Raw genomic sequence first — 288,358 nt, 5'->3', positions numbered from 1 at the left:
AATAAATAATCCATAAAAACGTGAAAAAGTGGAGGTTAAAACAATCCAATAAATCCCTTTAAAACGAGGTTAAAATTAGCTGGCAGGAACAATAATTTAAAAAAAAAAAACCCGGTGCCTTCTCCTGTTATATGGTGGGCCTCGCAACAGCGGAGTCGCCCAATCAGCAGGCGCAACTGACCTTCCACACGTCCGGTTGCCTTCCATCCCATGGCTACATACAGACTCCATCACTGGACCGAGACTGGGGTCCCCAACGGCCAGGGCGCTACACCCCCCAACACCAAGCCTCCTCGACCCCACTGCCTTCCACAGCGAGTTGTCCAAACTCCTGGTCACTCCTGCTCCTCAAAACCGCTCAGCAGGAGCAACCTATTCTGACTGCTCCCGAGTGTTGGCCATTACAGTCCTTACATGGTCTCTCCCCCCAGCTGTCTGCCTTCTCCCCACCGAGCCTGCTTCCTTTCACTCACTTGCTCCCGTACCGGCTCTTTCACCTCCTACCTTCTTCCTTCATTTAACTTCTGTTCTCAGTTTTTTTCCCTCCCCTCTTGCAATCACTCTTCCCTTTTTAAAATGGGAACGCAGCACACATGTGGCGATTAGCAGCTCCCAGCATCAATTACAGGCACGGGATATTCCGCACCAGTGAACTAAAGGCGTTTTTCCACTGCATAGTACGGCACGACACGGTTCAGTTCAGCTCACTTTTGGGGGGTTTTCCACTGGGAACAGTACCTGGTACCTGGTCCTTTTTTTAGTACCACCTCAGCCGAGGTTCCAAGCACGCCGAACCGTTACCAAAACGTGACGTGTAAACTCTGCTGGTCACTGATTGGCCGGAGAAGATCGTCATTACTGCGTCACTGAACTTGCAGCACGAGACACAACAGACCCGCTAGATTTTTAGCACAGCCAGCGAAGGTTCGGACGCACCATTTTGTTTTAACCAAAAATGGCTGTTTCGTGGTCTATTGAGGAAATACAGACGTTCCTCTCGTTGGTAGCCGAGGAGCGGACCCAGCGAGAGCTGGATGGGGCGACGCAGAATGAAAAAGTTTTCAGGAGGTCGCTAAGCTCTTGGGCGCACATGGCTACCATCGGACTTACAAACAGTGTAGGGACAAGTTAAAAAAAATGAAGAGCGAGTAGTAGAGGCGGCGCAACTCTAACGACACGTGAATAATCCTGCCCACTCTAAAGCGGTACTAAACTGCAGTTGAAACGCAAACCGAGCCGAACTGAGCCGAACCAAGGTGAGCTGTACTGAACCGTGCTGTGCCGTACTATGCAGTGGAAAAGCGCCATTAAGTGCTGGACCACCCGCATCATGCTCGGGATTCGCTCCTGCCACGCCACCACACCCCGTCCTTGAAGCCGCGAATGTAAAAATTATTTAAAATGGTGCCGATCAGCCGCAGACTTCACTTTAGCACAAAATAATGAATAATATCCGTAAAACTAATAATAAAAAAACAGAAGTATACCAAATGTACTGCATATAAATTCTCTACTAGGGAAAGATCTGAGGTCAGAGAGGCAGCACAGAGCTCAGAGTCCGGACAGCTAAGGGGTAGAAGCTGTTGTAGTATTCAGCCAAACTGGTTTGAATGCCACCAAACCTTCTGCCACAAGGAAATGGGACAAAGAGACCATGGAAGAGGTGGGAGTGGTCCTTAACAATGCTGTAGGCTTTGTGGGGACAACGCTTTACAAAGATTTCTTCAATGGAGGACAAAGTAGTCCCAATGATCTCCGACAGTGTGCACTATCTGTTGTAGGACTTTATGGTCAGAAATACTGATCATTGTTGTTGGTGCCCCTGTAGAATGTGGTGAGAATGGGTTGAGGTGGTCTTGCCTTCTTCAGCTGCCGAAGGAAGTGGAGACGCTGCTGTGCCTTCTTGGCTATGGCGGTGGAGGTATTTGACCAAGTAATGTCAGCTGTCAGGTGCACACCAAAGAATTAAGTGCTCTTGACCAGTTCCACCACAGGAGCCTCAATGTGCAATGGTGTGTGAAGAGCATGGGCCTTCCTAAAGTCAATCCTTTCTTTCGTCTTGCCCACAGACACATTGTTACACTTGCGCCAGTCCGCCAATTGTCGTATCTCCATTTTTGATGATTCCCTCCAGTGCTGTGTCAGCAGCAAACTTAATGATGGTGTTAGAGATGTACGCAGCCATATAATTGAGAGAACAGAAGAGCACTGAGTACACAGCCTTGGGGGGTACCAGTGCTCAGTGTGATGGTACTTGAGATAGTGCTTTGGATGTGGACGATCTCCGTCAGGAAGTCCAGGACTCATTCGCATACAACAATTTATTTTTTGAATAGACCACAGTTAACCATCGAATGCCTCAACAGGCCCTGCTTTTTGACAGCCTTCACTCCAAAAAAAGACAAGAAAAAAACAAGAAAAAATCCTTGTAGGGGAAAAAAACAGAAGAAATTTTGGTAAGTGCCATTCAGAGAGAGCCCCCCTTCCAGGTAGGTTGGGCGTACAATGGGTATCAAAAAATGGGGTAAACACAACACACAAAACACAGAGCTTGATGGCCGGTCTATCATGGTCACCTCATAAATACAGCACAACAGTACAAACTACAAGGCAAAATGTGAGTGTAAAGATAATACCACTCACTAAATACAAAACTATCACATGTGAGGATACAGATTTGTTCAGATAAATCAAAAACAAAGTAAAAAGTAATGAACATAAAGGAAAAACAACACCATCTGTCTGTTGGCTAATTATAGAACCACAACCAGATTGTGGAAAAGGAATCAGACAGGCCAGATTCAGTCAGAGTCCTGGAGCCAAAACCAAGCTGCTTCACCCTGGCTGAGCCAGCCAGTCTGATGAAAGGACCCTTCTACCCAGTGATTCCAGTGTTCCAGTATCAGAGATCAAGGACTTTTCCATAGGCAGGCAACAACTTGGCAGTAGAGCAGTGGTATAGCCTAGTAGACCCAACTTCGTTAGGAGCTTCTCAGGGATGGTGTTGTTAAAAGCTGAACTGAAGTCTTGAAAAGCACTCTAGCACAAGTGTCTCGTTTGTTCAAATGGGATAGGGTCAGATGAAGTGTAGTCGATATGGAATCTTCAGTGGAGAGGTTCTTGTGATGTTAAGTGGCCCAAGACTAACCTCTCGAACCAGTTCCTGATGACAGGTGATAATGGTATAGGGTGATGGTCATTGAGGAAAGACACAAAGGACTAATTTGGCATGAGTATGATGATGATGATGGTGGTGGTTTTGAAGCACTTGGGGATGACTGTCTGCCTCAGGATAACATTGAAAATGTCTGTAAAGACCTCCATCGCCTGATTAGCACATTCCCCGAGCACTCGACCAGCTGTTTTTGGTTCAGCAGCGTTTGCGTGAGTTTCCATTCAAGAAAATCTTCTCACGTCCGCACCGGACAAGCCCGGTACCTGTTCATCCTGAGGAAAGGGCAAACTTAATTACAGGTATCAAACTGTGCATAGAAATTGTTTAGGATAATATGGAAAGTAGGCATCACTACTGCAGACAGGTGGTGTGATTTTATAGTCTCCCATGGCTTGAATTGCCTTCCACGTGTGACGTGTGTTTTTCTGGTGTCCTGAAATTGTGAACATCCCTGGCTTACTCTTACTGCTCAGTTGTTTTATGCTGTTGTTTTATTGCTTGTAGTGGGAATGTATGAAGTTATTTCATGTTCTCTTATTTATAACTAGTTGCCCCCAGCATCTCCGCCTGAGTAGTAGTGCAGCAGAAATCAATTAAAAAAAAAATGTAAATTGTATTGAGAACAATTTATATTAATAGGTTTCCTATATGAGGGCCTTTTCATATACAATATTTTTGGTTTTGCTATCACGGGCGCGGACATATAGGTTTCTTGGGGAACTAACCTGAGAGAAAGTGACGTAAAGGTGACTGTGCGAGAAGCCTGGTGAGCTAAGATCCAGCTGCTGCCAACTTGAGTGTCTGTCCCTGGGCCTTGTTAATTGGCATTGCAAAGCAAAGCTTAACCAGGAACTGTAATCTCTTGAATTGAAAGGGCATGTCCATCGCGATTAGAGGAATGTGAGGCATTAAAACCCTCTCACCAATGCCACATCCTGACAGTTTTTCTGAAGCTGACAGACATGGAGACAGGCACCATTGCAAAGCTTGGGTGGGCTCAGGTTTCTCAAAAGGATAATCGGTGCTCCTACTTTCAATGCTAAGTTTTGGGGCAGCATATCTGCAGGATTAATAGAATTCAAAAATTCTGTAGGATAATGAACTAAATCATTGTGTTCTAAAACAGTGCTTATTGAAGTGTATGTCCGAGACAGTGTGTCAAATAATTTGAGCACCAATTGATTCATTTTATGCCTCCCCCTCCCCTCGGCCCGCAGCCTCTCTGTTCGCTTTACGCTTATAAATCAGTGCCTCAACCGATCTATAATACTTGACTGATGACTGATTTTTAATTTATTGCTAGCTGTACCCTGCAGCTCCACCCATGTAGTGGTAAAACATGACAAACTTTAAAAATCAATAAGAAAAAAAATGTAATTTGTGTTGAGAAGAATTTATATTGATATCTTTCTTATCCGAGGGCCTCTTCATATACAAAGTTGGGAAGCTAGGTACTCTCCAATGTCAAACGTCGGCACTGTATCTGATCGTGTTCAGCTCTGACGTGAGAGCGTCCTCTGCATGGGGAGAAACGCATATGGCTGTGATATCTCTGCCAATCATCAGCTACCCTCTACAACACACATAGCTCTGATCTCTCTCAGAAATGTCAAATGTTACTCTTTAACAATCTGTAGATGATAATGTCTGCTGAACAAGATACACTGCAACACGTACACTGACTCGAACGGAGGCTGGCGTGTGAGTGAGGAGGATCAGCCCGGCTCCCCACTCCTGATGTCACGCTTCCCCCTCCCATCGGCCCACAGCCTCTCCCTTCACTTCACGCTTATAAATCAGTGCCAGAACTGAACTATGATACTTCGCACAAAGAGAGAATAAAATGTTCAAGCAAATTATAGAAAAAAGCCCAGGCTAAATCCGTTAAGCAGTTCTCTTGTAAAAAGTGGGCAGAAAGACAGATGTTGGATTTTATATATAGAGAGATATAAAAAAGGGAAAGAATTGAGAGAATTCTGTTTTTTTTATTTGAAAAATAATATAAATACACAATAGATTTTCTTCATAATAAATAATTGACACAAGCAAAAGACAATATTCAAAGGTGTCGTCTCTCAGCCCCGACCTTGATCCTCACTGTCATCATCCAACTGTCTTGTGATTTTATTTCTTATCTGTTTCCCTCACAGACAAAGAAGACCGTACTTCTTTTCATTCATCTGGAGCAATTGGGAGCGTTTGGTTTTGAAACTCATCCTCGACAAACCCGCTGCTGTCTGACTGCATGCTGTCCCCTCGAAGATAGAGAGCTGCAAAGAGAAAAAGAAGCATTTTCAGGTTGGAGGTTTTAGATAAAGACGGTGGGCACAGACTATAAAATGCTTTTTATTCGCCTTAGTATGCTGGCTTACATTGACCACTTTATTTATTCAGCATGTTGCATGTGGAGTGAGTCATTTGGCAATGGCGTGTTTGACTGGATGCTGACTTTGTTCACTTTTCCCAGACTGCACAAAATTGATGACTAAATTATTTACTGTTACAAAGATAGACCTACACCATAGATTTACACTTTTAGAAGAGTTTTGACAAGAACAGACCATTCAGCCCAATAAGCGTGTCAGTCCTGTTCACTTAATTCTTCCAAAATAACATCAAGTCAACTTCTGAAGGTCCGCAAAGTCTTACTGTCTACCACACTACCTGGTAGCTTATTCCATATGTCTGTGGTTCTCTGGATGAAGAAAAAACTTTCATGTTTATAACAAATTAACAGTTCTGCCTCTGTGTTCCCGTTGCCATCATTTTAATCATTTTAGAGTAGTAGGCAGGATCAACCATTATAATATTTTAAACAGCTCCTTCCGACTCTCCTCATAACTCTCATGTGCAATGATAAAAACCTAGAAACTGCCGTATTTTTTCAGAATCTAGTTTTGTTTAGTTTTTGGAGTTGCTAGGTCTTCCCTGATGTTATAAGGTAGTGGTGATGGCCAAATATGTCTTCATTCTAGTCAAAGCACGATGGAAGAAGTGAATATGTACACTGTATTTTACATACTGCAAGAAAAAAAACTAGCAACTCCACTGACCAATGAGGAAAGACAGCCTACCAATGAAAACATTGGATTACGATCACGTGATTTAAATGCTGTGAATGCGTGATTTAAATGGCAGGTGTTGTTGATTCGTGAAATAAGCAATATTGTGGACGTGAAGCTCAGGAATAATGAAATCTAGAGATTATTAATTATAGGGGTAATATCATTTTCTCAATTTGCCGAAAACCTGAAAGCTGTGACCTACTAGGTTTTTACCATAGTTGGTGAGAGCTCTTTACCGTTCTAGAAGCAGCCTAGTCACTGTTCTCTGGACCTTCTCTAGAGCTGCTATGTCTTTAAATAATAAGGGGCAAAAACTGCAGACAGTACTCCAGATGAGGTCTAACCAGTGCATTCTAAAGCCTCAGCTTATCCTCCCTAGAGTTGTACCGTACACAATGGGTTGTTTTATAACTTAACATCCAATTAGCCTTCTTAATCGCTTCTGTATGCAGTCTGCATGTAGTTAGGCCCTTCTCATAATATATAGAGGGGAAAATAAGTATTAAATGCATCAACATTTTCCTCAGTAAATCTTTTTTCTAATGGGGCTATTGACATGAGATTTTCATCAGATGTCGGTAACAACCAAAGTAATCCACACATACAAAGAAATCAAAACAAATAAGTCCATAAGTAAAGTTATGTGTAATAAAGTGGAATGACACAGGGAAGAAGTATTGAACACATAAAAGAAACGGAGGTGCAACAAGGCCTGGAAAGCCAAGAAACCCCCTGACATCTGTTAGTATATAGAAAGTAATCCTGATAGCCCCCCATCAGTGCAAATGAATACAAGCTGGTTTAGTCCTAATTGATGGCCTATACAAAGGTTTCTCATTACTGAGGGGTCACACAAGAAGCATCTCATGATGGGTAAAAGCAAAGAGCTCTCTCACGACCTTCACAACCTTACTGACTTAATGACATTGGTGACAGACGGATTACTAAACTTCTGAATGTTCCACTGAGCACCGTTAATCTGGAATTGGAAAGAACATCACTTCACCATAAACCAGCCGTGACCAGGTGCTCCTCGCAAGATTTCTGTCAGAGGAGTCAAAAGAAGAATCAGAAGAGCCAAGGACCACTCGATAAGAGCTTCAGAAAGACCTGGAATTAGCAGGTCCAGTTGTTTCAAAAAAAACAATAAGTAATGCACTCGGCCACCATGGCCTCTACGCACGCTCATCACGCATGACACAACTACTGAAGGTAAAGCACGTTGAAACTCGTTGAAAGTTTACTGCACAACATTTGGACAATGAAATACTGGGAGAACAGAGTCTGGTCAGAGGAGAGCAAAACTAAACTCTTTAGATGTCCCTGCACACACTCCATGTCTGGAGGAGAAATGGAACTGCACATCACCCGACAAACAATCCAAAGTACTGGCAGACTTCATAGAGCTTAAGGAAGGATGAATGGAGAAATGTAGCGGGACATTCTTGATAAGAATCTGCTGCCATCTACCAGGATGCTGAAGATGAAACGAGGGGGGGACTTTTCAGAAAGACAAGGACAGCAAACACACAGCCAAGGAAACTCTATATAAATAAAATGCATTAGTATTATTATTATTATACTACATACATTTAGACCAGGGGTCACCAGCTCTGGCCCTGGAGAGCCCCAGTGGCTGCAGGTTTTCATTCTTACTCTTTTCTTATTTAGTGCACTGTTTTTGCTGCTAATTAACTTATTTTGAATTCATTTTAATTGTTTTTTTTTTAAGATCTGTTCCACCTGAATTTCTTCATCATTCCTCTGAATTGCTTCACTTCTTTCCTTAAACAGAAATGAAATGTGAAGTGAGTGAGCCGACAGGAGACCAACTAAGTCAGGGCCTCAAATTCCAACCAATTTCATTCCAACCAGTTGCCTAATTAGGCGCTGATTCTTGTTGTTAATTAAACTCGTTCTTTAATTCTATGGCTTGTTGCTGCTCTCTTTGTGCAATAGCAGACATTTCTGGAATTGTTGATTTTCTCTTTTCTAAGACCAAATGTTTTGGGGACTTGAGCAGTTCAACATTCATGAGACCTTCAACTTTATTTATTTTCAGATATTACATGATCTGTGGTGGGTTGGCACCCTGCCCAGGATTGGTTCCTGCCTTGTGCCCTGTGTTGGCTGGGATTGGCTCCAGCAGAGCCCCGTGACCCTGTATTCGGATTCAGCGGGTTAGAAAATGGATGGATGGATATTACATGATGGACACAGTTTACTGGTCATGTTTTGGCTCGTTTTATATCTCATTATTGTTTGGCAGCTAATTAAGGAAAAAGAAATAATTAAGGGGTCTGAGTTTTCAAGAGCAAGTCAAATAAAATTAATTTAAAAGAAGTGAATTAGCAGTAAAAACAGGTCACTAATTAATAAAAGGGTTAGAGTGAAAACCTGCAGCAACTGTGGACTTCCAGGACCGGAGTTGAGACCCCTGATTTAGACTAATCTGTACTATACTAGAAACCAAAGAAACTCCTGATTTTTCCTCACAATATGTCTTACATAATGCAATGAAAACCTTTACAATAATCTGCTTTGCTGGATTTTTAAAAAATGTATTTTAATTGGATACACAATTATGGCCCTGGGTCTCCAGTGTTTGTCCTGTGTAACTGCAGTGGTTCACATTTTCATTTGAACTAATTCCTGCAGTTACTGTTTGCACCAATCTAGAAATAGTGAAAAGAGTTTCTTTTTAATTTGATTTATTGCTATTAACCAGACCACCACTTAGCAGCATTAATCGAGAGTATTCCTACTCACGCATGTTGAGATTTTGTAAACATACTCATTTTGAAATGTCTTCTTTATAAGCCATTTCCTGCTAATAATAACACTTAGGGTTATGGTCAAATCATTAGTATTAAAGAGCATTTTTTTGTTTTTTCCAAAATTGTTTGTGAGGCTGAGGGACTGTGTGTCAGAAATTGAAGAGTGTAATGCTGGGACGCCTCAGAGGACTGTCCTGTTTCCCTTCCTGCTTACTTTCTACCCAGCAGGCTTCCAGCACAATACAAGCTCTTGCCATTTGCACATATTTTCAGATGACTCGTCCATCATAGGCTACATTAATAATGGAGATGAGTCAGAGTGCAGGAAAGTTGTGGAGGACTTTGTCTTGGGGTGCAGGAACAACAACCTGCAACTCAACATCAGTAAGGCAAAAGAGCTGGTGGTGGACTTCTGCCGTGCCAAGAAGACCCTGAGATCAGTCACCATTTAGGGGGAGGACATGGAAGCGGTGCATGTACTTTGGAGCTCACATGAAAAACAAACTGGACTGTTCTGACAACACCATGGTGCTGGACAAGAAAGGCCAGAGCAGACTGGACTTGCTAAGCAGACTCGGGTCTTTTGATGTGTGCAGCGAGCTGCTGCTGCTGTTTTACCAGTCTATAGTAACCACTGTGGTGTTTTACATTGTGGTGTCCTAGAGAAGCAACCTGACTTTAAAAGAAGCACAATGCCTGAACAAGCTTATCTGTAAAGCCTGCACCCTGGACATACTGGAAGCTATTACAGAAAAGAGGATGATGGCAAAATTGGATGCCATCATGAAAAATCCCCTCCATTCCCCTCCAGGAGGCGCTCTCTCTTTGAACACTTTTATCCACAGGCTCATTCCACCACGGTGTGCTAATAAGCACCTCTTTTCTGCCCATTACTTATCAGTCAATTCAGTGTTTCCACCCAATGTACTCGTTAAGTTCATTTTTATTTTTTGATTATTTGATTGGCTGTATTATCTGTCCTGTGAGTTTGTATCCTTGTTTTATGTTTCTGCTGCGTATACATCTGAACTTCCCCATGGGATTAATAAAATGTATCTAATCTAATAGTTTTCCATTTTGCAATTGCGATTTTTCTTTCTTTTTTTTATATTCAGCTCCTCAGATTGAACTCCTTTCCTCTCCTGCGAGAACAGAAATAGCCTACAAACAAGTTTTTTTATTAGTGTAACAGGAGCCATGGCAACGACTGCAGAGATTCCAATACAAAATGCTCCATCTGCATTTACTGTAAGTTTAGCTTTTGGCTTTGTTATGTTTTATGGGGAAGAAAGAGCACAGATAGAGTGAACTAAAAAAAGTATTCACTTTCTATGCACTTTATTATGTTGTAGATTTAATTATACATGGATAAGTTTGTCATTTTTGCCCATCAATTTACTCTCGCTAACCCATAATGACAAAATGAGAACATATTTTTTTAGAAAGATTGAGGATCATCTTTTTCCATATCTTTCTGTCCTCTGCATCTTGCTCTGTTACACCTAATTTATTAAAAAAAATCAAAAACTGAAATCTCTTATTCAAGTATTCAGACCCTTAATTCAGTACAATACAGTTCAGGAGATCCTCCCAAGCTTTGTTACACTGGATGGGAAGTGTCCGTAAACTGCAAACTTCAGGTGTCTCCATAGATGTTCTATGGTTTTTTTTATGTCTGGGTGATGCAAGGACAGACGCAGGCTTGTCCCAAAGTCTCTCCAGCATTGTCTTGGCTGTATGCTTCAAGTCATTGCTATGCTAAAAGATGAGCCATAGCCCCAGTCTATACTTGTGTGCACTCTGAAACAGGTTTACTCCAGGGGCCTCTCTTGTATTTGGCTGCATTCATCCTTCTCTCAATTTTGTCCCCTGTCCCTGCCACCAAGAAGCTCTCCTATATTATGATGCTACCACCGCAATGCTTCACTGCAGGGATGGTATTAGGCAGGTGATGAGCAGTGTCTGGTCATTGCCTGATGGAGCGCATGGAATTCTGGCCAAAGAGTTCAATTTTTGTCTTGTCAGACCAGGGAATCTTTTTCTTTGCTCTCTCAGAATCCATTAAATACCATTTGTCAAACTCCAAGTGGGAGTTAGACACCTTACCAGAAACACCTAAACAATGGAGTGCAGCTGAGATGGCGATCCTGCTCATAAGTTCTCCCATCTCACCAGAGGACAGATGAAGCTCTGTTAGAGTAACAAACTGGATTCTTGGTCTCCTCACTGACTAAAAGGCCCTCCTTGCCCCAGTTACTCAGTGTGGCTGGATGGCCAACTCTAGAAAGAGTCCAAACATCTTCATTTTCACAATTACTGAGGTCACTGTGCTTCTGAGAACACGAAAAACTTTGCCGTGGTCTGTGCCTCAGGACAATTTGAAGTCTACAGAGAGATCCTTGGACTTCATGTTTGGTTTTTGTCCTGACATGCAGTGTGAATTGTGGACCTCATATGCGAGGTGTGACAATTTAATTCCCAGATTCACTTTTAAAAAATATACATGTGGAACTGTACGCTAGTGGCTACTGTTGCCTTCAAAGTTCTCCCCTTGTGCTTCTGTACACTGACTTAAATGGCGTTCCCATTTGTGGAAGCAGGCCTGGAACTCATTTTCCAGAATACTGTCGAGCAGCTGTCTCACATTCTGTTGAATATCAGTCATATTAGAAAATCTTCATCCTTTCAGCGCAGCTTTTATTTTTGGAAATAGCCAGAAATCCCAGGGAGCTAAGTCAGGTGATTAGGCAGGATGATTTAATTGGGTAATCTCTTTTTTGGCCAGAAAGTCTCTCACAGTGAGTGCAGTGTGACTTGGCACATTGTCATGATCCACTTGTCAGGCCACAATTCGGGTCTTTTCCTTCAAACAGAATCTCATAATCTTTTCAGTACCTCTAAACAGCATTGTTGTTGGTTGGTTGATTGTCCCTGTTAAATAAATTCTTGGTGGGCTATTCCCTTGTGATCGAAGAAACACACCAACATGGTCTTAAACCTCAGGGATTTCCATTGCATGCTCCGTCACCTCTTCTTACCCATCTTATGCCACTCAAACACACTCGACTTTCTCATAGCATCATAGCATCTTCACCATATGCCACTTGCAACAGTTGTAACATTTGCCGATTTTCACACAAAATTTAATATTAATACGTTGCTCAAAATTTCGGTCACCTATTTTTATGCCCAAGTATACACGCAGATGCCTATTATCTTCCCAACAGCTAACTAACAACTGGCTCTATCAGTTTGCATTTTACACACATATTAGTTCAAATATGTTCAAACACGAATACTCACGTGATTCCGATACAATTACGTCATGGGTGACACTATGTTGCCATTCCGGAAATGAAATTATCACACCTCGTCCACAGATACACGTGTGCCTTTCTTAACAATGTCCAGTCAATTCAGTTTGCCACAGGTGAACTCCAGTCAAATTTTAGATGCATCTGAAGGAGAATTAAAGCAACCAGGAGGCACCTGACTAGAATTTGGAGGGCCTCAGCAAAGAGTCTGAATGCTTCTATGAATGAGAAATTTTACTTTTTGATGTGTAATACTGTATTATTGTGGTATTTCCCTGTACTTACCTTTTACCTAGGGGTAAGTGTACTTACCAGGTTCGTTACCGGGTTGGTTTACTGTCGCACTTTAAGATTATCACACACATACACACAGACCCTAACCACAGCAGTGCCCCATGAATGACACACACACAGCTGGTTAACATCTAGCACTTTAAATCACACAAGTGCCTTAGGAATAGCACAACTTGTCACTCTCTCAGCACTTCAGGGTACTTGCTTATTATCGGCACGAACAACATATGATGTTTTAAAGATATCTCAGACCTAATTATTGTAGCGACCTCCACGTCAGATTCGAAAAGAAGAAAAAAAAACAGAAGGACAAAGTAGGGATCACAGAACAGTTTACTGGAACAGTAAAAAAATAAAACCACAGGATTGTAACAGCAAAAATGAATGTCTTTGAACTTGAACTATTTACAATTGCCTATAACTCTCTTTGTTCTGGCCTTGAGAAACACCATTAAAGTGAAAAAAACAAACAAAAAAAAACACCAACTTCAGAAAGCAACAACACCTTCCTTCTCGAGCCCCAAACCTGCTTCCGTCCCCCCGTTCTGGGTACTAGCGTCAATCAAACCACTGCTGTCAGTCCTCCTCACTGTACTCTGCCCTCCCTCAATCCGACCCAACAGTCACTCCCAAGACCTTCAACCTGGTTGGGACGTTACAATATTACTTTTGATCTCCAAGAATATATTCAAACATACAGAGGTTCAGCATCCTTGACTATAGGCCATTTATCAGCCAAGAATGCCTTACTTTATGTACTGTTCTCTACTAATTGGGTGGAGCTCTCATCCTCAGCCTTAATAAACTTTGCAGCACAGAGGTAATGGCAAACCTCTGGCTGCACCAGGTGCTAAAGAAATCTACCTTACTACTTCAATCACTCTAGACATGAAGACAAAGCATAGAAAGTTAAAAGCAGCGTGGTATTTAGTGTATTGCAGGAATAATAATACCAGGAGAGAAAAGCATAAAAGAAAATGTGGACAGTCTGGACATATATAGCCTTTAGAAAAAGCTTACGAAAAGTTAAAGATGACAAGGATGAATGTCTCAGCGGCTTGTGATCTAGCCCTTGTAGTTGTTCATTAAATGCTTTTTTGATGGTCAGATGGAAACGGATGCACGTTGCTGGCACCCTCCACTGACATCTCTTTCCCCCTACTCTGACGTCATCCTTTTTTCCTCTTCTTCTGTAGTGCTTCAGATGAGGCATATTTATTATAAAATTCTACCCCTTTTCGCAAGATGTAATTGTTAGATATTCCAATTGGCTGGCTGTTAATATGATGAATGAATTCACTCGTCCGTTTTCCCAAACAATAAAACGTTTTGATGTTGCTTAGTACCTACTGGCATGTCTTCCTTTCCCAGGCTGTAAACCCATTTAGCAATTTGCTGTCCTAGATGCCCATCCTTTCTCAGGTTATAAAGTAATTGATAGCCTGAGGCATCGCCATGTCTTCCTCTTTCTGTCAGAACAGCTGTTTTAAAAGTGAGGTACAATTGGGAAGATGATATGCTTTGTCCTGTTTTTAAGTTGTCTAGAGCAAAATATAATGAAAATATGGACAAAAATATACAGATTTTTCTACGCCACAGCAAATACATTTGCAAATCTTTCTAAAATCATGATTTTCATCATTACAGATTATTTAGTGTACATGAATGTTCATAAATGACAAATTTATCCATTGTGGTAGATGGTCAGGATGCCCCTTTGACACTGGATCTGGGGGAGCAGCCATGGAATGCACACTACATCCCCTGGAACACCTGGTGGCAGCCCCCCTGGGTTGCATCGGAGCCACAATTGTGGAACACAGGAGCTCATCCCTGTTGGGCTCCGTGGCCACCGCCAGGGGGAGCTGCACAACTTCCTGAGCCCATTGGGGTCTTAAACACAGCCACACATGGAAGTGCAGCCTTAATTAGGTCAATTATCATCTGAAGCACTTCCGGGTGGGCTATAAAAGAAGCTGGCAGATACCACTCTGGGAGCCAGAGTCGGGAGGAAGAGGACAATGCTTGCCAGGAGGAGTGGTGGCGAAGGAAGATTTGATTTTTGTTAGTGCTTTGCTCTTTGTTTTGTGTGCTTCTGGGACTGTGTTGTGTCTGTGGATACGAGGAAGGCATAACCCACAGACGAAGAAAATAAATCTTTTTGTTTATTTTTCACGTGCCTCCGTTGTCAGTCTGTGTCGGGTCAGGCACCTATATAGCGCCTTGTTTCACCATTTAATATTGAATCTGCAACACAATTAAGTGTGAAAAAAGTGAAGGGGTCTGCATAATAATAAATCCACAATCCACTGTTTGCACAAGTATTCAGTCCCTGTTGTAAAACCTTGAGAATCATTCACATAATGGCCATGTTTTAGCATAAAATCCCCACCATTAAGAGATTATTTTTCAGGTTGAAAATCTGAAGGGCAGCTGTCAGGGATAAGTTAGGAAAAGACACAAAACAATGTCAAAATACTTGGTTGTCACAGTGGGCACTGCTGACCATTTCTTTAGCCAGAACTAGATATATAATGGCAATGTTTGGCCACCACCTGACATTTTGACTTGTTTTTGGGGTTTTCCTTCCCATAGTCTGGTTGTCATGCCTGCCTTGTGGATGCCTTGAGGGGCTGGCATTTCCAGTAGACGTGGTCCCACTATCCCAGTCAAAAGTACTACTGGAATGTTATCCAAAAGGATTTTCTAGAAGCTGACTTGACAGAGGACATGGCTAGGAATAGGAAAGGAGAAACGACCACACTGTGTGAGAAGTGATGATGATGGTAATGATGATGTTCATCAGGAAGTGGAAGACGCATCATACCATCCACCATACCACAGCCTGAACACTCTCGACTCAAATAAGAGTGGAGAGGCCAACAATTAATTTAAAAGAATTCTGTATCAGAGACTGGAGGAAATGTGCAACAGTCAGCCATATCAGGAGCTCTGCATAACACAGGCCAGTATAGGAAGGTAGCTCAAATGAAGCCATAAAAATAATAACCATAAAAAAGCATTTCAAAAATCATGAGAGTGACCCCATTGCAACGTGGGAAAAGGTTTTCTTATCATATGAGGCTATGGCAGCATTTTGGCCCAAGTTCAAAGAGATTTGAATGGTACAAATGTAACATTGATTACATTACTATATAAATTCTAATGTGTCTTTCGTACAATGTGGTTTGTTTTGTTTTTGACACCAGGCAGTAGTGAAGTGTTGCATGTTGGTTACACTTGTAAAAGGTTTGCTGCACTCTGTACTTGTGCTGATACCCCATCTACTTCTGCTACCACTTTTTAGCCCACCGTGTCATACGGAAGCGTATTAGGGCACAGAGAAAAGAAAAAAAAATTAGGGACACAGTGGAGACAAAAAAGGTAGAAATGTAGACTTTAATCTCAAAATTTGCACTTTAATCTTGTAGTTTATTTTGTCATTAAAGTGGAACATCATAAACTTGATGTTTACTTGAGTTTCTCAAATCCCATCATAACTAAAGTAGCATGTGTTCCTCAACTCAGTCATTAATCACTACATGCCTCTTAAAATGGGCTTTCTTTTTTGTAAACAGCAGGCACTGATCTCCACACAGAATACATTACATTCATGATATTACAACTCTCTGAACATTTTAGAATAGTAATATGTATACTTGATATGTATGGGCGGTTGGAAAATCGAGAGTTCACCTTATGAGAAGGATTTAGGAGTCATAGTGGACTCTAAGCTATTGACTGCCAGACAGTGTTCAGAAGCCATTAAGAAGGCTAACAGAATGTCAAGTTTTATAGCGCCTTGATGTGTGCAGTATATGTCCATGGATGTTCTGCTCAAGCTTTATAACACACTGGTGAGGCCTCATCTGGAGTCCTGTGTGCAGTTTTGGTCTCCAGGCTACAAAAATGACATAGCAGTGCTAGAAAAGGTCCAGAGAAGAGTGACTAGGCTGACTCAGGGCTACAGGGAATGAGTTATGAGGAAAGATTAAAAGAGCTGAGCCTTTACAGTTTAAGCAAAAAAAGATTAAGAGGAGACCTGACTGAAGTGTTTAAAATTATGAAGGGAATTAGTCCAGTGGATCAAGACTGTGACTTTAAAATGAGCTCATCAAGAACACAGGGACACAGTTGAAAACTTCGCACAAACATTAGGAAGTTTTTCTTTACACAGAGAACCATAGACATTTGGAATTAGTGACCACGTAGTGTGGTGGACAGTAAGACTTTAGGGATTTTCAAAACTTGACTTGATGTTTTTTTGGAAGAATTAAGAGGATAGGACTGGCAAGCTTTGTTGGGCTGAATGGCCTGTTCTCGTTGAGATTGTTCTAATGTTTTAGTATCATTTTCATGATGAAATACATTAAAGCATGTATTGAACATGTGGGGGCAGCAATGGCGCCGTCAGTTAATCAGGTGTATCAGAAGTACTATGTAACCAGCTGAGGCCCATTGCCTTACGAAATTTCCCGTGCAAGTCAAAGTAACACAGCTAGTTTGTAAATCACTTTGTAGAGATCTGTTTTCTTCTTTGATTTTAAAGAGTTTTTCCTGTTGATCAGTTGAGTTTACTAAACAAGTTGCATTTATAATTTATTTATTTGGCTGATGCCTTTATCCAAAGCAGCTTACAAAATTTGAGATACAATCAGTTCCATTTCTTTTCTTTCTCCAATTGGAGCACAGGTGGGTAACGTGACTTGCTCAGGGTCACACAGTGGTGGGGTTTGATCCCCCAACCTCAGGGTTTGAAGTCCAAAGCCTTAACCACTGCGCCACATTGTCTGCCTGTTTAGAGGGTCCTTCCTGTCACATGTACAGAGTATAAATGTCTCACCTCAAAACTGTCTTTTCTTTACCAGAATAGTCTCAGAACACTGTCTACCATTAAGAGACACATTAATTTAGGAGATGTGTGTATTTCCTCTAATCTCTATTTTCGTAGATAAAACAGAACCAATCTTTAATGTCTTTTTTTTTGTAAATGAAATAGGAATTCAACAGCACCTTTAATTGGAAATGCATGTAAACAAAACAAATTGGGAAGGTGTGATGCCACAAATGGCACCTCCATAGTCAAGGTGAGGTTCTATCAATACCTCACAAGCTAAATTGTAAATGGAATATTCTAGTAATTTCTTGACATTCTAAATATATAAATGATATGTGATACATAAATAACCTCTACTGCTCATTGTTTAATTAGATAATTTGGTTTGGGTCTCGTTTTGCGATGAGAAAGACACAACTATGTATAATTTGTATATTTCTCATCTTTCTCTCTGTCTCTCTCTAAATATATATATATATAAAATCCAACGTCTGTCTGTTCGCTTTTCATGAGAGAACCACTTAACGGATTTAGATTGGGTTTTCTTCTATAATTTGCTTGAACATTCCGGTTGATTTGGTGACTTCTCTCATCGCACTAAGAATCATAGTTCGCTTGCAGTACTGATTTATTTGCACAAATCTGAGACAGAGGCTGCGGGCCGAGGAGAGGAGGGCAGGGCCCTTCTCACTCAATCACTGCCCTCGGGGTGTATCTTACATCTGCTTAGCTAACGAACGAGGGAACTACTTCACGGATTTAGATCAGGCTTTGTTCTGGAGTTTGCTTGAACATTCCGGTTGATTTTGTGACTTCTCTCATCGCGCTAAGTATCATAGTTCACGTACGATACCAATTTTTTTGCGCAAATCCAAGAGACATGCAGCAGGCCGAGGGGAGGGTGGCGGGATCCTCCTCACTCATGAACTCACGCAGTTGATTTTGCAACTTCTCTCATCACACTAATTATCATACTTTGCTTGCGGTAGTGATTTATTTGTGTGAATCCAAGAGAGTTGCTGAATACTGAGGTGAGGGGGTGTGGGCCTTCCTCACTCACGCGCCAGCCTCAGGGTGTATCTTACCTCAGCTTAGCAAGCAAACAAGAGCACTACTTAACAGATTTAGATCGGGGTTTTTTTTCTATAACTAGTTTGAAGATTCTGGTTGATTTTGCGACTTCTATCATCACGCTAAGTATCATAGATCATTTGCAGGAGTGATATATTTGCACTAATCCGAGACAGAGGCTGCTGGCCAAGGGGAGCAGGAAGCGTGATGTCAGGAATAGAGAGCCGGGCAGGGCCCTCCTCACAATCCTGTTTCACTTTGTGAGCTGGGGGGCTGATCGCACCCCTAGAGGATACAGATGCTCCTCTGGAAAACCCCTCCTAAAAACGCTGACAGACTACCTTCACATTGCTCCCTTACTTGCTGGGCTTATTTGCGACTGCTTTGTTGCGCGATATGTGTCCTGCGCGGTACTCTGCATACTTAAAAGCCTGAACAGCACCTGTCGGTTTTGATTGCTTCTCTCTCTCTGTGTCTCTCTCTCAGACATTCATAAACTTTTGAAAGAGACATATGTTTGTTTGCAGTGTTTGAATAAAGTTCCTGTCTCTACAACCTCCTCTGTTTCTGTGCAAATCTGTGACTCAAGCGTGACAAGTGGTACCAGAAGTGATTGCACAGATGCATGTCGAGGAGTTTTTTCAATTCGCTCAGAATGTCCCGCTTCCTCACGACCAAGAGGATGATTTGAGTCCTGCTCCTCCTGCTAATTCTAAGGATGTGCTGACAAAGATGGGTCCTTCCGATGACCCAGAAATATTTCTTTTAGCTTTTGAGCCTGTGGTGACTTTGTTGGGATGGGACAAATGAAACTGGGCTGTTATCGTCACCCCTTTTTTGTCTGGGGATGCCTTACTTGCCTTATGGAATATGCCTCGTGATAAACTCTGCGATTATGATTTCTTGAAGCGGCAGGTTGTTTTACGTAAAACTACGACCTTTATGGCTAAAGGTTTTGCACTTCATGATTGGAGACTGAACATAGACAGTCCCATCCGTGCGCAGATACAAGATTTGATCCATAAAGTACATTGTCGGTTTGAGGGAGATGAGATGGAACGAGCTGTGGAAAAAGTTGTCATGAATATACTGCTGGCAGGGATACCTACAGTTCTCTGAGATAAATTTCTTCGTCATAATGTTGAGTCATTGACGATCTTGGCCAAACACTTGGAGGGTTCTCAGACTGCTTGGAGAAAAAGTGGTGTATTTTCTGCTCCTTATGCTGTTTTACAGCCTGCGAGGGATCGCCCAGGGAATGCTCGCCACTTTGAATGGAGGTTAGAGCATCAACAAACTTTAAGACCTGAGAATCGGATGTCATCAGGAAGGCCTCTGGGGGATCCAGTTGTCGATGTAGTGCCCATATCTGGGGAGACAGGAGGAGGTCGTGGACTTCGGTGTGGATATTCTGGCAGTGGTGCTGAACGAAGATGTACCCGGCCACTTGGTGAGGGAATGTCGCCTATCCTCTGCTCAATCGATGGAAATTGGATTGGCCGAGGTTTGTTGCTCCCGTATTCCTTATTCTTCAGAAAAAAAGGATGGCTTATTAATCTCGGTGAAGTTGGGGAGCCGCGAGATCTTGGCATTATTGGACTCAGGAAGTGACTTGTGTGTTGTCAGACGGGACTGTCTTGACGATGGATACCTCAGTAACACTGAAACTGTAAAGATGTTTTGTGTACATGGAGATGTTAAAGACTGTCAGACATTGCTTCTTCCTTTTATATATAAGGGTCGTCACTTTAAAGTTTGGTCTGCTATTTCAGACTCCTGCCCCTGGCCCTTGCTGATCGGCAGGAGGAATGCCCTTTTTCCTAGACTCATGACCGAATGTCGGGCACCAGTCATCCAGTTCCCTGTCAAGCTTAGCAGGGGGTAGGAAGAAGAACTGGTGGCGGTCGGGGAAGATCTTGAGCCCCGATTAGATATTGAACCTGATCTCTCCAGCGAGACCGAAGGAGACACCCCCAATTTCACAGAGTGGCTGGCTGGCTTATCTACAACTTCTCAACTTGCAAATGCCTCAGAACACAAACCGAGCACTAGCGAGGAGATGGATTTTGTGCGCTTGCAGCATGCCAATAGCTCATTAGAATATGCATTTAAACAGGCTTACTCTGCTAGTGACTCTTATTACCAAGAGCATGAATCCGGGGGCTTGAAAACCCTGCACTTTCTAGAAAAAGACGCCTGCTTGTGTGACAGCCTTGCCATTAAGAAACTGAGTACCACTGTTTACCATCCACAGACGAATGGTTTGACTGAACGATTTAACAAGACTTTAAAACAGATGATCAGGCGAGTCGCTCATGATGATCACACATCTTAGGACTCTGTCCTGCCTTTTATTACGTTCGTGGTGCGGGAATCGCCGCAGGCGAGTTGTTATTTGGCAGGCACCCAGGAGGCATCCTGGATGTTGTACAAGAGGAATGGATAGGAATCGAGACAAAAGCTCATGGATTGAGCTTTGCGGATCATGTAATTTCGTTACAAGATACAAATTCTAAGCTTTCTTCTATCACTGTGGAGCATCAGCGACGTGAGCAGGAAACTCAGAAATGTCTTTACGATAGCCGCTGTAAGCTCCATGAATTCAAACCTGGGGCCTCATGCATAATGCCGTGCGTAGAATTCGCACTATAACATGACATAAACACAAAAGCGGAAATGTACTTACGCACAATAAAATCCAGATGCATAAATCTGTGCGTTCGCCAACTTCCACGTTCTTCCGCTGCATAAATCCTGGTCAGCATGGAAATTAACGCACGTGCACTCGCCTGCTGCCCCACCCCAACTCCTCCCAGAATTACACCTCTTTGAATATGCAAATCAATATAAATAGCCCTTAAGCTCAGTGTTCTGTGAAAAGGCAATGGCAAAAGTACGAGGAAAAATAGAAGAATTTCAGTGAATACCAAGTGGAAGCAAGGAAAAACGTACTATTTGTTGGTTTAAACAGTGGTATAAACAACAAAAGGAAGTTGATCGAGTGACATAACATGTTGGAGAAACTCGAAAGCTCAAGTTCACAAAGTCGCACAGTGCCTGAAATAAAAAAAGAAGTTGTCAGATATCAAAGTTGCCCTGAAAAGGTGAGTCGTAGCCCACCGTCTGAGTGTCATATGAAAGCTCTTTTAGGGTGTAGAGAAAAAAAAATAGGCACACAGTTGGGAAAAAAGCATGAAATGTCAACTTTAATGTCAAAATTTCCACTTTAATCACATAGTTTATTTTGTCATTAAAGTAGAACATCATAAACTTTATCTTACAATTGTTTAATTTACTAGTTTCTCAAATCCCATCGTAAATAAAGTAGCATGTTAAATGCTTTATTTTGTATTTGATCTTCTATTTTCTCTATGTGCCTGAATCACTACATGCTTCAGTTCTTTCTCTTCCTCCTACAGGACACAGACTCCATTACGTTCGTGATATTACAGCTCTCTGAATAATTAAAATACTGAGAAGTATATGTGATATCATTTTCATGATGATAGGAGTTAAAGCATGTTATTAAACATGGGAACAGGTGGTGCAGTGATTGTTCATGTCTCACGCAAGATGCTTGCTGTGCCATGCACAACCTTCGATGAAATGCTTTATTGTAGCAGCACCGTCTTTTTCAAACGTACTAACGTCCAATTCCTGTCCTTTTCTTTCTCCAAATACCCAATTGCCACACAATCAGCTCTGTAATAGACATTAAGCCATCTGTAAGCTTAGAACGCAGATTCTTCAAAACTTTTAAGGAACATTGAAATATCTTCATAATGTTTAATTATTCTATCCATCTATCCTTCCAGTGTCGCACCAGCCACAGCAAGAATACAGCGCAAGGTAGGAACAAACCATGAATGAAGCTCAAATTACTCACTAGCGCTGCGACACTATGTAGTTAAAGTTTTATCTATATAATATAATAAATCTATTTTGCTGCATTTCAGCTTAAAAATGATATTGTCATCATATGTAAATACGCACTTTATAAAGTGGCTCAGGTTGTGCAATATTATAACTGTATCATAAGTACAATTACCTCACTGTAAACTTGCAAGTACAAACAGTTCTACAAGGAACACTTGATGGACTGATTGAGTGCGTGGATAGTTCTTGGGATGAAACTGTTTGTGAACCTCGAGGTCCAAACAGGAAATGCTCTGAAGCGTTTATCGGATGAGACCAGTTCAAATAGCGAATGGCTGAGGCAGCGTGTGCTTGATGCTGTATACCGATAATTCTCTTTCCAATCAGCTGCTGTACTCCTGTGATTTACACTCAGATACAGTGATATAAATACTCTGAGTGGTGCAGCGTGAGTAATATGGAAAAAGATGATCAGCTGTGGCAACCCCTAACGGGAGCAGCTGAAAGAAGAAGAAGAAGAAGGTGCAGAGAGTAACAATGCTAAAGCAGCTATTGTATTTAGAATAGTTTGACCATTCTGTGGACCATTATATTGTTACAGGTTAATTACAATCAGATGCATTAAACTAATAAACAATATTCGGTTAATTTCAGTGTATTTATAAAGCCGCATCAGGGATGTGGATCTGAAAAAGAAAGGGAAATCACACTGGAACAGTAGCACTGCTTTGACGCTGGGTGCCAACGGTCTTACGTACAACAGGGTATGAGCTGCTGTGGAAATGTGCGTGGCTTTACGGCAAGTTTAGGTTTTATACATTGCGATTTGAACGTGGAAACATTCTTACGCAACATTTCTATGCGTACGCACCGTTTATACATGAGGCGTCTGGTGATCGTGTTTTGGTACTGATTCCCTTTGACCTGCACAAATTTCTAGTGAAATAGAAGGGCCCTGCCATTATTTAGGAGCGTATGGGGCAGGTGAATACCAGGCCGGTACAAACCATTCCAGATTTTACATGTTAATCTCTTGAAGGAGTGGCATGACCCGCAGTGGGTTTACACTTCCTTGGCTGCTGTCTCTCAGATCGATGTTGCCATTGGTGACGATTTGACTGACTCACAAAAGAGAGAATTGTTATCTTTGATTGAACGGAACACTGATGTTTTTTTGGACTTGCCAGGCGTGACTAACCTTGCTGAACACAAAATCACTACTGAACTTGGTGTTACCGTGCAGATGCGGCTGTTTCAGATCCCCTAAGAGCGATGGAATATTGTGTGCGAGGAAGTCAAAAAGATGCTGGCATTGGGTGTAATTCATGAAAGTAAAAGTGATTGGTACAGTTTGGTCGTATTAGTCCCAGAACAAGATGGTACGGTTCGCTTTTTGTATCGATTTCAGGCTCTTGAATAAGGTCTCTAAATTTGATGCTTATCCAATGCCCCGTGTTGACGAGCTGTTGGAAAAACTGGGTCAGGCGACCTATATCTCCACGCTAGATCTCACGAAAGGTTACTGGCAGGTGCCTCTTGAGGCTGGCAGTTGTGAGCATTTGCGACTCCTGATGGACTTTATGAATTTATGAGACTCCCGTTTGGTCTTCATGGGGCGCCTCTAAGTTTCCAGCGTATGATGGATCAGATCTTGCGCCCTCATTCCAAATATTTCGGGGCATACCTCGATGATGTTGTGATTTTCAGCAGTGATTGGCAAACGCATTTAGAACGTCTTCAGGCTGTCCTTGAAAGCTTGAGACAGGCTGGCTTGACAGCTAACCCTAAGAAGTGTAAATTGGGTATGTCTGAGACTCATTATCTGGGTTATTCCATTGGCAGTGGTTTACTTCGGCCACAGTTTAGAAAAGTGGAAGAGATGCTTGCTTACCCACAACCAAAAATGCAGAAACAGCTTGCCGGTTATTACAGAAGATTCATCTCTGACCTTGCAAATAGGGCTGCTCCTCTTTCAGAACTTACTCTCAAACTTACCCTTAGAGGATACAGACGCTTCTCGGAAAACCCCTCCTAAAAACACTGACAGACTACCTTCACATTGCTCCCTTACTTGCTGGGCTTACTTGTGGCTGCTCTGTCACGTAATATGCGTCCCGCGCGGTACTCTGCATACTTAAAAGCCTGAATAGCACCTGTCAGTTTTGATTTGGATTGCTTCTCTCCCTCTCTCTCTCTCTCTCATTCATAAACTTTTGAAAGAGACATATGTTTGTTTGCAGTGTTTGAATAAAGTTCCTGTCTCTACAACCTCCTCTGTTTCTGTGCAAATCTGTGACTCAAGCGTGACAACATCTACGTGGGCAAAGCCGTGGGGGACTGCTAGTACTGTATATCCTAATATACGTCAGGTCGTTTACATTTTCTTATTTTTTTTTTCTATTAGTATTATCACTATTTGGATCTAATCATTTACAGCTGCAAATGCCAGTGAATGCTGTAAAGTAAACCGTAACTGTGTCTTTTGCAGATTCCCAAAGTCAAGCGAGGATCCAGCCTGAGTCAAAAACATAACAAAAGAAGTTTCTCAGTTCAATAAAGTTCATTTTAAAAAGGTTTAATGAAAATTTTAAAAAGGGAAGGAGGAGGTTAGGAGCACGCACTGATGACAAATCACAAAAATTCAGAAAAGAATTATTACACACAGAATAAAAGGCGAAAAGGTTTCTTCCCTGTTTCATTACAGTCTTAGCTTTCTCCTGTTAAACTTCAGTTTGTGACTTTTCTATGGCAAACGTACATGGGCTTCACTTTAGAATGTCAGTACGTTCAGTACCTTCTGTACGGTTTGAATCTGAGTGCCCTCCATGTCTTACCAACTACAAGGCAGATCCTAAACTGAACTAATCCGTAGTCAGAATGACAGGAAATAATTAGAATATTCCATTTACAATTTAGCTTATGGCGGTTATAATAGAGCCTCCCATTGACTATGCACTAATCTACAGGCAAACATTTTAACATAACTAAGAAAATCCTTCTGTTAGGTTAGCATCACCTAACTAACTAACAAATGGCTCCTACAGAAACACTTTCTTAACCACTGTTACATAACCATAAAACTTTTTGAACTGGCTTAGTGGTGGCCCATCAAATGACGTTGACGATGATGATGGTTCAGGCTATCTCACAACTTGATCAAAAAATGTTATTGCTTGTTGAATAATGTGGGGATTATAAAGCGAGGACACTATTTTGAAAAAGAGTAACAGTAGCAATATGGAGAGTATAGTGAAACTCTCTTACTTGCATGACCGACTGACTGACCAACATGCAAAAATCTAATACTCAACTTTAGAAACTTGGTGCGATTTGAAAACCATAATAAAATGTATCACTGACGTAGAGTCCATCGGCTCTGTATGAAGTAGCAAGGGATGGAATGAAGACAGTTAAATAAGGTGAGCCCCTTCAGACAGAGGTCAATGCTGAAAGAAAACGAAGCCAGAAATAATAAAAGTAAAACTATTCTCCATCAGAATCTTATCTTTGTCATTCATACCTCTGGGATGCTTCATAACTGAAACTGGGGTCGAGGTCATGAGATTTCTGGTTTCCAAAAGGCTGCTTTCCTCCTCTCCGGCACTCTGAATCTGAATTAAAAATATATTTTTCCAGGTTATTCTCTCACAACAGTGGAAATTATGCAACTGTCCAAATTTCAGAAAAGTTTTACCTTTTTAAAGATTCTGCCTTGTGTCTTTTGGTTAGTAAAAGTAGTGACCACCTCAGCCTGGTCATTTTGGCCCTCTAATTGTACCCAGTCTCTAATTGGCCATATCTCTTTCACCACTTCACCATCTAAAATCTCATGTGTGGTGAGTGTACTGGCGCAAAAATGGCTGCTGTAGCATCATCAAGGTGGGTGCTACACGTTAGTGGTGGTTGAAGTGGCGCCCCACTCAATATGTAAAGCGCTTTGACTACTCAGAAAAGAAGGCACTAAATAAATATAAAGAATTCTTATTATCTTTTCCATCATATCATTCTGATCCTATTTTGGACATTTTTATCAAAGAATTTCCCCCGGGATCAATAAAGTATCTATCTATCTATCTATCTATCTATCTATCTATCTATCTATCTATCTATCTATCTATCATCTATTATATAGTGCCTTTCACCTCTATCTGTCTATTATATAGTGCCTTTCATATCTGTCTATTATATAGTGCTTTTCAGAATCTATCTATCTATCTATGGGATTAATAAAGTATCTATCTATCTATCTATCTATCTATCTATCTATCTATCTATCTATCTATCTATCTATCATATAGTGCCTTTCACATCTATCTGTCTATCTGTATCTATCTATCTATTATATAGTGCCTTTCACCTCTATCTGTCTATTATATAGTGCTTTTCATATCTATTATATAATGCCTTTCAGAATCTATCTATCTATCTATCTATCTATCTATCTATCTATCATATAGTGCCTTTCACATCTATCTGTCTATTATATAGTGCCTTTCACCTCTATCTGCCTATTATATAGTGCCTTTCATATCTATCTATCTATCGTGCCTTTCACATCTATCTACTAAAGTTATTTTGATTTAGATTTTATGCTTTTAATATAAATACTGATAAGATTTTCAACTAGAGATGCACAGAATTTTTGTTTGCACAAAATATTAAGCAAAAAAGGCACATTTAGTTCAACGTACCCTGAGGTCTAAATGTGCATTCAATTGTCCCAGTGCTGTGATGGAGACAATGTGCTGTAAAAGTGAAGCCGTTCTTTGGATGTGCAGTAAACCTGAGGTTCTGACTCTCTGTATTCATTAGAGATCTCTGGACATCTTTATCTTGTATCTTGATGTCCTGGCCAAATTGCCCACCATGAGTGTGTGTGCACACCCTGCTGTGGGCTGGTGCCCTGCCCGGGGTTTGTTTCCTGCTCTGTGCCCTGTGTTGGCTGGGATTGGCTCCAGCAGACCCCCGTGACCCTGTAGTTAGGATATAGTGGGTTGGATAGTGGATGGATGGATGTTTAGGACAAATAACAATATTATAAAATACCTTTTCTGTCCTTTGTGAAATATCTTAAAATGAGCAGCATGTGCAGTAGGATCAATGGAGTATCCTATTGAACTATTTGTTCTAACCAACATTTATTTCTAGAGCACGTTTTCATACAAATGATGTATCTCAAAGTGCTCTACAAGACGAAGAAAGAAAATATAAAAAGTAGGCAATTGACAAGAATAATGTAAGGTCCAATGGCCAGAAAGACAGAAAAAACAAACAAACAAACAAACAAACAAACAAAAATAAAACTTCAGAGGGCTGGAGAAAAAAAAAAAAAAAATCTGCATGGGTTTCAAGGCCACGAGACCACCCAGCCCCCACTGGGCATTCTACCTGACAAAAATGATGTAAACCAGCAGTAAAGACATTAAGATATCTTTCTTTGTGGCCAATTTTGAAAATTTATCCCAATAGTAAACAGGGGTTGATATACACAAGACATCTAATCTTTAAATCACTAGGACAATAAAATAAAGTGAAGTTCAAAACCAAAATCTTTCAATGTGTTCTTTCCGAACAAAGTGACTGAGGGATTTCTTAATTAGGACACCAACTCTGCATATTTAATGAAGATTAATGGTTAAATGTATATTGATCCATATTTTTGCTTGCCTTTTACTGTAGTATCGAGTTATGTTTTGTTTAGTATCATACTACACTTTAGTCCAAATATACATACAGTATAAACTATGGGTTCCATATTTTTAATAGAATATAAGTAATTTTTCATGCCTGTAAAGGTCTGTCTAGTGCAAACAAAATTTTGTAACATTAACCACCGTACTAAGTCTGTTGAACCTGCTCTCTTGGTGGTCTAAGTCAGTACTTATATTTGCCCCCCTTCTCAGACTCTCAGAAGCACATTGCAGTCACACTTAGTCTGCTGTTGGGCCGCAGCCCTGAGGCACATTGTAACAGCAATAAACCCCAAAGTTAGTCAACTTACTGTAACCATCTGGTAAGATCAGACCAACACAACAACATCCTGAGCCGACAGTACATTGCAACTGACTCTTAGTGATGAAAAACTCAAAAAATACACAAAATAGCACAATACATAATGGGAGGTCTGAAAATCCAAAATCCACCTTATGAGAAAGTTTTAGGAGTCGTAGTGGACTCTAAGCTATCAACTGCCAGACAGTGTTCAGAAGCCATTAAGAAGGCTAAGAGAATGTCAGGTTATATAGCGCCTTGATGTGTGGAGTACAAGTCACAGGAGGTTCTGCTCAAGCTTTATAACACACTGGTGAGGCCTCATCTGGAGTCCTGGGTGAAGTTTTGGTCTCCAGGCTACAAAAAGGACATAGCAGCACTAGAAAAGGTCCAGAGAAGAGCGACTAGGCTGATTCAGGGTTACAGGGGATGAGTTATGAGGAAAGATTAAAAGAGCTGAGCCTTTACAGTTTAAGCAAAAGAAGATTAAGAGGAGACTGAAGTGTTTAAAATTATGAAGGCAATTAGTCCAGTGGATCGAGACGGTGACTTTAAAATGAGTTCATCAAGAATACGGGGACACAGCTGGAAGCCTGTTCAGGGTAAACTTTCCACAAACATTAGGAAGTTTTCCTTCACGCAGAGAACCACAGACACTTGGAATAATGGACCAAGTAGTGTGGTGGACAGGAGGACTTCAGGGACCTTCAAAACTAGACATGTTATTTTGGAAGAATGAAGAATTTGTCCCGATTTTTCTTATGTTCTAAAAAAACTGTAGGCGCTAATATGAAAACTCTTGCACAAATTGGTGATGTAATGACATCAAACTAATCATCAAAAATATAAATGCATGAAAATAAATAAAAAATCATACTGAAACAACAGCAAGCACAGTAAACCAATTCGTAACACACAAAAATTAACTAACGATGCTATCCTGACGGTTACTGGATTATGAGATCTCTTAAAATAAATTGCAGTGTGTTTTGAGATATCTCAAGTGCATTTTAATATATCTCAAAATCATCCGTTTATGATTTCAAAATTTTTCAAAATGCATTTTCCACACTTTTAAATGACTAGAAACATTGGAAATTAAAAAGAAATCTCTACATGGTAGTCAAGGGTGCCATATTGTGTTTGGAATTTGACAGCAGGTATAAGTTATAAAGTTAAATGATGCATTTAATTAGCATAAACATTAGCTCATATTTGAAAAACATCTGCACAAAGCCCCAATGAATAGGCAGGATAAGTAGCAATCTGTAATTGGCCAAGCATCTCTGACTCGACACTGAATGCATTACTTGACTTTACTGAAGAAAATGTCCAATGAAAAAATGACTGTCTTCATATATAATGCGCTACTGTGGATGTCCATTTGTCTGTCCAGGATTTTAAAACACCTGCAGCTCGCAAAACCGTTTGACCTACTGACCTGAAATTTGGTACACATATACTACATGATGTCTACTATCTGCTTTCGGGTGATTTTTATTACTTTTTTTATTCTATTTTATTGTAGAATCAACTGTCAGCAGTGGCCAGCAGGGGAGCCGTGCAACACTTGTATGGGCGCCATTCTCATCCCTACCACCTTCGCTGTTACTTCCCCTACCTTTTCATATCTTAAATCATTCTTGAGGCAGATAGAACACTTAAATGCCAGCTTAAGTGAAAAATTAAGAAAACATACTAAGTAACTGCAGCACAAAAAAACTGACATAATTGGTTTTAACGCAAAAAGATGCCGACGAAACAAGAGAAGAAGCGGGCTGCTAGGGTGGAGAAAACAAGAGCTTCTCAGGAAGCAGCAAGCGCATCAACCTCTGAGCAAACGAATGCTAAACGTACAGAGAAAGAGAATGAAAATTATAAGTCAAGTGTATTATTCACTGCACGTTATCGTGCAGAGCGCCGTTACTGGTATTTAATAATACAGCTTCAGTGCATACGTGGGTAACACAAAGCCAAAAACAGATAGACAAATAATCTCCTAATTGACAAGTATTTTCTAACCTGCATATTCCTAAACAGGATCATGGGAGGGCACTGGCGCCTATCCCAGCTAGCGTAAGGTGCAAAGGCAGGAATAATTCCCCCTGACAGAACTCCAGCCCGTCACAAGGAGAACATGCACTCACATACACCCACACACTCCAAGGCCAATGTAGAATCGGCAATGCACCTGACTTGCAAGTCTTTGGACAATCGGAGAAAATCCTCTCAGACACGGGGAGAACATGCAAACTCCACACAGGGGGCATCTTGGATGCAAACCCTGGCCTCCTTACTGCAAGACAGCAGCACCACCAGTTTGCCAACCCAACCCCAAGTGTGTCACTTTCAAATAAGGAAAAAAAGAAACAGGCACAACACAGTCCAAGCACTAAGTACACACACAATCCCAATACTTTTCTTCTCTTTTCTCTTTCTTTCTCCTCCATTCTCCCTCTGGCAAGCTTCGTCCTCCTCCTCCCGACTCTGGCTCCCGGAGTAGTGGCTGCTGGCTCCTTTTATAACACACTCAGAAGTGCTCCAGGTGCTTGATGATTTATTTCCAGCTGCACTTCAGGGTATGGCAGAAGAACTGCCCATAAGGGCTCAGCAGCTCCTGCTGCAGCACCCCCTGTTTTGATACTATTTTAGATTTTCAACTGGAATGTAGCTTGTTGTTGATTCTGAAGTGAACGAATCAGTGATTCAAAGATTCTAATCATTTTGGTGAACAGAATGAAATGAATCAAATCACTAAAAAGAATTGTTTTGCACGTCACTACTAGCCAGCCTCTTCCTTGGATTGAATGACCTCACAGCGATCGCAGAGTTTATTTATAGGTTTCAATCTTCTCCTGCGTATCACAGCCTGGCACTTGGACTCCTCCACCTTCCGTGGGAAAAACTCCACAAACAGTATGCACTGCTGCGGCCCTTAACTTAACACACAGAAAACATATCCATTGTCTAAACAAACAAAATGAAATTGAGCAGATTACACGATTATCAAATCAAAGCTGAAAATGAAACTTTTTTAAACTCAAGCTCCCCCACCTCTGCCAGTACAGGTGAGTCCGTCTGCCTGTCAGCTCCGTCTTTAAACTTCAAAGCGTCCGCTGTGTGTGTGTGTGTGTATGCATAACAAACCACACAGGCTGGAAATGGCTGAGAAGCATCCGTCTGTTTTACTTTCAAATCCCTGCAAATTAAATCCTACTTACAAACCGAAAAGACCGGTGTTACTCACTTTGCAACTCCCGCACAGTATCAAGTATCAGTGACAAGCGCTGCCCCGTAGCCGTTAAGGCAACCCCAACTGTAAAAACTGTAATCGAATATTCTGTACTTGGCAGGAATGCTCTTTGGTATGAAGTTTTTTCATTGTGATGTTTGTTTGAATTTTATGGATCCCAATGCCCAGTGAAGTGATGGGGATACCGTGCTCTAAAAATGGTGCCATCCTTTGGATGAGATGTACCCCCGAGGTCCTAACTCTCTGTGGTCATTAAAGATCCCTCTGCATCCTTCATAAAGAGCAGGGTTTATCCTGATGTCCAGGCTAAATTGCCCACCACAGCCCGGTCATTCTGGCCCCCTAATCATCCCCTGTCTCTGATCTTTCTCACCCCTTCACCACCAGGCAGCTAAGGTGTGATAAGCCTATTGGCGCAAAATGGCTGCCGTCACATCATCCATGTGGATGCTGCACATTTAGTGATGGTTGAAGTGGCTCCCCGCTCACTGTGTAAAGCATGTTGAGTACTGTGAGTAGCGCCACAAATGTGGAAAAAGTGATGCGCTGTGAATACTTTCCGGATGCACTGTATGGCTTCTTTGGTGAATGTTAAATGTTAATAGCAACACTGGTCTTACAGGCTCCTGCTTACAAATATGGGTTCTGCGTCTTTAAACAGGTTTGTTCGGATGCGGAGGGGCTTATGGGATTTGTAGTTTGGAGTTTGTGGGCACTGAACACATGAAAGAAGAGAAGGATGTGGCAGGTCTTTTTGATTTATTCATTTTTTGATCGACTTCATCTTCAGCAGAACCTAAACCCCTTTATCAACTGGACATTCGCAGCATTGCACATCCTCCAGATTTAGGGACGGCGGTGGGTTCTTTTATTCCCCCAATCCAGCCCACTAATGCTCATTTGAGAAGAGACGTTCCTCAGAAGACCATCTATCTTCTGGACTCTGGTGGTAGGATGGTGTTGTCTATCCATATTTTTACTAAAGGGGAGTATTCCGCCATGCCTTTTCGTTGGCTAACCAGTGATTGCACTTCAAGGTCCACCTTCATCACTTACCGTAAAGATTTTTCCAGAACTGTAAATATTGTCAGGAGGTTTGTTTGTGGTGTTCCTTTTTTTTTCTTTTTGTTATTGCCTTTCTTCACCGGAGCATAGTAAATAAAGACTATTTATATATTTGTTTGCAGAATATATTTAATCTATTTGGTAATTTTTTGGTGTGTTGTTAATATTTGGGTGTCAGTGTGGGAATATTGTAGGGCTTAGGTGTTGGCCCTCATTTTAAAAGCATAGTGGATTCTTCATTACACAAATCTAGTGGCAACCTCCTCACTCTTCTAGATGTCGGGGTTTGCTAAATAAGTATTATAGTAAAGGGTATGAATGCTTGTGCCAATGTGATATTTCATGTTTTAAACTAAGGGGATGAGCAGAGCTGGAGTAACTACAGGAGGATTAAACTGATGAGCCACAGTATGAAGAATTATGGGAAAGAGTAGTGGAAAAAGGGAGGTGATGATTAGTGAGCAGCAGTATGGTTTCATGCCAGGAAAGAGCACCACAGATGTGATGTTTGCTCTAAGAGTGTTGATGGAGAAGTTTAGAGAAGGCCAGAAGGAGTTGCATTGTGTCTTTGTGGACAGGAGTGACAGAGAAGTACGTAAGAGTTGTACAGGATATGTATGAAGTGTGACAGTGGTGAGGTCTGCGGTAGGAGTGACAGATACACTCAAGGTGGAGGTGGGATTACATCAGGGATTGGCTCTGAGTCCTTTCTTATTTGCCATGGTGATGGACAGGTTGACAGACGAGATTAGACAGGAGTCCTCGTGGACTATGATGTTTGCTGATGACATTGTGATCTGTAGCGATAATTGGGAGCAGGTAGAGGAGACCCTGGAGAGGTGGAGATCTGCTCTAGAGAGGAGAGGAATGAAGGTCAGTAGGAACAAGACAGAATACATGTGTGTAAATGAGAGGGATGTCAGTGGAATGGTGAGGATGCAGGGAGTAGAGTTGGAGAAGGTGGATGAGTTTAAATACTTGGGATCAACAGTACAGAGTAATGGAGCTTGTGGAAAAGAGGTAAAGAAGAGAGTGCAGGCAGAGTGGAGTTAGTGGAGAAGAGAGTCAAGAGTGATTTGTGATGGTTTGGAGACAAAGCTAGAGAGGCGAGATTGCGTTGGTTTGGACATGTGCAGAGGAGAGATGCTGGATATATTGGGAGAAGGACGCTAAGGATAGAGCTGCTAGGCAAGGGGAATAGAGGAAGGCCTAAGAGAAGGCTTATGGATGTTATGAGAGAGGACATGCAGATGGTTGGTGTGACAGAGCAAGATGTACAGGACAGGAAGAGATGATAAAAGATGATCCGCTGTGACAACCCCTAACTGGAGCAGCCAAAGGAAAAAGAAGAACTTTAGTAATTTGTAAAAATTCCTAAAATACTGTGTTTGGTTATTCATTCTGGGGCATTAAGGGTTTTAAGTGTTCTTTGATGAGGAAAAAAAATAAATTGAAATGATTTTAGCATAATTTTGCAACATGAAGGAGTCTAAATACTTTTTGAAGGTTCTGTAGACTCAACACAGAAAGCATTCCAGTCGGGACTGGATAAGTGCCCTTAATCTACAAGATGCTTAATCAACAAGCATCTATAAGTGCCCTCCACCTTAACACCAGCAAGACCAAGGAGCTGGTGGTGGATTTTAGGAGGCCCAGGCCCCTCATGGACCCTGTGATCATCGTGGTGACTGTGTGCAGAGGGTGCAGGCCTATAAATATAAAGGAGTGCAGCTAGATGACAAATTGGACTGGACTGCCAATACTGATGCTCTATGTAAGAAAGGTCAGAGCCGACTATACTTTCTTAGAAGGTTGGCGTCCTTCAACATCTGCAATAAGATGCTGCAGATGTTCTACCAGACGGTTGTTGCAAGTGCCCTCTTCTACGCGGTGGTGTGCTGGGAGGCAGCATAAAGATGAAAGACTTCTCACGCCTGGACAAACTTGTTAAGAAGGCAGGCTCTATTGTAGGAGTAAAGTTGGACAGTTTAACATCTGTGGCAGAGCGACGGGCATTAAGCAAACTCCTGTCAATCATGAAGAATCCACTGCATCCACTGAACAGTGTCATCTCCAGGCAGAGGAGTAGCTTCAGTGACAGACTTTTGTCACTGTCCTGCTCCACTGACAGACTGAGGAGATCGTTCCTCCCCCACACTATGCGACTCTTCAATTCCATCCGGGGGAGTAAATGCTAACATTACTCAAAGTTATTGTCTGCTTTTACATGCATTTTTATTACTATTTAATTTAATATTGTTTTTGTATCAGTATACTGCTGCTGGATTATGTGAATTTCCCCTTGGGATTAATAAAGTATCTATCTATCTATCTATCTATCTATCTATCTATCTATCTATCTATCTATCTATCTATCTATCTATCTATCTATCTATCTATCTATCTAATAATATTCAAACTTCTCTTAGATTTTGATGCTTTCTACTTACCTCCTCCATTTCAAAAGAGCTCTCCTGCTTTAAAGCCTGATGCGTCCAGCAGCCCCTTCGGTGGAGGATTTCACCAGGACTCAAGCTGGTTTGCTTCTCAGCAAATCTTTTATTCGACAGGATGTCCATCGGGCCTTCAGAGGTTTCCATGACAGCAACGTTCTGTATGCAGGTTCGGTGAGTGTGTATATCTTGAACGTTTTCGTCTGCGGAGGACCAGGATGTAATTTGAAGGTTAAGTCCATGCATGTTGCTGCTGTATGCTTTGTTCACTTTGGTCGCCGGTAATTCTTCAGCATCCCTACACAGAGTGGCACCACACATGTTACTTATACAATTTATCTCAGGTGAAACGAGAGCCTCACCCTCATGAGCCTGTAGTGTCAAATATTCTGTGGGCCCAGATGACCTGGCAGTTTTCTTTGTTACATTAAAAATCTCTCTGTACACTTTTTCTGTGATCCTGGGAGAAATCATATCTCGAGTAAACCTTACTGGTTTTGGGTGTAATTCTGTTGGTAGGTTTGACTGCTCCCCCGGGCTGTCCAAACTAACAGGCATCTTCACTTCGGTAGGCTTCAAAAGGCAGGGAGAGCCAAGTGTGCTGGACTGTTCACGATGGCCCCCACACAGATCATCTGCTTTGAGAGTCTCTTGTGACCAGTTCATCTGCATTGTCATACTGAGGCCCACCTTAGTAGAATCGTGGACTGACTCTATCAAGCTGGGCAAGCTGTGGCGTTTCTGTGGGGTTGATCTGGGTGAAGCTGCTGGAGAACCTGGCTCCTTGGTATACAGGCACATTTTGGAGATGGTGTCCTTGAACCTCTCCACCGGTGATCTGGGCTCACTCCGTACGCTAAACCTCTGACTGATTTTCTCAGTGGGGCTTGAGAAGGAGAACTCAGGTGGGGCGAGTTTCTGGATAGGTGTCTTGGACACATAGGAGTACAGAGAATAGAAGGCATTGGCTGTAGCAGTGAGTACTTCAACCTGGTGAAAGCGACCTGGCAAAGGAGATAAAGAAAGATCTAGTCATATGATTGATATGTCAGAATAAAATTACTTTAAACGCAGCAGTGTGTTCAGTTATGGTTGATCGCAGATTCACATGTGGAATTTAACTGCTGCCATTTTGTATTGACAGAGAGTGGCGACTCGGTGCAGCACATGACCAGCAGCGGGAATAAGCGACCAGAAACGACACAGCTGTGACCGCATGGAAACTTACAAAATGGTAGGAGCCGTCTGTCCAGAAGTTAACTCTGTGGTGATCTCCGTTAGCTTTTTAAAATGTTGTTATTGAAATGTTTACCTTTTTACTCTTGGTGCATCTGTAAAGTTTGACATTTAAAATGTTATTATTAATATTGTTACTTTTGTACTCGTCGTGCATCTGTAAAGCTCTGCATTTAAAATGTTATTAATAGTTTTACTTTTTTACTCGTCATGCCTCTGTAAAGCTCAACATTTAAAATGTTACTATTAGTATTTTTAATTTTGCTCATCGTGCTTCTGTAAAGCTCATCATTTAAAATGTTATTAATATTTTTACTTTTTTACTCGTCATGCATCTGTAAAGCTCGACATTTAAAATGTTATAATTAGTATTTTTAATTTTGCTCATTTTGCATCTGTAAAGCTCGACATTTAAAATGTGATGACACCCGCAAGTTAGTTAGCACTGGTGGTAGAGAATCCTGTGTGGAATATTGGGAGGTGACTGGCAATTGGCACCACCTGAGACTTCGTCTGGATGTGTATGTGTGGAGAGATTTCTATGTGGGATTACAAATAGATAGAAAGAAAGAAACAAAAGTTACTATATAATAGATAGATAGATATGAAAGGCACTATACAATGGATAGATAGACAGATGAAAATCGTTATATGATAGATAGATAGATAGATAGATAGATAGATAGATAGATAGATAGATAGGAATGGCATTATACAATAGATAGATTAGAGAGGAAAGGGACTATATTCTAGATAGATAGATAGATAGATAGATAGGTAAGGCACTATACAATAGATAGATAGACAGATATGAAAGGCACTATATGATAGATAGATGAAAGGCACTATAGATAGTGTAACGCACGTGCGAATAGGGGGCCGCGGACGGACCAGAAACGATATTGTGAGTTTGTATGCCAGAAGGGTGTAACGGGTACTAACTCTCCTCTCTTTGTTTTCGCAGAAAGACGCCGCCGCCATGAAGCTGTCAGAATAAGGCTCCACGCACTACTACTTCCGCCCTTCCTCTGTCAATCCATGATGACGTCACCAATCCCACTATCCACCACGGCTCCTACCCAGCATTCACCTCTACTTCCGGTCCCGCCTCATAAATATTTCCGCTCTGCCATCTTTGGGCGGACAACTGTATAACACGGATGTGTATTGACCTGACTCTTCTATTTTTTCATATTTCAAAACTGTTTTTACAGTATACAGGGCCGGAAGCCCCAAACCTTTATAGCTGTTTTGTCATTCTTTTACAGTGGTGTAGTCGGCAGGATAGTCAAGCGTCCGAAAATGTCAGAAGGACAGGACCTGAATAGCGTGCTGCAAGGAATGGCTGCCCAGATCCAGTCCCTCCAACTCGAGCAGGCCTCCACAAAGCGGGAATTAGAGGAGACCAAAGCAAGGTTGGCAACAGCAGAGACGGTAAGACCGGATCCACCCCGGCCTCCACCTCCTCCGATTGTTCCACTTACTGACGCGGATGACATCGAGTCGTATCTGGGCATCTTTGAAAGGACGGCCACCCGGAACCAGTGGCATCGGACCGAGTGGGCATCCATGTTAGCTCTGTACTTGAAGTGTGCCACGCAGCGAGCCTATTATGACCTCCCCGAGGAGGAAGCCGCGAATTATGACCTCCTTAAAGCTACGGCATCACCTCGGACCAGCAGGCAAGTGAGTGGCGAACTTGGCAATTTGACCCCAATCGCCCGGCCAGAGCTCAAGCCTTCGAATTCTGGGGCAAGATGGGATGCTGGCAGAAGGTCCCCAAGCTCGTAAGGTGGTCGAACAAGTGGCATGTGAGGGGCTAGTTAATGCCATGCCTAATTATCTCGCCCAGCAGGTCCGCAGACACCCCTTTACAGATATGAAAGGACTCCTGGACGTCCTGGAGCGTCAGCTCGCGGTGCACCGAACCGGGGGGTCAGAAAGGTCAGCTCGCGGGGCCCGACAGGGAAGAGCCGTTTCCCCGAAGCCCACTCGTCGCGCTGCGGAAGTGCCCGTAAGGCCCAGAGAAAAGACAGCCTCACCGCACTGTTTCAAGTGCGGTGAGGTTGGACATCTTCTACCAGCCTGCCCATTAAATGTGGAACCGATGGACTGCAGTTGGGCCACTACTGAGAGGTACTGTACTCTGTCTCATCCCCTGGCAATCCCGAATACGGGAGTGGCATTGGTGAACGGGCACTTGGTAGTGACTCTATTCGATTCCGGCAGCAACATAACCATTGTGGCTCGCCGTTATATTCTACCACTGTGGCTACCCCAGCATTTGCAGGTCATTTGTGTACATGGAAAGACCAGATCATATTGCTCGGTGAAGTGTTTCATTTCCTGGAAAGGGGACTTAAGCCGGTTGTCGGTTGCTGTGTTACCCGAGCCCTCTTTTCCAGTGATTTTGGGACACGACTGGTCACACAATCATAGCGGTAGAGTTACAACCACTCCTGTAGCCTCGTTGGGTCTCGTTATGAATGGGCGGGGCACCCTCCCCGCAGCCCCCACGCCGTGCACTCAGGCAAACTCTGATGACGTAGATAACCAAGGGGGAGATTCTCAGGTGACAGACCTAAACCCAGAAATATCCACCAGGGAGGGCACGAGCTGAGAAGCCATGATTTCCCCGGAACAACAAGACCCTTTAGACAGCATGGACCACCAATTTAGGTCTACACCTGCGTCATTTAAGGGAGCAGTGGAATGACGACTCCCTGAAGTTTGCCCGGAATGCTATCGTCTCCTTGGAGAGCCGCTTGGCTGATAGTTCCATATCAAGGGAGCCCTACTTTGTGTTAGAAAATGATCTGTTGTACTGAGTCACGACACATGAGGGCGAGGTACGGAAGTTGTTGCTAGTACCGCGTACCTTCCGGCGGGAGGTTTGCGAACTAGCTCACGCCCACCTCCTAGGCACCCACTTAGGGGCTGAAAAAACTTTGGAGAGGATAAAACTCAGTTTTTATTGGCCTGGAATTAATGAGGAGGTCCAGCGTTTCTGTCAGTCCTGCCCAGAATGCCAGACACGTCAGATACCCAGAAGGGACTGTGCTCCTCTTGTTCCAATTCCCCTAATAGATATTCCCTTTGAGAGGATAGGGGTAGACATCGTAGGACCCCTGGAGCCCTCAAACCGTGACCATAAATATATATTGGTCATGGTTGATTACGCGACTCGATACCCGGAGGCGGTTCCATTGCACTCCGCTAACACAAAAAGCATCACACGGGAGCTAGTCATCCTATTTTCTAGGGTGGGAATACCCAAAGAAGTCCTCATGGATCAGGGTACACCCTTCACCTCGGATACATTCAGGGAGGTTGCCAGGTTACTCCGAATTAAGCATCTGAAAACATCGGTCTACCACCCGCAAACTGACGGACTGGTGGAGCGTTTCAATCAGACCCTCAAACAGATGCTGCGCAAGGTAGTCAGCGCGGACGGTAGGAACTGGGATCAGCTCTTGCCTCTCGTGCTTTTTGCTTATACCTCAAGCCTCCACGGGTTTCTCCCCGTTTGAACTATTATATGGACGCCAGCCCCGGGGACTATTAGATATAGTAAAAGAAGGATGGGAAGCCGAGGCTCTTCCCTCCCCTAATGTCTTAGAATATGTCGCGCAACTGCGCGACAGGCTAAACAAAATCAGACCTCTACTAAAAGAGCACATGACTCGTGCGCAAGCAGCGCAGGCACGGTGTTATAATCGTAACTCGACTCTCAGGGAATTCCAGCCCGGAGATCGAATAATGGTGCTCGTTCCCACCTCCCACTCTAAACTATTGGCACACTGGCAAGGACCCTACGAGATTAAGGAAAGAAAAGGACTCGTCGACTATTTGGTGAAACAGCCAAATCGTCGGCCGAAAGTGAGAGGATATACCATGTGAATCTTTAAAACCTTGGAGAGAAAGGAGGCATCTCCCGACTCGTAGGACCCTCTCCCTTTCGCTTGCACAACAGCCCTTAACCTCGGACCTGACCTAACGCCCCTTCAACGACAGGAACTAACACAAACGATCCTGTCCGTCCCTGAAGTGGTGAGCGAGTCACCAGGCCGTACTACGCTGATTGAACACGACATTGTCACCGAACCTGGGGTGGTAGTCAGGGAGAGACCCTATTGCCTCCTGGAAGCAAAATGTGCTGAGGTAGAACTCGAAGTCCAGCGGATGTTAGACTTGGACATCATAGAGGAAAGCCACAGTCCCTGGTCTAGTCCTATCGTCCTCATTTCTAAGCCAGATGGCTCTTGGAAATCCTGTAACGACTTTCGACGTCTTAACCAGATCTACAAATTCGATGCCTACCCGATGCCCAGGGTAGATGATCTCATTGAGAGATTGGACACAGCTGGATATTTGACTACCTTGGCATGACTAAAGGGTACTGGCAAATTCCCCTAACGACATCTGCCAAAGAGAAAACTGCCTTTAGTACCCCTAGTGGGCATTGGCAATATAAGGTCCTCCCATTCGGGCTGCACGGGGCACCAGCAACCTTTCAACGTCTGGTAGATAGAGTGCTAAAGCCCCACCAGTCCTATTGTGCCGCCTACCTGGATGACGTGGTCATCTATTCCGGCACCTGGAAGGACCATCTATTGCAGGTATTTGCTTTCCTCGCGACGCTAGCGAAGGCCGGCCTCCGCATCAACCCCCGCAAATGTTTTTTCGACTTAACGGAAGCCAAGTATTTAGGCTACCTAGTAGGGCGGGGACAGGTAAAGCCGCAAATTTCCAAAGTAAAAGACATCCTGGAATGGCCTCGTCCGAGTACCAAGAGACAGGTGCAGGCTTTCTTGGGGTTAGCGGGATACTACCGCCGGTCCGTGCCCGCTTCTCTGAAAGAGCAGCACCCTTGACTAATTTAACAAAGAAAGGGGCTCCTTTGTATGTGATATGGAACGACCAAGCGGAACGGGCATTCAGTGACCTAAAACTAGCCCTGACGGCACCAATATTGAAAACCCCTAATTTTTTATTACCTTTCATTCTCTAGACCGATGCTTCGGCCTGGGTGCAGTGTTGAGACAGAGCATCGATGGTGTCGAACACCCCGTAATGTACCTAAGCCGGAAATTGCTGGACCGGGAGACCCGGTATGCAGCAGTGGAGCGGGAAGCTTTGGCCATTAAGTGGGCGGTGACCCATCTGAGGTACTACCTGTTGTGTCGGGAGTTCACTCTAGTGACGGACCACGCTGCCCTCCAGTGGATGTCGCTGCATAAGGAGTCGAATCCCCGAGTTACCAGGTGGTTTTTAGACCTGCACCCATACAAGTTCACCGTCACTTATCGTCGTGGCAACCTTCAGGCCAATGCTGATGCCCTCTCCCGGGTTCACGACCTCTCGTGTCACGCACGTGCGAATAGGGGGCCGCGGACGGACCAGAAACAATATCGTGAGTTTGTATGCCAGAAGGGTGTGATGGGGTACTAACTCTCCTCTCTTTGTTTCCGCAGAAAGAAAGACGCACCGCCATGAAGCGGTCAGAATCAGCCTCCATACACTACTACTTCCGCCCTTCCTCTGTCAATCCATGATGACGTCACCAATCCCACTATCCACCACGGCTACTACCCAGCATTCACCTCTACTTCCGGTCCCGCCTCATTAATATTTCCGCTGTGCCATCTTTGGGTGGTCAACTGTATAACACGGATGTGTACTGACCTGACTCTGCTATTTTTTCATATTTCAAAACTGTTTTTACAGTATACGGGGCCGGAAACCCCAAAACTTTATAGTTGTTTTGTCTTTCTTTTACAATAGATAGATAGATAGATAGATAGATAGATAGATAGATAGATAGATAGATAGATAGATAGATAGAGTGCATCCAGAAAGTATTCACAGCGCATCACTTTTTCCACATTTTGTTATGTTACAGCCTTATTCCAAAATGGATTAAATTCATTTTTTCCTCAGAATTCTACACACAACACCCCATAATGACAACATGAAAAAAGTTTACTTGAGATTTTTGCAAATTTATTAACAATAAAAATTGAGAAAGCACATGTACATAAGTATTCACAGCCTTTGCCATGAAGCTCCAAATTGAGCTCAGGTGCATCCTGTTTCCCCTGATCATCCTCGAGATGTTTCTGCAGCTTCATTGCAGTCCACCTGTGGTAAATTCAGTTGATTGGACATGATTTGGAAAGGCACACACCTGTCTATATAAGGTCCCACAGTTGACAGTTCATGTCAGAGCACAAACCAAGCATGAAGTCAAAGGAATTGTCTGTAGACCTCCGAGACAGGATTGTCTCGAGGCACAAATCTGGGGAAGGTTACAGAAAAATTTCTGCTGCTTTGAAGGTCCCAATGAGCACAGTGGCCTCCATCATCTGTAAGTGGAAGAAGTTCAAACCACCAGGACTCTTCCTAGAGCTGGCCGCCATCTAAACTGAGCGATCGGGGAGAAGGGCCTTAGTCAGGGAGGTGACCAAGAACCTGATGGTCACTCTGTCAGAGCTCCAGAGGTCCTCTGTGGAGAGAGGAGAACCTTCCAGAAGGACAACCATCTCTGCAGCAATCCACCAATCAGGCCTGTATGGTAGAGTGGCCAGATGGAAGCCACTCCTTAGTAAAAGGCATATGGCAGCCTGCCTGGAGTTTGCCAAAAGGCACCTGAAGGACTCTCAGACCATGAGAAACAAAATTCTCTGGTCTGATGAGACAAAGATTGAACTCTTTGGTGTGAATGCCAGGCATCACGTTTGGAGGAAACCAGGCACCGCTCATCACCAGGCCAATACCATCCCTACAGTGAAGCATGGTGGTGGCAGCATCATGCTGTGGGGATGGAACTGGGAGACTAGTCAGGATAAAGGGAAAGATGACTGCAGCAATGTACAGAGACATCCTGGATGAAAACCTGCTCCAGAGCGCTCTTGACCTCAGACTGGGCGATGGTTCATCTTTCAGCAGGACAACGACCCTAAGCACACAGCCAAGATATCAAAGGAGTGGCTTCAGGACAACTCTGTGAATGTCCTTGAGTGGCCCAGCCAGAGCCAAGACTTGAATCCGATTGAACATCTCTGGAGAGATCTTAAAATGGCTGTGCACCGACGCTTCCCATCCAACCTGATGGAGCTTGAGAGGTGCTGCAAAGAGGAATGGGCGAAACTGGCCAAGGATAGGTGTGCCAAGCTTGTGGCATCATATTCAAAAAGACTTGAGGCTGTAATTGCTGCCAAAGGTGCATCGACAACGTATTGAGCAAAGGCTGTGAATACTTATGTACATGTGATTTCTCAGTTTTTTATTTTTAATAAATTTGCAAAAACCTCAAGTAAACTTTCTTCACGTTGTGATTATGGGGTGTTGTGTGTAGAATTCTGAAGGAAAAAATGAATTTAATCCATTTTGGAATAAGGCTGTAACATAACAAAATGTGGAAAAAGTGATGCGCTGTGAATACTTTCCGGATGCACTGTAGATAAATAGAAAAGGCACTATATGGTAGATAGACAGAACTTTATTTGTCCCCAGGGAGAAGTTTGGTTTTTAACAGATCCGCTCTAAATAAATACATATATAAACAGATAGACAGATAAATATGTGTATACACACAGACTATGGTCTGTGCCCTGACTTGCGGTGATGTGAATTGTGGACCTTCTCTACACAGGGACTTTTCTAAGTGATGTTCACTCCATTCGTGTTGCCCCAGATGGACTACGGTCAAGTTCTAGAAACATCTCAAGGAGAATTATAGCAAACAGGAGGCACCTGAACACAATTTGGATGGACACAGCAAAGGGTCTTCTGAATATTTAAGGGAATGAGAGATTTCAGTTTTTGATTTTTAATGAGGTTACTAACTTTTCTGAAAACCTGCTTTCACTTTGTCATTATGGGTTATGGAGTGTAGATTACTGGGCAAAAATGGGCATTTAAAATTAAATGTACAGCACATTAAAGTGTGCAGAAAGTGAAGGGGTCTGAACACTTTTTCAATCTGCTGTCAGTAACTGTAGAAAATCTTTCATTGACAAATGTGTTTGTAAATGTAAAGTAAATATGGCTTGTTTCTCTGCTCTCTTAAAATCCAATGGCTTACTGACATGCACAGATCTGTGATGTGGAAACATCCAGCAGAAATTCGGCTAATTTAGATCAGACACGCATGATCTCTGCACACTGGGCGCCACTGAAGCCCAATGTCGTTTGTCCTCTTTATGATATGACAGCCAAGATGTTCTTTCCCTGTCGTGTAGGTTGAGGGGTCTTCTAGATCAGCCTTTCTCACTCACGAGAACCATAGATGGTGTCACAGATGGCTGGGGTGGGGGTGACCCGGCCAGGATGCCCAGGAGGACCGGAGGAGGGCTTACGCCTCCCCCAGACCACGTGGGGGCGACTGCCCTGGTGCCTTTGGGGGCCACGAGTACAGAGCTTTGAAGCTCAACCCTGTAGGGGCCTGTGGTCACTACCAGGGGGCGCCCCTATGCCTTTGGAGCCCTGGACCTCAGCACTTCCACCACACCCGGAAGTGCTGGGGGGAAGAGGATCAGGGACACCCAGTGTGCTTCCGGATGCAGAGCCGGCACTTCCGCCACATTGGGGAGTGCCAGTGGAAGATTGTCGGGAAGCACCTGGAGCACATTCAGGTGTGTATAAAAGAGGCAGCCTCCCTCCATTCAATGGCTGGAGTCGGGTGGAAGAGGATGGAAGAGGAGAGGAGTGGAGGCGGTCAGAAGAGAGAAAAGGCATTGTATAAAGGGCCTGGACTTTGGGGTGATTGGTGCTGCGGCACTGGGTTGTGTGTGTTCACCATTGTAAATAGTAGTGTAAATAAACGTGTGTGGGTTTGAACCAACATGTCTACCTGTCTGGGTCCGGGCTGCTTACCACAATGGCATCCCAGATGGGACGCCATTGTGGAGGCTGACCCTGATACAGACAGGCGGACACATCAATGTCACCCAACACACAAAATTAAATCTGGTGTGGCGGAAGTGCTGAGGGGAAGAGGAGCAGGAACCCCGGTGCTTCGGGCGGCACTTCCGCCACGCTGAGGGGTGCCGGTGGAAGATTGCCGGGAGGCACCTGGAGCACATCCTGGTGATTTAAAAAGGGTCCGCCTCCCTTCGTTCTGGGGCTGGAGTCAGGAGAGAAGGAGACGAGGTCTTGGAGGAGGCAAGGAGGCGGCCTGAAGAAAGAAGGCATTTGTTTGGTGGCCTGGACTTTTGGGGACTTTGGGGTTGTGTGGCACTTGTAAGTATGTTTAATAAATGTGTGTTGGGTGACATTGACGTGTCCGCCTGTCTGTGTCCAGGTCAGCCACCACAATGAATTTTGAACATTGACTTACTGTAGACAAAGGCAATTAGAAAAACATCCCAAGCATCATTTCCTTATCATAATTGTTTTTGCATCACTAGGAGGTGACTTGGTGTAATTGGTATAATTGATGTAATTGTTAATGTGTGTGTGTGTAAAGAGGTGTTGTATTTTTGCAGGCAGTGTGGTGTAGTGGTTATGGCTTTGAGTGTGAGACCCTGAGCAAGTCACTTGACCTGCCTGTGCTCCAATTGGAAAAATCAAAAGAAAAGGAACCAATTGTATCATAAATAGTGTAAGGTGCCTTGCATGAAGATGCCAACTAAATAAATAATTTGTGTCACACATGCATGCACGTTAGGTGGATTGGCGATTCTAAATTGGCCCTAGTGTGTGCTTGGTGTGTGGGTGTGTTTGTGTGTGTCCTGCGGTGGGTTGGCACCCTGCCCAGGATTGGTTCCTGCCTTGTGCCCTGTGTTGGCTGGGATTGGCTCCAGCAGACCCCCGTGACCCAGTGTTCGGATTCAGCGGGTTGGAAAATGGATGGATGGATGCATGCATGGGAGGCAATTAAAGGACTCAAAAGAAGGTAATTCCCAGTCAGACCAGAGGGTGGCAGAGTTCTCACAGACCAAATGCAGGAAATTCCACCTGGCTCCCATGACATCACTTCTGGTCACTGCTCAACCCACCTCCACATAACCGCTCACAAAGACGATGTCACTTCCAGACCAATAGAAGAGCCCACCTCCTAATGACGTAATTTTCACGTCGTAATAACTTGCAGCCCGATTACGTCATTTCCCCTTCTGGTCCCAAGGCCCCTCCTGTTCTTGTTTTGCAACTACATACTGCGTGCGCCATATTTTCTAACGTGTTCAGTTCAGTTTTGGACCATTACATCAAACTTTTATCTTGCATCAGCAGCCAATTCTTAGTTATATGGAAGGCTGCCCCAAACATATTTATTGTGTCAAGGCTTAATTATTACCACAACGTAAATATAAGGAGGGACCTTACAAGGAGGCTCTTGCGAAATATTGAAGGACGTGCACACATGCTGACTTGTAACACATTTTGTGCAGGGGGGACAAGCTGGTGTTCTTATCTTACTTCTTACCATTGAAAGCTTTGTTTCTGCCCCCTAACAAGTCAATAGGATGGCCAAGCTTGATGGGCCTCATTGTCTTCTCTCTAGCTATTTTCTGAGGACCTTAACATCTGATAGACTAAAATCAGACCACTTACTTGCAAGTGAGAGTGAGGGGTCTTCCTCCTTAAGCCTACAGAGCTGAGACTCCAAAAAGAGACGAAAGTTGATTCCTTTAAGCTTGGAAGGGAAGTCGAAGAAGCGGGGTGGGATCCTTGAGGTAAACTGGGGTTCCTCTTGACCGAAGCCCAGATTGAACAGGACCTGCTCCGCATCTTCCATGCACATATCCAGGACCTCTGAAACACTGACAGGTTTTTCTCGTCACTAACGTACCTCAATACAGACATTTGTCAACATTTATGAAATAATGTGGATTGATCTGTGTAGCTTGTAGGAGCTTCAATTAGTGTTACACCTCATTATTGGCAGTGCTGCCAGAAGGCTTCAGCCTCCTCCGTAAGATGTCTGTTAGAATATCCAATGGGATTATTAGTGGAGTCCATGATCTCAGCACCTGCACCTAATTGAGGAATAAAAGAGAGCCTGGGCCGGAAAGAGAAAGAAGAAAAAAAGCTTGGAGATCAAAACTGCACCCAGGACTCCAGATGAGGCCTCACCAGTGTGTTATAAAGCTTGAGCAGAACCTCCTGTGACTTGTATTTCACACATCAAGGCGCTATATAACCTGACATTCTGTGTGCCTTCTTAATGGCTTCTGAACACTGTCTGCCAGTTGATAATGTTGAGTCCACTATGCCTCCTAAATCCTTCTCGTAAGGTGTACTCTCAATTTTCCGACTGCCCATTGTGTATTCAGACCTCACATTTTTCCTTCCTATGTTTAATACTTTACATTTATTGACGTTAAATTTCATCTGCCCAAGCCTGTATGCTATTCAAGTCCTTCTGTAACGATATAACAAATTCCAAATTCTCTGCTAATCCACCTATCTTGGTATCATTTGCAAACTTAACCAGCTTGTTATTTATATTCCTATTCAAATCATTTCTGTATATTAAAAATAGCAGCGGCCCCAGCACTGCCCCCTGCTGGACACCACTCTTAACATCAGCCAATTCTGATTTGGTTCCTCACACCATCACCCTCAGCTTCCTGTGTGTGAGCCAATTCTGCAGCCATCTAAAAACATCACCCTGAACTCCCACTTGATGCCGAACCTCTCATGTGGCACTTTCTGTTGAGAAAGACGAGGCAGCACTTTGATCATCCCTGGACAACTGAAGAAATTCAGAATATCAGAGAGAGTCCTGCAGTCCTTCTATCACCCAACATTTGAAGCCTTACTGGCAGGAGGCACCACTGCCTGGTACTGAAATGCGCTCGGCTGGGGATGGCACTACCATCCCTACAGGACCTGCACACAAAACGAAGGTAGCGAGGATCGTGAAGAACACGTCTCACCCTTCTACACCTATGGTTAAAGGATTAAGATCTTGGCAGACGCTTGTGTTGCCTCAAATCAAGAACAGAAAGACTGAGAGAGAGCGTCATGTGGCAGATGATAAAAAAAATAACAACAACCATCTTGTCAAGCATACTTCAGAATTCTAAAAATACTTACATATTATTTAGATCTGTTAATTATTATTTAACAATTATTATCCTTCTGTCTCCTATTTAATTTAATTGCACAGTACAGGCTGCCCACTGTGTGCCCTTGAGTGTTTACATGTGACAAATAAATCAAAATCTCCGTCTGTTTGAATTGTGTATAACAGGGATGACCAACTCCGATCTTGATGGGCCGCAGTGACTGCAGGTTTTTGTTCCAGCTCAGTGTGACACCCCGTGTAGTGGGAATTGGAATCACCAGCCTACACTCTAGGTGTCTAGTATGTGGGACCGAGCGTGACCAGGATGATGGTGTAAAACAGGGAGGCGCAGACACAAAAAGGGTTGGGTTTTTTGAAAAATAAAGTGAGGTTTTATTTACAGGTGCACTTAAAGAAAAAAAATCAAAAAAAATAATGTCCTGCGGAATATATATATATTAATACCCAGTCCAATACCGCAAAGGACACTCAAAAGCAGTAATTAAATGGAGCCCAGAAATGACTATATACAATATTTACAGTGCTTCTTGAGAGTCCCAAATGAAAAAGTAAAATACACACAAACTAGTGAAATCCAAATATATACACAAAAACAAAATGTGAAGCTGTCTTCCTCCACAGTGATCCAAGTCAGGAAGCTGCTCCTCCAAACAGTGTATAATACAGGATTCACCCAAAAATATTCAAAAATATAGAAAAAGTGTATATACAAAAACAAACAGTGCACCACTAACCACAACCCAATAAATACCTCCACCAAAGTTAATCAAGAGATATTTATATGAAAAAATAATTACAAAAACAATGCACAAGCCGTAATGCTTGGTAACTTCTAAGACGCAGATCTACCAAGTACAGTACCTTCCTCCAAGACGAACTAGTCAGAAAGGACCCCCTCTAGAGGCCACGATTCCCTTTTGTATTCGGCGCCACTGCGCCGACCAATTAAACAGCCGTCGTCATCCCTCCCGAGGTACGCGATGACGTGAACGCGTTTGCGAAAAGCGGCGTCTACTTTCCCACACAATTACTATAAAAATCGAGCAGCCGACGCGCTCGCGTGCATAGCTGTGCCGGCTTTTCAGACGTGGACTGCACTTCATGCCCTAAGTGAACGTAAGCACTTTTCCATTTTTTCTCCTTCCCCTGAGCTACAGCCCAGACAACTACGAATACGGGATCCCCGTGCAAACCCGGGTTAAATAATATTAAGGCGCTTCACACGTTCTTTTGCTACTTTAGAGTTATGATGTCGCGGGAGGCACACGCAGTGAGTGGAGGACCGACAACGCCATCCCGGCCGGTCAATGGCAAGGCTGTCTCTCCAGTCTACATGAGCCCCGCCGTGACACTCCCCAAAAGACGCTAATATCGTCAGTTCACGCGTTTGTTTTCAGTCGACTAGATTACTGTAATGCACTCCTCTCTGGACTACCCAAAAAATATATAAATCATTTGCAACTAGTGCAGAATGCAGCTGCCAGAATCCTAACTAGGAAAAGAAAATCCGAACACATTTCTCCAGTTTTGATGTCACTACACTGGTTACCTGTGTCATTCAGAATTGACTTTAAAATTCTGCTTATGGTTTATAAAGCCTTAAATAATCTCGTCCCATCTTATATATCGGAATGTCTGACACCTTTTATTCCAAATCGTAACCTCAGATTCTTAAATGAGTGTCTCCTTAGAATTCGAAGAACAAAACTTAAAAGAAGTGGTGAGGCGGGCGGCCTTCTGCTGCTATGCACCTAAAATCTGGAATAGCCTGTCAATAGGAATTCGCCAGGCTGATACAGTAGAGCACTTTAAAACACTGCTGAAAACACATTACTTTAACATGGCCTTCTCATAACTTCACTTTAATCATAATTTAACTTAATCCTGATACTCTATATGTTCAATTCATCATAATAACTATTCATGGTGGCTCTAAAATCGGTACTGACCCCTACTCTCTTTTCTGTTTCTTTTTCCGGTTTCTTTGTGGTGGTGGCCTGCGCCGTCACCACCTGCTCAAAGCATCATGATGCTCCAACAATGATGGACGGATTAAAAGGCAGAAGTCTACGTGACCATCATCATCATCAAGCCCTTCCGTGAGAATCCTAAATCCACAGAGGACTGTTTCATTTATGTTAGGTAGAATGCCCAGAGGGGACTGGGCGGTCTCATGGTCTGGAATCCCTACAGAGTTTATTTTTCTCCAGCCGTCTGGAGTTTTTTTGTTTTTTCTGTCCCCCCTGGCCATTGAACCTTACTCTTATTCGATGTTAATGTTGATTTATTTTGTTTTCTTATTATGTCTTTCATTTTTCTATTCTTTAATATGTAAAGCACTTTGAGCTACTGTTTGTATGAAAATGTGCTATATAAATAAATGTTGTTGTTGTTGTAGCGAAGACGTGTGACTGCACTAAATAAATGAAAAAAGGTAAGTTTCCTTTCTTTATACCTTTTTTCCTCAAACAAAAGCCTCCCTCTTTACACAGCAGAGGACGCTAAACTAATTTTATTTAATTAATGGTAATGCCAGTAAGGCACATTACCACACTCAGTTTCTTACTTAGAAGCCGATCCGCACCAATAACAGATCTGATTTCATTTCATGGCTTGTTTGTGTTTTAGCTCTGCCATGTCAGTTCTTTCTTAAATCATAGATTTTCCTTTTCCTTTCTAATGATACTGTATGAGGTGTGGTCAACAAATACAGTGAATGCTGCTGCCGAGTGTCATCCAATGGAAAAGTGGGGACCTTCAATACGGGAAGCAGCATGTCGAACCTCAGTAACGGTGTGTGACGAGCGTCAACTTGTTCGGTGCAGTCAGTCGGTTGTGAGCAACGGTTGAGAGAAGGTGTGTTTCAAAGTGTGCCATAAATCAAGGATCATGAACAACGCATTAACATAAAATTTTGTTTCAAATTGCTAAAAAGTGCTAAAGAAACAGACGAAATGTTAAAATGAGTTGATGGTGATGCTGCAGTGATCATGAAGACAGTTTACAAGTCATTCGAGTGATTTCGTATTGGTTGTGAATACGAGGAGAGATCGAGACGTCCTTCACTCATCAGAAACCCGAGATTGTTGAAAGAGTAAGCAAAAGGATTTGGTCCAACAGGTGATTTGACTATTAGGGAAACTTCTGAGGATCTGATCCTCTCTTATGGTTCCGTTCAAAACATTTTAGCAGCAGATTTGAACAAGTGGTGAGTGAGTGTGAAATTTGTTCCACGTGTTTTGACGGTCAAACAAAAGAAGTGGCATTTGTCAATTTTTTTGGACTTGCGGGATCGTGCCGCTTCTGATTCCAGCTTTTTAAAAGATGTCATCAGGAGAGAGGAAACTTGGGTCTATGGTTACATTCCTTAGACCGAAGTTCAGAGTTCTCGATGGAAATCATCCAGTTCTCCTTGTGTGAAAAAAGTGCATCAATCAAGATCCAACATCAAGGTGATGATGATTGTGTTTTTTGACTTTGATGGAATTGTGCGAGCGGAGTTTGTACCCAGGGTTAGGATTAGGGTTAGGGTTTGAAAAGATGCTCCGATGAGCAAGACACGGGTACACAGACTCATTAAAATAAAAACATATTTATGGTGCCCATATATAAATATATATAAACATGAATTAAAAGACCACCCATAAAAGGCTATATAATAATCTAAAAAAGTACTCCAGGATCTGATAAACTTAATAAATTTAAAATCGACTTTCAACCAGATCCAAACCGTACCTAAAATTTATTTCAGTAAATCTATATAAGTAGTTCAAAATCCACTAAAAAAAGGGGCACTCTGAAATACATAAATATATTCAAAAATAAAGTACTTTTTGAAAAAATCTAGGAAAGGCTTTAACAAATAAATAAAGGGGGCCCCAAAAATATTGTTTAAGTTTAGGGCCCCCCTCCCACCTTAGAGTGTTTAAGATAAACGATGTGCGTAGAAATGGGCAGACGGTTTCATCCTCCATCATGACAACGCTTCTGGTACGGCAATTTCTGTCAAATCAAAACATTATGGTGTGTCCTCATCCACCTTACTCACCAGATCTGGCACCGTGCGACTTCTGGTGCTTCCCCAAAGTCAAAATGACCATGAAAGGTAAACTTTTTGAATCGTTTCAGGATATCGAGGCAGCCACAATAGCGAAACTACAGACACTTATGAAAGAGAACTGCTTCAGAAAGTGGCAAGAACGGTGGAATAAGCGTGTTTGAAGCGAGGGGGATTAAAGGCAGTGTGTCTTTTACTGTAATAAATGTTTTTTTATTTAAACATTCACTGCATTTTTGATCACTCCTCGTATCATTCCAAGTGATTTGAAGTCTAAAACGGATGGGTAGTTTTCAGTTCTTCACTTTCTCTTCAGTTCCCCTATGAGTATTTAATGAAAACCAAATAGTGAATGATGAATACACACGGGTGGAAACTGCTGGTTCCTTTGTCATTTAGTGCTAATAAGGAGAAGTTAAAGCAATGAATGCATCTGTTTGAGTCTAAAATAAGCAATTAAAGGGTCAAGCGAGACCACTAAAATGAAGAAGAAAAATGTCACTCAAGTAACAAGTGCTTCATCAGCAACAAATGATTTGTCATGAAGCAACTGGGTTGGAAGAAAAGCCTAAAGCCACTGCGGCCATTCAGCACCAACGCTGCCCAGCCCTAATCTAAGTCTTAAATAGCAAATAATTTATATTAAGTTAATTAGTAGCAAAAATGAGTCACCAATTAAGAAAAGAGAATGAAAACCTGAAACCACTGCGGCCCTCCAGCACTGACGTTGCTCAGGCCTGATTTAAAGGGCCTGAGTCCTAAATAAATTAAATGAAGTTAGTTAGTTGCAAAAACTGCTCACTAATTAAGAAAACAGAAAGAAAACCTGTAGCCAGTGTGGCTTTCCAGGATTGGAGTTGGCCACCCCTGGCATAGGAGAAGAAAGTCGAGTGTTCAGTTTGAGGGAATTTTTTTTTTGGAATGCTGAACCTGCCGGGACGCCAACTGAATCTGAAGGACCAAGGTAGAGACCGTATTGGGGACATTACCTTCCCCGAGACACTAGAGGGCAGCCCCACTCGGTTGCTACAGCACCACGGATCCCCGCAGGGCATGTTGGGAATTGTAGTTTCGAGTGGCCCTGTTGGTCTCCGTGGGTGCCACCAGAGGGTGCTGCAGGTACAGCTAAGCCCTTTGTGAAACCATTTCTGCCTCACCCAGAAGTGCAGCCGGAAAAGGGTCAGGAAACACCTGGGGCACTTCCAGCACATTATAAAAAGAGCTGCCACGCCACTAGTTGAGGAGCTGGAGTCGGGAGGAGGTGGACGAAGCTCGCCGGGAGAGAAGAAAAGGACTGGGCTTTGGTGCTGTTTCTATGTGTTGTGCTGCTGTGGGGAGCAAGAAAAGCGCTTCCCACGTGAAAAAAACGTGTGTTTTGTGGCAAACTTGTGTCTCTGTCTGTCTGTGTCGGGCTTGGGCCGGCTGGCTCTAGTGCCCCTGGTTTCCACAATGTATTACTGTACAATGACATCTCTGATTCACATTTTGCAGCTGGTATATTTTATTCTCTAAAATATAAGAAGAAAATGGATGGATGGAGGATGTAGCATCATCCAGGTGAAAGCTGACCTGGCGATATTTACTTACTTCTTGTGGCTTCAGTTCAGCTCTTTGAAACACAAAGCCGATTTTGAATTTCTTAGGCAGTTGCAGTGCAGTCCTTTTACCTCTGGATGGTGCTAAAGATAACAAGCAAACCCAATGTGTGTCGTGCTCTAAGTGACGGGACAGGTGCTGTGCAGTCCTGGCGTGTTTGGGTTTTGTAGAGTCCTGACTGCGCCTGCCTGATCAGAAGTCTTTGCTGTCCTCTCTACCAACTCTGATAAGGCTTTACTTATAGAAAGAGAGACACAATTACCTCATACACAGAAAGCCTGCGGGCCTGCACCGAGAGTCAGGATTCAGGCCCGTATAGACTTTAAGATGCATGTCATTTGCCTTATCTTGATAACTCACGGTTAAATGAAGCAACCTTTTTAGTGATAGAAAGATATTGTGTGCATGCGTGACAGAACTGCTAAAAATGATACGTCAAATTACAATATCTCACAAAAGTGAGTACACCCCTCACATTTTTGTAAATGTTTTATTACATCTTTTCATGGGACAACACTGAATATATGACACAATGATACAATGTAAAGTAGTCAGTGTACAGCTTGTATAACAGTGTAAATTTGATGTCCTCTCAAAATAACTCAACACACAGCCATTAATGTCTAAACCGCTGGCAACAAAAGTGAGTACACCCCTAAGTGAAAAATGTCCAAATTGTGCCCAATTAGCCATTGTCCCTTCCCGGTGTCATGTGACTCATTAGTGTTTCAAGGTCTCAGGTGTGACTGGGGAGCAGGTGTGTTAAATTTGGTGTTATCTCTCTCACACTCTCTCATACTGGTCACTGGAAGTTCAACATGGCACCTCATGGCAGAGAACTGCCTGAAGATCTGAAAAAAAGAATTGTTGCTCTACATAAAGATGGCGTAGACTATAAGAAGATTGCCAACACCCTGAAACTGAGCTTCAGCACGGTGGCCAAGACCAGACAACGTCAGGTTTAACAGGACAGGTTCCACTCAGAACAGGCCTCTCCATGGTCACCAAAGAAGTTGAGTGCACGTGCTGAGCTTCATATCCAGATCTTGTCTTTTGAAAATAGACATATGAGTGCTGCCAGCATTGCTGCAGAGGTTGAAGGGGTGGGGGGTCAGCCTGCCAGTGCTCAGACCATACGCCGCAGCACACTGTATCAAATTGGTCTGCATGGCTGTCGTCCCAGAAGCAAACCTCAAGATGGTGCACAAGAAAGCCTGTAAACAGTTTGCTGAAGACAAGCAGACTAAGGACATGGATTACTGGAACCATGTCCTGTGGTCTGATGAGACCAAGATAAACTTATTTGGTTCAGATGGTGTCAAGCGTGTGTGGCGGCAACCATGTGAGGAGTACAAAGACCAGTGTGTCTTGCCTACAGTCAAGCATGGTGGTGGGAGTGTCATGGTTTGGGGGTGCATGAGTGCTGCTGGCACTGGGGAGCTACTGTTCATTGAGGGAACCATGAATGCCAACATGTACTGTGACATACTGAAGCAGAGCATGATCCCCTCCCTTTGGAAACTGGGCCGCAGGGCAGAATTCCAACATGACAACGACCCCAAACACACCTCCAAGACGACCACTGAGGGGAAAGGTGCTGGACTGGCCAAGCATGTCTCATGACCTAAACCCTATTGAGCATCTGTGGGACATCCTCAAACAGAAGGTGGAGGAGTGTAAGGTCTCTAATATCCACCAGCTCTGTGAGGTCGTCATGGAGGAGTGGAAGAGGATTCCAGTGGCAACCTGTGAAGCTCTAGTGAACTCCATGCCCAAGAGAGTTAAGGCAGTGCTGGAAAATAACAGTGGCCATACAAAACATCGACACTTTGGGCACAATTTGGACATTTTTCACCTAGGGGTGTACTCACTTTTGTTGCCAGCGGTTTAGAAATTAATGGCTGTGTGTTAAATTATTTTGAGGGGACAGCAAATTTACACTGTTATGCAAGCTGTACACTAACTACTTTACATTGAATCAGTGGGCACCTCTCAATGAAGGAGAGAAGGAGGAAAAATAATTGTGATTTACTGCATTTGTGGCCTGTTACTGGAGTGGTCATTGTAGAACGGCCTTTGGTGGAGTAAAACTACTTTTTTTATTCATTCAATGTCTGGTCAGCTATCATGTCTGTGGTTTGGGGCTCTCTGGTGCCCCTGTGAGGTCACAATCCACACAGAAGGCAATTAAGACCAGGGGTCTCATATATAAATGGTGCGTACGCTCAAAAATGTTGCGTACGCCTGTTTCCAGTCTCCCATTGCGATGTATAAAAACTAAACCTGCTGTAAAATCTTGCACATTTCCACTTTTGTCCATACGCCGTGTTTTAGTGCGAATTCTACGCACAGCTTTATACATGAGGCCCCAAAAAATGAACGTCCAATCAACAGTCCACTGCACTACCATGACACCTGAAGTTTCAGCAATTAGAAGAAAACAATTCAATAGGAAACGTTGAAAAGTTTGTTCAGTGTTGGCTGTGGATGTTAGGCTGGCAGCATCTTACCACATAAACAGGAAGGTTTGCAGATGGAGTTTATGGATCGAGTGTCACTTCAAGAGGTCCAGAGGTGCATGAGAGAGAGAAAAGAGGGCCAGAGAATTGTGGGAGGACTGCTCAGGATATGTCTGAGGGAGTGAGGACTCAGGGTTAAAAGCAGTGTTGGGGTAACAGACAAGACCCCAGTTTGAGGAGGTCAGCATCACATGTCCTTACTTCTGTGATCTGGTTATGGATGTGTTGAGTCATGGGGTAAAAGACCAATTCTATTGTTGTGTTGTGTAGCACCAGGAAGGAGAAAGTGGAGAGGAAGTTGGATGAATGGAGAAGGGCTTTAGAAGATGGAGGTTTGAAGATAAACAGGGTTAAGAAGACAGAATACAATGGTGGACAATGGTGATCAGGATTCAGAGGTGATCCTGCAGGGGGTGCTCATGAAAAGAGTGGATACGTTTAAATATCAAGGATCAGTGGTAGCCCAAGGTGGTAAACTAAAGACAGGGATAACCCATAGAGTGCAGTGTGGATGAATAATTGTAAGAAGGTCTCGGAAGTATTGTGGGATCAAAGAATTAAGGAGAAGGTTACAGGGGAGGTTATTATGACAGTGGTAAGGCCAGAAGTGATGCATGGAGCTGAGACATGGACAGTAAAGGTGGCACAGCAGGAGAAGAAGTGAGATGTTGCAGACATGAGAATGTTGAGGTGGATGTGTGGATATACAAAAAAGGACAGAATAAGAAATGAGACAATCAGAGGGACAACAAGAGTGGGAGAGATCTAAGAAAGGACAGGAAAGTAGGTTGAGGTGGAATGGGCATGTGATGAGGAGAAACAAAGAATATGTGGGCAAAAAAGTGATGGGAATGGAAGTGCAGGGCAGAAGAAAGTGCTGGAGGCCAAAGCAGAGGTAGATGGATAAAGTTAAGGAAGATGTGAAGGAAAAAGGGTATGACTGGTAAGGAGGTGCAGGACCAACCTGAATGGAGAAGATTGATCAAGAACATCGACCCCACATAGAAGTGGGACAAGCTGAAGAGAAAGAAGAAGGGTCTGACTATATAAATGATCACAACCCCATGCTTTACAATTGAGCCATTGACCTCCTGGAAGTATATCTAGAATGTCGGACAATGTGTGGCCACACAGTGAACTGTCCCCTTATTTACATCCCATCATAGTTTTAATGAAGAATTAATTACAAGTCTGTGAATCTTAAACATAACACTCCATTGATCGTGACATTTAAGGCAAGAGTTAACAAAGTAATTGTGTCAAAGTGAAAGCCCGACGCGCCGAGCCTACCTCGGGATCGTGTTGTTGGTTGCCCATGTCAAGCCACTGGAAGCCATGCTGTGCCCAAGTTGTGCCATTGGCTTCAGGTACATCATTCTTTCCTGCAGACTGAGAGGGACAGCATATTGTGATGAGAGTGGGTGGCCCCTGCCAGCAAAGCTAATCACCACACTCGTAGATTGGACGCCAACACCACTGTCTACAATTGGACTAACTGACTAGCAGACTCCAGCATGTGTGGACTGGCAGCATCTGCATTGTAGTGTGACCGACCCCATGTTAGGATTCCTTATACAAACCCTTCAGCAGCTCCATCCATTGTTAAACTTGCTGATGACACCACCATCGTAGGCCTCATCACCAAACTAACAATGCGATGGCTGACCAAGTTTTGATTTGCTTTGTTGGCAAAATGGAGGAGCTGGTCAGGGGCTTGAGGATGGAGCAAGCAGACCACACTGACATTTACCTAATGAGCAATTCTGGCTTATTAGTTATGGAAATGTATTTACCCTGGTAGGGTTTTCTCTTCGTCAATGCTGTCTCTAAGTCGAGATCTTGGAGGAGGAAGTAAAGAACAATGGCTGTGAAGAAAAGAGCAGAACAAAGGTAGGGTGAGACATTGATGTGGCCTACTAATCTAATAATTGCTATTTTCAACTACTTCTGTAATTCACTCTTCAATTGTATTCTGGCCTTCTGAAGGTTCTTCTTTAGGTGATGTTAAATGAAATTTACTCAGATTACATTTTAAAACATTACACAGAGCATGTAAAAAAAGTTACATTTTAATACAAATTAGGGGATCTGAAACTTAAAGCACACTTTATGACTAGGGCTGAGGAGTTGTGGTGGGTTGTTTACCCTCCACGGTGTATTAAAGTGATACAGAAGGCTACTTATAGTGCGCTGCAACCCAAAGGAGATTATGTTTAATCTTCATAAGGCACTGGCGAGACCCCATCAGGAGTACTTTATACACTTTGGGTCACCATATTACAAAAAAAGACATAGCAGCACTAGAGAAAGTCCTGAAGAGAGTGAGTGGGCTGATTCAGGACCATGGAGAGGGAGCAAGCAGGGAAGAGTTTAAACTTCAGGCAAATGAAGATTAACACTAGAATTACAAGAGCCTACGAAAAAACTTGTAAATCTGGCCCACCTTAAATCGCTTCTTAAAACCGTTCTCACCTCTCCGCCAGCGTCTTTTGTCATCTAAATGTGCTGATAAAAGAAAAGCTGCAAGTAGCCGGCTATTCCATCCCCCCACCGACTTAGAACGTGCACAAACTTCTCCCAGCTCACGCCTTGATTGATTTTCTGGGAGTGAAGTGGAGTTTTAGAGTGGAAATAATAGATTGTTGTTTGGAACACACGCATTTCATGTCTGTTCTGTTTCTACAGTAATCTGTGTAAACACATTGTTAAAACAGAAACGTTTTTTATATTCTAGTAGTAGATGACAAAATGTAGGCATAAACTATACATGTATAATGTATGAAGCCAGAAGTCCAAATATCAAAGAAACATTTTCACAGAAAATATCTTGATAAATTTCAGTCAGGTTTCAGAACAAATCACAGCACAGAAACTGCACTCGTTAAAGTAGTAAATGACTTGCGGGTAAACGCAGACAGAGGCCATTTATCTATTCTCATCCTCTTAGATCTGAGTGCTGCATTTGACACCATTGATCACAACATTCTTAGAAATCGCCTTAGTCAATGGGTGGGCCTCTCTGGCAGTGTCTTAAATTGGTTTGAATCCTACCTGGCAGGTGGAAAATTCTTTGTGAGTTGTGGTAATCACATCTCAAAGACACATGATATTTTGTATGGTGTTCCACAAGGCTCTATCCTGGGTCCGCTGCTCTTCTCAATCTACATGCTTCCGTTAGGTCAGATTATCTCAGAGCACAACGTGAGTTACCACAGCTATGCTGATGACACACAGCTGTACTTATCAATAGCACCTGATGACCCTGATTCTCTCGATACACTAACACAATGTCTTACTTGTATTTCTGAATGGATGAATAGTAATTTTCTCAAACTAAATAAAGAGAAAACTGAAATCTTAGTAATTGGCAATAATGGATACAATGAGGTTATCAGAAATAAACTTGATGCACTAGGATTAAAAGTTAAGACAGAAGTAAAAAACTTAGGGGTGACTGTTGACTGTAATCTGAATTTTAAATCGCATATTCATCAGATCACTAGGACAGCATTTTTTCACTTAAGAAACATAGCAAAAGTTTGACCTCTTATATCACTGAAAGATGCTGAGAAATTAGTTCACGCATTTGTTTTCAGTAGACTAGATTACTGTAACGCACTCCTCTCAGGACTACCCAAAAAAGACATAAATCACTTGCAACAAGTGCAGAATGCAGCTGCTAGAATCCTAACTGGGAAAAGAAAATCCGAGCACATCTCTCCAGTTTTGATGTCACTACACTGGTTGCCTGTGTCATTCAGGATTGACTTTAAAATACTGCTTATGGTTTATAAAGCCTTAAATAATCTCGCTCCATCTTATATATCGCAATGCCTGACACCTTATATTCCAAATCGTAACCTCAGATCCTTAAATGAGTGTCTCCTTAGAATTCCAAGAACAAAACTTAAAAGAAGTGGTGAGGCGGCCTTCTGCTGCTATGCACCTAAAATCTGGAATAGCCTGCCAATAGGAATTCGCCAGGCTAATACAGTAGAGCACTTTAAAACACTGCTGAAAACACATTACTTTACAATGGCCTTTTTATAACTTCACTTTAACTTAATCCTGACACTCTGTATGTTCAGTTCATCACAATAACTATTCATAGTGGCTCTAAAATCTGTACTGACCCCAACTCTCTCTTCTGTTTCTTTTTCCGGTTTCTTTGTGGTGGCGGCCTGCGCCACCTCCACCTACTCAAAGCATCATGATGCACCAACATTGATGGACTGAAAGCCAGAAGTCTACGTGACCATCATCATCAGGTCCTTCCATGAAAACCCTAAATACAAAGAGGACTGTTTGACTTATGTTAGGTAGATTGCCCAGAGGGACTGGGCGGTCTCGTGGTCTGGAACCCCTACAGATTTTATTTTTTTTCTCCAGCTTTTGGAGTTTTTTTTGTTTTTTCTGTCCACCCTGGCCAACGGACCTTACTTATTCTATGTTAATTAATGTTGACTTATATTTATTTTTTATTGTGTCTTCTATTTTTCTATTCATTTTGTAAAGCACTTTGAGCTACATTTTTTTGTATGAATATGTGCTATATAAATAAATGTTGATTGATTGATTGATTGAGAAAGTACAAATCTAACACAACAATTGCGCTTTTATTCAAAAATATAACTGCAGAAACAAAAAGCCTCCTTAACATGCGACATTGACACGTGTTTATTCTGACTGCTTCTGTGGCGCAATAGAATCAGCTGGCGACTGGGAATCAAAAGGTCGTGAGTTTGATCCTGCACCTTTCCGTTTTGAGAAGTAAACTGCTCTTAGTCTTACTATTTTAGAATAAAAACATACATTTGATTTCAGTCTGTAACAGCCGGTGTAATTTATGATACTTGTAAAGGTTAGCTTTGTTTTTTTTTTATTCAGTTTTATTATCTCGGCCGCGTTCACGAGCTCAAACACACCCCACCACCGCATCTGACGCTGCTGTTTTCACATAGATGCGCTGTAACAGAGGTAAACTCCGCTCCCTTCTACATCGGAGCAAGAATGCACATACCATCGCTTGCATACTAAAGTGTCAGCAGGCACTTTTCGTGGCATTACACACATTTTTGAGCATGCCCTCTGCACACTACTTGTGACTTTAGGCTTTAGGAAGTAAGTAAATAAATAAAGGTAAATCGTGTCATAAAATGATTTCTTCAAAACGTCACATATATTTGTCTCTTTCTTTTTTTAAAATGTGCGTTGATCACCGCCAGCATGTTGTAGCACACAGCATCTGGCCACCTGCATGTTCTTGCGCGCACTGAATAAGAGACAAATATACAGTCTGACTGAGAGAATCAGACTGAAAAAAAGCAAACATTTAGAAATGCCAACATTTAGAAACTGCTGATCGGACGCTGTTTGTTTTCAAATAATATTGTATTTCTCTCTATGCTGTGGTTTCTATTACACACCTGAAAGAAAGAGACAATATATGTGAAAACATCATCGCACAAATGCAATATTATTTGAAAACAAACAGCGTCCGATCAGCTGTAAAAGTATGGCATTTCTAAATGTTTGCTTTTTTTCTGTTTGATTCTCTCAGTCAGACTGTATATTTGTCTCTTATTCAGTGCGCGCAAGAACATGCAGGTGGCCAGATGCTGTGTGCTACAACATGCTGGCGGTGATCAACGCACATTTTAAAAATAAAGAGACAAATATATGTGACGTTTTGAAGAAATCATTTTATGACGCGATTTACCTTTATTTATTTACTTACTTCCTAAAGCCTAAAGTCACAAGTAGTGTGCAGAGGGCATGCTCAAAAATGTGTGTAATGCCACGAAAAGTGCCTGCTGACACTTTAGTGTGCAAGCGATGGTATGTGCATTCTTGCTCCGATGTAGAAGGGAGATGAGTTTACCTCTGTTATAGCGCGTCTATGTGAAAACAGCAGCGTCAGATGCGGTGGTGGGGTGTGTTTGGGCTCGTGAACGCGGTCAAGATAATAAAACTGACTAAAAAAAAAAAAACAAAGCTAACCTTTACAAGTATCATAAATTACACCGGCTGTTACAGACTGAAATCAAATGTATGTTTTTATTCTAAAATAGTAAGACTAAGAGCAGTTTACTTCTAAAAATGGAGAGGTGGAAAATCGAACTCATGACCTTTTGATTCCCAGGTAGGAACTGATTCTATTGCACCACAGAGGCAGTCATAATACATGGCTGTCAATGTCGCATGTTAAGGCAGCTTTTTCTTTCTAAAGTTCTATTTTTGAATAAAAGCGCAATTGTTGTGTTAGATTTGTACCTTCTGTGAAAATGTTTCTTTGATATTTGGACTTCAGGCTTCATACATTATATAGTTTATGCCTACATTTTGTCATCTACTACTAGAATATAAAAAACGTTTCTGTGTTAGCAATGTGTTTACACAGATTACTGTAGAAACAGAACAGACATGAAATGCGTGTGTTCCAAACAACGATCTATTATTTCCACTCTAAAACTCCACTTCACTCCCAGAAAATCAATCAAGGCGTGAGCTGGGAGAAGTTTGTGCACGTTCTAAGTTGGTGGGGGGATGGAATAGCCGGCTACTTGCAGCTTTTCTTTTATCAGCACATTTAGATGACAAAAGACGCTGGCGGAGAGGTGAGAACGGTTTTAAGAAGCGATTTAAGGTGGGCCAGATTTACAAGTTTTTTCGTAGGCTCTTGTAATTCTAGTGTTAAGTGGTGACATGATTGAAGTGTTTCAGGACAGCGGTGACCAGCTGTTCTTGTTAAATGAGATCTTCAGGAAGAACATGGAAATACAGTTGGAAACTTCTCAACGGTAAAATTCACACATTAGAATGTTTTTCTTCATCCTTAGACAAAAGGAATAAGTAACCAAGTAGGGCAGTAGAAAGTCCAGTCAGATCAGGTCAGGTTGTGGAGCAGGCACTGGGACAGCACTCCGGTTACGTGCCCAACATTCCCTATCCATTGTCCTTGTGATCTCATATTGTTGGGGTCTCTGGAGTCACATCAGACGTCTTGTTGCAGGACAGCCATTCAGCATTAGCCTGCTTCACAGTCAGCCTCTGGCTCTCCAGAACAGCAGCTGGGTACCGCAGACTGGACCTCTTCAGTGCTGTGTCTCTTCAGAGAATCCTTGTGTGCCGCTGGTTTCACTTTGTGTTACTCATGGAGTCTTGAATGAGGCACATTACCCGCATTGTGAGGGAGCGTTGGTTACGGCACTACGGCCTTGTGGCGCATTTACCCGAGGGTGATCCGGCTCATTGCTGAGGGCCCAAGTGGCTATACCAGGCCAAGGGGACAACCACGTAACACCTGACTACAGCAGATAGAGGGTCATTTCTGGAGGGTGGGACTGGACCGCGCGTCTGCCTGGGGGGCTGCCAACCAGGATCCCGAGCTGTTTCGTCGTGTGGTGGGTGCTCCCCAACCTGACCTGACCAGAGCAGCAGATATCCAACAATATCAAGCCCACCCCAGCATCTCACCTTGATGTGTGGACATCTTGATTGTTCAGGAGATCAGTGGCTGTAAGAAAAACAAGCAAAACAAATGTAATAACTGGGCGCCTGTTGTTTGCAGCCCCTGAGTCGTGGGGTATGGTGGGGCACCTTACCTTCTGCGCCAAGGCTGAAGTTGTCTTCCCAGCTCGCTCCCAGGGTTGAGAATGATTCTGAGGGCAAAAGAGCATTTCAGTGGAGCAGAAACAACTTACCAAAGATAACAAGAAATTAATAAACTGGCCACCACTTACCGACAGAAAGGCGCTTTAAATCTTCTGGAAAGAGGTCTCTGGACACCCTGGAGCTGCAGGAAAAGAAACAGAAGCAGTTTAATCTGCATGAGCACACCGCCTTGAGGGTTTCCATATGAAGAGATCTCCTCTCCAGTGCCCATTTAAACCTAAACCTCAGCTTATACCCCCAAGACCCTGAATGAGTGGGATTGATGGATGAATGGTATCATACCCTCATTCTGCATACCAGTCTGCTGCTTTTCAAACCTTCATCGATTTTCATGAAATGTCTTTTTATGAGTGGTGTCATGTAAAGGGTAACAGTAACTGGTTGGGGGGACTTGGGGTTTGCTCTGAAAACTTGCTAGTGCTCAGGGAAACAAGCTGTTGGAAATACATTTTGGTGGCTGCACACATTTGTGTCCTTAGAAGGATGGATGGATGTGTAGGGTTCTGGTGCTTACGCCAGCAGCACTGGGCATCGCGACCATTGGCCAAACTGGAGCCTTCATAACTTATCGTGATGGAATGGCACCCCCTGGAGGGCTCACTCCTTCATTTCAACAAAAAGGGGATTGAAAAAAGCAACATCTTCAAACCAGTTCAGGGTGGGTTAGACCATCCTTTGCAGCACTGGGGGCAAGCAGCCCCCGGACAGGGTGCCAGTCCATCACAAGGCCCATTTACACACATGCACCCAGAATCAATTTGGGATTGCCAGTCAGCCTAACCTGCACACCTTTGGGGATGTTGAGATGTGACGATTAGGAGCTTTTATACTCACTGGCCACTTTATTAGGTACACTGGGTTGGACCCTATTTGACCTTCAGAACTGCCGTAATTCTTCATGGCACAGACTCAACAAGGTACTGGAAGCATTTCTCAGGGATTTTGGTCCATTTTACATGACAGCATCACCCAGTTACTGCAGATTTGTCAGCTGCTCATCCTTAATGCGAATCTCCTGTTCCACGACATCCCAAAGGTGCTCTATTGGATTCAGATCTGGTGACTCTGGAGGCCATTTGAGTCCAGTGAACTCATTGTCATGTTCACAAAACCAGTTTGAGATGATTTGAGCTTTGTGACGTGGCATATTATCCTGCTGGAAGGAGCCATTAGAAGATGGCAGTCATAAAGGGATGGACATGGGCAGCAACAATACTCAGGTAGACTGTGGCATTTAAATGATGCTCAGTTGGCACTAAGGGGCCCAAAGTGTGCCAAGAAAATACCCTTCACACTATTACACCACCACTACCAGCCAGAACCGCTGATACAAGGCGGGATGGATCCATGCTTTCTGACCCTTCTATCCAAGTGTGGCAGCAGAAATCAAGACTCATCAGACCAGGAAACGTACTTCCAATCACCTTTTGTCAATTTTGGTGAGTCTGTGTGAATTGTATCCTCAGTTGCCTGTTCTTAGCTGACAGGAGTGTCACCTGGTGTGGTCTCCTGCTTCTGTAGCCCACCTGCTTCAAGGCTCGACGTGTTGTGTGTTCCGAGATGCTCTTCTGCACACCTCAGTTGTAATGAGAGCATATTTGAGTTACTGTTGCCTTTCTATCACCTCAGACCAGTCTGCCCATTCTCCTCTGCCCTCTGACATCAACAAGGCATTTTTGCCCACAGAACTGCCACTTACTGGCTATTTTCCCTTTTTCTTCTCTTTAAACTCTAGAGATGGTTGTGCGTGAAAATCCCAGTCTGTCTGGCACCAACACCCATGGCACGTTCAAAGTCACTTCAGTCACCTTTCTCCAACATTATGATGGTCGGTTTGAACTTCAGTAGGTCGCCTTGACAACGTCTACAGGCTGAAAAGCATTGAGTTGCTGCCTTGTGATTGGCTGATTAGAGTTGAACAGGCGTACCTAATAAAGTGGCTGGTGAGTGTGTGTGAAAGCAGAGCTGTGCCGATGGCAGGCAAAAAGCTGAATGAAATGGCCTTCATGTGCTGTTACTACGTGTTTGGTTCTTTTGTGCTCTTTCAGGTGGTTACCAAAGGATTAAGTGCGGATTAAAAAGAGCCGCGATGGGGCGGAGAAAGGAGGCAGAAGTGGGTTAAGAGATGAAAGGGGAACAGAAAAGACAAACGCATGGGGTGTGACGTCACAAGCTTAGCGGGTTCAAATTTCACCGAGTGACTGCTTTTAATTTATAGAGCACCTTTGTCAGTGATTATGTTTGGAATGCAACTTAGAAAACAATGTTCTATTATCTTTGTAAAGAGAGAACAAAGCGGTGCTCACTTTATCTGGAGAGGCGAGGCACGCACCCCTCTGCCAGTGGCTTTAGGGGTTAATAGTGTACAGCTATGCTATTCTTGCCTGCATGGTGGAGTGGTTGGCAGAAACTCTGCTAAAAGAAACTGTTCTACTAATTATATGTCAATGTGATGTACAGTAGGTCAGGTCAGGTTGGGGAGCATGCACTGGTAAAGCACGTCGCCATGCCCACCGCACAACGAAACAGCTTGGGATCTTCTTTGACAACCCCTTCAGACAGACATGCGGTCCAGTCGCACCCTCTAGAAATGACCCTCTGTCTGCTTCTGCCAGGTGTTATGTGGGCGTCCCCTTGGCCTGGTCCAGCCACTTGGGTCGTAAGCAATGAGCCAGATCACCCTTGGGAAATCGTGCCACGTGGCGTGACACTCCCTCACATCGCAGGTAATGTGCCTCATTTAGGACTCCATGAGAAACTGCTCATTCGACACAAAGTCAAACCAGTGATACCCAAGGATTCTCCCAAGAGACACAGTACTGAAGGAGTACAGTCTTCTTCTTGGTTTTTACCAGGACACTAGCAAGCCCAGACACTCAAACTCCTTACTCAGTCTCTCGAGAGCCCTGATCAGAGCCTCCATTGACTCCACGAAGATCACAGCAAGGTCAGCAAAGTCAAGATCCTTGAATCTTTCTTCACCAACAGATGACCCACAGCCACTGGACCCCACAACCCTGCCCAACACCCAGTCCATGCAATCATTAAACAGAATAGGAGCAAAAACAGACCCCTGACGAACCACAGAATCAACTGGGGAAAAACACAGAGGTTCTGACTCCACTCTGCACAGCACTCACAGTACCAGTGTACTAACTTCATGGGGAATCCCACAAAGTTTCAGGATGTCCCACAGGGCAGTTTGATCAAATGAGTCAAATGCTTTATCTAAATCCATAAAGGTTGATTTCCTTATTATTACTTACTCATTATTGTGTATTGTACTTGCCTAATTTGACTTGTTTTTTTATTTGTATGTCATTTTGTAAAACACTTTGAAGAGCTACTCTCTGTGCAATAAAATGTGTCTTAGAAGTAAATGTCATTGTTGGAAAGAAAGAAAGGGCTGGGAAATACCCTTCAGCTGGAAAAGCCATTAAAAGACGCAACCTCCACCTTCCATTCTCACTTCCCATTCTCCTGTTGTTGGTGCTTCTTCTCGCTGGGTACTCCTGCCTTTCACATCTATCTATCTATCTATCTATCTATCTATCTATCTATCTATCTATCTGTATAGTGCCTTTCATATCTATCTATCTATCTATCTATCTATCTATCTATCTATCTATCTATCTATCTATCTATCTATCTATCTATCTATCTATCTATTATATAGTGCCTTCTATCTATCTATCTATCTATCTATCTATCTATCATATAGTGCCTTTCACATCTATCTATCTATCTATCTATCTATCTATCTATCTATCTATTATATAGTGCCTTTCATATCTATCTATCTATCTATCTATCTATCTATCTATCTATCTATCTATCTATCTATCTATCTGTCTGTTATCAAAGGCACTATATAATATGAAGATCAGCAGGCCATTGTTTTGTCCTCATGCCCTTATCAGTGCCCGTGTGTCTTTTTGTGAAAGCAGGTAATGAAGGTGATGATCAGTGGACCACCAGAGTTTTTTTTTGTGAGCCATGTAGACCATTTTCTTTGACTTTTTATCATTACATTATAAAACATTTAGATGTGACAATAACTCATAGTTGGCATTTTGAATTGTGCCCCCACAGGCAATACACCCCATCATTCAGTTCTATGTGGCTTTGGTGTGTTTTCTGCTGTTTTACGAGTCCAGTGTCCATTGCAGGACATTGTCATTTATCACTTCTTCTGCTAGTAAAAGTGACAGGTGACATGGAGTATCGCTGGTGCCTGATGGTAGCAGAAGTCTAAGGTGACGATTTCCTAAACTGGTCGCTGTTGTCTACTTAAGTTCCCCCTGGCAGATCGGCTCACCTGCCGTGTTTCATGTGGGCACCCCGAGTGGCAGTGTCTACAATGGACTGGCACCCCCTACAGGCCTGGATTCTGTTGGCAATGATTTACCTCTGTGACCCCAACCAGGAAAACGCAGTTTAAAAAACAGATGACATTTAATCCGTAGCTGTTAGCATGGACTCATTTGGCTGCTGCTAAGTACCTTTTGTCAAGTGAACTTTAGAAGTGAGAAGACAAAGCTCGCTGAAAAAGGAAGCAGAAGTAGCACAAGAATAGGATGGAGAAGCAGCGACCAGAGGGGGCTGCCCCTGTGACACTCAGCACTGTTCTCCCATTGAGGTGCTGCCCCCAATTCCACACACTTCACTTCCCAAATCCGTCTACCTCACACCCAAACCCCCAAACCCTGTATGTTATAACAATGCCGCTCACTTCTTCTCTTTTATTTGTGTTTTTCTCCTTGATTAGTAATGGCTGTCTGCTCAGTTCATGTTTTAAAGGTAACGCCTGTTGAACTTTAGAATTATTATTATTCGGCCGATGCCTTTATCTAAAGTGACTTTTAACATTTATGACACAATTGGTTTAATTTCTTTTGATTTTCCAATTAGAGCACAGACCGGTGAAGTGAGTCGCTCAGGGTAGTTGTCCTAAACCACTTATACAGGGCAGCTGGAGCCTAACCCAGCAATCATCAGGCATAAGGCAGGAGGTGCCAGTCCATCACGGGGCAAACACACGGGCACTCTCACAATCTATATATTGTGGAATACTGGGGCACGTAACCTGACACAGATGGGTAGAGACATGAATGGCCACACAACACACATTTATTTACAGGTGGGGAAGCGTACAGCACAGTCCATACAGCACCACAACACAACACAGTCCTTTCTTCAGTTGTCATTTCCCAGTCCTTCCGCCTCTACTTCTCCCTCGGAAGCTTCGTCCTCTTCCTCCCGACTCTGACTCTCCAAATGGAGTGAGGCGGATCTTTTTGTGATGGCCCTGGGAGTGCTCAAGGTGGCTCATTAATTGGACCTGGGATCACCTCTACGTGTGGTGAGAGCCCAGTGTAGGACTCTGCAGCTCCCCCTGGCAGCCTCAATGGAACCCAGTAGGGTTGTGCCACACTCCAACTCCCAGCCAGCCCTGCGGGAATCCATGGTGCTTCAGCCACCCAGGAGAGCTGCCCTCTAGTGTCCCAGGGAAGGTATTGCACTGCCGATGCTCTCTCCTCCGGTCCTTCCTTGCAGTTGATGTCCCAGCCAGGTAATGTCTGTAGCCACTCATCACAATATATATATATATATATACATACTAGCCATGTGCGCCCAACTATGTTGCGCGTGTTAAAGTTGTCTGTGAAGGGCTCCCTATTTAAACGTGGCTGCCAGTCGTGAACTGGGCCCTTCGTCGCACAGCATTATGATTTTTTATAAGGGAAACAAAATTACAAAAGAAAACCCTTGGACATTGATTTGATAGGAACGGCCTACTCAGAATCACTGCCCGAATAGTAATTATGTGGTGGTGTGGGAGCATTTCTGCTTCTGTCCGTTCACAGTCCGTCTCGTTTTCACGACGCTGTCATTTCCTTTCATGATGTCTTCTCAACCTTTCTCTAATCTCGCAGGTTGCTTTGTGGCAATCCAAAGAGTAAGGCAATATACACGGAGCAATGGTTATAAAAGGGGGACACCTAGGTATCCAGGCTCTTTAAAGCATAAATAGAGATCACTTCACTGACATGTGAGCAAGCCACGGTACAACTGTGAGACGTGCAGCACTCGCCGGCTACAACGTAACAATAATAATTTCCGGAATGTGCTGTTACGTTGTCATTCATTTTACTCACTGTGTTTCTTTCATTCATATGTTACGTAGGCACGTACCTTTTATCTTTGGCAATCTCATTCTCTAACCAGGCCTCAGGAGCTAACCAGCGTAACACTGTCCACCACCCCTTTCGTTATTCCGGCACATTGTTGACATCCGTGAGTAACAACAACGTACTAAACTGGGAGGTGGTCTACGCATGCGTGGAATTCGCGGACAAACAAAGATCAAGATCTAAATGAAGATCTCTTTAGTTAATTTAAAGCACAACAATTTGTTTAGTTTGAATGTCTGTGTTTTGAGGTGTGACTGGAGTACTACAGTCTTAAGTAGTATAAGCCTGGAGGAGATTCTTAATGCAATGCCTATGTTTTAGCTGTCTCTCTACTGCCATCTAGTGCTTCTTCTTCTAATTCATTCACGGACAAACAAAGATCAAGATCCAAATGAAGATTATATATAGAGATACATATATGCATTTATCAGAGGTGGGTAGCAACAAGTTACATTTACTCCATTACATTTACTTGAGTAACTTTTTAAAACAATTGTACTTCTAAGAGTAGTTTTACTGCACCATACTTTTTACTTTTACTTGAGTACATTTATGAAGAAGAAGCTCTACTCTTACTCCTCTACATTGGGCAACACTCAAATCGTTACTTTTTTCCATTAGATACGCTATATTTGCCAGAAAGAAGCCGCCTGTGGATCTACTGCATGACTGTTTCACCAATCAGACTTAGCAACAAGAATCACAAGACTCCGTTTCACCAATCAGATGTAGCAACAAGAATCACAAGACTCCGTTTCACAAATCAGATGTAGCCATGCAGTCACTTGACCACACACAAACTCTGGCAGCACAGTGGCACAAACTCCAAACAAGAAGGCGGACAGGGAAAGAAAGAATACAAGTGGAACCTCGGTTTGCGAACATAATTCGTTCCGGAAACGTGCTCGCAATCCAAAGCACTCGTATATCAAAGCAAATTTCCCCATAAGAAATAATGGAAACTCAGATGATTCGTTCCACAACCCAAAACTATTCATATAAAAATGATTAATACAAAATATAAAGTAAAAATACATAAAACAAATTAACCTGCCCTTTACCTTTGAAAAGAATCACGGCTGGTGTGAGTGAGTTTCTAAACTCTTGTGGGATTTCACCCAACGGGACGACACGCAGAAGAGCGTCCCAAAGCAATCACAGTCTCCCAGCGCTGTAGCAGTTTGCTGTAAAAGCAAATCCGAAAAGATCGCGGTCATGCTATAAGCACCTGCCGTTGACGGGTGATACAAGGAACATTATAAATGTGCAGGGCACAGTACTACTTGGTCACTAACCTGGGCATGACCCTGCCTGACTGCTGTGTCTCTGTATAGGAGAGTGGCAGATCCCGCTACAATAAATAACCACGCTGTTCCTGTTTCAAGCTGAATAAAGAAGGTGTTGCTAAAGTACTGAGACTCAGCCTTGTGTTGTGGGGTGCAAGATGGGGACTCACACGTCACAGCACACACACACACAGTCACAATGCTGTAGTAAACAGTATACATTCATACGGATGTTGACTATATGAGCGAGGCACGCCGACTGACGATTACCCAAAATCCCGCGTCGAGAGAGAGAAGAACCATCAGCTCAGTTGTGATCACATGATGCTCGGCAGACACAGCGTATACGGACTACTCGTATTACAAGACCTCGCTCGTTTATCAAGTCAAAATTTATTAAACATTTTAGCTCATCTTGCAAAACACTCGCAAACTATGTTACTCTCAATCCAAGCTTCCACTGTACATAAAAAATGAGAGCCAACCATCACTTCACTGAGTGAAGAACAAGCGCGTTTTAACCAAACATGCACAGACACAGACAGTCACGGTAAAGTGAGACTTGTTGTACGTGCACAAGCTGCCTTGTTCTAATGTTATTTACTATCAGCTGTGCTATTTGTGCATATGCAGTATTATACTGTCAGTGTACAGGACATCTCGTCACTGTAAGCGGTTTGCACTGTTCAGACATACACGTCACCTGCTGTAGGTATTCGCTTCAAAAGCTTTGTTGTGAAAAACCGAGATTTGGAACTTTGTGTTATTTGTGCATCTTTATTTTGTAAAGATGTGATTTATTTTTACTCATTTTTTTATTTTGTTATTTGGAAATAGCATTTGCACATTATTTTATATTTTTGTCTGTCTTATTACATTTCTAAAAAAATAAATCATTTATTATGTTCAAACAGTTACTCAGTACTTGAGTAGTCTTTTCACCAAATACTTTTTTACTCTTACTTGAGTAATTTTTTGGATGACTACTTTTTACTTCTACTTGAGTAATATTATTTTGAAGTAACGCTACTCTTACTTGAGTACAATTTTTGGCTACTCTACCCAGCTCTGGCATATATGTATATTTGTGTCTATATATTTATATATATCCATCCATTATCCAACCTGCCATATCCTAACACAGGGTCACGGGGGTCTGCTGGAGCCAATCCCAGCCAACACAGGACGCAAGGCAGGAAACAAAGCATGGGCAGGGCGCCAGCCCACCGCAGGAAGTTAATATCACCAACCATTCCCATTTTATTAAGGTGTATCCATATAAATGGCCCACCCTGTACATGCTTCCGTTAGGTCAGATTATCTCAGGGCACAACGTGAGCTACCACAGCTATGCTGATGACACACAGCTGTACTTATCAATAGCACCTGATGACCCCGATTCTATTGATTCACTAACACAATGAATGTCTGACTGGTATCTCTGAATGGATGAATAGTAACTTTCTCAAGTTAAATAAAGAGAAAACTGAAATCTTAGTGATTGGCAATAATGGATACAATGAGGTTATCAGAAATAAACTGGATACATTAGGATTAAAAGTCAAGACGGAGGTAAAAAACTTAGGGGTGATTGTTGACTGTAATCTGAATTTTAAATCACATATTAATCAGATCACTAGGACTGCATTTTTTCACTTAAGAAACATAACAAAAGTTAGACCTCTTATATCATTGAAAGATGCTGAGAAATTAGTTCACGCGTTTGTTTTCAGTCGACTAGATTACTGTAACGCACTCCTCTCAGGACTACCCAAAAAAGACATAAATCGTTTGCAACGAGTGCAGAATGCAGCTGCTAGAATCCTAACTAGGAAAAGAAAATCCGAACACATCTCTCCAGTTTTGATGTCACTACACTGGTTACCTGTGTCATTCAGGATTGACTTTAAAATTCTGCTTATGGTTTATAAAGCCTTAAATAATCTCGCCCCATCTTATATATCGGAATGTCTGACACCTTATATTCCAAATCGTAACCTTAGATCTTCAAATGATTGTCTCCTTAGAATTCCAAGAACAAAACTTAAAAGAAGTGGTGAGGCGGCCTTCTGCTGCTATGCACCTAAAATCTGGAATAGCCTGCCAATAGGAATTCGCCAGGCTGATACAGTAGAGCACTTTAAAACACTGCTGAAAACACATTACTTTAACATGGCCTTTTTATAACTTCACTTTAACTTAATCCTGATACTCTGTATGTTCAATTCTTCATAATAACTATTCATGGTGGCTCTAAAATCGGTACTGACCCCTACTCTATTTTCTGTTTCTTTTTCCGGTTTCTTTGTGGTGGTGGCCTGCGCCATCACTACCTACTCAAAGCTTCATGATGCTCCAACAATGATGGATGGATTAAAAGGCAGAAGTCTACGCGACCATCATCATCCTCAAGCCCTTCCGTGAGAATCCTAAATCCAAAGAGGACTGTTTCATTTATGTTAGGTAGAATGCCCAGAGGGGACTGGGCGGTCTCATTGTCTGGAATCCCTACAGATTTTATTTTTTCTCCAGCCGTCTGGAGTTTTTTTGTTTTTTCTGTCCCCCCTGGCCATTGAACCTTACTCTTATTCGATGTCAATTAATGTTGATTTATTTTTGTTTTCTTATTGTGTCTTTTATTTTTCTATTCTTTAATATGTAAAGCACATTGAGCTACTGTTTGTATGAAAATGTGCTATATAAATAAATGTTGTTGTTGTTGTTGTTGTCACCCGATCCTGAACATCCTTCCAACGCAGTGATGAAAATGGCAGACTCTACACATCGGGCCCCCACTCCCCACTCATGGCTTCCTTCATCTGTTATGCAGCGTAATCCGTCATTAAAGAAAGCCAAGTTATTTCTCCTATGTGATTGCTTACCGCCGTATCACTAAGGGAGGGATATTGCCTTTTAATATCATATCTATATAGTTTCAGGTTATGTCACATGCCGCAATTACAAAAGAATTCATTCCCCGGGAGCTAACGCCCCCTGCTGGATACAATATAAGAATCATTGCTTCAGACAATAACATCAAGGTCTACACTATCAGTCAAAAAAATGTGAACCTGTGTGTGCTTTTTGTTGAAAATGATTTTTTTTTTTTATCAAGATGCCTTTCAATTGATTTTAAAACAGAGGCAAAGCATTACCAGTGTGTGTAATGGCTATGATTGCTTGAAAGGACTGAGTTTTGCTTTGTCCCTCACCATAATCTCTCATCTATACGTCAAAAATTTTGATCTTAATGTTTTAGGGCCCCCTGATACCGAAAAGATCTTTATCTCGATGATGGGTCTGTGCCTGTGTCACAGTTCTTTGAGCTGAAACAGCTGGACAGAAAAATACCAAACTCGAAACTTGCCCGTTATGAGATGACGATGTGCTGATTAGTTTATGAGCCGAATCATCCAAGAGAAAGTGGCAGAGCTCTAGAGGATCCCTCAAATACCGTAATTCTGCAATTCATTATGAATTCTTCCCATCAATTGCTATCGTAAAGACCTCTTTTATGATCAGAAAGACCAGAGCGGTGAATCATTACTGAAATATTAGAGAAGAGTTTGGATGTCTTGGTTCCGAGGGTGCAAAGCCTACTGATGCCATCCATCCATCCATTGTCTAACCCGCTGAATCCAAACACAGGGTCACAGGGGTCTGCTGGAGCCAATCCCAGGGCACAAGGCAGGAACCAATCCTGGGCAGGGTGCCAACCCACCGCAGGACACACACAAACACACCCACGGGCCAATTAAGAATCGCCAATCCACCTAACCTGCATGTCTTTGGATTGTGGGAGGAAACCGGAGCACCCGGAGGAAACCCACACAGACACGGGGAGAACATGCAAACTCCACAGGGAGGACCCGGGAAGCAAACCCGGGTCTCCTAACTGCGAGGCAGCAGCGCTACCACTGCGCCACCGTGCCGCCCGCCTACTGATGCTCACGTCTGAATTTTTTATTTATTATTCACAAATGAATGCAAAGCCCCAATGTCAGCAGCCGTCCCTTTATTGCAGTGTCCTAATGTTTAGCTCCCTTAGCTTATCCTTACTTAATCAGTCGTGTTTCAATACTAATTGATTATTAGAGAAACCTTTGTAATTACATCAGCACCACTGAATCCTGTTATCCTGTTTATTTGCGTTGCAAAAAAGTTCAGTTTTGGATTAAAAAATTGTCCAAAATGAAATGGTCTTCTCAAGGAGCTGCTCCCTTTGTTATGTTTTTTTTTTTAAATTATTTTTTGCAGATTGAAGGTTATTATTCCATGTGACAGACATTTCATAAAAAGGTGTCCATTACTGTCCCGAGAGAAGACGGTGAACTGCATCTACCCAGAGTAGCAGAAGAAGAAGAAGAGGATAAGGACATCAGAGTGAGCAGAGCGAGAATCAATCACCATACGGGTCCTCACTTGGCATCTTCCTTAAATGCCCACCAAATGCCAGTGTCATCTGTAGCTTGTAAGGTGAGGACTGTGTCAAACCTGTCTGCCACAATCTGATTCTGTATAGCGCCTTTTGTGGTGTGTGATGCTGAATGTAACATCCATCTCTGAGATCTCAGTGTTATTGAGCACAGGGTGTGAACAACCCTAGATGGGCCATCTGTCCACCACAGGGCGGGCACGAGATGTACGCACCATACGTCACTGCAGGTCTACACCAGCAGTTTCAGGGCGGAAGTGATGTCGTTGCTTGTCTAGAGCAGCAGTTTGGTACAAAATCAAATCAAAATGATTGACATGCTAACCACACCAAACCCTAACCTTAACTGACCCTACACGCTAACCCTGCTAGCCCCTAACCCTGACTTCCTGTCCTATATCTGCTGGCACACACCTGCGGTGACATATGGTGCTGTGGCTCTGCAGTGGGATGTTATTGGTGGGCACACACACACATATAGTATCGCCCCCTACAGGTGTGGTGTCTGTCTTGCAGTAATTGCCCTCTGTTACTCTGCATTTAATGATGGATGGAATTTAATGAAATAATTAATTAGTGTATTGCGGTCTCAGGTGCTTTTTGTAAAGTGAGCCTTAGAACGGGGAAGAAAAACGCAATGCCAACGCGGGACGTTAGGCCAGTTTAACGCCGTCAGTAAAGCTCGGGGGTGCGTGGCTTTCGAATGTGCAAGGAAGACGAGAGCAGCTGGAAAGGGACGTGGCAGCTCTAAAATGGTGAGGGACCCTACTGGCAATCTGCTGGTGCCAACCACTGCAATCCCCTCTAATTCCCGCCCATGTTTGCATCACTTTTGCCATTCCATGTCTTTAGTTATTGCGCTTGCAAGGATCCCTCATGACGTCTCTCATTAGCACGTTGTCTCTCTTCTTGGCTGCTGTGCCCCCAAGTGTCCATTGTGCCCACCCTTAGCTCTGACACACATTTAATTCAGCAAGTGGCCTCCTGTTCAGTCAGCCTCATCTCTCATTGATGTTTTTATTTCTCCTTGCCCCTTACGCCCATCCCTACCATTCTTAAAGATGTGACGTTTGAATGCTGGCAATCAAGTTTATGTTTTTTTTAGCTGCTGTCAGCTTTATTTTGTTTTGGTATTTTTTTTTTTTTTTTACATACATAGAGGAAGAGGCCTCCTTTAAATTTCCGAGAGCCAAAAATAGCCTTGTGGCTTTCCACTTTTTCTCTCTCTTGATCTCAAAGGCATTCTGCGAGAGTGGCGGTCCTGAGAAGCATGCACTTTGTTTTATTTTTTGGTTGATATTCTGTTCTCAGTCGCTCCACCCTGACGCTCGTTTAGCATCTCTGCAGACCACTCAGACACGGGAGGTGCCATCAGTTTGTACAGATAGTCCCATCAGAATGTGACTGCATCAACCCCAAATGTCCACCATGACAGATCTGCTGTCACACTCCAACCATGAGGCCAGCGGATTCTTGTCGCAGGTGCCACTCTCAGTTTGTGCTCCCTTGGCCATCCATTTTCAGATCATATTTTTTATACTTTACATTGCATCTCTGGCTAATGACAGGAAATGGCCTTACTCACCCACTTCTGGAACCTAATATTATATTGTAATGGTGCTGACAACTGCCATCTGCCTGGTGAGGGTGAGGATGAGCCGACCTTCAAATGTGCAGCTTCAGCGCCAGCTGCAGAGGAGTCTATAAAATGGCAAGCCTGCCACAGTCACATGAATTCTATGTTAGTGTGGCTAAAGTAAGCAGTCCTAAAAGAGCGATGTAAAGAGGAGGAATGTTTTGGGTTGGCACTGTCAAGCACCATGCATTGCTACAATATAATCTATCCATACATCCATTGTCCTAATCCGCTTATACAGGGCAGGGTCGCAGGGCAGCTGGAGCCTATCCCAGCAATCATCAGGCAGGAACAATACCCACACAGGGTGCCAGTCCATCACAGGGTAACCACAAGAGCAGTCTACAGTTTATATACAGGCAGTCCCCGGGTTACATTCGAGATAGGGACTGTAGGTTTGTACTTCAGTTGAATTTGTATGTAAGTCAGAACAGGTCCATTATTTTAATAAATGCTATTGTTGACCAACTGTCCACTGCTTGCAGCGTCCCCAGGCTGAAGATGACTGAGCAGCAGTTACTGAGGCGCATGCGTCGCAGCTGTGGCCCTGTTCATAAATTGTAGGTCGGATGTCCGTAATCTGGGGACTACCTGTATATTTATATCTATATCTATATACATTGTATCCAGAAAGTATTCACAGCGCATCACTTTTTCCACATTTTGTTATGTTACAGCCTTATTCCAAAATGGATTAAATTCATTTTTTTTTCATTTCATTATATTGTGGAAGATCAGCTTGACCCAGACAGATATGGGACACACAGAAGTCCCAGAACAAACACTATTTATTTTCCTTCTTCAGCACAATAAACACAGTACACAAAGCACCACAAGTAGCTCACAATCCTCTCTTTTCTCTTCTTCTTTGCCACATCCACTTCTCTTTTCACAAGCTCTGTCCTCTAACTCCCAACTCTGGCTCTCTGAATGGAGTGAGGCGACCCCTTTTATGTTGCTCTTTGATGAACTTTCAGCAGCACTTGGAGTGGCGGAAGTGCTGCACGGGCACACAGAATCACTCCAGTTGATTTTTGCTCATCGTCCAGCAGCACTTCCCAGTTTTGGCTGAAGTGCTGCCCCTCCAGAGCTCTGGGATTGTCCAGGTGCCCCCTGGCGGTGGCCATGGACCCCAACAGGGTTGAGGTTCCAAGCTCCCAATATGTGGCCCTGATGTAATCCAGGGAAGCTGCCCTCTTGCACCCTGGGGAAGATATTGCCCCTCTCGTGATCCTTCCCTTCTCCAGACGTCCTGGTGGGTTAAGACCCTCAGTTGTCTGCCACAATATCTATCTATCTATCTATCTATCTATCTATCTATCTATCTATCTATCTATCTATCTATCTATCTATCTATCATATAGTGCCTTTCATATCTATCTATCTATCTATCTATCTATCTATCTATCTATCTATCATATAGTGCCTTTCATATCTATCTATCTATCTATCTATCTATCTATCTATCTATCTATCTATCTATCTATCTATCTATCTATCATATAGTGCCTTTCATATCTATCTATCTATCTATCTATCATATAGTGCCTATCATTTCTATCTATCTATCTATCTATCTATCTATCTATCTATCATATAGCCTTTCATATCTATCTATCTATATCTATCTATCTATCTATCTATCTATCTATCTATCTATCTATCTATCTATCTATCTATCTATCATATAGTGCCTTTCATATCTATCTATCTATCTATCTATCTATCTATCTATCTATCTATCTATCTATGGCTCTCTTAATGTCATTTGAGACAACTGAGGTGAATAGGATGGATGAGCTCATTGAAATGAATGTCCTGTTCTTGTCTCCATTTTTCTAAAGTTTCAATGCATACTGAATATATTTGGGATTTCAGTATTTGAAAACAGACTGGGAAAATGATTACATTGTATTGGACTATGTGCGCATGTCACTAAAGGATAATGATTTTGGTAGTTTGCTTAGGATAGAGGTGTTTTTTAATAAAATAGGTTTACCAAACTGTTTAATCAAGTTCAGAATTCTACAGGCCAAAGCCAATCCTGATAGCATCAGGTGTAAACCAGGGACCAACCTCAGATGGGCCTACAGTGCATTGCAGTCACTTGTTAAATTAAGAATAATAATGACACTGTTACCCAGTGCAGGTGACAGGGACATAAATTCTTCTGCAGAATACATGAGATTCCTAGCACTGATATCTAAATCCAAGTGCAAACCCTTAGCCGACAGGCCTCATTTTCTGCCAAAATATGGAGACATGTAGTAAAGCTGGCAAGAGTTTACACAATATGCTAGAAATGACACAGAAAGAGTGTCAAAGCTAGTTGGCCAAGTGGCATCCTTGAAATGCTAAAGCGATTGCTTGACACAGTGCGGCGGAAACAAACCAAATCATGCCGATCAGGTGTGTGTCTTTGCATCACAACAAAGTGTGAGGCAGTTTCTCATAAAAAACAGGACGACAATGGTTCCCCCCCACTCCCTGGACTATGCACCCTACGATTTTTTTCTTATTTCCAAGAATGAAGAAGGACCTTTAAGGAAAGCGTTTTCAGGATGTAGAGGAGGTCAAGAAGCAAACGACGGAGGCACTGAAGGTTATCTTTTGCCTTAATTTGAACTTCCTTGACTCAGAGCCCTCAGTTGTCCCTTTTTCCTTAATTAATAGCCAAACAATAATGAGACACAAAACAATCCGCCACATGACCAGCTCACCTGTGCCCACCACACATTATCTGAAAATCTGAAAGGTGAAGGTCTCCGTAAGGCTGATCTCTCAGGTCACCAAAACATTTTAACGGTAGTCGTAGAAAAAAATAGAAAATCAACAGTTTTGGAAATGCCTGCTGTGGCAGAATGAGAGCAGCAACAAGCCATGGAATTAAATAACGAGTTTAATGAACAGCAAGAATCAGCTTCTTTTTAAGAGATTGGTTGGCGTGAAATTGATTGGAGTTTGAAATCCCAGTTTAACTGGTCATCTGTTGGCTCTTTTCACGTCTCATTTCTGTTTGGCTCTGACTGAATTCAGAGGACTGAACCCTTAAAAACAAGGCTATGAAAATGAAGGGAAAAGAAGTTAATTAGCAGTGAAAACTGGTCACTGATTAGGGAAAGGATTAGAATGAAAACCTGCAGCCACTGCGGCCCACCGGGACTGATGTAGGAAACCCCTAGGCTAGCATAATATAATGTAAATATTCAATTCAATCACAAGTTATTCCCACTTATTCCCGTTATTATATATTCAAAGGTTGCAGGGGTTCAAGGTTATCCCAGCAGCACTGGGTGCAAAGCCAGGAAGAGTCCCGGATATGGCGCTAGTCCATGGTAGGGCTGCACTATAATAAGATATTGAAATGGCACTGACTTGTACATCGGGGGACGACATCAGTGTTGATACAGTGAGCAGCTTCAGTGACTTTGAAAAGATTGAGCTTGCCACAGTGAAGTGATCTCCATTCTGGTGTGGCTAAGTCAGAGCTGTCCTTCTAAATTACAAAAAGTCCATGGGCCGGTGCTGGCGAGCACCACATAGCACAGTGCTGCATTGGTGTCGTGATATGTAGGAGACATATTGTATGTCGAGATCTTATATACTGTATATACGCACTCAATGAGCAAATGTGTAGAGACACCGGCACACCTGCTCATCAGCCAATCACGTGGCAGCAGTGCAGTGCAGCAATCCATGCAGACACAGGTCAGGAGCTTCAGTTAATATCCACGTCAAACACCAGAACTGGGAGAAACTCGGCGATGTGGACCACGGTGGGATTTGTGGGGGCCATATGGGCTGTTTTGAGCTCCATGGATTTTCACACACAGCAGTCTCTGGACTTTATGTAGAATGGTACGTAAAACAAAAAACATCCAGTGAGCAACAGTTCTGCTGACAGAAACACCAGGATGATGAGCGGTCATAGGAGAAGAGTCAGACTGGTGTGACCTAACAGAAGGGTTCAAACAACCTCTCTCTACAACTGGGATGAGCAGAAAAGCATCTCAGAATGCACAACATGTCGAACCTTAAGGCAGGTGGGCGACAACAGCAGAAGAACACGTCATGGTCCAAACCTGTCAGCCATGAACAGAAAACTAAGGCTGCAGTGAGCACAGGCTCAGCAAAACTGGACAGTGGGAAGACTGGAAAGACGTGGCCTGGTGTGATGGGTCTCGATTTCTGCTGGGGCACACCGATGGTAGGAGCCAACAGCATGAATCCATGTGCCCAGTCGGCCTTGTGTCAGCTGTCCAGGCCAGTGATGGTGGTGGTTTAACGGTAAGTGAAATGTTTTCTTGTCACACTTTTGGCCCATTAATACTAATGAGTCATCGCTTGAATGCCACCGCCTTTTTGAGTATTGGTGCTGAGTGAGTTCCTGCCTAGCATCCATTGCTGCTGGAATTGGCTCACACTCTCTGTAACCCTAAAACTAGATTAAGTGTGCTTGAAAATATGTTTATAATATAATGCAATATAATATAACCACACTTACCTGTGTTTCTGTACCCATTGTTCTGTCTTGCTTAAAGCCGGCTCTGTGGAAACACAACATGAAGAACATGAAGCAGCAGTCTTTTTTTTTTTTCTTTTTTTTTTGTGAAGCAGAAGTGCTGCTGCTTCCTCCATTCTATGTCTATATGTGGTGCTACTGAAATCTTTTTGCTCACAGAACGCCATTCATAAGCCCATCCAGGGAGGTATATGAGCCGTAACACTCTGAAAGACTGATGTTGTGGGATGTCCCACGTCATGTGACCGATTGGCCCCACACTGCACATTCTGTTTATCATCAGACGCAGTTCCCAATTACAAATAGGCTGATACATAGTGAAGATACTATATGATAGATAGATAGATAGGAAAGGCACTATATTATAGATAGATAGGAAAGGGATTATATAATAGATAGATAGATAGATATGAAAGGCACTATATGATAGATAGATAGATATGAAAGGCACTATATAAAAGACAGATAGATAGATAGATAGATATGAATGGCACTATATAATAGATAGATAGATAGACAGATAGATAGATAGAAAAGTGAAAATGATAATGAGATTATGAACAAGAGGCATATGAAAGGGACAATATAATAAATAGATAGGAAAGGCATTACATGATAGAGAGATAGATAGATATGAAAGGCACTATATAATAGATAGGTATGAATAGCACTGTATAAAAGATAGATAGATAGATAGATAGATAGATAGATAGATAGGAAAGGCACTATATAAAGATAGATATGAATGGCACTATATAATAGATAGATATGAATGGCACTATATAAAAGATAGATAGATAAATAGGAAAGGCACTATTTAAAAGATAGATAGATAGATAGATAGATAGATAGATAGATATGAATGGCACTATATAATAGATAGATAGATAGATAGATATGAATGGCACTATATAATAGATAGATAGATAGATAGATAGATATGAAAGGCACTATATAATAGATAGATAGATAGATATGAAAGGGACTATATGATAGATAGATAGGTAGATAGATAGATAGATAGAAAAGTGAAAATGATAATGAGAATATGAACAAGAGGCCTAAATAGAATCGATTTGATCAGCGTAGTTCGGAGTGCAGAAGAGATCGCAGGTAAACACAGAAGTGTGAGTGAGGCTTTAGAGAGCAGTTTATTCCTTTTTCTTCCACTCCAAAGAAAACTTTAAAGACATCACGTTTCACAGTTCAGCAAGATGAGCTTTAGTGTTCATTTCGTGAAACTGTATGCAAATCAAAACCTGTCTCACAAATTACTACTAGTTGGCATCACAGGGCTGTCTTATCATGTGGGCACTGGCCGGGGGCCCCATGATGCTTCCGATGCCTGTGTGTGTTTCTCTTTTGCTATCAAAACAGAGGCTCCAGTGCACCACTTTGCCCGGGGGTCTGTGATGCTGGTAAAATGGCCCTGGGCATGACACTATATGACACAAGGGCCTGTCAGCGAAACAGAAAGAACATGGAGTCTGTCCGCTTTCTAAATGGGCACAGTTTACCACTTCTTTAGCACCTTGCCTATGCCACATGCTGAAGCAGTGACTTACAGTAATTGAGCTCTACATTTCCTCTTTGTCACTAATAATGTGTCAAAGTGTTCTTGCCTCCTTTGTGGCATTGAAGATACCAATCAAATGGGTGCAGGGGTAGCTGGGGGCAGGGGGGCTTTGTGCTTTAATCCATTTAGGGAAGGCAGGCTGCTCCTCTCTCTGCTTCTGGCCACCCACAAGGATCAGAAATTAGCTGATGCTTGAAACACCCAAAAACCTGAAAAAGGATTGTGGTCCCAGTGCCTGTTTTTAGAGCAGTGGGTAACCAAGCAGAAACCTGAACCAGCGCCCAGTGTGAGCTGTGGGTAATAAGATCATCTATTTGTGCCACCGGGGTGAAGAAACAACGTGGTCAGTGTAGTTCACAGTAAAGCTTTTATTCACAAAAGCATAAAACATGGACTGAGGACAGGGAGTACCAGATACAGTGGATGAAGACAGCATTACGATGCTTTTGCTTTGTGCACATTTCACTGTGTTGTAGAATTAATTGTTAATCGATACATTCGCCATTTTTGCCCATCAGTCTGCACTCAAAGATGTATTCAAAATGTCTTGTAAATTTATTAAAAGTCCAAAACTGAAGTCACCTGTTCAGACCCTTAATTCAGTTGCTGAAGCACTTTAGCAGCATTGTGTTTTGTCTCTACAAGCTTTGCACATCTAGATTTGGGCAGTTGCCCCCATTCTCCCTAGCAGATCCCCTCAAGGGCACTCACACGCTTGTTTCCAACCCGCTATATCCTAACACAGAGTCACAGGGGTCTGCTGGAGCCAATCCCAGCCAACACAGGGCGCAAGGCAGGAAAACAAATCCCCGGGCAGGGCGCCATCCCACCGCAGGGCACACACACACACACCAAGCACACACTACGGATCACCAATGCACCTAACCTGCATGTCTTTGGACTGTGGGAGGAAACCCACACAGACACGGGGAGAACATGCAAACTCCACGCAGGGAGCACTACCACTGCGCCTCTGTGCCACACATTTGTTTAGTGTCTTATTATTTTTTTAAGTTCAGTATTGGTTTGCCATGCCCTGATGAAGAGGTTCTTCCTCAAAACACGTCAGCCAGACCAGCACTTCACATCACACGATGGGGTCAGGGACACTTTGCTCAGTTTCTCCTGATGCTGTGCTTATGTTGGCTTCAGGATATCTGCTCAAATCCAGTTCATTTAATGAGCTCACACTGTTCTTTCTATTGTTACTTTTACTTTGCTTATTTTTCGTTTCCATACACGTCTCTTACATATTTACTCTCTATCCTTTGGTTTTGGTTTATTGGCCCCTGTTTTACATTTACATTTTTATATGGACTCCTTTATCCAAGGCGACTTACACCATTTATGATACAATCAGTTCCATTTCTTTTGGTTTTTCCAATTGGAGCACAGCCAGGTGGAGTGACTTGCTCAGGGTCACACTGTGGTGTCAGTAGTGGGATTTGAACCCTCAGCCTCAGGGTTTGCAGTCCAAACCCCTTAACCACTGAACCACGCTGCCTGCATCTGTAAAACTAGAATTGTTTCCCTGTTGGGTTTATAATATTTTGTTGCAAGATACATGGGATTATTAAAAATGGGTACTGAATTATTTCATGGGAACATTCTACATTTATATCTCTCTATTACATTAAAAGGAGGTTTCCATCATGTCTGCGTTATTTTGACCACCCCTCTCCACACCGCTCGTCCATTCGTTACTCCCACTGTGTACATCCTCTCTCCGTCCCACCGCGTGACACTCTCAGTGCTGCTAACTCACCCTTCAGCACAGTCACTTATAATGGCAAAGAGAGAAAAGCAAACTATCTGTTCAAGAACATCCATTTTTAGATCACAAAGAAAAACAGTGGCAAGAGCTGGCAATGAATGTCAAAAAAAAAAGAAAGCGAACAAAAAAGAGCTGCATATAATAAAAACCAAAAAAAAAAAGAGAATCATCTAATAAACATCCATCCATCCATTATTCAACCCGCTACAACACAAAAAAATGTGTGGAAAGTGCAGGGTAGTTCTTTCTGACGCTTCTCTATTTACACTGATCAGCCGCAACACTAAAACCATCCATCCATCCATCCATTCATTATCTAACCTGCTATATCCTAAACACAGGGTCACGGGGGTCTGCTGGTGCCAATCCCAGCCAACACAGGGCACAAGGCAGGAAACAAACCCAGGGCAGGGTGCCAGCCCACCACAGATAATCTAATCTAATCTAATCTAATGTAATATAATATAATATACTATAATATAATATAATATCCATCCATCCATCCATTATCCAACCCGCTATATCCTAACTACAGGGTCACGGGGGTCTGCTGGAGCCAATCCCAGCCAACACAGGGCGCAAGGCAGGAAACAAACCCAGGGCAGGGTGCCAGCCCACCACAGATAATCTAATCTAATCTAATCTAATGTAATATAATATAATATACTATAATATAATATAATATCCATCCATCCATCCATTATCCAACCCGCTATATCCTAACTACAGGGTCACGGGGGTCTGCTGGAGCCAATCCCAGCCAACACAGGGCAAGGCAGGAAACAAACCCTGGGCAGGGCGCCAGAATATAATATAATATAATATAATATAATATAATATAATATAAAATAATATCCATCCATCCATCCATTTTCTAACCCGCTGAATCCGGATAGGGTCACGGGGGTCTGCTGGAGCCAATCCCAGCCAACACAGGGCACAAGGCAGGAAACAAACCCCGGGTAGGGTGCCAACCCACCGCAGGGCACACACACCAAGCACACACGGGACAATGAAGAATCACTAATGCACCTAACCTGCATGTCTTTGGACTGTGGGAGGAAACCCACACAGACACAGGGAGAACATGCAAACTCCACGCAGGGAGGACCCCAGAAGCAAATCCTGGTCTCCTAACTGCGAGGCATCATCCAATATACAAGAAAGAGAAAAATATCACAAACATTATGAGAACAGAAATGCAAAAAAGAAAACTTTATAGAATGTAAGTTATAGGATAAAGTCATTCATATTCTAATAATATAAATAGAGTGGAATAATATAGTTTAATAAATAAGTTCTCAGTTAGAGTGCCCATTGGGTTCTTGGTCATTGCCCTTCTTGCCCAATGGCTGTTTGGCTGGAGTGCCAGCTCTAGGAAGGGTCTTGGTGGTTCCAAACCTCGTCCATTTCACAATTCTTGAGGCCGCTGTGCTCCTAGGGACTGTCCAAGCTTTACAAATGGTTTGCTCCCCCTCGGTCCCCTGATCATGGAGGTCCTCAGACAGTTCCTGGCTTGGCTTTTGTCCCGACATGCACTGTGAATTGTGGCACCTCTTATACCTCTTTCTGCACGATGTCCAGTCTGTGCAGTTTGCCGCAGGTGGATTCCAATCGAGTTCCTGACGCTTCTCAAGGGGAATTAAAGCAAAGAGGATGGATCTGAGCACCGTTTGGAGGGCCACAGCAAAGGGTCTGAATACTGACATGAAGGAGAGAGTTCGGTTTTTGATTGTTAACATATTTACAGACCTTTTTGCAAACACGTTGTCAATTTGTCTTGACGGGTTATTGAGTGCAGATTGATGGGTAAAAGGGGTAAATTTATCAATCAAAATGAAATCTCCAACATAATAAAATGTGCAGAGAGTGAAGGGGTCTCAACACGCAGTGCATCTACGGTTAATTCTAATAAAGAAAAGGTTACAGCATAACATTTGACCAGAACTGGCATCACTTTGGCAGAGTGACTCACTGTGGCATCTCTGAGTCCCAGTCTGTACTCAAAGGGCCAGGCACAATAATAACATTCAGCATTTCAGGTAGGCAGTTACTGTACCTTCAAAGAAGACGTCATCTGGCTGGAGCTCCGAAGTCAAGGGGTCCTCCAGCTCATCCTTTACTGTGAACCAGTGGCGGCTTCTTTGGATCCAGGCCTGCCGTTTTTCCTTGGGTGACGGGCTGGTCAGCGAGAGGTCACCCATGCTTCGCATCGCATGCTTGTGCAGGCCGTCTGGGAGAAATTCGGGGAGAAAAAAGTAGGTGAGAGACTTTTCTAGATGCCCCGGTGGCGTGCTCCCTCCCTTGTCATCGTATAGTGTGCACACCCGAGGTGACATTGGTGTCTCTCCGCCACAGACCCTGCACAGTCCCATTGCCTCTAATGGCCACTTCAGGCTATTCTTTGTGACAGATACAGAGTTTCTTCTCATTGCATACATTTACATGTTTTATGTATTGTCCTTGTTGCAGCCAGCATGTCTCTCCTGGCTGGGGTTCAAAGTGTCGTTTCTTGTTTGTTTTGTGTTATTTTATTTCCTTTATTGTATATTTCTTGTGCATTTTTCTAAAGTCCTTGGTTATTATGTCCCTTATGTTTTGTCATGTGGTTGCATCCAGCAAGGGGGCGTTAGCTCCCTTTTTGGAATATGTTCTTTTGTAATTGCAGCGTGTTACATAACCCGGGTCTATATAGATATAATATTAAAAGGCGATATCCCTCCCTTAGTGATACGGCGGTAAGAAATCACATCGGCGAAATAACTTTCTTTAATGACGGCTTATGCTGCATAACAGACCAAGGAAGCCATGACAAGAACCCAGTTTGGGAGTGGGGGCCCGATGTATAGAGTGCCATTTTCGTTGCTGCATTGGAAGGATTTTCAGGATTGGATGATGGTATCTCCCATCCGTCTGTCGGCTTCAATGGTGTGCCGGGCAATGTTCCAAGGCTTTATACTCTTTCTTCATGTGCAGGCCCCCACATGGAACTCCAAACAAGGGAACGAAGATCCAATGTCATGCTGACTCTGACACACAGAAATAGTACAATGCCCATTTCGTAGTTGTCCCTTCCTTGTCTTCTAATGCTTGCCTAGCAGTTCTAAATGTGTGCTAAATCTGGCCTTGTTTTAGCTGTACATGTGAGTGGATTTATAAAATATTTCTTTGTACAGAGCACTGTGACATATTAAACTTATATACTTATTACAGTGGTTCCCCCAAGGGACAGGGCCAGCTGCCCATCATCACCCTATTTAAAGGAAGGGCCTCCCATAATTCCTGGCGGTTCATTTAAATGCGCTAGAGAGTGTACAGTAACGGTGTTTTATGTGCTTAGTGTTGCTGTTTATTGATTTCCCGTTTTCCAACCACGTTTCTTGAATTTCGCATTTGGACTGTGTTTTATGATATTTGGAACCTCTGCTCTGTATGTAGATTGCGATTTTTGGACTCTGTATTTGTTTACTGGGTTTGACCTTACCTTTCAGGCAATTCCTTTGTGCAGTTCAGAGCTGGTGCCTGCATAGCCTTTGGAAAATAAACCTTCATGTCACTTGGCTCTTTCTGGTCAGGGTTTTTTTTTTTTTTTGATGGTGTTTACCCCCTCTACTGGGCAACTTTGGAAAGTGCCTACTGGACTCCTCAGATCACAATGCCTATGTGGCAGTCAGTGTCACAGCATGACTTCTGTTTTACACCTCATCTTCATTACCCCAAGATCTGTCACACAGACTGGTATCTTTGGCTGTAATGACAGCAGGAGCCCACTAGGTGGCAGTGTAATTGGATTATTCCACCAAGGGCACACATTGTTTGGCAACACCTTTAAGACTCCAAACAACTAAAATGTGTCTGTGGCTGTAAACACAGCAATGGATCTCCAGGTGTTAGGACTATAAGGGGGTGTCCCATCAACTCACCAGTCTACCAATTGAAGACCATGAACCTTTGTCAGTCTTTGAGGTGTGACACTCAAATAGTGTCTGTGGCCATAATGACAATAGTGGCTGTCTAAGTGGAAGTCCAATAGGGCTTCTAGTCCAAGAGCTTGGACTTGAAAATTGAGATCTTTGAGGCCACACACTGAAGAGTGACGGCATGGACTCTTAAAGTGGATCGTCCCATAAGGCATCAAGATCTGTGACATTCTCTGGTAATACGTTTGACCATTTAAGTAGGCTGTAAGGCCTGTGTAGTGCAACAGTGATTCTCTAGGCTTACTGATTTCGCTGAGGCAGGCAGTCATTCCCCAGGAGCTTCAACACCATCACCATCATGCCAGTGATGAAGAAGTCCCCTGTCTCATGCCTCAATGACTATTGCCCTATTGCATCTAGCCTTGGGCCACCTGAAAGCCAGGCATCCCTCATCACACGACTCTCTCCAGTTTACCTGTCACTTGAACCATTCCATTGAGGATGCCATATCATCTATTCTCTATCTGGCTCTGGCCCATCTTGACCAAAGAGACACTTATGCTAGCCTCCAGTTCAACCTTCACCATTATAATCCCTCAGAGGCTCTTAGAGAAGATGAGTCTGGTGAGCTACAACACTTAACCCTATCCAACTGAATCCTGGGCTTCCTGACAGAGACACCCCAGACAGCATGCGTCGGACACACCATCTGGAGCACCATCACATGGCTGGGTGGCACAGGTGACCCCCAGAACTGCACACTCGGGTCACTTCTTGTCAAACTTCTGCTGACTCCCAATTGTATGGCTGCATGCAGCTCTACCACCATCATTATGTTTTCTGACAACACAACAGCGGTGGGTGTCATCGGCAGTGGGGACGAGTCAGGTTACAGAATGAAAATACAACGACTGGCGGACTGATGCAAGAGCAACAATCTGTCTCCTAATGTGGACAAGATGGTAAGAGATGATTGTCGACTTCAGAAAATTGCCTGTGCTGTCCACATTCCACTACACATGGAGGGCTCTTCGGTGGAATTAATAATAATAATAATAATAATTCATTACATTTATATAGCACTTTTCTCAGTACTCAAAGCGCTATCCACACAGGGAGGAACCGGAAAGCGAACCCACAATCTTCCACAGTCTCCTTACTACAAAGCAGCAGCACTACCACAGAACTGGTCAAGAGCACCAAACAGCTCGGTGTGCAGCAGGTCAATCAACGCCACCTCCATAGCCAGGAATGCGCAGCAGAGTCTCCACTTCCTTCAGTGGCTGAAGAAGGCAAGTGTACCACCACCCACATTCTACATGGCCTGCCAAGGAGAGGGCAGGTAAAATTTTACTCAGTAAACTGGGAGATGTGTGTGAAGAGGAAACCAAAAGAAAATCTTCTTCGTCTTTCGGCTGCTCCCGTTAGGGGTTAGATCATCCTTTTCCATATCTTTCTGTCCTCTGCATCTTGCTCTGTTACACCCATCACCATCCTGTCCTCTCTCAGCACATCCATAAACCTTCTTTTAGGCCTTCCTCTTTTCCTCTTCTCTGGCAGCTCTATCTTTAACATCCTTCTTCCAATATACCCAGCATCTCTCCTCTGCACTTGTCCAAACCAACACAATCTCACTTCTCTGACTTTGTCTCCCAACTTGAGCTGACCCTCTAATGCCCTCATTTCTAATCCTGTCCATCCTCGTCAAACCCAATGCAAATCTTAGCATCTTTAACTCTGCCACCTCCAGCTCTGTCTCTTGCTTTCTGGTCAGTGCCAGAGTCTGCAACCCATATAACACAGCTGATCTCACTACCGCCCTGTAGACCCTTCCTTTCACTCTTGCTGATACCCGTCTGTCACTAATTACTCCTGATACTCTTCTCCACCCATTCCACCCTGCCCACACTCTCTTCTTCACCTTTCTTCCACAATCCCCATTACTCTGTACTGTTGATCCCAAGTATTTAAACTCATCCACCTTCGCCAACTCTACTCCCTGCATCCTCACCATTCCACTGACCTCCCTCTCATTCTCACACATGTATTCTGTCTTGGTGGTCCTACTGACCTTCATTCCTCTCCTCCTCATATCTGCACCTCTCCAGGGTCTCCTCAACCAGCTCCCTGCTACTGCTACAGATCACAATGTCATCAGCAAACATCATAGTCCACGGGGACTCCTGTCTAATCTCGTCTGTCAACCTGTTCATCATCATTACAAATAAGAAGGGCTCAGAGCCGATTCCTGATGTTATCCCTCCTCCACGCTGAATGCATCCGTCACTCCTACCGCAGACCTCACCACTGTCACACTTACCTCATTCATATCCTGTACAACTCTCACAGAGGTGAAACCAAATGAAACTCATAAGAAGCAAAACTAGAAATTTTGGTAGAATAGATTAAGGAACCTCCAGCTCACCTTTTGTCCCATTACGCGATTACCCGCGGGTCACAACCTAGGAGGCCACGCCCCTAGAAATCCAAGAAGTTGTTTTAACTACGCTTATACAATACAGCAGCCAAGACATTAGAAAAAACGTAATCAATACTGAGCTACCTGATCATGACACTACAGGGGGCACCATCAAGGGCATACCGACCAGCTGCATCACCATCTAGTTTAAGAACTGCAGTGTCTCTGAATGTAAGGTGCTACAATGGAGACTGCACACAGCAGAAAAGATAATTGGGACCTCTCTGTCCTCCATTAAAGACAGCTTTATCAAGTGCTCTATCCGCAAAGCCTGTAGCATTGTGAAGGACCGCTCCCACCTCTCACATGGCCCTTCAGTCCCACTACCATCTGGAAGAAGGTTCTGTAGCATCTGAACCAGTTCTGCCGGGATCTGCAATAGCATCAACCCCATTGGCTGTCTGGATTCTGAACTTGGTGCTGCCCCCTGCCTTCAGATCAGCTCCTCGTAGTCTATCTACGGTATATACAGGACGTCTGCTACACCTGCTGTCTTTATTAACTCTTAAACTGCCACTTACTTGGGAGGTTAATGCACCCCAAGACGCCAAATTCTTTTGTGCTGCACGTTTTAAGGAAAAGTCACAATTCACCAAGAAAAAGAGAAATTTTAATGGAACACATTTTTTTCATGCAAAGAGCTTCACAATTATTGCAACACTGATCATTTTACAACTATAAAAACTGTTAACCAACTACTGCAACAATCTATTATTATGTGTACAAGGTGCAACTGAAGCCATTGATGAAATTCAGTAAATCACTGAGCCAACTGCTCTTGAACTGGCTGCACACAGAGGACAACGATGATGCTTGTAGGCTAGTCTAGTGCAGCAGCTGAATCCCAGGGACAGTGATGCTGATTCACTAGGGGGCGCCAGTGGTCATGAGCTGGCTGCTCAATGAATTCAGCTCCGGCGTGCTGGTAAATTGCACTTGGAACCGACTCTAGCCGGTTCTAGCGGTTTAATGGTTAACAAAGAGTGGTTCTAATGGGTGTATTACTGTCAGCCATGGCACCCTTCAGTCACAACTCTGAACTGGATGACCGTGTGCTGTGGTGTGAAATTTAGTATGTAAGTTGATAAATATTTTGCATCTCTTTATTTGTAATTTAGAACAAAATAATGTAATATTAGTGTTATATCATTGATAAGAACAGCAATGGTTTGATGCCCTCCCCTTTTAGGACTGAGTCTCTTTGCAAATTTATGACAGGGTCAAGTGAAGTGCCTAAAAACCAGTTTGGCAATTGATTGATCTGCAGGACTCTCTCAATCAACCCCCACAGAAAAGCCAGATCACCTAGCTGGCAAGCATCTTCTCAACACCTGGGGGCAGGTGTGAAAGGTATTGTGTGCCCCCTTTGGTCTCAAGTATGGCTCTTTGGGATTGGTTTGAATCAGAGGCCATTCTGTAACATAATGCCCTATTAGTGTAAGGATTTGGACAAGGAATGTATAAATTTGGTTGCTTTACCTCTCCCTCTCTCTCTCTTTGTCTCTCTCATACACACCATCATGATGAAGGAGCATCTCACACAACATGGACTGAAAAGAAGACCACACTGAGAAGCATAACTCGGCAGCCATATTGAGACAGGCATGCGGCCTGTTCTGAAGAAAGCTAGAAATGATGACGTGACGAGAGACATTTAAAAGAACTACAAGTTGGTGTGCCGCCTAAAACTACACATCAGCGTTTATCAGGTTGTATGGTTCCTAATATTCATAGGTACTTTGCTTATTTTTATTATTTTATGAATATTATCGATAATACATTATTTAAAGTTGTAACTTAATCCTGCTTGTCCTTTACTCTATGTAATTACCTGAGGTTATAGATGTAGAAGGGAATGTGGGGAGAAGTTATAAAGTACAATACCTTATAAACAGTTGGAAGCCAGTGGGATTTGAGGCATTGTGATTAAAAGCTAATACAAAAGGGGAACGTAGAGTAATATAGAACTCTGCCAAGACAAAATAGCTTTTGTTATATTACTAATCTAATTTGCCAAATTCATTATGGGTTGGCCTACTTTTTCCCCTGTAAGCAAACATACACATACATAAATATACACATACACTGTGACAGATAGGGGGCGCCATCGCTCCCTTGAACCCTTGACCAAGACGTCAGACACGATGTAAAAGTCCAAATAGTTTACTTTTTATTATTAAACAGTGCATAAAGCACCCTCCTCTCCGCAATACTCATAAATTAAACACAATACTCTACAATCAACAATTCCTCCACTCCCAGACGCATTGCCACCCTTCCACCCAGCTCAACTCACTCGTCTGGGATTTCCCAGAGTCTTTTATAGTCCCTGACCCGGAAGTGTTTCCAGTCCCCCAGTCCATGAGATCTTCTATCACTTCCGGGTCAGATAAAAAGTCTTCTTCTTCACCCCGGAAGCACGTCATTCCTCTTGTCCATGTGACTCGGACGTACTTCCGGGGCGTAGGGCCAATAGTCTTTGTTCCTCCCTGCAGCGTCCTCTAGCGGCCCCCATGGTATCCAGCAGGGCTGTGGATAAAAACTCCATTGTCCAGTATTCTTTGCTGGTCATCCGGGCACCTCCATGCAGCAGGGAGGGCTCCAACTGGCGGCCTTGGGGTATTGGCCGGGATAAAGACCGGCCATATGCCTCAACACGTAGATCCTAACTGAATAAGAGTCATATGAATGATGCATGCACTGCCCGTTAATCCCTGGCACTTTAACCACGTAAGGGACTTTCTACCACCTGCACTAACAAACATGCTGTTGTCCTTGTGACACAAGGTGCAAAATATAGTTACCCCCAAATTTTATCATGCTGTCCTCTGAGGTATGTTGTGTAGAGCGCTATCTTCTAGACAGATAGATAGACAAGACACTATATTATAGAGAGTAGGGAAAGGCACTATATGATGTTAAATTTGAATTCAGAGGGTCACCAATACCTCTACGTCCTTAGGTATCTGAGGGCAGATAGTCCTATAAAACAGATAAGGGTGAGATGAAAGGCTCTATATAGGAGATAGATATACGTGAAAGGCACTATACAATACATAGATAGATTGATAGATTAGGTATGTGGGGCACTATATTATAGATTGCAAAGACATGCGTGAATAGGGAGCAACCACAAGGCTTTGATAATATCAGTAACAGCACCTCGGAGCGTGAGAGGGTGCTGTTAGTAACTCTGTCTCTTCTTTTACCTCCAGGACAGACCAACCGCCAAACCACTAGCATCACGACTTCTATCATGAAACCATCCGAGAGTGCACTATGACTCTTTAATAACGATTACGTGACTTCTCATTTGTGATCATGATGACCTGTATGGTCACTGGCTGTCATTTTTTTTTTTTTTGCTGTCTTTTCATCATTTTATGGGGTATACCCTCACAGTGCTCCAAATCCGCCCTTTTTGTGCTTTTTCATTTTTCTACATTGGCGTGGTCGGCAGGATTTGCATTGGAAAAAATAACAGAACTGATGGATCTTGTGAGCATTAATCCAAAACATGAGTGAACAATTCCAGTAACTGCAAATACAGATGGCGGCATAATAAACAAACTTCATCGAGCAGAATCTCGACAGAATGCTTGGCAGTGGTAATGGCGGTTCTGTCAAAGCCTTGTGGTTGACTCTAATTTGTGTGTGCCTGACACAATACACGTGAAAGGCACCATATGGTGTTAATTTTGAAATTCAAATATTGAAATATATTAATTATTTTCTATCAACTTGTTATGTGTTGAGCTTTCTGTAATGTATTTTTATTAAACTAATATAGGGGAGAGTAAAAGGCATTATATAAGAGATGCATAAATATATGTGAAAAGCAATATACGATAGATATACAGATAGACACATAAATAGATATGGATGTCAGCATATAATAGATAGATAGATAGATAGATAGATAGTAATCATCCAGTCTCCCTCTCTCCTAAATATAACCTCAATCAATCCCAATCTCTCTGTGACCCTCAACTCAAAGCCTTACTGACTTTGTGGTCACTTTGAACCAAGTTCTAGAAGTGTACCCAGGATCAGGCCAAAGCGCATTTGTTCCACACATACAACAGATTAGAGCTCCCTCTAGGGGCTCCTGGCTTCCCTACATCTGTCTGCCCTCTAGTTGCTTTTAAAGGGCCAGGCTTTCCATGTGGTTTCTTTGCTACCATTTCCCTATGTGCTGCCCCTAGAGGTGAGGCAGGGAAGTGTAGACCATCTGAAAAAAGGTTTTTACTCAGCTGCATCAAATGCCAGGTGAGAAAAGCAATGTACCATCAATAGGCACAAACTGGGATGGACATCCCCGTCGTCTGTCTGACAGGGAGGGCCAACTTCCAACTACTGTAGATAAGTTAGAGAGCAATGTGAGCATCACTATACAAACGACCGAAAGGCACTAAAAAAAACAAATCTACTGTAGAAAGGCTCTAGATCAGTTATATAGGCTAAAAATGATGTTATAAAGAACAGATAGATATGAAAGGTATTATACAATAGAGAGATATACAGGTACAGGATAGATAAGACAGATATGAAAGGCACTATATAGTAGATATGAAAGACAATAGATATTAAAGGCACTATATAATATATCTCAAACACAATATATGATAGATAGATAGACAGATAGATAGATAGATAGATAGATATGAAAGGCACACCATAATGGATGGATAGATAGATAGATAGATATGAAAGGCACACCATAATGGATAGATAGATAGATAGATAGATAGATAGATAGATAGATAGATAGATAGATAGATGTGAAAGGCACTAATTTAAATAGACATGTTCATAATGTCTTTGCATTTTTGTTAAACAGCATTATAAACATGAGCCGGTTCCTCTTATCATCACATTTTGGTTTCTTATTTATAGACCAACAGGCTGCCTGCTCCCAGCGTGTGCCCTCCCTTCATTGGTTGGCCGTGTGATTGCCGTCGTTTCACAAGCTGGCCCTTTGCACACAGTTTGTAGATAACAGCCATATGAACACCATAAGGAGATCTGCAAGTGTGTGCTGAGCGCGCCTATCAGGAAGCCATTAACCGCCTAACTCCCCCCCACAGCCCCCCTTCCTTTCCCCACCAAGTGGAAAGTCGCAGTTGCTTTTCTCAGCGCAGAAACGGCTGCCTGCCTGGCAATGACGTCTGCATGTTCTCGAATACACGCGGCCCTCTTCCCACGTAGTGAGCGCTTCTCCCACACTTCTGCTAGCGACAAACAGGAACAGCAGGACTTTAGTTTCCTCGGCTGCTTTGCTTCTGCTGAGGTGTTTAGAAAGTGTTGTCTGCCTAACAGGCCATCTCTTTCGTTGTCTGAAGAAGTTCTCGTCAGCCGTGGGTTGATGCCAGGCTGCTTTCACTAATGCAGGTCGATCCACTCCTGCCTCTTGGGATGTTTACACAGGTTCTTGAGGTTTTGTGTCAGATGTGTTAGGAGACTCAACAGAGTTAAATAAATCTTCACAGCTAGAGAACCTGGTAAACTGACTTGTGACTCAAAGGTGGCACTTGAACTGGCATCACTATGGTGTAAAGGTCAGTGCCTTAACTATTGTGCCATATTTCCTGCATTACTGTTACAGTATGTAAGAAAGGCTTTAGAGCTTCAAAGATCTAGTTGGCTCACCTCCGTCCAGAAACAAACAGCATGTAGATAGGAATTAAAATGGTGGTGTAAGTGGTTAGCATGGCTGTCTCACAGCTCCGAAGTCCTGAGTTCAAATCACAGTCACTGTCTCGTGTCTGCCATAGCTTTCTTCTGGTTACTTTCGATTTTGTTCCCCAAGTTTCATCAGGTTGAGGTGTCAACATGCCATGGTATGTATAGGCGTCCCATCCAGAGTTGGTTCCTGCTTTGTACCCAATGCAACTGGACAAGGTACCAGTTCCAGTCTGAAACTAAATGTCCATGATGGAAACTGAATGGACAGATGGGTTCTATACTGCTAGGCCAGGCCAACTGCTGCATGTAGCCTTCTCATTCTTCATGGACAGGAGTGCAAGGGGTTGTTTCTAGTTTGTAAAATGGAGATTTGAAATGAGGTTGTGGGTGGAGTGTCAGGCCACCAGAAAGAGCAGGGAGACTTCAGAAACCATTAAAGTGGGGCTCGGAGGCAGCAGACCCCCTTAGCACCGCCAAGGTGGAAGGGAAACTCATGAATGGACAACAAATTTGTTTAAATTCGTGGCAGACGTGATCTGCAGATATATACTAAGTGGCCAGTTTATTAGGTACTCTCCATCTTCACACAGATTCTCCATTGCCACATGTAACATGTCAACTGCTTAGGCAGACCAGCATTTCTCGTGTCAGTTTGTATTCAACTGAGTGTTGGGTTGAAGCATCTTCTCAACACCTTGGTTTGAACAGGGTATGATAGTTGGCACTAGTCGTGGCACTTATAGCATCTCCCAAACAGTTGTCTTTGTAAGTTGACAAATGATTCAAGAGTTCATTAAGAATGGTGAGGCAACCAAAAAAACTCCCATGGATATGAGACCCTGTGGGATGAGAATGGCGAGAATCAAATCAACAGGCACCACCGGCCAGATCCCACCTGAATTCAACAGAATGTCATCTCAGAACATACTGCTTGGCAGATTTGGACTCAAATGGGTAACAACAACCGAAGACCACTTCGGGTGTCAATATTTTCAGGGAAATGCAATAAATCACATCTGTGGTGGGCACAGAAGCATCAAAAGAAGACCCCTGAGAAGTGGAAGAAGGCCAAATCCAGGTTCATTTTGGATCCCGCTGAATGAAAAATCAGAATATTTCTGAAGCCCATGAAGCCATCCTGTTTGGTGTTAGCCATATAGGCTGGTACGGGCTGTGTGATGGCGTAGCACACATGAGAACCCCCAGATACCCACTGAACATCGTCTGAATGACCAAGTCCACCCCTTCATGGCTCCAGTGAATCCACACTCAGCTGGACACTTCTGGCTTGATAATACCCTATGTCACATGGCATGTGTCGTTACCGAATAGTTCCACAAACCTGGCAGCAGGTCTTCATCACTTTAGTGGCCTGAAGAGCTTCTGAATGACAAGATGTATCTGAGCATTGCTGCCATTCCTTCAAGACTCCATACTCAGATGGACATTTCTGGCATTATGTCACAAGGGACATTTTCATCACCTCAGTGACCTGAAGAGCTTCTGAATGATAAGGTGTATCTGAATATCATTGCTGACCAAGACGGTCCCTTTCAGTTTAGCCACACTCAGATGGGCACTTCTGTCACAAGGCACATGTCATCACTGAATGCTTCCACAAACATGACGCTGAGTTCTCATCTCCTCAGTGCCCTGAAATGCATCTGATCAACAAGGTGTATCTGAACGTCATTGCTGGTCAAGTCCAAATCTTCATGGCTGTAGTTAATCCACACAGAGATGGACACTTCTGGCTTGATAATACCCCATGTCACAAGGCATGTATCATCATTGAATGGTTCCACAAACATCTGAAGGACAAGATGTATCTGAGCCTTGCCGCTGAATTAAGTCCATCCCTTCAAGACTCCATCTTCAGATGGACACATCTGGCATTATAATTCCCCATGTCGCCAGGGACGTGTTTGTGACCTCAATAATCTGAATGAAGAGGTGCATCTGAATATCATTGCTGACCAAGTCTATCCCTACATTGCACCACACAAGGCGTGTGTCATCACCGAATGGTTCCGCAAATGTGAAAGCAGGTCTTCATCACTTTAGTGCCCCGAAGATCTTCTGAATAACAAGATGTATCTGTGCATTGCTGCTGAACAAGGCCATTGCGTCAGGACTCCATTCACAGATGGACACTTCTGGCATTATAATACCCCAAATCACAAGGGACATTTTCATCACCTCAGTGACCTGACCTTTCAGTTTAGCCAGACTTAGATGGGCATTTCTATCGCAAGGCAGATGTCATCACTGAATGCTTCCACAAACACGATGAGTTCTCATCTCTTCAGTGGCCTCAAAAGCATCTGATTGACAAGGTGTATCTGAACGTCATTGCTGGGCAAGTCCACCCCTTCGTGGCTATAGTTAATCCACTCTCAGATGGACTATTCTGGCTTGATAATACCCCATGTCACAAGAAGTGTGTCATCGCCGAATAGTTTCACAAACCTGCCAGCAGGTCTTCATCACTTTAGTTGCTCTAAGATCTTCTGAATGACAAGATGTATCTGAGTATTGCTGCTGAACAAGGCCATTCCTTCAGGACTCCATTCACAGATGGATACTTCTGGCTTGATAATACCCCATGTCATAAGGCATGTGTCTTCACCAAATGGTTCCACAAGCATCATTTTAGAGGCCTGAAGAGCTTCTGAAGGACAGGACATATCTGAGCCTTGCTGCTGAACAATTCCACCCCTTCAAGACCCCATCCTCAGATGAACACTTCTGGCATTATAGTGCTTCATGTTAGCAGGGATGTTTTTGTGACCTCAGTAATCGTAAGAGAGTCTGAATGACGTGGTGTATCTGAATATCATTGCTGACCAAGTCCACCCCTACATTGCACCACACTCAGATGGACACTTCCAGTATATAATCCTCCATGTCATACGGCCTGTGCCGTCACTGAATGGTGTCACGAACATGACAATGAGTTCTCATCTCCTCAGTGACCTAAGCAGTGTCTGAATGACAAAGCGTATCTGGACATCACTTGTGTCCAAATCCATCTTTTTCAGTTTATCCACACTCAGATGGACACTTCTGGCATGTAATCCTCTATGTCATCACTGTATATTTCTAAAAAAACTTGCATCACTTCAGAGACTTGAAGAGCGTCTAAATGACGAGGTGTATCTGAATATCATTGTTGACCAAGTCCTATCATTGCACCACATTCAGGTGGACACTTCCAGCATATAATCCTCCATATCGCAAGGCATGTGTGATCAATGAAAGATTTCACAAACATGACGTGAGTTTCATCACCTCAGTGGCCTGAACAGTGTCTGAATGACAAAGCGTATCTGGACATCACTGTTGTTCAGTTTATCCACACTCAGATGGACACTTCCAGCATATATCACAGGGTATGTGTCATCACTGAATGCTTCACATTGAGTTCTCATCTTCTCAGTCGCCTGAAGAGCATCTCAATGAGAAGACATCACTGCTGACCAAGTGCACACTTTCAGTTCAAGTCCAAGTCCACATCACAAGATCTGTGTCATCGCTGAATGGCTCCACCATGGATTTCTATCCGTTCTGGAACGGACCAGGAGGCAGATGGGAACGTATGGGACCAGGAGATGAAACCAAACCGGCCTTCAAAAACCAGAGATCCGTCTTTCACAGAAAACAAACTTCCTTGTCAACAGTCCATTCTTCTAGAAAGCGTGAGGCAGAAAATAATTTAGAACTAGGCTGACCCGCCTTTTAAGGCGACCGACTTTTAAGTTGACTACTTCTTAAGGCAATTCAATATGTACATCAATTTGATATTTTATACAAACTCATTAATTTGGTTATATTGCATTTGAGCGGTATTACTTTAATACTCGTAGTTTCTGTTATTTTGTGATGAAATTTAAACTTTTTTCTATATTGAGGTCGCCCTTTTAAACCCCCCTGATATTTACTACGCGGTGAGGCATTTGTACTCCATCAACATTAATTATTTCCAGAGACATAATTTTGTCTTATTTTTCCAGCGCATCGCGCACAAAAGCAAGGGAACGATGGGAGCACCAGAACTCTGCTCACATCATGTCGCTTCATACCACAAACTGCAAGTAGTAAGTCTGTGATAAGCGGAATACCGCTACGCTTTCCACTCACGGGACGGAAGGACAATCCTCACCGCTTTTATATAGTAAGGAAGAAGAAGAAGATATCGCACAGTCTGGAGTAGAAAATCATCTTTTACCTGGAAATAACGAAACTACAAATCCCATCGTGCATTGCAAAATGGACAGGGCATGTGTGAAACTCCGTACCTGCGTAGCACTCACGGGACGGAAGGACAATCCCGACCGCTTTTATATAGAAGGATGGAACCAGACGATAAGACGCGGATAAGAAAATGGGCAAAGATGGTGTAACCGGGCAAATGAAATTTCTAAGACATGCTTGATATTTCGTTTGCAAGGATTTGTTTGCTAAGGACATAATCAAACGTTCAACATGATAATCTCTTGGTTTTCACACTGTTAATTCAATATTATGGGATGCCTGATTATATCGGTTATTTGCTCCTTTTGTTTGGTGAATTTGTCAAAGGAAACGCCTTTCTAAGGCTCTTTGAATGCCTAGTTTAGATTTTGCTGTTTTACTTTGAACCATTTCTGCCGCCATCTTGTATATCGTGGGTGTTTCCAGTTTGTATCCCGTGGTAAGGGTGGGTGTGGCTACAGAGGTCATGACCCTCACACTAGTTCATGCCAGTTAAAAGTGTGGCTTCTCTGTCCGAGTTTATGGATAAGCCTTACACTTCTTTCGTACATAATATTCAGATCTTTTTTTCTACTTTCATCTTTGATTTTTTTTGTTTAATGTTTTTGTCACCTGAATGGATGATTTCCTGGTTTTCATTTTTATTTTGTTTTTGGCTGTGTCCTAACCCCATCTTTTCTTCTGATCAGCCTCATTAAACATCCTCCACTTATCATAAAGCAGAATACTCAGATGAATTGAAAGTGTTCTTCATGATCTTTGCACTCATCACCCTGTGATGACTTGAATACTCTCTCTCACCGGTTATTCATTGGTCAGGTCTCCTGTCTTCAATTCAAAAAGTCCTTCCCGTGAGCTTTTGGGTTTCTAGTTAATGGATCTGCTGATAATTCCAGAAGAATCTATTTAACAATATTTTATCACAATAAAGCAAGTGCGCATGTTTTTAAGCATACAATTGGATAACAGAGGATTATGCAACATGAGATTAATGAGCTTTTCTTCTCATGGACATTTTTCATATCATTTCCCATTTGTTGTACAGCATTGGCTGCCATTGAGTTTTCATACAGTATGTCATAATTGTTTTTTATTTTTTATCTCTGATCTACATGAAGACATGAGATTAAAAATCTTTCTCTGCCATCACTACAAACTGCATGGGGTAAGTTAAAAAACAGTATTTTTGGGAGGAGTATTCCTTTACTACTAAGAAGCAAACACGATGGCTAACTGGCAGAAAGCGTCACCCAGAAAAGATCCACCATGAAACTGTGCTTTCCAAGCATTTGCCTGGATGTTGTGATGGTCTTTCTGAATGGTGATCTTCAGTCTTTGTATTATTTTTGGTGCCATTTTGGTATATGAAATGTACAGTATGCACATTGCCATACAGATGTGTCTGTGAATCACCCTCCTGACTGATCTTGGGCACGAAGTCCCACCCCAGGACAAGAGGGGGCGCTCTCACTAACTGTATCGTCTCTTCCTCCTCCAGCAGGAGAAGATGCCCAGTGAGGGCAACTGGCTACGCTCCTTTTGGTCGGAGGAGTATAAAAGCGAGACGCTCATCCCGAAAGATGGTATCATTCTGGTCTAGACCCCACACTCATAAGAGCAGGAGCTCCAGACCAGACCTGAGATTCCTTGCTGTGGCCATTTAAGTTCCATTGTTGTGCCATCGTGCGCTGTTTTTGTTTATTTCAGCAATTGTTATTTAATGGGCTGTCAGCATTGGCACCCCAACATTTCTCCAGGAAAGTTGTCATACCTCGCAAAACCACATTAAAAAAAGCGTATTTATAGTTGCTATCCTTGTGATTAAAAATAATGATTACCATAACAATTATTCTGATTCAAGCTGTGCATCTGATAGGTGGATATGATGATGATGATGATAATTATTATTATTATTATGCACCATATTAAAAAGACAAGAGTCTGTGCATCTGTGTATTTGTGTGCCCATCTGGTTGCTCTGTCTCTGTCATTCCAACAGACAGCACAGCACAAACATTTGTATTAATAAAATGCACTCCATTAGTCATTCTAACAGATGGTGTACACAAACATTAACACTGATTCTATGAATCCCATACCAAATGTCATATAACAAAACACAAATACATTGCATTTTTTAACTCCAACACATGGAGCATCTCAAACATTTGTAGTAATAAAATGTATTGCATTTGTCATACTAACAAATAGTGCATCACAAACATTAACACTGCTTTTACAAATCCTATACCAAATGTCATATAACAAAAGAAAAATGCATTGCATATTTTAATTTCAACAGATGGTGCATCACAAACATTCATAGTAATGCATTGTGTTACTATAAATGTTTGTGATGCGCAACCTGTTGGATTGACAAATGCAATGCATTTTATTACAACATGCATTACTAAATATGTTCTAGTTGGTGGTGTACTGCGAATGTTAACACTGAGGTCGACATTGATTTTGTGAATTCAATCTTTCTTAGATGATTTGCACAGCTAGTCTATGTACCGTACATAAAATTGTAGGGGTTTTCTGTCTGTCACACACAAATTTGTTCACCTTTGGCCTTTGAAGCTTGATCTTGGTCTCAGGCGACAGCTTATGCCATTACACATGCAATGCGGACCATCATTTCAGGGTCTGGCATACGGGAGCTCCAGATTTTGGGTTTGAGTCCTTCTCACATCTACCAAGACATGAAATGCACCACTGCATAAAAACATAATGGAGGAGGGGGCTTACACCATATACACGGCATTACTGCCACGGACCCCACCGACAGCAACAGGACAGTCACAACCTCTACAAACCCGACAGTCAACTAGCAAAGCAAAGTCGTACACAATGTTTGACCAATAAAAGCAACAGCATCCGTTACCTTTCCTCATCATTGGCCTAAAAGCAGGAGCCATTTCATTAACTATGAATGAGAAACGGTAAAACAACAAGACACTGCCACTCATACCAAACTGAACGCTCAACCTGAAACTCCACAGGAAATGCAAGAATGAATGATTTACAGCACATGTCCAGTATCAACAGCGCCTTATCTATTAAATTCATGTGAGCGCCTATTGATAGTCCACCCTCAGAAACACTGCATACGTCTTCAGATGAGTTCTACATGAAAAACATCAAACACCACACACACACATAAACAAGCCAGACATCTTCAATAACTTACCGTGGATGTACCCAGTGCCCTAGGCCAGGCTTATTAGTGCGCCAACCGACCGTTTGGTAGCTAATCCATACAGCGTGGTTTGTCCTCCCCTTATGATCTGCTTTCTAGGCAAATGCCTGATTCACCTTAATGGTGGTGCTGGCCCTGTACGTATCTGTTCGGCTGAAGTATTTAACCAAACACTTTCATGGCCAGCAAAGATAGACATCTCTCCTCATTTCCATACAAAAGTACAGGATTTCATTAACACACACAGCCATTATGCCCAACCAAACAAATACTCATCTCTTGCCTTGTGGCAATCCCGATGCAAGGACTACAATTCCCATCATGCTCTGTGGTGGACAATTTCCTCAACACTCACAGAGTTCCAATACAAGCAATGGGAAAAGTGGGATGTCATGATAGATGGCAGCTCCTACGTTTTTTGTTTCCTCAACCGCTTTGTGATGACAATGTCATTCCCTGACTGCATTACAACATTTATATCACAGTACGTGTTTTCCTGTCATCGTTGACTGTGTTTAGTCGAGTTGTGTTTACAAAAGACACTTTGCCCGTCTTTATTTTCAACTACACCATTGTCATAGAATTTGAGTCCAAAAGTGGTGTAGGTAGCGTGGCCAATCACTATCCATTGTGATGTTACTGTATATTTGACATCATCTATGCTGCAACATTTGTCCCACCGCCATCACTTTGACATGGCATGCACTTCATTTTCTTGTGTACAACACACTTGATTGGAAATACACAACTTTGCATTTTTTTTTCAGACGTCTACACTTTGTCCACCTGCATGCCACCGTTACCTTGCCAAGCAGTGCGATGGACTCCAAAGTAAACCTTGTTGTCTTGTGCTTTGGTAATCCATTCTTAGAATCTCCATTTTTTCAGTCTTTCCCAGTATGATTTTCATCTCGCGTCTCTCTTCTGGTTTTTGACCTCCCCATTTTGCCTTTGACGTCATCTGTTTTCCTGGTTGCTAAAATAAAACTCATGCTAGAATTTGTAGCGGAAGAGGAGGGGCCATCTTGCAACCTGGTTGCTAGGACCGGTTGCCATCATGTGTCGTTATGATGTCATTTCCTTCTGTTATAAAAGATGGTGCCACACAGCCTTCAATGTTCAGGTTTTTGGATGATTTTCAAACAGAATCTAAGAAAATGTCTGGTGAATTTAGTCAGGTAAGCGTCTATGGTTCTGCCATTTGGTTTTCGTGATTTGTGTGTTGTTGCTATTCAGGTTCGACTTTTTTGCCCATTTTATGCCTTATAATTTTTCCCAACGTAGGAAAATCTTCTTTCCTAGTCATAAACTCCTTTGAGGCAAGCCACCATAGTGCCAGTCAGTTATTGAGCATAGTCACATCTGGCTTTTTTAAATTATCCCCCAACATCCTTAGGGATGTCAGAGGAAATTCAGGGTACCCAGAGGAAAACCCATGTCAGGACAAGGAGAACATGCACCCCTCTCAGAGTTCAGAAGATGATTTAACGCAATCCCTGAACTCCAGTGTGCAAGTCTGATTTTGACAGTTTGAAGTTGTGATTGGGTTGGATGGCAAGAGGGAAACAACAATGGAGGAAGAGAAGAAAGAGGCGAGGTTTAAACTTAGGGTTAGGGTTAGAGATGAACTCTCACAATCCTATTGTTCTGGCTCAGCCAGAGTCTTTTAATTAAAGAATGAGGACTTAGTTTGAAGTCGTGATTGGGTTGGATGACAGGGGTTACCATGTTGATGGCAGAGAGGAAAGAGTACAGGGTTAAGATTAGCTGTAAGAGCCATTTCCTAGTTGCATAAGATTCATAAATGTTTTACAAAATGATTTATGGGAGGTTCCTATAACCCCCATCAGTTGAATAGAATTGCTATTACATTATAGCTATTTCTAACTTCTCTGACTAAACGTTACTCTCAGTTAGTGATCGGCCTTGCCATGTGTAAGGTGTAGAGGGCACATGGTTTTAAACCGTGCCTTTTGAGCCTTGCGTACCTTGTGTGCGTGTTTTGTGTGTCAAGTAACATGTAAAACAAAACACTTAAATGAAAGTGCTGCGCGTTACACAGTGTACAGAATTTAAGAACTTTTAAGTACAGAAATAACTAAAGTTTTACAAGAAAAGTTAAGTTTAGAGAAGATACATTTTTCCTTTTTTTTGCATTTTATTCTATGTGTGTAACAACTCTTTTCTTTATTCTTGTGTGGATTATTTGCTTTGATTTTTCACTAAATATTTTTAAAACAAACTTTTGGACTGAGAGATTTCTTTCGGCACGCGTTTTACCCGTGCTTCAACTCGCCTTACACTCCGATGACTACATTAGCGTTAGGGAAGAACCCACACAATCACAATGTTTTATCTCAGCAATAGACAGGGAAAAAGATTTTAATTAAAGGATCAGGAGATGAAACATACTGGAAAAAACGAGCAGGAATCGATACCAAGAAGTCCAACCAACCTTTTAGCAAGCCAGAAACTTAAAACAAGAATCAGAAATCATTGAACAAAAAAAATACCAGAATACCGAAATAAGAAAGACACCGAGAATCACACGTAAAGTATTTTTATCTAAAACATGCATAATATTTAATTTTCATTTAATGCAGTCTCTGAAACTGACTGTGGAAGTAGGTTTTTTTATCAATTTAAGGTTGTGATTGGGTTGGATGATGTGGGGGTCGAGAGGAAGGAGTCCAGGGTTAGGTTAGGAGTTAGGCTTAGGGAAGAACCCACGCAAACACAATGATATGTCTCAGCAATAGACAGAGAAAAGATTTTAATTAAAGGATCAGGAGATGAAACATGCCTGAAAACAAATGAGCCGGAATCCATGCCAAACAGACAAAGTAATTTTTTGCCCAGTCAGAAACGTTAAGACAAGAATCAGAAATCGATGAACAAAAAATTGGCAAAATACTGAAATAAGAAATACACAGAGAATTGTGTTATCATGTGGCTCTGTCTTATTTTTTCTTTGAACACCACCATTTTGGGACTTCAGTTTTGATGGTTACTATGTGATCTTTAGGGATGACATCAGGGGTCTCAGAAGGCATGACATCACTGGTCAATTGAAAACTCTAGCAAATTATTGTTTCTAATTATGAATATGTTTTTTTTGCTTCTGACTATGATTTTTGACATACTTATTGGCTGTTACAACCAAGTTTTGTTCCCTGGTTTATATTTATTTTCCTTTTTGTATCTTCTTCCTGTTTTTAAAATGATTATTTTTTCATGCGTTTGTTGTAAGTATGCATTTTTTGTTAATAATGTTGTGTTTGTTCATTATTTAGTATCTATGTCTAGTTTTTCTATGTCCCCTTATGTTCCTTGTGCTGTGTAGCTGGAACCCTAAGTAGTGAGCCCACCCTGATATCACCATTGAAATCTGTGTTAGGCCTGTGCAGGCCAAAGCCAGCTAGTAGAGGACTGGGGTCAGGGAGCCTTAGGTGAGGCCTTTTCTGGGCAGACTAGGAAGGGTCCTGTTTTGTTTTATGGGTCTTTTATAGGCATCAAACCATTTTGTAATGTTGTGCGCTGCTCCTCTAGTTCCCTGACTTTTTTGTGTCTTATTTTAAGTTATTATTTTTCCTGCGTTTATTTATTATTTAGTATCTGTGTATTTTTTATGTTCCTTGTGCTTTGTGGATTGAACCCACCAAGAGGAGGAGCCATGCTGACATCACAGCTGAAGGACCACCCACAGACTTTACATTTTAAGCTGAGAGCAGATCCTTCAGTGGTTCTTTGGCGTTTGGAGAGAACTGCTCTTTGTGAGTATTAATTTTTTATTCTATTTTAGCATCTTGATTACTGGATTGCAGATTAAGATTTGTTCCTATATAGTCTGATCTTATTTTTGCCATTTTATATTTTTAATTTAATCTTTAATAAGTTTCTCTGTGATCTTGATTCTCAAGCCAAAGGTTTTTTTTACAGTTTTACTTTCCCTTGAACAGCATTTTAAAATATTTCGGGACATATACATTTATTGAGAAGTTTTAAAGCCAAAACACCTTTAAGGGCCCTGTAGGCCAAAGCCAGCCAGTAGAGTATTAGGGCCAGTCTGTTTTAAGTGAGGCCTTTTCTTGGCAGGCTATGGAGGCCCTCTGGCTTGTTTTTTGGGTCAAACCAGTCTTCCATTTTGTGTGCTGCTCATCATAACAACATGAACTTTTGGTTTACGATCCTCTCACTCAGTTGCTTGACCACGATTACTGTTTCACATTCTGGGCCTTTGCTTATTAGTATCTTTGACTCCTGATTAGAAACTCAGCTTGTTTATTCCCTCATCCTTCTATCTCCAAATTCTAATTCCTTAAATAAACTGCCATTCTATGTAGCTACAGAACACTAATTCTGAATTCCTGACCCAGTCTGGTTCACTTTCAGTGTTGCAGCCAAGTCAGGGCTTCTCTCCTGGCTTGCTTCTCTTTGTCTTCTTTGTACATTTTTCATTTTCGTTTAGTGCTTTCCATTATTTTTTATAATGTTGTTTGGTTAATTTTTAATTTGTCTTTTCATGTAGTCTGTCAATGTTATTGTGTTTAGTTATTATGTAGTGTTTTGTAGTTATCTTGTGTTGCTTGTATTTTGTGGGTGGATTCCCTAAGAGGCGGGGCCACCCTGTTAAGGTAACCACCTCAGCTATATAAAGGCTGCTGGGAATTGAAGGCTGCTGGGAATTGAAGTCCAGGGTGGTTCTCTGGCATGCGTTTTGCTGTTTGATGGTATTGTAGGTATTGACGTCTATTATTTCAATTCAGATTATTGGCTTTTGACCTCTTTGCTTTGAATTTTGGATTCTGTTAATAATTGAACATTTGTTTGCCTTGGACTGCCTATTTGAATGTCCTTATTTTTGATTATTTTTTCTGTTTTGTACACCTTTGTTTTTTTTTTTTTTACCTCTTTATTCAATATATCCTCCTTCACAATCTCCACATGTCGGTGTAGACCAACATTCATGAGACGTTTAGGGTGGGCTGCTGGGTGACTCCTAATTGGCTAACTGTGAGTGAGTTAGTGTGTGTGTGAGGGTTACCTGCAGTAGACAGACACCTGTCCAGAGTTGGTTTCTCCCTTGCTCACACTTTTCCTGGTATTCACTTCACTTCTTGAAAGTTGACCGAACTTAGAGACAGAGACATATCACACTTTCCTTTTCATGCCGACAGGTTCGACACTTGTTAAGTCAACACAGTCGTTGTAGTCGTGGTATTCTTACCTGCATACCTGTTGAGGCCTCCATGCACACTTCCCCTGCCTCTTCGGTATGTTCATGTGGAGACCCCCTAGTACTCCAGTCATCCTCTGAGATGTTTTAGGTGTGAGTGAATATGCCTGCGATGACCTGTTGTCCCCCACCAGGAATTTTTCCTACCTAAGACACCTTAATGTTTGGGAACATTCTGGTTCCCTTTATTTGGAAATGGATCCAGAAAACAGATGGTTATGTAACACAACAAAGCGTAACATTTTCAATCCCACTTCATCCAAATTGAGTCGATGAAAATCAAAAAAAAAATTTAAGTAGCCAACGTCCATGTTAGGTTCTCAGTGAAAAGATGGATGTCTACTGATCTAAGAGCAATTTTGTGTGTAACGACACTCAAATATTAAGAATGTGAAAAGCAGAAGAAGACCAGTTGGGACTAAGGGGCTTCTCCAGAGTTTGTCTGCTAGTCACAGACCCCCACAAGAGCTTAGGATATGTAAGAACATACAGAGTCCCACCAACTTGTGCCTAACTTGTCCCAAGGGGAGATCCAAAGCAATCATCTCACAGGGCACAGAGGACTCTACACTCCTTTGTCTTGTGTTTCTGCTCATGGCGTTACTGTACTATACGGTTCATTACACTTTATACCTTGCCTGTCCCTTTTTAAAACATCTACAACGTGTCATTTCCTCCAGGTATCCCATTTGGCCTCCGACATACCCAAGGATTTTGATTTAATTTGACTTGATATACCCGAGGGAAAATTGTCTTTCCGGATGACCTTTGGAGGTCAGAGTTCAGGGTCAGCCATGGTCCAGTGCCCAGGATGTGTAGATTTGGTGAGCAGGATGCACGTAGGGTGATGTGTGAGGGGGCCTTGTGATGGACTGGCACCCTGTTCAGAGCCACTTCCTGTCTTGCCCTTGTGTTATCACCCACATTACTCTAGCCTTAATTCAACAGCCCTAAAGTCCTTAAAAACACACCATGGTTCAGGTTTCCTAATTCATCTATCATTTCCAAAACTAAACTTGAAATTTATAAATCGAGTTTTACCTGCCCCATTCTGTTGCCACTACTTCGTATTTATGGTGCCCTGTGTGAAGGACAGTGGGGATAAAGAGGCTGTGCTGAGTCCCGATACCCCACCTGAGATCGGCTAATTCTCATTGCCCACCTCACTCGCAGTGTGGCCCCTCAACTGGAGCAGATGTTACATCGTGAGGTCCTGCCTCATTCATTCCTTCACTCTTCTCTTCCAACTCATAATGTGAACTTGAGACTGGCTTAGAGTTTTGATGACACTTTAGTTACCTTTTCCTTCTCTTTCTGATCCCTTGGTCTCCTCAGGGCTGTCGTGTCACCACCATAGGCCCCCCATGGGCACAGTAGTACACAGGTGCCTCTGTTTTGAAAGCAAAACAGAAACATACTGTACATAGGCATCAGAAACACACCCTAACCCTAAGCCTAACCTTATGCTCCTTGTGCCCATACGTTAAGTTGGCCATGTTTTTAATATACTTGTAATCGGAGACAGCCTTAAGGGTGTGTGGGGCCTAGAGCTGACCAACCCCACACGGGGCCGGTTATATCAAACGTTCTTCCCGCTATGTGTGGACTGTAACAAAAATAATGTTAACATACATCGGATTTTCTCATTAGAGTGTTTAGCTACATGTTTGCAAGATAACACGCGGACTTTATCAAAATATAACGATATAATCTATTAAAAAAGTGCAATTCATAATTCATGACAATACCACGACAATGCATGTGAAATGCGATGCGGTGTCATATGGAAATTAGCAGGGCCTCTTCTAGAAAAGCACCCACATTGCAAAGATACTCTGACATGTACAGAATTTGACCGTGAAGAGGAATTTTAAAAGGGTTCCTCTTAGAAACATTTCAAATATATAGATATATTTACACTGGAGAAAACGGGACACGCGGACCTCAAAAGCGGGGCCTGGGTGCGGTCGCCCCACTTGCCACCCCCAAATGGCGTATTGATTCCTACAAGATATCTCAGATTGGTAATAGAAAAGGCGAATAATGTCGCTGCCAGTCAAGCACCGTCTCAGACGTCCATCTCTCACAACAGATGAGGCCATATTTCTAAAGTCCGTTCAGTTTTATATGGCCCCCGATTTCTAATTCATCTCATAACTCCAAAAAAGTGAAGTTGAGATTTGAAGATACTTTCACCGACATCGCTTAGTTGCCAGTACCACATATTTATGGTGTGCTGCATGAAGAAATACTTGGCTACATTACATTTCTTTGTATAATTTAATTTTTCACCATCTTGGCACATCCCACGCCTCCAGCCGTTAAAGAAGGAAACAAGAGCATGGCGGTTCAAATTGAATTTCATCTTTGTCTTTTTGGCATCACAGTTACCCCCTCTGTGTTTCTAAGACCGTTTTCATTCGTTTTTTTCCCTCTGCCACCACTTGACACGACTTTAGCAAATCCATCCACCTCCTTGGATTTGGTATTTCTAAAATTCTGTAATACTAGGGTGTTGTACCGTGTTAGCCATTATGGATGTGGTGAGAAGTCAAGCAAAATGAAGCCTTTTATTGGCTAAATAGAAAGATTACAATATGCAAGCTTTCAAGGCAACTCAGTAATTACATTTGCCTGAAGAAGGGGCCTGAGTTGCCTCGAAAGCTGGCATATTGTAATTTTTCTAGTTAGCCAGTAAAACTCTTTAAAAACACATAGCTACTGATTTCTAATTCATCTCATAATTCTGAAAAAATAAAGTCAGAATTTGAATATACTTTCACCTACACTGCTCAGTTGCTGCTACCACATATTTATGGCGGTCTTGTTGTTCCCTCGCATAAATTACTTTTAACCATCATGGCACTCCTGTTAAAAAACACAATACGAGCACAGCAGTACAAGTTGAGTTTCATGTTTGCCTTTCGCCATCTCATTTGCCCCCTCCTTGTCTCATTCTGCTTTCTTTTTCTGCGTTCTTCTTACGTGATTTGGTGAGCCATGACCTCCCAGTGGCACAAGTACTCTCTTGCTGCCCACGGAGTATTTACTTTTACTGCCTACTGTGTTGGCTTCCCTGGTGTTATAATAAAAGACCCAAAACTTTGCAAACTTTAAGGCCCATGGAATGCCTCACATGGTATTGGGAGGTAAATACTGTTTTTTTTATTTCTCTAAAAATATTTTCAATTTGGCGCATCACGATCAATCTCCGTTAGAATCTGTGTCTCCCATAAAGGTAACCCCAGGCTCTGCTTACTTACAAGATGTTCTGCTCACAGTCGCTTCATGGTCCTGCATGCTGACTCCAAGCCTAGCTTCAACATCTGCCGAGCCATCATTTAATAAGTTACAGAAGTTTACGCTCAACGGTCATGCTGTTCTTCTTCTAGCAAAAATGCACCTGCTGTTTGAAACCCGACACAAGTTTCAGCTGCTCCTATCTTGATGACGTTTACTGAGAAATACGGGGGGAAGTTGGCCACGCTTGCAAATCGCATCCGCCTGCTGCCTACCTCCCCATCCTGTGCTGCAAAACAGAGGATCTCTCTCTCTCTCTCTCTCTCTCACTCACTCGCTCGCTCACTCTCTCTCTCTTTTGCTCGCTCACTCACTCTCTCTCCTTTTCTTTCTCTCTCTCTCTGTCTCTCCATCTCTATCTCTCTTTTGCTCACTTGCTCTCTGTCTCTCTATTTCTCTCTCTCTCTCTCTATGTCTCCCTCTCTTTCTCTATCTCTCTCTCTTTTGCTCACTCTCTCTCTGTCTGTCTCTTTCTCTCTCTTTTGCTCACTCACTCTCTTTCTCTCCTTTTCTTTATCTCTCTATTTCTCTCTCTCTCTCTCTCTCTCTCTCTCTCTCTCTCTCTTTTGCTGTCTCTCTCTATCTCTCTCTGTATCTCTCTCTTGCTCACTCTTTCTCTGTCTCTCTATCCCTCTCTGTATCTCTCTATTTCTCTCTATATATATCTGTCTCTCACTCTCTCTATCTCTTTTGCTCTCTCTCTCTCTCTTTTGCTCACTCTCTCTCTCATTTGCTCACTCACTCTCTCTTTTGCTCACTCTCTCTATCTCTGTATCTCTCTCTTTTGCTCACTTGCTTTCACTCTATTTCTCTCTTACTCTCTCTCTCTCCTTCTCTCTCTCTCTGTCTCTCTCTCTCTCTCTTCGTCATTCTACAGTGACAAACGACACTGCCAGAGGGGGCCCTCGGGGAAGTCCCCAGTGGTGACAGCAGCAAGTGGAGTTTGATAGGACGTGCAGGTTTAGATGTTAGGGATGTTCCCTCCCCACATTTTTTTAGGGGGTGGGTGTCAAGAGAGTGTTACCCCGTGGAGATCCTCAAGGTTTACCGATGAGCTGGAAATGTGAGGAGGTGTTTGTGAGAAGACAAAACAGTTCTAATGCTAGACCCCCTTATAATGTTCAATTAGCAAATGGAAATTTTACCCTGGCAATGGGGAATAACGAAGTGAAAATGAGTCAATGCTGTCTGCTCTTGGGCTGTTTCTGGTGATGGTTGGAAATGGGAGGTGATGCCCTTTGACCTAGTGGGCTTCAAGCATATACATTAAGGGAGCAATGAAAAATGAAACTAGGGAGCCAACATGGCCACCAGTTAACAAGTGGGCCTCAGCTCCTTATAGTGGTGTGGGACAGGAAGGGAACCCCTGTAGGAGAGGAACCTACTGGCAGCATAAAGGAAACTACCCCACGGGGCCAACAGACAAACAAAACTGGGGATTTCAAAAGCAAATGAATCAAGAAGAGTGAAATGGAATGAATGAACAACAAGAGGTGATGATGTGGAAACCACAAAGTCTCAAAGTAAACAGCTGTGCAAAACCTGTGCTGGAACTTACTATAGAGACCCAGGGTCTGTGCCTGCCTGGTGGGGTGGCTGGCCCACCTATCCATTGACCAAGTAGTACAAACAGGTCCTTTGTAACCATCCAGTCTCCCCCTCTCCTAAACACAACCTCAACTGATCCCACTCTCTCTATGACCCTCAACTTAAAGCCTTACTGATTTTGTAGAAGTGTACCCAGGATCAGGCCAAAGCCCATTGTTCCATACATACAACAGGTAAGAGTGCCCTCTAGGGGCTCCTAGCTTCCCTGCATCTGTCTGCCCTCTAATTGCATTTAAAGGGCCAGGCTTTCCATGTGGTTTCTTCACTACCTTTTCCCTATGTGCTGCCCCTACAGGTGAGGCAGGGAAGTGCAGGCCATCTAAAAAGGTTTTTACTCAACTGCATCAAATGCCAGGTGAAAAAAGCAATGGACGACCAGTAGGCACAAACTGGGATGGACTTCCCTGTTGTCTGTCTGATAGAGAGGGCCGACTTCCAACTACTGTAGATAAGTTAGACAGCAATGTGAGGGTCACAATATGATTATACTATACTATAAAAAAACAAATCTACTGGAGAAAGGCTCTACATCAGATATATAGGCTAAAAAAGATGTTATAAAGAACAGATAGATATGAAAGGCACTATACAATAGAGAGATATACAGGACAGGCACGATAGATAGATAGATAAGGCACTATATGATAGATAGATAGATAGATAGATAGATAGATAGATAGATAGATAGATAGATAGATAGATAGATAGATAGATGAGTGTGATATACGGCCGGCCGTTGATCCCGGCCAATACCCCCAGGCCGCCAGATGGAGACCTCCCTGCAGCATGGAGGTGCCCCGAAGGCCAGCAGGGAATCCTGGACAATGGAGTTTTTATCCACAGCCCTGCTGGATACCATGGGCACCGCTAGAGGATGCTGCAGGGAGGAACAAGAAGTATTTTCACTACAACTCGGAAGTGTGTCCTGATCACGTGGACACTGGAAATGACATGCTCCCAGGTTCAAGAAAAGGACTTTTTATCTGACCCTGAAGTGTTCCTAGTCACATGGACAGAGTGAGCGGAACACTTCCGGGCCAAGGACTATAAAGGATTGTGGGAAACCCAGAGGGTTGAGCTGAGCTGGGTGGAAGGGTGGCAATGCGTCTGGGAGTGGTGGATTGTTATTGTATTGGAGAATTGTTTATTTGTATGAGTATTGTGGAGAGGAGGGTGCTATGTGTACTATTTATTAATAATAAAGTCAACTGTTGGACTTTTACCTGGTGTCTGACGTATTGTCCGAGGGTTCAAAAGGACGATAGCACCCTCTATCTGTCACAGTGGCGTAGTCGGCAGGATTCTCTGGCTGTCAATTTGGCAGAGAACCTGATAGTAAAATTCTGTGGACAGAGAACCCCAAGAAGGCAGCGTCCGGACATGCAGCCAAATCGCCTAAACCCCACGTTCATCAAGTCCATTATGGGGAAGAAGAGGGGTAATCAGAGCGACAGAGCAATATTGTCCGAGGGTTCAAGAGGACGATAGCGCTCTCTATCTGTCACAATAGATAGATAGACAGATAAATAATTTTTATTTTTAAAATGACCTTTATTGTGAACATAAAAAGAAAAATATTAACACTATACACCGTCAAATGACAAACAAGCCCAATAATCAGGATAAAACAACAAGGTATATCAGACCACCACTGCTCCCCCTTTACACTCCTCCTACTCCACACATTAATAAGAACATGTTGTTGATGCTCGCCAATACTTTTCATTCCCAGTTGAGCACCAGTTCGCCCCCCTCCACAGCACACAGTGCCAGTCCTGTCCCCCACACTTCATTGAACATTTCTAAATTGTTTTTTTAGGTTGTGGTACATAAATTCAAGTTTCAGTCGACTTAAAACTTTGAAGAGCAGCAGAGCGTCAGTGCCCATGAGGTTTTTCTCTTTATTTCTCCTCGTTTTTAAGATTGTCAATGTGGCCTGTCCTAAGAGGAAATTCCCAATAAAACATTTATTTCTATTTTTGATTATGTTTAATACCAAAGACAAAGTTAATTTTTAAAAACTCAAACTAAAACCACTAAGAAGAACTTCTAAGGAACAACAGACTTTGCCGTTGACAGTGAATACAGAGGTAGGTAGATAGATAGATAGATAGATAGATAGATAGATAGATAGATAGATAGATAGATAGATTTATTTTGAAGGCATTACATATTTTAAAACATACACAGATTTAAAAGGCACTATATAATAGAAACATGTGACTATAATACCATTGAGCATTTACCTATGTGAGACACGCTATGGTCAAGGACAATGGACACCCCTGTAGTGTCTTGGATATCCAGCTGCTTGACAGACAGACCACATTTTGACATATTCTAGATATATAGGGCTATAAAATGTGTATTAGAGGTACCCCGGTGGTCTTCAACACAGAGGCTCCGCAACTAGCAATCATTCTATTTATATTTTCTCACACACACGTTTCCTTAAGGGACGCCCTCAGGGTTCTACCAAAGTAAGAAGTTCCACCCCTGGATGAGAGAGGGTGCTGTGGCTAACGACCTCTTTGTTTTTACCTACAGCTTTGAAGGGCAGGCCATGGAGGAGCTCTGGCCACGCCCAACTCCTGACCTCAGCCACAGCCACACCCCTTCCATGACACTTCCTACATATACTTGTACAGCTGGACAACAAAAGATGGCCATTCACTTAGGGACCCGATACTCTGCAAGGAGAAGAAGCTCTGTGAGTTTGTGTATCAGGAAGAAGCTAAGCAGTGAGGATTGCAATAATTTCTGTTTATTCAATTTGATTTCTTTACATTATTAAAAAGGAATTGCTTAGCTGGCATCACAACTATTGAACCTGTGTCCAAACTATGTGATAGTTTTTACATCAGACTTTAGATTTAATTTTAAGCCTTGCATTCTCCAGACATTTTCAGACCACTAGGTGGTAAATGGGAGGAGGAATTCAGAAGTCTGACAGAAGACACTGGTGCACTGAGCCATCTGAGGATAAGCTTTAGCAAAACCATGAGCATGGTGGTGGACCTCAGGATGGTCAAGGCTATCCTGACATTGGTCTTTATTCAGGGAGCAGAAGATACATTTTGTAGGTTTAAAAGCACTTTGGTTCATCTGGATAGATATCAGCGTTGGAGATAACAAGACAAAGACGACTGCATCTTCAGAGGAGGCGCCGCTGCCTCGGCGTGGGCGAAATGTTTGCACTTACTTTATCCTCGATCAGTTTGTGGTTTCAAGTGTGCTCTTTAACACAGTGGTGTGGTGGAGAAGCAGCATGAGAGCAGGAGATGCCAACAAACATAACAGTCAGGACGGCTAGCGCTATCCTGGGCAACAGAAACAGCAACAGCAGAGGTGGATTTTGGCTAAGCTGCTGTCTATCATGAATAATGCATTCTTACCAGCTGTCAATACATTTTAAAGCTAAACCTATGGCTTGCATTTGTTTTCCTAAATTTTAATATGTTGAACTAAAAAAGACTATTTATTATTTGATCTTTTATATCTATGCATCAAACTAGGTAGTGACTTTCACACTGTATGTATCTTTCTGTAATATAGTGTCTTTCATTTCCATGTATTTTAAATAGTAAACTTTATGATGTCTTTCACTTTTATGCACTTATAAGCTCTGTAATGCTCTTCATTTCTATGTATTTTAGGGAGGTCCCTTCATATCTATCTATCTATCTATCTATCTATCTATCTATCTATCTATCTATCTATCTATCTGGAGTGCTCTTCACATCTAGTTATCTCTCTACAGTATTTTATAGTGTCTTTCATATCTTTCTACTTACCTTTCTATAATGTAGTGCCTCCCACACCTGTTAATCTACTATATAGTGTCATGCATATCACCTATCTATCTTTCAATTATCCTAACCTGCACCTATAGGCATAGTGACCACCTGTCCCTGTGGAATGTAACGTCTGGCCTTGTAATTTCAGGTGTTATTCTAATGCCCACATATTTAGGAATTTAGAAACAGAGCTGGAGTTCCTTCAAGAAACTCCACACAGGCACAGGAAGAATATGCAGACTCCACACAGTTGTGGTAATTTGGCTCCATAAGGCAACAGTACTAACTGCGGCACCACCATGCCACCCATCGCCTCCTCTTGCATGAACTTTAAATACCCAGCCTAGAAGGTGTCTGACCCCTAGAGGCCACTAGTGGTGCTACACTTCTGTGGAACTGATGACTGGTGCGTGTTCCAGATTCAGAAGCTTGATAGTTGTCAGTGGAATCAGATAAGCTCCTTTATCAAGTCAAGCTTTGCACGTTGCTTGGTTTCCGGAGCTCTTTCTGCCAAACAGTTGAGGGCTTAGTGCTGTTGGGTGGCTGAATTCAGATGTCATGTCCAACTCATGTCCAAATGCGTTATTAGATTGCTGAAAAGGACCAGTCCTACATGAACCAGTCTTGTATTGTAATCTTATTAAGGCCTCCCAAGTGCCCTGAGATGCACGTGCAGCTACTGACTCTATATAAAATAACGATTGATCAACTGAGTTGAATTAAAACTTAAGACCCTAAAAGGTTTGCCAAGCAAGTGGCACATCATATTATTTTTGTAAGCTACAAGCTAGATTGTCTCAATATGTTGTGCGATATTTTTTTGATAAAGCTGTTTCTGATGCCCACAACGGTATTGTTAATAAAATGACTTCCTATTAGTCTCCATGTTACTTATAATAGTAATGATAATTATTTACATTACATTTATATAGTGCCTTTCTTAGTACTCAAAGTGCTTCAGTGAGTGTGGAGCCACTTCATCCATCCATCCAACCATCCTCTTCCACTTATTCGAGATTGGGTCACAGGGGCAGCAGCTTGAGCAGAGAGACCCAGATTTCCTTCTCCCCGGCCACTTTTTCCAGCTCTTCTGGGAGAATCCCAAGGCGTTCCCAGTCCAGCCGGGAGACATAGTCCCTCCAGTGTGTCCTGGGTCTTCCCCGGGGCCTCCTCCCGTTTGGACGTGCCCGGAACACCTCACCAGGGAGGCGTCCAGGAGGCATCCTGATCAGATGCCCGAGCCACCTCATCTGACTCCTCTCGATGCGGAGGAGCAGCGGCTCTACTCTGAGCCCCTCCCGGATGACTGAGCTTCTCACCCTATCTTTAAGGGAAAGCCCAGACACCCTGCAGAGGAAACTCATTTCAGCCGCTTGTATTCGCGATCTCGTTCTTTCGGTCACTACCCATAGCTCATGACCATAGGTGAGGGTAGGAGCGTAGATCGACTGGTAAATTGAGAGCTTTGCCTTACGGCTCAGCTCCTTTTCACCACGACAGACCGATGCAGAGCCCGCATCACTGCGGATGTCGCACCGATCCGCCTGTCGATCTCACGCCCATTCTTCCCTCACTCGTGAACAAGACCCCAGATACTTGAACTCCTCCACTTGGGGCAGGATCTCACTCCCAACCCTGAGAGGGCACTCTGCCCTTTTCCGGCTGAGGACCATGGTCTCGGATTTGGAGGTGCTGATTCTCATCCCAGCTGCTTCACACTGAGAGCTGAAGATCACGGCCTGATGAAGCAAACAGGACAACATCATCTGCAAAAAGCAGTGACCCAATCCTGAGTCCACCAAACCGGACCCCTTCAACACCCTGGCTGCGCCTAGAAATTCTGTCCATAAAAGTTATGAACAGAATCGGTGACAAAGGGCAGCCCTGGCGGAGTCCAACTCTCACTGGAAACGGGCTTACTTACTGCCGGCAATGCGGACCAAGCTCTGACACCGGTTGTACAGAGACCGAACAGCTCTTATCAGGGGTCCGGTACCCCATACTCCGAGCACCCCCACAGGATTCCCGAGGGACACAGTCAAACGCCTTTTCCAAGTCCACAAAACACATGTAGACTAGTTGGGCAAACTACCATGCGCCCTCCAGGATCCTGCTAAGGGTGTAGAGCTGATCCACTGTTCCGCGTCCAGGACAAAAACCACACTGTTCCTCCTGAATCCGAGGTTCACTATCTGACGGACCCTCCTCTCCAGAACCCCAAATAGACTTTTCCAGGGAGGCTGAGGAGTGTGATCCCTCTATAGTTGGAACACACCCTCCGTCCCCTTTTAAAGAGGGGACCACCACCCCAGTCTGCCAATCCAGAGGCACTGTCCCTGATGTCCATGAAATGTTGCAGAGACATGTCAACCAACTACAACATCCAGAGCCTTAAGGAACTCGGCGATCTCATCCACCCCGGGGCCCTGCCACCAAGGAGTTTTTTGACCACCTCGGTGACTTCAGTCCCAGAGATGGGAGAGCCCACCTCAGAGTCCCCAGGCTCTGCTTCCTCATTGGAAGGCATGTTAGTGGGATTGAGGAGGTCTTCAAGTACTCCCCACCACCCACAACATCCTGAGCCGGGGTCAGCAGTGCACCATCCCCACCATATACAGTGTTGACAGTGCACTGCTTTCCCCTCCTGAGACGCCAGATGGTGGACCAGAATCTCCTCGAAGCCGTCCGAAAGTCGTTCTCCATGGCCTCTCCAAACTCCTTCTCAGCAACCACCGAAGCAACCGTTCCGCTTGGCCTGCCGGTACCTATCAGCTGCCTCCAGAGTCCCACAGGACAAAAGGGTTCTGTAGGACTCCTTCTTCAGCTTGACGGCATCCCTCACCACGGTGTCCACCAAGGGGTTCGGGGATTGCCGCCACGACAGGCACTGACCACCTTATGGCCACAGCTCCGATCAGCTGCCTCAACAATAGAGGCATGGAACATGGCCCATTCGGACTCAATGTCCCCCACCTCCCTCAGGATGTGGTCAAAGTTCTGCCGGAGGTGGGAATTGAAGCTGCTCCTGACAGGGGACTCTGCCAGATGTTCCCAGCAGACCCTCACAATACGTTTGGGCCTACCAGGTCTGACCGGCATCTTCCCCACCATTGAAGCCAACTCACCACCAGGTGGTGATCAGTTGACAGCTCCGCCCCTCTCTTCACCCGAGTGTCCAAGACATATGGCCAAGTCCGACAACATGACCACAAAGTCGATCATCGAACTGAGGCCTAGGGTGTCCTGGTGCCAAGTGCACATATGAACACCCCTATGCTTGAACATGGTGTTCGTTATGGACAATCCATGACGAGCACAGAAGTCCAATAACAAAACACCGCTCGGGTTCAGATCGGGGGGGCCATTCCTCCCAATCACGTCCTTCCAGGTCTCACTGTCATTGCCCACGTGAGCATTGAAGTCTCCCAGCAGAACGAGGAAGTCCCCAGAAGGTATGCCCTCTAGCACACCCTTCCGGGGACTCCAAAAAGAGTGTGTACTCCAGACTGCTGTTCGACGCATACGCACAAACAACAGTTAGGACCTTACCCTCTCGTCTACTGGAGTGAACCCCAATGAACAGGCTTCAAGTCGGGGGGCAATAAGTATGCCCACACCTGCTCAGCGCCTCTCGCCGGGGGCAACTCCAGAGTGGTAGAGAGTCTAGTCCCTCTCAAGGAGATTGGTTCCAGAGTCCAAGCTGTGCATCGAGATGAGCCCGACTATATCTAGCCGGAACTTCTCGACCTCGCGCACTAGCTCAGGCTCCTTTCCCTTCAGAGAGGAGACATTCCATGTCCCAAGAGCCAGTTTCTGTAGCCGAGGATCAGACCGCCAAGGTCCCCACCTTTGGCCACCACCCGACTCACACGGCACCGATCGTCCTTGGCCCCTCCTACAGGTGGTGAGTCTATGGGAAAGGGGACCCACATTGACCCTTCAGGCTGTGCCTGGCCGAGCCCCACCTCCAGGCCTGGCTCCAGAGGGTGTCCCCGGTGATGCACGTCTGGGTGAGAGAAAATGCCATCCAAAGTTTTTATTCTTCATGGTAGGTTTTCTGAAGCAATCTTTGTCTCGTCGCTCACCTAGTACCAGTTTGCTTTGGGTGACCCTACCAGGGACATAACGCCCCTGAAATCAGAGCTCCTAGGATCATTGGGACACGCAAACCCCTCCACCACGATAAGGTGGCGGCTCGAGGAGCCACTTCAATCACCATTAATGTGCAGCACCCACCTGGATGATGTGACGGTAGCCATTACTGCACCAGTATGCCCACCACACATTAGCTGACAGGTGGTGAACTGGTGACAGAGATAACCAATTAGAGACAGGACATGATTAGGGGGACAGAATGACTAGGCCACGGTGGGCAATTTAGCCTGGAGATATGGATACCCCCTACTCTTTATGAAGGACACCCAGGGTTCTTTAATGACCACAGAGAGTCAGGACGTCGATGTTACATCTCATCTGGAGGACGGCACTATTTTTATAATCCAGTGTCCCTGTCACTGTACTGGGACATTGGGATACACATTTAGACCACAAGGTAAGTGTCACCTGATGGCCCCACCAACACCTCTTCCAGCAGCAACCCAAGCTTCTCCTAGATGATCTCCCATCCAAGTCCTGGCCTGGACTGACCATTCTTAGCTTCCGGTGGATGACCTCTTGTGAAGTGCAGGTGGTATGGCTGATGGACAGTTATGATTTAACTCCAGTTCAGGGTAAATGGCGTCTATAAATCTGAGTGAGTGAGGCTGTGCCCTGTGGTACACTGGCACCCCATCCAGGGATGTTAGGATAGACTCTGTGCCCCCAAATCCCTGAATTGAATGTATGAAGGCCGAACTTAGGACCCCAAGTAGCCATCTTCACTAAAGACTAAACAGGCTTAATTTCCTTAGGATATCAGCATGGCACAGCTCCTTAAATCCCAGCATGCACTGCTCTCCACAGTGATACTCATACCTCAACCTGGCAGCATTCTTTTACCCCGAGCTCTTTATGCCACACACTGGTGCTCTGACTGTAGAAGTGCAGATCTCAGTTCATGGTGCACAGAGTGGCATGGTGGTGCAATGCTTAGCACAGCTGTCTCACACACTCAGCTCCCTTGGTTTGAATTCTGCACCCAGTCATTGTCTGTCTGAGGTCTTCCCATTTGGGCCGTCTCTTCACGGTTTTCCAGTTTACTTTTCACACTCATGTCGGAGTAACTGGTGATTCTAAAGTAGTGCCAGGTGGCTGTGCATGTAAGGGGACGCCTGTGAGGTCCTATCTAGGAATTTTTGCTGCCTTGTCTGCAGTGCTGCTGGGATTGGCTCCAGCTCCCCTCAGCCCCAAACTGGATTAAATGAGCCCTGAGAATGCCATTTTATGTCATTAGAAAAAGAATTTGAAAATACGTAAATGGCATTGCCTGTACATTGGGAAGACTGTTTAAGCTGTCAAATTTGGCTATGGTGATTGTCTAAAGTATTAGGGGAGAAGACAGAAGACGAGACGAGTTGATAGTAGAGGAGAGATGAGCAGTAAATAGGAGATGAAGTTAAGATGAGATGAGACAAGTGAAACGAGAGGAGATGAGAAGAGAGAAGAAGACACAAAGTGAAATGAGAGGAGAGATGAGGGAAGGAGAGGAGACAAGAAGAGACAAAAGAAGAGGAGATACGGTGAGATGAGATGAGAAGAGGGGAGGAGAGAAGATTAGAGAAAAGGAGAGGGGAGATGTGGGTGAAGAGGAGACAAGAAGAGATGAGAGAAGAGGCCCAATGGGAAATGAGATGAGATGAGAAGAGAATTGGACAGGAAGGAACAGGAAAGGAGAAAAGGGGAGACAAACTGAGACAAAAAATAGAAGAGAGACATCTTCTGGGTTAGCCTAAAAGGCCTGTGTTTTACTGTTCAGGGCAGAGTTAGGACATGGATGAAGCTGGAGTGCTACACATATTTGGACACTCTGATAAACTCACCAATTCTCAGAGGCCAAGAAGAGACAGAGAGATACATCATTAAATATGAAAGTCACAATAAAATAGACATTTAAAGACATATGACATGCACCATGAGAGAGACAGATAGATAGATAGATAGATAGATAGATAGATAGATAGATAGATAGATAGATAGATAGATATGAAAGGCACTATATAATAGATAGATAGATAGATATGAAAGGCACTATATAATAGATAGATAGATAGATAGATAGATAGATAGATAGATAGATAGATAGATAGATAGATCTCGATCCACTGGACTAATTCCCTTCATCATTTTAAACACTTCAGTCAGGTCTCCTTTTCATCTTCTAAAGGCTCAGCTCTGTTAATCTTTCCTCATAACTCATCGTCTGTAATCCTGAATCAGCCTAGTTGCTCTTCTCTGGACCCTTTCTTGTGCTGCTGTGTCCTTTTTGCAGTACCCAGGACTCCAGATGAGGCCTCACCAGTGTGTTATAAAGCTTGAGCAGAACCTCCTGTGACTTGAACTCCACACATCAAGGCGCTATATAACCTGACAGTCTGTTAGCCTTCTTAATGGCTTCTGAACATTGTCGACACAAGTCGACAGCTTAGAGTCCACTACGACTCCTAAATCCTTCTCATAAGGTGTACTCTCAATTTTCCAACCTCCCATTGTGTATTCAAACCTCACATTTTTCCTTCCTATGTGTAATTCTTTACATTTACTGACATTAAATTTCATCTGCCATAAATCTGCCCAAGCCTGTATGCTATCCAAGTCCTTCTGTGATGATATAACGGATTCCAAATTATCTGCTAATCCACCTTGGATACCATCTTGGTATCATCTGCAACCTTAACCAGCTTGTTACTTATATTCCTATCTAAATCATTTCTATATACTGTATTAAAAATAGCAGCTGCCCCTGCACTACCCCCTGCTGGTCACCACTCTTAACATCGGCCATTTCTGATGAGGTTCCTTGCACCATCACCCTCTGCTTCCTGTGTCTGAGCCAAGGCTGCACCCATCTAAAAACATCACCCTGAACTCCTACTTCTTTTAATTTGATGCCCAGCCTCTCTTGTGGCACCTTATCAAATGCTTTCTGAAAGTCCAGATAAATAATATCATCTGCTCCACTTTGATCGTCTCCTTTTGTTGCCTCCTCATAGAATTCCAGCATGTTAGTAAAACACGACCTCCCACTCCTGAGCCAATGCTGACTGTTCAGAATAACTCCTGTCCTTGCCATGTGCTGCTCAATCTTATCCTTAATCATTCCTTCCATTATTTTCCTGTGATGCATGTTAAGCTTACTGGCCTATAGTTGTTTGGATCTGCCCTGTCACCCTTTTTATATAATGGGATGGTATTTCTCTCCAGTGCTCAGTGACTTCCTAAAAATATGTGCCAAGGGTTTATATATGTACTCACTAGCCTCCTTAAGAACACGATATATAAATATTATCTGGTCCTGGTGATTTGTTTGATTTCAAGATAGATAGATAGATAGATAGATAGATAGATAGATCTGAAAGGCACTAGATAGATAGATAGATAGATGTGATATGCACTATATAGTAGATAGATAATGGACGTGAAAGGCACTATATAATAGATAGATAGATAGATAGATAGATAGATAGATAGATAGATAGATAGATAGATAGATAGATAGATAGATAGATAGATAGATAGTGAAAGGCACTATATGATTGACTAATAATAGACAAACGCAGTTTCCCACCTTAGTGAACTCACTTCTCCGTCCTGCTCCCTGCTCTTCAGTTCCCACTAATTCATGAAGCACTCAGTAAATGCCAACTGGGATGACATCTGGTGCCTTGTGCTCTGTAGGTCTGCAGGTCCCGTCAGTAGTCAGCTCTGTGGTCAGTAGCAGATCTCACTCAGGTTCATATTGCAGACCTGCTGCCTGCTGATGTTTGCTACATGTCTGGTAGGCTGCCCTTTGCATTTGCCTGTTAAATGAACGTGAAAATGTGAACTACTAACCTGTCTCACGAATTTCCACTTCAAGATGTGTGTGGGTGGCTGAGCCATTGCTTTGCATCAATACACACACAGACATCTAATTATAATTTATCTATTTAGTTAACTTGTTGCAGTCTTTGGAAATACAGTCTTTTGAAAAAGTAAATGCACCCCATAAAATCCTCAAGTCAGCATTTCCTCGAACTGTCTAGCAGTCCCTGACATCAATGAGAAGAAATATTTTCCCAGTCATCCATGCTGTGTGATGTTTGAGGGGTTTTTTGTGCGCAGAGCCCATTTCAAATCACCTCACAGCATTTTGGTGGACTTCAGATCTGGGTTTTGACTTGGCTATTCCAGAACCCTCCATTCTTGGTTTTCAGCCATTCCTTGGTGGATTTCCTGTGTTGTTTAGTGTTGTCGTCAAGTTCTAAGGTCCATTTTCGGCACATCTTCAGCTTTCAGACAGATGGACTCACATTCTCCTCAAGCACACTTTGATATGTAGCAGAATTCATAGTTGACTCCATGACTGCAAGCTGCCCAGGCCTTGAGGAGCAAAGCAGCCTCAAACCAGAACGTTTCCATTACCATGCTTTACGGTTGCTATTAGGTTCTTCTGGTCTTTGGTTTTCAACAGACATGTCTTCTGATACTGTAGTCAGATACCTCCATCTTTGGCTCACCTATCCACAGCACATTGTTCCACAAATCCCGGCCTTTGTCTTGGTGTTAGTGGACAATCTTTTTCTGGACAGTACAGGTTTCCTCCTGGCACACCTCCCATGTAGATGTAATTCATGCAGCCTTTTTCTAATGGCAGACTCGTGCACATCAACGGTGACAAGAACTACCTGTAGGTCTCATGATGAAATCCTAGGGTTCTTATGAAACTTATTTAAGGATCTTGTATTTGACTTGCTGTGGTGGGATGGCCTGAACAAGTTGACAGTTGTTTGAAACCATCTCCACCTGTAGTTGATCTTTCAGGGGTTTTCAGATCTTTTAAAATCTCTTCCCAAACTCATCAACATCTAGAAACTTCTTTCCAAAGGCCTTAGGCAGCTCTTTTGATCTGGGCATGGTGATAACACACACACATCAAACCAAACGAGATGTCTGAGGTTTAAATAAGAGGACAGCAAAGGACAAGATGCTCTCTAAAGATGTTCTAATCCAGGGGTTCTTAACCTGATGTCCATGGACCCCCCAAAAAAACTATTGGAACACTTTTTAATGAGAGTATAGCATCAAGTCAATGAAACTTGTGGGCTATTGATCTGGTCACTTAAGGAGCAGAGGGGCTTGTTCATCAGTTTCAGCTGCTTTGGTGTTCATGAAATGATCAACAAGAACACTAGAGGGGCCACAATGAGATGACCCCGAAAACAGGAATGGCTTAACAGGTGGAGGGAGGCCACTGACATTTTTCCCTCCTCATCTGTTTTGTTACTTGTTTTGCATTTGGCTACAGTCAGTGTCAATACTAGTAGCATGAGGCCATACCTGGACCCTACAAAACTGGCACAGGTAGTCTAACTTCTCCAGGATGGCAGGGACATCAATACGTGGCATTGCCAGAAGGTCTGCTGTGTCTCCCAGCACAATCTCAAGGGCAAGGAGGAGATTCCAGGAGACAAGCAGTTACTCTAGGAGAACTGGACAGAGCTCCGCGTAGAAGGTCCTTAACCCATCAGCAGGACTGACCGGTATCTGCTTCTTTGGGCAAGGAGTAATAGGATGAGCACTGCCAGAGCCTATAAAATGACCACCAGCAGGCCACTGGTGTGAATGTCTCCGACCAAACAATCAGAAACAGACTTCATGAGGGTGGCCTGAGGGCCCAATGTCCTCTAGTGGGCACCATGGAGCTCGATTGGCATTTGCCATAGAATACCAGAATTGACAGGTCCACCACTGATACCCTGTGCTTTTCACAGATGAGAGCAGGTTCACCCTGAGCACATGTGACAGATGTGAAAGGGTCTGGATGAGCCGTGGAGAACGTTATGCTACCTGTAAAATCGTTCTGCATGACCAGTTTGGTGGTGGGTCAGTGATGGTATACCAGTGATGGTATATCTATGGAGGCATACCTTGACTGCCATTAGGTATCGGGATGAAATCCTTGGACCCATTGTCAGACCCTATGCTGGTGCAGTGGCTCCTGGGTTCCTCCTGGTGCACAACAATTCCCGGCCTCATGTGGCGAGAGTATGCAGGCAGTTCCTGGAGGATGAAGGAGTTGATCCCATTGCCAGGCCCCCACGCTCACCCGCCGGACCTCAATCCAATAGAACACCTCTGGGTGGGACATTATGTTTCGGTCCATCCGACGCTTCAGACTGTCCAGGAGCTCAGTGATGCCCTGGTCCAGATCTGGGAGGAGATCCCCCAGGACACCATCCTTCATCTCATTAGGACGTTGTCAGGCATGCATACAAACACGTTGGGGTCATACAAACTACTAAATTTTGGCCAAATGGACTCGCCTGCCTGCCTGCCACATCATTTTTTCCCTTTGATTTTCGGGGTGTCTTTGAATTCAGCCCTCTGTAGGTTGATTTATTTTCATTTCCATCACACGATGTGCCATCCTTTCGTTCCTAACACATTACCATATCAATCCATAGCAGTAGAGATAGCCAGTAGGATTTTTTTTTCCCATTGAGATCTGATGTGCCTTCAAAATGTTCCTTTCATTTTTTTGAGCAGTTTATTTTCATTGGAAACGGTGAAGGTGGGAGGAGTAATCATTGGGCGCGTCTCAGAGTGTCACGTGACTAACTCTGTCTGGCAAGCCAGCTGCCCTTGCAGTTTACTATAAGAGCTGTCACCCTGTGGTGAAGATGGCTGCGATTGCACCAAAGAGGAACAGCGTTCTGTCATATGCTTTTTTGTTGGCAGTAGGTGTGCCAGGAGCACCAATTCATCGCTGCATGTGTGCTCAGTAGGAGGATAAAGTTCTCTCTTGTAGAGTCGTCTAGGAGTGGATTGAAATGTTCGAAAATGGCTGTACTAGTGTGATGGATGCAGAGCGCTCTGGATGTCCAGCTACAGCCACGACCACCAGGAATGAAGAAAGAACCTGATGTGAAAACAGCAGGGCATTTTTTGCTGATGGCATTAAAAAGTTGGTACAACGCTGGGTAAATGGTATCACAAAGGAAGGTGACGATGTAGAAAAGTGATGTCATTTGTTTTTGAAATTCTTAATAAATACTTAAAAATGGGGTTGAACAGTTTTAATGTAAAATTTAATGTAAGCCCATTTGGGAGATGGTTTGCGTTTGAATTAAATCAGCCTTTAGCAGTGCATTCAAGAGTTGCTCTTTCGATTGCTTCATTTTATTTTGTTGCATCTGTGTCAATTTGAGAATTATTATTATTATTATTATTATTATTATTATTATTATTATTATTATTATTATTATTATGTTATATATCTGTTATAACTTCATTGTTATCACTCTTTAAATTAATATTGTTCTTTATCATTATGCTGCTGCTGGAGTATGTGAATTTCCCCTAGGGATTAATAAAGTATCTATCTATCTATCTATCTATCTATCTATCTATCTATCTATCTATCTATCTATCTATCTATCTATCTATCTATCTATTATATAGTACCTTTCATATCTATCTATCTATCTATCTATCTATCTATCTATCTATCTATCTATCATACAGTGCATTTCTATCTATCCATCTATTATATAGTACCTTTCACATCTATCTATCTATCTATCTATCTATCTATCTATCTATCTATCTATCTATCTATCTATCTACAGTGCATCCGGAAAGTATTCACAGCACATCACTTTTTCCAGATTTTGTTATGTTACAGCCTTATTCCAAAATGGATTAAATTCATTTTTTTCCTCAGAATTCTACACACAGCACCCCATAATGACAAAGTGAAAAAGGTTTACTTGAGATTTTTGCAAATTTTTTAAAAATAAAAAAATTGAGAAAGCACATGTAAGTTTTCACAGCCTTTGCCATGAAGCTCAAAATTGAGCTCAGGTGCATCCTGTTTCCCCTTATGATCATTGAGATGTTTCTGCAGCTTCATTGCAGTCCACCTGTGGTAAATTCAGTTGATTGGACATGATTTGGAAAGGCACACACCTGTCTATAGAAGGTCCCACAGTTGACAGTTCATGTCAGAGCACAAACCAAGCATGAAGTCAAAGGAATTGTCTGTAGACCTCCAAGACAGGATTGTCTCGAGGCATAAATCTGGGGAAGGTTACAGAAAAATTTATGCTGCTTTGAAGGTCCCACAGTGCACAGTGGAGCACAGTGGCCTCCATCATTCGTAAGTGGAAGAAGTTTGAAACCACCAGGACTCTTCTTAGAGCTGGCCGGCCATCTAAACTGAGCGATCGGGGGAGAAGGGCCTTAGTGAGGGAGGTGACCAAGAACCCGATGGTCACTCTGTCAGAGCTCCAGAGGTCCTCTGTGGAGAGAGGAGAACCTTCCAGAAAGAAAACCATCTCTGCAGCAATCCACCAATCAGGCAGGTATGGTAGAGTGGCCAGACGGAACCCATTCCTTAGTAAAGGCACATGGCAGCCCGCCTGGAGTTTGCCAAAAGGCACCTGAAGGACTCTCAGACCATGAGAAACAAAATTCTCTGGTCTGATGAGACAAAGATTGAACTCTTTAAAGAGACAAAGATTGAACACGTTTGGAAGAAACCAGGTACCGCTCATGACCAGGCCAATACTATCCCTACAGTGAAGCATGGTGGTGGCAACATCATGCTGTGGGGATGTTTTTCAGCGGCAGGAACTGGGAGACTAGTCAGGATAAAGGGAAAGATGACTGCAGCAATGTACAGAGACATCCTGGATGAAGACCTGCTCCAGAGCGCTCCTGACCTCAGACTGGGACAACGGTTCATCTTTCAGCAGGACAACGACCCTAAGCACACAGCCGAGATATCAAAGGAGTGGCTTCAGGACAACTCTGTGAATGTCCTTGAGTGGCCCAGCCAGAGCCCAGACTTGAATCCGATTGAACATCTCTGGAGAGATCTTAAAATGGCTGTGCACCGACGCTTCTCATCCAACCTGATGGAGCTTGAGAGGTGCTGCAAAGAGGAATGGGTGAAACTGGCCAAGGATAGGTGTGCCAAGCTTGTGGCATCATATTCAAAAAGACTTGAGGCTGTAATTGCTGCCAAAGGTGCATCGACAAAGTATTGAGCAAAGGCTGTGAATACTTATGTATGTGTGATTTCTCAGTTTTTTTATTTTTTAATAAATTTTCAAAAATCTCAAGTAAACTTTTTTCACGTTGTCATTATGGGGTGTTGTGTGTAGAATTCTGAGGAAAAAATGAATTTAATCCATTTTGGAATAAGGCTGTAACATAACAAAATGTGAAAAAAGTGATGCACTGTGAATACTTTCCGGATGCACTGTATCTATCTATATTTTTGTTTCTAAACAAGAGATCAAAGCAATTTACCCAAGCACCGCACAAAGGATATGTGCTGTGCCTATAAGTGCCATCTTCTTCACTTCGTTAGCTGATGGATGGCCAGGAAGCATCTTTAGGTTCTGATCAAATCTAATGCTCCTACTGACACAACTTTCGTTTTACAGTTCCACATCCTGCTGATCTCGATTTCCAGGTTCTTGATGTTTGAATCATCTGGAACAGCTACGGCGCTCAACAGGTGAGTTTCCTTTTTTTTGTCCTGCAGCATGATGTCAGCTAAAATGATTCTGTCGGTAATTATTGGTATGTCCCACATGATGATGGTATCATTGAAGTTAACATCCTTGTCATCTTCATGTTCATAGTACTTATCTGGCACCCAGATGCTTGCACATAGCACAGTGAACACAACTGTCCACTTTATTATGTCTGTGTGTATTGTCACACATGTGCGCATGGGAGTCAGCTAGAGAGCTCGAAGGAACATAATTCCATACCAGACCAGGGGGTGGCGAAGTGCCCTGATCCCTTCTCTCTTTCTACTGCAAATTCCACCCGGCCTCCATGACATCACTTCTGGGTATGAGCCCGATGACATCACATCCAGTCCAGAGGACGCCACTTCTGGTCACGAGCCGGATGATGTTACTTCCAGTCCTGAGGATGCCAATTCCTGGCAAGAGCCTGATGACGCCACTTCTGGTCTATTGGATGCCACTATTTCTGGTCACAAGCCTGATGACATCACTTCCAGTCCAGAGGATGCCATTTTCCGGTCATGAGCCCGATGGCGTCACTTCTTGTCATGAGCCCGATGACCTCACTTCTGGTTCCGTTCATAATGACCTCACTTCCTCTGCCATACTTTTAAAACCCTCCATCTCAACCTCACCAGGCAGTTCTGTTTTGGACTCCAATCTCTACACAATTGTGCCCCAAACCTTTTTTGGCTCTTTGTCTCATATTTTTGATGGTTTATTATTATTATTATTATTATTATTGTTGTTGCTATTTGTGCTAGTGTGGGAGTGTCATCTACTAGCTGTGCTACCCATCTAAGACAAGTTGAATTCTAAGTAATCAATGCAAACCGCACAATTTTGATTTGATACATGGGTTGTCCATTTATAATAATACGCACCCGATTCCACTCTTTCATAGAGGCCTCTTCATTTTTGCATAGAGCCGCCCATTTTCATCACTTCTTCTCGGGGTCACTTGTCAAACTGACCACTCTAATAGTTGAAGAGATTTGCAGGTAAAATGTGGCGGTGGTTGCAAACCACGTTGGCCTGGTTTAGCGACACTAGCCTACTCATCTTGGGGTTTTGGTTTCCTGACATTTGCGTTGATTGATTGTTATTTTCACTCCTCCATTATCAGTCATTAGCATTGCAGCTATAAACTTCACCCATGTGGCCTGAGCGGGCGCAAGAAAGTCACTACCACGCTGCTGTCGCCAGGGTATAATTCTGGACAACAAAAAGGCCAATAAGACAAATTTTCTTATTTTCAGAGTCTAATTTGGTATTTTTAATAATCATTTTTGACTTTGTGACCCTTCTTCTATATGTTTTGACAATTTTTACAAAGTTTCTTCCTAACTTTAGCGACCAGATGTACACACTGATTCTGTCTATCCAGTGTTGGATGAATTCAGTGTTAACATTTGGAGTGCACTACTGAAATATTTTTTGTAAAGTATAAATTGCATTGCATTTGTCATTCCAACAGATGACGCATTATAAACATTTTGATTTGATTTGGTATACTTTGTTAATCCCTGAGGGGAAATTGTCTTTTCACATGACCTTTGTATCACTGATCTTTAGGAATCCAATACCAAATGGTATATAACAGAGACATAGTAACCCGATGAAAGTGTCCCTCGCTGTAGCTTGTGGAATGGGTTGTGGCTTAACATGAATCTACTTAAACATTTAACTCCACCCATAAACCACATGTGCCACGCCCCATTCTTCATGCTGGTAGTGATAGTTGTCAGACTACAGCGACTGTAGGCATGATACACCTGGTTTCTTTTTAAACACGTTAAAGTAAGCAGTGCAGTTAAATTTTCAAGGTGTGGGTTGTTAATGATATTAACTAAATACTGAATAAAGTGAACCATATGTTAGTGCCACTAAGCTTGGTTTCTGCATAACTTTTTATTCATGTCCTCTGTGATAAACAGTAAATAGTTTTTTTCCTTCTTTTGACACACAACAGAATGAACTCTTAGATGTCCTTCTCTCCAAGTGCAGCACACCTGTGATTGGAACGCTTCTTTCCATAAATGTTGACGCCCCTTGCCCCACCTCTTTGTGCCGATTGGTCATTTGATTACATTTAGTTTTAGAGCGATTAAAGTGCAGTCTTGAATCAAAATGCCAAACTGACGGAGCTACCGCCAAACGAAATACAATTTTCTTTTAGTTATGGCACCGTGATCGATGGATGTGAATGGAGATGATTTTGTATTGCATTTTGAATTGACATGAAAGTGACTCATTTGGTTGATATGTCTTTAATTAAGATACGATAAAATCGTGCAAAAATGAAATAGCCTATTTGCATATGTATTGCATTTAAAAACAGTTAACATGTTGGATTGCATTTGATTTTGGCACAAATAATCTTCCATGGCACTGAGAAACTGTAAGTTGGTTACCCATTACTTGTTCCCTGAAAAAGGCCTTGTTGTATTACTCTAAAAATTTTAAATAGTTTTTAGGGTTTCTTTTTAGAAAAACTAAACATTTCATTTAACCTCTGGCAGTTTTCCATTTTCCTTTTTTCCATTTCAAGTCATTCACTGGATTTGAACTGCTTAAATTTCAATAAAAGGAGGCTTTCTGAAACTTTAGACCTCACAAGTGCTTCTGCTCCAAAGACCTACAAGTCCCATCCCTTGAAGAATCTTCTCTGTATGAACTGACCAACAATCGGGAATGGGTGGTCATTCAGGGACTCGCAGCTCCACCTCAGTGCCTTTTTCTACCAGTAACTAACAATTTTGTAACTGGCAGCTGAGTCCATTTATTTATTTTTTTTCCTTTGTTAAAATGAGTCTCCTCTGAGAAGGTGCCACGGCTCTTTACCTTGTCCTGCTCTTTTCCTCTGTGTCTCTCTCTCTCTTTCTATCTATCCTGGGATGCTGGATCCTGGATGTGGCAGTGCTACCTACACCTCCATCTTGTTGCCCTGCAGTACTGGCAATGGAACTAACAAAATTCGCAATACAGGAATGCAGCACAGTGACAGGTGCTTCTGCTCCAGGAGAACTCCAATGAGATCATCATAGGTGTGAAACGTGCACGTTGTCCTTATGGATTTGTCTCCACGTGCTCTGATTGTGTCTGCACATCCCAAAACATACAGAACGTGTTATTGTGTAGCTCTAAGTGGGCCCTGTGTGTGCATGTGTGAGTGTGTGTGCACGCGCCAGGGATGGACTGCCTGGCTTCTCTCTTGCTCCTCATACTCCAAGAGGACACTTCATGTAGCATCTTATTGAACTAAGCCAGTGTTTCTCAACCTTTAAGTATTTGCAACCCAAGTTTTCATAACAGTTTTAATCGCAACCCCCTAAGGTTTTTTTGAAAGGAGCCCACTAAGATCTACACTAATAATAACATCTATGGCAGAGCGACGGGCACTAAGCAAACTCCTGTCAATCATGAAGAATCCACTGCATCCACTGAACAGGATCATCTCCAGGCAGAGGAGCAGCTTCAGCGACAGACAGACTGCTGTCACCATCCTGCTCCACTGACAGACTGAGGAGACCCCACACTATGCGATTCTTCAATTCCACCCGGGGGAATAAATGCTAACATTATTCAAAGTTATTGTCTGCTTTTACATGCATTTTTATTACTCTTTAATTTAATATTTTTTTTTGTATCAGTATACTGCTGTTGGATTATGTGAATTTCCCCTTGGGATTAATAAAGTATCTATCTATCTATCTATCTATCTATCTATCTATCTATCTATCTATCTATCTATCTATCTATCTATCTATCTATCTATCTATCTATCTATTATCCTAACCTGCTCCAATAGGCATAGTGACTGCCTGTCCCAGTGCAATGTCACATCTGGCCTTGTAATTTCAGGTGTTATCCTAATGTCCACATATTTAGGGATGTAGGAACAGAGCTGGAGTGCCTTCAAGAAACTCCACACAGGCACAGGGAGAATATGCAGACTCCACACAGTTGTGGTAATTTGGGTCCATAAGGCAACAGTACTAACTGGTGCACCACCTTGCCACCCATAGCTGTCTCTTTCGTGAACTTTAAATACCCAGCCTAGAACATGTCTGACCCCTAGAGGCCACTAGCGGTGCTACACTTCTGTGGAACTGATGACTTCATTGTTATCACTCTTTAAATTAATATTGTTCTTTATCATTATGCTGCTGCTGGAGTATGTGAATTTCCCCTGGGGATTAATAAAGTATCTATCTATCTATCTATCTATCTATCTATCTATCTATCTATCTATCTATCTATCTATCTATTATATAGTGCCTATCATATCTATCTATCTATCTATCTATCTATCTATCTATCTATCTATTATATAGTACCTTTCACATCTATCTATCTATCTATCTATCTATCTAATAGCAATTTGTTCTTTTTTAATTAATGATATATCATAGATGCATATTTTATTATACCTACTTAACTTTTATCGACATTTATCTAACTCTATATTTATTGTTCTAGTATCAGAATGTAGTTTAAGTTAATTTGTTTTGGTTTCAATAGATGTATTTTTCATATTTTTGATTCTTGTTTTCTTTTTTTCATATCTTCGCGCTCCCCTTTTTGTTACTTCGCGCTCCCCTAGGTGAGCCCGCCCCACAGTTTGAGAACCACTGAACTAAGTATTGGATCTTCATGGAGGGATCTTAACATATGCTTAGTCGTTTCAAAAATGTTTGCATACTTGTACATATTATCTCAGATTGTCTTTTGGGGTATTGGTTTATAGAGTTTATTTATTATAAAACCAGTTTGTTTACGTATTCGTGAATTATGCACTGAGAGAGGCATTGGGACTCCACAGACCTGACTGCCGGTGTTGCTGGCCTCAAGTCTAGGGGGCACCTGGACCAGGTACGAGCCACTGTTGCTCCAGGGTGTCCTCTCAGCCATATGCTGTCAAAAGCATAAAAGAAGGAGGCAGCGGTCACGAGTCCCAGACCATATTTCTCTCATTGTATTTTCTTTTATTTTCATTTACCCAGAAATATACAAATGCTTCAGTCTCTGCATTGGTCAACATGACGATCAGTTATACAATGGTGCATGCCCATTTCTTCTGCAGAGCAATAGTGTAAACACATTTACTTTGTGTTGGGAACTATCAAGAAGTACCTGATTAGAAACCAATGTCCCCAGATCTCGTTACAGGCAGTTCTGTATCACCCCATTGTATGTGGATGAGATATTAATAAAAGCAGTCTGATTATTCAAAGCAGGAGATTCTTTTACAAGACATCTAATCATTTATGTCCTGTAGATAGCCATGAACAATAACCTCCAGCAGAATTTCCCGGGAAATTTTCCTTTTCTTTAAAACACTGAATTCTAGCCCATTCTCGATTGCTCGAATTTGACTCGGTGTCTGCCTTGATTGTGTCTTGCGATGTCTGGCATCGCTTCCAGTTGCAGAATGTGTTGCTGTCGGGGTAAGCGGCGGGCATCGGAAGGAGATGTAAACGATAAGATGGACACATATCGGTACGACAAGCACAGATCTCAGTTTCCACCTCAGCTTGACACCATCTACTCGAAGCGGCGTGTAATTAAAGCAAATCCGCTCTGCTGGTTTTCCAAAAAACTCCGCTGAAACGGCCAAACTGCATGTAGTCACTCGGACAGCCACGCCTTCCGTGGGAGGTGGGTCCGTGTGCGGGGGCGGGGCTGGCCTAGATTAGATGGAGACGCCCACTTGTGCCGCTAGTACCATGGAAAACAACGCCGGGCTTTTGGGGGAATAACGACAAGGGAATATAAAAAATAAGAAAAACTCAATTCAAAATAGAGAATTCTATTCTTAAGCTACGTCAGAAAAGACGCAGAGAAAGACCGAATGGCTACCATCGCTCGCCTTTTGCTTGAATGTCTGTCTTCGGGCAGCTGAACCCCCCGGAGTATGTGATGGAGAGGCGCCCCACCGCCCTAACTTCTCGCTGACATTTAGGTCGCATCTGTTTGCAGAAGAGATGGCAGCAAGACTGGCGGCAGCGGCTGTGGGCTGCGTTCTGTGGGGTAAGTGTGCATGGCCGCCAAAACGGAGACCCCCACACCTCCTCCTCTTTCTTCAGGGGCAGTGCGGGGGCACGTGCTCCATTCCTTCAGCCGATGTGGGTTCTCCTCTAGGCTCTCGAACATAAGTGTAGACTTTTTTTTTAATTATTATTTTCGTCGTTCTCAGCTCGTGGCCATTACATACAATTCGCGCTTACTTGACGCCAGCTTCCTCGCCGGTGCGGTTCCTCCGTCCGCTGAACCTCCGTACATTTCGGGCTGTTTTCACGCGACGGGCTGCCACATTTAGTTGGCTAAACGCTTGCAAATCCATTTCCTACTTAATGAGGATTTTACTAGTGATCTGGAATTATCTAATGTTATTTATATAATAATGGCTTGGTGAGGGCATCAACTCGTTCTTATACAAGGTGGTCTGTTATTGTAGACGAATGGTACATTTATTTTATTTTTCGGTTCCGATTCAGCTTATGTGTTAACGCACCATGAGATCTGTGCACTGCTCTCCCTCAGTAATTAGCGCTGCACTCATCTACTTTGCTTCTCATTACTCCACCATCTTTCGTCGCGATCATATGATACCGATATAATTAGAGTCACACCTGGGTGGCACCAGCCTTGTGCCAAGTGCTATCAGGGTAGGCATGGTGCTAAAGAAGAGAGGCTTTGAAAACGTCAGCCCTCTTGTTAATTCCGTTTATTCTCGTATAGCGCCATTACCGAAGGAATGCATCGAGAGCTCTTATACAGATTTACAAATCTCAAACGGCATCATAAAATTAGGAAAGCCGTAAGGCGTTCTGACAGATGGCCAGTGTAGGGAACAGTAAACAGGAATTCATAAAGTTGAGGTAAGTGTGCTACCCTAAGCAAAATTTATAACTATAAAATAATCAGTATTGTTTCTGTCAGTGTACTCATTTTAACATAAACCTACACTAGTACAGAAATCAGCAGAGCTGGGATCAAACTAGTACTATGAGCAAAATATATTCATATTAAAAGAATACCCGTACTCTACCATGGTGTGTTCATTTTTCCATAAATTTAAAATATACAGAGATCAGTAGAATTGGGATTGATTGGTTCACTACTTTAAGCAAAATGTATCAATATTAAAAGAATACCTGTATTCTACCATATTGTATTGGTCTCCATATTATTGTAGGTTTATAGCAAAATTTAATAACGTTGGGATCAGCTTACTAATGTAAGCAGAATTTATTTATAGTAAGATTTACATTTTGCTATAAACATAAAATATGCAGAGATGTGATTAGTTTAATACTGTAAGTAAAACATTAATATAAAAAGAATATCTGTATTATGCCATAGTGTGTTAATTTTACCATACATTTTAGAGTAATACAGAAATCAAATTTATTAGTATAAAAGAATACTTGTGTTCTACCATAGTGTATTCATTTTGTTAGAAATCTGCAATAATTAGATTAGATAAACTATTTATAAGAAGAATATCTGAATTCTACCATAGTGTGTTCATTTTGCCATAAATCCAAAATAATACAGAAATCTAATTTATTAATATAAAAGAATATTTGTGTTCTACCATAGTGTATTCATTATGTTAGAAATCTGCAATAATTAGATTAAACTTTTTTAATCCCATGGGGAAATTCAGAAACATAAAAAAATAAAGATACAGACTCACAGGACAAATAATACAGCCAATCAATCAATCAATCAATCGATAAAGAAATTAAAGTAAGCCTAACAATACGGAGATTAATAAAGTTGGTACCAGCTTACTATTGTAAGCAAAATGTGTTAATATAAGAAGAATATCTGTATTCTACCATAATGTGTTCATTTTTTGGGCAAATTCGGATGCATGCAGGAGCAGAAACATAAAAAACAAAGATACAGACTCAAAGGACAAATAATACAGCCAATCAATCAATCGATACGTTTATTATTTAACTACACAGAGCAAAATGTATCAATATAAAAAGAATACTCTTATTCTACCACAGTGTATTAATTTTGATGTAAACATTAAATAATTTGGAGATCAATAAAGTCTTGTAAGCAAAATGTATTCATATAAAAAAAAATATTTTATCACAGCATATTAATTCTGACATGAAATATCCACACAGATGCCTATTTGAATTTACAGTCATGAACTGATCCATACAAATCATTTAAATTATTTAAATAAATTTGAAGAGTAAAAATTACATTTGAAATATCTCATTGAACTGGCAGCCCATCCAGGGATTGTTCCTGCCTTGTGCTTGATGACGTCCGGCTGCTCTGGATAAGCAAGTTAAGAATATGGGTGGATGGATGGACGGACGCTATCTCATTACTACTGCTATTTCTGTTATTGTGTGTGTGTAATAAAAACTGCTGCCGTTTCTGAAGAGAGTTGCCACTCCACACCTACAGGAAGATGTGAGCAAGGCTTTAGAAGTCAGTTAGGCAAAAGGAGAACCGCATTTATCTGAGTGGCCGTTCAGCTTTTGAGTGTGTCGGCTGACGTTCTTGTCCAGTAAAGGTTTAGCCATTTCAGTCCTGTGTTTGTACATAGAAATGAAGTAAGTGTGTTTGAAAATAAATGTGTGTGTGTGTGTAATATACAGTACAGGCCAAAAGTTTGGACACACGTCCTCATTCATTGTGTTTTCTTTATTTTCATGACCATTTTGCATTGGTAGATTCTCACTGAAGGCATCAAAACTATGAATGAACACATGTGGAGTTATGTACTTAACAAAAAAAGGTGAAATAACTGAAAACATGTTTTATCTTCTAGTTTCTTCAAAATAGCCACCCTTTGCTCTGATTACTGCTTTGCACACTCTTGGCATTCTCTCGATGAGCTTCAACAGGTAGTCACCTGAAATGGTTTTCACTTCACAGGTGTGCCTTATCAGGGTTATTTAGCGGAATTTCTTGCTTTATCAATGGGGTTGGGACCAGCAGTTGTGTTGTGCAGAAGTCAGGTTAGTTGGACGATCATTTATTTTTCAACAGGACAATGACCCCAAACACACCTCCAGGCTGTGTAAGGGCTATTTGACCAAGAAGGAGAGTGATGGAGTGCTGTAAATGGTCATGAAAATAAAGAAAACACATTGAATGAGGAGGTGTGTCCAAACGTTTGGCCTGTACTGTACGAGATATAATATGTAATCGCCTGAGTGATGTAACAAAGTGACAAAGTCCCAGGGGAGCTTAAATAATATAAATAATACTTGGGTTTTAAAAATAGTAATACATTATATATATATATATATATATATATATAGCGCCTTTCCCATGCTCAGTACGCTTCACAGAGTATCAGAAAGAACAGTAGGGTATATGTAACCAGCGCACAATGGCACTGTTTAAACATAAACCAAAAACTGTGAATTTAATAAAATCTATCTATCTATCTATCTAAAATGCCTTTCCTCGGCTCCCTCAGGGCGTCTTCTCGAGTAATCTTGTAAATAGCTTGTTTGTAGAGCAAGTTACTTTTGTGGGAGCTTCGTCCTGGTGGGCTCAGGTCAAGAAATGATGCCTCCTTCCAAGGCTGGCTGGCTTTTATAAGACTGTTCCTGGAAGGGATGAGGCCTTTCACGGTGTGTGTCATGTGCCCTCATTGGATGTCTTTTCTAGGCTGCAGAAGGGAGAAACAACAGCACAATTTATTTCTATAGCACATTTTCACACAAATAATGTAGTTCAAAGTGCTTTACATGATGAAGAAAGAGAAAAAAGACAAAATAAATAAGGGAACACTAACAGAATAAAAGTAAGGTAAATACTTTTAACGTAAAGAGACTAAACGGTTAGCAGCAGCACCCCCTGGAGTCCCGGAGTGGTATTGCCAGCTTGATATCACCCATGTAGATATCGCTAATGTACCTTGTCATAGACGGTCGGGACGCCTTTTCGCCAAGAGGACTAGGGGAGCAAGCGTGAACAAAACATTACCTTCCCCGGGATGATAGATGGCAGCCCCCCATGGGTTGCAGCGGTGCCTCAGACTCCCGCAGGGCTTTATGGGAGATGGAGTTGTATACAGCCATGTTGGGATTCGGGGGCGCCTCCAGGGGGTTCTGCAGCTGCAAACCAGAAGTAGGTTATCAAGCACCTGGAGCACTTCTGGGTAATTTATAAAAGGAGCCTGCAGACAGTACTCTGGGAGCCAGAGTCGGGACGAGGGAGACAAAGCTTGCCAAGGAAAAGGAGGAATAGAAAGAGAGAGAAAAGAAGAAGAGTATTGTGTTCAGCTGTGCTGTTCGTGCTTGAGACTGTGTTGTGTACTTGTGGGAATGGGGAAGACGTTGCCCACAAGGGAAGAAACAAAATAAAAATCACTGGTGCTTTTATAAGTGTGCCTCCTGCGTCTATCTGTGTCGGGTTAAGTGGCTGGCACGCCCCCTACTGGCGCCACAACCTGTGAAGACTTTCTACCGAAAAGACACTTTACTGTCTCATTGGCATCTTTGACACTTAAATCAGATGTGCAGATTTAAACGGTGCGTCGGTAAAAACCAGCTGGTTAAAAGCAAAGCCATATGTAAGCTGTGCAGCTCAGAAGTTAAGTACCGGTGTAAGACCACAAATTTGAGAGATCGTTTATCCCGACGTCACCCATAAACGTAATCTCAGTTGATATCCCAACAAGTGGAGCCTGAACACTCTACATTACAGACGGCAGATCACTCCAAGCATTCAATTTGTCTTTGTGCCCAAAAATAACAATCTATAGCAGTTTTTTTCTGTAAAGATACGAGACCCTGCACCGTTGTTGAAAGCGAGGGCTCTCGACACATGATGCAGGTTTTGGAACTGTGGTGTGCCAGACCAACCAGAAAGCAAATGAGGGAAGTAATTGTATCAAGGCTTTATGAAGATCTTAAGCAAAGCATCGCCACGTCTCTCAGTTCAGAGGAGAGAGTAGCCAAACTTGTGCCTAGATAGATAGAGATAGATAGATAGATACTTTATTAATCCCAAAGGGAAATTCACAAACTAGTGCTGGGTGGGATGACCAAAATTCTATAGCACAGTATTTTTCTAAATTATCCTGGTTTCATGGTATCTCTATATATAATCTTCATTTGGATCTTGATCTTTGTTTGTCCGCGAATGAATTAGAAGAAGAAGCACTAGATGGCAGTAGAGACAGCTAAAACATAGGGATTGCATTAAGAATCTCCTCCAGGCTTATACTACTGAAGACTGTAGTACTCCAGTCACACCTCAAAACATAGACATTCAAACTAAACAAATTGTTGTGCTTTAAATTAACTAAAGAGATCTTCATTTAGATCTTGATCTTTGTTTGTCCGCGAATTCCATGCATGCGTAGACCACCTTCCAGTTTAGTACGTTGTTGTTACTCACGGATGTCAACAATGTGCCGGAATAACGAAAGGGGTGGTGGACAGTGTTACGCTGGTTAGCTCCTGAGGCCTGGTTAGAGAATGAGATTGCCGAAGATAAAAGGTACGTGCCTACGTAACATATGTATGAAAGAAAGACAGTTGGTAAAATGAATGACAACGTAACAGCACGTTCTGGAAATTATTATTGTTACGTTGTAGCCGGCGAGTGCTGCGCGTCTCACAGTTGTACCGTGGCTTGCTCACATGTCAGTGAAGTGATCCCTATGTGTCCCCGTTTAATAACCATTGCTCCGTGTATATTGCCTTTCTCTTTGGATTGCCACAAAGCAACCTGCGAGATTGGAGAAAGGTTGAGAAGACATCATGAAAGGAAATGATAGCATCGTGAAAACGAGACGGACTGTGAACGGAGAGAAGCAGAAATGCTCCTATACCACCACATAATTACGATTCGGACAGTGATTCCGAGTAAGCCGTTCCTATCGATTCAATGTCCAAGGGTTTTCTTTTTTAATTTTGTTTCCCTTCTAAAAAATCATAATGCTGTGCGACAAAGGGCCCAGTTCACGACTGGCAGCGCGTTTAAACAGGGAGCCCTTCACAGACAACTTTAATACGCGCAACGTAGTTGGGCGCACTTGGCTAGTTCAACTGTATTTTTTCCCTATGCATGAGTTGCACTGCAATTTCTGCAGTAGACTGGCTAAGAATGACCTGTTCCACTGTCATGAGAATTGTACAAAAAAACATTTAATGCGCACACAAGTATTAATACAGGTTTGCATGACCCCATAAATGGATCGTTTTCAAGGGGGTGGCACTAATGAAGAGAAAGCATCACTTTGTATGACAGATGCAATCAAAATATAGAACTTTTTTATTGAGCAAAGTTTGCAAACAACTTAAACTATAATTTTGACAACATATTTTCAACCATCCAAAGAAACACTTAGAAAAATATCCAGAGGTGCTTGTGAAAAGTTGAACATGTCTTAGAAAAGGGATAAATAGTAAATATTTTTTTGTAAACCAACTACACTTTGTGTTCATGTTAACAATCTCTGTCGACTGACACGTTAGCTATATGGATTGTAATGGCGTTGGTTCTCTCGATCCACCGCTTGCTTTTTTTGTCATAGGCAGTCCTCTAGTAAACGCGTCTACAAGTAACGTCTGACTCAAGTGTCCTCTAGCTTTTTCAGTTTTACCAGAGGACGTGGAGGGCGCCAATCTAGCTCCATAAATTCATGGCACTCCAAAGCATGTTTGTGGCTAAGGTGGCGCAGCAAATTACTCGTGTTACCGCGTCCGGCGAAAACTTTAGCTCAACAGCATTTGCAGTAATTAGTTGTTTGGTCCACATTCCGACCTTTTAAAACCAAAGTATCTCCTTTTGTCGGCAAAAGTTCTTCTGTGTCATCATGTTCAACTTTATCGTCTGCTACAGCTTCAATTTCAGAATGTTCTCTGTCCATTTTCACCGCTCAATACCTCCACTAACGCATGTACTCCGTTGCATGTGTGTTTAGCGGTGTAGCAGTGAAAAAGGTCCTCCCTTAAATAGTTTCCCACTGCGCCACGTTCCAAACGTTGTTTAGGCTATTTAAACCGGTGTTGCGGTATAAGAAAAATCCATATCATAACAAAAATAAAAAACTGTTTTCGGTATGAACCGGTATACCGCCCAGCACTACTTGTGACAGCTGGACATCCAGGGCAGCAGATTTTTACATGACAATCACATTCTCACTACATGAAAAACGATTGGGTGGATATGTAGCAGACAAGCACACTGCATGTCAGTCACATCAGGAGTGATCTCGCTGTTTAAAAGCAGAGCTGCTGTTCCAAAAACCTTTCTAGTGTCTCCAGTGCGCTGTTCCATCACGTGACCATATCAGTCACAGGTTTGTGTGATTGCAAGTCCAATAAACGTTGCTCCTCTATTGTAACTGTACCACTATGGTGGAAAAAGTTTTCAACACGCCTCACCTGGCACTGCAACTGGGCAGTTGTTAAAATTTTCAGGGCAGAGTGAGAGTGTGCGCAAAGCAGCCGATGTGACGTAGCTCCGTAAGCTGTACCGCACGAATCACATTAGCTGCGTTATCAGTCACGATGGCCTGGTTCGTTGTCTTTTACATTCCATTCATCCAGCACCACCATCAACAAACATCAGCTGTAGATCCTCATTTTAAAAACGCTTCCTTTTTGTCTGAGGAGGAGCCGTGAGGACGCATTTTCGAGATTTGTTAACGCGACCGCTACACGTGAGCAACTGAAGATATTTGTGACTTTCAGGATTATAGAAAGACACGACTGTATCTTTAATTTCGACTAATTCATGATTATTTTAAGTGTCCAATAGGGGAGTACATTTGGCTAACAGTTTAGTTGAAGGGTGTCTTCATGGAGATTCATAAAACATAAATAGGTTATTGAAAAAACTTCTTATTTAAGGGGCAATATTTAATAATTTTATAATAATGTTATTAGTAGAGTAGATGCCATTGCATTGTATTAAAACAAGGAGCCCCCATAATATGTGTGGACTCTGATGTGGCTACAGTACGAATGTTAGTTCAATTCTGGTGAATTGTGAGTGCTGTGAGAAAGTTTTGTTTAGTTTATTTTTTTGTTTTTGTTTTTAAAGGACAATAAAATTTTGTTCCACATCTTCCAAATACTGATGGTGACTGTTCAATATTAATCAAGTGTTACTTCTCAAATGGCACTCCATGCTTATGCATATGTTATGAAGTCACTATGTAGACACCATTCACTGAAAATTGTCACATTATATTAATGTTGTTTAAGTAATCTCTAAAAGAGCCAGTACTTCAAATGTATCAGTGCACGCTAATTCATTCAAGATAAACTCGATATCGAGTCTGAGCATTGTGAATCCGAACCAGATCAGGAAATCAGTGCCAATGCCCAGCCCTAATTATAAACAACGTCAAAGATTTGGGGCACCACCCTGGTAAACCCCGTATGATTTCAAAAGCTGAAAGCAAAAAAAAAGTACATGCAACAAGTTGCCAGACTAGAGCTCGAAACAGAATTGATTCAAAATGGCCGCACATCCTGTCCTATGGGTTCCGGACAGGAAGGGGGCGGGTTCAGGAGGACAGACAACAGAAGTGACAGTCAGTGGTGGGAAGGCCGTCAGTTTTCCGTTCTGTAGAGAGAGGATGAGAGAAGACATTAGAACCCAGTGACAAGTCCTGGTTCGGCAAGTCATCATCAAATTGTTTCACGTGAAGCCTGATTTAGATCATTTATGTCAGGTAGAATGCCAAGTAGGGGGCCAGGCAGTCTTGTGGCCTTGGAATCCGTTTTTCTCCAGCCCATCTGGAGTGTTTTTATTTTATTCTGTCCTCCCGGCCATCGGACATTACTTTATTCTTTGTTATTTAGTATTGCCTAATCTAAGTCTTTTCTTTCTTGTAAAGAACTTTGAAGTACGCCGTTTGTACGAAAATGCGATACAACACAATTTATTTTTGTATAGCTCAAAATCACACAAGAAGTGCCGCAATGGGCCCTGCCTCTTGACGGCCCCCCAGCCTTGACTCTCTAAGAAGGCAAGAAAGAAAAGTGTGCTGTAGAAACGCATGTTGTTGTAATTACAATCACCAAAAACTTTAAGCCGGCTCCCATGTGATTGCATAATGAGGATGGATTTATTTATTTATTTTAAATCAACATTGTACAGTCATATGAAAAAGTTTGGGAACCCCTCTGAGCCTGCATAATAATTGACTCTCCTTTCAACAAAAAAGATAACAGTGGTATGTCTTTCATTTCTGAGTACTGGGGTGTTTTCCAAACAAAGATTTTTAGTGAAGCAGTATTTAGTTATATGAAAGTAAATCAAATGTGAAACACTGGCTGTGCAAAAATGTGGGTCCCCTTGTCACTGTGCTGATTTGAATACCTGTCACTGCTCAATGCTGATTACTTACAACACCAAATTGGTTGAATGAGCTCATTAAGCTGTGAACTTCATAGACAGGGGTGTCCAATCATGAGTGGTAAAAGGTATTTAAGGTGGCCAATTGCAAGTTGTGCTTCCCTTTGACTGTCCTCTGAAGAGAGACAGACAGCATGGGATCCTCAAAGCAACTCTCAAAAGATCTGAAAACAAAGATTGTTGAGTCTCATGGCTTAGTGGAAGGCTACAAGACGCTACCTCAGAGGTTTAAACTGTCAGATTCAACTGTAAGAAATGGAAGGCCACAGGCACAGTTGCTGTTAACCCCCGCAGGTCTGGCAGGCCAAGAAAAATACAGGAGCGGCATATGCGCAGGATTGTGAGAATGGTTACAGACAACCCACAGATCACCTCCAAAGACCTGCAAGAACATCTCGCTGCAGATGGGGTATCTGTACATCGTTCTACAATTCAGCGCAATTTACACAAAGAACATTTGTATGGCAGGGTGGTGAGAAAGAAGCCCTTTCTGCACTCACACCACAAACAGAGTCACTTGTTGTATGCCAATGCTCATTTAGACAAGCCAGATTCATTTTGGAACAAAGTGCTTTGGACTGATGAGACAAAAATGGAGTTATTTGGTCAGAACAAAAAGTGCTTACAACGCATTCCAAGAAAAACACCTGCTACCTTCTGTCAAATATGGTGGAGGTTCCATCATGCTGTGGGGCTGTGTGGCTAGTTCAGGGACTGAGGCCCTTGTTAAAGTCGAGAGTCAGATGAATTCAACCCAAGATCAACAAATTCTTCAGGATAATGTTCAAACATCAGTCACAAAGTTGAAGTTACGCAGGTGTTGGATATTCCAACAAGGCAATGACCCAAGACACAGTTTGAAATCTACAAAGGCATTCATGCAGAGGGAGAAGTACGATGTTCTGGAATGGCCGTCACAGTCCCCTGACTTGAATATCATTGAAAATCTGTGGGATGATTTGAAACAGGCTGTCCACGCTCGACAGCCATCAAATTTAACTGAACTGGAGAGATTTTGTTTGGAAGAATGGTCAACAATACCTCCATCTAGAATCCAGACACTCAACAAAGGCTATAGGAGGACAGCATCGAGAGGCGCAAAGGAGCAAAAGGAGGCTCAACTAAGTATTGATGTCATATCTCTGTTGGGGTGCCCACATTTACACACCTGTCTAATTTTGTTATAATGTATCTTGCATATTTTCTGTTAATCCAATAAACTTAATGTCACTGCTGAAATACTACTGTGTCCATAAGACATGTCAGATATTCAAAGGAAGTTCAGCCAATGATAAACACAAATCCAAAGAATTAAGAGGGGTTCCCAAACTTTTTCATATGACTGTACTGTATATTCAACCTTATAGATCAAACCGAGAGGAGGTCACACAGTCTATCGAGCTTATTTGTTTAGCTAATCGCTAAGCAGGCCTAATAGCTCATCCTGATACCAGCAGCAATAAGATGGATCACATCGCTCCGGTGTTGGGCTCTCTTCATAGGCTCCATGTTAATCACAGGGTGACTTTTATTTTTTAAAGCCCTACATGGGTCAGCTCCACCGTACTTAGCTGATCATCTTGTTCCATATTCATCAGCCTGGCAGCCGAGGTCTTCAGTTCAGCTATTGCTTGCTGTCCTATGTAGACGGTTGAAGCCGACAGGTGATTGTCCCTTTGAGGTGGCTGGTCCTAAATTGTGGAACGGTTTACCCCTCATGATAAGGTCGGATCCCACAATTCATAGTTTTAAGTTTCTGCTAACTAAAAAAAACACTTTTATTCACTTGCTTTTTAGCTTATGATTTTGAGTGGTTAAATCTTTCTACTTATACTGTTTATACTGTGTTCATCTTACGTATGCATTTGATTTTATATAATTTTGTATAAGCTATGTTTTTGTGATAGTATATATGTGTGTTTATGTATGTATTATGTTTTCCTTTTTGTTTTTTCTTTTTAATAATTCTTTTTTTCTTATAATTTTATTGAATTTATTAAAATCAAATAACCCTCCATACACAACTCGAGTGTTACAGAAATAAAATAAAAATTGAAAAAGGTTCTTTTTAATAATTCTTCATCTGGCTTTTATTTCATCCTCTCATCTTTTATATGTAAAGCACTGCTGTATAAATAAATAAAGCCTAAACCTATACATAAGAACATTTACTAATCTTTGTATTCTGTCAGTAATGGGTGACATTTTTAGCTCCACCCTGGTGTGTTGCCAGCCCCCATTTTCATACCGTAGTGCTGCCCGCTGTGCCCAGGCCTGTGTGCTATTGGTGTGGGACCGAGGGTGCCGAGTGGGTGCCCCTCTGTGTCAATCTCGAAATGACCTGATCAGACCCTCCAAAGAGCTGAAACCCAGAGAGATAGAGAGACCGGCACGCTTGACGACCGCAGCGACACGAGTCGAGGAGAGGTGGCAGAGCTGCTGCTGTTAATTTGGAAAACTGTTTCAGCGTGACAGCCTGTGTGCCGTCATCTCCGTTCCTAATTAATTTCGGCAGTTAATCTTCGTTGAGGCGCGGTGAACTGCTCAGCTCAGTCCATGGGGGGCCGCAGTGGGTGCAGGTTTTGGTTCCAACCTAACGCTGACATGAATTGCACTCCTCTCTAAATTATTTGCCAGTTTTTAGCTTTTATCGTGCCAATCTGGGAATGCCCAAGAGGGCTGATGTACTTTTGTTTAAAGGAATTTCGATAAGGAGATTTAAGCTCCTACTGCTGTCCTCTTTTCAGATGTGCCTGTTTAATGTCTTTTTTTAAAAAAGTCTTTTTTATTTATTTTAAATCATTTGCTTGGTACCAATTACAGAAACAGAAATGATAACGAAGGAGCAGCTCCTCATGTTTACACCCGAGTCGGCTCTTTGTTAGGTGACATTACTTAACAAAAACAAAACAAATTAATGCCGCATCTGATTAAAGTCTTCAACAGCCACTTTGCAGTCAGACAGACATGTGAAAGGTGAAATAAAATATATATATTTTTTTCAAATGATTTCAATAAATTCGTTCTCACGTTCTTCCTGTTATTTCATTTTTTATAGAGCTCGTCTTCTAGGTTGTTTCATCCAGATAATGACAGTCAAAAAGCAGAGGGTGCTGCACGAAATGCAAAAGGGGAGAAGCAGTTAAAGAATCTGAATCACTTAAAATAAAAATCCTATAAAAGGTAAATATACAGTACACCATTAAAACCGGTGACAGGTGAGGTGAATACCGTTGATGGTCTCGTTGTGATGGCACCTGTCGAGGGAGTGGGATACGTTAGGCTGCAAGTGAACTGTCAGTTCTTGATGGCGATGTGCTGGAAGCAGGAAAAATGGACAAGCCTAAGGATCTGAGGGGCACTGACGAGGGCCAGGTAGTGCTGACTAGACGTCTGAGACGGAGCATCTCCAAAACGGGGGGCCTTGTCATAATAGTGGTCCCAGAAAGGACAATCGGTGAACCAGCAACAGGGTCATGGGCGCCCAAGGCTTATTGCTATGTGAAGGGAGTGAAGGCCAGCCAGTCTGGTCTGATCCTACAGAGCGCAGACTGCTGGGAAAACATAATTCTGGCAATGACGGAAAGGTGCCAGAACCCACAATGCATTGCAGCTTGCCCCTTAGCCACAGACCGGTCACAGTGCCCATACTGACCCCCTGTCCACCACTGAAAGTGCCTACCATGAGCACACGAGTGTCAAAACTTGACCACAGAGCAGTGGAAGAAGGTGACCTTGTCTGATCGAGCCCATTTTCTTTTAGATCACGTGTCGTTTACCAGGAGAAGCGATCCAATTCAATTAACAACTTATTTTTTGTATAGCGCTCTACAGTGAGTGCCTACACAATATGAGGCAGGTGGTTTTAGTGTTGGGTGGCACAGTGGGTAGCGCTGTTGCCTTGCAATAAGGAGACCCGGGTTCACTTCCCGGGTCCTCCCTGTGTGGAGTTTGCATGTTCTCCCCGTGTCTGCGTGGGTTTCCTCCCACAGTCCAAAGACATGCAGGTTAGGCGCATTGGTGATCCTAAATTGTCCCTAGTGTGTGTGTGCCCTGCCCAGGGTTTGTTTCCTGCCTTGTGCCCTGTGTTGGCTGGGATTGGCTCCAGCAGACCCCTGTGACCCTGTGGTTAGCGTATAGCGGGTTGGATAATGGATGGATGGATGGTGTTAGTGTTGTGGCTGATCGGTGTAAATAGAGAGGCATCAGAAAGAACTACCCTGCACTTTCCACACACTTTATTGTGTTGTAGACTGTGAGGTGGCCAAATGCAGGTCAAAAAACAGAGAAGGTAGAATCTACTATATAATAAAACACTAAGATCTGTGTGTCCCTGTCGAGCAGAACAATCCGATTGGTCAGTTTGGCTTTGGTGGCACGATCAAAAGAGGAAATGCGAGTGTGAGATAACCGAGAAGGAGTCGCGGTGTAGGAGGCCCGCAGAGAGTCTCCCTTTAAAGGCAGGAGATACAAACGCAGACAAGAGGTGAGAAAGGCACCCCAAAAATAATGAGAGTTTGAGAAAGCAGGCTTTATGGGAACTGAGTCAAGAGAGGTTCGGATCCTTGGCGGATACCAAAGGTACAGCACTGACAGTACACCGACAGCAAGAGATATCAAATATTTTTATACTTGTTAGCGTACAAATAAAGCACCAGCCACAAAAGTCACACACGCGGGGTCACAGAATGAGATGACAGTGGGGATCAGACAGGCACCCTTAATGTTTAACTCATCTCAGCTGGCTACTACAGCACACTTAACTAGAAAAAACATGGACCTCCGGTCCTCAAGATCAACGTTCTGCCGTCCGCAGTTCACGAGTGCCAGCAGGCTGCTGTGCCACATGTGCTTGATGCGTAGTGGAGCCCGGAACTCTCATTTTTCTTATACCTATCATGTAATCTGCTTCAGCAGATCACCAGACGCTCAGCAGATGTCGCTGCTCTACTTTTTACTTTGTCGTATACAAATAGAGAAAGTACAGGAATCATGAAAAAAATTCAACCTCAAGGTTTTGCTGGATCTTGATGTTTTAGACTTGTCGGAGTCCGAAAAAAACATTTCTGAAATTCTGTGTGTAAACACGATAACCTGAACCCGCTTTGACCTCAGTCAGTGAGATTTTGTACACCTGCTTTATAATTCAAAAATAACGAATCCTGTCAACTTTTGGGCAACTGCCAGCAACTAGGAGTGCTACTTTAACTGAATACTTTCACAAACTGTGGTTATAATTACAGATAGGTGATTCAAATTTTGTATAGATATTTATTTATTTATTGTGAATTTCCCCTTGGGATTAATAAAGTATCTATCTATCTATCTATCTATCTATCTATCTATCTATCTATCTATCTATCTATCTATCTATCTATCTATCTATCTATCTATCTATCTATCTATCTATCTATCTATCTATCTATCTATCTATCTATCTATCTATCTATCTATCTATCTATCTATAATGATAGCAAACAGATACGAAGTTTGAGAAAAATTAATCAACCGGAAGTAGTTTTTTATTTAAACAACCATCTGAATTTTTTGTATCCTAGAAAAATAAAAGTGTACACGATATTAAGAACTGTATTCAATATAACGCATATTCTTTCAGTAACTATTATTGATTTAATTTTAATTTATATATCATCAGTTTAATAATAACATGTAAACATTGAACATGCCATGTAAATATGAAGATGAAATGGGAACAATAAACTGCTACATCCCCGTCGTGTTCCTGGTAACACATTTCATTTCATATTTTGTTTTATTATTTCCTCGATCGTTAACATAATTAAATGTAGCTAAATACAGTTTTACCGATTAGCAATTTATTGCAACAAATATTATATAATACTAACACTTTTTCTGTGTTTTTAAGTGATAACTCTTTTTACTTTGAACGTAATCAAGGTGATGCATAACTATCCATTAAAAAATTACACCACTGTTTTCAACCTCCCTAAATGTGAAAATATAATTTTAATAAAAAGTTTGATTTTAAATACTGATAAAGGATTGTGTATTGATATTATCAATTAGTTATGATGAGAAACAAAGAGCTATGATGTTTGTCAAATATCACACAACTGGAAGTGTTTCTGATGACCTTTTCCTCCATTTCAGTACATGTGAAAGTCTTGATCAGCTTGCTGTAAGGATGGCACAAACCCTGATAACTCTGCAGAGATCGGAGCTCTCACTCCTCTTCTTCTTCTTACTATTACATCATTAATCCATCCATCCATTATCCAACCCGCTATATCCTGACTACAGGGTCACGGGGTCTGTTGGAGCCAATCCCAGCCAGCATAGGGCGCAAAGCAGGAAACAAACCCTGGGCAGGGTGCCAGCCCACCGCAGGGCACACACCAGGGTCAATTTAGGATCGCCAATGCACCAAACCTGCATGTCTTTGGACTGTGGGAGGAAGCCCACGCAGACACAGGTAGAAGGTGCAAACTCCACACAGGGAGGACCCGGGAAGCACACCCGGGTCTCCTAACTGCGAGGCAGCAGCGCTACCCACTGCGCCACCGTGCCGCTTCAACACTTGTCAGATGTCGCTTCTCTACACTTTCATTTAGTCATATCACTTTCTTTTTCACTTTTCCATAAGAGAGACGCACACCTCAATAACTTTGCAGGTACTGGAGCTGTCATTCTAATTTCTACCAATTACATAATATGCTTCTGTAATTTGCCTCACACTCAGCAGATGCCAGTGCTGTTTTTATTACAGTTCGTCATGTCACCTTCTTTTTCAGCTTTCCGTAACAGAGATGCAAGTCTCGATAACTTTGCAGAGGCAGGAGTTGTCATTGTTCTTTTACCTCTCATGTATTTGTCTTAAGCAGTTTGCCACACACTCAGCAGGTGTCCCTACTCTACCTTTTCCTCACCGTTGTAAGAAAGACACAAATCCTGATAACTTTGTGGAGTCTGGAACTGTCGTCATCATTCTTACTATTACGTAATTGCCTTCTGCAGTTTGCCTCACACTAAGCAGATGTCGCTTCTCTACACTTTGTTTTAGTCATGTCACTTTCTTGATCAGTTTGTCATTCAAAAAGATGCAAACCTCAATACCTTTGCAGAGGCTGGGGATGTCCTTCTTCTTCCTATCATATAATTGGCTTGTGGAATTTGCCATGTGCTCAGCAGATGTTGCTACTCTACTTTTTCCTCACTATAATAAGAAAGACACAAATCCCAAGAACTTTGTGGAGGCTGGAGCTGTCCTTCCTTTCTCAAAATCTGCTTCTGCAATTTGCCACACGCTCAGCAGATGTCGCGGCTCTACTTTTCTGCCATGTCACCTTCCTGATCAGGTTACCGTGAGAAAGACGCAAACCTTGACAACTCTGCAAAGGCGGGAGCTGTCATTCTTCTACCTAGCATCTAATCGGCTTCTGCAACGTGCTTCACAGTCAGAAGATGTCATTGTTCTACATTTTCTTTCTGCTATGAGCCCTGCTCAATCCGTTTCAGGAAAGAGAAGATTCTCCTCCCAACCCAACAACTCTGTGTGGGTTACCACTAGCTACATGTTTTGACTCCCCAGCACTCATCACATCATAAGCTTTTGTTGAGGACCAAGATCAAGGTTCTAGCTCAGGGATGCCCACACTTTTTTGGCTTGCGAGCTACTTTTAAAATGACCAGGTCAAAATGATCTTCCTACATTAAAAATTATATATATATATACTTCATACATAAAACATATGTTGTTGTACCTTACATAACTGAATAACCTTTATGGCACAATAACAATTCAATACATTTATGGTCACTACAGTATTTGGATTTAATAATTCATGTTGGAAAAGGCTGACTCACATAAATAAGTAGGGCTGGATAATGCAGTCAAGGAGGCAGCACATTTCCTCATGTTTGGGTTCTTTTCCTCTGTGAGTTCCAAAACTGTCCAAGAGCCCCAGACTTCAGCTGAATGTCGTCCTGTCGTGTCAAAATCTCATCCTCCACTGTAGAGGAGTTTTAGGTGAAACAGTGTTGCAATTTCTGATGCGGGTGAATCACCCTCAACATCTTCCCTAAATGGATGGCACTTAAATGTAGTGATTGGCTCAAGTAAAGCTGAGTCTTGAAACAGTCTGTCAAAGTCTGACAGACAATTTTCAATCTGCTCTGTGTAGCTCACACTGTCAAGTTGCACACACGCATTCCATTGCGTCTCCAGCTCTGACGTGAGGTTTTGGATGTTCCCCAAGTCAAGATGCTGCAGCTTTGAGGACAGACGTTGCATTTTTCATTTGAAACCATTAACTGAGCTAATCATATTGATCGTGGTTTTCTCTTTTCCTTGCAGCTGTAAATTAAACTCATTCAACATGTTGGTCAGATCGGAAAAAATGCCAAGTCTAGCGGCCATTGACCGTCATTAAGTTGCTTGTATTCTGCATGTTTAATGACAAGGAGAAACTCCTTTTTCTCCGGCCAGGGGTCTTGAAATCTCTGCAGGAATTTCTCCCTAGCCTTCTACCTCAATGAAGGCATCTCTTATCATCTCTCCATCTTGGAAGGACTTCTTATGATTAATGATCGAGTGACTCACCCGGAACGATGCTTTGGTGTGTCTGCCTTTGCTTTTGAATTCAGCCGAGTGAAAAATGACGGCTGTCCGATCAACTGCGATTTTAGTTCCCTCTCCTTTCTCTTTCTCAGATCGCTTTTTGGAAGGAAGTCAGTTTCATGTTTTTATGAACAGTTCGAAAGTGCCTTTCCACATTTTCCTTCTTTACAGTAGCACTGATAGATTGACAGATCAGACAAACTCACTTTGATTGTGACATTGTGAGACAAAAATCCTCTAACAATTCCACATCCAGCCCATAAACAACTTTTTTTTTTTTTTAATCTCTTCTTTAGTCGATATAAATTGGAAGGCTAACTATAGATCACAGTTGGAGTTTTGCAGTTGATCGCGCGTTTGATGGTGCGTGCGGGATGACCAGTGTGTTAGAAGAAAAGAGATCTCAGACTGGCCGCCCTGTATGTCAATCAAGTGGCAAATGTCATAGGGAGGATATATGATAGACTAACGTTTAAAAAACAATTTTGAATGCATCGTGATCTACCTGCACTACCTTTGCGATCGACGCATTTGGCACCCCTGTTCTAGCTCCAGTGGTTTGCAAGTAATTATGTGGCAGACAGACTCAACCCGTAGCATTTTATATACAGGGCTATTCAAAATGAAAGAGCAGATTTCAGAAATGTATTTCAAACAAACTCTATAAGACAAACACATTCCGCACATCACTGGATAGAGGAACGTTCAAAGTTTGGTCTTATGGTGCTTGAGGTTGCATTCACTCGACATGATACGCCATGTGTAGCGCGACAAACATCCAAACGGTAGACCATTTCTTGCCACACACGAGTCAACTGGTCCCTAGTTACTGATGTGGTCAAAATTGAACATCTTATTACATAAAGAAACATCCTCTAACAGGACAATTCAGTACTCGGGCAGGAGAAAAGCTGTTCATTGAATTTTGTAGTTACTCCTCGGCAATATGCCTTGGAGGGAGTCTTCTTCGAAAGCAGCCTGGTCAGAGAAACAAAGAATTGAGGTTCATTTTATAAACTGCTGAATTTACACACAGTGTCAGTCAATGCATACCTTTTACTCTGTTTGGTTCGTTGGTTTACACCCAAGTGATTTCTATAAAATAAAAGTCTGTTGTTATATTCTGGTTCTTCTTATACCTTTTGAGATGAGCCACCACCCTTGAAATTTCTGTTCATATAACAGTTGCTTATAGGACATCTGCTGATTTCTTCGTCATCCTTCAGTACATGTTCTGTATTACATCAGCCTTTCTTCTGGCACATTCTTTTATTTACTTGACCATCTCAGTATTTTTCCTAAGCCAGTTCTTATATTTCAGCGTACATTTTGTTGTTCACTTGACCTTTATTTGGTTTCTCACATTTATTAACCCTTTATGCTGTTTCTTTAAGATGATTGCTATGTTACCCTAAAATTATACTTCCACACTGAATTCACAGCTTCCTCAATTCAGTGTCGCAAATCTTGAAGATTAGTGGGCATAGGTGGAACAAACACTCTTACTTTAAAAGTCTCGGGGGGGGTAAGGTCTGGAGACCCGGGAGGCTATAGACGATGAGCAAGATCTTGTTGTCCACCTCTTGTTTACTCTTTCATTTTGAATAGCCCTGTATATAAAATGCTACGGGTTGAGTCTGTCTGCCACATAATTACTTGCAAACCACTGGAGCTAGAACAGGGGTGCCAAATGCGTCGATCGCAAAGGTAGTGCAGGTAGATCGCGATGCATTCAAAATTGTTTACAAGTGAACAAGTGGATAACCTGCCAGAGGTAAACGCAACTACTAAGGAGGTACTGAGGGATTTGTAAATTGTAGAGGGAGAAGTGCTGCTCAGATTAAATAAGATGAAATCAAACAAATCGCCAGGCCCAGATCATATTTATCCTCGTGTTCTTAAGGAGGCTAGTGAGTACAGATATAAACCCTTGACACGTATTTTTAGGAAGTCACTGTGCACTGGAGAGATTCTGAAGGACTGGAAAATGGCAAATATCATCCCATTATATAAAAAGGGTGACAGGGCAGATCCAAACAACTACAGGCCAGTAAGCTTAACAAGCATCACAGGAAAATTAATGGAAGGAATTATTAAGGATAAGATTGAGCAACACATGACAAGGACAGGAGTTATTCTGAACAGTCAGCATGGGTTCAGAAGAGGGAGGTCGTGTTTTACTAACATGTTGGAATTCTATGAGGAGGCAACAAAAGGATACGATCAAAGTGGAGCTTATGATATTATTTATCTGGACTTTCAGAAAGCATTTGATAAGGTGCCACATGAGAGGTTGGGCATCAAGTTAAAAGAAGTGGGAGTTCAGGGTGATGTTTTTAGATGGGTGCAGAATTGGCTCAGACACAGGAAGCAGAGGGTGATGGTGTGAGGAACCTCATCAGAACTGGCGATGTTAAGAGTGGTGACCAGCAGGGGGCAGTGCTAGGGCAGCTGCTATTTTTAATATATATAAATGATTTAGATAGGAATATAAGTAACAAGCTGGTTAAGTTTGCAGATGATACCAAGATTGGTGGATTAGCAGATAATTTGGAATCCGTTATATCATCACAGAAGGACTTGGATAGCAGACAGGCTTGGGCGGATTTGTGGCAGATGATATTTAATGTCAGTAAATGTAAAGAATTACACATAGGAAGTAAAAATGTGAGGCTTGAATACACAATGGATGGTCTGAAAATCGAGAGTCCACCTTATTAGAAGGATTTAGGAGTCATAGTGGACTCTAAGCTATCAACTTCCAAACAGTGTTCAGAAGCCATTAAGAAGACTAACAGACTGTCAGGTTATATAGCGCCTTGATGTGTGGAGTACAAGTCACAGGAGGTTCTGCTCAAGCTTTATAACACACTGGTGAGGCCTCATCTTGAGTACTGTGTGCAGTTTTGTTCTCCAGGCTACAAAAAGGACATAACACCAAAAGAGAAGGTCCAGAGAAGAGCGACTAGGCTGACTTAGGGCTACAGGGGATGAGTTATGAGGAAAGATTAAAAGAGCTGAGCCTTTACAGTTTAAGACAACGTTTTGTCACCCAACACACACATCTTTATTTACACTATTTACAGTTTTACTTTAGTGCACAACCCAGCGCCTCTGCACCAAACCCCAAAGTCCAGGCCTCTCCTTCCAGTGCCTGCCTTCTTCTGCCCCTTTTATACAAGCCCGGATGGGCTCCAGGTGCTTCCCGACACTTCTCTGCGGACACTCCCCTGTGTGGCAAAAGTTCCGGCTGCTCTCCCGGAAGCCCTCTGGGTGTCCCCAGTCTTCTTCCCCCCCAGCACTTCCTGGTGTGGCGGAAGTGCTGAGGTCCAGGGCTCTTCAGGCACCGGGGCGCCCCCTGGCAGTGACCACAGGCCCCTACAGGGTTGAGCTTCCAAGCTATGCACCTGTGGTCCCTAGTGTAACCAATGTGGTCGCCCCCTCGTGGTCTGGAGGAGGCACAAGCCCTCCTCCGGTCCTCCTGGGCATCCCGGCTGGGTACCATCCCCAGCCGTCCGCCACAATATATATATAAAGATGTGTAACGCTAGTGTTTGTGATGCACCGTCTGTTGGAATGAAAAATGCAATGCATGTGTCTCTGTTATATGCTATTTGGTGTGGGATTTGTAAAAACAGTTTTAGTGCTTGTGGTGCACCATCTGTTGGAATGACAAATGTAATACATTTGCCTCTGTTATGTACCATTTGGTGTGTTATTTGTAAAAGCAGTGTTAATGTTTGTGAGGTGCCATTTGTTGGAATGACAAATACAGTGCATTGTATTACTATAAATATTTGTGATGTGCCACCTTTTGGAATGATAAATACAGTGCATTTATTACTACAAATGGTTGTGACGTGCCATCTATTGGAATGAAAGAGACATAGGAACTGGGTGGACACAATGACTTGTGAGACTGTGAGAGCTGTGTCCGAATACATGCTGATAGGTCGACCTCACTGTGGGTGTCGGACTCAGTGCTGGCTGCGTCTCATCGCCACTTCTGCTGGTGGTTTTCATGGATGGGATCTCAAGGTGGAGCCAAGGATGCGAACGAGTGTCCAGCTGGGAAGGCTAGGGGTAGCTTTGATTTATACATACAGTACTGTATATGATAAGGTTGTCCACTTTGTGTCATGAGCTCAAGCGCGTGCAGAAGGAACTCCGAGTCCAGCTCAGGGCGGTGAAGGAGCAGTACAGGAGAAAGCTGGAGCAGAAGTTGCAGAATAACAATGAAGGAAGAGTGGGATGGGATGAAGATTATCACTGGCTGCAGCTCGAAGCGGGGTGCCGCCATCGAGACAGACGTGGAGAGAGCAAACCAAATGAACAACTTCTTTAATAGGTTTGACCACCCTAACCCACTCTCACCTCGGAGTACTGCATCCTCCAACCATCCTTCTGCTTATACCAGCATAGGTGAGACATCCCCACCCACAATTACAGCAGCCCAGAGAGTTGAGGAGACTTTGTGCCAGCAAAGCAGCGGGTCCAGATGGAGTATCGCCACGACTGCTGAAGGCCTGTGCGTTGGAGCTGAGGAGTCCTCTACAGTGCATCTTCAACCTGAACCTGGAACAGGGGAGAGTCCCAAGGCTTTGGAAAACATCTTGTATCACCCCTGTCCCAAAGGTATCACGTCCTAATGAGCTGAAAGACCTCCGGCCTGTTGCTTTGACGTCACATCTGATGAAGACCATGGAGCGGCTGCTGCTTCATCACCTGAGGCCACAGGTCCGCCACGCCCTCGACTCTCTGCAGTTTGCATACCAGGAGAAGGTGGGAGCGGAGGATGCCATCATCTATATGCTACACCGATCCCTCTCCCACCTGGACAGAGGCAGTGGTGCTGTAAGAATTATGTTTTTGGACTTCTCTAGCGCCTTTAACACCATCCAACCTCTGCTCCTTAGGGCTAAGCTGACTGAGATGGGAGTAGACTCACACCTGGTGGCATGGATTGTGGACTATCTTACAGACAGACCTCAGTATGTGCGTCTTGGGAACTGCAGGTCTGACATTGTGTTCAGCAATACAGGGGCGCCGCAGGGGACTGTACTTTCTCCGGTCCGGTCTATATACATCCGACTTCCAATATGACTCGGAGTCCTGTCACGTGCAAAAGTTCGCTGATGACACTGCTATGGTGGGCTGCATTAGGAGTGGGCAGGAGGAGGAGGAGTATAGGAAGCTAATCAAAGACTTTGTTAAATGGTGCGACTCAAACCACTTACATCTTAACACCAGCAAAACCAAGGAGCTGGTGGTGGATTTTAGGAGGCCCATGCCCCTCCTGGACCCCATGATCATCAGAGGTGACTGTGTGCAGAGGGTACAGACCTATAAATACCTGGGAGTGCAGCTGGATGACAAATTGGACTGGACTGCTAATACTGATGCTCTGTGTAAGAGAGGACAGAGCCGACTATACTTCATTAGAAGGCTGGCATCCTTCAACATCTGCAGTAAGATGCTGCAGATGTTCTACCAGACGGTTGTGGTGAGTGCCCTCTTCTACGTGTTGGTGTGCTGGGGAGGCAGCATAAAGATGAAAGACGCCTCACGCCTGGACAAACTGGTGAGGAAGGCAGGCTCTATTGTAGGAGTAAAGTTGGACAGTTTAACATCTGTGGCAGTGCGACGGGCACTAATTTACTTTCTCTAAATCCAATAAACTTCATTTCTCTTCTCAAATATCACTGTGTGTGTCTCCTATATGATATATTTAACTGACATTTTTTATCGTAACAACCAATGATTTATACAGGAAAATAATGACTATTAACAAGGTTGCCTAAACTTTTGCATCCCACTGTATCTATGACCTTCAGTACACAGTTGTGCGATTTGCTGCTGAGTGTGGAGCATCGGGGATGAGGATTCAACAACAACATTTATTTATATAGCACATTTTCACACAAACAGTAGCTCAAAGTGCTTTACTTAATAAAGAATAGAAAAATAACAGACACAATAAGAAAATAAAATAAGTCAACAGATATTAACATAGAATAAGAGTAAGGTCCAATGGCCAGGGTGGACAGAAAAAACAAAAAGGAAATATGAGATCAACAAGCAGATCGGTGTGGCGGCAGTGGTACCGGTCCATGGCGGTGAAGCAGGAGTTGAGTCAAAAGACAAAGCGTTTTGTCACGAGCTGTAAGGTGAGATTGCGAGTTCAAGCAGCAGATATGAGGGTTCCTTGCTTGGCCAGTGGGCTGGCACTCCATGAGAGGGTAAAATGCTCAACTGGGAGAGCCTGAGAGTAGAGTCACTACTACTCCTTCTGCTGAGGGGTTTTGGGCATGTCATAAGGATATCCCTCGGGCACCCCCAACGGATACATCCTACCGGAGAGAGACCCCCACAGGTCACGCTGGATGGATTATATCTCTCGGCTGGCTTGGGAACGCCTTTGGAAATCTCCGAGGAAGAGCTGGAATGTGTAGCTGTGGACAGGGAAGTCTTGGCCCGCTGCCACCCTGACCCCTCACCAGAAACTGAGATGAGGCCGTTTCAGTGTTTTGTTTTCCTTTTTTAATGTAATGAAGACTACAGTATCAATATAACGCACATGTTGTACATGCATCTGCACATCACGCCTGAATTACTGCGCTCATGCCGTCTGTCAATCCTGGCTACTGTGTACGGTGCCTTTAAACCGATTATCCGCTTATGACCCCCCTAAACGGCTCCGTCGTTATCTTGTCCATCACCGTCGAGCCATTGCTATGCCTGCTTAGCTTGTATTGACGCCGGCTTACCGCGCCTTTTGCAAGCATCTGCCACAGTCGGCCTGAATTGCCTGCCCACTCACTAATTGAGTTTATTCAATGCGGGGCACCGAATCTCTCCAAGCTTGATTTAATATTTGAAGTTCAACATAAAGCTGAAGCCCACCCTGTTAGGTTGTAGGTAATCATCAGCCCAATCTCAGGACAGTCTATTGTTGTTTTGAAATGGTTGGGCCCATTTTTTTATATTTATTTATTAATTTTATTACAATCAATACATAGCAATCAAGTTTTTACAAAAAAAAAAGAATTATGCTAAGAACAGATCGATCCCCACCCTTGAGAGAGAGAGCAAGCCAAACGGTGTAAAATTTAAGGCTTTTAAAAATACCTAAATCAACAAATTCTCTGTGCTTTATAAACTCATTTCAAAATATTACTGATTAGATCCTGCCATGTTTTGAAAAAAGTCTGCACAGATCCTCTAACTGAGTATTTCATTTTTTCCAATTTTAAATAATATAACACATCAGTTTCCCACTGACTTAAAAGAGGAGAGTTTGGGTTCTTCCAGTTTATCAGAATAAGTCTGCGTGCCAACATTGTAGTGAATGCAATCACAATTTGTTTGTCTTTCTCCACTTTAAGACCCTCTGGAAGAACCCCAAACACAGCTGTTAATGGGTTAGGAGGGATTGTGAGTCCAGGGCCCATTTTTTAAAACTGTGTAAATAATGATGTGTCACAGTGCTCAGGGTTGACGTTTCAGTGTGGTGCACCTCTTATCTTCCTGCACTCCAAGTCCATGAATCCACAGGGCTGTTAAGCTCCTCCACTTGGTCAAGGACAGCCACCATCACCATCGGGCCTCACTGAAGTCCATCCATCCATTATCCAACCCGCTATATCCTGACTACAGGGTCACGGGGGTCTGCTGGAGCCAATCCCAGCCAACACAGGGTGCAAGGCAGGAAACAAACCCCAGGCAGGGTGCCAGTCCACCACAGCACACAGTCTCCTAATTCATATGGATATCCACCTTGAAGGGCCACAGAGGGTCCTGCTCAGGGTCAGCTCCAAGAGTATGAGAGTGTGTGTGTGTGTGTGTGTGTGTGTGTCGTGCGTGCGCAGTGGATTCAGTAATTCAGACCCCTTCACTTTCTCCACAGTTTTTATTATCTTTTAGATGTCATTTTAAATCAATAAACTCGCCATTTTGCCCATCAATCCACACTTTATAATCCCTAATGACAAAGTGAAAACCCACTCTCAGAAAAGTTTACAAATTTAATGAAAATAAAAAGCTGTAATTTCTCATTCATAAAAGTATTCAGACCATTACTTTGGTACTTTGTGGAGGCCTCCTTGGCCGGAATTCCAGCTTCTTGATCCATCTCCACAAACTTTGCACACCTGGATTTGTCCCATTTCTTTCCTATTCTTGCTGGCAGATCCTCTCAAGCTCCGTGAGACTGGATGGGGAAGTGTCTATCAATGGCCATCTACAGGTCTCTTATGGGAATTACGTCTGGGCTTTGCATGGGTCACTCGAGAACACTCGGAGACTTGTCCCCAAGCCACCCCAGTGTTGTCCTGACTATGTTTCAGGTCATTGTCATGCTGAAAGGTGAACCGTCACCCCAGTCTGAGGCTGCATGCACTCTGGAGCAGATCTTTCTTCAGATCCTCTCTGTTTTTGTTTTGTGTTTATCCTTCCCTCAATTGTGACCAGTCTCCCTGCCCCCAGAAACACCCCATAGTATGACGCCACCACCACCACCATGCTTCATTATGATAAACAGTGGGTGTCCTTTGCCTGACATCGTTCTTGGAGTTCTATGAAAATGTTCAATTTTTGTCTCAACGGACCTTGAAATGCTCCTTGGCCAACTCCAGGCCGTCTCTCATATACCTTTTACTCAATGGTGGCTTCTGCCAGGCCACTGTACCATAAATGCCCAGTTGATGGAGGACTGCTGAGATGGTTGGCTTCAGCAGAGGACTTAAGAAGCTCTTCTAGATTGACCATTAGGTGCACAGTCACCTCCCTGACCAAGGCCCTGCTTACCTGCTGTGATGATAAGAATGAACAGGAGACATCAAAGGTTTGGAGTGGCCACCCATATAATATGCCCTGGCTGCAAAAGGGGTAAATTTAGTTGAGTCGTGTTTAGCTCAAAGTCCAAAACAGGTGTAAAGATGGCGGCTTGAAAGGTTGAAATTGGAAATGACGTCGTCATGGGGGCGCTGGGACCGGAAGTGACGTCATCATGGGATACGTGTGACAGGAAGTGACATCATCATGGGGCACCGGGAGTGACTACATAATGGGGGTGGATTGGGGCGCCTGGACAAGGAAATGACATCCTCATGGGTCGCCGAGACCAGAAGTGACATTATCATTGCTGCCGGGACCAGAAGTAACATCATCATGGGCGCCGGGACAGGACATAATGTTATTTATCATGGCCACCGGGAACGGAAGTGATGTCATCATGGGCGGCGGAACCCAGTGGGATTTCCCATGAATGGTCTGCAGAGGATTGAGAGAGAAAGTCAGTGCACCTCTCCACCCCCTGGTCAGACACGAAATTATCACTATTCAGGCCCATTAGCTGCCTCCCATGTGCACATGTGGGTGACACTGGTTACTCAGTGTGTCAAAACCTCCAACTCCAGTGAGAGTCCTGGTGGTTCCAAAGCTCTTCCATTTCACAGTTGTTGAGGCCACTGAGCTCCTGGGATCACTCAGAGCTTTCTGAAGTGTTGGGTCCCCTCGTCTCAATCTGTGCCTCGCCATGGAGGTCTACAGTGAGTTCCTCAAACTTCATAGCTTGGTTTGTGTCCCGCAGAGTGAATTGTGGGCCTTCCACCCACAGGTTGACATGTACCTTCCTAAATGATGTCCAGTTGGGTCATTTGGCCTCAGGTGGACTCCATCAAGGTCTAGAAACATCTCAAGGATGACCCATAGCACAATTTGAAAGTGCCAAAGTCAAGGGTCTGAATACTTCTAGGAATTAGAGATTTTAGTTTTTTATGTTTAATTTGCAATCTTGTTTCTAAAAACATGTCTTCATGTATTTATTATTGGTTATGGACTGTTGATCGATGGGTAAAAATGTCAAATATATCCATTTAAAATAAAATCGACAACACAGTGTGGCCCATCCATGACTTGGTATTGGTCATATCAAGAGCGAGTGTGTCCATTTCAGGGTTGCTTTCCACTACTAGACACCACTTAGCTGAACTGGTTGAGCTGGTTAGAGAATGACTAGAGATGGTGATTCCTGCCTGGCCACTTGAATTCAACTTGTACAGGTCCATATTTGCATGATGATGATTTTCATGATGCAAGCAGTGTGGTTTAGTGGGTAAGGCACTGGACTTCAAACCCTAAGGTTGTGGGTTTAAATCCCACTACTGACATCATGTGACCAACTCACTTCCAGAATGGGGTCCAATTAGAGATCCAAATGAAATGTAACCCGTTGGGGCTCATATGTTGTACATCACATTGGAGAAGGCTGTCAGCCTGCTGATCATTATGTCCAGCTCTAGAGTTTGAGGTTCACAAGGCTTAACAAAGATGTCACCTGCAGTATTTCTTAGCCTTGAACTGCTAACCTGTGGTCTTCTCTTTTCTCTTTAGTGGTCGTCACATGTCGAGAGGTCTCTCTGCCCCCTGGACCCCTTTACCGGGTAGCAGGCTTTCCCCTCTCTCTTCCCTGCTCCGTTTCTGGCTATGATGGTTCACCGATCCAGGACTTCGAATGGTTCCTCTACAGGAACGGGGCAGGTGGGAACCCCATTGGAGCAATTTCGACCCGGGACCGGAACTTTCCCTACGCCCCGTTCAAGTCGAGAGTCCGGGCAGGCGAGGTGCGCATCGAGAGAGACAGAGGAGACATGGTGCGCCTGGTGATACAGAGACTGCGCGCAGAGGATCAGGGCGTTTGGGAGTGCTACACCCCGAGCACAGATGCGCGCTATCTGGGCAACTACAGCAGCACAGTCACCGTCAACGGTAACAACACTTTATCTCCTTCTTCCTTACTAAATTGTTGAGTAGTGCGGCCTTTGACTGCATTCCCAAAATCTGTAGCATTCACATGATGAACCTTTTTCTCGGTTCTAAAAGGGAGATTTGGATTAGAGTGCCCTGCAATCGATTGGCATCCTGTCCAGGGCAGGTCCCATTGCTGTGTCTGAAAAAAATAAAGACTTCCCACACTGGTGTTCTGTAAAAGTGAGTTCAGAAAAGGGATGGATGTATTGTATGGAGACAGTAGCCGAATATTAGTGTCATTTACATAAAGATGGAATTGCAGCAGGAGTAACACAATTATCTGAGGAGGTCAAGGGAAGGGATTGTGCTGCTGCTGGCATCCTGTCCTGGGTTGGTTCTTAATGAAGTCCGCATGGTCTTCAGTTCTCCGCAGTGAAGTAATGGAAAAATGGGCTCAGGAAATGGATGGATTTAATTGAAAGGTTGGGGCGCAGTGGGTAGCACTGCTGCCTCGCAGTAAGGACACCTGGGTTTGCTTCCAGCGTGGAGTTTGCATGTTCTCCCCATGTCTGTGTGGGCTTCCCCTGGGTGCTCCGGTTTCCTCCCACAGTCCAAAGACATGCAGGTTAGGTGCATTGGTGATCCTAAATTGTCCTTAATGTGTGCTCTGTGTGTGTGTGTGTGTGTGCCCTGCCCGGGGTTTGTTTCCTGCCTTGCGCCTTGTGCTGACTGGGATTGGCTCCAGCAGACCCTCGTGACCCTGTTGTTAGGATATAGCGGGTTGGATAATGGAATCGAATTGAATTGAAAGGTTTACACAGAGAAGATAGATGTGAAAGGCACTATATAATATTGAAAAATGTGAAAGGCATTATATGCTACATAGATACAAAAATGTGAAAGGCATTATATGATAGATAGATAGATAGACGTGAAAGGCACTACAAATAAGAAAAATCCGGAGTGGTCTCCCCTCGACTTTCTCGTATACTCAGATATGGGGATGGATATTTGAGGAGTAAACTGCAAGACTGATTATATTTTTATATTATTTACATTAAAGAACCATCAACAGTGGTAGCGCTGCTGCCTTGCAGTTAGCAACAACAACAACATTTATTTATATAGCACATTTTCATACAAACAGTAGCTCAAAGTGCTTTACATATTAAAGAATTGAAAAATGAAAGACACAATTTATAAAATAAAATAAATCAACATTAATTAACATCGAAGAGGACATGACATTGAAGTTAGGAGACCAGGGTTCACTTTCCAGGTCCTCCCTGTGTGGAGTTCGCATGTTCTCCCCGTGTCTGTGTGGGTTTGCTCCCACAGTCCAAAGACATGCCGGTTAGGTGGATTGGTGATTCTAAATCGGCCCGGGTGTGTTTGTGCGTTTCCTGTGGTGGGTTGACACCCTGCCCGGGATTGGATTCCTGCCTTGTGCCCTGTGTTGGCTGGGATTGGCTCCAGCAGACCCCCGTGACCCTGTGTTTGGATTCAACGGGTTGGAAAATGGATGGATGGAAGAACTATCGATAACGAATGAAGTCAAATTAATATATTGAACAATTATTATAAAAGTACAGTTGAATAAATCGGACTCTGTATCTGCATGAATTAAAGGTAAAAGACCACTTCCGGTTAGCGGAAATCACTCAAAAGTTGATAGACATCCCACTCCCATTCCATGACCCGCAACGAGTACCATCTCAATTAAAGTATTACACCACGACTGGCTTCCCATTTGTGACAATGTCATGTAAAACGTGTACAGAAAATGCAGAGGCTTTGTTGGACTGAAAAGAAAATGGTCCATAACACAAGAAGTCAAGAAGAACATGTTCACCATCAGTGACGTTTCGTCCAGGCGCCGTTTCTGTTGAGGGTCCAGTTTGTCTCCCTACATCCGTGTATGGAAGGGCATATTCAGAAAAGAGAGGGGCTTAATTGAGGGGCATGTAAGGAATCACAAGACAATGATAAGAGGAAAACACAATGAAGGATTGCACTGCCACTGGCATTCTGTCCACAGCTGGCTCCTGCCGTTGAATTCAGTTAGATAAACTTTATTAACCCCAAGGGGAAATTTAGATGCAGAGATACAAAAAACAAAGATACAGAGGCACAGGACAGATAATACAGCCAATCAATTAATCGATAAGTAAATGTACATTGTGCAGAAATTTCAAAATGAACTTAAAGAGTACATCGGGAGGAAGCTTTGCATTGCCTGATAGCAGCAGACAGAAAAGACCCCCAGAGACTTTTCTTAGCACACCGTGTTGGAATGAGCCTGTGGCTAAAAGTGCTGCAAGAGAGAGAGCGCCTCCTGGACGGGATTTTTCAGAATGGCCTCTGGCATCCTCTGTCCCACAACAGCTTCCAGTGTGTCATGCTACTACCATCACGTAACAAAACAAAGAGTTGCAGTTAATGTATGCAACGCTGAATGTCTTTTCTTGAAAGCGTATCCTCAGTGGCCTCCGATGAGCACCGGTAAGACTCCAGCCATGTTGTTGTTCTCATTTTCACATTTGTCTCGTTCCATAGCAGCCGCCTTTGTTGCTGTGGCAGCTCGTCTGCTTTAACGTTGTTAATGTGTTTTGATTTCTGGCTGACCCCCCGAAAGGACTGAGCCTGTCGGTGCTAAGGCCACTTTGGAGACAATGTCATATTTGGAGTTCTAGCTGGCCACATCACAGCCTTGAGGTGCCCTCTAGTGGCCAAAGACAATATCAGCTGCTCCAGTTGTTCCATACAGTCCATTAACCCTGTGGTGTTGGCAATCTTGGCCAACCTTTATCTTCTGCCTCTCAGACATAAAGGCTTGGCCGACATTCCTTTTCTGCTTCTCAAACGTTGTCCGACATTTATCTTTGCTTCTAAACGTAAAGGTCTCACTCCTTAAGTGTCTGTTTCACTTCTGCTGCTTTGTTGTATCTGCTTTCCTTTCCTTATCAGGCTTAACCTTCCTACGCACGTCAGGTTTTCCTTTTCTGTAAAGGTGTACTCACACTGGCAATTCGTTCCATGGCCGAGCACGTTTGTAACCCCACAAAGTCCAGTTCGTTTGACTAGTGTGATCGCACCATGCCGGGCCAACAGTACCGTCCCTGACCCGCTTGCAAGAGGTGGGTCCAAGTTTGCTTCAGTAGCATTCGGGAACAGTGTGATCGCTGAATGTGCCCGAGCATGGAAAACAGACATGACGTCAATGATGCAATTCTCATTTCATTTATTACCATTTGAGTTAAAAACAGGTTTTTATCATCTTACACATGAACGTGATTGTAATTGGCAAAAAAAGCTGCAAATTCCTCCCTTAAAATCATTTGTCACTGTAAAAATCTCGTACGTGCAGCACGATTAATAGCAAAACACTCTGCTGCACAATCAATAAATCTATAAGAGGGTAGAGCGTCATCCTAAACGAATCCGAAAACAACCACAAAATAAGGAAAATCATTTTGACAAGCATGCTGTCACCTTCCGTGTCCGAATCTTGTTTTTTGGCTTTACACGAAGTCGCACAGTCATGACGAAAGTGTGCCCAGGCCCAGAGCGTTAAGAGCAGTGTGAGTGCAGGCCAGCAGGAGGGATAGGTAGCTGGCGGTGGGAGAGAAAAAAATTGCATGTTGGCACGGCATGCCACGGAACAAACATGCTTAGTGTGAGCACACCCTTAGTCTTCCCGGCCTTTGTATGCGTTTCCGCTCCACCTCTGTATTTATCTTCTTTTATTATTATCTTTCTGTGATTTCCCCCCCACGGCCTTTCCTTGTTCTGTCACTCAGTTGCGTGTTCAGTTTAAGGATGGCAGTCAGTGTTTCATCTATTGAGGGCGCTCATTCCCATTGTCTTTTCACAGTTTGCTCCTCCACCTCAAGCTGCTCTGATAGGGGTCTGGTGCTCATGGTTCGCCACCTTGGCAGGTGTTATGTTAAGAAGACCTCTTTGAGCCCCTGACATTCACCTTCTTTAAAAACCAGACCTCTGCTGGGTGTTCTTTTGCTGGACATTAGGCCTCCAGCGCTCTAAAGTCGGTGCAGAAAAGGCTAAAGAATGTCCCACCACCCCCTGTCCTGCCTGAAAGAAAGAAGCACCTTGGAAGAACGATGTGTGGAGTTAATACCAAATGCCTCCTATCCAGCGGTGTCGTGAGGTTGTTAAGGATTTCCTCCCACTTCATCCCTTCTCCTACTATGTCTGAAGCAAAGTAAACATTTTTTTTAGTAGAAGAACTGCTCTGGTTGAAATAATTTGTGTGTTTAGTACAAAATTACTCTTTGCTACAAGCATGAATGACACAAAGTTTTTAATGTTACACTGATATGGTGACAGAAAAGAAAAATTCACTGATCTTGACTTTGCTGACAATGCTGTGATCTTTGTCGAGTCAATGGAGGCTCTGATCAGGGCTCTAGAGAGACTGAGTGAGGAGTCTGAGGGTCTGGGCTTGTGAGTGTCCTGATAAAAACCAACATCCAGGCCTTTAATGACCTCTTGGGCACGGCCATCAGCAGTGTGTCTGTTTGTGGAGAGAGTGTCGACCTTGTCGAGAGGTTTACTTACCTTGGCAGTGGCATTCATGTGACTCTTCCTATGAAGTCAGTATGAAGTCATGGGCGGGGTCATGAGGTCACTGGAACGGGGTGTGTGGCCTCCCGATATCTCTGCAAAAGGTCGAAGGTCCCAGTCTGTAGAGTCCTGGTGCTTCCTGTTTGTGAGACATGGACGCTATCCAGTGACCTGAGATGAAGATTGGACTGTTTGGAGAATCCTTGGATCCCACTGGTTTGACTTTGTGTTGCTCATGGAGTCCCGAATGAAGCACATTACCTGCATTGTGATGGAGCGTCAGTTACGGCACTACGGCCATGTGGCGCAGTTCCCTGTGAGTGATCTGGCTCATTGTTGAGGATCTGAGCGGCTGGACCAAGCCAAGAGAATGCCCATATAACACCTGGCTGCGGCAGATAGATGGTCATTTTCAGAGGGTAGGACTGAACTGCATGTCTGCCTGGGGGGTTGCCAACCAGGATCCTGAGCTGTTTTGTCGTGTGGTGGGTGCGGCAACATGCTGTACCAGTGCCTGCTGCCCAACGTGACCTGACCTGACCTGACATTTAATCGATCACTTAAGCCCATCTCTATTCCATGCTAATCTGTACTTCACAATTCTGGAAGGTCATCTTCACCCATCATGCTCTCTTTATTTTTTGGCCAGAGTTGGAGTGGCTTCTGTTATGAGAAAAACACATTCTCAGTGTGCCGCATCCTTCATGGACACCCAGTCCTTGAATCACACTTGTTAATTGATTGAACTCCCCATCTTGTAGAACTGAGAGCACCAGAAGAGTCCAGTGCTGAAACACATATTAGTGTCTGTGGTGACCAACATGTCATTAAAGGTTCCCACCTTTTTGGCCTGTGCTTGTGTGTGTGTCTTCTTTTTCTCTCTGTCTTGTGTTCTGTTTTCAGTCCTTTTTCCTCAGATTACAAACTATTTCTTCCTTCCTCTAAAGTTTAAAACGCTTGATTGTCATCGCACCACTAACTCCAATCTCTCGTCTCCTTTTCCTTCTTTTTCTAGTCATGCCTGATACTCTGCAGGTCAGCTATGTTGCCTCATCTCAGATGTCCTCTCGCTCCCTTGCCGGTCAGTCTCTTCCAGAAGGCGCCGAGTTAGAACTGACCTGTGCGGCCTCGGTTCAGTCTGAGCAGCACACCCACCTCTCGGTCACGTTCAGCGCACGAGGAGGAGTGGATGCTGCTGCGGTGGATGCAGGGAGAGGTCACAACCTGCGAGAGATCATCTCCATTGCACAGGATCAGAGCGTGGTGCCTGGCCGGAGTAAGCTTTATGCCGAGCGCTACGCCAATCGAGGGATCATTCTGGATAAAAGGAAGGCCGGGGGCGAGAGGGATCTGTATGTCCTCAGGATTGCCCAAGTCGTTCCCCAAGATGGTGGGGCTTACTTTTGTAACGTGGCACAGTGGATCCGGGACCCGCAAGGAGAATGGGAGAAGATTGCACAGCGGACGTTGGAGTTGGGGAATATCACAATTACTCCTTTAGGTGAGTAATAAAAGAGTCTAAAAGAGAAAATAGTTTCACTCTAGGGCCCATACCACATGCATTTCAGAATAGGTCACCCACCTGAAGCTAAGCATGTTCAGGCCCAGACAGTAGTTGGGTGGGAAACCATCTAGGGAAAGGTTGGGTTGCTGCTGGAAGAGGTTTTGGTGAGAGCAGCAGGAGGTTCACTTACCTTGTGGACTGTATGTGACGAGGACATGTGCTGTAACAATGGCTCCATCCTTTTAGATGAGATGTAAAACCGAGGCCTGACTCTCTTTGGTCATAAAAGATCCATGGCATCCTTCATAAAGAGTGGGGTGTATCCCACCAGGCTAAAATGCCCTCCAACAGCCTAGTCATTAGGATTAATCATCCTTTGTCTCTACCTGGCTAGCTCTCTCAACCCTTCACCACCTAACAGCTCATGTGTTGTGAGCAGACTGGCACAAAAATGGCTGCCATCACATCATCCATGTGGATGTTACACATTAGTGATGGTTGAAGTGGCTCCCCACTCACTGAAGCCGTTTGAGTAGTGAGAAAAGTGCTATGTAAGTGTAAAGAATTATTATTATTGGGAGAAGGATATTTAAGGATGGAGCTGTCAGGCAAGAGGAAGGCCTAAGAGAAGGTTTATGGATATGGTGAGAGAAGACATGCAGGTGATGGATGTAACAGAACAAGATAATGAGGACAGGAAGATACGGAAAAAGATAATCCGCTGTGGCGACCTCTAACAGGAGCAGCCGAAAGGGGGATCATCCCAAGGAATGGGGATGGTATGTCCGAGCTGTGGAGGTGATGTCTAACAGTAGCCTAGCTCAACAGATTGCACTCCCCGTGCTCTCCACGACTATCTCCATTGTTCCTCTGCGGCCTGACAGCTCCTTCTCTGCCGTTGTTATCTATTGTGTCCATTGTTATACGGCTCCATTATCTCAGAGAGCGGGGAAAGACGCTTCTTTTCTTTGCCGTTTCTTTTCCCCTTCGAAGACTCTCTATAGGGGGGTGGTCTGACCACTCATTGGCATGAAGCAGTGCCAATTGGGTGGCTTAACACACAAGTACTTCTGACATAAAAATGCTATTGTGCTTTTCTCACACTCAGTGGGCCAGTGGTGGGTCGGGGGCTGCCCATAAATCCAAAGGCGCTGTCCTGTTTTTTTTTGTTTTTTTTTTTTGATTTTCGGTACCATTCACAGAGAAGTGGAAGATTGTTTTTCCGGCTTGATCCGACATACGCCGGCAAGCACACAGACCCTCCATTGTGGCTTTTCATTATGTACTAGTAGAATATGAGGCCCATCGGCCCCCTCGGCTAATTGTACAATACCCTTCTGAGGTTGATTGATTATTCTGGGCTCTCCTTCCACTGATTATTTTTTGGCTCTCTATTTTGGTGGATGTTTTTTTCATATTTTTATTAGTGTTTAGGTTCTCATCTGACCTATCCCTTTACCCCATTTTATTTCACTACCTAATAGCTAATGTGTGGTAAACATCTGGCACAAGAATGGCCCGTGGATGCTGCACGTTGGTAGTGGTGGCAGTGATTGAAGTGGCCATCCCCAGTATGTCCATAGTGCTTTGAGTTACTTGAAAAGTGCAATATAAATACTGTACAGTCAGTCAGTCATTCTCCAACCCACTATATCCTAACACAGGAATATAAATACAGCTGTCACTCTATATCTACAGGATCTAAGGCAGTAAAAGATGGAGGCAGGTTGTCGCAGGCTTATGTCCCAGCCAGGATTAGCAAGCTAACTACACCATATTGTTGGGTAGCAGTGGGACCCCCCACGTGGTGCTAATTGTGCATTAGTTATTTTAAATCTACCAAGGGAGTCGGGACTCTCGATGTGCTGCACTTTACTTTAATTCATGATTTTCATATTGGCTGCCTTCTGACTCTTGTTTTGTTTACCAAGCTAGGCCCATAACCTGAAAATTGCCCCAGAAGAAGCGTATAGTGGCTGAACTGTGCTCTGATCCCCAAAGGACATGACAAGTTCTCCCTCAGGGATTAACAAAGTTTATCAAATCAAGTCATTTTCCAACCCGCTATATCCTAACACAGGGTCACGGGGGTCTGCAGGAGCCAATCCCAGCCAACACAGAGAGCAAGGCAAGAACAAATCCCCGGGCAGGGTGCCAGCCCACCACAGGGCACACACCCACACACCAAGCACACACTAGGGACAATTTAGGTTCACCAACCAACCTAACCTGCATGTCTTTGGACTGTGGGAGGAAACCCACACAGACACAGGGAGAACATGCAAACTCCACGGTGGGAGGACCCGGCAAGCGAACCCAGGTATTCAAATGAAATCAAAACCAAAAAAATGTATGATCTCACCCAACTTCTGGTGCCAAGTGCATTTTGCCGTAGTTTTTGCCCCTTCTGTTTTCCACCTGGCAGCACACGTTTTCAGTTTTTGATCTCAAGTTTAGTTGAGTTTTCATTAATTAGGTTGAGCTGCTAATGAAATATTTAAATGTTGAAAAACGTGAGAGAGAGAGAGAACATCTATAATTGATCGTTCTGAAACACCAGGACCTGGCCACCGCACGTGGCGATGACATTTTCTACTATTTTTAGGTTTCTGTGCAACTCTCTAGCAACAGAAGGCAGAGTCTGGGCAATGGAGCCACAAAATGGTGTCACTGCAGTATGAAATCATAAACTTAAAATAAAATAAGTCTCGGGAGTTGGGACTACAAATTGAAGTAATCTTTAGAATCTTTATGGTCCACGGCTTACAAGACTAAATACAAAAGGATAGTTTAGGGTCAGCGTTCATCCCCCTTTCTTGCTTGTTTTTGAGTATAGAAAGACTGCATTTTGTACACACGAGACCCCCTTTCTATTGTTTTTTAACACTTGGTCAATTTTTCATGTTATAAGTATTTTTTATTAGTTTAGAAAGCCATGCTATCCTCTTTTAATGTTTTTCTTTTTGTTATTTTTGTTGCCTAAGTTTTTAGTCCCTTTTGGTTATTTAAGTGTAGTTTATTTTCCTTTCTTTTTTTAAATCTCTTCCTTCCTCCCTTCTGTTTTTTAGCACCTGAATTAAGCCGGGATTGTTTTTGACATTTTGCATTGTTTTTAATAGTACACAAAGTTGAAGATATTTCAGCCACTGGTAATATTTTCTTAGAACTTCTTGCCTAAGATTAAATCTTGCAAATACGATGCTATTGTTATTTCTGACCATGCACCTATGATCTTGGAGCTAAAATTACTAAGCCTCATACACTCACCCAGATGGCCTCAACCGCTTCTATTAGCTGACGAGAATTGTACTGAATTTATATCCAAACAAATCAAATTCTTTCTAGAGACAAATACATCCCCCGAGATCTCTGCAGGAATACTCTGGGAAACTCTTAAGGCCTTCTTAAGAGGACAGATTATCTCATATCTTTCCCACAGAAATAAATCCGAGGCCAAGAAAGTAGCAGAGATAAAAAGCAAATTATTAAAATAGATGAAGAACATGCCAGACTACCAAGCGAGACTCTACATAGGAGAAGGCAGGATTTACATTCGGAATTAAACCTCTTGACAACTAAAGAAACTGAACAACTAATCTACAAATCCAGACATCATTATTATGAGCATGGAGAGAAAGCTAATAAGCTTTTAGCTCAACAAATTCACAAGCAAGATGTACGCAATCTCGGTAATCACTAACACTAACGGAGATAAAATCATCGAACACAAAAATATAATGCACATTTTCAGAGACTACTATAAATCCCTATATACTACTGAGTTTAAGGAAGACAATACACAATCTAATGCATTTCTGGATACATTACAGATACCACAAATAGACGCTTTAGTGTGGAGGAACTTGATAAACCTCTGTCATTATCAGAATTACTAGATGCTATAAAGTCACTCCAAGGTGGAAAAGCAGCAGGCCCTGATGGCTACCCTGCAGAGTTTTACAAGAAATTCTCCGCTCAGCTAGCTCCCTCCTATTAGCAACATTTACAGAAGCCAGAGATAACCAATCTCTTCCACAAACCTTTCGCCAAGCACTAATCACTGTCTTTCCAAAACAAAATAAGGACTTATTACAATGTGCATCATACAGACCAATTTCACTTCTGAATAACGATGTTAAAATACTCTCTAAAATCATAGCTAGAAGGATGGAGAAAGTGCTCCCTCGTAATATCACAAGACCAAACTGGATTTATTAGGGGCCGCACTTATCTTCAAATCTTCGCCTGTTTAATGTAATATACTCACCAACTAAATCAAACACCCCAGAAATATTATTATCATTGGATGCAGAAAAGCATTGACATGATTGAATGGAAATACCTTTTACTACATTGGAGAAGTTTGGGTTTGGCCCAACATTTGTGCATGGATTAAATTACTGTATACTAACCCAGAAGCTTCAGTTTGCATCAACAACATTTGCTTAGACTACTTTAAACTAGAACGTGGCACTAGACAAGGATGCCCTTGTCACCGCTGCTGTTTGCAATTGCCATTGAACCACTGGCAATACATTGTCGAAATACTGATCAGATAAAGGGGATTAGCAGAGAAGGACTGGAACAGAAAATCTCATTATATGCAGATGACATGGTACTGTATATATCGGACCCAGAAAATTCTGTGCCTGCAGTCTTAGCAGCACTCACAGAATTTCAAAAGATCTCTGGTCTCAGAATTAATCTGAATAAAAGTGTACTCTTTCCAGTGAATTCTCAAGCATATAATATTAGATTAGACACCCTACCTTTTATCATTGCAGAACAGTTTAAATACCTAGGGTAAACATCACAAGTAAACATAAAGCTCTTATCAACAAAATTTCGCCTGCATGGAAAAAATTAAACAAGACTTGCATAGATGGTCAACCCTTCATCTCACACTAGCTGGAAGAATTAACACTGTTAAGATGAATATTCTTCCTAAGCTCCTTTTTATTTCAAAACATCCCAATATACATTAATAAATCATTCTTTAAGCAATTGGATTCAACAATAACCTCATTTATTTGGAATTCAAAACATCCACGCATCAAAAGAGCGACCCTACAAAGACAAAAGGCAGAAGGCGGCATGGCTCTACCTAACTTCCAGTTTTATTACTGGGCAGCAAATATACAGGCGATAAGAACCTGGACACAAATAGAAGAACATACACAGGCTTGGACCGCAATAGAAGTAAAATCCTGCAGTACTTCTTTGTATTCCTTGCTCTGTGCTCCAATAAACACACGCTATCGGCAATACACTAATAACCCAATTGTGCTCCACTCACTTAGAATCTGGAACCAATGTAGAAAGCATTTTAAGACGGAGAAGCTTCTATCTGTGGCACCTCTGCAAGAGAACCACCTCTTTCAACCTTCACAAACATATGCAGTTTTTAATATCTGGAAAAATTTAGGAATTAACTTGCTTAGAGATCTTTATATAGACAACGTCTTTGCATCCTATGAACAATTACATTCCAAATTTAACATTCCAGCTACACATTTCTTTCACTATCTTCAAATCAGGAACTTTGTTAAACAGAACCTTCCAGATTTTCCTCATCTTGCACCCTCATCCATGCTGGAAAAAATATTGCTCAATCTCAAGGAGTTAGACTCCATCTCTACAATATATAAAATCATTTTACAATCCCTTCCTTTTAAAGATCCAAGAGGACACTGGGAAAAGATCTCTCAATTAATATATCAGAAAAGGAGTGGAAAGTAGCAATGCAGAGAATTCACTCGAGCTCCATATGCAAAGCATACAATTATACAACTCAAAATTATATATCGAGCACATCTGTCTCGACTAAAACTCTCCAAAATGTTTCCAGGGCATGATCCAACCTGCGACGTTGCAACCAAGCCCCAGCCTCACTGGGTCACATGTTCTGGGCCTGCACCAAATTAACATTATTCTGGACAAAATTTTTAATTACCTCTCAGACAGCCTTGGACTCACAATCCCTCCTAACCCATTAACAGCTGTGTTTGGGGTTCTTCCAGAGGGTCTTAAAGTGGAGAAAGACAAACAAATTGTGATTGCATTCACTACACTGTTGGCACGCAGACTTATTCTGATAAACTGGAAGAACCCAAACTCTCCTCTTTTAAGTCAGTGGGAAACTGATGTGTTATATTATTTAAAATTGGAAAAATCAAATACTCAGTTAGAGGATCTGTACAGACTTTTTCAAAACATGGCAGGATCTAATCAGTAATATTTTAAAATAAGTTCATAAAGCACAGAGAATTTATTAATTTAGGTATGTTTACAAGCCTTAAATTTTACGCGTTTGGCTTGCTCTCTCTCTCAGGGTGGGGATCGATCTGTTCTTAACTAATTTTTCTTTTTGTAAAAACTTGATTGCTGTGTATGGATTGTAATAAAATTAATAAAAATAAATAAAATAAAAAAAAAAGAACGTGATACCAGAGGCTTCCCTTTCTCTTTTAATTTTTATTACTTTGCTTATTTTTTTACTCTTTGAATTTGGCAGGCAAGTATCCTAGCCAGCCATATAGCAGTATATACTGTGGAACCTCGGGTCACAACCGCAATTCGTTCCAAAACTCTGGTTGCAACCTGATTTGGTGGTGACCCGAAGTAATTTCCCCCATAGGATTGTATGTAAATACAATTGATCCGTTCCGGAAAGTACGAACTATATGTAAATATATATTTTTTTAAAGATTTTTAAGCACAAAAATAGTTAATTATACCATAGAATGCACAGCGTAATAGTAAACTAAATGTAAAAACATTGAATAACACTAAGAAAACCTTGAACAACAGAGAAAACTAACATTGTAAGAGTTCACGAACCGCGAGCTGTAAACACTTTTTTTTAATGAGTTTTAAGCACAGGGGAAAAAATGAACATTTGAAAAATTCGTAATTTATACAAAAACTAACCATAAACAACCAAGAAAACTAACCTTGCATGAGTCGAGTTCTGGCATGAAGGAAGTGAGGAGGAACTGGGTGGAGAGGAGATTACAGTTTTGAGGTAAAGTCCCTCTGCGCGATGCATGTCTGACCAAGAACAATGTACTGTACAGGGAGGGACTGAACACGTGCGGAAATCACCGGCGTGTACGAACCGTAAGGGAAATGAAATAGAGCACAAAGAGTTCACAGCGAAGGCACAGGAAGAGGCTGAACACGTGCGGAAATCACCGGCGTGTACGAACCGGAAGGGAAACGAAATAGAGCACAAAGAATTCACTTTGAATGCACAGAGAGAGACTGAACACATGCAGAAATCACCGGCGCGTACGAACCAGAAGGAAAACTGGCTTGTTCATCACCAAAATGTGTGGTCGTGAACAGATGCAAAAGTTTGGCAAACTTTTTGGTCGTAACCCGATTTGTACGTGTTCAGAGACGTTCGTGACCTGAGGTTCCACTGTACCAGAAAGGCTGGTATAGAGACCACCTATCTACCATCGTAACCCTGCTGGCCTGAATAATAGCTAACACATATCCATTATGGTAGGCTATTCTCGAAATTATACTACGTTCATCTACCATCATAAGCGTTCTGTCCAGAATATTGTCCTAAGCATATCTGTTACGACACACTGCTGTTATACTACGCTACTCTCTAAATCTTGAAGTTCTTCTGCCATAGAGAGGTATTCCCAAAAGGCCGTTACACCTCTCTGCTATAATAACCTGGCTGGCCTGAATAACAGCCTACACATATCTGTCATGCTATGCTACTGTTACACTACTCTACTATCAAAATGTTGCAGTCCAGTACTGTAGAGGAATATTGTTGAAACGTTGCTACACCTGTCTACCATCATAACCCTGCTAGACCTGAATTAGAGCCTACACGTATCCATTATAATACGCTACTCTGTAAATCATGCCGTCCACTGCTGTAGATGCATATTCCTGAAAGGCCATTACACCTCTCTGCTGTCATAAACCGGCTGGCCGGAATATTGGCCTTCACTGTATTCGATTACACACGTAATATTTTGCTGTCTAGTTATGCTACTTATGCAAGTTACAATGCTGCTTTTTTGTTTTTGTTTTTTTGCTACACATATCTGTTACGCTAAGTCTCTAAATCTTGCAGTCCGCTTCTTTAGAGACACATAACCAAAAGGCCTGTACGCCCCTCTGCTGGCCTGAATAACGGCCTACACATATGTGTTACACTATGCCACCCTTACACTGCTCTACTCTCTAAATCTTGTAGTCCAGTGCTGTAGAGGAATATTCTCGAAACGCTGCTACACCTGTCTACTATCCTAATCCTGCTGGCCTGAATAACGGCCTACTCATATCTGTTATGCTACGCTATTGTTGCACTATTCTGCTCTCTGAATCTTGTAGTCCACCGCTGTAGATAGATATTCCTGAAAGGCCACTACACCTCAATACTGTCATAACCCAGCTGGCCGGAATATTACCCTTCACTATACCAGACTATGCACATAATATACTGCCATTTAGTTGCATCGTTACACTACTTAGGCAAGTTACTCTTCAAGTGCAACTTCAGACTTGCACCTATCTGTTACGCCGCACTAATGATACGCCTACGCTAGTTTCCAAATCTTGCAGTCCGCTGCCGTAGAGACAAATTCCCAAAAGGCAGCTCTCTGGCGTTGTAATCTAGCTAGCCAGAATGCAGACCTGCGCATATCTGTAACACTACATTACTGTCGCTATCCTCTAAATCTTGCAGTCTACTGCTGTAGAGGCATATTCTTGAAACGCTGCTACACTCATCTATCATCATAAACCTTCTGTCCAGATTAGTGGCCTGTGCATATCTGTTATGATCTACTACTGTTATGCTCTCTAAATCTTGAAGTTCCACTGCCATAGAGAGGTATTCCCAAAAGGCTGTTGCACCTCTCTATTGACATAACCCGGTTGGCCGGTAAATTGCGTGTCACTATATTAGACTACACACATAATATACCGCTGTCTAGTTACACTACTTGAACAAGTTCCACTGTTGTTTTCTTTAGCTGCAGGTCAGTTTTGTTTCTGTCTCGTAGGTAGGTTTCAAGAAGAAAACAGAAAGGATTTCAGTTGTACTTTAGCATGGAAACAACTCAAAATAGATGTTTAGCGTGCCCATAGAAGTACAAGCAAGCAAAGAGAGCTTGTGCCCCATGGGAAGGAGTTGTGGTGCTTGATGGCAGAAGTGAGAGCCCTGCCCAGTGTTTAGAGATGTGGCCTACAGTAAAATGGTATGAGAACTGGTGGCTGAGACAAGAAATGTCCAGAGTGGAGTCCACCCAGTCAGCTTAAAGTAAGCATGTGTTTAACAACCTTATTAGCACCTTCTTCAAAGGACACCCCAGATCTTGGTGAACTCACAAGGTCAAGTTGTACTTTTCCTAATGCATACCAAACTGTTTCATTTTTTGTCTTGCCAGCGGACACCCTGACTGTCACAGTGACCCCAGAAGGAGAAGTGTCTCTGCCCATCGGTTCTCCTCTCAGCCTTTCTTGTGCTATCAGTGGAATTAGCCCAAGTTCTCGCCCTTACATGCTTATCCAGTGGCTACGTGGAGGCCCAGGTGGTGGAGCTGAACTTTCATTGGCTCAGATGGCCCCAGATGGAGTTGTAAGCTGGCGTGAAGATATTGTAAGGAAAGGGGAGGTCTCCTTCGAAAAGGAAGCCGAAGGCCGCTACACCCTAAGGTTCTTCTCCTCGCACCCAGCCGACGCAGGCCTCTATCAGTGTGCGGTTAGCATCTACACTGGACTACCATCAGTCACGCAAATCCCAGCTGCGAACCAAAGGTCAAATGGGGTCAACATTAAGCTTAAGATGAAAGGTGAGACAAGAGATTTACTCTGCTCTTTCAGAAGATGATACCCTTGTCCGTTCTGGTGATTATTTTTTCCTTTTCTTTCCTCTCAGCTGTGACCGTCCGAGCAGTGGCAGGACTTTCTGAAGGCCCTACCCTCCGAAGAGGTCATACCATCTCTCTGCTTTGCAATGTTTCTGTAGAAACTGTTGGCCTCACCCAGATAGAGATGAGGTGGCTGGCGTTTCACAACAGGGAGGACTTAAGCAGTGAGACGGTGCTGGTGGAGCTGCGGCATGATGGTACCACCAGCTTCCACTCGAACAGGAGTGACATTAGCCTGGACCAACCAACCCTTGGCACTTACCGCCTGCGGATCCACAATGCGAGGATGGAGGAGCAGGGCCTGTACCAGTGCCAGGTGACTGTATGGGGCCAAGATCAGCATGGAGCTTGGTACAACACTGGAGCCAGCAGCCATTCCAGCTTAGTTCAGGTGTACATGTACTCACAAGGTCAGTATCGGCTAGGAAGTCTCCATCTAACTTTGAGGTTCTGTCTGTGGAAATCGGGTTTGGGAGGAAAGGTCTGACATGGAATTTTCTCTCGTTTGATGTTATATTATCACTGCTAGAGCTATGAATTAGCACTTCCCAGTACAATGCAATTTCAATTCACAAGAGCTTGGCTTGACTTCGTTATGACTCAAATTAAGTTTGCCCTTCCAGATTCGCAAATTTGACATTCTGACTAATGTAAATGGGAATATTTTTTGGAACTTGCCGAAAAATCACAAAAACTTGCAGATAATGCGTCAGCCAAAAATACATTAACAATACTGAAAATGATTTGTATCACAATAATCTCTATATACAGCATATACAATTCAACGTCTGTTTGTATGTCTGTCCGCTTTTCACAATAGAACAACTTAACAGATTTAGATTGTTTTTTTTCTAGAATTTGCTTGAACATTTTGGTTGATTTTGCGACTTCTCTTGTTGCGCTAAGTATCATGGTTGGCTTGCAGGAGCGATATATTCACACTAATTCGAGACAAAGTCTATGGGCTGATGAGAGGGGGAGGCCTGACGTCAGGAGTGGGGACCTAGGCAGGGCCCTCCTCGCTGTCCTGTTTCACTACTATACGCGGGTGGAGTGGCGGGTGGGATATCTAGTAAATGCTAGTGTTATTTATTTACAGATTGTATCGGGCAGGTGATAAGCAGTGCCTGGTGTTCTGCCCAAATACTTCAATGTTTGTCTCATCAGACTCTACTAGAGTCCTTTAAATGCTGCCATATCCTATTTTTTTTTTTACTCAAGAGTGGCTGCCGTCTGGCCAGTCCACCATAAACACCTGATTGATGAAGCGCTGCTAAGATGGTAGTCCTTTCGTACAGGTTTTCCCATCTCATTAGAGGACTTCTGAATCTTGGTTAGAGTGACCATTGTGTAGCGGTTGCAGACACTCAGATTCGCACTGTCTTTTAACAGCGATTTGTTTATTTTATTTAGGGACACCAGGAACACACCCAGCCTTGATCCAGCGTGTACACTCTCACACACGTAGACGCGAGAAATATTTCTCAAAATTGGTAAAAGGTGAACGGTATATTGAACAAATAAAGAAGGCAAAAGCAATTATTAATCAAACCATACATATGCAAAAACCCAACAGAAAATCCCCCAACACTGATCACATTATTTAACAGATATTCCACAAATAACATATGGCGAAGCACTGAGTACAAAATGGTTACAACACTCATGGTTCCACAGGTGCGATGACGGAGAAAATGAATGGAGACACCAAGTGAACAGTTTCCTGAATGTTATAAAAGTTTTGTCCTACTGTGTTCCAGTTGTTGCGTGAAGATCTGTAAAAGTTGAAAGCGCTGGATGAAGTCGCTTACCAACCCAGAAGAAACTGCACGAACAAGCAGGCGCAGGACAAGCATGTAAATCCAGAAAGAAATTGTAATCCAGTGAGGTTGCATTCCAGAACTGGGTTGAGAAGTGTCGAAAGAAATAGACACAGAAGACTGCAATCCCTTTTGCCGTCTTATATTTTCTTTTTAAAGATAGAGCCTAATCGTACTTCTTCACGGTAAACACAGCGCCACTCTGAAGCTACCCAATGATGAAATATTACCAGGGCTGCTAGGATCTGTAGTCCATTTCAGTAGTGCTGCTACAATAAGGTTTCTGGTCAGCTCCCTGATTAAGGCCTTTCTGACCAGACCGCCACCTCTAGGAAGAGTCCTGATGGTTGCAGACTTTTCAGGTAATTTCACAATTATTTAGGCCACTGTCCTCATGGGAGCACTTGGAGCACTGGAAATGGTTTTATCCCCTTGCCCTGATCTGTGCCTCACCACAGTTTGAGGTCTGCAGAGAGATCTTTGGGCTTCATTGCTTGGTTGTTGTCCTGACATGCAGTGTAAATTGTGGGACCTTATGTACACGGTGTGAAATGATGCAAACAACACAGCCAAAAGGTTTGGGGGAGCCACCCCATTTACTTAAAAATTGTGAAGAAAGCAAAGATTTGATCAAATGGTCTTGACAGACATTAGTCCAAAACAGGACTGAAAGCACAGACACAATACGGCGGTTTTAAAGCCAGACAGAGGAAATGATGTCATCATGGCGGGAACTGGAAGTGATGTCCACGGACCCAGAACCGGAAGTGGCATCATCAGGCTCAGGCAGAATTTCCTGTGTTTGGTCTGCAGAGGAAAAAGAGAAAAGTTCAGTGCACTCTGCCACCCCGTTTGGAGGCCTTTAGCTGCTTCTCATGTGCACGTGTGTGACAACAGGTACATGTGTGGCTTTCTAAATGATGTCCAGTCAATTCAGTTTACCACAGGTGGAGTCCAGTCAGGTTCTAAAAGCATCAGAAGGAGAATGAAACCAAACAGGAGGCACCCGAGCACAATTTGGGATGCCGCAGCAAAGGGTCTGAATATTTCTAGGAATGAGAGATTTTCAGTTCAGTTCAGTTGAAAACGTTTTAAGGGGTTTTTGAGTGTAGATTGATGGGCAAAAATGTCAAACTTACCCAATCAGAAACTAAATGTACAACACAGTAAAGTGGTCTGAAGGCGAAAGGGTCTGAATACTTTTTCAATCCGCTGCATTTTGCACCCTGTAATGTGATGACGATGCCAACTACTGTACATATCATTAAATGTCTTGTTTGCTTTTTTTTCCAGCTTTGGACCTTCTTTTCATCCCCATTTTGGTGGGAGTGTCCAGCGCACTCTTCGTAGGAGTGACAGTGGTCGCTGCCGTGACCTGCTGCTTCATGAGCCGCCTGGCAAGAAAGAGTGCCCGCAAGTAGGCCACAGAGAGGAAACCATCCCACATCGGCACACCGGTAACCGATGGACTGGCTAGGCTTCGGGAAGACAGTGCTGAATGGACAGCCTGAGCAGCCCGCACTTCCCAATCCCTCCCACCCGTCCTAGTAGTGAAATGGAATTCTTGTGTTCCCATTGTTCTCCTTCGATTCTCCTTAGGACCTTAATTGGGGTTTATCAGAGCATTGACCTCAAATAGCAAAACCCCTGCCCGCCACTGATGCACCACACCTGGTGGTCACACCAACATAGCTAAACAGCGTGTCGTTTTTGGAAATTGTTTTCTTTCTGTTGTGAATTTTTATTTTTTTATACTTAATTATCTTGTTTTAAAAAAATCTAAACTTTGGACATGTGCCAACGTGTAAAAAGGTGATGACAAATTCCTTTTGTCTTCTTGCACTGTTGTCCCCGTGTTTAGTTCCAGTGGCACCAGTGTGGCTTTGTTTTGCTTTTTAAACTGTGGGCATTCGTGGAGAAGGAAGACTCTCTTTAGGACGCGTTCCCTAGCCGCCATTTGCACTGCGTTTTCTGATGATTCCCACTTGTGTAATTTGTTGGTCAAATGCTTTAGCGGATGTGTACAGCGGAGGGGTCGGGGATCGTACTAGGGTCTTTTTTTTTTTTTTGCTGCTTTTTTATTGTTTGTGGGAGTAAAAGATATTGTGTTGTGGAAATATTGAAGCACTTGTTTAAAATAAAACACTTGAAAACAAACGCCTTCCACTTTATATAGCGCCTTTGTACAGACTCTTTTAGGACATTTGGCAGGCGTAGTAGCTTACCTTGACCACTAGGCCACAGCACCTAAAAAAAAAAACCAGGAAAAAGGAGAAATAATATCACTTGGCATGGTCCCGGTATTTGAATTTTTATTCTACTCCCACCCTACAGACAGGCTGCATTCCAGAAGTGTCCCTGTGACGGTGCAGGTTGGCTCCATGCTACCGGTTTATTCTGGGTGTCTCTTAAACCCTCCACTGTCAATAACATTTCCGAGAATAGCCAGGCAGAGATGAGGACACATACGTCCAGACAAGGGGTCAGTGCAAAAGTTACAATGTGTTTTTATTAAAATCAAAGTAAAAAATAATCAGCAAATAGCTAGCGTACTGCAGTCAAATCTCCAATAAATAATCCATAATACAAAAAAAAATAAGTGTTCAGTGGAGGTTAAAATCCAATAAATATCCATAATAACGAGGTTAAAACAAGACAGAAATCTTCTTATAAAAATCTCAGGCCCCGGTGCGTCCCTTTAAAATAAACATCTCTCCGGCTTATCCTATTCAAATTACAGCTCAGAGAGACCTTGTGTTCCGGGGAGGTTCCGGCCACATCTCCTCTCCTGCTCCTTCCGGAGCCCCTGTTGTCCACGACAATATATATATATATATATATATATATATATATACACTAAGGGCTTACCCCCTGCTCACTTTGCTCGCCAATCCCCACCTGCACTATGTGCCAGCCACTTCACATCTCTGCCACTCATGTTGTGAAGAGGGGCTGATAAACCCCCCTCTTAAACAGTGATACAATGGGAAACATTTTTTTTTTTTTACCTCCTCTTTGCTCGATCAGCTGCTGGTTTGCTGCCGTGCCGTGTGATCTGCATCTTGCACGGCACTTCGAACATTTAAAAGCCTGTACAGCAGCTGTCCTACTCTTTGTCTTTTATTTCCAGTGGTGTGAAAACTATTTGCCCCTTCCTGAGGCCTGGTTAAATCTCTTGGCACAAAGTCTTGATATTTTTTAGTTTATAATCTAAAAACGGAATAAGTATCTGGAAATCTGACAACATCACATTAAAGTTCAATAAATTCTGAAAAGAATAATACCAAACATATATATTGTAGGTTTTAAAATAAGCCCGATGTAAAGCGTGATAAAAAACATGACGTAAAAACGTCACATAAAAGTTTTGCACTTCTAGGCTTAGGATTTTTATATATATATATATATATATATATATATATATATATATATATATATATATATATATATATATATATATATATATATTTTGTGTTTATATATTTGATATTATATATATAAAATGGTCCTAGCTTTTAAAAGTTTAAGTCATTGCTTTGGTAAAAAAATATAATGTAGTCAGTTTATTTCAAATTTATTATCTCATGTATTCAGCACAATGATATTCCTGTTTATGCTCAAGATCAGCACGCTGCCTCTGTCTTTGTCCGACGGCCGAGTCTCGCTCGGTTATGTAAATATTGCAGCTAATTTGTGAGAGTGAGAGTGAGAGTTGCTGTGTATGTAAAAAAAATCATAAAATATAAAAGGGAGTGATGAGCAAAAGAGACACGTTTCCATTTCGTATATAGTTTCGTGAAATTGACGCTAAAATTCATTTCACGTGTAATTTTACAATCATGAAATTCACTAAAAGAGTTTTTTCTTTTTTTGCTTATATATCTGTTTAGAACAAAAAAAAAACCAACGTTGCTCCTGAAGGGGACAGCAACGCCGTACACCCCCTTTAGACCCATCGAGCTTTTCAGCAAAGGTTCCAAATGAAAATAAATGTGGGATCAGTCCATCCATTATCCAACCTGCTATATCCTAACTACAGGGTCAGGGGGGTCTGCTGGAGCCAATCCCAGCCAACACAGGGCGCAAGGCAGGAAACAAACCCAGGGCAGGGCACCAGCTCACTGCAGGGCGCACACACACACCCCAAGCACACATTAGGGACAATTTAGAATCACCAATGCACCTAACCTACATGTCTTTGGACTGTGCGAGGAAACCCACGCAGACACAGGGAGAACATGCAGGGAGGCAAACCCAGGTCTCCTTACTGCAAGGCAGCAATGCTACCCACTGTGCTGCCCCATATGGGATCAGTGATTTCGGAAATGCAATCTGGGTAAAGATGGTGTTCTGTTAGACAGAGGCTGTAATCTGGTGAGCCAATGAAATTAATGTAGAATGAGCAGCCCTGCATCCAGTGATGCTGCGATCAGCTCCATTCCCCTGCCACTCTGAACTTCATTAAGCAGGTGGCGTTAATCCTTTATACTCTGGTTTATCATAAATAATTCATTACATTTATTTAGCACTTTTCTCACTATTCAAAGCACTTCAGTCCACCTGGATGATGTGACGGCAGCCATATTTGTGTCAGTATGCTTACCATTACCTGTTAGGTGGTGAAGTGGTGACAGAGATAGCCAGTCAGAGACAGGGGATGATTAGGGGGGGCAGAATGAATAGGCCATGGTGGGCATTTTAGCGTGGACATCAGGATACACCCTACTGTTTATGAAGGTTGCCCAGGGATGTTTTATGACCACAGAAAATCAGGACCTCGGTTTTATGTCTCATCCAAAGGACGCCACCATTTTTACAGCACAGCGTCTGTCACTACACTGGGGCATTGGGATCCACATTGAGATCACAGGTTAAGCACCCCCTGCTGGCCTCACCAACACCTCTTCCAGTAGTAACCCAAGCTTTTCCTAGATGTTCTCCCACCCAAGAACTGACTGGGCCTGAACATGCTTAGCTTCAGGTGGATGACCTCTGCTGTAGTGTAAAAGGATGGCACTTTTAATTTTCTCTTGAATGTCCAGAAGGAGGCACCAATTATCCAAAAACTTGGATGCAGCAGATACTGCACTGCCATCTTTGATACAGAGGACATGATAACGTATGTCCCATGACTTGGGGGCTGAGAACAAAAGAACATAAGAAACTTGACAAACGAGAGGAGACCACGCAGTCCATCTAGCGTGCTGGTTTAGCTAATAGCTAAGCTGCCCCAACATCTCATCCAGATCCTCCTTGAAGTTTGTCAAGGTTGCTGCTTCACCTCCATGACTGGGTAGTTTGTTCCAGATTCCCACAACACTTTGCATGATGAAGTTCTTCCTTCCATTTTCATCCTCGTAGTTGGTTTGCTTTGTGCCAGATCAGCAGGGGCCTCATGTATAATCGGTGCGTACGAACATTTCCACATTCAAATCACGATGAATAAAAACTTAAACTTGGCCTAAAGCCACACACATTTCCACGGTAGCTCATACCCTGGCGTACGCAAGTTCCCTGCTCGTTTTTGCAGACTGGCGGCACCCAGCGTCAAAGCAGTGCTACTGTTCCTGTGTGGTTAACCTTTCTTACTTAGATCCACATTCCTGACACGGCTTTATAAATACACTGAAACTAACCGCATATTGTTCATTAGTGTAATGCTTCTGATTGTAATTAACCTGTAACAATATAATGGTCCACGGAATGGTCAAACTATTCTAAATATCATAACTGCTTTAACGTTGTTACTCTCACTGCACCACCTTCTTTCAGCTGCTTCCATTAAGGGTTGCCACAGCGGATCATCTTTTTCCATATTACTCTCACTGCACCACTCAGATACGGAGATATAAATACTCCGAGTATGAATCACAGCAGCAGCTGATCAGAAAGAGAATTATCGGTATACAGCATCAAGCATACGCTGCCTCAGCCACGGCAAAACACTTCAGAGACTTTCCTGTGCGGACCTCGCGGTTCAGAAACAGTTTCATCCCAAGAACTTTAAATGCACTCAATCAATTGCTCCTTGTAGAACGGTTTGTACTTATAAGTGTGATGACCCCACTGTAAACTTGCACTACAGTTATAATACAGTGATCCCTCGCTATATCGCGCTTCGACTTTCGCGGCTTCACTCTATCGCGGATTTTAAATGTAAGCACATCTAAATATATATCACAGATTTTTCGCTGGTTCGCCGCTTTCTGCGGACAATGGGTCTTTTAATTTAGGTTACATGCTTCCTCACTTTGATTGCCCAGTTGATTTCATACAAGGGATGCTATTGGCGGTTGGCTTAGAAGCTACCCAATCAGAGCATGTATTACATATTAACTAAAACTCCTCAATGCTAGAAGATGTGCTTCCCGCGTGGCGCTTGTTTGCTTCTCTCTATCTTTCTCGCTCTCTGCCTGACGGAGGTGGTGTGAGCAGAGGGGCTGTTTGCACAGAGGACACGGACGCTCCTCTACAAAATGCCGCTTTATCGCGGTGCTTCTGTATACTTAAAAGCACGTATTGATTTTTTGATTGTTTGATTTTCTTTGTGAGCTCTCTCTCTCTCTCTGACATTCTCTGCTCCTGACGGCGCTCCTTTATGACGGCGCTCCTTTGAAGATGATATGTTTGCTTTCTTTTAATTGTGATAAAGAACTATCATCTCTGTCTTGTAATGGAGCACAGTTTAAACGTTTGACTAAAGGGTGTTATTTCATGTCTAGAGGGCTTAAATAATGTTAACAGGGTGGGAGAGTTTATAAGGGCTTAAAATATATAAAAATAACCATACAAACATATGGTTTCTACTTCGCGGATTTTCATCTATCGTGGGGGGTTCTGGAACGCAACCCCCGCGATCGAGGAGGGATTACTGTATTACACAACCTGAGCCACTTTATAAAGCGCGTATTCACATATGATGACAATATTATTTTTAAGATGAAATTCAGCAAAATATGTTGATTTTATTATACAGATAAAACTTTAATTTCATTTAAATAATCTGTATTGTTAATAATTAAACGTGTGAGGACACGGTGCCGCAGCGCTAGCAGTTCATGGATTGATCCTACCTACACGCTGTATTCTTGCTGTGCTGGCGTGACCTTAGATGGATAGATGGATGGAATAATTAAACAAGTACTACGAAGATATTTCAATGTTCCTTAAACGTTTAGAAGAATCGTCGTAAGCTTACAGATGGCTTAACGTCTATTGCAGAGCTGATTGTGTGGTGATTGGGTATTTGGGGAAAGAAAAGTAAGGACAGGAATTGGAGGTTAGTATGTTTGAAAGAGACAGTACTGCTGCAATAACAGGTCGCGCACAATCACTGCGCCACTGTGTTTCCATGTTCAATAACGTGCTTTCATTCCTATCATCATGAAAATGATATCACGTATACATCTCAGTATTTTAATTATTCAGAGAGCTGTAATATCACGAATGTAATGGATTCTGTGTCCTGTCAGAGGAAGAGAAAGCCGGTTAAAGAAGCACGTAGTAATTCACACGAATAGAGCACATAGAAGATCACATACAAAACAGCATTTAACGTGCTACTTTAGTTATGATGGAATTTGAGAAACTAATAAATGAAACGATTTTAAGATGAAGTTTATGATGTTCTGTTTTAATGACAAAATAAACAACATGATTAAAGTGGAAATTTCGAGATTAAAGTTGACATTTTGTGCTTAAAATCGTTTAACCAACCAGTTTCTCAAATCCCATCGTAACTAAAGTAACACATTAAATGTTTTGTTTTGTATTTGATCTTCTATGTGCTCTATGTGTGTGAATCACTACTTGCTTCTTAAACCGGCTCTCTTCCTCTGACAGGACACAGAATCCATTACATTCATGATATTACAGCTCTCTGAATAATTAAAATACTGAGATGTATACGTGATATCATTTTCATGATGATCGGAGTTAAAGCATGTTATTAAACATTGGAACACTGGCGGTACTAACCTTCAATTCCTGTGCTTACTTTTCTTTCTCCAAATACCCAATCGCCACACAATCAGCTCTGTAATAGACGTTAAGCCATCTGTAAGCTTACAACGACGATTCTTCGGAACTTTTAAGGAAAATTGAAATATCTTCGTAGTACATGTTTAATTATTCTGTCTGTCTATCCTTCCAGCATACAGCAATCAATCAAGGTCAATTGTGAACTTGCTAGCGCTGCGGCTCCGTGTCCTCACATGTTTAATTATTAACAATGCAGATTATTTAACTGAAGTTAAAGTTTTGTCTGTATAATATAATCAACATATTTTGTGGCATTTCATCTTAAAAATGAAATTGTCATCATATGTAAATACGCGCTTTATAAAGTGGCTCAGGTTGTGCAATATTATAACTGTAGTGCAAGTTTACAGTGAGGTAACTGTACTAATAAGTACTAACAGTTCCACAAGAGCTCTTGATGGACTGATTGAGTGCGTTTATAGTTCTTGGGATGAAACTGTTTCTGAACCGCGAGGTCCGTACAGGGAATGCTCTGAAGTGTTTTGCCGTGGCTGAGGCAGCGTGTGCTTAATGCTGTATACCGATAATTCTCTTTCTGATCAGCTGGTGTACAGCTGTGATTCACACTCAGATACAGTGATATAAATACTCCAGGTGGTGCAGTGAGAGTAATATAGAAAAAGATGATCCGCTGTGGCAACCTTTAACGGGAGGAGCTGAAAGAAGGAAAAAAAAGGTGCAGTGAGAGTAACAACGCTAAAGCAGTTATGGTATTTGGAATACTATGGCTGTTCCCTGGACCATTATATTGTTACAAGTTAATTACAATCAGATGCGTTACACTATCTATCTATCTATCTAATAAATAATATGCAGTTAGTTTCAATTAATTTATAAAGCAACATCAGGAATGTGCGTGTAAGAAATAAAGGATAACCACACAGGAACAGCAGCACTGCTTTGACGCTGGGTGCCGCCAGTCTGCAAAACCGAGCGGAGAACTTGCATACGACAAGGCATGAGATACCGTGGAAATGTGCGTGGCTTTACACCAAGTGTAGGTTTTATATATCGTGATTTGAACGTCGAAACGTTCTTATTCAACATTTCTGTGCCTACGCACCGTTTATACATGAGGCCCCTGTATTTTTCTGTGCGTAAGCACATTTCGGCTTTTGTGCTTACGTCATGTTATAGTGTGAATTCTATGCACTGCGTTATACGTGAGGCCCCAGGTGATTTGTTACTTTGTTTCAGTCTCCTGCTGGTTTGGTTGCATTTCACACAGCAAACTTGCAGGTGAACCAGAATTAACAATAAACACCCCATGGGAACAACACAGACTTCCTTCAGTGGATAGAAATATTTTTTTTTCCATTAAAAATCCTAATGGAGGGTTGACGAGAGCTTCTTTTGTGCCTCAGCACCGTTACAATAATTATGTCGTTTGTGAACAGAGCAGAGCTCTGTGACTAGAATGTCCGTAATTTGATAACTAACTACTTCTACTTTAAGCTGCTCCTGTTAGGGGTCGCCACAGTGGATCACAATGTCATCAGCAAACCTCATAGTCCACAGGGACTCCTGTCTAATCTCGTCTGTCAACCTGTTCATCACCATTGCAAATAAGAAAGGGCACAGAACCGATCCCTGATGTAATCCCACCTCCGTCACTCCTACCGCAGACCTCAGCACTGTCACACTTCCCTCGTACATATCCTGTACAACTTTTACGTACTTCTCTGCCACTCCCGACTTCCTCATACAATACCACAGCTCCTCTCAAGACACCCTGTCATATGCTTTCTCCAGGTCCACAAAGACTCAATGCAACTCCTTCTGGCTTTCTCTAAACTTCTCCATGAACATCCTCGGAGCAAACATCGCATCTGTGGTGCTCTTTTTTGGCATGAAACCGTACTGCTGCTCACTAATCATCACCTCACTTCTTAACTGAGCTTCCACTTCTCTTTCCCATAACTTCATGGTGTGGCTCATCAATTTTATCCTCCTGTAGTTGCTACAGTCCTGCACATCCCCCTTATTCTTAAATATCAGCACCAGTACACTTGTTCTCCACTCCTCAGGCATCCTCTCACTTTCCAAGATTCCATTAAATAATCTGGTTAAAAACTCCACTGCCATCTCTCCTAAACACCTCCATGCCTTCACAGGTATGTCATCTGGACCAACAGCCTTTCCATTGTTCATCCTCTTCATAGCTGTCCTTACGCTGATTCACTATCTCCACATCATCCAACCTCTTCTCTCTCTCGTTCTCTTCATTCATCAGCCTCTCAAAGTATTCTTTCCATCTTCAACACTCTCCTCGCTTGTGAGTACGTTTCCATCTTTATCCTTTATCACACCCTAACCTGCTGCACATCTTTCCCAGCTTGGTCCCTCTGTCTAGCCAATCGGTACAGGTCCTTCTCCTTCCTTAGTGCCCAACCTTTTATTCAACTCATCATACACCTTTTCTTTAGCCTTCGCCACCTCTCTCTTCACCTTGCGCCTTATCTCCTTCTGCTTTTGTCTACTTTCTGCATCTCTCTGACTATCCCACTTCTTCTTTGCCATCCTCTTCCTCTGTATACTCACCTGTACTTCCTCATTCCACCGCCAGGTTTCCTTTCCCTCCTTCCTCTGTCCAGATGTCACGCCAAGCACCCTTCTTGCTATTACCCTTACTACTTCTGCCGGCACCCTTGCTAACTTATTTGATAACTAAAAGAAGGAAAATTAAAATGATATGCTGCCTCGTACACTTCAGAAAGGAAAGGTTTCAGCCAGGGGACTCTACAGCAGGTGACATTCAGTGATGTGATCGCTTCAATGTCATTTAGACAGAAGGCTTGTCAGATGAGTTTCATGTCACTGTGTGATGTTGCATATTTATCTTCAGCTAGCCTGCCATATGAACGTCACCTCAAGCAACTCCAAGTCTCGACAGTTTGGTCCCGATTCCCACAACTCTTTGAGGAGTGAAGACAGGAAGCCTTCAGTTCCACCAGCGTCCTCCAGTATGTGAGTCACTGTTCAGGTAGTAGAACTGCTTTATCGATTGGAAGACCTCCATAAGCTCCCTGCACAGTCCCCTATGGTCTGCTCAACATTTCGAAAACATTTTAGTGAAATTCAGGGATTCTGCAAGATCCTCCACCATCTCGACTCATTTCTCATTTTCAATGGAGCACAAAATACGATTCATTCACAGAACGTTTATTCGAGTTCACATTGTCAACAGAAAGGCAATCACGGTCACCTCATCGTTTCCAGAAATTTGATGGGAGGTATGCACAGGAATATCTCTGCTTCTCAATCCTAACACAGTTCCCCTTCACTCAAAATTCATGGTTTCTGAAAAGTGACAATCGGGACAATCAATCAATAGTAGACCAGTGCCATTTTTGTCAGCGGTGGAATTGTTAAGTTACAAAAATCTAAGATTTGATCATCTTTGACACTTTAAAGTATTTGCTGCTTTAGATTCAGAATTCTAATAAATTATCGACACCCATTTAAACCCTAATGTTCAGTAAGGAAAGACAGATCGTATATTCATAGGCGTCCTCTGTGTTTTTTTTTTTCCCCACCTGGCCTTTTTGTCACAAAAAGATTCCAAATATTGCATATAATAGATTTGTTCTTCAAAAGAGCTACATTATGAAAGGCTTGTGGTTTGTTTTTAATAAAATATTAAATGTACAGTGAAAAACGAGTGCAAAAACAATTCACATCTTGCAACTTTTGTGTATCTTCCTTCTTCTCTCTCCTCGGATTTCCCAGCATCCTGCTTTGAGTCGAGTCTCACACTTTATGGAAAGAAGGCGGGTCGGCGATCAGTGACGAGGAGTCCAGCAGATGTCCATTACGCCTGTAGTCTGCATGACCAGGACCGTGGAGTCACCAGCTCCCAAAAGCTCTTCTGTTATATCAAAATGGAGAAGAGTTAAGTCAGTATGAGGGAGAAGAACTTCCCTGACTAGCACATTACATTGTTACTGCCCAAATATAACACATTTTATAAAATCAATTATCAGTAATTACTGCTTTGTTTTGAGTCTCATGGTGGTCACAGCCAGTCCTGGACACTGCTGGCACAGGTGAGACCCCTCACTGATTGAGATGCCAGGGTGTCCAGCTGACTCCCGCTTAGGGGTGAACCTCCTAGAATGACATCAGTCAGACTCAATGCACATCCAATGTGACCAAAGCATAACACAGAACTAACTACTCAAGGAAATGGAATTCAACCTCGGGGGGTATCCTGGCAGGAACCAGCTCTGGACAGGGCGCCATTACTGCGGCCACTCACGTGCACACTCAGTAATACTAAGGCCAATTTAGACTTCTTTAAAACGAATTTAACAGAAAACACAGACAAAGAAGTCATTGAGGATGTAAGGAGAAAACCAGAACACCAGGAGGAAAAAATGCATGCAGGTATCACACATTCAGCTTTGAAGCTTAGGATTCAAACTCCAGCATGACAAACCATGAAACAGCAGCAGCACTAATCACTGCACCACTGTGCCATCCACTGCTCAAAGCATATAACTAAACATCAATCTTGAGTCCATTTCTGGGTGAAGAACCTCAGCGTCATTGTGATCTAATCATCATCCACATCAAAGCAGTGGACAGGAGAGATCAAGAAGACCAATAGGATGTGAGGTCACATATCACGATGTGTGGAGTACAAGCCGAGGGACATTCCTCTTAGGTTATTTAAGTCGCTAGGAAGGTCTTATCTGGAGTATTGTGCACAGTGTTGTTCTCCGTATTATGAAGAAGACACAACAGCACTAGAGAAAGTCCACAGAAATGTGATTGGGCTGATTCTGGATCAGGAGGAAGCAAATGAAGGAGATGGAATGAGGAAGTTAAACCTTTTCAGTTTAATGGAATATTCCACTCACTCACACAGAGAGAGAGAGAGAGAGAGAGAGATAGATAGATAGATAGATAGATAGAAATGAAAGGCACTATATAATAGATACGTAGATATGAAAGGCACTATATAATAGATATAAAGATAGATACAGTAGATAGATGTGAAATGCACTATATAATGGATATATAGATGGATAGATATATAGGAAAGGCACTATATAATAGATAGATTAAATAGATATGAAAGCTACTATATAATAGATAGATAGATAGATAGGAAACGCACTATATAAAAGATAGAAAGATAGATGTGAAATGCACTATATAATAGATATATAGATGGATAGATAGATAGGAAAGGCACTATATAATAGATAGAAAGATAGATATGAAAGGCACTATATAATAGATAGCTATGAATGGCGCTATATAATAGACAGATAGATTAAGGTCTTTTAAATAAACTAATTATATAATCACAAAATGCAGTGAAACCAAAGTATAAAGATTATCCTTAAACATTCACCCATGAATCATGTTTACTGATCCTACATATGCAAAAAGTGCAAGATCACCATCCAATCAGTGGCTGTTAGGAGACAATCCTTGTTTTAGTGTGTATAATCAGTCAAGCTGTACACAATGATGAATGAGAGGTGAGTATCCCTTCAATTAAAGGACTTCTGTCATTGTGCTCAGCATTATAGTTTGCTTGCGGTTCCGATATATTTTCGCAAATCCGAGACAGAGGCTGAGGGACGAGGTGAGGCAGGCCGAGGTGACCTCCTCACTCACGTGAGAGGGGCTGTGGGCAGGGCCCCTCCTCACTCACGTGTCAGCCTCCATTCGAGTCGCTCTACCTCTCCCCACATGTTGGAGTGCACCTTGCCTCTGCTTAGCTAGCGATTCCTGTTTGGTCAGCTGACATTAACATCTAGAGATTGTTAAGGAGTAACATTTGACATTTTTGAGAGAGGGAGGGGAGGGTAAAGCGGGACCACAGGAGTAGGGAGCCAGGCGGGACCCTCCTCACTCACACGCCAGCCTCCTTTAGAGTCGGTCTAACTCACGTCATGTTTTGGAACGTACTTTGCCTCTGCTTAGCTAGTAAGACCTGTTTGTTTATTGATTTTTAAACTTTGTTCTGTTTCACTACTACGCTGGCAGAGCCACAGGGAACAGCTAGTTATTAATATTCTGGACTTTATTGTCTATGCTGTAGCCTATACTTTTTTGTCTGTGTTTTATATAAAGCATGCAAAATGGGGACCCAAAAACAGATCTTACATATCCTCTCAAAACAGCTTTGTTGTACCCCCTTGTGGTAGGCATAACAACACGCATGAGCATAACAGCAATACAAGAGTAATCTTAAAGATTCATTTTGTGGATTCAAATTGAGGGAACATAAATCTGGGGTCTTTCAAAGTGCAGGACTGCTGGGGTAAACACTGACTCCTTGGGACCCTGAACAGGAAGTAAAGGTTAGGAAGTGGACGGACGCATGGGTGCACACTTAACCAAAGTGAAGGTAGCTACTCTAGCTTGCCAGAACTTTTTGATCCCATCATGGCTTTCTGGAGAGCAGGTGATATTTCATGCCAGAGCAAAATATGAAATTGTATTATAGTTGCCTGGACTACTGACCTGTTTGAGTGGGCAGTGGATCTGTGCATACCACTCCTGGCAGTACAGGCACACCTGGATACCCTGGCCAATGAACAAGAAGGTCCACATGATGATGTTCCAGACTGGACCTTGCCGCTTGTCATTTAGCATGAAGTTGAAGACCACTGCAAGACAAAACAAGGTGAGCACTGAGCAGATGATATCCACTTGCACTTCATAAACACAACATTCTCAAGCCAGATTAATCCAATTCAGCGACACAGTGCTGGAGACTCTCCTAGTAGCACTGGGTGCAAGGCAGCCCCTCTTAGACAACCTTGGCCAGGGCGGCAGTCCATTGTCCACCCCAATCACAGTTGATTGACAGTCAAATGTCACACATGTACATCTGAAGTCTGTATTCCATGGACCCCCAATAACCAATGGTATGTGGCAGTGTCCTCTTTCAGCAGGGTAACGTGCCCTACCACACTGCACAAATTATTCAAGGAATGGTTGGAAGAACATGACAAAGAATTCAAGGCATTGACTTGGCTTCCAAACTCCTCAGATCTCACTCCAATCGAGCATCTATGGTATGTGCTGGAAAGACAAGTCCGATCCATGGAGACCCCACCTCACAAGCCTCACAACCTTACAAGCCTTAGAAGGTTCAAGAAGGCAGGTAGAGATTCCCAGGGCATTGGATAAATAGAACCTCGCAGAACATAAGGGGAGATCACGGAGATAGAGAGACATGACATGTCGCAGTGAAAGATGATCAGGAACACTGGAAGAGTGAACTTGACATTCAGAAACAGCACAAGAACAGCCGTGGTCAGCGTCAGTAAAACTGTTACTACATGAGGTGTTTCTCGTGGCCAAATCAACAGGGTTGATGTCTGATCTGAAGCTATGGTGTCACATATATGCACATAGGGGACAGCTGACGGGCTCTAGTGACTGCAATTCTACCGCCATACCAGGAGTTGGCGCAATTTCCTAATGCCACTCTCTCTTCCTTCCTCTGCAGAGCAGATGATTGACAGCTGAAACACCTTTGACTTCCGGTGTCCTCCCACCTGAACCCACCTCTTCCTGCCAGAAGGACTGAAAACCGGATGTTCCACCATCTTTGTCAGTTCTGTCCTGAACTCATGCCTGAAAAGACCTCTCTGCAATGATTACATGTCTTTCAACTTGCTGGCGATCCAATTATAGGGGGTTACCAGGCTGCTACCCCAACTCTTTGTCTTGTCATTTAACTCACAATGGGCTATCGATCACGGTTCCATCCTACCATCCCTTCATTTTCTAAGGAGAAGCAGGAGCCTTTCCCAGCAAGCACAAAGCGCAAGACAGGAACATTCCCTCGTTGTTAAATAACTCTCATTCAGTGTGCGTTTCTCTGTCTTTCCATTTCGGTGCTCGTTATATTATTATTCTCGATGTTCTAACGAATTGGCAGTTTAGCACGTTTTCCTCCTACTCATCCGCCTACTACTTTGATTGTTATTATCACCATCATTGTAATGATCTGGCAAATCACCACAAGACACTGTGTCCCAAAAGCCATAATAATTGGAGGCTGTTCAGAGTGCCATGGACTGGGGTGGGCACAGAGGAGCGCCATCTGCCACTCTCAATTAAAGCAGCAACTGGGATGCTGGGGGTGGGAATTGAGAAAGAAGTTCGGAAAGCCAAAAAGGAAAAAAATAATATGGAATCGCTCAGTGGTGTGTTCACGTGATTGTAGACTGAGAGGCTGTGACACGTGAGGGTCCAGCAGGAGGCTGGAGGAGGAGCACACACCAGAAAGAGTAGAAAAAGCATAAAGTGAAGGCGTCTGCCATGGCCGAAGCGACAGGAGAATTGTAAATAGTTGTTATTTTTCTTTGCTGTTCTTTTGAATGTTCGGTTAGAACAGAAGAGCAATAAACCCCTTTAGATTGCTGCAGCCACTCGTTCATGCAGTTTATTTCTCTGGCCTGGAAAGGGACATTACACTGTCTTTGTGGTGCAGCCTTGGCGTTAACTACAAGATGTCATCGGTGGAGTCATAAAATCGTGATGTCATTCATTCTCAAATGTGAACTCTCACTCCTAGCCTGGAGTAGGTGTAGGATGCTTCGTAAATTTTATCATGTCAAACTCTAAGGTAGGACCAATTCTTACACTAGTGTGACATTTGGTGAAGTTCCAAGGAGACGTTTGATAAAGACAGGCCCTGATCTCCTGGTGTTTTTTGCCTTGAGTAGGTTATACATCTTTTTTCCCTTCTCCTAATTCCATTCTTTATTCCAAGTGCTGCCATTCAGCCAGTACAGCAGGCATAGATGCTGACCTCCCATGAACCTTAACTGGATAATTAGGTTAAAAAATGGATGAGTGGAAGGAGAGATGGACAGGATGTCCACTGCACTCCCTTGAAACCTGTGGAGGAGCAGGACTGCTTGAGAAACGCAACAACACAAGTTCATACAGTTTCTTACCTCCAAAGATAGCAAACAGACAGAACATAACAGGATAGAAGTAGCCGAGACACAGCGTGAGGACGTACTCGTGGACGACCGCTGACAAGATGAACACGGACAGCATGGCGGCGGTCCTGCACCTCCCTTGGAGAAACTGAAAAAAAAGGCACAACAACAAAGGGTGTCAGTCAGAGAAACTCGACAGCAGATACAAGATGTTAAAATGAGTGTGTAAACCTCACGTACGTAGCGGAAGTCTCTGTAGATGTAATAGTAGAGCCAGTCATGGACAACCACATTCCATGTCCTGTAGTAGTTGGCAAAGGAAGTTGAGTTCCACCAGTCCTAGAAAATAAAAGGTTCTGTTTGATATTCTTACTTTGTGAAGTGTCCTGACCTTTTGATGTTGGCTTACTCTCTGGAATAGTCGGACTTTGTGCAAAATTCACATCAACAAGAGGTTTTAATTCCCTGCTTTCTGGGCCCACATGAATAGAACAGATAAAAACATAAGGCATCTGACAACTAGCAGGAGACCTCTCAGTCCATCAGACTCGCTTGTTTAGCTAATAGTTAAGCCGTCTCAATATCTCATCTAGATTGTTGTCAGCTTCAACTCTATGACTTGTGTGATAGAAACCGGGCCATCAGCAAGTCCCAAACCCTGAACATGAACACAAAAAGAGTCCTGGGGTCAAATAATGGATGGTTTATTAATCAAAATTACTTCCAAAAGCAGCATAAGCACAAATCACAGGTTCTCTCGAGGGCTGCTCCACATCCTCCCAGCTCCAACTCTCCTGGATAAGGGAGTGCAATCCCTTTTATTAAGGACCTAGGAGTACTTCCAGGTCATATGGAAGTCCCGTATTTTGGGGAGTGCATCACTCTGCAGGAACCCCTTGAGGCACCCATGGAGCCCAGCAGGGCTGAACTGCCAGACTAAACTCCCAGCATTCATTGCTGGTTCCTGTGGGCGCGGTCCTTCCCTGTCCTCTTCTTCTGTCATGGTCAGGGAAGGTGTAAAGCCCAAGTCGGGACACCTGTCCGTTTATTTGGGTCCCCCTGTCCGGGTAAGGGATCTTCTGAACTCCTGGCTGGGCTGCTTGTTCATCTTGTCTGCCTCCTACACTTGGTACTTTGTTTGAGAGTCCCACCAACTCTTCACCTGAAGAAGTTCTTCCTGGCGTTTCCACATTGGTTGCTTTGTGCCATATCCAGAGATTATTCATTACTTTGTTTCAGACTTCTGCTAGTTGGGTTGCATTTCACACAGCAAATATTCGTACAAACCAAAAGGTACCATAAAATGCCATTTGGCCTCATTATGGACCTCTTTCATTGGACAGAAACAATTTTTACCTGGAAGAATCCTGATGGAGAGTCAACAAGAGCTGCCTTTGTGCACTGCCGTGGATTGCTTGCCATACAGAGCTCTATGTATCTATTATCTGATAACTAAAAGATGAACAAAATGATATGCTACCTCATTTCATTCAGAAAGTTCAGGGTTCATCTAGGTGACTCCACAGAAGGTGGCATAATCTAAGTATGTATGTATGATGTTGCTTATTTATTCTCAGGTTGCTTACCATATGAACATCACCTCTGTTTAGTTCATCTCAAATCGCATGTTTATTACCGTTAGGCCAGTGTTAATAATCTTGGTACTTTGGAATGTATGATGAACATTTATTGCATAATATGCAAGTTAATGTGCTGCTAGTGCCCACACTGTGCCAGTAGAGGAATCACATCGAGAAGGTGTACATCCCATCAATCTTGCTCTGTAAGATTCGGGGTATTTCATCATCGGTCACAAATGGCATTCGTTTCTTCAGCTGGTGGTTTCATCAATGCAATCACAAGTGAATTTACATCCTTATGTGGTCAACTGCCATCTAATGGCCAGCGAGATAGAGAGACCCAGAGGCTGAATCAGGTTCTAGGCTTGATCTGATTGGCTGGGAGTTGTCCACATACTTGTATGTTTGTGTTATGATTACCTGTTTATGGTGCAAATGGTTGCAGTGTGACAACCACAGGTCATACACATTTTTCCTATGATGCACAGTACTTCCTGTAGTCAGATCAGATCAGATGCGAACCGTTCCAGGGTTTGCTTGGTATCTCACTGAAACCATAGGTCCTGGCATTCATATGGATGTCACTTTGACACATACCAACTACCTAAAAATGGTTGCAGACTACATACACTAATGGTATGTGGCAGTGTCCTCTTTCAGCAGCGTAATGTGCCCTACCACTCTGCAAAAATTATTCAAGGAATGGTTGGAAGAACATGACAAAGAGTTTAAGGCATTGACTTTGCCTGCAAACTCCTCAGATCGCACTCCGATCGAGCATCTATGGGATGTGCTGGAAAGAAAAGTCTGATCCATGGAGACCCCACCTCACAACTTGCAGGACTTAAAGGACCTGCTGCGAATGTCTTGGTGCAGATACCACAGGACACCTTCAGAGGTCTGGTGGAGTCCATGCCTTGATGTGTCCGCAAGGAGAGATCATCAGAACATCAGGCAGGTGGTTTTAACTCTAGAATCCCAGAAGCCTACGAAAAAAGTCGTAATGCTGGGCCACCTCAAATTCCTTTGCATCTCCTCATCAGCATCTTTGTTTTGCAAATGTGTTGATCAGTACAGGCAGAAAGCAGCCTGCTATCCCAATCCTCACCACTGATGCAGCTGAAGTGAGATGCAAAATTCTCAGAGCTCAAGTGTTATTTGGAATACATACATTTCATGCTTGTTCCATTTCCACAATAATCTGGATAAATGTAGGAAGACAGGAAAAGTGAGGCAAGAAATGCTGAACACATAACTAAAATAGAAACTTTTTTCATGTATAATTAATAAAATGTTGACGTGAAATGTATAATATGTGAAGACTGAAGTCCAAATATCATTCAATTTACATGTTGCTGTCAATGAGTAAAAACTGAAGTCCAACTATCAATCGACAGAATCTAAACATGACAGCCTGGCTGGTGCAGAGGTAGGAACTGCTGTCTCATAATCAAAAGGTTGTGTGTTGAAGCCCTGGTCCTGCCTGCATTTACCCTTTTGAGTAGTGAGCTGCGATTATTATCACATAATAAAAACATACATTTGATTTAAGATTGTTGTAGATGCGGAACACACATGAAATGCATGTATTCCAAATAACGAGATATTATTTACCCTCTACAACTCCAGGCAAACTCACACCCAGATAAACAGACTTTTGTGTCTCACTCCAGCTGCGTCACTGAAACAAAGACGCTGATGGAGAGGTGTGAAGGAATTTAAGGTGGCCTGGCACTTTTTTGGTAGGTTTCAGGGATTCTAGTGTTAATGTTGTAGTTTTATTTGTTTTGTACAGCACCTTGTGAATGTACAGTACTTTGAGTCAAATGCACCATGTAAAATAAGAGACATTTGAAGGTTTACCTTGTAAAACATCCTGTCAGCAAACCTCAGCATCTCTGCAAAGGCGTTCAACCAACAATGCAGGAATGCAAAGAAGGAGAGCAGCAAAATGAAGGTTCCTGGAGAGAAGAAGGACAAGAAGATGCTGTAAGTTCAATTCATTTCCATTCAGTTTATTGTTGTGCAGCGTATTTCACGAGTGCAGGTCTCAGTATGCCGTAACACGTTCACAGCTTTATAAGTTACTAGCTGTGTAAGCCTGTTTTGTAAAAAGCCTGGGGTCCTAGAAACTATTGAAATCGTCAGAAAAAATATTGAGATGTAGAGATGTCAGGTAATCGAAAGGAACTACTCTAGGCTTCTCTCTCCTAGGAGGTTTCGTTTTGCTGACGTGCTTGCCTTGTTTCTGTATTAGCAGCTAAGTGAGTGACTCTTTCTTCTAAAATTTCGTTTTGGCGATGTGGTGGCCTCACTTATGTATCCTCAGAGGTTCCCTTACCCCGACACCACGTCTCACTTCCGGACAGACAGACAGACAAACACATTTCCACGTGTAGACGTTTATATATAAGATATAACGCGCATGCATAACAGGAGAGACGAGTTTAAAAACACAACAATTTCAAACTGAGCGACTTGAATGGCACTCAACAGTATACCATCTGTCCTTTAATGCTATGGTTGAAATGTGGCCTTCTGACTTTACTCGCTTTCCAGAGATTTCTAGTATAAAGCATTTTCTCCCAGAACACCCCAAGAAATATTTTCTCACAGACTGAATGTTAGAACATTAGAAAAACTTTTGACTACAAAGCTTGTCAATCCTATCCACCCAAGTCCTCTTAAAGAACATCAAGTCTAGTTTTAATGTCCCTGCAGTCCTACTGTCCACCACACTGATACAAGAATGTATAAAAAGTAAGTAATGTAGCATAATAATAATAAGTATAAATACAAGGGAAAATCAGAAGGTATAAGCAATTTGAAAATTATGCCATCACTGCAACCAATGAGAGGCTGAAGCAGTACAAGTTGTCAATGGCTTATGGTTAGTCTGAAGATGCACAGTGCAGCACCATGCCATCAGTTTAGCTGAAGCGAAGGTCATATGATCATGTATGCTCCTCTGCAGGTTGTTGAACAATGCGCTGTAGTGAGATTTATTTGGTCAGAGGATATGAAACCTGCTCAAATTTAAAGGATGTTGGGTTGTGCAGATCAGTAAGCTTTTTGGGTAGCCATCTTGAACAAGTCATCGTGGACCAAGGCCTGCGCAGATCCATACCAGATATCCACATGTGCAGCAACAGCGGACAACAGAATCTATCGGTCATCTCTGATGAAGGCATTCACCATGTCGAAGCGGGCTTGTGTGTGCGATTGTTGATGGCTGGCTAGATCAAGTTCCGTCAGTTATATTTGTTCTTCCTGCCTTAAACTCTAATCATTCATGAACTTTTTATTGTTTCCTGCTGCTTTCACTTCCATACTGAGACAACATCCTTCAGTGAATTTCGGGAGATTTCACTCCCTCTGCTCACAGAAATCTCACAGGTAGCAAATGTTTAACAACGGCGCAGTCCAGCAGCAGAACATCCATGTTCATGTGACCTTGACTACTACTGGACTAACGGCAGAGCGTTGTGTTGTGCGCGTTCAGGCTACTCATAAGCCATCGAGAACGTGTTGTATTGCATCACCTTCTATCCGTTATGGTTACCACATAATTTTCAAGTTGCCTTTACTTTTTGTTTTACCCTTTGTCACACATGCGCTTAAAAGGCAGTCAATAAGCTCATACAGTGGTGTGAAAAACTATTTGCCCCCTTCCTGATTTCTTATTCTTTTGCATGTTTGTCACACAAAATGTTTCTGATCATCAAACACATTTAACCATTAGTCAAATATAACACAAGTAAACACAAAATGCAGTTTTTAAATGATGGCTTTTATTATTTAGGAGAAAAAATCCAAACCTACATGGCCCTATGTGAAAAAGTAATTGCCCCCTTGTTCAAAAATCACCTAACTGTGGTGTATCACACCTGAGTTCAATTTCCGTAGCCACCCCCAGGCCTGATTACTGCCACACCTGTTTCAATGAAGAAATCACTTCAATAGGAGCTGCCTGACACAGAGAAGTAGACCAAAAGCACCTCAAAAGCTAGACATCATGCCAAGATCCAAAGAAATTCAGGAACAAATGAGAACAGAAGTAATTGAGATCTATCAGTCTGGTAAAGGTTAGAAAGCCATTTCTAAAGCTTTGGGACTCCAGCGAACCACAGTGAGAGCCATTATCCACAAATGGCAAAAACATGGAACAGTGGTGAACCTTCCCAGGAGTGGCGGGCCGACCAAAATTACCCCAAGAGCGCAGAGACGACTCATCCGAGAGGTCACAAATGACCCCAGGACAACGTCTAAAGAACTGCAGGCCTCACTTGCCTCAATTAAGGTCAGTGTTCACGACTCCACCATAAGAAAGAGACTGGGCAAAACGGCCTGCATGGCAGATTTCCAAGACGCAAACCACTGTTAAGCAAAAGAACATTATGGCTCGTCTCAGTTTTGCTAAGAAACATCTCAATGATTGCCAAGACTTTTGGGAAAATACCTTGTGGACTGATGAGACAAAAGTTGAACTTTTTGGAAGGCAAATGTCCTGTTACATCTGGCGTAAAAGGAACACAGCATTTCAGAAAAGAACATCATACCAACAGTAAAATATGGTGGTGGTAGTGTGATAGTCTGGGGTTGTTTAGCTGCTTCAGGACCTGGAAGGCTTGCTGTGATAGTTGGAACCATGAATTCTACTGTCTACCAAAAAAATCCTGAAGGAGAATGTCCGGCCATCTGTTCGTCAACTCAAGCTGAAGCGATCTTGGGTGCTGCAACAGGACAATGACCCAAAACACACCAGCAAATCCACCTCTGAATGGCTGAAGAAAAACAAAATGAAGACTTTGGAGTGGCCTAGTCAAAGTCCTGACCTGAATCCAATTGAGATGCTATGGCATGACCTTAAAAAGGCGGTTCATGCTAGAAAACCCTCAAATAAAGCTGAATTACAACAATTCTGCAAAGACGAGTGGGCCAAAATTCCTCCAGAGCGCTGTAAAAGACTCATTGCAAGTTATCGCAAACGCTTGATTGCAGTTATTGCTGCTAAGGGTGGCCTAAGCAGTTATTAGGTTCAGGGGGCAATTACTTTTTCACACAGGGCCATGTAGGTTTGGATTTTGGGTTTTTCACACCACTGTAGATGAGTGAAATATCGTAAGACGAGGGGTTGATATATGGTAACGGTGCCTCTCTCTCTTTCTCTCCATCAGACAAAATAAAGAAAAATAAGTACGAGCTGACAGATTCCAAAGATGGCCACCAAAAACATCACGTCCATCAACCGCAGATGACGTCACTTCCGTCTCTTTTGTATGACGTTACTTCCGGCTCCTCCCGATGACATCGTTACCATTTCCAAATCACTTCTGGTCCGCCTTTGATGAACGTGGCACATGTCCCACAGCTTCAACGTCATCGCCTGTCAACTCGCTTCCTGTCTCCATTTTGTTTTTCCGTATATAAACGCCATGTTTTCATGTAACCAATGTTAAACACGTTTTTGAACACAAAAGAAGTTTACATCTTTTTCTTTATCCTATGGACATTATACGGGGACGGTCCCCAAACCTTTTTACTTGTGGAACCCTCTTGTTTCAGAAGGAGACTTATCGCACCTTATAAAACACTAGCTGTGTAAGCCCGTGCTGTAAAAAGCCTGGGCTTGTAGAAATCGTGGATTCTGGCACTTCAATCAATCAATTGCTTTGGTTTTGCATTAGCAGCTAAGCGAGTTTCTCTCTCTTCTGAGGTTTCGTTTTGCCGATGTGCTCACCTCTCTTGTGTATCAGCGGCTAAGCGAGTTTCTCTCTCCTCGGAGGTTTCGTTTTGCTGATGTGCTTGCCTCGCTTGTGTATCAGCGGCTAAGCGAGTTTCTCTCTCCTCTGAGGTTTCGTTTTGCCGATGTGCTCACCTCTCTTGTGTATCAGCGGCTAAGCGAGTTTCTCTCTCCTCGGAGGTTTCATTTTGCCGATGTGCTTGCCTCGCTTGTGTATCAGCGGCTAAGCGAGTTTCTCTCTCCTCTGAGGTTTCGTTTTGCTGATGTGCTCGTCTCTGTTGTGTATCAGCGGCTAAGCGAGTTTCTCTCTCCTCGGAGGTTTCGTTTTGCCGATGTGCTTGCCTCGCTTGTGTATCAGCGGCTAAGCGAGTTTCTCTCTCCTCTGAGGTTTCGTTTTGCTGATGTGCTCGCCTCGCTTGGGTATCAGCGGCTAAGCGAGTTTCTCCAATGTGCTCACCTCACTTGTGTATTGGTGGTTAACTGAGTTTCTCTCTCCTCGGAGGTTTCGTTTTGCCAATGTGCTCGTCTCCGTTGTCTATCAGTGGCTAAATGAGTTTCTCTCTCCTCTGAGGTTTCGTTTTGCTGATGTGCTTGCCTCACTTGAGTATCAGCGGCTAACCGAGTTTCTCTCTCCTCGGAGGTTTCGTTTTGCTGATGTGCTCGCCTCGCTTGTGTATTGGTGGTTAACTGAGTTTTTCTTTCCTCGGCAGTTTTGTTTTGCCGATGTGCTCACCTCGCTTGTGTATTGGCAGCTAAGCAATTTTCTCTATTTTCTCGGTGGTTTCTCTTTGGTGACAGAGTTGCTTTCTTTGAGCTTCATGCTGTAGCCTTGCACTTCCTGGCCAGACAGACAGACACGCAACACTTCCACTCGTAGACATTTATATATATGATATAAGCAGGTTATATGAGTGCAAAGCTTATAGACTACACAAACTACCCTGACACACATGGCATTGATTGAATTTCATGGCTGATTACAGCAGGAGGCTGTGGAAGGATGATGGCCTATTTCTTGTTGGTCTCCTCCTGGATTTACAGGATATAAACTTCAGAGGTACACCATTACTTGAACAGTCTGACATGGAGGTTTGTAGCTCAAAATGTGTTTTGGTGGTAGCTGGTCGCTGTGGTATATTATAAACTAGCAGAAGTTTCTCTCCTGACACTTTCTAGTGACCCAGATTTGCATCTTTTCTATTTTTACGGCCTGCTATGTTATGACAGTTAGCAAGAACTCAAGAGACTCAGACCAACAAAGGGCCTCAATACTCGAAGGCCAATCAAATATTCGGCTGATGCCTTGTGACGAGTAATGACTTCACATACACACCCACTTCATCACATGACTACAAAATCAAAATGAGAGGCGGGGCCAGCTAGAGGGTGTGACTGAAACCCACTGCACATTGGAGCACATTTGAGATGAAGCCAGAGAAGTAGGCTTACCTCTACATGCAGCAGGACAACAACTCTATTTATTTAAAAAAAAAAAAGTAAGTTAAAACCAACTTCAGTGACTGACAGCAGTGAACACAGAAGTGGGCTCCTTACCTGGCAGCGTGGCATGAAACAGAGTCAATACCATAGTCTTGGTGCTGAAAGGCTGCTTGCTCATGTTGGTGAAGACGGGAATGCAGAGCCGCACCAGGATGAAGTAGCCATAGAACAGGCAGCCGAGAATCTGCAGGGGAAAGAGTAATGGATTAAAAACAAATGCCAATGAGCAAGCAACTAGGAAAACTTGAACCGCTCAAAGGTCGATCTTTGATGGCTCGTGAGACTTTAAGGAGATTCACGTTTCATTTAAGAATCAACGTCGTTGTAGACGTTTCTCCTTAAATTACTTAGCTTCAGACGAAAAGGAGACTGGAGATACAACTGAGGCAAAAGGAGTCAAAATTGAGAATTTGGTTTGACGTGCATGTGAGGTTTTGTGAGATCACATTCTAATCTTCTTTTAAAGCTTTCTATATTTTTACCTATTTTTGGACTGATGCCTTTATTTAAGATGACATGCAACATTTCAGATGCGATCAGTTACATTTTTTGTTTTGTCAATTGGAACACAGGTTAGATAAATTGACTGGCTTGTGGTCACACATTGGTGTCAGCAGTGGGATCTGAACCCACAACCTCAGAGTTTGAAGTCCAAAGACGTAAGCACAGTCTGCCTTTTCTTCCAGAATGATTGATCTAATAGGGACACAGCCATAAAAACGAGGGCATCTAATTGCATTACTCAGAAGCAGGGCCGTCTTAACAGCATTATAGGCCCCCGGGGAAAGGCAGTGCACTGGGGTCCCTACCTACACATATATTTATTGCATTGGTACTTCCAGCAAAATCAAACATTAAAAAACAGCAAAGATTAATCAACGAGTCACAACATACATAGATTAGCATGGGGTCACTATGCTTGTGCGATACCCAGGTCAACTGCCCATCGTGTCCATGCGTTAAGATGGCCCTATCCAGAAGTGAGGACTGCAGTTTTGTAACATAAGTAAAGTGTTTTATTACCACAGACAACTGTCCATACATTTCACCAGATATTACTTAGCACACAATTCAAATACTCTCAAATTGCAAAAAAAAAATGTCAAGACTCTACTTAGAAAATCCGAGCCCATGGTGTGACTTTGCTGAAACTGGAGACCCTTGTGAGAATATATAGGGGTGTTTTTAATCTGGAGAAAAATCTGAGAAGCTGGGACAAAAGAACTTGTCTCCATTTGATTTCTCTCAGATCTCTTTGTTGTTGTCTTGGAAAAACCAAAAAGATACGAAGAAGATCCCTTGTTTTAACACCCACTGCACGCCCAACCTACCTTGAAAGGGGTCTCTCTTTGAACAGCCTTTCCCGAGGTTTCTTCTGTTTTTTCCCTACAAGGGTTTTTTTTTGGGAGTTTTTCCTTGTCTTCTTAGAGAGTCAAGAGGCAGGGTCTGTTACAGCCCACGGCGTCACTTCTTGTGTGATTTCGGGTATACAAAAATAAATTGTATTGTATTGTATTGTATTGTATTGTATTGTACTGTCCCGACTGCAACATCAGGCTGTGTGTAAGTGACTGCTTCAAAAAAAAAAATATATATCACATGAAGGGTGTAGCCTTGTATTGTGAGAGCCTCGATAACACAAGGGGCGCTTCAATCGTGCACGTCTGGCACTGACGTTCTAACCTCAAGTGCAAGCAACAGAAAAAATATAAGAAAAGTGCGCAAAGAAGCTCGCTTCTACTGTCCTGATCGTGACATCGGACTGTGTCGGTGGCCATCTCTAAACATGTAGGACGTGTACTAAATGTGCATCAGTACAGCAGTGGACACTCGTCAGACTGTGTATTTACATTGACAATGTGTTATTCACATGTTTCTCTAACATTACTTCTTGCTGAAACAAATTTGACGTTTTTTTTGGCTCATTTTTCTTGGGGGATTAACCAAATGCTAAGGAGGTTCATTTTCACTTCAAACACTTGGCCCTCTGGTAACTGAAGAAAGGTGGTTCATGTGCTTCTTTTTTCTTGCATACTTTTTATAGAGTTCTTTTATGCCAAACACTCTGTGCCATGGAGGCTGACTGGCAAGGTGATGGGCCACAGTGCTAGTGAGCTGCTCAACAGCTTTATGTTCAGGCTGACCCCTCGCTCGGCAGAGTCCCACGGTGTCATCGTTTGCCATTGGTCACCAGTGAAGCAGCTCCTGCTTCTGGATGGATGCTGAGGTGAGCCTGCTGATGTTGTCGCTTATTGTGGCGTAATGGTGTGGATGACTTTGTTTTATGATCGGATTGACCCCTTGTGCTGTAAAGAGATAGTCATCATCCATGTTTGTCACACCAGTATTGTGCATCCCACAGCAGACAGAACATTGAGGAGGCTACAGGAAAGACAGCACTCACCATGACACGGGCTCACCGAGTACTCTGGGAAATTGACTTAGCATGTATTCTTCTGACTCTTATATGATATACAAATAAAAATGTCATACCTGTGCAAAGTTTACAGCAACGTATCCCCATCTGATGTATGGATTTCTGCAACAACGACGAAATAAAAATACATTAAAAACATCAAATCTCCTTAACTTGGCTATAACAATACACTGGTTAGGGCCTAACGTCAAGGTAAGGACCAGAAAGAAATGATGGCGGGTCTCAAACACTCACTGGAGCCCAATAACAATCTCTTGCCTTGTTGCAGGCCTACACATACAGTACGTCACTGGTGAGATGTTCGTCACCTTACAAGTAGTGATGAGCAAAACGGACAATTTGTGATTTGCAATAAGTCTAAAGTATTACACGTAGGAAGTAAACATTTGAGGTTTGTATATACAGTGGGAGGTCTGAAAATGGAGAGTACACCTTATGAGAAGGATTTAGGAGTCGTAGTGGATTTGACACTATCAACTGTCAGACAGTGTTCAGAAGCCATTTAGAAGGCTAACAGAATGTCGGGTTATATAGCGCCTTGATGTGTGGAGTACAAGTCACGGGAGGAATCTGAAGCATCATATGATGAAAAAAATGGATGACTTTGACCTATTGTATATACAGTTGTTCTGATGTCCATTTATGTTGCTTGTTCTGCCTGTTTCCTTGTCATCCTACTGGGTAACTGCATAGCAGCTGTTAACATGTGGCCACTATGAAGCCATTAAGAAGGCTAACAGACTGTCAGCTTATATAGCGCCTTGATGTGTGGAGTACAAGTCACAGGAGGTTCTGCTCAAGCTTTATAAGACACTGGTGAGGCCTCATCTTGAGTACTGTGTGCAGTTTTGGTCTCCAGGCTACAAAAAGGACATAACAGCACTAGAGAAGGTCCAGAGAAGAGCGGCTAGGCTGATTCCAGGTCTACAGGAGATGAGTTATGAGGAAAGATTACAAGAGCTGGTGGTATTCTGTGATGGGAAAATGAAAAAGGAATATTGCTCCATAAGCGTTATTCCGCAGCCCGGCCCTCCATAGCTGCCAAATCTACCACAGCATCTTTTTTTTTTCATTATTTATGTTTGCCTTATAAAATTTCTTGTATTAGGAATTTGTTAGCTTTCACATATCTCCTGGGGACAGCCATTGGGCAGTCCAACGCCCCCAGAGTAAAAGCAGATTAATAGAACCCATAAATGTGCACGGTGGTGTGTTTCATTGCATTTTTTCATGGAAATTGTGCACGTCCTATCTTTAAAAAAAAAGCAATTTCATTTGACCAAACTGCCGCACAAATAATCAACCAATAAAAAAGGAATTAATGAATAATAATTCATCACAATTCACTTATACTTTGTTAATCCCTGAATGGAAATTGCCTTTTTGCATAACATTTTGGGGGGGAGAGGGGAGATTGTCAAAGCACCAGGTCAGCCACTTTACCGCACATATGGAGCAATTTTCAGGTTGAGGGCTTTGCTCAAAGGGCCCAATGGAGTAGGATCCCTTCTGGCAGTAACGAGATTTGAACCGGCGACCTTTCAGATACCAGCACAGATCCTGAGCCTCAGAGTTACTGTGGAAATTATGAAGAGTGTCGTATTTTTAAAGAGCACACTTCACAATGTGAACGAGATTTGAATTTACCAGCACAGTACACGTTACATGCGTTAGGCAGCTGCAGAAAAATACACAGGGAAAGACAGGAATGTACACAAGATCTTAGGGAGGACTAATCCTTGTTTTCTACTTCCAAAAGTTCCTCAATTGAAAAATCAACTTGTGAAAATTTTTTTAGTGTGATTCAAAACGTAACTGTTTCGCTCAACACTATAGGCAATGTGCCGCATATCTGTAACTCCAAAATGTCCATAATAAATAACTGTTGGGGCAAATGGTTACAAAAATTATACTAAATTGTTCTTGACAACTGTGGTGGGCTAGCGCCCTGCCTGCGGTTTGTTCCTGCCTTGCGCCCTGTGCTGGGTGGGATTGGCTCCAGCAGACCCCCGGTGACCCTGTGTTAGGATATAACAGGTTGGATAATTACTGACTGTTCTTGACAGGTATCATTCATGGTTAAAACTCATTAACGTCTGCACAGAGTATACAATAAAATGATCTACAAGGAGGAGCTTATAGTGCGATCAAGTAGATAGATAGATAGATAGATAGATAGATAGATAGATAGATAGATAGATAGATAGATAGATAGATAGATAGATAGATAGATAGATAGATAGATAGATAGATAGATAGATAGATAGGAAAGGCAGTATATAATAGATAGTGTGGTCCCCGGCCGGGGCTGGAGCCTGGCCGGGACGCCCAGGAGGATGAGAGGAGGGCTTGTGCCATCCGTCCTGGTTATGTTGGGGGCCTCGGGTAAAGGGCTTGGAAGCCCAGCCCTGTAGGAACCCGTGGCCACCGCCCCAATGCCGGTGCCCCGGCCGGGACGCCCGGGAGGACCAGAGGAGGGCTTGTGCCTCCTCCAGACCGAGAGGGGGCGTCCGTCCTGGATATGCTAGAGGCGTCGGGTACAGGGCTTGGAAGCCCAGCCCTGTAGGGACCCGTGGCCACCGCCAGGCGGCGCCCCAGTGCCTGATTATCCTGGGAGCCCGGCACTTCCGCCACACCAGGAAGTGCCGGGGGGAAGACGACACGGGACACCCGGACGGCTTCCGGGTGGGCAGCCGGCACTTCCGCCACACGGGGGTGTGTCCGTGGGAGATTGCCGGGAAGCAGCTGGAGCCCATCCGGGTTCCTATAAAAGGGGCCGCCTCCCTCCAGTCATGGGTGGATGTCGGGTGGAAGTGGACAGAGCTAAAGAGAGGACGGGAGGCGGTCAAAGAAAAGGCACAGAGACTGTAAGGCCTGGACTGTTGGGAATCGGTGCAAGAGGCACTGGGGTTTTGTGCACGTGACTTTTGTTTGTATATATTGTAAATAAACAGTGTGTTGGGGGAAACAAAGATGTCCGTCTGTCTGTGTCCGGGTCAGCGTTTACAATAGATAGATATGAAAGGCACTATATGATAGATAGATAGATAGATAGATAGATAGATAGATAGATAGATAGATAGATAGATAGATAGATAGATAGATAGATAGATAGATAGATAGATAGATAGATAGATAGATAGATAAGGCACTATATGTCACTCAGCTTCAGTCAGTTTTTAGCTGCTGTGTATATCCCTCATCAGCTACTCACCTGGGGTATGAATCTCGGTATATCAGCGTTGGACAAAACAAGAAATAAAGATATTGGGAGAACTTGGGCAGTTCGATAACTTGAGCTGTAACAAAACAAAACAAAAATGGAAAAGACTGAAGTCCATTAACTCTTCCGGTAAAACCGTACAAAAGCTGACAATGACTGGCTAGTCGGTAGCCACAAAGACCAGCCATCTTTACAGGGATCACTGGTATTCTCCACAAGCTTTTAGATCAAGACAAAGAGATGACGTCCTACACTTACACAAAAAGCTAGTTTGCTCAGGATGCCATTTTAACCCTTAAAATGCCGCAACCAGCCATAGTCAGCTCCCAGTTCAATTTGCCAGCACGCCGGAGCCGATCTGTCCGTGCCATACATTCGTTGAGCAGCCAGCTCATGACCTCTTCCCAGCAAATCAGCCTCACTGTCCCTGAGATTGAGCCCCTGCACTTGACTGGCCTGCCAGCATCAGCGTTGTCCTCTGTGAGCAGCCAGTTCAAGTGCAGGTGGTTTGCTGAATTTCATCGATGGTGTCAGTTGTACATATGTTCCAGTTTTTACAGTTCAGTGTGTAAAATGATCAGTGTTGCAATAATTGTGATGCTCTTTGCATGAAAAAATATGTGTTTCACTAAAATTTCACTTTTTCTTGGTGAATTGTGACGTTTCCTTAAAAAGTGCAGCAAAAAAGTATTTGGTGTCCAGGGGTGCACTAACCCCCAAGTATGTGGTGGTTTAAGGGTTAAAAGATATTTGCTTAAATTTATAATTCTATAACAGCAAAGTTAACCATTTTAATGCATATTTGAAAACAATTTCTATTGACCAATATGCTATATAAAAAAAGTAGGCAATGGCAGTACAAATAATCTTTGATCCTGAGCACTCCCTCTTCCACATCCCTAGCATCATCTTCCCTAACAAGAGTTTGAGAGCTTAAGTACCATGGATTATAAATTATATCCAATCAAAATGTCTCCCACTTCTCCTTCTGACTGCCTCCCACCTTGTCCTCTGGTAGCTGAAGGAAACAAAAATAGCCAACTATGCCCTGGCATTCGAAATTGGTGTTTACCTGACGTAAATCATCAACAGTTGCTTTTCAGGTTCCAGTTAACTCACCTTGCTTTGTCTTGGCAGAGATGAACTTTGGCACATTTTCACGAATGAAGGAGTAACTTTTCATCATAAATCGGATCTAAAGAGGGAAGAAAAGAATCAATACTGCAAAAATATTAACATGACAGCCCATAGGAATGCCTTGTCACTGCCTATTCAGGTGCCCAACAATAATCCCCAATTTGGCCCAAATAAAAACTAAATAAAACAAACTGTTACCTGCTCCAGGATGACGATGAACCGTGAGGCAGGTGGCAGCTGACCATGAATCACTGTGTAAATTGGATAAATTCCCAGGATGCACAGCTGGCAGGTCAAACCAAGGATGCCAACCACAATGGTGAATAAAGTGTGGAACTTAGTTGATGGGTAGTAACTGCCCCAGAAACACAAGGCCATGTATGGGACAATGAGGGTGTAGAGGAACATGCAAATCCAGGCATAAATGACTGTTGAGAACTTCCCAAAGGCATAAACCAAGAGATCAAACTCCAGCACGAGTCTAGGAAAAGAACAGAAATGTCTTCGGTGTGAAGTCAGTTAAGCAGACCATCACTGATAGATAGATAGATAGATAGATAGATAGATAGATAGATAGATAGATAGATAGATAGATAGATAGATAGATAGATAGATAGATAGATAGATAGATAGATAGATAGATAGGATACTTTATTAATCGCAAGGGGAAATTCACATACTCCAGCAGCAGCATACTGATAAAGAAGAATATTAAATTAAAGAGTAATAACAATGCATGTAAAAACAGACAATAACAATAGCGCTGCTGCCTGACAGTAAGGAGACCAGGGTTCACTTACCAGGTCCTCCCTGTGTGGAGTTTGCATGTTCTCCCCGTGTCTGCATGTGTCTTCTCCGGGTACTCCGGTTTCCTCCCACAGTCCAAAGACATGCAGGTTAGGTGCATTGGCGATCCTAAAATTGTCCCTAGTGTGTGCTTGGTGTGTGTGTTTGTGTGCGCCCTGTGGTGAGCTGGTGCCCTTGCCCGGGGGTTTGTTTCCTGCCTTGTGCCCTGTGCTGGCTGGGATTGGCTCCAGCAGACCCCCGTGACCCTGTAGTTTGGATATGGCGGGTTGGATACTGACTGACTGGCTGACAGGTGGGAGTTAAGAAATCTCACATTTACTTGAATTTAATAAGAGTTTAGTACTTAACAGTTTAAGACTGCAAGAAAATGGGCACACTTCAAAATTAGTATGCGCAAATTTAAATACCAAAGAAGTACAGCGTCCTTGGCTTATCACTTCAAACACATGTCCTGCCACTGCTAACAACTCAAACGTAAGGCAACAAAATCTACAACAGACTGCAAGCCATGAAAGTACAACTCAATTTTTGTCCATGAATGCTGTTTATTGCAAAATGGATCACAACATACATAAGTTAGCTGAAGATATGAATGAGACTGAGAGACGTCACCCAGTGGGGTCTGACTATTCTCACACATTACCTTCATGCGGGAAAACTGTGTCACATAAAAAGGGGAGAGGGAGATGTGAAAGTCATGATAGATAGATAGATAGATAGATAGATAGATAGATAGATAGATAGATAGATATGAAAGGCACTATATAATAGATAGATAGATAGATAGATAGATAGATAGATAGATAGATAGATAGATAGATAGATAGATAGATAGATAGATAGCTTCTGTAAAAATTCAAATATCTATCTATTTAAATAAATAAATACATACATAAGACACAATTAATGGAATTGTTTGACAGCCCAAGTTAATAACAACATCAGAAATTAACAAAAGAGCCCACTCAAATGCCGTAACTCCAACTCCTCTCACCTGCCTTCATCGATGAAGTCCACCGCCAATGTGCTGAAGATGAACACGCAGAGAATGGCAATGAACATGTGGTAGATGGTCTTGAAATGGTTGATTTCAAACAACTCACTAGAAAGGAAGCACATGGGAAACGCAAATCAGAGAGGCATCAGCCAGAAAAGTGAACAAAATCCCCAATTGATTTTTATTTCTGAAGAGTGTGAAGAGCTGCCATTCCCTGTCCCGATTGTTTAAGCACTGAGAGACCCCGTTTCCGTTTGTTAGGACGTGTGAAGGGACAAGGAGGTAACATGTGCATTACAGTATATCCTGCATCAAGGAAAATAGAAAGACTCTGCTAGCGTGGAGTGAGGGAGCTGGAGAGGGGGAGAGAGCATGAGAATGTCACATCCTTTGTGTAGATTTGTTATTATTATTATTTAATTTTATTTTTTTTTTTATTGCAATGAGAAACAATGGTATTCAAGGACACAGGCTGTCAGAAATTTTCAACAAATTCCTAAGAGCACATTTTATATAGCGCCTTTCCTTTGGAAGCAACATGTCAAAATGGCTCACAGGATGAGTACAGTACATTTGCTTCACACTTCTACATATTGAATTTCTTGGTATCTACTTGATTTTATCTAACACCTTTCCCTAGTGATTACTATCTCAACGTAAATGCTTTAAACTCATCAGTTATTATAATTTTCAAGTTTGTGCCAAAGGTAAAATAGTGCAGCCTGGGCACTGTCTGTGTTGACATAATTAAATCTGGGGTGTCATGCTATGCCATTTTCTAATCTGCTTAATCAAGACCAGGGTCATGGGGGTTCTGGAGCCTATCCCAGCAATCATAGGGTGCAAGACAGGAACAAATCCTGGAAAAAGAAGGGACCATGACACTGGGGGACAACTAAGGCAGAACTGGCCAGTCTGGGCTTTAAAGATGCTGTGCTCTTCTAGACTGTTTGGTGTAGCGGTGCAACCGCTGAGCCACCATGTTGCGTGTTAATTGTACAATTACTGTACTGTGAATCCAAATTTCCGGAGATGTCTGCTAGCACCCACTTCTTAATGTTGCTAATAAGCTTTACAGTACAACTGCACTTTTTTCAATACACAGTATGACAGACAGGGAGCTCCAAACCCTGGGCACTAATAACAGAACTGTGGTCACGGGTTCAAAACAGAAGTTTTTAATATCAAAATACCTCATGAAGGTTGCACAAGCAGAACATGATCAAATTCTTCTTCCTTCCTTCTCTTCTATTCTCTCTCTGTCCACCTCCCTCCAGTGAGTGTTGCCTTCCTTCCTCCTGACTGTGACTGCACTGCAGAAGGCTGGATGGCCACCTTTTATGTCGGAACTGAGAGTACTTGTGGCGACAGAACATAACTCAATGCAAGCACTCCTGGGTGAAGCAGAAGCCCCAATAAACAGGGATCATGAATCCTCACGTTCCCCTTAGCGGTACTTATGGGACTCAGCAGGGCTGACTCACAGGACTACAATTCCCATCATGCCCTGCAGGTGTCCACATGATTACTGAAGAGCTGGAATGCTGCCATTTAGCAGACAGGGGATAAATGTATTCCAAATTAGAAGCCTTCCCCCACTGCTCCCATCCGGGTAAAGGTCCCATATACAACCCGGACAGGATGCCAGTCCGTCGCTGTCCTTCCATTCCTGCTCCCCTTCTAGGGATGCAGTCAATTACTCCAGAAATGGCCATTTTTCTCAAAGCACCGAGTCACAATGACAAGTTTACATTTACAGTACATATGTGCACTGTATGTACAGAAGACACCCCTTTAGGATCAAGACTCTGCCCCTTCAGGCTGGAGGCCTATAAACACTCAACAACCCCAAATAGCGGCGTCTCACTTGAACCCAGATTTGATGTAAGATGGAGATGCGCCATTCAGACCCGCTCTTATTAGCTGACAGTTTGAGAAGCCAAGAAGATGATTCTTTTGTCTTTTGCTTTGTGCTCTCGTAGGCCTGTATTATTTAAACCTGCCATTGGGATTATAAAGGGGTTACCCAACTGGCACCCCAATACTTCTTTAGACTCAACCTGTGTTTCTTCCAGCCATACACAGCATCTTTTAAATGACTTCTATACTGTACTTACTGATTTGCTTCTTTTACATCAATCTTTTAGAATCCTAAAAAACAGACTGCTGGACATATTTTACAAATGTATTAGCCCGAGGTAATTAGGATCAGAAGGCACATCAGCCTGGCGAAGAGAACAGAATACATGTGTGTGAACGAGTGGGGGGTCAGTGGAGAGGTGAGGATGCAGGAAGTAGAGTTGGAGAAGGTGGAGGAGTTTAAATACTTGGGATCAACAGTACAGAGTAATGGGGATTGTGGAAGAGAGGTGAAGAAGAGAGTGCAGGCAGGGTGGAATGGGTGGAGAAGAGTGTCAGGAGTGATTTGTGACAGACGGGTATCAGCAAGAATGAAAGGGAAGGTCTACAGGATGGTAGACCAGCTGTGTAATAAGTGCTGGAGACACTGGCACTGACCAGAAAAGAGGAGACAGAGCTGCAGGTGGCAGAGTTAAAGATGTTAAGATTTGCATTGGGTGTGATGAGGATGGACAGGATTAGGAATGAGGACATTAGAGGGTCAGCTCAGGTGGGACGGTTGGGAGACAAAGAGGCGAGATTATGGGTTAGTGATATATTATATGGGTTAGAGACGGTGGCACTGACCAGAAAGCAGGAGACAGAGCTGGAGGTGCTAAGATTTGCATTGGGTGTGACGAGAATGAACAGGATTAGAAATGAGGACATTAGAGGGTCAGCTCGGTTGGGACACAAAGTCAGAGAGGTGAGATTGCGTTGGATTGGACATGTGCAGGGGAGAGATGATGAGTATATTGGGAGAAGGATGCTAAGGATAGAGTTACCAGGGAAGAGGAAAAGAGGAAGGCCTAAGAGAAGGTTTATGGATGTGGGGTGATGGAGGGTAACAGAACAAGATGGAAAGGACAGGAAGATATGGAAGAAGATGATCTGCTGTGGCAACCCCTAACGGGAGCAGCCAAAAGAAAAAGATTGGTTTTGCAGGTATGTCATTGTGAAATGGTAAGGAAGACAGGGCTCTGTAGGTGGGATGCATGCTGTGCATACGTGGGAACAGAAATAAGAAAGAAGAAGAGGAGAGTGAAGATCGTCACCCAGTCAAGATGTCTCTGTCCCCAAAGAAACTGACAAGACCTCCGTGGATTGAAGACATTTCAAGCAGCCGTGCACCCAGACTTGAAGTCTCAGCTTCAACATCATCTGTAGCTTTACAGAAGTATGTTTTTAATAAGATTATTTCATTAATACAGTTCCTACTTTTGCTGCTACTGGTTTAATTGTGTCTGCTTTATAGTGATGTTGGCTGTGTTACCAAAAAGACAATGGACCCTCCTGTTATTGTGCCGTTGGTTAAGCATTCGTATCAGAAGAACTATGTAACTAACTCTGTGCATTTCTATATATGATATTTGTTATTACTTTATACCAAGTGCCAGGGCTTTTTTGGTGATGGCATGTGCCAGTACAGCGTACCGGCCCAGTGGCCACGATAACTGGTCGTGGCATTGACTACATATTAAATGATTCTCTAATTAATTCTATACTGTCCAAATCTGTATATTTTTACCCATCGCTGTGTGCTGTGCGCTGTACATTAACTGGTTTGGGTACGTACACATTTGTCCATATTAGAGACATCTATAGAAAACTACAGTTATTCAAAAGAGACGCGATTCTCGGATTCCATCATGAAAAACCATTCCAAAAAACCTGAAGCCTCTACTGCACGCTCTCAGCTGTAATCCGGTTTAATCAAGTGAGCGTGAACGTCAGTTCTTGTGAATGAATCAAATTGTTATACCAATGACGGCCTCGTTACTGACAGGCACTGTCTCCGCACTTCTCTTCACCTGATTGGTTGGTCTTCCACTCACGTGCTTTGATCCTGTAAGATACGTTAATTCATGGCTGTTACGAGTACGACGATCAGCCACTCAAAGCAAAGAACGAACTACAAAGACTGCAAAAAGACTGGAAATGTCTTTAAAACTCAGTCAATTGAAGCACTGACTGCTTTGTGGGACTATATGACATTTTTGTAAATTGTAGAGTTTGTTATTAACTTGCGGTTTTTATTCTTCAATTTCGGAAATTCTGTGTCTGCAATTTTAAACTGTCAGGCACAATATTATACAGTACAGTATGGTACACCTGATGATTTGTCAATTTCAAATTTTAAACGTTATGTTTTTTTCACCAAGTAAATAAAACATGTAGGGCTGACATCACAAGTTCACTGGAGCCCCATACTCTTGAACAGTTGCAATGGCACACGACAAACATTCCTGTTGATGAGTAATTCCTGCTTTTCCTACTGACTGATTGTGGCTTTTGGTGATGGTCATTGGAAAACGCAATTTTAAAGGAAACTGAATTGAACAGGTAACTAGTGGGAATAATGGGAATGTGGGGTATAACTATCTGGAAGGTGGTCAGTTACTGCCAGAAGGGATACTACTCTGTTGGACCTCTGAGCAAGGCCTTTAACTGGAAAATTGCTCCAGGGGCGGTGTGACCCCCAAAAGGACATGTGAAAAGACAATTTCCCCTTGGCAATTAACAAAGTATATAAAATAGACTGCTCAAAAAAAAAATGAAAGGACCCCTTTTTAATGAGAGTACAGCATCAAGTCAATGAAACTTGTGGGCTATTGATCTGGTCAGTTAAGTAGCAGAGGGGCTTGTTTGTCAGTTTCAGCTGCTTTGGTGTTCATGAAATGAACAAGAGGGGCACTAGAGGGGCAACAATGAGACGACCACCAAAACAGGAATGAATGGTTTAACGGGTGGAGGGAGGCCACTGATATTTTTCCCTCCTCATCTGTTTTTCCACTCATTTTGCATTTGGCTATGCTCAGTGTCACTACTGGTAGCATTAGGCGATACCTGGACCCTACAGAGCTGGCACAGGTAGTCCAACTTCTCCAGGATGGCACCTCAATATGTAGCATTGCCAGAAGGTTTGCTGTGTCTCCCTGCACAGTCTCAATGGCATGGAGGAGATTCCAGGAGACAGGCACTAGGAGAGTGGACGGGGCCAGAGAAGGTCCTTAACCCATCACCTTAACCCAGGAGGAACAGGATGAGCACTGCCAGAGCCCTACAAAATGATCTCCAGAAAACCACTGGTGTGAATGTCTCTGACCAAACAATCAGAAACAGACTTCATGAGGGTGGCCTGAGGGCCCGACATCCTCTAGTGTGCTTTGTGCTGATTGCCTGGCACCGTGGAGCTCGATTGGCATTTGCCATACCAGAATTGGCAGGTCCTCAACTGGTGCTCTGTGCTTTTCACAGATGAGAGCAGGTCCACCCTGAGCACATGTGACAGACATGAAAGGGTCTGGAGAAGCCATGGAGAACGTTATGCTGCCTTTAACATTGTTCAGTATGACCGGTTTGGTGGTGGGTCAGTGATGGTATATCTGGGAAGGCATATCCATGGAGGGACACATAGACCTCTATAGACTAGACAACGCCACCTTGACTACCATTAGGTATCAGGATGAAATCCTTGGACCCATTGTCAGACCCTATGCTGGTGCAGTGGCTCCTGGGTTCCACCTGGTGAACAACAATGCCCGGCCTCATGTGGGGAGAGTATGTAGGCAGTTCCTGGAGGATGAAGGAATTCATCCCATTGACTAGCCCCCACACTCACCTGACCTAAATCCAATAGAACACCTCTGGGACATTATGGTTCGGTCCATTAGATACCTCAGACTGTCCAGGAGCTCAGTGATGCCCTGGTCCAGATCTGGGAGGAGATCCCCCAGGACACCATCCGTCATCTCGTTAGGATGTTGTCAGGCATGTATACAAGCACATGGAGGCCATACAAACTACTGAGTATGATTTGGAGTTGCTGCAATGACATTTTGGCAAAGTAAACTCACCTGCCTACCGCATCATTTTGTTTTCTTTGATTTTTGGGGTGTCTTTGAATTCAGCCCTCTGTAGGTTGATCCTTTTCATTTCCATTACACAATGTGCCATCCTTTCGTTCCTAACACATCACCATATCAGTCCATAGCTTGGAGCTTTCAGTCGTTCTGCCCCCCCGACTTTGGAATGCACTGCCTCCTGAGATTAGAAACATTAATTCATTCTCTCTGTTTAAGTCTTCAGTTAAAACTCATCTTTTTAAACTTGCCTTCTCTATGTAAACACTGTACTGTATTGTGTGTTGGGTGTTGTGTAAAGTGTACGGTGTCCTTGAGTGTTTGAAAGGCGCCTATAAATAAAATGTATTATTATTATTATTATTATTAGCAGCAGAGATAGCCAGCACAATTGTTTTTTTTTCCCATTGAGATCTGATGTGTTTTCAAAGTGTTCCTTTCATTTTTTGAGCAGTTTATATATATATATATATATATATATATATATATATATATATATATATATATATATATATATATATATATAGTGGTACCTCGGTATACGTCCTTAATCCATTCCAGACCCTTTGACTTATACCAAACAGGACGTATACCAAACAAATTTTTCCCATAAGAAATAAAGGGAAAACGATTAATACGTTCCCATGAAAAAAAATCCTATTGTTATTGGCATATTATACATTAATGGGGTTGTATAAAATAATTAAAACACTGCTAAATGTTAAAATACATAAATGCAAAAGCAATTAGATGAAATAAATGAAAATTTAACCTTGCTTTAATTTTTAATAACATCTTTGGTTTTCACAATCGTAGATACCATCGTTCTCGGCATACGGTATGCAGCAGCCAAGTCCCAGATACGCATGCCACCTTCATACTTTTCTACAATCAATTCAAATTTACGTGAAAAAACACAAAATCATGTTAAAATTCACAGAGAGTTATAGCGCGGGTTGTTCACTGAATGCTAGCAGCTGGCATACTGACACTCCTGGGCAGTCGTGGCTTTGTCTCGAGAGAGGTAAACAAGGGTAGCACGCGGTGTTCTAGCACGCGAGTCGTATTCCAAACAAATGTCGGTTACCAAGCAAAATTTTTCACATCCAAACAGGACGTATACCAAGTTGGACTTATTCCAAAGCGGATGTAAACCAAGGTACCACTGTATATATACACACACACACACATACAGTATATATATTGTATAAGACGTATATACTTGTGGATAAGTTCTCCTGTGGATAAGTTGAGACTTCACTTTACAGTATAATCTCCGGTATTTTATAATGTCGATCATATTAGTTGAATGTGGAAAATCATGCTATTAGTCCAAGAGTTTATGATATGCTAACGCCCACCTGAGAGAGTAACCACGGAGCACACGGTCTTTATTTCTATGTATTGTACCTATGTGACCACACAGTAATACTCAAACTATTCCGAAGTGACGTTTGCACTGTTTTGTTTTTTTGTATCTCACACCTTCATCATAAGAGCATCACTTATCTACATTCGATCAGAAGAAAATATGAAGCAGGTGTTAAATTACAAGTCACTGAAATGGCGAAAGAAATTGGTAACTGCACTGCTGCAACAAAATTCAATGTGTCTGAGAAACTGATGGGAGATTGGAGGAGGCAAGAAGATTAAAAATAAAATGTAAGTGTCGCATTTTTGAACGGGCATAAGTCGAGGTCTGATTTTATGATCAATTTTTCAGGTTTCAAGGCCCGGCTTATACGTGAGTATATACGATATATAATTTCACCCTGTAGCACACCCGATAATATTGGTAGCATCGGTCAGATTTGAATGTACCACTTAATCTTAAATCTTGAACCGTTACAAACTTTTGGAGAATTTTGATCAAAAGTAATATATACTGAATTGTAATTTAATTCAACGTATTACATAAAGCATTGACATTTACAGGCTGCACATTTACGTGGCCCATGAAATGAACTGAACGTTTTTAGCACTGCACAGCCTTTTTAACTAAACTAAAAGTGTTTTTAAAGAGTGAGTGGGTAAGTCAGTCAGTCGGTCAACTCTGAATTATATTTGAATTTTCGAGTATCCTTCTACAAAACCTTCTTACAGTGGCCTTGTCTTCTAGCAGTCATTGTGATCAGGTGTCGAAAGGAGCTGGTTGGACTTCAACCTGCAGACACAAAGTCATCTGCTGACTCGCTGCAAATGGCTGCACGTGATGTCACTGCTTCCCCCTCCGTAGACCAACATTCAGGCGAGACCCTGCATGACAGCTGTCACACTTTCTGACCTTATTCAGATATCTTCTGATTAGCTTTCTGCTTCCTTTGCACATTCCTTACAAAGGAATGGCCCAGGAGGTCCACCCGTCTTTCTAACCCACCTAATCCAAGGCAGGGTCGTGGCACTTCATTGCAAAACCTACTCAAGCAGTCATTCAATTTATGGATTTATATGCGTAACCTTTGTTCATCTGGGATGAGCCGTGGATATCAATTACAAACACAATGTGCATTTTACACCATACTTTATAGAGCCTTTAAATTAGAGTGTTTTCAAATGTAGTTAATAAAAACAAAGAGGCCTTACAAAGATCACCTGGAGCCCACCTATGAACGACGCCCTAGCAGCTGTGCTGTAATGCACTTTCCCATTGAAGTGGCCGCGCCATAAAGTTACTCATCTTATCTGTGCCGTGAGCCGCAGATAACTGAGCCACCCTGACAGCATGAAGGTGTCTTGTTGAGTAATGCAATGTCGATGGGGGCTCTCAGTAAAACTGCAGAAAAGAAAAACAAGTGACACTGTGGGCTATGGGGGGAACAAGCATTTCACTTTGCAGGTTTGTACTGTTCACTTCTGTTCCTTTCCCATCAAAGCTACAGTATCAGTTTGGTTGCATGCTGCTTTCATGCGTATAAACTATATTGGTTTGCATGGGGAGGGCTTAGGGGAAAGGGGGCTTCTGGATTTGAACAATTGTTTGGGACCCCACTTGGGCATTTCTAAAGTATGAAATGTCAGCTTAGGAGTCGCCTAAACATCCAGAAAAACAGCAAATCAGGTGAGAACACGCAAGGGGTGTATGGACAGCCGCGAAAAGCACAGAAACAGCACCTGAGATTAAGAGTGAAACACTGGGGGGTCCACCATGTCAGCGATTAGAAGAGCCAGCAGTGTACCCACTCAAGAAACAATTCCTGAGGCCTATTGCTGTTACACGACTCCCTTAAATTACCTTTCCACAAAATGAGCAGGTATTAAAGCTTCACATATCCATCAGTACAGTACAAGTGAGTTAAACTTCTTCAGTGTCACTTTGAGTATAAAACGTGTCAAAACAACACAATCATTTGAATTATGAAATCCTTAAATTGCCATTATCTAGTGCTGTCACATCATCCAGGTGGATGCTGCACATTACTGGTGGTTGTAGTGGCTCCCCACTCACTATGAAAACGTGCTTTATAAATTTAAAGAATTATTATCATTATTACTATTATACCTAGAGGTACACATCACAAATAAACATAATGCTATTTATCAACAAAATTTTGCTCTCTGTATGCTAAAACTTAAGCAAGACTTGCATAGATGGTCTACCCTTCATCTCTCTTTAACTGGAGGAATTAACACTGTCAAGATGAACATCCTTCTGAAGCTTCTTTTTCTATTTCAAAACATTCCAATATACATCAATAAATCATTTTTTGATAAGTTAGATTTAATCATAACCTCATTTATTTGGAATTCAAAACATCCACGTATCCAAAGAGCGACCCTACAAAGACCTAAGGCAGAAGGTGGCACGGCACTACCTAACTTTCAATTTTATTACTGGGCAGCAAATATACAAACTTTAAAAACCTGGACACAAAAACACACACAGGCCTGGTCCGCAATAGAAATAAAATCCTGCAGTACTTCTTTATATTCCTTACTTTGTACCCCAATAGGTACAAGTCATCGCCAATATACTAACAACCCAATTGTGCTTCACTCACTCAGAATATGGAGCCAACGTAGGAAGAATTTTAAGCTGGAGAAGCTTTTATCTGTGGCACCTCTGCACGATCACCACCTTTTTCCACCCTCCGAAACATACGCAGTTTTTAATAACTGGAAAACATTTGGGATTAAATCATTAAGAGAGGGGCGGCACAGTGGCGCAGTGGGTAGCGATGCTGCCTCGCAGTTAGAAGACCTGGGTTCACTTCCTGGGTCCTCCCTGCGTGGAGTTTTCATGTTCTCTCCGTGTCAACGTGGGTTTCCTCCCACAGTCCAAAGACATTCAGGTTAGGTGCATTTGGCAATCTTAAATTGTCTATAGTGTGTGTGTGCCATGTGGTGGGCTGGCACCCGTGGTTTGTTTCCTGCCTTGTGCCCTTGTGTTGGCTGGGATTGGCTCCAGCAGATGTAGTTAGGATATATACTCCTGCGTGGAGTTTGCATGTTCTCCCCGTGTCTGTGTGTCTCTCACAGTCCAAAGACATGCAGGTTAGGTGCATTGGCGACTTTAAATTGTCCCTAGTGTGTGTGTGTATGTGTGCGTGCGTGCGCGTGCCCTGCAGTGGGCTGGCGACCTGTGTTGGCTGGGATTGGCTCCAACAGACCCCCATGATCCTGTAATTAGGATATAGGGTTGGATAATGGATGGATGACTTAGAGATCTGTACATAGACAACATCTACAAACAATTACACTCCAAATGTAACTTTCCAGCAACACATTTCTTTCTCTACCTCCAAATTAAAAACTTTGCTCAACAAAACCTGCCCAATTTTCCACACCACCCACCAACCTCTATGCCGGAAAAAATATTGATCAGTCTTGAGGACTCAGACAGCATCTCTGTAATATATGAAAACATTTTATAGTCCATCGCTTTCAAAGATCCCAGAGGACAGTGGGAAAAGGATCTCTCACTTAACATCTCAGAAAAGGAGTGGAAGGTAGCAATGCACAGAATTTATTCGAGCTCCATATACACAAAACATACAATTAATTCCTCCTAATCTACTAACAGCTGTGTTTGGTGGGCTCACAGAGGGGCTTAAAGTGAAGAAGGACAAACAAACTGCAATTGCCTTTACTTCACTATTGGCACATAGACTTATTTTGCTCACCTGGAAGAATCCTAACTTCTAAGTCAGTGGATAACTGATGTCATATATTATCTGAAATTGGAAAAAATCTAATTCTCACTTAGAGGATCTGGACAAATCTTCTTCAAAACCTGGCAGGATCTGATAAATAACATTTTAGAATAAGCATTTAAACTGAGGAAGTGGATTCTCTCCCCTCTTTTTATTTATTTACTTATTTTTACTATTATTAAAGTGCTACTCTGCTGACCTAGCTCTCTTTCTCCCGGGTGGGAGTCAATTTGTTGCAAAATAGTTTTGTTAAACTTGACTTGCATGTTTGAAATGTTTTTTGATTTTAATAAAATAATATATATATAAAAAGAAGTATTCCTGCAGCTAGACTGTCCTCTTTAACCCCTTTAGCGCTCTCCCAGAGGCGACTCGGGCACCTCTAGTCATACGCATGTCTCCTGTAAACTGCAGGTAGTGACGCCGGCAGCTGCTCAACAGAAATTTCAGAGGAAGGAGAGATGAAAATGAACAGTCGGAATGGAAAGTGCAGCAGACGTCTGGCTGTGGGCATGGACTCCCCCACGGTGCAGAAAAAGAGCCTGCTTGACATTGCGCTGGGCATCTACTGCAATATAAAATCATGTTGTATATTTTAAGTTGGTAAATTACTTCATTTTGATCATTTACATGCATGTTTCTATATAATATCATTATTTTCACCATTCCAGTGTTTTTATTGTGAATCAATATGGTTAATGTAATGTATTTGGACTAGATTATTTGCAGTGTACACTCGTAAACATGCTGCTTCTTTAATGGCACTTTATGGTTGTTAACTGGGCTGTGTGGTTTTTAAAAGAACTCTTGTTGATACAATCACACAGGCTAAGTCCACGATTTTTTGATCTGTTAGTGTTCTGCTAGGTAGCCAATCATACATGAAAGATTTCAGGTAACATATTCAGATTTTTTGGCCTATTCTATGTTAATTAGTGTTCCCTTATTTTAATTCTTATTTACTTTGTCTTTTCTTCATCATGTAAAGCATTTCGAGCGACATTATTTGTATGAAAATGTGCTCTAGAAATCAATGTTGTTGTTGTTAAACACAGATAAAACAGAAATGTTAATTACTGGAGGGAATGATGCTGACAGCAACAATACTTAGTCATTATTTAACTCAGTTGGAATCACCATTAGTTTTACTGAATCAGCCTGCAATCTTTGCCTTAGCTTTGACACTAGCATGTCATTTAATGCACACATTACTAAACTATCCAAAACAGGTTAAATATGCACCATTCCACCACAGTCAGGCTAGAGATCTGCGCCGGCAATTGGGAGGTTGCTGGTTCGAATCCCATAAACTCCACTCTGCTGGGCCCTTGAGCGAGGCCCTTAACCTGTAATTGCTCTGTCCCTCGTATGATGTTAACCTTCATCCAGCCAGTGTAAAAAAACTGCACACTATGGCATTCCATGCATATTAGTGCAGTGCTGAGGTGTCACCCGTTGTGCGGCTGCACTCGGGTCCCGATTTGGGATCCTGAGGTGGCTCGTTGTGTGGTGGGTGCAGTAACGTGCTGTATCAGTGTAAGCTCTAAATTTGCAGGATACAGAGAAATGTATTTCTAGTAGGACTGACTTCTGCAATGCGGTGTTCACTGGATGTTCAACTCGTTCTTTATGCAGCTTTCAATTAAAGATGCCAATCTGTTCATGACTTCAAGGATTAATAAAATAACAGTGTGAGGTCAAGCCTTTAATTTCAGGGCCCCTAAACTGTGGAATGGCCTGCCTCTTTATATAAGAGACTAGCAAAATACCCATGCTTCGCAGAGGCGAAGTACTGCCTTAAAATTTTTATTAAAAAGAAAATTAAACCTTTTTAAACTGAGGGAAAATATACCAATACTTATTTGTTAAGGATCTCTTTGTATACCACATTGTGAGTTCGGCCCTCCAGTTGTAATATGACCAAGCTGTGTGCTGAGCTTACTCTTGAGCATGCAATGTACAGTTGGCCATGTGAACAGTAATCTTGGTTCAAATCTCACAGCTTGGATTGCTGCTGTCATAATCGGTTTGAGTTTCATGGTTTGTTTCAATTACGACAGTATTTGTAGGACTTGTGTTGAAGTGACATTCGGCATCTGTCAAGCGTTGTAAGTATACAACCGGTTTTATTGATAACTTCACATCCAGCTTTTGAGAGTTTAAACATTCATAAACATCAAAGTGTCCACTACTGAAATCGTCACCTGTCAATCTAAGATGTTTAAGAGGCATTGGCGGTTGTCGAAAGGTGTAAAATATTTGGCCATTTCGGTACACTTGAAAGCAACAACCGAACAATTCAGCGGCAGCCATCAACTCACATGCAGAACCATAGGTGAAGGGCTTAAGCATTTCACTCTTCTAGTGCTCCTGTGTAGTCTAATTATCTCCTGTACCATCATCAGTCCACACCTTGAACCTGTCCCAGTCATTCAATACATAAGACACAATATTCCTCCGGATATCAAGAGTGAGCCTGATATGGCCGTGCAATATGTAACAAAGAGAATGGAAAAGGCAGGTGGTATCTCCGGGCATGGAAACCACTCGGTAAGTGACAGTTCTTTGATCGATGGTGATCACCTCGATAGACATGTTAATGCGTGTACAGTTGGAATGATAAATGAAATGGGTACCTGAACAATGTAAAGTAAGTCTAAAATACCTACACAATAACTATAATTGTAATAAATGAACAATAAAACAGCGGAGAAGCCGTGGATTAAATAAAAAGGCTGTAGTTATCAGCAGGGAGATGTGAATCCCGTGGCGAAGCAAGGAAGGGAATGTAGAGACTGGAGCGACGGACGGCCTTATATAGGCAGGCAGCCAACAACGATGGAGGCGTTGGGATGGGGGACCCAACGGCGCCTCACACGGTGACCGAGCTGCAGGCTATGGACGTATATATATACGTAAGTAGGATTCAGTTAGCGTTGGGAACCCGCGTATCAAATTTCTTGAAGAGGGGCCCATAAGTAACAAAGACTGTTGGAAAGTTCAATATGGCAGCCGACAGTGGCATCATACCACCAAAATAAGTATGTACATTGGTTTCGGTTAGTGCAGGGAAGCCGCCTACCAAATTTCGTGAAGATGTGGCCATAAATAAGAAAGTTCAACATGGCGGACGTTATCAAACGTTATGACCGTTACGTGTAGAATTTTGAAATGAAACCTGCTAACTTTTGTAAGTAAGCTGTAAGGAATAAGCCTGCCAAATTTCAGCCTTCTACCTACATGGGTAGTTGGAGAATTAGTGATGAGTCAGTGAGTGAGTGAGTGAGTGAGTGAGTGAGAGAGTGAGGGCTTTGCCTTTTATTAGTATAGATGCCCCTTCTTTCTTACCCTTCAAATCCAGGCTGAAGACTCACTACTTCAGTTTAGCATACCCTGACTAGAGCTACTGATTAACATTACAGACTGCATCACTGTTGTTAGTCATTGGTACTAAAACATAAGTAATATGATATTTTTAATTTGTTTCTAACACTCACCTACTCTGTTTTTCTTCTCAGCAATTCTCATGTGGCACTTGGTGCCACTGCCCACCTGGCAAGTTTTTTGCCTGTCTATGGAAAAGTAATTTCAGGTATAGGAGAATTGGAATCATCAGGCAGAAGGGTCCTTTTATCTGATTGGCCAGCCCATCGCTGAGTCAGCTATAGAATGGCCAGTAGAGGGAGGCGTCTAGCTGGCTGAGGTCTCCAGGACTCTGACTGTGTCTGGCTTGTCTGACTTCTTCTTTTCTACAATCTAGCTGTGGTCCTACAGTTAGCTGATGGACAGATGGTGTTGCTTTTCATTTATGTCAATAGCTTTCTACTTTGTTTTTGATGTTTTTGAACAAATCTGTATTGTCTTACGTGACAGTTCTGTATTTAGTGAGTAGTGTTGCCTATTCTTGCATTTTGCCTTGTAGTTTGTACTGTTGTGTTGTAATTCTGAGGTGACCATGACAGATTGGCCCTCAAGCTCTGTGTCGAGGATTACCTGCATTCTGTTTTGTGTGTTGCGTTTACCCCACTTCTGATGTCCATTGTATGCCCAACCTTCCTGGAAGGGGTTCTCTCGATCAATTGTCTTTCCCAAGATTTCATCCCCCTACAAGATTTTTTTCTCATCTTCTTTGGGTGTCTAAGCATAAGGGGTGGGCTAAGGGGGGACTGTCAAAAAACAAGGCCTGCTAAAGCCCATTGAGGAATTCCTCATGTGATTTTGTGCTGTACAAAAAATAAATTGTTGTCGTTGTCTTTTGGGAGCTAAAAATTGTTCCCCTATGGTATCACTCTGAAGAACCATGCCAGCCCCTTTATTTTTAAGAGGGTATTCCATTACAGTCAATGAGCCATACAAAATACGCATTAAAGTAAATCTGAAAGCAAACAATTGTGAGAAATTAGAATATTAGTTCTATAAGGTGTAATTTTGTCTATCTAGGGACATAAATGTAATATTATGTTAATATATTGTCTGTAAAACAAGTCCAATAACAAATATATAAAATAAAACAATTGATACGGTGCAACATCAATTTGTTGTTGTTGTTGTTGTTGTGTTGTACTCATATGATGAATGAGAGAATCATCAGTGACAGAGTTTTCATTCACCGTTCAGGATTTGCTTCTAGCTAGAAAGAATCATAAGTGACGAAGACTCATGAATCATAGAGGAGGCACTTGCACATACCCTTTAAACATCTGTGAAACGAAAGACATGGACAACATGAACCAGAAAATGTGCAGAAGACAGCAACCAAGTGCATCATGGGACGTAAGGACATGTCCTACTGTGACAGCCTCAGAGAATTAAACCTGTTTAGTCTCGAGCAGAGGAGACTGTGTGGGGACCTAATGCAGGTATTTAAAATCCTCATAGGCATTGATAAAGGAGATCCAATGAAATTCAGCCATCTTAAGTGTGAACCACATACTTGGGGTCATCAGTGGATCTCAAACTGAAGCCATGAAGCACTTCTTTATGGAAAGTGTCATGGAACTCCGGAAAAACTTACCGATACATGGAGTTGAAGGAGAAACTTTGACAACCTTTCAGAAGAACCTGGATGGGACATCGGGACAGCTGAGCTATTAGCTAAACTATCAGGCTTGATGGACTGAGTGGTCTCATCTCGTTTGTCAAATTTCTTAAATTCTTATTTTCTATGTTCTAATATGACACACGCATCACGGCACTTCTGCTGACCTCTGCTGAATCGATTCGAGTGACTCGCTGAAAAGAACGAATCGTTACAAAGTGCTCTTTCTACAACAACTTGCATGCTGCTATGCTGATGAACTGAGAAATGAGTTATTTTTAAAACATGAGACAAATTCAGAATTTTTTTTAACAAAGTGAGAAACTAAAATACAGGAAAGAAATTGGTAACCGCCTCAGGTAATAGAGTGTGTCTGGTAACCCCAATTATTATTTCATTTAAAGAATTAATATCCTATATTACAATTTGTAGTACTGTAACAATCTCTTGCAGAAAGACTACACCAGAAAAAAAAGAAACTTACTTTTAATCCGCAATGTTAACTTTCAGTACAGCTCAGCAGTTTTGAGTGTGCCCTTTCTTTCTTGTCCAGCTGGGGGCTGAGTGGTCACATGGCCTCCGAACCCTTGCAGATGTTGTCTTTTCTGTCCTCCTGGCCATCGGACCTTACTTTATTCTTTGTTATTTAGTATTGCCTAATCTTATTTTTATATTTTTATTTTTTATAAACTTGTAAAAAGTAAAAGTCCCCACTTTCTGGGACTCTCCAGTAGTCTGGAAGTACTAACCCCTACTTTTTCTGCTGTTCTTTTCCCGGTGATCTGCGCCCCCACATTGATGGATTGAAGACTAGAGGTCCACATGACCGGCATTGTCTAATTCTTCCATGTGAAGCCTGAATACAATGAGGACTAATTGAGATCATTTATTATGTTAGGTAGAATGCCCACTGGTGTCCTGGGTGGTCTCATGGCCTGGAGTCCCTGCAGATTTTGTTTTTTTTTCTCCAGCAGTCTGGAGTTTTTTTTGTTTGTTCTTCTGTCTGCACTGGCCATCGGACCTTACTTTTATGGTTCACCAACAAAAGCGCGATAGACATATGCGCCCCAACAAAACCGCGATGGACAAATGAGCGCCGACAAACCCGCGAACTGGTTTTCGACAAATGCGCGGCGACAAAATCGCGAGAGAGGCCAAGAGAGTGGGACGCGCGTGCGCGCATTATGTACACATTATGTGCTAGGTTATAACTGTTATAACTGCTGATGGCATGCCGCGAACAAATAACTCAGTCGAGGGTTGGCATAACACGTCGTATACAAAGCGGAATTACCGGCAGTCAGCAAGTCTAAATACGCTTAACTATCAAGACGTCTTGCTGCAATTCTTCCTACATATGCAGGGCGTGATCTTAAGGTCTATCTGCGTGCCGTGCTGATGGCGTGCCGCGTCTCATAATATTGACTTCTAAAATAAACATTATTATATATGCTTTAAACTAGTAATTCATATTTAATGAAACTTTCGCGATTTTGTCTGCGCGATTTTGACGCCGCGTTTTAATCGGCGCTATTTTGTCGCCGCTCATATGTCTATCGCGCAAACGATGGGTCACAACTTTTATTCTATGTCACTTAGTATTGCCTAATTTTATTTTTATATTTTGCCTTTTTTATCGTTCTTTATCTTGTAAAGCATTTTGAGCTACATCATTTGTATGAAAATGTGCTAAAGAAATACAAGTTGTTGTTTCTTTCTTTCTTTGGAGGCTGGTAACATGTTGCAAGGCAAAGCTTCTTTTTCGATGCTGGTTGTTTCGACACGCTCTTCTAGTTAGCTTGCACATACAAGTTGTCACAGATGTCTGGGGTTCTTACCCGGCCGGAATGCCTGAAGGAGACATTAATAGCTTCCAGGTCATGAGGGGACAACCGCCCTGGAGTAGGAGAGGACCACGGGAGAAGAAAGAAAAGCTTTTGACCCATTGGGACCCGTGACCACCGCCAGGGGGTGATGTAAGTCTCGTGGGACTTAGAAAACTGTCACTTCCACCACACCAGGCAAGATGGCGGATGAACCTACCAGGGATGCCCGGAGTGCTTCCGGGGCAAAGGGCAGCACTTCCGCCACACCAGGAAGTGCTGCCGGAAGGCCGTCATCAGCCACCTGGAGCACATCCAGGCGGGAATAAAAGGGGCCGCCCTCTTACACTCGAGGAGCTAGAGTCGGGAGCGGGAGTAGGACAAAGCTCTCAGGAGGAGATTGACGACCAAGGACTGAGGAAAAAGAAGAGTATTATTGTGGTGATTAATAGCTGTGTGCATTGTGTGGTGTTCGGGACTTAAATCCTGTGTTTATTTGTGCATAATAAACGTGTGCCTTTTATAAAGATGTGGTTTCCAACTGGTGGTGCCCGGGCAAGTCTCACAAAGTCAAAAAACATTTCTCTGTGCCACCATAATGCATTCTTCATTTCCAACACAACTCACACAACTACATTTTATTTTCCTGCTCTTCTCTTTTTTTCCACAGTTCTCCCCGTACGGAAAACTGCTGCTGCGCCCCACACTGCCACCTACTGGCTGTTCCAAAACCATTATTACAGACAAGTTTCAAAAGGCGCTCTTATACAAATAAGGCACCAATACTTTACATTACCTCTTACAAGAATATGTTTCCAACGCTGTCTTTTAAACAAGTCCTACAGTATTTTTTATGTTGTTTAGCTCTTGACTTTTGGAGAGAAAAGAGGACCAGAGTGGGGACTCGGGTTAAAAGCAGTGTTGGGGTAACAGAAAATTCCACAGTTAGGGAAAATCTGGACCAGGGGTCTTCTCAAAGTCCTCTGTGATCTGGTTATGGATGTGTGGAGTCATGGGGTAAAAGACCAATCCTCCCGGTGCAGGCTTTGTGCTGATGACTTTGTGTTGTGGAGCACCAGCAAGTTGGAAGAGTGAAGAAGGACTTTGGAAGACAGAGGGCTGAAGATAAATAGGAAGAAGAAGACAAAATATATGAGGGGCAACGGTCATCAGGATTCAGAGGTGAGCCTTCAAGGAGAGCCACTGAAAAGAGTGGATGTTTAAATATTTACAATCAGTGGAAGAATAGGGCAGCACGATGGCGCAGTGGGTAGCGCTGCTGCCTCGCAGTTAGGAGACCCGGGTTCGCCTCCCAGGTCCTCCCTGCGTGGAGTTTGCATGTTCTCCTCGTGTCTGCGTGGGTTTCCTCCCACAATCCAAAGACATGCAGGTTAAGTGCATTGACGATCCTAAATTTTCCCTAGTGTGTGTTTGATGTGTGGGTGTGTGTGTGTGTGTGTGTGCCCTGCGGTGGGCTGGCGCCCTGCCCGGGGTTTGTTTCCTGCCTTGCACCCTGTGTTGGCTGGGATTGGCTCCAGCAGACTCCTGTGACCCTGTAGTTAGGATGTAGCGGGTTGGATGATGGATGGATGGAAGAATAAGAAGGAAAACTAGAAGCAGGGATAACCCATAGAGTGCAGTGTGGATGAAGCAATTGGACGAAGGTCTCAGAAGTGTTGAGTGATTAAAGAATTAAGGCAGAGGTTAAAGGTGAATTTTTTAAGACCACCAATGATGTATGGAGCTCAGACATGGGCAGTAAAGGCAGTACAGCAGGAGAAGAAGTGAGATGTGGCAGACATGAGAATGAGGAGATGGATGTGTGGTGTTACAAAGGAGGACAGAATAAGAAATGAGACCATCAGAGGGACAACAAAAATGGGAGACATCTAAGAAAGGCCAGGAAAGGAGGATGAAGTGGTATGTACATGATGAGGAGTGACAAGGAATATGTGGGCAAAATAGAAATGGGAATGGAAGTGCAGGGCAGGAGAAAGTGAGCGAGGCCAACGCAGAGGAAGATCTGAAGGAAAAGGGCTTGACTGGCGAGGAGGTGCAGGACCAAACTGTATGGAGAAGGTTGATCAAGAGCATCAACCCCACATAGATGAGGGAAAAGATGAAGAGGAAGGAGAAGCAGCAGCTGTGTCTTTTTATACAAACGTGTAAGTTTCAGTTTTATATTTTCTGTAAACTTGTACAGTTTTATATTTCTTTACACAAAGAACGACAGACACTTGGAATAAGCTACTGAGTAGTGTGGTAGACAGTAAGATGTTAGGGACTTTCAAAACTCGACTTGATGTTTTCTTGGAAGAAATAAGTGGATAGGACTGGCGAGCTTTGTTGGGCTGAATGGCCTGTTCTCGTCCAGAGTGTTCTAATGATCTATATTGCTCTTTATTGTTAGCAGTCCCTATGGGTGCCAGCTTTTATTACTGCTCTGTTTTTGTAGATATCTGGTATGCAATAACTGCTAAACTAAACTTGTCAGTTCTTAAAGAACCTACAAGTGTATCACAAGTGACTGCTAAGCAAATTTAAAATCTTATTTTTCTCATGGCCTTGTGCTATAAGAGGTGGGCCAGAAAACTCCAAAAATGGATCAATTACTGGGTGAGTAAAATAAAAAAACAATTACCTGAGCAGTACTTACTCAAGCATGGACCTTCGATCCACAAACACCTTCCCATGTTCCTGTGTCTTCTGGTGCCTTAATAAAAACACGCAGAACAGGATGAATAATGGTCACGATGACACAGTGATGTTAAACAGGCCATGAGAAGCCCGTCCTGAGCCTGAGGTCACCTATGGCCGTCTCCAGCCCACTTGCCTTGCTGACGTTTCCAGTCCATTGACACTTTCAGGCCGATTCTTGTGCCGCGAGTAGCTGTGAATGGACTCTTCAATGGCTTTGTCTAGAAGGTCACTTAACTGTCCTTGCATCTGTTCCAGCAACTCTGCCTTCACATGCTGGATAGGAAATAAACAGGAAATAGACTTGTTATAAGACTAAGAAGCCATATTGAAATCTGCAACTTTCTTTTGTTTTTTAAATTTGTAGTTGCTCCACCACTGGATGCTTGTGCATTCACTCTTTGGCTGATAAATTACAATGAAATTTTGTTTTGGGAGGATTCCAGATGACATTTCAACATTATATATAAAGACTACTTAGGGGGACAGCACGGTGGCGCAGTGGGTAGCGTTGTTGCCTCGCAGTAAGGAGATCCGGGTTCACTTCCCGGGTCCTCCCTGCGTGGAGTTTGCATGTTCTCCCCGTGTCTGCGTGGGTTTCCGCCTACAGTCCAAAGACATGCAGGTTAGGCGCATTGGCGATCCTAAATTGTCCCTTCTGTGTGCGTGTGTGTCCTGTAGTGGGCTGCCGCCCTGCCCGGGATTTGTTCCGGCCTTGTGCCCTGTTTTGGCTGGGATTGGCTCCAGCTGGGAGCAGCATGGTGGCACAGTGGTAGCGCTGTTGCCTCGCAGTAAGGAGACCCAGGTTTGCTTCCCGGGTCCTCCCTGCATGGAGTTTGCATGTTCTCCTTGTGTCTGCGTGGGTTTCCTCCAACAGTCCAAAGACATGCAGGTTAGGTGCATTGGCGATCCTAAATTGTCCCTAGTGCGTGCTTGGTGTGTGTGTGCCCTGCGGTGAGCTGCCACTCTGAAAGGGGTTTGTTCCTGCCTTCTGCCCTGTGCTATCTGGGATTGGCTCCAGCAGACCCCCGTGACCCTGTAGTTAGGATATGCAGAGGTAGTCATTAATACTAAAACATAAGCAATATGATATTTTTAATTTGTTACTAACAGTCACCTACTCTATTTCTCTTCTCAGCAATCCTCATGTGGCACTTGGTGCCAGTGCCCACCTGCCAAGTTGTCTGTCTGTCTATGGAAAAGTCATTTCAAGTAAAGGAGAACTGGAATCAGCTCATCCCTGTGCTTAATCAAATTTTGCTGATTAAAAAAAAAAAAGCCAGCACTTGATTGGGCCGTCCACCATGCATCTAACCATTTTGACCAATCAAATACAACAACATTTATTTATATAGCACATTTTCATACAAACAGTAGCTCAAAGTGCTTTACATAATAAAGAATAGAAAAATAAAAGACACAATAAGAAAACAAAATAAATCAACATTAATTAACATCGAATAAGAGTAAGGTTCAATGGCCAGTGGGGACAGAAAAAACAAAAAAAAACTCCAGACGGCTGGAGAAAAAATAAAATCTGTAGGGATTCCAGACCATGAGACCGCCCAGTCCCCTCTGGGCCAATCAGCAGAGAGCACCACTCCCTGAACTCTGCTCGTGTGCCAATGATGTACCTGTGTGAAGCCCCAAGGCTTAAAACTGTACAAGGTTAATGGCTGAGAATTACACAAGTAAAGTAACTGAAAAAATAAAAAAAAAGGAAAAATCCGGAGTGGTCTCCCCTCAACTTTCTCGTATTCTCAGATATGGGGATGGATATTTGAGAAGTAAACCGCAAGACAATGATTCTATTTTTATATTATGTACTTTAAAAAAACATTAGTAACAAATCAAATCAAATTGATAATATATTGAACAATTATTATAAAAATAAAGTTGAATAAATCAGTTTCTGCGGCTGCATGAATAAAAAAAAAATATTGAGTATGTGTTCAGGTAAAGTAGCACTTCCGGTTAGCAGGAATCGCCCAAAAGTGGACAGAAATCTATGTTTTGTACCTAATACTTGTATGCAAAATTTAGTTGACCCAAGTTATTATATTTACACACACACACACACACAGACCTAATTCGATGTATTTTTGGACTCAGGGAGATCTAAAATGTCGAGATTCATCAAAATCTCGAAATTGAATTTTTGGACGATTCCAATACTTTCCCTATACTTCATATACGAGAAAATCAAAATGCAGTATCGCCATTCTTGCCAGTTTCAGCAAAGAGAGCTGGCACCTTTTCTTGGCGTATGGGCGAGTACCAGTGTAGAATTATGACTGCGTTGCTCTGTTGTTTGTGTACCTCGATAGCCATTGCAGTTACTGGATGTAGAAGCTCCATGCATGTGTTAGTAGTTTAAAAAAAAGTAAGTTGGGTGTTGTTAAGTTCGGTTTGGATTGAATTGTTACCGTACAATAAGCCACAGATAACTTTCAATAACTGTGACCACTCGCCATTCAACACTGGCATCAGTTCTGCCAGGTCCTGCAGGTGTCTCACCCAATTGAGTTATTTTAAATCATCGTCAGCAGTGTTTCGCAGGTTGTGTTTTAAAAGCCACGCGGTATTTTGGGCTGTTTTTCAACATGCCTCCAATGAATTCTTACCGTGTATTTTATCCAAACTGGCCCACTTGCCCTGCTGTTCTCACTTGTATAAGGTCTTTACTGTCATACAATCTCAGAGCAGGCAAACACATCTTGCGATAGGTATATGCCCACTCTGTCTCTCTGAAATATCTCAGAAGGGACCTCATAAACTCATGGTAGCTATATAACCCTCTCGCTCTGGCACCCCACCATATCTCTCTACTTTTCAGTGTGTCATTTTGTCTCCCTCAGGCATTGGTCTATTTTTAAGCTGTCCTTGGGCTAAACATTTCTTAAGAACTTGGTAACCCCGACTAGCACACTTCTTGGTGTCTGGGTGAGTCCTGGCACTTTTACTCGAATCTTCACAAGGAAACCAAACCCATTGTCAACTGAATGTAGGAGTATCTAAGAGCTTGAAGCTCTTTTATCGAAATCACCATAAAAAGTGTAATGACAGTAATGTGGCACCACTTCAAGCACAGATTTCAACAGGACAAATGTCTACTGTGATGGACGGTCAGCATTTCAACCCAGCCAGGACGTCCCTCAACTGAAGAAACCAGCCTTTCCGGAGCACTACATCCCCCGGGACGCTAGATGGCAGCTCCCCTGGATGGAAATGGTTCCTCGGGTTCCCGCAGGGCAGTATGAGACATGGAGTCTGTCTCTTCAGCCCTGTTGGGTGCCACCTGGGGGAGCTCACCAAGAACCAGGGGAATATTATCGTGATTCTAACCCGGAAGTACTTTACAGTCACGAGGATGGAAACCCACAGTACTCTTGGGATACCTGAAGAAGGTATTTGACCTGGAGAAGGAATACTTCCGGGTCATGGACTTTAAAAGGACTGTGGGAAACCCAGCAGATGGAGCCGGAGTTGGGTGGTAGAGTGACGGAGCTGCTGGGTGGAGAGGAGGATTATTGTGATTATTGATTATTGTTTATTATTATTGATTGGAGAATTGTGGAGTGTGCGGTGCTTTGTGCACTTTATTGAAGAAATTATTAAAGAATTATTCTTGGTGCTTTTAAACGTGTGTCCTGGACGTCTGTCTGGTGGGTTAAACGGAGCAACAGCACCTCTAGCGTCCACACTACATAATATGCTGACTCAAAAAATTTGTGAGACAGCAGTTTAGCAACATTAGGAAATACGTGTCAGACCAAAACGTGCAAAGTTGATAACCTAAAAAGCTCAATCCAGGCGATTGTCAGACCAAATCAAAACCCCAACATCTTGGTGAAAAAAATTGCTCCCCAAAAATGAATTTGCCTGGGAAAAAGTAGAGGAACAGCGCACAGTAGTCTTTAAGAGTTTATCTATCATCTTGGATAATTATGGAAGTAACCGGGCTCTATACAGCTGCACACCTGACGTTACAAATCGTGTGCTTCAGTCGGTTGTGCGAGTAACGGTAGAATTAACAGGGAAAATGCTGACAACTCTTAAGAATCAAGGTGCCAGATTGGTTCTTTACAGTGAGGCCATAAGGGAACCTTTTTTGTCAACAGCAGACCCATCCATGCACATGAAGATTCGAGAAAGAACCGTTGATTTATTTAGATCTGTAATAGGCTCCATAACCAAGACTAGCTGGTAATAGATTTGTGAAATTTCAATGGGTCACAATCCTCAGGACAGACAGCAACACAGGCTGGTGTTCTTATCCTGTTAGTGTTCTGCCAGGTAGCCTACCAAACATTCAAGATTTCAGCTTTTTTTTCTACATATTAGGAGGTTTTTCAAAGCACGAAGAACCAACTTCATATGCAAAGAAGCCTTCAAGAATGCAAAGGTGCTTTGTCAAGCAATAGGAAGCACAAAACCCAGCAAAGAACCATAGAGTGCCATTAAAGAACTAGCATTTTATAGAATGGATACTCACAAACCTCAACATGAAGTTGTGAAAAGACACAAAAATAACAACACTGCAAGCATTAAAAGGAAATCTGAAGTCCTCACCTTCAAAAACCTCAAACTAGAACGGAAATGAAAGACATTACTGAAAAAAAATAATCATGACAGCCAAAGAGAGACACTACCTAGTGATTATAAAATGCGAAATAGCTGAAAGGGATATAAGTCACTTTAAACCTTTGAAACATTTCATTTTGGAGAAAAAAGGCAAGAAAGTTGCTGCAATATTTCTTGATGTAGAATAAGTGTTTGCCTAAAGCTGCTGGACATTACATTCTTATAAAGCCAAACTAGGAAGAAGAAACCTGACAGACCTGGTGGTGGAAAAAAACGGCTTCAGAAAAGGATGGTAAGTAAAACTGGCACCGTAAAAGAAGCTGCCGACAGCGGCACAGTGGCATGGATGGCAGGCAAATGGGTTACACTCAGTTTCACCAAAAGGTTAGAACAACGCATTTTAAGACCTAAAGAATCGTGCAAATTCACTGAAAGAGTCACAAAGTTTTAAGATGAGGGACATTATGCCTGAAATTCATGTTTAATTAGAACAGAATCATTGTTATTTTTTTTCTTTTTCCTGCATTTTGCAACAGTTTACAGGCGATAGATAGATAGATAGATAGATAGATAGATAGATAGATAGATAGATAGATAGATAGATAGATAGATAGATAGATAGATAGATAGATAGATAGATAGATAGATAGATAGAGTCACAGGTGGCTTGGGGGGCCACCCGGCTGGGACGCCCCAGAGGAGGGCTTACGCGTCCCCCAGACCACATGGGGGCAACAGCCCTGGTGGCTGCCTTGGGAGCCCTGGACCTCAGCACTTCCGCCACACTGAGGAGTGCTGGCGGAAGATTGTTGGAATGCACCTGGAGCACATTCGGGTGATTATAAAAGGGGCCACCTCCCTCCATACAATGGCTGGAGTCGAGAGAGGAGGAACGACAAGGTCTTGGAGGAAGCAAAGAGGCGGCCTGAAGAAGGAAAATGCATTTGCGTTGGCCTGGACTTTGGGGACTTTTGGGGCTTGTTGTGCACTTGTGTAAAGATGGACAGTGTAAATAAACATGTGGGTGACTTAGACGTGTCCACCTCTTTCCAAATTAGATAGATAGATAGATAGATAGATAGATAGATAGATAGATAGATAGATAGATAGATAGATAGATAGATAGATAGATAGATAGATAGATATGAAAGGCACTATATAGTGGAGAGATAAATACAGTAGCTTTTATGTAGGGTACAATGGCTGCTGCTTTACAGATCGAGTGTCATGGCCTTGAGTCCCGTGTCCCATGTGGACTGTGCACCATCTACACAAGTGAGCACAGTAAATTCTGTAAAATTTTTTGAATAAACTGAGAAACACTGTATCATAGTGCGACTGCTGTGTAGAATTTAATTATTAGTTGTATTTCTAAGCAAGGTACTCATATCACACCTCCTGTATACGTAAGTAAAGACACACAAACCCCAATTTCATTTTTTTTATTTATTACTGTTCATCTCTTGTTATTGTAGCCCAAACATATGCTACTAAGCCCCTTCCGGTAAGCTAGCAGGGATTTTGAACCCCTGCTCTGATCTGAATGAAGTGAATGAGAAGTATCAGTGTGGTCAACTCACCTCCATGTGTTTCCTCCAGTGCATTAAACTGCTTATGCTGTTGGTCTGCTCTGGGGTTCCTTCAGAAGTAAAACAAATGAATGAATTAGAACAATGAAGGATTGATTGACTGATTTCATTATCACGTATACAGTGGTTTCAGTGCGTATTCAGACCCGTTCACTTTCTGCACTCTTTATTGAGTTGTGGATTTCATTTTAAATGAATGCTTTTGACATTTTTGGCCATCAATCTACACCCATAACGACAAAGTGACAGCATGTTTTTTCAGAAAGGTTTGCAGATTTATTAAAAATCACAAACTGAAATCTCTCCCTTTGCTGTGGCCCTCCAAATTGTGCTTTGTGCTCAGGTGCCTCCTGTTTGCTTTCATTCTCCTTGAGATGTTTCCAGAACTTGATTGGAATCCACCTGTAGCAAACTTGACATCACTTTGAAAGGCACACGTGTACCTGTGTATAGAAAGTCCCACAATTCACATGTAAGCCAACTCATGAAGTCCAAGGGACTCTCTACAGACCCCCACAATCAAATTTGGGTGAGGCGCAGACCAGGGCAAAGGGACAAAGAAAGCCATTTGTAAAGCTTTGAGTTTTCCCAGAAGAACAGAAGCCTCAAAAACTGGGAAATGGAAGATGTTTGGAACTACAATTACTCTTCCAAACTACTACAGATGGTTGAATAATTGCAGGGTGTGTCCCAAAAGCATTGTGATATGAATGGGGTCACCCCTTTTCATTCTCAAATCATATAACCCAAAATCAGTGCTCAAGGGCTTCGTTGAAGTGTTTGGCTCAGTTGTAGGAAGCTCGGTCCTTTCACCAAGTTCGTGTCCAAATGACACGCCAAGATCAGGAGGCGATGGACTTTTATTGCCCTACGGCTGGAAAGGGGCGGGGTTACATTCCCTCAAGGGGTGTGTCCTCACTGCTGCTGAGGACAGAAAATACAAGGCTATTGGTGATAGAGCCCCCTCTCACCCCTCCATTGAGGTACTGTGTAGCTGTAGTGAGAAGGGAAAGTGTTCCTGTGACGCACATGTGTGACACTAAGTAGCCAGACAACAGGGGCCTAAGTCAGAGAGGTGATCAAGAACCCAATGGTCACTCTAACAGAGCTTCAGTAATACTCTGCTGAAATGGGAGAACCTGTTAGAAGAATAATCATCTCAGCAGCACAACAACACTTGTAAACTCAATCAAGAGTAAGTAGTCACCTTCGCCATTGCACACCAAGCTAATGTGCTTCCACCCGTGATCTGCTGTAATCCTTCTGATTCATTCAGCTAGTCCCAGAGCATTGCAGTGCTTGGTAGTGAACTGAAAGTAAACAATCGACTACAGCTGGCAAGGAGTTGTCAAAAGATCTCAGAGATGAAGCCGTGGACTGGTACAAGCAAAATGATGGATTCAAAAAGTATTTCAAAGGCTTTATCACTCCCCGTGAGCACAGTAAAGTCCATAATCAAACCGCGGAAAGTGTTTGGTACTACTAGGACCCTCCCGGGATCAGGCTGTCCCTCCAAACTGGATGGAAGAGCGAAGAGGAAACTGGTCAGAGAGGCATCCAACAGGCCAAAGAGCAACTTTGAAAGGACTTAAGGGCAAAAAGTGGTCATTATGTGTGTGTGACAACAATATCACAAGTGCTCCACAAATGTGGCTTCTGTGGGAGGTTTGCAAGAAAAAGGCTAATCCTCAAGAAAGGCTCGTTGGAGCGTCACCAAAATACACCGTAAACATTCTGAGGACAAGTGGAGAAAGGTGTTATGGTCAGATGAGATTAAAATTGAACAGTCTGGCCTCAACACCAAATGGTACAAATGGAGGAAAGCCAACACGGGTCACCATCCGAAACTCACCAGACCTGCAGTACAGCATGGAGGTGGTAGCATCCTGTCGTGGGGGTGTTCCTCTGTAGCAAGGGACTGGGGAACTTGTCAGGGTACAAGGAAAAATGGATGGGGCAAAATATCGTCAAGTTCTTGAAGAAAACCTGCTGCCCATCACCAGAAAGTTGAAGATGGGCAGAAGGGTCACCTTTCAATATGACAATGACCCGAAGCACACAGCACAGTTGACCACACAGTATCTGAAGGTAAAAAAGGTGAATGTCCTAGCGTGGCCTCGTCAGAGCCAAGACATAAACCCCACTGACAATCTGTGGAATGATTTGAAGTTTGCAGTCCATGACTGAGCTTGAACGGTTCTGCAAAAATGAGTGGGCAAATATTGACAGTCTAGATGTGCAGAGCTGGTAGAGGAGCATGCCAACAGGCTCAAGGCTGTAATTAAAGAAAAGGTGGTCCTACAAAGGTCTGACACTGGAGGGGGGATCCTTTATCAGTTCAGACTCTATCATTTATTTTTTATTTATTACTAGCATGAGTACCGGGCATTGCCCGGGAATCTATACCCGGTGAATTTACCAAAATGAAAGAAACAGAACATAGAAATAGAACAAACAGTTTTCTGATTGACATTTTATTGTAAGTTCCTCCACTCTGGATTCTGTGTGGTGTGGCGTTTCAGGCGCCCTTGAAATAGACGTTGTTGTGGCATCTGAAGTGGACCTTCCAATTCTACGTAAACACTTTTTTAAATGATGGTTTTATTATTTAGTATGGTGACATGGGTATATTAGTGAAAAGCAGGACAATTATAATGTGTTACATGGTATTATGTACGGAATAAGCACCATAGTGAGATGAATTTGCGTTATTTTCAATGTGTTGGAAAGCGAACAAATAGCACCAGTCAGTCAGAAAGAGCAACACTGAAATCGAACTGTGAGTCGGAAAAGCGAGCAAATAGCACTACAAATACGGAAAGCCAGTGAGAAAGAGTAGCACTGAAACCGTACTGGGAAAAATGGTGGGGCTGGGTGCTCTGTTTGTAAGGAGCGTCTGTGTTGAACCGTGATGGCATCTAACGGGCATTGGTGATGGTAACTACAAAGAGAAGTGACGTACAAATCGATGCTGCGTTTGGGGAAAATGTTGAGGGAAGGATGCTGCCTTTTTAGGGTGAGTCTCTGTTCAAACATGCTTTTATATAACGGACGTTGGCAAATGAAATAGAGCACTATCAGTACGTGTGCGAGTGTGACGTGCGTAAACGCGGGTGTGTCAGCCGGTCACATGCACTGGATCGTTCACGTTTTACATCCATTGCTCTTCATCCAATCAAAGCAGTCAGCCTTCTCATACTTGGACACTTCCGCCATCTCTTGGCAAGAAACATGGATAAAGAGCGACGCACAGAGACCAAACCTGCCGGTAGATGGCGCCACTGTCAACGTCTCTTGCAACGTGCGGCCATCTTGTCGATGATAAGTGTGGGGACGTGTGCAGAAGGTTGTGTCGGTGAAAAGGTGCCCTACGGTCCACCGCAAACATTTTTCCCAACCAAACATACCCCATGACCTTCTCCTGGTCACAAAGGAGCCCCATCGCCAGTACATACAACATACATACACACATCGACTATGCTTTATATATTAGATTATTTTTCTGAACCGTTGCTTATATACAGAAGGGGCCATGAAATGTATACACACTTTAACCGTTGTTATCTCTGGACTTTTCCGAATTACAGCAATTATGCAGTGTAGTATGACATTATCTCAGAAGATTTTATTACTCTCATGAATTCTAGCATCACCACATAGCAGGCAGGACCCCCCAAACAAAATGGCAGGGGCACGGTTATCACTTGAAGAGCGCACAACCATTTGAAAGTTTAAATGTGAGAATGTTGTTGAAGTGCAGCGACAATGGAGACTGTTGTGGAGTAAAATTTTGTATACAAGTTGATAAATATTTTCTGTGTCTTTATTTGTAACTTGGACAAAGCAATGTAATATTAGTGTTATATCATTGATAATGCAGAGAGTTGAAAAATGCAAACTCAGAAATAAGAAAAGGATGACAGGGTAAAAGAGACTTTAAAGGTTAAAACGAGACAGAGAGAAAAGAAACACCCCTATGTCAACCTGCTTATTTATTTTAAGGATTTCCTTTGATTTCACTGTGGTTTAAACGAGTTAAGTGCTATTCCACCTCCAAGTTGTTAGATGGGCGCTCCTTGCGCGAGCAGCATAAAGCAGAGTACAGCAAGCAGAGGAAAGATAAATCCTCCTGTGAGAAGCTCTCGCCAGCTCAATGCGTGTGTTCTCTCTATTATCATCGCAGGTTAGTAAATTCACCATAATTGCAGTGCACATTACAAGCTTTAAAACTGTAAAATATCGTCAATGAGATATTTTGAATATGTTGATAAAATGATTTGCGTTTGCAAGTGTTTTTTTGTATCAAATTATATGTTCATGTGCTAACTTACTAATGCCAATGACTCGCATAGTGGAGTGTGGTAGGTGGGGAAAAGTTAAACTGAAATAACAAACTCACTACAGCTCTGAGGGAAAAGGTTTATGTAGTTGTTAGTGACCTGGGGCCTCATGTATAAACAGTGCGTACGCACAAAAATGTTGCGTACAAACATTTCCACGTTCAAATCGCAATGTGTAAAACCTAAACTTAGCATAAAGCTTCATCCCAAGAACTGTAAACGCACTCAATCAGTCCATCAAGTGCTCCTTGTAGAACTGTTAGGACTTATAAGTACAATCACCCCACTGTAAACTTGCACTACAGTTATAATATTACACAACCTGAGCCACTTTATAAAGCGTGTATTTACATATGATGACGATATCGTTTTTAAGATGAAATGCAGCAAAATATGTTTATTATATTATACAGATAAAACTTTAACTTCATTTAAAAAATCTATATTGTTAATTAAACACGTGAGGACACGGTGCCACAGCGCTAGCGAGGAGCTGGCGCTCTGTTCATGAATTGTTCCTGCCTCGCGCTGTATTCTTGCTGGTGCTGGCATGACAAGGGAAAGATAAATGGATGGAATAATTAAACATGTACTACGAAGATATTTCAATGTTCTTTAAAAGTTTTGAAGAATCGGCGTTCTAAGCTTACAGATGGCTTAATGTCTGTTACAGAGCTGATTGTGTGGTGATTGGGTATTTGGAGAAAGACAAGAAAAGCAGGAATTGGAGGTTAGTACATTTGAAAGAGACAGTACTGCTGCAATAAATTATTTCATCGATGGTAGCGCACGGCACAGCAAGCATCTTGCATGAGGCATGAACAATCACTGTGCCACCGTGTTCTCATGTTTAATAACATGCTTTAACTCCTATCATCATGAAAATGATATCACGTATACATCTCAGTATTTTAATTATTCAGAGAGCTGTAATATCACGCATGTAATGGATTCTGTGTCCTGTTGGAGGAAGAGAAAGCCAATTTAAGAAGCACGTAGTGATTCACACACACAGAGCACATAGAAGATCAAATACAAAACAAAGCATTTAACGCACTACTTTAGTTACGATGTGATTTGAGAAACTAGTAAATTAAATGATTTTAAGAAGTGTTTATGATGTTCTACTTTAATGACAAAATAAACTATGTGATTAAAGTGGAAATTTCGAGATTGAAGTTGACATTTCGTTCTTTTTCCCCACTGTGTGCCTTTTTTTTCTCTGTGCCCTAATAAGCTTTCATATGACACTCAGACGGTGGGCTACGACTTTGATATGTGACCTGGCACTGTGTGACTTTGTGGACTTGAGCTTTCGAGTTTCTCCGAGACGCTATGTCACTTGATCAACGTCCTTTTGTTGTTTATACCGCTCTTTAAAACAACAAATAGTATGTTTTTCCTTGCCTCCACTTGGTATTCGCTGAAATTCTTCTGTTTTCCCCCCGTGCTTTTGCCATTGCCTTTTCACAGAACACTGCGCTTAAGGGCTATTTATAAAGAGGTGTAATTCTGGGAGGAGTTGTGGCGGGACAGCACGTGTGTTACTTTACAAGCTGATCAGGATTAATGGAGCGGAAGAACGTGGAAGTTCTCACAGATTTATGCATCTGGATTTTTCTGTGCGTAATCACATCTGCGCTTTTGTCCGTACATCATGTTAGAGTGTGAATTCTTCGCACGGCGTTATGCATGAGGTCCCTGGTGATTTGATGCTGGAGATGGTACTAAAGTGAAAATTCTTTACACTACAAAGAAATATTTTGGTACTGTATAAATGTAAAACTTGATATTGTCTCTGTTAGACATTACATTTCCAATAGTTAGTTTTATTGCGCTGATTTTGTTCAGTGTATATTAGAATTTCATTTTCTTTCTGTTTATGTGTTACTTTGCAAAAATAAATGTTTTGTTAAAGGAGGAGACCAGAATGATAGCTATTATTTTGTAGTATAATAAAGAGCAATTTCACATTGTTAGAATAGTTATATTAAAACCTGTTGTGTTAAATTGGTCACAAGCAAATTTACTTATAGCATTTTATGAATGCAGTACATTGTTAATGAACCTAATGCACATAGCTGTTTATAGATGTGTATTTTGCCAGTGGAGATGTTACTGTGAGATTGTGTTAAAAGGTCAAATGAGCATAAACAAATTAAATTTTTGGATTTTGAATGTAAAGAAACTATTCTAGTTTTAAGTCAGGGGTGTTGTGGCCATGTTTATTGAACAGGGGGCTGTTCCACGAAGCGAGCTTATAAAATCGAGGATTATTTGTAATAGCCTCGCTTGAGTTAGCCTAACAGTTCACTTCAGGCTCATTGAGTTCCACGAACAAAATCCAGGTGTATTTAATCTCCGCTAATTCAAGCCAAGCTTGATAAGCGAGGCTCGTGCGCATCCCCGCGATATAAAAGGCAGCCTTGTTAATCGATGCTGGATAAGTAAGAATGGAAACTAAGGAAAGAGCTGCGTTTTTTGCAGGCGGAGCAAGAATTATTATTACAAGCCTATGAGGACTACAAAGCTATAATAACTAGAAAGGGGAACACGAGCTGTATTATCAAAGCTCGTGAGGCTGCATGGCAGAAAATAGCTGACAAGTTAAATGCGTAAGAACATGATTTTAGTAACTTTTGTGTTAAGGATGTCAAACTATTTAACAACTAAATGAGAACAGTTTCAAGCCTTCAAAATGTATAGTCATTAAAATTTCCTTTTACATATGCATTTTGTTACCAGTTGTAAGGTACTTTAAGGTTATTTTAACACATTGATAAACAGGACAGCATGTTAATTATATGGGTTCATCTTGGATAAAAGTGATATATAATTGTAATTATTAATATAATTATTAATAATGCTTGGTTTCAGGAGCAACATGAGTGGAACGAAAAGGTCCTGGCAGCAAGTGAAGAATGCGTCATTATTGGCATACGCTCCTGCTGCAGTATTGCCACATTATGCAAAACTGCACAGGCTACTACAATGTCACACGCTCTGTCTGGTGTAACTCTGAGATGCCGCAGGCAGTTAAACCTGGATTTTAACTGTCCAAATGTCATTTCAATGCGTGCCCTTGTCTTACAATGGGCATGGTTGAAATGTCTTTCTGCTTGTGTTGCAGGATCTGTATATGGTGTGAGAAGAAACGGTAGACATGGGTATCCTCTGTCACCAAGCAGCACACCAGGAAAAATTCCTATAATGGAAAGTAGACACATTAGACTGTAGTATAATAAACTATAGTATATTTGTGAATTTTAGTTGACTTGCCTTGTCTGAGGCTTTGAGCCAGTGAAGACTCATGAAAAATTCTGGCATCATGTACTGATCCTGGCCATTTTGCCACAATGTTTGAAATTAGATGTTCAGCAGTGCATACCATCTGAAACATTTTAGGAAATGGTAATGACATACATTGCTAATGTTGGACGACTACACTTTCACCTCTTGTATATAAATGTGAGATATTATCAGTACTTACCTGTACATTAATACTGTGATATGATTTGCGGTTTATGTAATCAGGCTCTGTTGGACCTGCTGGAGCCTTTATCCTCACGTGTGTACAGTCAATGGCTCCAATGACGTTAGGAAAGCCTGACAAATTAAATTCAGTTACTTATCAGGTAATGATTTATGTGCTGTAAATGAGTAGATGTTTAAAGATTAAGCACCATTAATTCCAAAGAAAGTTTCCTTAATGGCAAGAATTCCTCGGTGGCCAGGAAAGGTAATGAATATATTTAAAAGGACTTTAATGCAACGCAAACCTTCCTGATTTCACGGCACACTGTAGCTTTGCTTAAATGTTCAGCATCCCCCACACTGTACAGAAATGAACCACTGGCAAAATAACGCAAAGCGATACACAAAGACTGTGCAACCGTAAGGGCTTTAGAGCGACGTTTGTTTTTAGAAATTTATGGTTCTAATAATTTACACACATATGCAATACTGTGTCTACTAAATCTATAGCTCAGATAAATAATCATCCGCAAAATGCAACGGATCTATCCTGGGCCGAAGTAATTGTGGAACCTGTTGCTTTAAAGCTCTACGAATGAGCCTCGCTCCCTCATCAACTGGATTATGAATAAATGGGCACGCCATGGTTATTCATGTAAAAGCCTTCAATGCACTCCTTGTCATTTTATACTTTCTAAGTAATTAGAATCGCCTGCATGTAATCTGTAATAATTTTATATTGGAGGATCGATGTGTGCGAAAGAGGGAGTGAACAGCAGCAGAATAATCCCAGCCCCGCAGAATGTCGTGCTGTGACATCACATGGCTTGTCCAATCATATTCATCAAGCTAAGCTAAGCTTCACAACTAACCTGCCACGGAGCAGGCTTGTCCAAGAGCATATGTTGGCATAGTAATTAAGAGGAGCTTCAGGTTAGCCTCGTTCGTGGGACCGAATTTCGAGAAATTAAGACGGGATTATCGAAATAAACCTGGATTTTGAGGTTAGCTCGCTTCGTGGAACAGCCCTCTGGACTGAACTGAAGACCATTAGTTACAGTGATTTTATTGATACCTGAAGTATGTTCTTTTAAAGGAGAATAAATCCTCCTGTTTGAAGCTGACGCCAGCTCAATGTGTGTGCTCTCTCTATTCTTATCGCAGTTTCTAAATACTGGCTGGACAGAAGAACTGCACCTCTCCGACTCTGAATGTTGCAGGGGTAACAATAAGAACAGCAATGGTTTGACGTTTAAGAACCCGGGGGAAGTGCCTAAAGCCAGTTTGGCAAGTGATTCTCTGCAGGACTCTCTTAATCAACCCCCACAGGAAAGCCAGACCACCTAGCTAGCAAGCATCATCTCAACACCTGGGGGCAGATGAGAAAGGTATTGTGTGCCCCCATTTGTCTGAAGTATGGCTGTTTGGGATTTACTTTGAATCAAAGGCCATTCTGTAGCACGGTGCCCTATTGGTGTAAGGATTTGGGCAAAGAATGTATAAATGTGGTAGCTTTACCTCTCTCTCTCCCTCTATATCACACCATTATGATGAAGGAGCATCTCACACAACATGGACTGAAAAGAAGACCACACTGAGAAGCACAACTCGGCAGCCATATTGAGACAGGCATGTGGCCTGTCCTGAAGAAAGCTACAAATGATGACGTGACTGGTGACATTTAAAGTAACTAACAAGTCTGTGTGACGCCTGAAACTACACATCAGCATTTATCAGGTTGTATGGTTGCCAATATTCAAATGTACTTTGCTTATTATTATTATTATCTCTCTATTATAATAAAAAAATCTTGGGAAGTGAGACAAGACATGACTTTCTCAGAGAGAAACTTTCATATCCCATGAGACAAAACTTTGTTCCACGCCTGGGGCTGGAACTAAAAGACAAAGAGTAGATGACAAAGCAGAATGTCGCAAAAGAATTCAAAAACATTGGCACGATACACATGCAGAGCAGGTCAGACATAAAGAAAGTGCTAAAATTCGAACGTTTCAAAAAATGATAGTAAAGATTACCTTAGTGCAAACAAACAGAAATTATTACACAGTGAAATAACAGAACAGTGAAAAGAGATTGAATATACTGTTCGGATTTAAACTTTAAGTCAGAGACTTATTCGTGTTGCCATCAGGGAAAAGTTATGTGTCTTCCCAATGAAGAGCCCTATCCTCGAGAATTAAAAGATTGGTTGTTTGGTGAAAGTGAAATCCCACAAGAGAAAATTTCAAGCCCCGTGAGACAAGACTTCATGCAAAGAGATTTGGAAAAGTCCTGTCCACATCTAAAACATTTACAACCAGGCACAGAGTGCAATCACTTCTGATTTGTGTGATTGCTATTGTCAGACACAGTTTGTGTAGAGAGAATGAAATGATATTTACTCACGGGCAGTTATACGTTGCATTGTCACGATGTAACTCCAAACACGGAATCAAAATTTAATGCAATTGTGACAAAAAGGTAAAAGCGAAAAGAGATCAAATATATGGACACAGGTGATATGACAGAAGTATGGAGATATTGTTTAGCTTTAAACTTTAAGTCAGAGACTTGAAGATCGTCTAATTCGTGTTGCCATCAGAGAAAAGTAGTCTTCCTTCCCAATGAAGAGGCCTATCCGCAAGAATTAAAAGATTTGTTGTTTGGTGAAAGTGAAATCCACATACACGAGCAGCAGAGATGCGAAGTGGCTGGCGCATAGCGTAGGCAGGGGGGTTGGCGAGCAAAGCGAGCGGGGGGCAAAGTCCCCTAGTTTAATGAATATTATCAATTACACATTATATAAAGTTGTAACTTAACTCCTGCTTGTCCTTTACTTTATGTAATTACCAGAGGTTATAGATGTAGAAGGGAAGGTCGGGAGACGTTATAAAGTAAAATACCTTATAAACAGTGGTAAGTCTGTGAGATTTGAGGCATTCTGATTAAGGGCTACACATTAAAGAATACAAAAGAGGAAAGCAGAGTCATATAGAACTCTATCAAGACAGAACAGAGACGCGAGTCTGCACCAGAGCCACCAACACGTCTGACCATTGCACGTATTCGTGAAAAGTTTGAAACCCATGGTACCGTGTGCGACGTGCCCAAGGGAAGATCCGGGCGACCTCATACAGCAACAAGTCCCGCTTCGTCGGCTATGGTGTTTGAACAGTTTACACACTGGCCACACAATGTGCATGTGAGACAAGACTCGGTAACCATTTTGAGGACCTGTTGGAAATGTTCAAGTCAAAAGAGACTTAAGTTCATCCCTTGATATCTGTATAAATTTAACTTCACAACTTTAATACTGGTTTTTCTTTTGTTGAAGTGTGTATACATTTTTGTTGCCCCACTTCTGTATATCTTTGACTTGGATGTTACAGGTTGCATTGAGTAAAAAAATCTGAAAAAAATATTTGTGTGTGTGTTTTCCTTTCAGGCTATAAAGCAACAAAATGAGAATATTTTCCAAAGGGGGCAATTCTCTTCTATACCCACTGTATATAATCAATACCGAGACCCTGTTTAATTCAGAAAGGGGCACAGAGTTGTGGGTGACTGGTCATATTAATTAAAAAAGCAGGGCACAGAAAACCAGATAGCCGGAGGTCAATGGATGGCGGCCCTTTTCTTGATGGAAGGGAGGCACTGGTTGAAAGTGCAGCCATGAAAGCAGGATACACAACGGTAGCCAGAGAGTTTTATAATGTTCAAGAAAATGGGACGTGAAAGGTGAGTGCAGGTGAGTGGTGTTCCACAAAGAGTTTTACTGTCAGACGATACAGTCGTCTGTCAAAAGCCATCTAAAGGACTCTCAGGTTTTCTGGTCTACTGAAACCAAGAATAGTGTGCTGTCTGGAGGACACCAAGCACCACTCATCACTTGTGCAATACCATCGGTGAAGCATCAGGGTTTCAGCATCATGTTGTGGGTTTGTTTTTCAGCGGTAGGTACTGGGAGACTGGTCAGGGCTGAGGGAAAGCTGAACAGAGCAAAGTTGAGAGATGCCATTAATGACAGTCTGCTACAAAGAGCTCTGGACCTCAAACCTCAAGCACAAAGCAAAGACAACACAAGAGCAGCTCAGTGACAACTCTTTGAATGTCCTTAAGTGGCCCAGCCAGTGTCCAGACTTGAACCCAAAGTAAACATCTCTGAAGAGACTTGAACATAGCTGTCCACTGATGGTCTCCATCCAACTTGCCATAGCTTGAGAGCATCTGCAGAAAAGAATGGCAGAAAATCCCAAAATTTAGATGTGTGTAGCTTGTCACATCAAATCCAAGAAGACTCCAGACAGGAATGGCTACCAAAGTTCTGAATACTTCTGTCAATGGGATATTTCAGTTTTTTTATTTTTAATAAATTGGCATAAAATGTCTAAAATCCTCTTTTCACTTTGTCATTCTGAGGTAATGATTGTTGCTTGATGAAAGGAAAGTGAAATGAAATGGTTTTAGCACAAAACTGCAATAAAATGTAATAATTTGTAGGTGGAGTGGTGGCTCTCAGGCTAAGGGTCTGCGCCAGTATCCCAGAAGGTTGCAGGTTCGAATCCTCGTTACTGCCAAAGGGATCTTACTCTGCTGGGCCCTTGAGTAAGGCCCTTAACCTGCAATTGCTCCAGGGGCGCTGCACAATGGCTGACCCCACGCTCTGACAACCAAGGGGTATGCAAAAACTAACACACTCCTAATGGAAGAAATTGTATACGGTGAAATAATAAAGAACAATAACAAAATGCAAAACAAAAAGTGAAGGGGTCTGAATTCTTTCTGGGTGTACTGCAGCTCCTTTCATAATGAACATCTTCCTAGGCAAAAAATAGTCCATCTGTTTCTGTAGCATCAAAATAATAAACCAAGGAAAATATAATCAATGGAAGCCAGGACTGGGATACATTCATGCATTTGGCTCAGTACAACACCCATTACCTCCATGCCAGATCTGTCTCTAAGCTCTGAGTTCATCATCCTCTTGCTCTGTGACTCTTCACACATCCACCTGATCCTTCCCATCTCTGTTCTTTCCACTTCCATCGTCCATATCTAACTCACAAACAGCGTGCTACTCCTCAAACAGCCTCTCATTAGAAGTCAGAATAGAGGACACGTCCTAGAATTTCCACCCATCTATCATCATTGCTATCACTGCTGTGTCTACATGTTGTAGGTGCCAAGGTGGCTGGACAGGCATACCAGCCAGGTTGGTTGATGGTGCCTTCGGTTGATGGACAGAGGCGGATGGTCTATCCGGAACAATCCAAAAGAGGATATCAGGCAAGATGGCTCCCCCACCCTCTCCTTTACAATTCTCCGGCCACACTAGCAATCCCAAAGCACATAAGTCCCAAAATCACTTCCAAAAATAGAGACTAGAGAAGAAAACCCCAGCTATATATAAAAAGGGCCATGCAGAATCTTTATAAAATAAAAGATGATCATAAAAATGCAAAACATGTACATGGAACTCCATAAAGTATACAAACACAAAGAAGAAATTAAATGAGCAAAATTGTCAGAAATCCACAAAAGGAAAAAAATCACAAAGCACAGTAGAGCACAAGAAAACTCACCAACTCTCAAGTGCATTTGAAGTGAACCACTAGGAACTATGGGAGACCCCAGAGATTTATAATTTGGAGGACCTGCCTGGGGGTGATTGGCAGGTGGCCCCTCCCACAAAGCACATCAAACATAACAAAGGCAGCGTATAGACATGGAGAAGATCACAAAATAAAGAATGATCAACATAAATAAAGCAGCATTAATGAACAAAAGAGAACTTGAATGGCAGCCATCCCTGGCAGAGATATGACAACCGTCTCCCTTTAGTCTGCACCTCTGCCAAACTCACTTCCTAACTTCAGACTCGTTTTATTATGGTAGTGAGTAACTAATTTAATTCTTATGCCACATTTACTTTGGCTTCCTCCATAAAATTCCATCCATTTTTATGGGCAACCCTAACAAAATCCCAATTCCTATTGGTGTCCCTGAAAACAAGGAGCCTAATCTTCCATGTCAATATGTGGAGTGCCAATCCTCTGCACAAGTAGTATATTGCCACATGTGCCACCTCTGCTGCCATCTACTGGTGTGGAGGACTCCCTCCCAGCTTTCTTAAGGCATTTCTCTAAATTTGCCAACCTCCAAGTATCCCCCTTTGCACTTGGCTTATAAAGGGGGGCTCATTACCCACTGGAATGGCTTACTGATGCATGTGGCTCCTTATCCCATGGCAAGCCCTAAAGAACCATCACAGCATACTTTATAAATGCATTGTGATATTCACCCACCTCACGTAATACACTGGTGCACAACATTTTCTTGCCACTCAGATGCCTTTAAAGCCATAATTTGTATTTACATTTAACTGAACCTCCAATTTCTTGCATCTTTAAATCACACTACTTACTGCTCAGGGTGGGCTCTTCGTTCATCACAGTGCCGTCGCGTTTCACGTTCCTGCGCCGGAGATTCTTGCTGGTGTCATCGTCAGCCATCACTGTTAATAGCTGAAAGAAAAGAAAAAAAGGCATCACTAACCGGTCTTCACACCCACCACTGGGCCATTGGTTCAAGGCTGGCATTGCACTAAATCAGAATGGCTGCCCTCTTTGTGTTTTTGACAGAGCCAAGGAACTGTTTATTTTAAAGGACCTTGGCATGTTTATTCTGGCTTTGGGAACTGAGCATGGCCATGGGGAGTTATTAAGTATATGATGAAGTGCACTGATGAGCGCCATTATGAGGCACTTCACAAAACTACAAAAGAGAAAATAACTTACATAACACACCTAAATATAAGATATAAATCAAAGGCACCATCAGGTGTCCTGCCATCTAATCTGCCTGAGAAGTTCTAAAAGGCACTAAAAATTGTTGTCCACAGTTGTCCATGTGGAGTCAGCTAACCATTGGCATCAGAGGCATAGAAGCAAAAAGTTCACCCAACACAGAGCAATGAAACCTAAGTCGAGTTAGACGCCATGGTCAGTTTCTTGCTAACCTACCAGCTTTTAACATCTCAAGCTCCTTTGGAAAAATGGCCCTCACTTACATGTTGTTCTGGAGGTGGGCATCCATTTAAATCCTCGACAAAGTTTCATTTTGGTTGATTTCAAGATCATTTCAATTCCAAACTCTAGTGCCCCTCTGTGGCCTCCAGCATCATTACACCTCTGACCCTTGCCTTCTATTCAGTACTTACCGGCTTCCTTTAATTTTTAACCTGGTAATGCTGAGATATGCCAGGAGAAGGTGGTCATGGGTAAAGTATCTGAAAGATGGGCACAGAAACTCCCCGAGACATGACTACTTTGTTTGTAATTTTATGAAGCTGAACTTACATACCCCCACCCCATGTTTTCAGCCAAGCCCCCTATCCAGTAGAAGGACATTTCAATGCAGGATGAGAAGGACGCACTCATTTAACACTCACATTATTTTTGGGTAAAATTTGACCCCGTATTCTGTTTGAAATCAGTGAAAGCCTCATACATTTGATCTATTCAGGATGAGACTTTGTGACTTTTCCTACAATTCCCCAAGTTAAAAAAAAAGTTAAACATCCCATAATTTGTACCCTAACCCTGCCATGCCTATCAGGTCAGTTGTGACCCACCATTGACTTTAATGGGTTTTCTGCTGCATTTAAGGTAGTTTGGCTGCTCACCTCCCATTAAAACATCCTAAAATAAAACTAACATAATTTTAAAAAAAGCAAAAAATAAAGTTTGTATAAAAAAAGTTTTCAAACCCTGGCATAGCACTGGATTGTGCAAAGCAGAAGCTTGGGGAGCCCACTTGGGGCCTATAGATTTTTAAAACGTTTTTAATAGCTTAACTAAAACAGCAGTTTCACAGTCTCAATGCAGTGGCTTCAACCTCCAATGTCTTGTTACCATCAACTCTTGACCTCGATGGCTGACGACAAATTGTACACGGCTGCCGATCTTCTCGTTGAATGCTATGGCACCGACATTTCACCGGCATTTTCCGCTCAATTGTCATTTCGTGCATGTTTTCAATCCATCCTGTCAACCAAGTCGACCGTTTTCGAAGTAGCTGAACTGTTGCTGATCGATCACTGTGCACCATCGTCTACTTCCAGTGATGTTTGCACAGCTTACATGTTACTGCTGACTACGCCAGCGACAGTTGCTGCGAGTGAACGATCGTCCTCCAAGTTAAAATTCATCAAAACGACCTCAGAAGCATCACGTCACAAGACAGACTTAGTGGCTTCGCTGTACTCTCAATCGAAAACGAGAGTGTCGGACAACTTGACGTTTGTGCAACAGAAGGTACGCAAGCGAGAATTTTAAGGTACTAGTGACATTAGAAGTAATATGATCTGTGACTTCTCAGTTCCACTTTTTAACAAATCTGTTATCTGTTTTATTGTGTACCTTTGTATGGCTTACTGTGCATTAGTGTTACGAACGTGAAGATTTGTGAGCGTCACCACTTTATGATGTCCGTTTTCTCAGAACTTGTGTAAAACAGGTCGATTATGTAGTAGTATCCTGTCAGCCGGTGCCATCATTTTAATTTGTTACAAATCAAAATTACTTTATTTTATAGCACAGAACTTTCTAGCTTACGTTACATTTTAATCATTTTACTTCACAAAGTTGTCTTGGAAAAGCATGCGGGTCCACATTTTACATACGTATATTTACAGTATGTACTACCCACACCTCCCACATTCCAGTCCCACTATTTATTTCATTTTCACTAACTTACAGCAGTCTGATAGTGTCACGGTCACGGACACCACTGCCCAGCCAGTCCCTAGGATTTTAAATTACTAACAGTTATGCTAGACAGGAGGGGCCCACCTCATGGTGCCGCTGCTCAGGGGCCTTCAGCAAGCCAGCTACGCCATTGTTTCCCAATGTCATATTTTTGTACAGTTGCTACACATTTTGAATGCTGCCATGTCCTTTGGGTCAATTTTGACCCGCCACATACTTTTATAGATTTTACTCTTTATTTTGGGTGGTTTCGGTTGACATTCTCAATGGCATCTTTACAGCTCATACAGTAAATGTAAAGGGTTTTAGTAACCTAACTTTATAATAAAGGTAAAACATTTTCCAACTGTTATATTTTTGCACAGCTGCTACACATTTTGAACACTGCCATGTCTCTTGTGCAGTTTTGACCCACTATTGATTTTCCACACCCCCCCATAAAACCATCCTAAATGTCATCTGGTTAGGATCATTGGTATTACTGGTTAAGATGGTCAATTGATAGAAACTTGGTTTGTAATAAAATATGTGATGTCCAGGGCACCGAAAAGGGGTAGCAAGAATCGGGTCAAAAAAAGACCAATAAGGCACAGCATTGAGTCAGCACTGGGAAGGTTAATGTAAAGTCCAAAAAATTCCACACCTATCCCGTATAAGGATAACCCCACCCAGATGGGCAAAAAATCTTTTAGATGTTTATGTTTTGGTGTAGCCATATTAAGAACAGACCTGTTCTGCATAAGACCATGCCAATCTAGAACAACACACCCATCTTATATATAAATGTCTACACACGTAAGTGTGTGTGTCTGTCTGTCCAGCCCAGAAGTACGAGGGTTCAGCATGAAACTCAAAGAAATCGACTCTGTCACCAAAGTGAAACCACAGAGAAAAGAGAAACTCACCTATCTGTTAATACACAAGCGAGGTGAGCACATCGGCGAAACAAAACCTCAGATGAATGAGAAGCTCAGTTAGCCGCTGATAGACAAGCGAGTAGAGCACGTCGGCAAAACGAAACCTCCGAGGAGCCATTAATTCACGACCGATGCGATTGACTGATTGAAGTGCCAGAATCTATGGTTTCCAGGAGCCCGGGTTTTTTACAGCATGGGCTTACACAGTTAGTGTAGTATAAGGACATGTCCATCCAGAATGAGGACTCATCCTCTTCTTAAAGGGCTTACACATCAAAATAAGCACACCCTCATTGTTAGTGCCATGATAGATGGACTGATTTCCAGACCAGGATGGAAGCCGATTCCTTGGCAGAAAGGGAGACCACAATGGGATGGACTGGTGACCCAACTGGGTCAGAAGCACAGAGGGTGTCTGCTTCCCAGGGTCATGTTTCCTCATGCAGCCATCTACTTGCTTGATGGACTAACTCCCAGTACACAGGATGGCAGCATCCCAGTAGTTGGACACTCATATGAATACCCACAGGGAAGGCCACAAATGGGACAGCCCTGTCGGGGTACATGGCTGTCACTGGGGTTGGGAGATGTAGGGGATCATTATACCCTCTTTGAAGTTCTTCTACCTGACTCTGAAGAGCTTCCAGCGTGAAATGCTGTAGTATTCTCAGGTCTGGTGTCATAGGCGCTTTTGATCCTGCCTCAGTAGTTGGAGATGGGTGGAGGTGGATAGACTATGTTAGAGATGTGGAAGAAGAACGAAAAACCTATTACTTCATTGTGCAGCCTGAAAAGAAGGAGACTGGAAACCTGTGAAGGTACTGTGTGGAATAAACATCTTGTGTTTGATCCCACAACTGTGTGGTAACACCATCTAATGCAGGAACATGCTCAATAAGTACAGGGATATGTGGCTAGAAATGAGACCTCCTGGGGTCTGTCTGTTATGATGGTACCACACATTCTTACCTGCATTCACAAGGACCCCCTCTCAGTTATTTTGAATTTCCAGATGTACCACAAAAACATGTGCTTGTGACAAACTGGTGTCTGTACACTGGCCCACTATGAGTGAGTGTATCCAGTGATGGATGTCTAAGCCAGGCTCCTAATGCTGTCACTTCAAGATTTGATGAAATTTCTGACCAAATGACATCCGTTTTCACCCATTTCCTGATCTAGGAAGCTGGAGCCTTTACATGTGTTCAATTAGCAGACACTTTAATCCAAAGCAACTTTCAAAACAGGTCAATGTAATCAAGTCTGGGGACTGTCTTGACGCAAGTGTCACAGAGTAAATTCCAAAATTGATCATCACAATTGAAGAGCTCTAAACCAAACAGAACAACACAACACCAGTTCATCTGTCCTTCACCACAAGAACCTCTCAAAGCCATCATTAGGCACATAGTGACAGAATAAGAGTGTCCAAAGACGCATCTTTGACACACTCAGGGTCTTAACTGTTTGGACAGGGGTGGGCAGCATGATCCACAAGTGAGAAGTGATATGTGAAAAGACCCTTGACTGAGATTTGATGCCACACAAAAGTGGCATTTACTAGCATACCTGAATGGGTAAAAAGAAGAATAGGGTATCATGAGTGTTTCTGTATACATGCAACATTAGAACAATCTACTGTAGACAAGAACAGGCCATTCAAAGCTCACCAGTCCTATACTTTTAATTCCTCGTAAATAACATCAAGTTGAGTTTTGAAGGTCCCTAAAGTGCCATCATCTACGACACTACTTGATAGCTTATTCCATGTGTCTGTGGATCTCTTTGTGAAAACAAAACTTCCTTTGTGAGAAATTTGCCCACAGTTTCCAACTGTGTTCCCATGTTCTTGATGAACTCATTTTAAAGTCACCATCTCGATCCACTGGACTAATTCCCTTCATAATTTTAAACACTTCAGTCAGGTCTCCTCTTCATCTTCTTTTGCTTAAACTGTAAAACCTCAGCTCTTTAATCTTTCCTCATAACTCATCCCCTGTAACACTGAATCAGCCTAGCTGCTCTTCTCTGGACCTTTTATTGTGCTTCTATGTCCTTTTTGTAGCCTTGAGACCAAAACTGCACACAGGACTCCAGATGAGGCCTCACCAGTGTGTTATAAAGCTTGAGCAGAACCTCCTGTGACTTGTACTCCTCACATCAAGGCGCTATATAACCTGCCATTCTGTTAGCCTTCTTAATGGCTTCTGAACACTGTCTGGCAGTTGTCTCCTAGGTCCTTCTCATAAGGTGTACTCTCGATTTTCAGACCACCCATTGTGTAGTCAAACCTAATATTTTTACTTTCTATGTGTAATTCTTTACATTTACTGACATTAAATTTCATCTGCCACAAATCTGTATGCTATCCAAGTCCTTCTGTGATGATTTAATGGATTCTCTGTGATCTGCCAACACATCTATTTTGGTATTATCTACAGACTTAACCAGCTTGTTACTTATATTCCTATATAAATCATTTATATATATTAAAAATAGAAGCGGCCCTAGCACTGACCCTGGCTGGACACCACTCTTAACATCAGCCAATTCTGATGAAGTTCCTCACACCATCAACTTCTGCTTCCGGTGTCTGTGTCTACCATCTACAAACATCACCCTGATCTCCCACTTCTTTTAGTTTGATGCCCAACCTCTCATGTGGCACCTCATCAAATGCTTTCTGAAAGTCAAGATCAATAACTGATGGCCCATTGACAACTCTGTAGACAAACATCGATGACCTGAACTTAATGTGTGATGCTACAGAGAGCCTGCAGAGTGTCCTGAGAAGAGCAGTGACATGAGTCCACCTTGGTTGGTTGAACACCAGACGCATCACTGCATTTTAAGTCACCTGCAGTGGCTTGGCAGCTCATGCAAATGCTCCTGCTACTAGAGAGCTACAGTATCCCGTACATGATCAGACCAAAGCCCGGACCAGAAGCTGTACTGCACATTACGTCAGATACGGCCTGATGTTGCAGAGGTTACACAAAGTGAAGCTGCGTGAAACTATGCAGCTTCAAAATGGAGACAGCATGGAAACACCACACTCCATAATATGAGTATACCATCTAGAGAGTGACTGCACTGGGGTCCAGTCATCGTGGGACAGTAATTCTACTTTGAATGACATCGTTCCACTACAGGTAAATAAAATACCTTTAAAAATAAACCTAATGAAATGTTTCCATCTCCAGCTGAAGATTATCCTGAATTACTTTTTGAAACAACTTCTCTCTGCCACTTGAAATCCACCATCATCAAACCTTCTTCAGGAGCACCAAATTACAAGGCAATTAGCAAAACTGGTCAGATGGCCAGTGCATCACAGGGCCCGCTCTCGCTCAAACACGTCTACACGGGACCAAAACAGAATCACCAGTTAACCTCAGACACCAGAACACCCCACAGGCAAAGAATGAGCAGACAAACAGCGTCAAGGCTGGCATTTGAGCCCTGCATACTGTGCTATGTATTACTGTCTTACCAGTTCTTATGAAACAGTTCATCTCAAGCGGTTGGTACAGTGATATATTTTGTAGAACATGTGCTAAATTGGTCCGTGTGTGTGTGTGTTCACGCACTGAAGGGCTGCCATCCTGTCTAGGAGCCTTGCAGCAGATGTTTGCTGGGACAGGCTCCAGTTTCCCCGTGACCCTGCTCTGCATAAGCAGGTTGGGAAAATGGATGGAAAGACAGACACTGTGCAATGACAAAAGGCACCATATAAGGAATTGAATGAATGAATGACTGACAATAAACACCTGATAGCGTTTCACATTTAAAAGGCGCCTAAAGGCCTAAGGCTTAATATGAGTCTCTGAAGAGATTAGTGATAGGGAGACCTTACTAAGCACTTTAAAAGTCATTCAACTGAAAGTATCGCCTGGAGCCCTCATATTAGAAGATAAGAAGTACATAAATAAGAGACCTACGCTAAATGAGTGCCAAAAAAAAATAAATATCCTGACCTAACTAAACAAACACGTTGATTAGAGATATTAGTCAATCTGGGGATGGATTTGACTTCCATCCAGGTGACGACTAATTCACCTGTAAGCCGTCACTCTGCAAAGTCAATGATTGACAAAGTCCACAATGGGAATGACATGGCGGCGAGCCACTCAGCAGTCAAAGGTTCAGCAGTTGTGAGAAGCATAACACCCACCATGGTGTTACTAAAACTAAAATATGGAGACAGTCCTGATTAAGAAGAAATGCTAGAGGAAAGGCTTGCCATTCAAGATTTCAGGGTATGAATGTTTGATTTTTTTATTTGCTGCACATTATTTATTCCAAATCAGTTACAAACCATAAACCCATCAATGTACCCATTTAGTGCACACTCTGCATAAAAAGCAAAAAGATATGAAAGGCTCGATAGATAGATAGATAGATAGATAGATAGATAGATAGATAGATAGATAGATAGATAGATAGATAGATAGATAGATAGATAGATAGATAGATAGATAGATAGATAGATAGGGCACTATATGTTAGACAGACAGACAGACAGAGAGAGAGAGAAGGTTGTGGGGTCCAGCAGCTGGGGGGCATCTGTTGGTAAAGAAAGATTCACTGATCTTGACTTTGCTGACAATGATGTGATCTTCGCGGAGTCAATGGAGGCTCTGATCGGGGGTCTCGAGAGACTGAGTGAGGAGTCTGAGGGTCTGGGCTTGTAAGACCTTTAATGACCTCTTAGGCATAGCCAGCAGCAGTTTGCCTGTCTGCGGAGAGAGTGTTGACCTCGTTGAGAGGTTTACTTACCTTGGCAGTGACATTCAGGTCTCTGGTGACTCTTCCTATGAAGTCAGACGGATTGGGAGAGCATGGGGAGTAATGAGGTCACTGGAAAGGGGTGTGTGGTGCTCCCAATATCTTTGCAAAAGGACGAAGGTACAAGTCTTTAGAGTCCTGGTGCTTCCTCTTTGTGAGACATGGATGCTAATCAGTGACCTGAGACAAAGACTGGACTCCTTTGGTACTGTGTCTCTTCAGAGAATCCTTGGGTAACACTGGTTTGGCGTTGTGTCATACGTTCAGTTGCTCATGGATTCCTGAATGAGGCACAATACCTGCATTGTGAGGGAACGTCAGTTACAGCACCACGGCCATGTGACGCGATTACCCAAGGGTGATCCAGCACACAGGATTCTCACTGTTCAGGACATGAGTGGCTGGACCAGGTCAAGGGGATGCCCACGTAACACCTGGCTGCAGCAGATTAGTGGGTCATTTCCAGAGGGTGGGACTAGACTGCGTGTCTGCCTGTGGGGTTACCAACTGGTATCCCGAGCTGTTTAGTCATGTGGTGGGTGTGGCAACCCCTTGTACCAGTGAATGCTCCCCAACCTGACCTGACCTGACCAAAGAAGCAAAAAATACTGTACAGATTTACCTCAGTCCTTCTGAACTTTCTATGACAGACCTAAACTGCAATATGGTAAATTCCAGGTATGAGAAAAAAAAATGTTCAACATGTTCCTCACTCACACTCCAGCCTTGGGGCATATTTTACATCCACTTAGCTAACGAATGAGAGAACTACTTAACGGATTTAGATCAGACTTTTTTCTAGAATTTGCAACATTCCGGTTGATTTTGTGACATCTGTCATTGCACTAAGAATCATAGTTCGCTTGCAGGAGTGATATATTCGCGCTAATCTGAGACAGAGGATGCAGGCTGAAGGGAGGGAGAAGCATGACATCAGTAGTCAGGAGCCAGGCAGGGGCCGTCCTTACTGTCCTGTTTCACTACTATGTGGGTGGAGCCACAAGGGATGGCTAGTTTAACAATAAATCAATAAAATGAGCTTTCTTAGCAAAATAAACAGGCACTTGAAGCTGCATGCACAAAATAAAGAAACAAGTTATAGCCGCTGATGGCTATTAACTATGTCTATGGCGCTTCATCCTGCAGTAGTTTTGGATTGAGACCGAGATGTCATGTTCCTTGCATTAACACCTTTATATTATTCAGACCAAAAGGGATGGGGCATCCCAGAGAAAGGAGGCTGGAGTCAGGACTGTTATCGACAGCTCCCCCGCTCTACCCAGAGTGGCATTGCATACCTAATTTGAGCCGATAAGATGATCCACAGGGATCAGTTCGCTTCCCTGGTCCTCCCTGCGTGGAGTTTGCATGTTCTCCCCGTGTCTGCATGGGTTTCCTCCGGGCGCTCCGGTTTCCTCCCACAATCCAAAGACATGCTGGTTAGGTGGATTGGCATTACTAAATTGGCCCTAGTGTGTGCTTGATGTGTGGGTGTGTTTGTGTGTGTCCTGCAGTGGGTCCCAGGACTGGTTCCTGCCTTGTGCCCTGTGTTGGCTGGGATTGGCTCCAGCAGACCCCCGTGACCCTGTATTCGGATTCAGCGGGTTAGAAAATGGATGGATGGACACACATGTGTTATAGTCCATTAAACACTGCAGGCAACTCGTGCATTTGATTCTGGAATATCCTTCTTCCCAGCTGGAACCTGTGGTAAGTTTTTGTATTATCGTGATATTCCCCTCTATTTACCCTTTACCTATTTTCTTCAGGGATAAGTGTACTCTTCAGGTTCGTTACTGGTTTGATCTGCTGTTACAACTTAAGATTAAGACTCACATACATAGATATACGCATACACACAGACCCTGACCACAAAAGTACCGTATGAAAAGACGTATACACAGCATGTTATACCCTAGCACTTTAACCCACACAAGTACCGTATGAATAACACATACACAGTCCGCTTTCCCTAGTACTGCAAGAGACTTACTTATCATAGGGATGAACAACATACAATGTCTTAGATACATCTCCGACCTAAATATTACTTTTGGTCTCCAAGAATATATTCAGACATACAAAGACTCAACATCCTTGGCTATAGGCCATTTATCAACCAATGAATGTCTTACTTTAACACACTGTTCATTATTGGAGAGAGCTCTACGTCCACCACTTGATAAACCTTGCAGTTCGGATCATATAGCACTTCCTACTACTCCAGGTGCTCTTAAAAAGTACCTTATTACCTCAGTCACTCTAGATATCAAGACAAAGTATAGAAAGTTACAAGCAATGTGGTATTTATTAAAGAATAATAATCCGAGTAGAGAAAAGCATAAAAGAAAACTTTGATAGCTAAGTCTGGCGCTATATATATATATATATATATATATATATATATATATATATATATATATATATATACTCAGCAAAAAGAAATGCCCTCTGACTTTCAACTGTTTTTACTTTCAGTAAACTTAATGTGTAAATATTTGTATGAACACTAAAAGAGTCAACACCATAAGACATAAACTAAAAATGTTTCACAATGTGTCCCTGAATGGAGGGAGGCTCAAAATCAAAAGTACCAGTCAGTATCTGGTGTGGCCACCAGCTGCTTGAAGTACTGCAGTGCATCTCCTCCTCATGGACTGGACCAGATTTGTCAGTTCTTGATGTTACCCAACTCTTCCACCAAGGCACCTGCAAGTTCCTGGACATTTCTGGGGGGAATGGCCCTAGCCCTCACCCTGTGATCCAACAGGTCCCAGACGTGCTCAATTCCTTCAACGATAAACACGAATCCGTCCATCACCCCTGGTGAGACAAAACCGTGACTCATCAGTGAAGAGCACTTTTTGACACTCCTGTCTGGTCCAGCGAAGGTGGGTTTGTGCCCATAGGCGGCGTTGTTGCTGGTGATGTCTGGTAAGGACCTGCCTTACAACAGGCCTACAAGCCCTCAGTCCAGCCTCTCTCAGCCTATTGCGGACAGTCTGAGCACTGATGGAGGGATTGTGTGTTCCTGGTGTGACCCGGGCAGTTGTTGTGGCCATCCTGTACCTGTCACGCAGGTGTGATATTCAGATGTACCGATCCTGTGCAGGTGTTGTTACACGTGGTCTTCCACTGCGAGGATGATCAGCTGTCCTTCCTGTCTCCCTGTAGCGCTGTCTTAGGCGTCTCACAGTGCGGACATGGCAATTTCTTGCCCTAGCCACATCAGCAGTCCTCATGCCTCCCTGCAGCATGCCTAATGCACGTTCACACAGATGAGCAGGGACCCTGGGCATCTTTCACAGTCGGTAGACAAGTCTCTTTAGTGTCCTGCGTTTTTAGAACTCTGACCTTAAATGCCTACTTTCTGTAAGCTGTTAAGATCTTAACGACCATTCCACAGGTGCATGTTAATTAATTGATTATGGTTAATTGAACATGCATGGAAAACATTGTTTAAACCCTTTACAATGAAGATCTGTAAAGTTATTTGGATTTTTAAAACATTATTGTTGAAATACACAGTCCTGAAAAAGGGACATTTCTTTTTTTGCTGAGTATATCAATATATATATATATATATATATATATATATATATATATATATATATATATATACACACTGTATAGGCCTATATATTATATAGTCTGTTTATGAAAAGTTATACATGTCAAAGATAAATGTCGTTGATTTAGCAATCGATATCCATGGAATGCTTAAGTTGACGATCAGACGAAAATGGTCACATGTTGCTGGTGCCCTCTCCTGACATCATTCTGTCTTCGCCTCTTGATATCACTCTCTTCTCATTGTTAAAATTTCACAGGAGTTTTGAAACATGTGATTGTTACATACTCATGATTGGCAGGCCGTCAATACGTCCGTCTCTGAGGGAAGATCACAGGAATTATCGAGCAGAGGGGTCCTTTCATCGGATTGGCTGGCCCAGTGCTGACTCAGCTGTGGAACGGCCAATAGGGGAAGGCAGATTGATGGCTGAGGTCTCCAGGACTCTGAATAAATCCAAATTGTAGTATGTGATATCATTGGCTGTTGAATTCTACTCTGTACTTGTAATATTTCTATTGCACTGTTATATTGTATTGTATTGTATTGACCCCCTGTTTTTTGACACCCACTGCACGCCTAACCTACCTGGAAAAGGATCTCTCTTTGAACTGCCTTTCCCGAGGTTTCTTCCATTTTTCTTCCAAGGGAGTTTTTCCTTGTCTTCTTAGAGAGTCAAGGCTGGGGGGCTGTCAAGTGGCAGGGCTTGTTAAAGCCAATTGCGGCATTTCTTGTGTGAATTTGAGCTATACAAAAATAAAGTGTATTGTATTGTATTGTATGATGGATGAATTTGCTCAGACTCTTTAATCTGTCTGAGTACGTCCGTTTGCCAAACAAAGTTTTTGATGTTTTAATAACCTTCCTGTCCCAAGCTGTAAACTGGTTTGGTAATTTCTAGTCCCACGGCCTCTCCTTCTTTTCATGGGTTGTAATCGGATACAACTTGAAGCATCAGCATGGCTTCCTTTCCCAGGCAGTAAGCCCATTTAGTCCCGGGTGCCCATCTCTTCACAGGTGATAAAATCATCAATAACAGCTTGAGGCGTCTCCTGGATTTTCTGCTCCATTTAAACAGATGTTACTGTGATTGTTACTCGCACAATTCAGGAAAATGGGACACTTTGATGTCCTGCCTTAAGTGTTAAATTGATCCTGTACATAAGAACAAAATATTTGTTTTAAAGTGATACAATTTGTTAACTGTCCTTGTAAGATTAAGTTCATTTTTGTTTGTGTGAGCAAAAAATAAAATATAAAATCCACGACCCTACAGTCTAGAAGAAATCATGCCGACTCAAGAGGTTCTCCATTGATTTCAGCAGCAGCAGTTGCTGACAGAGCTGTAGAGCCAAGGTCCAAATGGCTTCAGGCTCCTATCATTTTTCAGACAGTCAATGGTTTTTCTTTGACCCATCCAAAAAAAAAAATAATAAGCGGGTGCCTCCGTCTGAGAGAGAGCTTGTATTCTTGATCAGACGAGCGCATCATTGGCTCGCCTGTCCATCAGATCCGTCAATGATTGTTTTTTATTTATTTTTAGTGTTTCGAAAAAGTGCCGCTATCAAAGTTTGTGGTCAAAGCGGAATGAAGCCCCTTGATATCCTTCTCCAGCTCTTCTACACTTTCGTAGTGGTCTTAGTGGCACAGCAGCTGTATCTCAATTTTAGAAAGTCCCACCGTTGGCATGGACAAGTTATATTTTCCGTGTCTCTGTTGCTTCCAGAAATAGCCAAATCATCTGATGAAGTGCAAGTCTTTCAGGAGCCTGGTAGGGTCAGTTAGATTTAGCAGAATGTGAAGATCCAAGAGAGAGATCAAAAAAGCCAGTGGGAATAATGGAGCACTCAGCAATGAGTTTACTGTGACGTTTCTGAACGTAAAGTCTGTCAAGTCTGGCCACAGAGAGCAGCCGTGCAGAGCTCTTCACCTCCATGAACTGCCTAACACCAGGATGCAATGCTCTGCAAATGTCAATGAAAACCACTTAATAACACCAGACATGGGGGCTTTGAAGGACCCCGGGTGCGGCTCCAGCCCACTCCTGTCCAGATGTGAATTTTCAGTGCCGTCAAATTCACCCTCAACAAACAGCAGCTTACACTGCACAAGAACTTCACGTGAAACGAGTCTCCGAGCCTGTATTAGGGGCTTACGCATTCACAGAAGCCCACTTTTTCCCCCCAATGTTTGCCTCTACCTTTAACAGCCTTCTGTTAATTAATTCTGTAGAAATGACTGAGTTTGGCACAAAACCTTTTTAAAAATAGGAGAGCAACCCCAGCATTAAGACTGAAGCCATACTTAGACATGTTGTCCTGCCCACTACTTGTGTCATTGTCACTGGCCTGTGACATCAGTGTACGTTTCTTGGAGAAAAGCAAAGATGATCTTTATTGAATTTAAAGACTCTGTTCCAATTCACATGTACAATGGCCAGAACATTAAAAGGCATTAGGCAACGAGAATAAGCAGCAGACAGTAACACTAAACTATTAAATTACACTTTGTTCTTCTAGTTTGTATGTGTTGTATTGCTTTATTTATCACAAATGTGGTGTCATTTTGCTTTTGTACCCAGTTGGAGCGGCACTTGTAATTTCGTTGTAAATTATTTTACAATGACAATAAAAGGCTTTCTATTCTATTGTAACAAAAACTACAGAAAGTAGCAGAAATCCCCCCATTACAGGGGTGTGGCCAGCCTCCCAGGTGGGGGTGGGATTTTTTTTCCAAAACAATTTACTTTTTTCTTTTAATTAGCTTACCATTTCATTCATGCATTCTATAAGTAGATATATTGAAAAAAATTAAGGTTAGTGTGTATGTCCAGCCCCTCAGAGCAATCTGATTGGTCAGTTTGGCTGTAGTGTGATTGGTTAGTTTGGTTGTGATGTGATTGGTTAGTTTGGTTGTGATGTGATTGGTTAGTTTGGTTGTGATGTGATTGGTCAGTTTGGCTGTAGTGTGATTGGTTAGTTTAGCTGTGGTGTGACTGGTTAGTTTAGCTGTGGTGTGATTGGTCAGGTGGTGATGCGATGAAAGAGGAATTGTGAGTGTGAGATGAATGAAGAGGATTAAAGGTGAACATTGAGAGAGCAGCCTTCAAAGACGGCAGGTATAAAACCGGACAGGAGCTGAGAAAAAGACGCATCAAAAATAATGACAGAGTCTGAAAGTAAGTTTTACAGGAAGGAACTCAAGAGGTTTACACACACATGTGAATACCGAAAAAAGGAGCTGAAGGTACACGTTGGGCAAGAAATAAAAACTATTTTTTAAATATTCGATTACCCGTTTTGATACCTATTATGACTAGTGTTATATATTTCCCAAACTAACCTCTGAATTAGTTTGTTGAGGGCAAGAAAGACCTTGACATTGGCTGTTGCTCTGGATCCCTGTAATGCTGAATTGAATGATGAAATGTATTCTCTCTCTTTTTTGTAAAGGATGAAAAACTGTGAGCTAAACAGGACAGAGATTGTTGAGTAAGAGCTGTATTTGGTCTTAAAGTATAGTTTTACTTATTTCTGTTATGCTCATATTCATCTAGTGCAGGGGTGCCACACTTTTTCGGCTTGCGAGCTACTTTTAAAATGACCAGGTCGAAATGATCTACCTATATTAAAAATTATATATATATATATATATATATATATATATATATATATATATATATACTAATAAAAGGCAAAGCCATTACTCACTCACTCACTCACTCACTCACTCACTGACTCATCACTAATTCTCCAACTTCCCGTGTGGGTGGAAGGCTGAAATTTGGCAGGTTCATTCCTTACAGCTTCCTTACAAAAGTTGGGCAGGTTTTATATCGAAATTCTACGCGTAATGGTCATAACTGGAAGCAGTTTTCTCCATTTACTGTAATGGAGATGAGCTTCAACGCCGTGGGGCGGAGTTTCGTGTGACATCATCATGCCTCCCACGTAATCACGCAGTACATAGAAAACCAGGAAGACCTCAAAAAGCGCTGAAGAAAACATGCATTATATAATTGAGAAGGCAGCGAAACAATAAGAAGCGGCGAGTGACATATACAACCATATTCATGAGTTCTGCTACTTCGGAAACAAAGCACGATGTAAACCTACACTTTAAATTAAGTTCATAGACAGGCTGCCGTCCAGCGGCAATCCAATAGCAAACTGCCACTAAATATTCACGGGTGAAGGACTGTGCTTATGGAGAGGAAGATGAGATGGTCAGGGTGGTGTTTGACACAAACTCAGCGAAACTGCGAGAGAAAGTTTTAAGTGCCAGGACTAAGGTAACATTAAATACAGCCATGGACATAGCACGAGATGGCACCAGCACAGCTGGGAACCTTCGATGCATGTACACCGAGCGGCTCACGGAACTGACGCAGTGCACAGATAAAAGCAACAGTTCCAAAGAGCTGAACAAAACCGAATTACACAATTGAAAAGGCAGCAAAAATATGAAGCGCCTGATAAGCATATTCATAAATCCAGCTACTGCGGAAACAAAGCACACGTGGAAAAGTCAATGTCCCGCTAAAGGAAGACAGTGTAAAAAACCCGTGCATGCAGTGTGTCAGGTCTCAGATAAAGAAGAAGACGAGCTGTTTATTGATGCAGTAAGAAACGAATCGATGAATGAAACCTGTCATCTTTACAACGATTGACAAACACGGAATGTAACTTGAACACAACACATCCTACAAATACGAACCTGATTGAAAGAAATAATGATAATCAAATCCTTGATGACAGCAACACTCAGTAACACTCACAAAACAAATTCTGTATATTGACAGTCATGTTACGCTATTTTTAAAATGTTCCCTTTTCTTTTCTAGCTTTTTAACACACTACTTCTCGCTGCGATACGCTGGTATATATATATGTATATATATATATCCCGATCTACATACTCGAATAATGGATACTTTATTCGCCATCAATGATTGTTTTGGTAAAGCCATACTCAGTGTATTCATTAGATGAACGGTAAAAAGTAAGAGCGAGGGAGGATGACTTATTGAGGCATGCAGGCTGTAGTGCGCCAACTCTATCTGAATTGCGATCACATTTGAAAAATATATCTTTTCAAGTTCTATTTAGTCCATATGTGTCAAACTCAAGGGCGGGGCCACATCCGCCCGGCGTAATTATATCCGCCCCGAGATCATTTTATATACTGTATTATTGTTATTAATGGCCCGGTATATGAAGCGCTGGTAACACAATAAACTACAGATCCCATAATGCAGCGCTTCAGCTGCCTTGCCAACACTTACCGCTTAATCAAGTCTAGCTTATGATGCTGCAAGTTATTGCGAAGCTAGCTCACACGATGCTGAAGAGAAAAGTTGATTCTGAAAATAGAGCCTTTAAAACCGATGGGAGGCTGAGTATATGTTTACTGAACCCGTGTGTCTCATTTGTGGAGCTAATGTGGCTGTAATTACAGAATTTAATCTAAGACGGCACTATGAGACAAAACATCAGGGTAACCTGAATGCAATGCAGAAGATACAGAAAGCAGAAGAATTAAATAAGAATCTGACACTTCAGCGGACGTTTTACCGTGCACAATCACAAAGTGATTTCAAGTGAAGCTGCTTTTATGGGAGACACAAATGCACCAGTGCACCTTGCCCCACTTTCCCTGTTGCCAAGTAATGTTTAAACCAAGTCGTCACTACGGTGTTCCCAAATCGCACTTTGCTGATAAACTGAGCGCACTGAGTTTGCACGGCGCTTTGGTGACTTTGAAGAACAAAAAGTCCGTCTACATGCGGCTCGAACCTTGTGCATGTTTGGTAGCACATATCTGTGTGAGAAGCTCTTCTCAGTGATAAAGACTAACAAAACAGCACACAGGAGTCGCCTCACTGATGAGCACCTGCAATCCATCCTGAGAATCTCCACAACACAGAACCTCACACCAAACAGAAACGAACCTGTGCCAAAAAGATGCCAGGCGTCCATCTCTAAAATGACATATGAGCAAAGACAACTGAATGATTTGATTTGTTATTGCTGAAAGGAACACATTTTATTTATATTTCCAGGTTTTGTTATGCAGCATGTTCATATTTGAATTTGTATAATTTTGACAGGATATATTTTTATGGAGAGCAAAATCTTTTGGGATATTTAAAATCTAAGTTTATTTTTATATAAAATTACATAAGAGTAAAGAAATTTGAATGTTTGTTCTTTTAACGTTTACTTTATTTCTAACTTGTATAATTTAGACAGGATATATTTTTATGGAGAGCAAAATATTATAAGTTGTTTAAGGTTTGAGTTGATTTATTCAGGAATAATATTCCTGTCTGTTTTACCATTCCTACCAAAGATATTTCTGTCGACTAAATAAAAATTCCTTCTATTTAAAATTTAAATAGAACTTGAACAAATACGATAGTTCATAATATCCACGCAGACTTGCACGTAAGAGCGGAGTTATCCGTTTTAACAAGCATCGTATTGCACTGATACTAAATAGCTGTGTGTGTATATATGTAGATATGTATGTATATGTATATATATGTTTATATATGTGTGTGTATATATATATATGTATAGATATGTATATATATATGTTTGTGTGTGTGTAAATATATATATATATATATATATATATATATATATATATATATATGACAACAACACTCATCACTCACAACAGTGACAAAACAATTACATTGACAATCATGTTACGTTATTTTCAAAATGTTTCCTTTTCTTTTCATTGCTTCTTTAACACACTACTTCTCCGCTGCGAAGCGCTGGTATTTTGCTAGTATATATATATATATATATATATATATATATATATATATATATATACTGAGTATACTTTATACATAAAATATATGTTGTTGTACGTTGTATAACTGAATAACCTTTATGGCACAATAACAATTCAATACTTTTATGGTCACTACAGTATTTGGATTTAATAATCTTCATGTGGGAAAAGGCTGGCTCGCATAAATAAGTAGAGCCGAATAATGCAGTCAATGAGCTTTTGAATTCAGTCCAGTGAAAAATGACGGCTGTCCGATTAACTGTGATTTTACTTCCCTCTCCGTTCTCTTTCTCAGATCGCTTTTTGGAAGGACGTCAGTTTCGTACTTTTTATGAACAGTTCGAAAGTGCCTTTCCACATTTTCCTTCTTTGGAATAGCAATGATAGATTGACAGATCAGACAAACGCACTTCGATTGTGACATTGTGAGAGAAACAAAATCCTCTTCCAATTCAACATCCAGCCCATACCCTCCCCATATATATATATATATATATATATATATATATATATATATATACAGGAGTGCAGAATTATTAGGCAAGTTGTATTTTTGAGGATTAATTTTAATATGGAACAAACACAGTGCTATCAGTCAATCCAAAATGTTAATAAACCTGAAACCTGAATGTTTCACAACGGAAATGTGAGTGTGAACATCATCAGGGGAATACATATGTGCACAATTATTAGGCAACTATTAGTGTGCAGATTTATTATGCAACTAAAGGAAAAATGAAAATTTTCCCATCTCACTTGTTTATTTTCATCTGTTATAGTGAGAATAATAAACAAACACCTCAAAATTTACAAATAAACATCTCTGACATTTCAAAAAATCAATCAATCAATCAATGACCAATATAGCCACCCTTCTTTCCAATAACAGTCATAAGCCTTTCCATTCATGGAGTCTGTCAGTTTCTTGATCTGTTGACGATCAGCTTTTGTGGAGCAGTGACTACAGCCTCCCAGACACTCTTCAGAGAGGTGTATTGTTTTCTCCCCGTAAATCTAGCGTTTAAGAAGTGCCCACAAGTTCTCGATAGGGTTTAGGTCAGATGAGGAAGGGGCCATGTCATTATTCCTTCATCTTTAAGGCCTTTACTGGCTGGCCACGCAGTGGAGAACTTGATGCAAGTGATGGAGCATTGGCCTGCATAAAAATCATGGTCTTTTTCCTGTATCACTGTTTGAAGAAAGTGTCTTCAAAAAACTGGCAGTAGGTTTGGGAGTTGATTTTGAGTTCATCTTCAATGCAAAAGGTCCAACTAGCTCATCTTTAAAAATACCAGCTCATACCAGTACCCCACCTCCACGTTGGAGTGGAGCTCTGTGCCCATTACTGATCCACAGGTCCATCCATCTGGTCCATCAAGAGTCACTCTCATCTCATCGGTCCATAAAACCTTTGAAAAAAATCTGTCTTCAGATATTTCTTGGCCCAGTTTTGATGTTTCAACTTATGTTTCTTGTTCAGTGGTGGTTGGGTTTCAGCCCTCCTTACCTTGGCCATGTCTTTGAGCACTGAACACCTTGTACTTCTGGGCACTCCAGGTAGGTTGCAGCTCTGGAATATGAAAGTACTGGAGGATAATGGGTTCCTGGTAGCTTCACGTTTGATTCTTCTCAAATCTTTGGCAGCTAATTTGCGTCTTTTGTTCTCAACACGTTTCTTGCGACCCTGTTGACTATTTGCAACAAAATGTTTGATGGTTCTGTGATCACACACCAATATCTTAGCAATTCCAAAAGTGCTGCATCCCTCTGAAAGACTTTTACAATTTTTGACTTTTCAGAGTCAGTTAAATCTCTTTTTGGCCCATTTTGCCTGAGGAAAACTAGCTGCCTAATAATTCTGCACACCTTGATATAGGGTGTTGATCTCCTTAGGCCACACCCTCCCTCATTACACAAATACACATCACCTGACGTGCTTAAATCCAATAAGCATTCAAGTTAATACAGCTTGGAGTTGGAATATACGCATTAAAAATGATGATATGGTCAAAATACTCACTTGCCTAATAATTGTGCACACAGTGTATATATATATATATAATGTGCCCTTTTCACTTAACAAAAGTAATCTCTTGACATACTATCAAAAGACATTTCTTTTTAAAGAACACAAGAAAAGGTTACAACTCTGACTTACAAGTTTTTTTTTTAATCCCTTCTTTAGTCGATATAAATTGGAAGGCTAACTAGATCACAGTTGGAGTTTTGCAGTTGATCGCGCGTTTGATGGTATGTGCGGGATGACCAGTGTGTTAGAAGAGAAGAGATCTCAGACTGGCCGCCCTGTATGTCAATCAAGTGGCAAATGCCATAGGCAGGATATATGATAGACTAACGTTTAAAAAATATTTTTTGGAATGCAACGCGATCTACCGGTCGATCGCGATCGACGCATTGGGCACCCCTGACCTATAGTGTGTTCTTGTGGTGAATGCATTGTACAGAAATTCTATTTCTGCCACTGACTTACAGTATGACTATGAGCAAGACACTTAACCTGCTAGTGCCATTCATATAGAAAATAAACTTAAGGCGTTTTCATACTTGAGTTGTAACCTTTTCTTGTGTTCTTTAAAAAGAAATGTCTTTTGATAGTATGTCAAGAGATTACTTTTGTTAAGTGAAAAGGGCACATTATATAGGCTTCAAAAACAAGGATAATTTACAGAGTATCTTCATAATTAGTGCCACAAATAAATGGAAAGTTCTGCAATAAACACCTTAAGTTGTTTTTTTTTTAAATATGTTGTAAAAAGTGGACTTGCATAGAGGGATTGTGTTAAATGGGCTTATCAATGAACCTATTTTTATATGAATCCCTCTTTTTTTTCAAATAGATGTAGCCATGAGTTACAAGATGCATTTGGATGCACTTCTTCACATTCTGTAAATGTATCAGAACACCCAGAAACCAAAGTACTAATTGTGCATCTGGCACTTCAATATATTGATGCATTTGCAAGAAATAAATTAGGCTGTTTCAAAAATAAAAAAAATGGTAAATAAATTGAGCAACTTTGACCAAGGATGCCCAGAGTTTGTCTGTAGATGAACTATCCATCCGTCTAGAAGTGCGACGAGGCTGATTCAGGGTTACAAGGGATGAGTTATGAGGAAAGATTAAAAGAGCTGAGCCTTTACAGTTTAAGAAAAAGAAGATTAAGAGGAGACCTGATTGAAGTGTTTAAAATGATGAAATGAATTAGTCCAGTGGATTGAGACGGTGACTTTAAAATGAGCTCATCAAGAATACGGGGACACAGTTGGAAACTTGTTAAGGGTAAATTTCACTCAAACATTAGGAAGTTTTTCGTTACACAAAGAACGATAGACACTTGGAATAAGAGACCAAGTAGTGTGGTAGACAGTAAGACGTTAGGGACTTTCAAAACTCAACTTGATGTTTGTTTGGAAGAAATAAGTGGATAGGACTGGCGAGCTTTGTTGGGCTGAATGGCCTGTTCTCGTCCAGACTGTTCTAATACAGCGTTTCTCAACCTTTAAGTATTTGCGACCCGAGTTTTCATAACAGTTTTAATCGCGCCCCCCCCTAACATTTTTTTGAAATGTAGATGCATATTTTATTATACCTACTTAACTTATCTAACTCTATATCTATTGTTCTAATATCAGAATGTAGTTTAAGTTCATTTGTTTTGGTTTCAACAGATGCTTTTTTCATATTTTTGATTCTTGTTTTCTTTTTTTCACATCTTCGCGCCCCCCTTTTTGTTACTTCCCCCCTAGGGGGGCCTGCCCCACAGGTTGAGAACCACTGAACTAATATTCTAATAAATAAATCTTGGAAAATATCTGTAAAATAGAGTCTGAGAAAACTAAACACTTATACTGAGTATCATGGACTGCTATGGGCGGCGCAGTGTTTATTATCCATCCATCCATTTTCTAACCCGCTGAATCCAAACACAGGGTCACGGGGTCTGCTGGAGCCAATCCCAGCCAACACAGGGCACAAGGCAGGAACCAACCCTGGGCAGGGTGCCAACCCACCGCAGAACACACACAAACACACCAAGCACACACTAGGGCCAATGTAGAATCGCCAATCCACCTAACCTGCAGGTCTTTGGATTGTGGGAGGAAACCCACGCAGACACGGGGAGAACATGCAAATTCCACGCAGGGAGGACCCGGGTCTCCTAACTGCGAGGCAGCAGCGCTACCACTGCGCCACCGTGCCGCCGTGTTTATTATTTTATTATTAATTTATTTAAAAAGGTCTCTTATAAGCTAGTTTGGCTGCCTCTCAATCAATAAATCAATCAATTAACCTTCAGAACTGGGCCAAAACGTGGAAAAGGTTTAGAGGATTTAGAGGTTCATGTTGACACATTTTAATCATCTAAACAATGTGCAGAAGAAATAAAAGGCAAATAAAATGTCAAATTGAAATTGAGGGACAACGTGCTCACACTTTGTGATGCACTAGTGAGACCACATCTGGAGTGCTGTGTGCGGGTCTGGTCACCACACTACAAGAAAGACAAAGCAGCAAATGAAGTTGTGTAGAGGAGAGTAACCAGGTGCATCATGGGACTTAAGGAGATGCCACAATGCTACAGGCTCAGAGAATTAAACCGGTTTAGTCTGGAGGACAGTGCACGAGGACCTACTCAGATCTTACAAATCCTCAAAGGCATTGATAAAGTAGACCCAGCAGAATTCTTTCAACTAAACGCATAATGACGTACTCAAGGACATCAGTGGAAATGAAGGGGAAGTGCATTTAGGACTGAAGTCAGGAAGGCCTTCTGTACTCAAAGAATTGTGGGATTCTGGAACAAACAACAGAGATGTGGAGCTGAAGTAGAAATCCTGATAATGTTTAAGAATGTCTGGAGGAGATTTTGGGACAGCTTAGCTATTAGCTAAACAAACAGGCCTGATGGACTGAGTGGTCTCCTCGCATTTCTCAAATTTCTAATGTTCTAACCAATCTGTCGTTTTAATACATTGTTGCAGTTTTTTCAAAATTGACTGTCTCATTTATACATATTGTGGCTTTTTTTCATGTGATTTTTGATTTCCTAATTACCTTTTAATTAATCTCATTTTGGCCCGAACTGCCAATTGAGATTATCGCCCTAATTTAATACCCCTGACTCTTGTATTCCGGCTGTTCTTTCTGAATCGTGAGGGACGCGCAAACAAATTTTATCACATGACAAAGTCTAAACAGTAGCGAACCTCATGTTAATTAGCAAATTATCAGCAGATCTTCAGTAATGGTGTCCTTGTCTCTTTGCAGCCCACTGGAGCTGATTAATTGGATGACATTTTAACAACCATAATAATGTACCGCAGAACATGAAAAGTCCAGACGAGTTCTGTTCTAGGACAAATGTTTCCTTTTTTTCCTCCCTTCACTCTTTTTATCGCATTTTCACACCAAAATGGGTAAACTGATTCTTGCTGGGTATAGATGCATTGTAGTTTTAATTTACATATTTTGTATTTTTTAATAACATGTAAAGGATATTTTATGAACACTGTGCGCTCTGTCATGCATGTGTGTCTGTGGATCACCCATCTAACTCATCTTAGGTAAGCAATCCCACCCTGGGACGAGAGGGGGTGCTGTTGCTAACGGTATCATCCCTTTGTATTCTCACAGCCAGGAGACGACGCCCGGTGAGGGTAACAGACTCCGCCCCCTCCAGTCAGAGGACAATCAAGCCAAGGCGCACAGCCTCACATCCTGAACTGACATTCAAGATAGAGGAGCTCTGAACCAGACCTGATCATCTTCCCAAACAGCTAACTCGAGTTATGTTTCATAGAAGTGCCATTGTGTACAGTTTTGTTAGCAACATTCATTTCTTGGGACTGGTTATCACATCTCTCATGACTACAGCTTATTATGTTGGGATTTTTTTTTTGGGACCACCAGCAGTTCAAACCCACCCAGGCTACACCCCTGTATTACCATTTTTCTAACTGTAGGGAGCATTACACTCTGTTTATGATGTTCTTTTAAGCGTAATGGCTCTTTTTTTTTTATTAGCCATTCCTAATTCGACGGCTCAGCGCTGCACGTTTCGCCGAGCTCTGGAAGGAATTCAAGTGAGGAAAGTGGACGACAATGCTGACCTCACGCTTCCCTTCCACAAACTTCAATAACCACAAGATGGTCTCTGTACACTATGCCACGATGTTCAAGAGGGTGTAACTGCAGAGCACAGTACCTATGAGGTCAGACACATAACGCCTGACATCACAAAACGCTGTTGCACATCCAGTTACACTACGGGTAAGATTAGGGTTGTGTGAATGTTATCTGACACGATGGGCATTTGGTGACTGACATTGTGGAATTACTGGGCCTATGTCATAAGTACTGCAGGCTGCATTTAGACCCATCTCCAAATGTTTGTGAAGCGCCATCTGTTGGAATGACAAATACTACAAACATTTAACAAAATGTAATAAAATCCAGTGTAATTGCAGACAACAGTATCTATGGTCATGTAACACCCCAAAAATCAGAAAACATACATAGCATCAGTTGCAAAATGCCCATCTCATGCCTGGTTACGCTGTGGTTGGGTTGTGTGATAGGTATGTGACGCGATGGGTGTTTAGTGACTGGCGTTGTGGGCATTACCTGACCTACATCCTAGGTATTTCAGGTTGTATTTAGATTCATCTCCAAATGTTTGTGATGAGCCATCTGTTGGAATGACAAATAAATTACATTTTGTTGAACATTTGTAGTAACTGCAGACCACAGTACCTATAAGGTCAGTCACGTAACTCCCACATCATTATTCACGAAACATCTGTCTCATGCCCAGTTGCATTATGGTTAAGATTTGGGTTATGTGAGTTTTATGTGACGTGATGGACGTTTCATGACTGATATTGCAGGCATTATCTGACCAACAACACATATTGCAGGCTGCATTGAGACCTATCTCCAAATGTTTGTGATGTGCCCTCTGTTGGAATAGCAAATACAGTGCATTTTATTACACCCTGTTGAACATATGTAGTAATTACAGACAACAGTACCTGTACTCCCCAACATCACGAAACACCTACAACGTCAGTCACAAAATGTCCATCTCATGCCTGGTTATTCACATTTCGTGACTGACGTTGTGGGCATTAGCTGACCTACATCATAGGTATTGTAAACTGCGTTTAGGCCCATCTCTAAATGTTTGTGATGCGCCACCTGTTGGAATTAGAGACATAGCAACCAGATGGACACACTTGCCCTTTTATTAAGGTGGATGCTGACAAGTCAGATATGCTGTTTTTCATACAAAAGAAAAAAAACGTAATGCAAAAGTACTTCACTGTTTGTAACGCATTACATTTTATATTAAGTAACTAAAGTGCATTAAATATTTTAGTTTTTTTTTTATTTAACTAATTAGTAATATAACTAAAGTAACGTCAGGGTCCAAGCTTGTTTTCTGATTCCTTGCAGCCGATGATAATTTTTCGCACATTTTTATGACATTTTCAGATTTGATTTGAAAAACTTCGTTAATTCCGGAAGGGAAATTGTCTTTTCGCATGACCTTTGGGACACCGGAGCTTTTTGCCAAAGGAGCTCACCATAAGAGGACTCGCACATGGGTTTAAAGTAGGCGGGTTTCTGCCTTGACCGGCTTACTCACCTCACTCAGGTTTTGTGCGTGCGCATGTGACGCGCTCAGTGATTATAACGACTCTAGTCTCGATCCGAGCGGCTGTCGCACTGGTGTCCTGTTTGGGGCTGATTAGGGGCGCGCGGGATTAGGCTAGCAGTGGCTAAACTGGCAGGATGGATCAGGTAATCAAGGGCGTAATTAAGAGAAAAACAGAACGGCGAGCGTGTTAAGAGGCGCACTTTGCGCTTATCTTCATCATTAGGCTCCACCTGTATGTAACCGCCAGCGCTCTCCTCGATAACTCCTGATTTGTGTCTAAAACTGCGCAACAGCGTTATTTTTCACCTCTTGTCTGAATCGAAACCGCGCGATCCCGTCGCCCAGACCTAGGAATCCCCGCAGGTAACCTACCCGATCAGACATGCGCAGTGCGGTCCCACTACGTATGTGTGTTCACCTGAGAACTTGTCACTACGCTATACAGAGATAAACTGAATTACGTCCGGCATTGCGCACTCGCCTTCCAGCTTTTTGTGTCGCGTTTGACTCTCTCCGATAAGTACATACTATTTGAAAGACATCGTAAAAAGTAAAGGTCAATTAATAATGAGTTTGCAGTCATACATTTTCGCCATAGTGCTGCTGAGCCTCCTCTTGCAAAGTTTTCATCAAAAAGGTCAGTACCAAGGAAACCGCTAAATTCAATAGTTAATTAAATCTGTTTGAAGTCCCCCGTCAGATTCAACGCTTAATTAACTCCCCCAATCAGCTGAGATTTAAAACTCGGCCACCGAAAAAACTCACCGTGCAGGGCTTCGAGTCTCCTTTTCCGGCCGCCTCTCCGCTCTTCTGTGAGGTAATTGAACTTTGCCCCCCGAGGCAGCACTTTGACAGGGAACCTCCACCGTGTCCTTTTTTTTCGGCTTATTAATATTTGAAGCGATGATTGCCTGGCTGGAGCGAGTTGCCCCTCGCACCACAGCAGGATATCTTAACAGCTCCCCCTACCGTCAAAGAGCACAATAGACTGTTAGAGCAGCACGAAAGAGGGCCTGTATGAGCCCATCACAACATGGCAGGAAGTGGGAGGCAGACGGGGCACACACATACTCGCAGGAACTCATTGTGCCAATTTACATTTGGTAATTAACCCTAATCTGTATGTGTGTGAGATGTACCCTGAGGGGAGGTGGCAGGGACCCTGCTGAGGTCATAATGAATGGTCCCCAGCAAGCAATGTGCAATAAAAGTATTAGTCGGTCAGTTCCTAACTAAACAGGGTGCAGGGGTCTGCTGGAGCAATGCAATGGGTGCAAATGCAGGAACAAACCCTGGACAGGGCGCCAGTACATCGCTTGGCACACACACACACACACACACACACA

General features: G+C 42.6%; 3 protein-coding genes and 1 long non-coding RNA gene across 6 annotated transcripts; 2 read left to right on the top strand and 2 right to left on the bottom strand.

Moving 5' to 3' along the window:
* Positions 1 to 5,198: 5,198 nt before the first annotated feature.
* tespa1 (thymocyte expressed, positive selection associated 1) lies at positions 5,199 to 113,980 on the bottom strand. Of its 2 annotated transcripts, XM_039746817.1 has the most exons (12): positions 113,753 to 113,980; positions 87,773 to 87,946; positions 82,346 to 82,388; positions 64,359 to 64,411; positions 64,221 to 64,277; positions 64,093 to 64,132; positions 58,410 to 58,481; positions 57,907 to 58,005; positions 46,965 to 47,173; positions 35,169 to 36,175; positions 25,930 to 26,020; positions 5,199 to 5,445 (listed from the first exon to the last, which is right to left on the bottom strand). In XM_039746817.1, exons 1-12 carry the CDS (start codon positions 113,787 to 113,789, stop codon positions 5,348 to 5,350), a joined length of 1,980 nt encoding a protein of 659 aa, XP_039602751.1. In that variant the 5' UTR covers positions 113,790 to 113,980; the 3' UTR covers positions 5,199 to 5,347. The 2 variants fall into 2 exon arrangements, with proteins under 2 accessions (XP_039602751.1, XP_039602752.1); XM_039746818.1 differs by lacking the exon at positions 25,930 to 26,020.
* On the top strand, positions 106,386 to 118,115 carry LOC120524940. Its single transcript, XR_005632867.1, has 3 exons — positions 106,386 to 106,431; positions 108,917 to 109,026; positions 117,945 to 118,115. It is a non-coding gene; the product is annotated as an uncharacterized LOC120524940 (long non-coding RNA).
* A 20,291-nt stretch (positions 118,116 to 138,406) lies between these two features.
* On the top strand, positions 138,407 to 187,575 carry igsf8 (immunoglobulin superfamily, member 8). The gene is made up of 6 exons (XM_039746816.1): positions 138,407 to 138,909; positions 167,246 to 167,620; positions 173,202 to 173,687; positions 183,113 to 183,517; positions 183,604 to 184,005; positions 186,709 to 187,575. The coding sequence occupies exons 1-6, from the start codon at positions 138,864 to 138,866 to the stop codon at positions 186,834 to 186,836; spliced, it is 1,842 nt and encodes a 613-aa protein (XP_039602750.1). The 5' UTR covers positions 138,407 to 138,863; the 3' UTR covers positions 186,837 to 187,575.
* An 8,452-nt stretch (positions 187,576 to 196,027) lies between these two features.
* On the bottom strand, positions 196,028 to 288,033 carry LOC120524936 (sterol O-acyltransferase 2-like). 2 transcript variants are annotated; one of them, XM_039746815.1, is made up of 16 exons: positions 287,778 to 288,033; positions 260,904 to 261,003; positions 246,657 to 246,715; positions 240,629 to 240,768; positions 240,452 to 240,508; positions 219,801 to 219,908; positions 218,198 to 218,480; positions 217,982 to 218,057; positions 216,854 to 216,938; positions 213,696 to 213,741; positions 211,257 to 211,386; positions 205,823 to 205,920; positions 202,620 to 202,718; positions 202,392 to 202,527; positions 199,939 to 200,084; positions 196,028 to 197,323 (listed from the first exon to the last, which is right to left on the bottom strand). In XM_039746815.1, the coding sequence occupies exons 2-16, from the start codon at positions 260,989 to 260,991 to the stop codon at positions 197,267 to 197,269; spliced, it is 1,608 nt and encodes a 535-aa protein (XP_039602749.1). In that variant the 5' UTR covers positions 260,992 to 261,003; positions 287,778 to 288,033; the 3' UTR covers positions 196,028 to 197,266. The 2 variants fall into 2 exon arrangements, with proteins under 2 accessions (XP_039602749.1, XP_039602747.1); XM_039746813.1 differs by lacking the exon at positions 287,778 to 288,033 and adding an exon at positions 287,385 to 287,441.
* Between the last annotated feature and the right edge of the window lie 325 nt (positions 288,034 to 288,358).

The sequence above is a fragment of the Polypterus senegalus genome, chromosome 3, assembly GCF_016835505.1.
Source record: "Polypterus senegalus isolate Bchr_013 chromosome 3, ASM1683550v1, whole genome shotgun sequence".
Classification (NCBI taxonomy): domain Eukaryota; kingdom Metazoa; phylum Chordata; class Cladistia; order Polypteriformes; family Polypteridae; genus Polypterus; species Polypterus senegalus.
This window is presented reverse-complemented; position numbering and strand designations above follow the sequence as displayed.

Bases quoted from the DNA above. Each gene is read 5' to 3' on its own strand.
- igsf8 (XM_039746816.1), top strand. From the start codon at position 138,864: ATGGCAGCAAGACTGGCGGCAGCGGCTGTGGGCTGCGTTCTGTGGG. The intron at 173,688-183,112 runs GTGAGTAATAAA...TTGTCTTGCCAG, and splicing joins TATCACAATTACTCCTTTAG to CGGACACCCTGACTGTCACA. The intron at 183,518-183,603 runs GTGAGACAAGAG...CTTTCCTCTCAG, and splicing joins CATTAAGCTTAAGATGAAAG to CTGTGACCGTCCGAGCAGTG.
- tespa1 (XM_039746817.1), bottom strand. From the start codon at position 113,789: ATGCAGGACCATGAAGCGACTGTGAGCAGAACATCTT. The intron at 58,006-58,409 runs GTAAATACATTT...TGTCCCTCTCAG, and splicing joins GAAGAGAAAACCCTACCAGG to TCTGCAGGAAAGAATGATGT. The intron at 36,176-46,964 runs GTAAGTGGTCTG...CTCCTTTGCCAG, and splicing joins CCCCTCACTCTCACTTGCAA to GTCGCTTTCACCAGGTTGAA.
- LOC120524936 (XM_039746813.1), bottom strand. The intron at 246,716-260,903 runs GTAAGTAGTGTG...TTACTTCTGAAG, and splicing joins CGAAGAGCCCACCCTGAGCA to GAACCCCAGAGCAGACCAAC. The intron at 211,387-213,695 runs GTATGACATTTT...TTTCCCCTGCAG, and splicing joins TTGCTGTAAACTTTGCACAG to ATTCTCGGCTGCCTGTTCTA.